Below are 279,868 nucleotides of genomic sequence, written 5' to 3' on the forward strand. Positions count from 1 at the left end.
AGCAGACAGCTGGTAGACGGACTGACTGCGGCTCCTCTGCGGCTGCAGCTGCGGGCTGAGCGCCTCCTCCGTCTGGACTAAAGCCTCCCTGAAGTCGAACCACAGGAAGGAGATTTAAAACATGGACAAACCCAAACGGTAAATGCATGATTTATTGTTGCGTTTTCTTTATTTCCCGGCCTATTGTTTGTTTATGTGACTGCTCGTGTCTCAGCGTTAATCTGTCCCCTTGTGTTTCCAGTCGGCGTTGGAATGGCTGCTCTCTTATCGCATCTTTTGTTATTGTTAGTATGTGAACCTGCATCATTATCCTTTCACTCCGGTGTAATGAAGCAGAAACGATGGTTGATGGTTTGCAGCGTCCAAGTGACGCGCTCCTCTTTCTTCTCATGCTTCTTATTATTTATTGTTATTATGCATGATGCAGCTGCAGCTTTGCATCTTGATACGAATGCGCACACAAGAGGGGATGACAGCGAGCAGCGGTGTGTGAGCGGCAGAGGATTCTGCAGCTGGACTCAGCTGTGCGTCAATGATCAACCAAACCATGTGGGGATCGATCGCTGTGCATTTTTACCACGCAGACTCTTGTGCAACACACTCAGGTCTGCAATCAAATCACGTACGTGTGGTGTAATGTGATCCATGTGGGTCATACACCGGTGGAGTTGGGAGCAGTCTATTCTCACTGAAAACCTCTCATTCACTGATGTATTAAAACAAGCCTTGGCTCAGCGGCAGCCCAGCAGCGCTTTGAAAGGCCTTATTGTTGCGGTGCAGCTGGCACCGCCGTGCGCACGTTCAGACCGGCGGGTGCATGCGTGACTCACGGCCAGGCAACACAGTCTGTTTTACTGTCTTTTCAGGAATCGACAGAGATGCCTGCGCGTCTTAATGCCAGGGTGGGGCAACTCATGACTAATTGATTATGAAAATTAGTGCTACATGCTGCAGACCAGGGGATTTCCTCCCTTGATTATAGTTCACCTCCTTCTATATGTGAGAGGTTTGTCCTGTTGTAACGATCAGAGGGGCCACGCTCTCTCCACAGATGCTCCTCACATGATTTCCCCAGGGGCCAGCCCCTCCATCAATAGGCCTGTCTGATATCTGAGTGTGGGGGGTTCAGGATAAGTTTTGTGAAGTCCTGGATCTAACCGTGCACCTCCTTCCTTACCTGTCCCCAGGTGTGCCTGTGGTGCTCAGGGCTGAGGAGGAGAGCAGCTGAAGAGGAGGAGATGGGCTGCACCTCAGCCAAGCAGGTGTCAGCCGTGCCCAACGGTGAGGAGAGCCAAAATAAAGCGTACAGCAATGGAGACCTCCTCTCAGGTCAGTGTGTCAACTGTGCATATCATAGTCAAACACTGCAGACATGGACATTTATAACTGTCTCTAAGATAAAGCAAAACAAAACAATCTGCTGTTTAGTTGTATTAATTTCTACAAGGATTCTGATGAGTCAGGGAAATGCTGATGTTAAGCTGATGCTGTCAGATAGTGACGGACTTCTTAATGAGTGCTGTCAAACTGAGCTAAATAAGATGCAGTCATTAATCTGAGGAGTGTTTTCTCAATTAACTGAGGAATTCTTTGGTCTTATTTAAAATTTCCAATCACAAATTTGCCTAGAGCCTTTCAGTGTTTTGTCTGACCAACAGTCTAAACCCCAAAGTTGTTTAATTTTTAATTAAAAGAGGGGAAAACAAACAATCTTCATAATAGCATATTTCCTTGAAATGTGACTTAAATTGTTGCTGCTTCATTTATTATGGATAAGTGCATCATATGGCTGGGCCAAAAAAATACAATAATCATTTTGATGTTGATAATGATATTTATCATGATTTGTGTGAGTTTAAAGAGTAAGTGAAGGTTGTTGTTTTAAACTCTTCTTCATTGACAGGGTGACACTTGATAAACGGCAAACACTTTCACGCACCTGAGGATGAACAATGATGTGTTCCTCCTCACTGTGCTTGCACAATACAAAAGCATGACATCCATATGTATTACACTGTTGTTATATTGTTATTGATGAAAATGATATTGCAATAATTACTGTTATTGTTTCACCGCCCACCACTAGGGGAAAATTACTTTCACCGCTTGTTACTTTATGTGTATAATATACAAATACTTAATACATGGATTAACATTGTTCATTGTCCAGTTCTCTGGGTCTCTAGTTAGTGCTTTATTAAAGGAGCTATATGTAAATTGTTGCTCTAGCTGCAAAGCCAATATTAGCATTAATAACTTTTTACTCGCAAATCTAGCAGGAACATCATGAGTTAAGCATCAAACTTATATATCTTTACTGTCCAAGAGCTGTCCATAGGTTTTCTTCTCTTTCTATAGCTTGTACGCCTCTGCTGAAGTTAGCATGCTAAACAGAGAAACTTTCCCATAAGGAGTCCCTGTAGGGTCCAGTCAGAGGACCCATTATAAACTCTTGTCTTGTAAGTGTAGTGATGACCGAAGCTCCTGGAAAGTGACCATCACTGTAGAACATATAGCACCTTCAAAGACAGCTGTGCTTACAGTTTGTGATTCTGTCATCTATAAGACAAGTCTTGCCCATTACACCAGCTCAACAAATGTGGGTCAAACCTTTATGATTATTATTTTCATAAGAAAAAGCAGTTTCAAATATTACAGCTGCTGCAGATAGAGAATAAGATGTATAAGACTGCTGTGAATTACAATAATCGCAACCCACACAGCATTAATGTTCATCAGGCCATCAGAATCATATTTGTATTTTCATTTCCTCTCTAAATGCGTGGGAGTGGGTGGGGGGAGGGGGGGGTAAAAGGATGAGGGGGCTGGGCACGAATCAGACTGACGGCTCATGTGCTCGGCGCTTGCCAGCCATTGTTAAGAGGGGCTTTAGTCTGGAGCGTGAGAATTCGAGCACATAATTACTTTGCCAAGTAGTGAACTGTGAGAACTATTAACTCGGTGGATCTCGGCAGTGAGTGGGGCGTCCTCTGCATGCCCGTCACTCGCCTCTGTGGTCATAGATTAATAAGAGGAGACCTGCTCCTCTTTGCCTCTCTGTCTCCCACTCTGTCACAGATGAGTACAAGATGAGAGGAGTGGAGAAAGTCAAGTACATCAGCGGAGAAGAGGGAGGAGTGGACGGCCAGGACAGCACAGTCTGTGACTCTATTCTGTTCTGTTCTAATCTATTCTATTCTTTTTTTGTCTCTAATTTGACATTCATGTTTGAGTGATGTCTTCTGTTTTAGGTTGCTTTTAATACAAAAGTCAATTTGTTAACAAACTCAGTCATGACAAACATATATCATAGACTGTGTATAGAGACGGACGATATGACTGCTCCCCAAAAATGATGCACAAGTGTCTCGATCGCCACCTGCTGGGTAGCTGCAGTATGGTCATCAGCTTCCTCCATGTTAGTCCATGGGACAGTTATAATAAAGTGATGCTATTAACAAAGGGTGAACGTCATGATTGACACCATAAGACTGACTCGCAATTGGTGGAGCCCGTGTATGGTTGGGACCTCGCCACCACGGCTTCATCCCTGATCACTACGGCAACATGGCTCTGTTCACATGCAGGATATTTTGGCTTCATTTCTTGATAGTGGGAGGAAGTGTAGTCGTCCATCTTTACATACAGTCTGTGGTTCATATTCACTTAAATCTGATTAGATTTTAGAGCACTGTGTGCCATTAATTTGCATGTAAAGAAATCAAAACACAATTATGTTTTAATATAATGGAGTTTCTATTGACATTTGTAAAGTTAAGAAATTAAAAAAATATTTTCAATTAACTATTTTTGCAGGTGTAATTAGTTAATATGGTAAAAACACCTCCTATGTTTTCCATTCTGCTGTATAATGGAATTGACTAAGACAATTTGTGTTCTTGTGTGTATATGTGTGTTGTCCCACAGGAGAAAAGTGCTCTCCTGGGTAAAGGCCAACAAATGGATGAAACAGGATCAAATGGAAATGAAAAGATTCTGTAAGAGTCACGGCTGATGGAGCTGTTTTTTTGGTCAATTTAAATGTCATTAACATACATTTACATACATGTTGTGTATTGATTGTGTGTTTGGCTCTAACCTGCAGGAGCATCCACTCCTCCGAGAGTCAGCAGGAGTTCTTCAGGATGTTGGATGAGAAAATTGAAAAGGTGAACAACAGAATCTGTCATTGGAGGGCCACTCTTTGATTTTTGTGTTTTGGCAGAAAGCTGCTGCTAGAGGACATAATGGAGGTTAATCCTTTCACTGCAGCAAATCTGTGGCAAGTGAGGACACAACAGATGACATAATGATATCACAAAAGAGCCTCAATCTGTCACGTCCAGTGCATTTTGCTAGTGTGGTGGTTTAAAGTAGTGTTGTTGAAAACAAAAAATTGTTTTACTGGCAGCGCTGCACTGCGACAGGATCTGGTCACAGAGAGGAGTGGTTTAGGTAACTCGTGACCCGGGACTCTGCAGAGAGCTACAGCCACACTCATAGATCTCACGGCTGACAGTGCATATCCGTGCAAAACCCACACCATCAGGTCGAAGGAGCGGACTGCAGAGCTGAGAGAACAGAGGAAGGCTACAAAAAAATCTGCTGCAATTATGGTTCCCACACAGTAGCTTCCATAACTCCTAAATGTAAGAAGTGTGGAACAGCCAGGACTCTGACTAGAGCGGGAGAAGAGTTCTGAGGTATATGTGAGCACAGAGAGTTGGAGAGAAGCAAAGAGACAAAAAGCTGAAACCCAACTGAGAACGCAGTGAAATCATAAATATGCCTATGTGACGTAGGAGAGCTTTCCTTTGTTTCCTGTGATTCCACAACAGTTTTAAACTCTGCACATTAATCACACACGCCTCAGCTGTATGTAAGGTTTTAACTCACTTTGTTAATATAGATGTTGAGATGTTGAAATGTAATTGAGGTTTAATATTTTACAGTTTAAACTTAATTATAAATAATGATAAATAAAAAAGAAAACACAAATAAAACCAAATATATAGAATTAAATTGAATTAATTAAAAAAAAATCATAAAATGTAAACATAAATACTTTATATTGGTGCGTATCAGGACAAATAAAAGTGATAAATCATTTTGACCCTAGCTATGACATAACTGTTGTGATGCAGATCTCCTTTTTAAAATAAGATTTTCACACCGTCAGACTGAACTCAGACACATTACCTCTCTAGCTTCTTTTTGAAAGCTTTCTGAATGGTTGATTTGCATTTATTTACACTGTTTTTATCAATTATTTTCATTTTTACCACTTTTATCTTTTCTGTGCCCTGTGTCCTTTTAGTCAACTACCTTGTCTGGTTTTCAATTTTTGATTTGACTTGTTGTTAAGCACTTCCTAACATAACTATCCGCTATGTAAATAAAGTGTATTATTGTAATATACAAGAACACTAACGTTTCTCTGCTGTGTATCCAGGGTCGGGACTACTGCTCAGAGGAAGAGGACATGACATAGCACTGTGGTCGTTAATCCGTCAGTCCGCAGAATGAAAGGAACTGTCTTTCCAGTGTTACGGACGGAGCCCACCATGTGACACCACGTCCAGGGCCAATCTGTCCCGTCTCCACTGTCCCTTGTGTGTACGCGCCTGAGAAGAACGGATCACTGACTCGAATCAAGCACCTTTTTGCCGTCCGTCTCACGACCTGCTCTGTTGATTAACCCTGAAAAAGACTGAAATCAAAAATCAGAGACGGTTCAGTATTTGTACGTTTGCGAAGCTCTACAGAGAGAGAAGATTGAGGTTTGCTCTCCCGATGAAGCCATCGGAATCTTAGGATCTTGAGTTAAAAAGCTTCTTTTTCTCCTTTTTGGAGAGCTCTTGAAAGAGTTCCATACATGGCTGTCATGGAGATATCATGTAGACATTAGAAACACAGACTGTTTATTTAATTATCCAACAGTGGGAATGATCAGTGCTGTTGTGCAAGCTGAGTCAAAGTGAAAATAATGTCTTTATCTGCATTATTTTGAATATTATCCTCCTGAAAAGTCGACAGGTTGGATGCTTACATTCCGAGACACAGTATGTACCTCTTTTCTACAGCTTGTCGACCAGTGCGGTGTGTTCGTCTGTCCCCGTCTGTTTCTGTATACGAGTATTTATGTTGAATAAGGCTCAGGGCTGAAGTGTTGTAATCTTTGTCCCATGTAGTCGAGTCCTTCCTCTCATTGAGACACTGCTGCACCATTCAAATATAAAGACACACATGCACTCTCACAGCGGGGTCACTGACGAGCCCCCGCTCCAGTATCTGCTCCATGTTAACCCTGCAGGGCGGTGGACACTGCATCATCACAGATTAGTCTCATTATGTGTTTTAATCACCAGTGTTACATTGTTTTGTTCAGTTTGTATGTTGAACTTTTGTTTTTGTAGAAAAATTAAAAGCGTTTTCAGTAACTTCTCCACACAGCTGAAGTGTTGTGTTGTCTAATAAACAGAACGGTGTAAGTAGAGCTGCAGGCAACGCAAACAACTGGCAGGGGGAATCAGTTTGTCAATAATACTGTATGTTCAGTGCTCAGTCAGACTGTGACTGGCTTTGCTACAATACAAAGCTATATTAGCACAAGGTTGGAAGAATTAAAACACAAAAACAAAACATTAAAAACAACAGTTTTACAAAGATATGAATTGATGAGACATCTCTTGTTGCCACTTGTTTAGATTTTAAGTTAAACTCAAATCCCACTCGAACGACACTGCAAAGGCTCGTCAGTTTCCTTAACTCCAATCAAGCTGATTGGTTTTCATTAAGATCTCTTAATTGCTTCCTGGGAAAACAGTGGAATTGTTGAACAACAACAATCTCAGTGTAAAAAAGGGTTAAAAAAAGATCCTGGGTTCTTCTCTGACACTGCATCCACCCAATCCCTTTGGTTGTTTTTGTGTTATCTTGCTTACAAATACAAAGTAAAATATGATCAAGCAAACTTTACATTTGTTCGGGACAAACTAATCATGTCAGGTAGTTATTAAGACTTAGAAATCCTTCATATCCTCAACCAACATTTTTATTTACATTATCATTTGATATAACTTTCAAATATCAATATCTGCATCAGTCTCAGTCACTTTACCAACTGCATCAACAGAGCAATGATTCAACGTTGTAAATTGTTTACAATACAACAAACTTCACAAACACAGCAGGTCAACGAGCATCCAAGAACTTAGAAGGTACATCTGAATCTAATGTAATAAACTCATCTTGGGCCGACTTCTTCTCAACACAACAAAAGCTGCTTTCAGACATGCACTGAACTCAAGAGATCCTCCGGAGACGTGAACGCAATTTTCCAAGTGAGAGGCTCCGGAGTTTCTCTGCTTGGCCCCTAGTATAAAGTCTGCTGAAAGTTCGGAGGACATGATGTGAGAAGACAGCAGGAGATACTCTGCTGGTTTTACTGTGAGCGAATGGGGGGGGTTTGATGACTCTCCCAAGTGCGAGAGACGCAAACATTTATAAAAAAGAAAAAATATCTCGGGGTGAAAAACCAGACGTAGATGTCAAGAGAGTTTGTGGTGATAAGAGCTGATGCCATTGTTGAGGTGCTTTAAATAAAATCATGTGATCTCCGCAGCGGAATAAAAACACGACATCCTGCCTCTGCCTGCTGCTCCACCCCTCACCTGAGACCTGCACAGGATTTATTGCTGCTGTGATCGCGTCTGAGCGGAGAACCTCCTGCTGCAAACTGTGAAGTCCAGACCCAATTTTCTGAAGATCCTCCACAGGACATGTCTGAAAATGGCTTTACTGACAGAGAATAACAGCCTCTATAGCCTCAGGTGTCCCATGGAAAAGTCCAGTTGCACCTGTCAAGTTCCACATGATTCCACATGAGTGTCTTTCTGTCCTTCTCTGGTTCATCACCTCATCGCTCCAGCCGCTCAGTGCTGCTGCCGTCTCTTTCGGTGCTGCCGGCGCCCAGCGTCCTGGAAGGGCCCCACAGGAGGGTCAGGTGTCACCAAACCGTCACTCATCTTCTGGTAGACTAGCGTGGAGTCTGATGCCACCGCACACAGCAGCATGGGAAAGCCTCTGTCCAGCACGTGTTGTATGCTGCACAGCAGAGAGGAGGATTACAGTTATCACATGGGAAGAAGATGAGCTTTGTTGGTTAAAGAAAAAGAAACAACCAGAGTCTCTTCACCTTCTGTGGCACAGAGAACGGTGAACAGGCAGAGGAAGGACAGTCTGGATGGGGGCTCCATCCTTCTCTCTCCCTTCTAACAACACCAACTGTAGCTCAGGACTCTTGACACAGGACACGTCCTTCCACCGACGCACTGAGGAGAACAAGACTCGAGTGTAAGAGAGTGTGGGAGAGCCAGAGAGAGAGTGCGTGAGTGTGTAAGAGTTTACGTGAGTGGTCTCTAGACTGAGCAAAGGTACTGCAGTGTCAGTGACTTTTACACTTAATCCCTGCACACTCACTTATATTGATTTTATGTCGTTATATTAATTCAAAGATGGAAGACGTCACTTTTAATCCTCTATCAGGAAACTTCATCAACTGTGGATGTGACATTGACAATGACGTACATAGTTGTAGATCCTCTTATGGACACATGTTTGTGTCCTCAGTGATGTTTTGGAGAGTTTGAAACCACAAATGAAGAGCTAACAGTCCACACATTCACATGAACTACACACGGTGGAATAAAAAGCCTTATTCTACTAAGTTTGCTTTTGTCTTTAGAGACAAATAACAATAATTGAATAGAAATAAAGTTAACTTATTTTACATTCCCTCAGTAGAATTATGTAGTACAAGTTAAAACAGGAGTCAGACTACAGTGTCTGCTGGTAAAAGATTTATTGTGTTATTTATTTATTCACTTCAACAGCATAAATAAAAACATTAATAGAATAATAAATTAAACCTCAGGCGAGGACACACACACACACACACACACACACACACACACACACACACACACACACACACACACTCACACTCACTCACACTCACTCACACTCACACTCACTCACTCACACTCACACACACACACACACACACACACACTCACCCTCGGTTAGATCCATGTAGACGAGGAAAGCTGAGTGAAGCTGAGCGCTGTCCTCGACCTCCAGGTCCTTCATCTGCTGATACTGAAGACAGAGACAAACACTGGTGAGCGCGGGGTTTAACACCGGACACCTGAACGCAGCACAGACCTGAGCCTCTCACCGCTGGATGCATCAGGATCCAGTTCTGACGAGGAGGAGCTTCATCTGACGCCTCCGACATTTCAACTACTCAGGAGTCTACACGTTAGTTTACTACTACTACTACTACTACTACTACTACTACTACTTCTACTACTTTTACTGCTGCTGCTGCTGCTGCTGCTGTCCCAACATGTGCATGCTGTGTTTTCAGGTTTTACCGGCGTGCTACACTGAAAGCCGTCCGGGTGGGAAAACTCTATTCTTGTGTTCCTCGTAGTCTGTCAGACAAAAAAACCCCAAAAAGCTAATACATAATCTTTATATAGTCTATATTCAGTAAAAACATTCACTTTATTTACATTTACTTTATCTGACTATAACTGCTGCATTTTACTTAATTTATCATTTATTTATACTTAATTTATCATTTATTTAGACTTAATTTATCATATTTTACTTTCATTTGCTATATTTATATTTACTATGTACATATATGTGTGTGTAAATGTATATATACAGTATAAAGCATATATATTGTTGTTTTAAAATAATGATATATATAATTATTAATTATTATTATTTTCTGGAGAATTCTGTCAAAAGTTCTATTCTATTATTTATGTATTTAAGTAAATAATAGAAAAAACAGGATTACATGGTATATATCCCATTGATGTATACATTGTTTAAATTTGTTGAAGCCAACATGGGCAATAGTTCATGAATAGTTATTGAAAATCGTCATGACTAATTGTGGTGACCAAAGATATGACGATCATGTGATGGGCGTGAAAGCTCAAGAACAGCTTATAAATGGACTTTGATGTCTGATTGGTGAGTCGACACTAGACATCACTTTCCATTCATCCATGTGAGCCACAGACTGTGTAACCATGATGTGAAATATTCACAAAATCAAACACTAGATGGTTGCTCATCTTCTGGACACATCTCTCTCTCTCTCTCTCTCTCTCGTTGAGTGTGTGTGTGTGTGTGTGTGTGTGTGTGTGTGTGTGTGTGTGTGTTTACCATGTGTGTGAGAGTCTCTCCTCTCTCTCAGTGGCATCAGTCTGACTCTACAGGGACATGAAGGTGTCCTGCCTGCTGGAAATATGCCTCCTGAATTAATGGGATTCAGATTTTTTATTGTTCTTCTCTTGCTGCTCACTGGCACAGAGGAGACCCCAGCTGATCACCTCCCTGAGTCCTCCCTGCTGAAACCCACAGTGCTGATCACCATCCTCGCTCGCAACACACAGCACAGCCTCCCTCACTTCCTGGGATGCATCGACAGACTGGACTATCCAAAGGAGCGAATCGCCATCTGGTACTGTCACTTTATTTAGTGCATTCATCAGTTCATTAAAATGGGGAAAGGAAATTAGGAAAAGGGATTTCACCACAGATTTTAGGCATTGATAAGAAAGAAAGAAGAAGGGAAAAAAAGAAAGAAGAAGGAAGGATAGACAGGCAGACAGAAAGAAGGCAGACAAAAAGAAAGAAAGAAAGAAGGAAGGAAGGAAAGACAGGCAAACGAGAGGAAAGAAAGGAAGAAGGATGTAAAGAAATACAAGGAGACAGAAAGAAGAAAAGGAGGAAGGAAGGAAGGAAAGAAAAAAGAAAAATAAGGAAGGAAGGAAAGAAAGAAAGACAGAAAGAAAGAAGTAAGAAAGGATGGAAGGAAATGCAAGCAGACGGAAAGAAGAAAAGAAGGAAAGAAAGAAAAACTGAAATAAGGAAGGATAGAAGGAAAGACATGCAGACGCAGAAGAAAAGAAGGAGGAGGGAAGGCGGGAAGGAAGAGTGTTATCGTGTTACTGTTTGTGTTGTCAGGGCGGCGTGTGACCACAGTGTGGACAACAGCTCAGCCATCCTGCAGGAGTGGCTCAGAGGAGGTCAGCACCTGTACCACTCAGTGGAGTGGAGACCAGCAGAACAACCAAGGTGAATAAATAATAAAAATAAACAACTGATACTGTTTCATCAGTGTTCTAATGAAGTGGTAGTGAACCAGACATCTGATCTTCTCATGTCATTATTCTCTTTCTTCTCTCAGCTCTTACGCAGACGAGCAGGGTCCAAAACACTGGAGTGACTCTCGCTTCGTCCATGTGATGAAGTTAAGGCAGTCAGCGCTCAGAGCTGCAAGACGACTGTGGACTGATTACATACTGGTGAGACTTTGGAGACCCCAAGACACCAAAGCTGTTCCCAGACATGAACTGATGAAAATGTCCAGAAAATTGGCTCTGCACCTTTTCCAGACTCTGCCTTTCACATATGAAGAACCCCGCAGGACATTGTGTGGGTCAGACGTGCTCAGCGAAATATCCTGAACAATACATGAGGGGTGGTGTCTGAGTAGGAAATAATGTATAAACTCAGCTGATTTGCGTTCTCCCAAAAAGCCCCTTTGGTGAATTTCAGGAAAATGTCCAGAGTTCAGTGCATGTGTGACAGCAGCTAAAGTAAAATGTTTTAGCTTGTTGAGAGAATCGATCCACTGTCACAGTGTCTGGTGTTTTAGTCATCTACAGTATATTATATCTTTGTCCCTCAGTTTGTGGACAGTGACAACTTGCTGACAAACCGCCGCGTGCTGTCTGACATGATGGCGGAGAATCTAACTGTTGTTGCTCCCATGTTGGAATCAAGAAGTCTTTACTCGAACTTCTGGTGTGGCATGACTCCTCAGGTACAGTTTGTTAGAGACACCCACACAAAACATGGCACATTCCATGACACTCAAATGAATGAGCAAAACTCTAACACAACTGTTTTAATTCTTATAATACCAACATAGGGATACTACAGACGAACCCCTGAGTACATTCCCATCAGTAAGTGGGAGCGGCAGGACTGCTTTGCAGTTCCCATGGTGCACTCCACCTTCCTGCTGGACTTGAGGCGCAGAGCCAGTCGAGCACTGGCCTTCCACCCTCCTCACCCTGAGTACCCCTATCATCTAGACGACATCATGGCCTTCGCTTTCTCTGCCAAACAAGCAGGTCAGACCTTTGACAAAATGGGTTTTAATTACCTCCACTGAGGAGGTTATGTTTTCTTCTGCAGATATTTGGCACGATTACGCAAAACATCTTGATTGCCATGAAATTTTATGGAGAGGGACATAAAATAGGCCCCTCTGTGTAAACTGGGGCCCCTTTATGGCCCCAGATGTAGAAAATCCTAGATCCACCTCTGCTGCCATTGCTTTTCCAATGACAAAGAAGATCTTTGCACTGAGACCTGATGTTTTTCTGTCGCAGGCGTCCAGATGTATGTGTGCAACAGGGATCATTATGGATATTTACCAGTGCCCCTCAAGCAAGACCAGACCCTGGAGGAGGAAGAGGAGAGTTTTATCCACACGCTGACAGAGGCACTGAGTACGTATCTCTCTAACTGAGAATTTTAAGGATCTCTGCTTTTCGTCTTTGCTCATCGTTTCTCTGGTCTGTGTGAGCATATTGGTCTTTTTCTCTCTCACAGTCCTGACACATGTCTCACTCCTCTGTTAAAGGCCACAGCCTCTCATTTCATCATCTCCTCCTCTTCTTTGAGTTTCACATTAGTTAGATGTTGAACTATGAAACTCCCTGAGAAATCCCCTGACAAAGAAACCCCCTCGTAACCAAATGATAATCATGTGAAATGGAAATTGTGTGTGTGTGTGTGTGTGTGTGTGTGTTTCCAGTTGACTACACCATGGAGCCTTCCCAGTACGTTCACACTGCACCTAAAGAACCAGGAAAGATGGGGTTTGATGAGGTGCACATTCATTTTCAGTTGAGCACATGTGTCAGAGCTGTTGCTGTGGAAGTGAACAGTCGGTTTACTCTGCTCCTCCACCTCCAGATCTTTCTGATCAATCTGAAGCGTCGCTCAGACCGACGGGACAGGATGTTGAGTTCTCTGGCCGTCCTCGGCATCAATGCCACACTGACAGAGGCCGTGGATGGCAAGTATGACCATACAGTGACCGCTGTCTTTATGCAGTGTGGTGGAAGAGGGATTCAGCAATAAGAGTTAAGACCATGTAGAAATACTCTATGTAAAAGTCGTGTAGAGTAAAGTATCATCATCGAAAAGTATCAAATATAAAAGTTTTACTACTACTTAGAACAATCTCTCAGACTTTTATATGTATATGTAACATCTGATTATATTATTACTGATATATAAATATGATATTGATATCGTAGCTTGTTTGGATGGAGCTGATTTATACATTGTTCTGTAGTTTATTGTATAGAAATGCTGCATATTCTATTTTGTATATGATTTTTAATCTGCAAAGTAACTAGTGACGAGTGGCATGCAAGCTCTATAATGACCTACAAGTTTTTAGTACTTGCATGTGTATGTTGTATGCATGCTATTTTAGGCACCTGTTCACATTCAACAGGAAAATATTTACAGCAATACGTTATACAAGTCACTTTGTACTAAACGTTTTTTATGAACAAGTGCTCAACAGTATAAGAAGGTAAATAAAAACTCATGTTCCACTGTGATCAACTTCAACAGTTAAATGCTGTTGTGATTTATTTTAATAATCCATGTTGTCCATGTCATAATAACGGATTGAATATACACTGTGGTCTATCAGTATAACTACTTGGAATGGAAAGGATTGGAATGCTTCTCTCACAACTTAAAAAATATTTATTTACACATTAACAGCAACTAGTTTGTATCACTGTCATTATTCCATTTCTATATGATAAATGTGAATTATAATGTAAGAATTATGTGAAAGTATGTGTATGTATGTATGTAAAGATGCAAGTATCTTTAATGGTGGGATTTTACCCATCTTCTGTGTCTTTAGCATTAAATAAACAAGGCTCCACTGGTCAGGAATCTTGTCCATGTCTTACACAGATACTGATGAAATACTTTTGTGTTGTCCACACACAGATCATTGAACTCCTCTCAGCTGCAGGCCATGGGCATCGACATGCTGCCTGGGTACAAAGACCCGTACTCAGAGCGTGTGCTGACCAGAGGAGAGATCGGCTGCTTCCTCAGTCACTACGACATCTGGAAGCAGGTACGAATACACACTGTGCACGTCACACTCTTCAGCACAGCTTAATGCACAGACACAATGCAGTGAAGGTAGTACTAATGAGACAGTATGGACGTAATAAGCTTGAGCCTGTTGATGATGATGGCTGCTATGTGTCGCCCCCTAGGTGGTGCAGCAGAAACTGCAGCGTGTGCTTGTGCTGGAGGATGATGTGAGATTTGAGGCCAGATTTCGAAGCAGACTGGTTGCCATTATGGAGAATGTGATGACAGTGGGGCTTGACTGGGACCTGATGTAAGTGAAAATGTATTCTTCATGTTACTTTTACAGATAATTATGCAGATAATAACTTTTTGAAATGTTTAATTTTACCCACCGACCTGTCTCCCTGAAGTTATGTGGGTCGTAAGCGGCTGCAAGTGAAGGAGCCAGAGAACTGGGTGAAAGGAGTGAGTAACCTCGTGCACCCTGGTTACTCCTACTGGACTCTGGGTTACGTCCTGTCTCTGCAGGGGGCCCAGAAGCTCTTACAGGCGAAACCTCTGCACAAAATGCTTCCTGTGGATGAGTTCCTACCCATCATGTTCAACAAACACCCCAAGTGAGTCTCATCTACTGTTTGTACGTTCAAATGTTAAACTGTGAAAGACAGTAATAGTCTCTTGTATTCAAATCTTCAGTGAAGTGAAACTGCCTCACTCATCAATTTCAAACATGCCCACTTCCTTCTCTCCTCAGAGATGAGTACAAGCAGCATTTTGAGCCGAGGGAGCTGAGAGCGTTTTCAGTGGAGCCTCTCTTGCTCTTCCCCACACACTATACAGGAGAGCCCGGCTACCTCAGCGACACTGAGACGTCCACCATCTGGGATGACGAGGCAGTGGAGACAGACTGGGACAGGGACGTGGCCAAACACAAACGTGAACAGGAAGCTGTGGGTTCTGGGTTTCGACATGTGGTTCCTCAACCTGCTCGTGGTGGCGGGCGTCCCCTCTCTGCCAGTGGAAACAGAGATGAATTCTGACGGAGACTTGACACACGTCATACAAAGCAAGGCCAGTTGAACAACAAGAGGGGACCTGGGGCTGCTGGTCTCATCTATCCCTCCCCCTCTCTGTGCAATGTGTATAGTTTAAAGATAAAATACCATCTGGTCCCATTTGGGTAATTTGATAAAAATCAATCAAAAAAAATTGTTAAGCTCTTAAGAATTCCATTTTAGCACAAGTATCTTCTTGAGGACCCAACTTAACGTCCTGATCATCACTGGACTTTTAATTGGTGCATATTTACAAACTAACCCACAGTCAGGATTTCCAGCCCAAGACTAGCTGCAAAGACCAAGGACAGTGGCAAACATTTCAATAGATTCTGAATATTATAGAAGTCCAGAAATACACATTTTTATAATATCTACAGGTAAGTGCGTCATCATAACGCAGCCACCATTGAAAAAAAGATTCACATTATGACAAGATATTTTAAATATTGATCCATTCGTCCGTCCATCTGCTGAGAGGCAGTATCGACGCAAGACAAGTCACCAGCCAATCACAGGGCATATATACAGAGATGAACAAGCATTCACACCTATCAGGCACAACATACACACCTACAGGCAATTTAATGCTACCAAATAACCTGACCTGCATGTATTGGGACTGTGAGAAGAAGTCAGAGAACCCAGAAAAAACTCACACAGAAAGACTTCGGCCAGCCGTCAGTGGAATCGCTAGCTAACATTGTTAAAATAGAAACTTTTCACATTATTGTAAGAAACCGAGCAACATGTAACTGTAAGGAAAAAGAGCAGAACCAGCGTCTTTGAGAGACGAGTCTTGATAAAGACTTAAATCTAATACTAAAGTTCTGCCACTTATCACCAGAGTTAAGATAGAGCCTGAGGTGCATCACTGGGTCAGAATGTAATTTTCTGTTTTAACAATAATGACATTTTGTTTCTTTAAGTGAAATCAGTTGAGCTTTTATTCCTCAAATATATATTCCTGTTTATATGTTGTTATGGCTGATGCTTTTGATGTATCTTCAATGACCAGAGGAAACACAGCAGTCAACTTAAGGATTTTTATTTAAAAAAAAAAAAAAGCACTGGAATTTTCATGTCAAGCAAACAATGGAACAATTTCATATTAGTATTGTTCCATATCACAAAGTGAGTTATGAAAAGAATAATTAAACCACACAAATGATACTTTTTTCGTAATAAATTAATCAGCATAACAAAAGAAATAAGACATGCTTGTACTTCGGTGTTGCAAAGGATATTATGAAAGTTCCAATGCTCAAAATTTAAGACACCTGAGAATATAAATATCAAAACAGCTTGTTGCAGCAATTATTTAGTTCCACAGTTCCTCCCATTCACCTTAACTAAAGCTTTGATAAGAGGATTTCTTTTAAAAATTACATAAATGTAAAAATTAGGCATCAATTTAAAAAACATCAGTTTCTGTACAATGTGCATATCTGAATTAGTGTGGTGACGAGAGAATCATCGTGTTTTTTTTCTCAGCAAGGCAGCGCAGCAAAAAGTAAAATCCAAAGCGGATAATGCTCGTCTGTCATCAAGCCACATTCTGTGATATGAACAAATAGATTTGGACTGAGCGCTTTCAATTGAAATCTGCAGTGAAGTGACGGTCTACAGGTATTTTATTTTACATTTTCAGCCTCGGTCCTGCAGCCAGCAGTGAGTCTTTCCCTTGGCAAATCAATCATCTGCTGAGCTTTGCTGACAGAGGCTGTGGTGCAGGATTTATCCGGCAGATTCAATTACCACTGTCAACTAACAACAGAATGTCACTGAGGCAGGGAGAAGGAAATTCTGCTGCGACACAGGTAGTAGTAATGTTGCATATACAGACAACAGGAAAGACATGGGTACATTACAGACCATCTAGATGATAAAAACTCATTTCTGAAAAACAAGTTGGATGGATGCTGCACCAATACCGAAAAGAAAAAGGAAAAATCAGTGAGGTATGTTGTTCTTGTGATATTGTAGCTTTGAGATCTGGACAGAGTCTGAGTGAAAAGATGCTTCCATCGGTGAGGAGAGATGGAAGGATAGATTTCCATTTTGAGAAGTAGGTATTAGGTGTGTGATTCTTTGTTAAACAGTCCAAGTGTTCAGGGTTACTGCCAGCAGCGACCGAGAACGTCAACAGATTAAACCTCAGAGGAAATGTGTACAAAATGTCAAAGCACTGTATTCACATGGATGAGTACAGCTCGTTTTAAAATGAACAGATCAACAGTGAAATGGTGATATGAGGATGGTTCGACGTATGGATTAGGAAGACACCTGAAGTTTTTCTTTTTAAGTGGGGAGGAAACAAAGTTAACCGATCTGGGAGTGACGATGAAGTGTGTGTAAAAAAATTTTTTTTAAATCTAATAAAAACAAATTCCTTAACATAAGATGGCCTGGATGACTACACAAACACCAAAATAAACAAAAAACAGAAACAACAACTACTCAGTTCATTTATCACGCTTTCTAAAGCACTTGGACAAGAAGGCAGTTTTACAAACCATTAGTTATTAAAGACATCAGCAAAGTTCCACAGTGCTTGCTTGTAGAAGCATAGTAACAGTGCAAGCCATTACACTATTCAGCCGAATACACCTGTAAGAAAAAAGTGCCATATTGCATAATGTGTATCTGATGAGCCCGCAGGAGGGCATATATATACCTATACAATGATCCAACTGTAAACATGGTGCAAAGTAGTTATGACATAGTTTAAGGCTTTCAGAGTTTTCCTGAAGAATTGTTGTTCACTGAGATAAAGGAATACGTCCACGAGTTGGACAAACAGTGTGGAAACATTAAAAAAATAACAAAAATAAAATAAAAAAGATTCAACCTCTCTAGACTCAGACCTGGACAATGCATGTGCTCAAATTGATTTTAAACTTCTGCTTTACATGAGGTTTACTAGACTCAAATGTTACTCCACAAGGATTGTTTAATTTAGGTGCCAGGTTTTTCATTTGTTTGTCCCAGTATAGAACCAAATCTTTATTATAGAGGCCATTTTAATTTATCAAAAACAAGTGTAATAGCCACAGAGCGTATATAAAGATGAAGGACACGTTTCCACTTCCTCCCACTATCCAGTAATGAAGCCAAAGTACCCCAGATATGAAAGCTGCAGTCTTGCGCACCAGAATCTGTGCAGTAAGGTGGTCATGGGATGGAGCCATGTTGGCAAAACATTGACATACATGCTCGACCGATCACGGCCAGTCTCAGCTGTCAATCGAGATTTCTATTGCATCAAATAACTCATTAAAAGGGGGTGGGGTTAATGACCAATACTGCAGACAGCCACCAGGTGGGGATCGAGACGCTTCGGCTTCACTTTTGGGGCGCAATGATGTCGTCCACCTTTCTATAGTCTATGCTGATAACATTATTATTGTTATTATATTGTTTTCCATTTAGAAGTATCGTACACGTCTTGTTAACGCTGGTTCAATGGTGCACCTGCACAGAGCAGAGCCACCGTTTAAGTTATTTACACCTGAGTGACAAGTTAAAATGCCCTTCACAATAAAGCTCTAGTGGTATCATCTTTCCCCAACTTGTTTTAAATTACTTATAATTATTACAAATTACAACTTCTTATACCCGATTTGATTCCCACACACTGGGTTCGAATAGGAACAATTTTTCCAGCACTTGAAGTCATAAACTTTGTTTTAACTGTTGGTGAAACTTACACCGTGTGAATATACACCCAGCACAACTGATCCTGAAATATGCTCTCCACTCCGCCTGTGATGAGTGTGGGGGGAACGCCTTTACTTTGAAGGTCGAATATCAAGCTCGCCTTATGTCATGGTTTCTTTGTCCCTAAATATTTTTATACCATTGCATACACACGTTCTCCAGTTCTGTCACTAACAAAAAAATATCTACTAAAAAAAAACACACCAACACTCACAGGCAATCTCATCCTATCAAGCGTATACTGTTACCCCTAATATAAGGACTACAATTCATCACATGTATTAATTCTGCTGCTAGTAGCATTACCATGTCTCTACATTAAAAGCTTAAAGCTTATATACATTTGCATCAGTATTAGAGATAATACTACTGTGAATTATGTGTCAGCGTTTCATGAATAACTCATGTAGACTTGAGGATGGCGTGCATACAGCTCTTCTACAGTGAAGTTTGACTCACTTTCTGGAAAAAACTAATATTTGATCTATTAAGTTCAATATACACAAAAAAAATATAGACAAATATCACCTCAATGATGGTTATGCGATAAAAAATGAAGGAATGTGTCATCACTAAAACTCAAAGCTACAAAAAAAAAAGCTAAAAAGCTTCTAGTCACTGCCTTGCTAGCTAACATCACAATATTGTGCTACTCGTGGTAAATAAATGTTACTTAAAAGCACGACAACCAGGAAATAAACCACGGGAAAACAGAGAAGATTTGGCTTTTGATGAATGTGTAGATTTGTACAGAAAATGTGAAAAATCCCTGCAATTTGTGAAAGTGTTTCAGTTTGAGAAATGAGGTTGTATTTAGGGTCGGTGCTTAATGATTCCAAATCTTATCGAATCCTGATGGAGAAGGAAAACCGAAGTATGTTGAAAATAAAATCTACACTTATTTCCATATGGTTTGAACTGCCATAAACCTGTCATGAATAAATGTTCTTAGTTAAAAGAAAAATAAATTCTGTTGCACCATGTTAATGGTTTTTATGGCTGGAATTTTCAGGCATTACGAGTCAATGAGCACGACAGCTGTGTGGCACAACTGCTTTTACAGAATTTTTGCATCAATGTGATGAGAACCTTGACTTTACTGGTGCATAATTAAGAGGATAAACCAAAAACTGACTGTCCCATCTAGTTTTTTTTTTTATATAAAAGGTTTTCACCATTTTAATTTCACTATGTCACAATACAGCATAAGACACACCCTGCATTTTTACACCTTTCTGTGGTAAATGTGTCATCATATTTGATTAACTTCCCTCCCCTGCCCCCCCTGTATTTATTTCTATGTACTGATTTCAATTCATTTCTGTCTTTTGTGAAGAGTAGCTACACCTGAAAAACTCACTCCAGTCTGCCATATTGTAAACATTATACACGTGGTTTAATCCATGTGTAAGGAGCCTTGTAAATGAAGTACAGAAAGTCCAAACTTTGCTCTCAGGAAACGATAAGTGGAATCAAAAAACACATTTCTTAAACAAATCCTTGGTTCTCATAAATTTGGAACGTTCGTGAAAACCAACCCTGGTTTTTGCTGAGCAGGTGGATAGTGGTCACATGACTCATCGGGGTGGATGGAGAGATGAGGCTACGTGCTCCTCACTTCCAGCTCTGTGTATTCACTTGTGTACAATGTGTGTATGTGTTCATTTTGGAGTACAACTCCGTAATTCTAAATCCTTATGGGTGAATCTGATTGTAGCTGGTTAAGTTGAAACCCACGTGAGCTTCCGTGCTGCTGCTGATCCCAGTGCACAGGAAACCCAGACACGCACCATCCTAATGGTGCAGGGTCGGACTGGAAGCAGAGGATATGCCCTTGTTGCGCCCCAACATGGAGGGCTGGAAGTCGGGATGACGGCGGGCGTGCTTGATCAGATGGTCACTGCGCATGAACCGCTTGTCGCACAACGGGCACAGAAAGCGCTTTTCTCCTGTGTGGGTGCGGGTGTGACGGGCGAGCTCATCGGAACGGGCAAACTTTTTCTCACAGTCGGGCCAAGTGCACGGGAAGGGCCTCTCACCTGTAGCACAGAGAAAGAAAAGAGCAGGGACAAACATTTACTTCCATGTCAGCGACCAATAACAATCCACCAAGAATACAAACATGCAACAGATGCGTTAGACTAAAAGCAGGTTAGTATCAGTTGGGCGTATTGGCACCAATACACTGCAGAGGTTAATCAAAAACAAAAATGTGGAAGTATTTATGTCTTTCCAAGGTTACTTCGTGTTACTTCATGGTAAGTAAAAATAATTTATGCAGTCGCTAAAACCTAAAATACTTAATTTACAAAGACGTAACACAAAACAAATTCTCATAACTACAAGTGTGAAACTGGGGAATGTTTGCTATTTGAGTTTGAAAAATTACTAAACGTGCCAGTTAAGTTTCCATTAGTCAATTTATCAGCAAAAATAAAAGTTCTAAAAAAACCTTTTACTTCCTCTTTCATACTTTAAACAAAAGCAGGACATAGTATTTAACTGTTCCTATATTAATGCCAGATACGTTTAGTTATTTGAATGAGTGTCAGGCAATAACCAAACAGTTCATAGTCTCTGTTTTAAGTTGTTCCTCAAAGTTAATATGATAATGTACTTTATAGGACTGAATAATGATTGTTTACATATAGTTTGTCACATAATGCATATTTTTTATGCATTCAGTTTAACTCACTACATTTAAGATGGTGACGAATCTACTGCCTGTATTTCTGTTATAGAGAAATAATATATGAATCTCTTCATAGTTAAATACGTGTCAAAACATATCTAGGATTTAGATCCTGCAGATTAGTCTTCCTAAACCACTCCTAGCCTTAATCTCTCCCAGGCAACATGAGTCAAACCACGTTGAGAGAGTGGGATGCTGCTCGGTGCCATTTTCAAGATCACAAAGCTGGGGCCACGTTGTTTGTTGCAGGGACACTTTGTGGGCGTTCCCACCACCGTTTCTTTCCTGCCCTTAATCCGTCTGCGCCTGCTCAGTGATCCTGAACACACCGATCCCCTCATTTCACAGGAGAGGGAGGAAGAAATCACATGCACGTTTTTACTACTCAGGGCTGGAGCTCTGATATCAGTCTGACGAGGGGCTCCAACTACATCCAGTTTTTCACAATGGCGCTTCTGAGACAGTTTGCAGTGATAACTCCACAGCAAACACCCCAAACTTAGATAAATCGGTAGATGATCACACAAGAGGGGTTCTCACCTTCTGCTAATGGTTTCAAAAAGGTTCGATCACACATAGTCAGTTTCAAGTCATCAGCAGATATCATGAAAATAATGTTCGGGGAGAAGCTACACAACCACACATCGAGCACTTGCTGCTGCCATCGACAGGACAGGCCGTGTCCGACAATGAACTCTGTGCTCCCGACGTTAAGGTTTCGTCTTACGTTCATTTCATATGCAAATATGGTCGGGAGGAAGACCTTCGTCACCGGTTTTAACGTCCAGCCCAGTTCTTTTGTTAGTTTACTTCTTTGTCAGATTCCCTGAAGGGGACTTTTTCTGTCGTTCCCTCTTTGTTTGGCCACGTTACTGAACCAAGTCGACGGTAAATGGGGGGAAAAAACTACCGCCGCCGCCACGCTGCTGTTAGCTAATCCCGTGAAGTACAAAAGAGCTTCCCACACGATCTGACTTAATGGTCAATAACCATGTGGGTGACAAAGCAGAGGCTGGGGACAAAGTTTCCAATCAAGGGTCAGATGTGTGTGTGTGTGTGTTTACACGACATGTGAGACGATCGTGATGTTGTCACCGTACCTGTGTGTGTCCGGATGTGCGCCTTTAGGTGGGACGATTTTCCGTAAACTCTGTCGCACCCGTCAAAAGTGCACTGGTGTCGCTTCACCGGGGACCGGGGGGGGCCCACGCCTCCTCCTCCCCCTCCCCTCATCTGCTGTCCGGGCACCGGGGTGGCGGAGGGGGTCATGGTAGGGGTGGTGGGGTCGGACAACGTGGTGTAACCGCTCTCCCCACCACATGACGAGTTGCTGCTTTCCGAGTAGGCCGACATGGGGCGGAACTTGCCGTGCAGGTCCGTGAGGATGCCGGCCACCGCCATCATGTTCGCACCCTCCAGCCGCAGCGTCTCCCGCACCTCCCTGTCCTCGATCGTCCCGTCGGGCTCCCCGGGGAGCAGGCCCGCCGTGGCCGGCTGGCTGGCGGGGGCGACCGGGGTGGGTCTGTGCAGGACGGGACCGCTGGATATCGACACCAGACACTCGGCGGCGAAATAATCAGACGAGGCAGTCAACGACATGGTTCTCCGTGTTGTTTTGTTGGCTTTAAGCGGTTAGACAGAACAAAAAAAGCAGAAAGATCCACCAGGAGGGGCTAACGGTGGACTGATCCCGACCTCGTTTTTATCAAACTCGACGATCCAACCGTGTCCAGCGGAGCCCTGTTACCGCCATACAGCGCCTCGGTAGTTTGGAAATGACTCGGTTAGTCAAGTAAAAGGCACGGATGTGAATAATAGCGGGCTAGAACCGGGTCAGCTCCTCCGGGCCAACGCGTGTGTGCCTCGCCGCCTGACGGTTCATTGTGTCTGATGCTCCGAGAAGCCGCTGCCGGTCAAACCTACGCCCCCTGGTCCCTAACGATGCGTTCAAAGACAGCCAGTAACAAATGAGCAGGAGGTGTTTATGTGTTTACACTTCTGGAAACACCACAAAAAACGCGTTTATACTGACAATGCAGTTACATCAATATGATTTTATTAGTCATAGGTTTCACAAACAAAACGTAAGAACGTCACAAATAAAACAGAAATGTAAAAAAGGGTATAAATAAAATAAATATTTGCTGTTGAACCACTTTTATAGGTAACTGTAATCGCTCCACATTCTTGTACAGTGAGCATATTTTTTCGTAATGGATGAAACAAGCTGCACAACAAATACTATGTGGTGACCTTAAAGTTGGGGTGAAGGCACGGAGAGGTCTGTAATCCGACTTTTCTCTGTGCATGAACGCACCGTGAGCCGGCAGCGCGCAGTTACTGACGTCGGCAGCTCGGGCGTGGACCGCGGCGGCGGGTGCGTGGTGGAAAGTAGGTGGCGAGCAGCTTGGGTAATGATGGGGGGAAGGAGAGGAGACTGGGATGAAATGAGGGGCGCTGCACAACATGGCTGTGTGCTGGAGGGAGTTTGTCATTTCATGTTTCAGACAACAATAAACACTCCGGCCATTTATATGAACGCAAAACCCCAGAGCTTCACAGTGTTGTGGCATGAAGATGTGATAGAAATCAAGGGGTGGATGGGATGAGATGGGGAGGTTGGGATGGGGAGGTTGGGATGGGATGAGATGGGGAGGTTGGGATGGGATAAGATGGGGTGGTTAGGATGGGAGGAGGCTTTCTACAGGGTTATTTAACCAAGGGTGCTGCTGCATTTCCTCCAGTGTGGCACGGTCCAGAGGGTCCAACTCCAAACACTTGTTCAAGAAGTCTTGGCAGTCTGAGAGGAGAGAGGACAGATGACAAAGAAACAATGAGTCTTGAATCTACAGTGATCGACTGTAAGATGGAAGGAACATAATAACTGCACATTGAAACCAGCTTTGTCTCACCATTGGACCACATGGAGCTGATTGTGATTTTTTCTTCAATGAACTCCGAGATGTGGAACTGCTTGAATCCATCCAGCATTTCAAAGAGCAACGATGCCAACTGCCAGACTGTTGTGGGGTCAGCCATGTATTCCCCACTGATTATAAACTCTGGAGGAACGTACGCTGAGGTTCCTACAATATGTAATATAAGGAACAGAAAAACAGCAAAGGTTGAGGAACAGGCTGAGAATTGACAGTCAGATGAATAAAAAGCAGGATTACAAGCCAGGCCGGGCCGTACCAGCGAATTTGTTGTAAAGGCTGTTTTTCTTATGAATGCGGCCACATCCAAAATCAATGAGCCGCACTCGAAGGCCATTGGAGCAGGTCTCAATGAGGATGTTCTCTGATTTTATATCTCGGTGGAAGACACCCTTGGCTCGCATATCGATAGCAGCATTCACGAGCTGCTTCATGATGATCTGAGAAAGAGATAAAGAGTCACAAATGATTTAGAGTGGTGAAGAAGGGACTCTGGGTGGCACTGAAAAACACAGTCTATGTCGTAGCTGGATGTTTCAACCAGAGCCCAATCAGAGGACGCAGCTGAAGCCCAAGGCCTTTCTTATTTCTGGCTCCAGCAATTGTAAAAAACAACCTGAGCACAGGATCTATTTAATGGCTGTTGTGGAGCTTTTCATCATAGTATGTGACCTGCAGAGCAACTTCTGCTGAAATAATATATCCATTAATTACAAGAGCCCTCTATAAAATCAAAGTCTCTATTTCTCTATAGAGTGAATCAAATCATTTCATTTACAAATGTAAAATGTTATATGTTATAATAGCCAAAAACGCTCCACTGAAAAATTGAACATTTCAGTAGTAGTCTGGGAAACATCTCACACAAAGAATTATACTTCAGTACCTTTGCCTGGTCCTCGTCCATCGGACCACCCTTATTACGCTGGAATTGCAGCAGTTCCATAGAGCTGACTGGCCTCTCCATGACCAGAACAACCTCATCGTCCAGATCGTACCAGTCAAGTATCGACACGGCAGCAGATTTACCCACAGACTCTGGTCCGCCTGCGGCTTTGTGCATGAGCAGCACCTCCCTGGGAATTCTGCATTTCTTCCCATATATCTTCTAAAGTAAAAAAAATATTTGTTTACCTCATCAAGAACAAAGAAACCACAAAAAAGTTAAGCAATGATTTCAACAGTTGGTGCTGAGACAACAGATCACTCACCACTTTTTGACGAGGAACAACAGAATTGGGAATGTGTTTTATCGCCACCTACAGGACAGATCATGAGCACTTTGGTAAGTCCAAGGGATGAAGTCAGAGTATGTATGTGTGATGTGAGAATATTATTTTAAATTATATTATTACATCATATTATATACTTACCGGTAAATTGTCAGATGTTCTGTGGCCAGCATAAACTGAGCCATAACCTCCTTTACCAAGTTTTCCATACTCTGAGTACTTGGCCTCGAAGTCCGCTGCACGGATAAACACAGACACAAGGTTTAATAAAGTTGTGGAAAGAAAGATGGCATCACTACCTCTAACTTAATATTCAGCTTTTTTTTCTTTCTCCGGACTAACATTTTAATACATTCACTCATCATCGACATTTTCATTTCTAAGGCTTTCAACCACCACATGTCAGTACACGGAGTCTTTTCAGATCATGTGGACATAGCTAAATTGAGATATACTATCAGATAGCTCCATGACAACTAAGTAAAATCCATCTGCCTGACAGGCGACTGATAGCTCTGAAAAAAATGATTAATCTGGTTGGTTTAATCTGTGTCAATATTTGCATCTAATCCTCAGGAGGAAAGTAAATAATAATATTTTTCAAAATGTAGAATTATTCCTTTAAGTTGGACAAGACAATTTTTAAAAAGCAGAGAAGTTCATCACAAAATGAAAACTGAAATACGTCCCAAATGGGGTCAACACCAATCCCCATTCTAACATGATCACATTGCTTCCATGCAAACAGCAGCACAAACATTTTCTTTAAAAGTAACTCACCTCTGCTGGTGTGGCCTGACAACACTGTGTTCTTGTCACTGGAGCTTTTGACCTTGTCCACTGACTCATGGGCAGATGGACTAGAGTTGGTGTTTCCAACCCTCTGCCTCTTCAGTGGGGGCTCATTTTCAGTGGTGGCCTTCCTCTTGGTGGTCTTCGTCATATAACTCGTCAAGATGATGATGGGTGAGACGGGGCGGCCAACCATCTCTACAATAGAGAAAGAAACCAGTGAGCATCAACCTGTTGACTGCATGTAGTGAGTTTTGAATCCTATGACCAGATAAGGAAAGTTTTTCTTGCATTATGTGAACATGGCAACTACTGTTTGGTTAAGGTTAGTGAAAGTACCATTATTCACAATGACTCGTCTGATCTGATCACATTGCTTCCATGCAAACAGCAGCACAAACATTTTCTTTAAAAGTAACTCACCTCTGCTGGTGTGGCCTGACAACACCTTGTCCACTGTCTCAGGGGCTGATTGACCAGAGTTGGTGTTGGCATCAGTACCATTTCCAACCCTCTGCCTCTTCAGTGGGGGCTCATATTCAGTGGTGGCCTTCCTCTTGGTGGTCTTAGTCATATAAGTCGCCGAGATGATGATGGGTGAGACGCGGCGGCTAACCATCTCTACAACAGAGAAAGAAACCAGTGAGCATCAACCTGTTGACTGCATGTAGTGAGTTTTCAATCCTATGAGCACATAAGGATGATGACATTGGATGGCTCTACAAAGTTCTGTATCACATTCACAATTGTTTTGGAAATTTAAATGACAACATTTTAAAACTAAGTTTTTCTTACATGATGTGAACATGGCAACTACAGTTTGGTTAAGGTTAGTGAAAGTACTATTATTCACAATGACTCTGGGTGCAATTCACACAAATAGATTGGATCATGTAGGTCCGAGATACAACAACCTCGTGTTTTCATGAAGAAAAAAACACAGAGCTACACACAGAAAGACTTGATACACATCTTGAGAAGTAGCTGTAACTCACCTGAATCTTTCTTGGGGGTCAGATAGTTGGAAAAGGTTTTATCCTCCATGTCATCCAATAAACCAGATCAACAGCAATGTTGGTTGAAGAATATCCAAACGCAATGTTTAAAATGGTTGAATAATCCAAAAGTCTTGCTCTGTTGATGGGTCGAGGACGAATTATCATCTGAAAACGGTGTGAAGTTGTAACTGTGAAGTTAAAGATTTGGCTTTTAAGTTACAACTTCAGAGTCAAACCTTCAATCTTTAGATTAAAGGTATTGCTATGGTAACTAGTATTTAAACCACAACAATGTTTCTGCCAATACTTCCCTTCACCTGAATCTTACACACTGGACGTTTAAACCAAAACAATGTTTGTAACTATGAGTGACATCTGTCCAATCACACATGTAACTTATTGTACACATTGTATTTTGGGTTATTTTATTCACTAAAGCTATGATGCAAAGTTTATGTTTCTTATTGAGCTGTGTAGTTTACAATGTGAATTATATATTTCAGTAGAAACAATTCCACAGCAATATTGTGCACTTGCAGAAATAAATAAATAATAAATACATAATTGTTTCATTATCATTAAGAGCATTTTAAGGAGTGTTGCATTTATTTTCATGTGTAACATTTAAGTTGCTGATGTATGCTCCTTTGCCAAGGAGTTAATTGGTTCCTACCTGCCATTGTTTTACGTAGGACAGGTATGAGTGTAACGGGGAAGCAGCTCAGATGGGGAGAGTTTAATGAGATTTTCAGCTTTTTTGAAAACAGCCCTTGTTTGTGGATGGAGTTTAGACCTACTTGTGGCCATGTCTTTTACGGTGTTACAGCCAGAGCTGCCCTCAATGTCTCTGAGCATTTTGAGGTGGGTCTCCAGTCGGCCTCTGTCAAACCAAAAAGGAAGGTGAAGGGATTCCAGGGAATCTACAGTCACAGTTCACAATTTATATAATGATATTGTAGGGTTAACACAGATTTTTAAAAAAAACAGCTTTTCATTTGAAAATAATAAGCGCAGCGAGGTTACTAATTGACATAACTAGCGATGGCCATAGAGGACACAAACAGGCAAAGCTTTAGAGTGTGTGTATCTGTTTGGACAAGCTGAATGTATGGCATAAAAATGTGTAGAAACACAATATGGGGTGTAAATGGTATTTTCCTTGTCCCCATGTGAAGATTGGGGGGCCCACCAATACTTCTATGGACTATTCACCCTTCGATACTAGGTCTGTGGACATCTAGTCAACCTCATTCTGTTGAATGTACTCTGTGTTTAAAAACCTATTTACTCATGTTCTGCAAAATGTTGACCTTTGTTTACAGAAAATGTTAGAAATGTTTCAGTAGGGGAGGGTGTTGCAGTCTATAAATATTTAAATTTGACCCTCATATATTTTTGTTTTTACTGTTGCATATACAGAGTAAAATGTTATTTGTGTATTGAGTGACACAGTACGACATCAGTCTGCTTTACGGTTGTGGGTCTGAGGTGAGGCTACATAACATCCTGACAGTCTGACTGGCTTGCTCTGGTTTTGACACCCTGGATTTTCCCGGCCATGCAGCTCCCACCTCCTCAAACTGCAGGTCGGTATGTTCCCCGTGTCTCAGAGAGTCTGCAGGAGAAATGAGAGGAACAGGCATCGGGATCCATGTCGCTCTAACAGTTCAGGTTAAACACAGATGTGCATCATACATTTAGAGTGTTCCTGACCTGCTCCTGACAGAGTCCCTGGCTGGGCTCGGAGGAGCACGGACACTGTTTGGGTCTTCACCAACCCTGCGTCCGTGGACCATGTTGCCTTGGAAATAGCTTCTGTACAGTTAACCTCCTCCATCACTGTTGATCCGTGGTGCTGAACACTGACTGGCGAAAATATGAAATCCAATATTTTTGTTTTAAAAGTGACTCTTGAACCAAATTATTCATCTTGGCGTAAAACACATTACCACTTACCACAGTGGTACAATGGTCAACCAGCATCATCAACCTTTATCAAATTACACTTTTCTTAAACTCAGATTGCAACAAGAGAAAAGAAAATCTACAGGCAAAATCTATAATAAGGGAGACAGCAAAAAGTTATGAATTGATGAGGTTATTAGTTGTGGAAACTTTCTATTTTTCTTTTTCTATTTTGAATCATCTATACATTTATTTATTTAAATATGCAGTGTCTAAAAACACTGCTGAGAACAAAATCCAGAGTTTCTGCAGGATTTAATATGAAAACTTGTTAGGACCTTAATGAATGAATTTAAGACAAATGTCAAGTACAACAGACATGCAGGAATATCAGAGTCCCAGAATGACTTTTGTTTCCCCATAACTGAAGATAGGGTGAAGTGGCAGAGTAGAGAATCACCGTGGAAACGCCACGTTATCTCTCAAACTACAGGCAGAGATTGTATTCATAGTTGTTCCCACAGCCAAGTTGAGTGTACTGTCCAGGGTGTTTGTACTCATCAGTTATTAGTTCCACATGGGTCTTGTTTGTAGTTGTATTACAGTGTACTGCCATTGAGAAAGAACTAGAACACACAGAGACATTCAAAACTGTGCATGCCACCAACATAAAATGAGATGAAACATACATTTAAAAAAAACAAAGCTTGATGTCAGTAACATATAATGAACGTTAACATAATTTTTAATGACCTGAACAGACCTGAAATTTAAATGATTGCATTTTAGACCGCAACCCTATAATCACCATGTGTGAGTTTTAATTATTAAATGGTTGCTAATACTATGGGGCATAATTGCAGCAAAACTATTGTCAAATGTGAATCTCAATCTGTCTGTGTGCTTTTAGATGTGTGAATGTGTTCACAGATCTGTAAATCTGTATTTAGAATTTGTGTATGTAAACAGATTTGAAAATATCTTCAAATATATATTGACATTTTAAAGTGTATTTATGTTTGTCAATGTGTAGACAAATGCACATGGAGATTAATGGCTGAAGAGTATTTGGCTTCAAGATTTGAAAATCCAGACAAGTCATCAGGTTCTTCTCAGAACAGAAACATTACAAATGGCTCCTGTGGCGTCATCCAAGTGTCTGAGCCGCATCATTTCAATTCAAATGGAAATGGCGTCATTGTCTCCATGTTTTAGTTTTTATTTCTAAATGCCCTCTGATATCTCCTCTGGCGCCGCGTTCACGTTCGCACGCACGCACTCCACACAAGCTAACCCGCGTGGTGAGCATTAGCATTGCTACTACCGCTAGCATCGCTTTTTCCTGTCCTGGACTTCTAGGCTTAAAACACGGCACACATGAGTCTTTAATGGCCAGTTTCTTTATTGTGTTGGATTTGTCTTCAGCACTGTTACCTTGAAACTCTGGGCAGCTCCTTCAGACTGTTCCACCCACGGTGTAAGAAGGAGAGGTTCCGCAGGTCCTTCATCCCGGCTGCTGTCCGGCTCCACAACACCTGCACCACCTGATGATGTTATAGTTTCCTGTCTCCACTCACTACTACTCACCATGGCTGTATTTTGATTATCTGTATTTATATTTCTGATATTTCTAATATTTTTAATATTTACATTTCCACTTACAATGTCTCGACCACTTACAATGTACAATATTATTGATATCATCATGGATACACATACCTTACCATAGTATTTATATCATGGTCACTTTACATTGCAATATTTTTTATTTCATTTATACCTTGCAGTATTATTTATGTCATGGTCACTTACTTTTGCAGTATTACTTATATCATGGTCTCTTTACATTACAATACTTTTTATACTTTTTTATCCTCATTACTTGTTTGTTTTTGCACATTGTCTGTTTGCAGGTTGATTGTTTTCTTGTTTATTGTGTAGGTTGTAGATATTTCTGTCTGTTCTTTGTGTTTTTGCCCTTTTCCACTATAATTCTGTCGTGTACACTACACTTTCTTTCTGCTGCTGTAATAAGTAAATGTCCCCGTTGTGGGTGAATAAAGTATATTTGATCTAATCTAATCTAATGTTGACAACTTCCCCGAGGAATTGTGGGAAAGAATTTCAGGAAGCCTACACGTCATGAGCAATCGTCGCGAGAACATGAAACGTCATCAATACTCGTCGATGTAAATAGACATGACAAAAAGTTTTGCCGGGGATGTCCTTGTAATAACATTGTTCACATCTTAAATAATCCAATGCTGTTGCTTGCAGTTCCTAAAGTGACCAAACTTTAATATTCTTATTACATCTCTGCTAATGCCGGTGAATCAAATTACCAGGTAAATGCTCAGGATGTTATTAGTTTATTTGATTAGTTTCAGTGATTAGAGGAGCAGCTAAGTGCAGTAGCCTCGCTGTAGTTCAAGTGCATCGTGTATCTTGTAAAATGATGTGAAAATAAGGGATTATCGTCCATAAATGAGCGATAACGATGTAGCGTTAGCATGCTAGCTACCGAGACATCGGCAGGTGTAGCGGTAGGCGTGGACCGAGGCGGCAGGTGCATGGTGGAAAGTAGGTGGAATAAGTTTCATGATCAGAAAGTCCTATCAAGCAGTAGAAGCACATGTTGTGGGCTTGTGGTCTGTGTCCTTCACATTCTGATATTTGAGTATTTTCATGCATTACATGTTGCTGTTATAAGGGTTCAGAGTTCCAGCTGATACAGTGTTTGGTGTTTCATGTGTAAAAAGTCCTCCCAAGACTAACAGCACTGTGAGTTGTAGTGAGCAGAGTTTGCCAGCAGAGGGAACAGAGCGTTGGTAAACTATGTAGGGGACACAACACTTTGTCCTCAGTCACAACACACACGAGCAGAGGAAGATCGTCTCTGTGCATCTTTCATACAGCTACTCCCTTTTCAGGGCTTTTACACGAGCAGCTTGGGTAATGATGGGGGGAAGCAGAGGACACTGGGATGACATGAAAGGTGTCAATTGTCTGGAGCTGCAGTCAGAGGCTGCACAACATGGCTGTGTGCTGGAGGGAGTTTGTCATTTCATGTTTCAGACCAACAGAGTCCCACGATGACCCTCAAATATCTGCTTTTTCATTGGTTCTTGTCCAGAAGACACAGACACTAGATGTCTTATTCCTTCCTTCAACTGTGTTTTTAAAGTCTGTGAATGAGTTTGGAAGAGAACAGAACCCTCACTGTCTTTAATAGATTATGTTCATAGTAACCGTCTGTTTATATGTGGATTGTCATATAATCTCCAAACAAATGCCAGATTATCATTAGCATAAACATTTATTATTGCATTTATTCTGTTGTGCTTTTTTGTTTTCAACTAGGCCTGTATTGAAATGTACCAAAATGAAAACCCTCCTTCTCCCTTTTGTATCACCTGTAAGGTGACAACATGCTGACAGCCATATTGGTGGCTGGAGACTGAGGGATGGCTCGTGCACATGAGGAAGTCATGGTAGCAGATGCTCCTAAAGATATCCAGCCTGCTAGTACCACATGGCATTATGCTGAAAAACCCTGCTCAGGCGACTAAGGACAATCAGGTAAGACTGAAGCCGATTTCAGACATGCACAGAACACCAGATAATCCCATGACATTCTCTGGAGAGGCTGTATGTGAGAACACAGACGCCCAGGCCAGAGGCTCCGGACCTTCTCCTGAGTTTCTCCCACCAGCCCCTCGTAAAAATTCTGGATAATGTCAGAGTGAGCCCATGTGTAAATACAGCAGGAGATCACAATCATGTCAGTTTTATATCTGTAAGAATCAACACTCTGGCCATTTGAATGAACGCAAAACCCCAGAGCTTCACAGTGTTGTGGGATGAAGATGTGATAGAAGTCATGATACAGCCTCAGACAGAGGATACCCCATGAAACCAGGAAATGGCGAAAGGGAGGAGATCAAAAAATTTTAATGAAAAAAAAGGATAACATGATGTAAAATAACATGATGAATGAACATAAATACACAGGTTTAAGTCCCTCAACAGGAAAGCATTAGTGGAGGCCAGGGGCATCATATAGGGAGGAAAAGTTAGGCCAATTCCAAGTCAGGGGCCCAAAAAATAGGTCAAAATTATTATAAAATGATTAAACCATCATCACTGAGTGTATATATATATATATATATATATATATATGTATATTTAAGTTAATGTATATTTTAGTTTTGTTTTTTTAAATCTTTCATTAATGTTAAGAGAATTTTCCATTTTGAAATTTTACAATAAGAAATACATTGAGACTGTAAAAGATGGCCTTTAGCACATTTTTTATGGGGAGGTTGGGATGAGATGAGATGGGGTGGTTAGGATGAGATGAGATGGGGAGGTTGGGATGGGATGAGATGGGGTGGTTAGGATGGGATGAGGCTTTCTACAGGGTTATTTAACCAAGGGTGCTTCTGCATTTCCTCCAGTGTGGCACGGTCCAGAGGGTCCAACTCCAAACACTTGTTCAAGAAGTCTTGGCAGTCTGAGAGGAGAGAGGACAGATGACAAAGAAACAATGAGTCTTGAATTTACAGTGATCGACTGTAAGATGGAAGGAACATAATAACTGCACATTGAAACCAGCTTTGTCTCACCATTGGACCACATGGAGCTGATTGTGATTTTTTCTTCAATGAACTCCGAGATGTGGAACTGCTTGAATCCATCCAGCATTTCAAAAAGCAATGATGCCAACTGCCAGACTGTTGTGGGGTCAGCCATGTATTCCCCACTGATTATAAACTCTGGAGGAACGTACGCTGAGGTTCCTACAATATGTAATATAAGGAACAGAAAAACAGCAAAGGATGAGGAACAGGCTGAGAATTGACAGTCAGATGAATGAAAAGCAGGATTACAAGCCAGGCCGGGCCGTACCAGCGAATTTGTTGTAAAGGCTGTTTTTCTTATGAATGCGGCCACATCCAAAATCAATGAGCCGCACTCGAAGGCCATTGGAGCAGGTCTCAATGAGGATGTTCTCTGATTTTATATCTCGGTGGAAGACACCCTTGGCTCGCATATCGATAGCAGCATTCACTAGCTGCTTCATGATGATCTGAGAAAGAGATAAAGAGTCACAAATGATTTAGAGTGGTGAAGAAGGGACTCTGGGTGGCACTGAAAAACACAGTCTATGTCGTAGCTGGATGTTTCAACCAGAGCCCAACCAGAGGACGCAGCTGAAGCCCAAGGCCTTTCTTATTTCTGGCTCCAGCAATTGTAAAAACAACCTGAGCACAAGGTCTATTTAATGGCTGTTGTGGAGCTTTTCATCATAGTATGTGACCTGCAGCGCAACTTCTGCTGAAATAATATATCCATTAATTACAAGAGCCCTCTATAAAATCAAAGTCTCTATTTCTCTATAGAGTGAATCAAATCATTTCATTTACAAATGTAAAATGTTATATGTTATAATAGCCAAAAACGCTCCACTGAAAAATTGACAATTTCAGTAGCAGTCTGGGAAACATCTCACACAAAGAATTATACTTCAGTACCTTTGCCTGGTCCTCGTCCATCGGACCACCCTTATTACGCTGGAATTGCAGCAGTTCCATAGAGCTGACTGGCCTCTCCATGACCAGAACAACCTCATCGTCCAGATCGTACCAGTCCAGTATCGACACGGCAGCAGATTTACCCACAGACTCTGGTCCGCCTGCGGCTTTGTGCATGAGCAGCACCTCCCTGGGAATTCTGCATTTCTTCCCATATATCTTCTAAAGTAAAAAAGATATTTGTTTACCTCATCAAGAACAAAGAAACCACAAAAAAGTTAAGCAATGATTTCAACACTTGGTGCTGAGACAACAGATCACTCACCACTTTTTGACGAGGAACAACAGAATTGGGAATGTGTTTTATCGCCACCTACAGGAAAGATCATGAGCACTTTGGTAAGTCCAAGGGATGAAGTCAGAGTATGTATGTGTGATGTGAGAATATTATATCAAATTATATTATTACATCATATTATATACTTACTGGTAAATTGTCAGATGTTCTGTGGCCAGCATAAACTGAGCCATAACCTCCTTTACCAAGTTTTCCACACTCTGAGTACTTGGCCTCGAAGTCCGCTGCACGGATAAACACAGACACAAGGTTTAATAAAGTTGTGGAAAGAAAGATGGCATCACTACCTCTAACTTAATATTCAGCTTTTTTTTTTTCCTCCGGACTAACATTTTAATACATTCACTCATCATCGACGTATTCAAATTTTTAAGGCTTTCAACCACCACATGTCAGTACACGGAGTCTTTTCAGATCGTGTGGACATAGCTAAGTTGAGATATACTATCAGATAGCTCCATGACAACTAAGTATAATCCATCTGCCTGACAGGCGACTGATAGCTCTGAAAAAAATGATTAATCTGGTTGGTTTAATCTGTGTCAATATTTGCATCTAATCCTCAGGAGGAAAGTAAATAATAATATTTTTCAAAATGTAGAATTATTCCTTTAAGTTGGACAAGACAATTTTTAAAAAGCAGAGAAGTTCATCACAAAATGAAAACTGAAATACGTCCCAAATGGGGTCAACACCAATCCCCATTCTAACATGATCACATTGCTTCCATGCAAACAGCAGCACAAACATTTTCTTTAAAAGTAACTCACCTCTGCTGGTGTGGCCTGACAACACTGTGTTCTTGTCACTGGAGCTTTTGACCTTGTCCACTGACTCATGGGCAGATGGACTAGAGTTGGTGTTTCCAACCCTCTGCCTCTTCAGTGGGGGCTCATTTTCAGTGGTGGCCTTCCTCTTGGTGGTCTTCGTCATATAACTCGTCAAGATGACGATGGGTGAGACGGGGCGGCCAACCATCTCTACAATAGAGAAAGAAACCAGTGAGCATCAACCTGTTGACTGCATGTAGTGAGTTTTGAATCCTATGACCAGATAAGGAAAGTTTTTCTTGCATTATGTGAACATGGCAACTACTGTTTGGTTAAGGTTAGTGAAAGTACTATTATTCACAATGACTCATCTGATCTGATCACATTGCTTCCATGCAAACAGCAGCACAAACATTTTCTTTAAAAGTAACTCACCTCTGCTGGTGTGGCCTGACAACACCTTGTCCACTGACTCAGGGGCTGATTGACCAGAGTTGGTGTTGGCATCAGTGCCATTTCCAACCCTCTGCCTCTTCAGTGGGGGCTCATATTGAGTGATGGCCTTCCTCTTGGTGGTCTTAGTCATATAAGACGCCGAGATGATGATGGGTGAGACGCGGCGGCTAACCATCTCTACAACAGAGAAAGAAACCAGTGAGCATCAACCTGTTGACTGCATGTAGTGAGTTTTTAATTCCTATGACCAATTAAGGAAAGTTTTTCTTGCATTATGTGAACATGGCAACTACTGTTTGGTTAAGGTTAGTGAAAGTACTATTATTCACAATGACTCATCTGATCTGATCACATTGCTTCCATGCAAACAGCAGCACAAACATTTTCTTTAAAAGTAACTCACCTCTGCTGGTGTGGCCTGACAACACCTTGTCCACTGACTCAGGGGCTGATTGACCAGAGTTGGTGTTGGCATCAGTGCCATTTCCAACCCTCTGCCTCTTCAGTGGGGGCTCATATTGAGTGATGGCCTTCCTCTTGGTGGTCTTAGTCATATAAGACGCCGAGATGATGATGGGTGAGACGCGGCGGCTAACCATCTCTACAACAGAGAAAGAAACCAGTGAGCATCAACCTGTTGACTGCATGTAGTGAGTTTTTAATTCCTATGACCAATTAAGGAAAGTTTTTCTTGCATTATGTGAACATGGCAACTACAGTTTGGTTAAGGTTAGTGAAAGTACTATTATTCACAATGACTCTGGGTGCAATTCACCCAAATAGATTGGATCATGTAGGTCCGAGATACAACAACCTCGTGTTTTCATGAAGAAAAAAAACCACAGAGCTACACACAGAAAGACTTGATACACATCATGAGAAGTAGCTGTAACTCACCTGAATCTTTCTTGGGGGTCAGATAGTTGGAAAAGGTTTTATCCTCCATGTCATCCAATAAACCAGATCAACAGCAATGTTGGTTGAAGAATATCCAAACGCAAATGGTTGAATAATCCAAAAGTCTTGCTCTGTTGATGGGTCGAGGACGAATTATCATCTGAAAACGGTGTGAAGTTGTAACTGTGAAGTTAAAGATTTGGCTTTTAAGTTACAACTTCAGAGTCAAACCTTCAATCTTTAGATTAAAGGTATTGCTATGGTAACTAGTATTTAAACCACAACAATGTTTCTGCCAATACTTCCCTTCACCTGAATCTTACACACTGGACCTTTAAACCAAAACAATGTTTGTAACTATGAGTGACATCTGTCCAATCACACATGTAACTTATTGTACACATTGTATTTTGGGTTATTTTATTCACTAAAGCTATGATGCAAAGTTTATGTTTCTTATTGAGCTGTGTAGTTTACAATGTGAATTATATATTTCAGTAGAAACAATTCCACAGCAATATTGTGCACTTGCAGAAATAAATAAATAATAAATACATAATTGTTTCATTATCATTAAGAGCATTTTAAGGGGTGTTGCATTTATTTTCATGTGTAACATTTAAGTTGCTGATGTATGCTCCTTTGCCAAGGAGTTAATTGGTTCCTACCTGCCATTGTTTTACGTAGGACAGGTATGAGTGTAACGGGGAAGCAGCTCAGATGGGGAGAGTTTAATGAGGTTTTCAGCTTTTTTGAAAACAGCCCTTGTTTGTGGATGGAGTTTAGACCTACTTGTGGCCATGTCTTTTACCGTGTTACAGCCAGAGCTGCCCTCAATGTCTCTGAGCATTTTGAGGTGGGTCTCCAGTCGGCCTCTGTCAAACCAAAAAGGAAGATGAAGGGATTCCAGGGAAGTTTCCGCAGGTGCTTCATCCCGGCTGCTGTCCGGCTCCACAACACCTGCACCGCCTGATAATGTTGTCATTTCCTGTTCATGTCTCCACTCACTACTACTCACCATGGCTGTATTTTGATTTATCTGTATTTATATTTCTAATATTTTTAATATTTACATTTCCACTTACAATGTCTCGACCACTTACAATGTACAATATTATTGATATCATCATGGATGCACTTACCTTACCATAGTATTTATATCATGGTCACTTTACATTGCAATATTTTTATTTAATTTATGCCTTGCAGTATTATTTATGTCATGGTCACTTAATTTTGCAATATTATTTATATCATGGTCACTTACTTTTGCAATATTATTTATAACATGGTCACTTACTTTTGCAATATTACTTACTATATCATGGTCTCTTTACATTACAATACTTTTTATACTTTTTTATCCTCAGTACTTGTTTGTTTTTGCACATTGTCTGTTTGCAGGTTGATTGTTTTCTTGTTTATTGTGTAGGTTATAGATATTTCTGTCTGTTCTTTGTGTTTTTGCCCTTTTCCACTATAATTCTGTCGTGTACACTACACTTTCTTTCTGCTGCTGTAATAAGTAAATGTCCCCGTTGTGGGTGAATAAAGTATATTTGATCTAATCTAATCTAATGTTGACAACTTCCCCGAGGAATTGTGGGAAAGAATTTCAGGAAGCCTACACGTCATGAGCAATCGTCGCGAGAACATGAAACGTCATCAATACTCGTCGATGTAAATAGACATGACAAAAAGTTTTCCCGGGGATGTCCTTGTAATAACATTGTTCACATCTTAAATAATCCAATGCTGTTGCTTGCAGTTACTAAAGTGACCAAACTTTAATATTGTTATTACATCTCTGCTAATGCCGGTGAATCAAATTACCAGGTAAATGCTCAGGATGTTATTAGTTTATTTGATTAGTTTCAGTGATTAGAGGAGCAGCTAAGTGCAGTAGCCTCGCTGTAGTTCAAGTGCATCGTGTATCTTGTAAAATGATGTGAAAATAAGGGATTATCGTCCATAAATGAGCGATAACGATGTAGCGTTAGCATGCTAGCTACCGAGACATCGGCAGGTGTAGCGGTAGGCGTGGACCGAGGCGGCAGGTGCATGGTGGAAAGTAGGTGGAATAAGTTTCATGATCAGAAAGTCCTATCAAGCAGTAGAAACACATGTTGTGGGCTTGTGGTCTGTGTCCTTCACATTCTGATATTTGAGTATTTTCATGCATTACATGTTGCTGTTATAAGGGTTCAGAGTTCCAGCTGATACAGTGTTTTGTGTTTCACGTGTAAAAAGTCCTCCCAAGACTAACAGCACTGTGAGTTGTAGTGAGCAGAGTTTGCCAGCAGAGGGAACAGAGCGTTGGTAAACTATGTAGGGGACACAACACTTTGTCCTCAGTCACAACACACACGAGCAGAGGAAGATCGTCTCTGTGCATCTTTCATACAGCTACTCCCTTTTCAGGGCTTTTACACGAGCAGCTTGGGTAATGATGGGGGGAAGCAGAGGACACTGGGATGACATGAAAGTTGTCAATTGGCTGGAGCTGCAGTCAGAGGCTGCACAACATGGCTGTGTGCTGGAGGGAGTTTGTCATTTCATGTTTCAGACCAACAGAGTCCCACAATGACCCTCAAATATCTGCTTTTTCATTGGTTCTTGTCCAGAAGACACAGACACTAGATGTCTTATTCCTTCCTTCAACTCTGTTTTTAAAGTCTGTGAATGAGTTTGGAAGAGAACAGAACCCTCACTGTCTTTAATAGATTATGTTCATAGTAACCATCTGTTTATATGTGGATTGTCATATAATCTCCCAACAAATGCCAGATTATCATTAGCATAAACATTTATTATTGCATTTATTCTGTTGTGCTTTTTTGTTTTCAACTAGGCCTGTATTGAAATGTACCAAAATGAAAACCCTCCTTCTCCCTTTTGTATCACCTGTAAGGTGACAACATGCTGACAGCCATATTGGTGGCTGGAGACTGAGGGATGGCTCGTGCACATGAGAAAGTCATGGTAGCAGATGCTCCTAAAGATATCCAGCCTGCTAGTACCACATGGCATTATGCTGAAAAACCCTGCTCAGGCGACTAAGGACAATCAGGTAAGACTGAAGCTGATTTCAGACATGCACAGAACACCAGATAATCTCCTGACATTCTCTGGAGAGGCTGTATGTGAGAACACAGACGCCCAGGCCAGAGGCTCCGGACCTTCTCCTGAGTTTCTCCCACCAGCCCCTCGTAAAAATTCTGGATAATGTCAGAGTGAGCCCATGTGTAAATACAGCAGGAGATCACAATCATGTCAGTTTTATATCTGTAAGAATCAACACTGGTGGTTAGGATGGGATGAGTTGGGGAGGTTAGGATGGGATGAGATGGGAAGGTTGGGATGGGATGAGAGGGGAAGGTTGGGATGGGAGGAGGCTTTCTACAGGGTTATTTAACCAGGGGTGCTTCTGCATTTCCTCCAGAGTGGCACGGTCCAGAGGGTCCAACTCCAAACACTTGTTCAAGAAGTCTTGGCAGTCTGAGAGGAGAGAGGACAGATGACAAAGAAACAATGAGTCTTGAATTTACAGTGATCGACTGTAAGATGGAAGGAACATAATAACTGCACATTGAAACCAGCTTTGTCTCACCATTGGACCACATGGAGCTGATCCTGATTTCATTTCTGATGAAATCTGTGGTGTGGAACTGCCTGAATCCATCCAGCATTTCAAAAAGCAATGATGCCAACTGCCAGACTGTTGTGGGGTCAGCCATGTATTCCCCATTGATTTGAAACTCTGGAGGAACGTACGCTGAGGTTCCTACAATATGTAATATAAGGAACAGAAAAACAGCAAAGGATGAGGAACAGGCTGAGAATTGACAGTCAGATGAATGAAAAGCAGGATTACAAGCCAGGCCGGGCCGTACCAGAGTATTTGCTGTAAATGCTGTTTTTCTTATGAATGCGGCCACATCCAAAATCAATGAGCCGCACTCGAAGGCCATTGGAGCAGGTCTCAATGAGGATGTTCTCTGATTTTATATCTCGGTGGAAGACACCCTTGGCTCGCATATCGATAGCAGCATTCACTAGCTGCTTCATGATGATCTGAGAAAGAGATAAAGAGTCACAAATGATTTAGAGTGGTGAAGAAGGGACTCTGGGTGGCACTGAAAAACACAGTCTATGTCGTAGCTGGATGTTTCAACCAGAGCCCAACCAGAGGACTAAGCTGAAGCCCAAGGCCTTTCTTATTTCTGGCTCCAGCAATTGTAAAAACAACCTGAGCACAGGATCTATTTAATGGCTGTTGTGGAGCTTTTCATCATAGTATGTGACCTGCAGAGCAACTTCTGCTGAAATAATATATCCATTAATTACAAGAGCCCTCTATAAAATCAAAGTCTCTATTTCTCTATAGAGTGAATCAAATCATTTCATTTACAAATGTAAAATGTTATATGTTATAATAGCAGCCAAAAACGATCCACTGAAAAATTGACCATTTCAGTAGTAGTCTGGGAAACATCTCACACAAAGAATTATACTTCAGTACCTTTGCCTGGTCCTCGTCAATCGGACCACCCTTATTATTCTGGAATTGCAGCAGTTCCATAGAGCGGACTGGCCTCTCCATGACCAGAACAACCTCATCGTCCAGATCGTACCAGTCCAGTATTGACACGGCAGCAGATTTACCCACAGACTCTGGTCCGCCTGCGGCTTTGTGCATGATCAGCACCTCCTTGGGAATTCTGTATTTCCTCCCATATATCTTCTAAAGTAAAAAAATATATTTGTTCACCTCATCAAGAACAAAGAAACCACAAAAAAGTTAAGCAATGATTTCAACACTTGGTGCTGAGACAACAGATCACTCACCACTTTTTGACGGGGAACAACAGAATTTGGAATGTGTTTTATCGCCACCTACAGGACAGATCATGAGCACTTTGGTAAGTCCAAGGGATGAAGTCAGAGTATGTATGTGTGATGTGAGAATATTATATCAAATTATATTATTACATCATATTATATACCGACCCGTAAATTGTCAGATCTTCTGCGACCAGCATAAACTGAGCCATAACCTCCTTCACCAAGTTTTCTACGCTCCAAGTACTTGGCCTCGAAGTCCGCTGCACGGATAAACACAGACACAAGGTTTAATATCAGATAGCTCCATGACAACTAAGTAAAATCCATCTGCCTAACAGGCGACTGAAAAAAGGTATTTATCTGGTTGGTTTAATCTGTGTCAATATTTGCATCTTATCCTCAGGAGGAAAGTAAATAATAATATTTCTCAAAATGTATAATTTTGAGAAATAACTGGACAAGACAGTTTTTAAAAAGCAGAGAAGTTCATCACAAAAAGAAAACTGAAATACGTCCCAAATGGGGTCAACACCAATCCCCATTCTAACATGATCACATTGCTTCCATGCAAACAGCAGCACAAACATTTTCTTTAAAAGTAACTCACCTCTGCTGGTGTGGCCTGACAACACTGTGTTCTTGTCACTGGAGCTTTTGACCTTGTCCACTGACTCAGGGGCCGATTGACTAGAGTTGGTGTTTCCAACCCTCTGCCTCTTCAGTGGGGGCTCATTTTCAGTGGTGGCCTTCCTCTTGGTGGTCTTAGTCATAGCCCGATTACTCGCCAAGATGATGATGGGTGAGACGGGGCGGCCAACCATCTCTACAATAGAGAAAGAAACCAGTGAGCGTCAACCTGTTGACTGCATGTAGTGAGTTTTGAATCCTATCTTGATTTCATGTTTTATTAAAGCCAGTGAAAAAATTCTGACAGTGAAGCAAGAATAATATCAACTTTTTTCTATAAACTGATTGTGTATCTTGATTTGTCCTGATACAGGTGTCTGTATCCCTGGTACAAGAATGAATGAGGCATGCTGCTGCACTAAAACCATCCTAATTTTAAAGAAATACTTGAAATAAAATGATTTGTTTTGGAAGTAGGTTGAAATATGATGAATGCCTTGCAATGTTCAAACATGTTGAAAGAAAAATACACTGAAGTCAAGAATTAGTCTGGTACGCAAGTGCCGATAAAACCAACACCATGTTGTATTTGAAGTTCACATTTTGTGATGGTGTCAATATTTGCATCTTATCCTCTAAATAAATAATAATTATATTTCTTAAAATGTAGAATTATTCCTTGAAGTTGGACAAGACCTTTTTTAAAACACAGTGAACAACATCACAAAAAGAAAACTGAAATACGTCCCAACTGGAGTCAACACCAATCCCCATTCTAACATGATCACATTGCTTCCATGCAAACAGCAGCACAAACATTTTCTTTAAAAGTAACTCACCTCTGCTGGTGTGGCCTGACAACACCTTGTCCACTGTCTCAGGGGCTGATTGACCAGAGTTGGTGTTGGCATCAGTGCCATTTCCAACCCTCTGCCTCTTCAGTGGGGGCTCATATTCAGTGGTGGCCTTCCTCTTGGTGGTCTTAGTCATATAAGACGCCGAGATGATGATGGGTGAGACGCGGCCGCCAACCATCTCTACAACAGAGAAAGAAACCAGTGAGCATCAACCTGTTGACTGCATGTAGTGAGTTTTCAATCCTATGAGCACATAAAGAAGATGACATTGGATGGCTCTGCAAAGTTCTGTATCACATTCACAATTGTTTTGGAAATTTAAATGACAACATTTTAAAACTAAGTTTTTCTTACATGATGTGAACATGGCAGCTACAGTTTGGTTAAGGTTAGTGAAAGTACTATTATTCACAATGACTCTGGATGCAATTCACACAAACAGATTGGATCATGTAGGTCCGAGATACAACAACCTCGTGTTTTCATGAAGAAAAAAAAACCACAGAGCTACACACAGAAAGACTTGATACACATCTTGAGAAGTAGCTGTAACTCACCTGAATCTTTCTTGGGGGTCAGAAAGTTGGAAAAGGTTTTATCCTCCATGTCATCCAATAAACCAGATCAACAGCAATGTTGGTTGAAGAATATCCAAACGCAATGTTTAAAATGGTTGAATAATCCAAAAGTCTTGCTCTGTTGATGGGTCGAGGACGAATTATCATCTGAAAAAGGTGTGAAGTTGTAACTGTGAAGTTAAAGATTTGGCTTTTAAGTTACAACTTCAGAGTCAAACCTTCAATCTTTAGATTAAAGGTATTGCTATGGTAACTAGTATTTAAACCACAACAATGTTTCTGCCAATACTTCCCTTCACCTGAATCTTACACACTGGACCTTTAAACCAAAACAATGTTTGTAACTATGAGTGACATCTGTCCAATCACACATGTAACTTATTGTACACATTGTATTTTGGGTTATTTTATTCACTAAAGCTATGATGCAAAGTTTATGTTTCTTATTGAGCTGTGTAGTTTACAATGTGAAATATATATTTCAGTAGAAACAATTCCACAGCAATATTGTGCACTTGCAGAAATAAATAAATAATAAATACATAATTGTTTCATTATCATTAAGAGCATTTTAAGGGGTGTTGCATTTATTTTCATGTGTAACATTTAAGTTGCTGATGTATGCTCCTTTGCCAAGGAGTTAATTGGTTCCTACCTGCCATTGTTTTACGTAGGACAGGTATGAGTGTAACGGGGAAGCAGCTCAGATGGGGAGAGTTTAATGAGGTTTTCAGCTTTTTTGAAAACAGCCCTTGTTTGTGGATGGAGTTTAGACCTACTTGTGGCCATGTCTTTTACCGTGTTACAGCCAGAGCTGCCCTCAATGTCTCTGAGCATTTTGAGGTGGGTCTCCAGTCGGCCTCTGTCAAACCAAAAAGGAAGATGAAGGGATTCCAGGGAAGTTTCCGCAGGTGCTTCATCCCGGCTGCTGTCCGGCTCCACAACACCTGCACCGCCTGATAATGTTGTCGTTTCCTGTTCATGTCTCCACTCACTACTACTCACCATGGCTGTATTTTGATTTATCTGTATTTATATTTCTAATATTTTTAATATTTACATTTCCACTTACAGTGTCTCGACCACTTACAATGTACAATATTATTGATATCATCATGGATGCACTTACCTTACCATAGTATTTATATCATGGTCACTTTACATTGCAATATTTTTATTTAATTTATGCCTTGCAGTATTATTTATGTCATGGTCACTTAATTTTGCAATATTATTTATATCATGGTCACTTACTTTTACAATGTTATTTATAACATGGTCACTTACTTTTGCAATATTACTTATATCATGGTCTCTTTACATTACAATACTTTTTATACTTTTTTATCCTCAGTACTTGTTTGTTTTTGCACATTGTCTGTTTGCAGGTTGATTGTTTTCTTGTTTATTGTGTAGGTTATAGATATTTCTGTCTGTTCTTTGTGTTTTTGCCCTTTTCCACTATAATTCTGTCGTGTACACTACACTTTCTTTCTGCTGCTGTAATAAGTAAATGTCCCCGTTGTGGGTGAATAAAGTATATTTGATCTAATCTAATCTAATGTTGATAACTTCCCCGAGGAATTGTGGGAAAGAACTTCAGGAAGCACGTCACGTCATGAGCAATCGTCGCGACAACACGAAACGTCATCAATACTCGTCGATGTAAATAGACTTGACAAAAAGTTTTCCCGGGGATGTCCTTGTAATAACATTGTTCACATCTTAAATAATCCAATGCTGTTGCTTGCAGTTCCTAAAGTGACCAAACTTGAATATTCTTATTACATCTCTGCTAATGCCGGTGAATCAAATTACCAGGTAAATGCTCAGGATGTTATTAGTTTATTTGATTAGTTTCAGTGATTAGAGGAGCAGCTAAGTGCAGTAGCCTCGCTGTAGTTCAAGTGCATCGTGTATCTTGTAAAATGATGTGAAAATAAGGGATTATCGTCCATAAATGAGCGATAACGATGTAGCGTTAGCATGCTAGCTACCGAGACATCGGCAGGTGTAGCGGTAGGCGTGGACCGAGGCGGCAGGTGCATGGTGGAAAGTAGGTGGAATAAGTTTCATGATCAGAAAGTCCTATCAAGCAGTAGAAACACATGTTGTGGGCTTGTGGTCTGTGTCCTTCACATTCTGATATTTGAGTATTTTCATGCATTACATGTTGCTGTTATAAGGGTTCAGAGTTCCAGCTGATACAGTGTTTGGTGTTTCATGTGTAAAAAGTCCTCCCAAGACTAACAGCACTGTGAGTTGTAGTGAGCAGAGTTTGCCAGCAGAGGGAACAGAGCGTTGGTAAACTATGTAGGGGACACAACACTTTGTCCTCAGTCACAACACACACGAGCAGAGGAAGATCGTCTCTGTGCATCTTTCATACAGCTACTCCCTTTTCAGGGCTTTTACACGAGCAGCTTGGGTAATGATGGGGGGAAGCAGAGGACACTGGGATGACATGAAAGTTGTCAATTGTCTGGAGCTGCAGTCAGAGGCTGCACAACATGGCTGTGTGCTGGAGGGAGTTTGTCATTTCATGTTTCAGACCAACAGAGTCCCACGATGACCCTCAAATATCTGCTTTTTCATTGGTTCTTGTCCAGAAGACACAGACACTAGATGTCTTATTCCTTCCTTCAACTGTGTTTTTAAAGTCTGTGAATGAGTTTGGAAGAGAACAGAACCCTCACTGTCTTTAATAGATTATGTTCATAGTAACCGTCTGTTTATATGTGGATTGTCATATAATCTCCCAACAAATGCCAGATTATCATTAGCATAAACATTTATTTTTGCATTTATTCTGTTGTGCTTTTTTGTTTTCAACTAGGCCTGTATTGAAATGTACCAAAATGAAAACCCTCCTTCTCCCTTTTGTATCACCTGTAAGGTGACAACATGCTGACAGCCATATTGGTGGCTGGAGACTGAGGGATGGCTCGTGCACATGAGAAAGTCATGGTAGCAGATGCTCCTAAAGATATCCAGCCTGCTAGTACCACATGGCATTATGCTGAAAAACCCTGCTCAGGCGACTAAGGACAATCAGGTAAGACTGAAGCCGATTTCAGACATGCACAGAACACCAGATAATCCCATGACATTCTCTGGAGAGGCTGTATGTGAGAACACAGACGCCCAGGCCAGAGGCTCCGGACCTTCTCCTGAGTTTCTCCCACCAGCCCCTCGTAAAAATTCTGGATAATGTCAGAGTGAGCCCATGTGTAAATACAGCAGGAGATCACAATCATGTCAGTTTTATATCTGTAAGAATCAACACTCTGGCCATTTGAATGAACGCAAAACCCCAGAGCTTCACAGTGTTGTGGGATGAAGATGTGATAGAAGTCATGATACAGCCTCAGACAGAGGATACCCCATGAAACCAGGAAATGGCGAAAGGGAGGAGATCAAAAAATTTTAATGAAAAAAAAAAAGGATAACATGATGTAAAATAACATGATGAATGAACATAAATACACAGGTTTAAGTCCCTCAACAGAGGAAAGCATTAGTGGAGGCCAGGGGCATCATATAGGGGGGAAAAGTTAGGCCAATTCCAAGTCAGGGGCCCAAAAAATAGGTCAAAATTATTATAAAATGATTAAACCATCATCATTGAGTGTATATATATATATATGTATATTTAAGTTAATGTATATTTAAATATTTTTTTTTTTTTAAATCTTTCATTAATGTTAAGAGAATTTTCCATTTTGAAAATTTTACAATAAGAAATACATTGAGACTGTAAAAGATGGCCTTTAGCACATTTTTTATGGGGAGGTTGGGATGAGATGAGATGGAGTGGTTAGGATGGGATGAGATGGGGTGGTTAGGATGGGATGAGGCTTTCTACAGGGTTATTTAACCAAGGGTGCTTCTGCATTTCCTCCAGTGTGGCACGGTCCAGAGGGTCCAACTCCAAACACTTGTTCAAGAAGTCTTGGCAGTCTAAGAGGAGAGAGGACAGATGACAAAGAAACAATGAGTCTTGAATCTACAGTGATCGACTGTAAGATGGAAGGAACATAATAACTGCACATTGAAACCAGCTTTGTCTCACCATTGGACCACATGGAGCTGATTGTGATTTTTTCTTCGATGAACTCCGAGATGTGGAACTGCTTGAATCCATCCAGCATTTCAAAGAGCAATGATGCCAACTGCCAGACTGTCGTGGGGTCAGCCATGTATTCCCCACTGATTATAAACTCTGGAGGAACGTACGCTGAGGTTCCTACAATATGTAATATAAGGAACAGAAAAACAGCAAAGGATGAGGAACAGGCTGAGAATTGACAGTCAGATGAATGAAAAGCAGGATTACAAGCCAGGCCGGGCCGTACCAGAGTATTCGCTGTAAAGGCTGTTTTTCTTATGAATGCGGCCACATCCAAAATCAATGAGCCGCACTCGAAGGCCATTGGAGCAGGTCTCAATGAGGATGTTCTCTGATTTTATATCTCGGTGGAAGACACCCTTGGCTCGCATATCGATAGCAGCATTCACTAGCTGCTTCATGATGATCTGAGAAAGAGATAAAGAGTCACAAATGATTTAGAGTGGTGAAGAAGGGACTCTGGGTGGCACTGAAAAACACAGTCTATGTCGTAGCTGGATGTTTCAACCAGAGCCCAACCAGAGGACTAAGCTGAAGCCCAAGGCCTTTCTTATTTCTGGCTCCAGCAATTGTAAAAACAACCTGAGCACAGGATCTATTTAATGGCTGTTGTGGAGGTTTTCATCATAGTATGTGACCTGCAGAGCAACTTCTGCTGAAATAATATATCCATTAATTACAAGAGCCCTCTATAAAATCAAAGTCTCTATTTCTCTATAGAGTGAATCAAATCATTTCATTTACAAATGTAAAATGTTATATGTTATAATAGCCAAAAACGATCCACTGAAAAATTGAACATTTCAGTAGTAGTCTGGGAAACATCTCACACAAAGAATTATACTTCAGTACCTTTGCCTGGTCCTCGTCCATCGGACCACCCTTATTACGCTGGAATTGCAGCAGTTCCATAGAGCTGACTGGCCTCTCCATGACCAGAACAACCTCATCGTCCAGATCGTACCAGTCCAGTATTGACACGGCAGCAGATTTACCCACAGACTCTGGTCCGCCTGCGGCTTTGTGCATGAGCAGCACCTCCCTGGGAATTCTGCATTTCTTCCCATATATCTTCTAAAGTAAAAAAGATATTTGTTTACCTCATCAAGAACAAAGAAACCACAAAAAAGTTAAGCAATGATTTCAACAGTTGGTGCTGAGACAACAGATCACTCACCACTTTTTGACGTGGAACAACAGAATTGGGAATGTGTTTTATCGCCACCTACAGGACAGATCATGAGCACTTTGGTAAGTCCAAGGGATGAAGTCAGAGTATGTATGTGTGATGTGAGAATATTATTTTAAATTATATTATTACATCATATTATATACTTACCGGTAAATTGTCAGATGTTCTGTGGCCAGCATAAACTGAGCCATAACCTCCTTTACCAAGTTTTCCACACTCTGAGTACTTGGCCTCGAAGTCCGCTGCACGGATAAACACAGACACAAGGTTTAATAAAGTTGTGGAAAGAAAGATGGCATCACTACCTCTAACTTAATATTCAGCTTTTTTTTTTTCTCCGGACTAACATTTTAATACATTCACTCATCATCGACATTTTCAAATTTCTAAGGCTTTCAACCACCACATGTCAGTACACGGAGTCTTTTCAGATCATGTGGACATAGCTAAATTGAGATATACTATCAGACAGCTCCATGACAACTAAGTAAAATCCATCTGCCTGACAGGCAACTGATAGCTCTGAAAAAAATGATTTATCTGGTGGTCAATATTTGCATCTAATCCTCAGGAGGAAAGTAAATAATAATATTTTTCAAAATGTAGAATTATTCCTTTAAGTTGGACAAGACAATTTTTAAAAAGCAGAGAAGTTCATCACAAAATGAAAACTGAAATACGTCCCAAATGGGGTCAACACCAATCCCCATTCTAACATGATCACATTGCTTCCATGCAAACAGCAGCACAAACATTTTCTTTAAAAGTAACTCACCTCTGCTGGTGTGGCCTGACAACACTGTGTTCTTGTCACTGGAGCTTTTGACCTTGTCCACTGACTCATGGGCAGATGGACTAGAGTTGGTGTTTCCAACCCTCTGCCTCTTCAGTGGGGGCTCATTTTCAGTGGTGGCCTTCCTCTTGGTGGTCTTCGTCATATAACTCGTCAAGATGACGATGGGTGAGACGGGGCGGCCAACCATCTCTACAATAGTGAAAGAAACCAGTGAGCATCAACCTGTTGACTGCATGTAGTGAGTTTTGAATCCTATGACCAGATAAGGAAAGTTTTTCTTGCATTATGTGAACATGGCAACTACTGTTTGGTTAAGGTTAGTGAAAGTACTATTATTCACAATGACTCGTCTGATCTGATCACATTGCTTCCATGCAAACAGCAGCACAAACATTTTCTTTAAAAGTAACTCACCTCTGCTGGTGTGGCCTGACAACACCTTGTCCACTGTCTCAGGGGCTGATTGACCAGAGTTGGTGTTGGCATCAGTGCCATTTCCAACCCTCTGCCTCTTCAGTGGGGGCTCATATTCAGTGGTGGCCTTCCTCTTGGTGGTCTTAGTCATATAAGACGCCGAGATGATGATGGGTGAGACGCGGCGGCTAACCATCTCTACAACAGAGAAAGAAACCAGTGAGCATCAACCTGTTGACTGCATGTAGTGAGTTTTGAATCCTATGAGCACATAAGGATGATGACATTGGATGGCTCTGCAAAGTTCTGTATCACATTCACAATTGTTTTGGAAATTTAAATGACAACATTTTAAAACTAAGTTTTTCTTACATTATGTGAACATGGCAACTACAGTTTGGTTAAGGTTAGTGAAAGTACTATTATTCACAATGACTCTGGGTGCAATTCACACAAACAGATTGGATCATGTAGGTCCGAGATACAACAACCTCGTGTTTTCATGAAGAAAAAAACACAGAGCTACACACAGAAAGACTTGATACACATCTTGAGAAGTAGCTGTAACTCACCTGAATCTTTCTTGGGGGTCAGATAGTTGGAAAAGGTTTTATCCTCCATGTCATCCAATAAACCAGATCAACAGCAATGTTGGTTGAAGAATATCCAAACGCAATGTTTAAAATGGTTGAATAATCCAAAAGTCTTGCTCTGTTGATGGGTCGAGGACGAATTATCATCTGAAAACGGTGTGAAGTTGTAACTGTGAAGTTAAAGATTTGGCTTTTAAGTTACAACTTCAGAGTCAAACCTTCAATCTTTAGATTAAAGGTATTGCTATGGTAACTAGTATTTAAACCACAACAATGTTTCTGCCAATACTTCCCTTCACCTGAATCTTACACACTGGACCTTTAAACCAAAACAATGTTTGTAACTATGAGTGACATCTGTCCAATCACAAATGTAACTTATTGTACACATTGTATTTTGGGTTATTTTATTCACTAAAGCTATGATGCAAAGTTTATGTTTCTTATTGAGCTGTGTAGTTTACAATGTGAATTATATATTTCAGTAGAAACTATTCCACAGCAATATTGTGCACTTGCACAAATAAATAAATAAATAATAAATACATAATTGTTTCATTATCATTAAGAGCATTTTAAGGAGTGTTGCATTTATTTTCATGTGTAACATTTAAGTTGCTGATGTATGCTCCTTTGCCAAGGAGTTAATTGGTTCCTACCTGCTTGGTTTTACGTAGGACAGGTATGAGTGTAACGGGGAAGCAGCTCAGATTGGGAGAGTTTAATGAGGTTTTCAGCTTTTTTGAAAACAGCCCTTGTTTGTGGATGGAGTTTAGACCTACTTGTGGCCATGTCTTTTACGGTGTTACAGCCAGAGCTGCCCTCAATGTCTCTGAGCATTTTGAGGTGGGTCTCCAGTCGGCCTCTGTCAAACCAAAAAGGAAGGTGAAGGGATTCCAGGGAATCTACAGTCACAGTTCACAATTTATATAATGATATTGTAGGGTTAACACAGATTTTTTTTAAAAACAGCTTTTCATTTGAAAATAATAAGCGCAGCGAGGTTACTAATTGACATAACTAGCGATGGCCATAGAGGACACAAACAGGCAAAGCTTTAGAGTGTGTGTATCTGTTTGGACAAGCTGAATGTATGGCATAAAAATGTGTAGAAACACAATATGGGGTGTAAATGGTATTTTCCTTGTCCCCATGTGAAGATTGGGGGGCCCACCAATACTTCTATGGACTATTCACCCTTCGATACTAAGTCTGTGGACATCTAGTCAACCTCATTCTGTTGAATGTACTCTGTGTTTAAAAACCTATTTACTCATGTTCTGCAAAATGTTGACCTTTGTTTACAGAAAATGTTAGAAATGTTTCAGTAGGGGAGGGTGTTGCAGTCTATAATATTTAAATTTGACCCTCATATATTTTTGTTTTTACTGTTGCATATACAGAGTAAAATGTTATTTGTGTATTGAGTGACACAGTACGACATCAGTCTGCTTTACGGTTGTGGGTCTGAGGTGAGGCTACATAACATCCTGACAGTCTGACTGGCTTGCTCTGGTTTTGACACGCTGGATTTTCCCGGCCATGCAGCTCCCTCCTCATCGAACTGCAGGTCGGTAAGTTCCCCGTGTCTCAAGAGAGTCTGCAGGAGAAATGAGAGGAACAGGCATCGGGATCCATGTCGCTCTAACAGTTCAGGTTAAACACAGATGTGCATCATACATTTAGAGTGTTCCTGACCTGCTCCTGACAGAGTCCCTGGCTGGGCTCGGAGGAGCACGGACACTGTTTGGGTCTTCACCAACCCTGCGTCCGTGGACCATGTTGCCTTGGAAATAGCTTCTGTACAGTTAACCTCCTCCATCACTGTAGATCCGTGGTGCTGAACACTGACTGGCGAAAATATGAAATCCAATATTTTTGTTTTAAAAGTGACTCTTGAACCAAATTATTCATCTTGGCGTAAAACACATTACCACTTACCACAGTGGTACAATGGTCAACCAGCATCATCAACCTTTATCAAATTACACTTTTCTTAAACTGAGATTGCAACAAGAGAAAAGAAAATCTACAGGCAAAATCTATAATAAGGGAGACAGCAAAAAGTTAGGAATTGATTAGGTTATTAGTTGTGGAAACTTTCTATTTTTCTTTTTCTATTTTGAATCATCTATACATTTATTTATTTAAATAGGCAGTGTCTAAAAACACTGCTGAGAACAAAATCCAGAGTTTCTGCAGGATTTAATATGAAAACTTGTTAGGACCTTAATGAATGAATTTAAGACAAATGTCAAGTACAACAGACATGCAGGAATATCAGAGTCCCAGAATGACTTTTGTTTCCCCATAACTGAAGATAGGGTGAAGTGGCAGAGTAGAGAATAACCGTGGAAACGCCACGTTATCTCTCAAACTACAGGCAGAGATTGTATTCATAGTTGTTCCCACAGCCAAGTCGAGTGTACTGTCCAGGGTGTTTGTACTCATCAGTTATTAGTTCCACATGGGTCTTGTTTGTAGTTGTATTACAGTGTACTGCCATTGAGAAAGAACTAGAACACACAGAGACATTCAAAACTGTGCATGCCACCAAAATAAAATGTGATGAAACATACATTTAAAACAAATAAAGCTTGATGTCAGTAACATATAATGAACGTTAACATAATTTTTAATGACCTGAACAGACCTGAAATTTAAATTATTGCATTTTAGACCGCAACCCTATAATCACCATGTGTGAGTTTTAATTATTAAATGGCTGCTAATACTATGGGGCATAATTGCAGCAAAACTATTGTCAAATGTGAATCTCAATCTGTCTGTGTGCTTTTAGATGTGTGAATGTGTTCACAGATCTGTAAATCTGTATTTAGAATTTGTGTATGTAAACAGATTTGAAAATATCTTCAAATATATATTGACATTTTAAAGTGTATTTATGTTTGTCAATGTGTAGACAAATGCACATGGAGATTAATGGCTGAAGAGTATTTGGCTTCAAGATTTGAAAATCCAGACAAGTCATCAGGTTCTTCTCAGAACAGAAACATTACAAATGGCTCCTGTGGCGTCATCCAAGTGTCTGAGCCGCATCATTTCAATTCAAATGGAAATGGCGTCATTGTCTCCATGTTTTAGTTTTTATTTCTAAATGCCCTCTGATATCTCCTCTGGCGCCGCGTTCACGTTCGCACGCACGCACTCCACACAAGCTAACCCGCGTGGTGAGCATTAGCATTGCTACTACCGCTAGCATCGCTTTTTCCTGTCCTGGACTTCTAGGCTTAAAACACGGCACACATGAGTCTTTAATGGCCAGTTTCTTTATTGTGTTGGATTTGTCTTCAGCACTGTTACCTTGAAACTCTGGGCAGCTCCTTCAGACTGTTCCACCCACGGTGTAAGAAGGAGAGGTTCCGCAGGTCCTTCATCCCGGCTGCTGTCCGGCTCCACAACACCTGCACCACCTGATGATGTTATAGTTTCCTGTCTCCACTCACTACTACTCACCATGGCTGTATTTTGATTATCTGTATTTATATTTCTGATATTTCTAATATTTTTAATATTTACATTTCCACTTACAATGTCTCGACCACTTACAATGTACAATATTATTGATATCATCATGGATACACATACCTTACCATAGTATTTATATCATGGTCACTTTACATTGCAATATTTTTTATTTCATTTATACCTTGCAGTATTATTTATGTCATGGTCACTTACTTTTGCAATATTACTTATATCATGGTCTCTTTACATTACAATACTTTTTATACTTTTTTATCCTCATTACTTGTTTGTTTTTGCACATTGTCTGTTTGCAGGTTGATTGTTTTCTTGTTTATTGTGTAGGTTATAGATATTTCTGTCTGTTCTTTGTGTTTTTGCCCTTTTCCACTATAATTCTGTCGTGTACACTACACTTTCTTTCTGCTGCTGTAACAAGTAAATGTCCCCGTTGTGGGTGAATAAAGTATATTTGATCTAATCTAATCTAATGTTGACAACTTCCCCGAGGAATTGTGGGAAAGAATTTCAGGAAGCCTACACGTCATGAGCAATCGTCGCGAGAACACGAAACGTCATCAATACTCGTCGATGTAAATAGACTTGACAAAAAGTTTTGCCGGGGATGTCCTTGTAATAACATTGTTCACATCTTAAATAATCCAATGCTGTTGCTTGCAGTTCCTAAAGTGACCAAACTTTAATATTGTTATTACATCTCTGCTAATGCCGGTGAATCAAATTACCAGGTAAATGCTCAGGATGTTATTAGTTTATTTGATTAGTTTCAGTGATTAGAGGAGCAGCTAAGTGCAGTAGCCTCGCTGTAGTTCAAGTGCATCGTGTATCTTGTAAAATGATGTGAAAATAAGGGATTATCGTCCATAAATTAGCGATAACGATGTAGCGTTAGCATGCTAGCTACCGAGACATCGGCAGGTGTAGCGGTAGGCGTGGACCGAGGCGGCAGGTGCATGGTGGAAAGTAGGTGGAATAAGTTTCATGATCAGAAAGTCCTATCAAGCAGTAGAAACACATGTTGTGGGCTTGTGGTCTGTGTCCTTCACATTCTGATATTTGAGTATTTTCATGCATTACATGTTGCTGTTATAAGGGTTCAGAGTTCCAGCTGATACAGTGTTTTGAGTTTCATGTGTAAAAAGTCCTCCCAAGACTAACAGCACTGTGAGTTGTAGTGAGCAGAGTTTGCCAGCAGAGGGAACAGAGCGTTGGTAAACTATGTAGGGGACACAACACTTTGTCCTCAGTCACAACACACACGAGCAGAGGAAGATCGTCTCTGTGCATCTTTCATACAGCTACTCCCTTTTCAGGGCTTTTACACGAGCAGCTTGGGTAATGATGGGGGGAAGCAGAGGACACTGGGATGACATGAAAGGTGTCAATTGTCTGGAGCTGCAGTCAGAGGCTGCACAACATGGCTGTGTGCTGGAGGGAGTTTGTCATTTCATGTTTCAGACCAACAGAGTCCCACGATGACCCTCAAATATCTGCTTTTTCATTGGTTCTTGTCCAGAAGACACAGACACTAGATGTCTTATTCCTTCCTTCAACTCTGTTTTTAAAGTCTGTGAATGAGTTTGGAAGAGAACAGAACCCTCACTGTCTTTAATAGATTATGTTCATAGTAACCATCTGTTTATGTGTGGATTGTCATATAATCTCCAAACAAATGCCAGATTAGCATTAGCATAAACATTTATTATTGCATTTATTCTGTTGTGCTTTTTTGTTTTCAACTAGGCCTGTATTGAAATGTACCAAAATGAAAACCCTCCTTCTCCCTTTTGTATCACCTGTAAGGTGACAACATGCTGACAGCCATATTGGTGGCTGGAGACTGAGGGATGGTCCGTGCACATGAGAAAGTCATGGTAGCAGATGCTCCTAAAGATATCCAGCCTGCTAGTACCACATGGCATTATGCTGAAAAACCCTGCTCAGGCGACTAAGGACAATCAGGTAAGACTGAAGCTGATTTCAGACATGCACAGAACACCGGATAATCTCCTGACATTCTCTGGAGAGGCTGTATGTGAGAACACAGACGCCCAGGCCAGAGGCTCTGGACCTTCTCCTGTGTTTCTCTCACCAGCCAGAGTGAGCCCATGTGTAAATACAGCAGGAGATCACAATCATGTGAATTTTAAATGAACGCAAAACCCCAGAGCTTCACAGTGTTGTGGGATGAAGATGTGATAGAAGTCATATTTCAAGGCCAAATCCTTTGGATGATACAGCCTCAGACAGAGGATACCCCATGAAACCAGGAAGTGGCGAAAGGGAGGAGATCAAAAAATTTAATGAAAAAATAAGGATAACGTTATGATGTAAAATAACACGATGAATGAACATAAATACACAGGTTTAAGTCCCTCAACAGAGGAAAGCATTAGTGGAGGCCAGGGGCACCATATAGGGGGGATGGGATGAGATGGGGAGGTTGGGATGGGATGAGATGGGGTGGTTAGGATGGGAGGAGGCTTTCTACAGGGTTATTTAACCAAGGGTGCTTCTGCATTTCCTCCAGAGTGGCACGGTCCAGAGGGTCCAACTCCAAACACTTGTTCAAGAAGTCTTGGCAGTCTGAGAGGAGAGAGGACAGATGACAAAGAAACAATGAGTCTTGAATCTACAGTGATCGACTGTAAGATGGAAGGAACATAATAACTGCACATTGAAACCAGCTTTGTCTCACCATTGGACCACATGGAGCTGATTCTGATTTCATTTCTGATGAAATCTGTGGTGTGGAACTGCTTGAATCCATCCAGCATTTCAAAAAGCAATGATGCCAACTGCCAGACTGTCGTGGGGTCAGCCATGTATTCCTCGTTGATTTGAAACTCTGGAGGAACGTACGCTGAGGTTCCTACAATATGTAATATAAGGAACAGAAAAACAGCAAAGGATGAGGAACAGGCTGAGAATTGACAGTCAGATGAATGAAAAGCAGGATTACAAGCCAGGCCGGGCCGTACCAGAGTATTCGCTGTAAAAGCTGTTTTTCTTATGAATGCAGCCACATCCAAAATCAATGAGCCGCACTCGAAGGCCATTGGAGCAGGTCTCAATGAGGATGTTCTCTGATTTTATATCTCGGTGGAAGACACCCTTGGCTCGCATATCGATAGCAGCATTCACGAGCTGCTTCATGATGATCTGAGAAAGAGATAAAGAGTCACAAATGATTTAGAGTGGTGAAGAAGGGACTCTGGGTGGCACTGAAAAACACAGTCTATGTCGTAGCTGGATGTTTCAACCAGAGCCCAACCAGAGGACGCAGCTGAAGCCCAAGGCCTTTCTTATTTCTGGCTCCAGCAATTGTAAAAACAACCTGAGCACAGGATCTATTTAATGGCTGTTGTGGAGCTTTTCATCATAGTATGTGACCTGCAGAGCAACTTCTGCTGAAATAATATATCCATTAATTACAAGAGCCCTCTATAAAATCAAAGTCTCTATTTCTCTATAGAGTGAATCAAATCATTTCATTTACAAATGTAAAATGTTATATGTTATAATAGCAGTCAAAAACGCTCCACTGAAAAATTGACCATTTCAGTAGTAGTCTGGGAAACATCTCACACAAAGAATTATACTTCAGTACCTTTGCCTGGTCCTCATCCATCAAACCACCCTTATTACGCTGGAATTGCAGCAGTTCCATAGAGCGGACTGGCCTCTCCATGACCAGAACAACCTCATCGTCCAGATCGTACCAGTCCAGTATCGACACGGCAGCAGATTTACCCACAGACTCTGGTCCGCCTGCGGCTTTGTGCATGAGCAGCACCTCCCTGGGAATTCTGCATTTCTTCCCATATATCTTCTAAAGTAAAAAAATATATTTGTTTACCTCATCAAGAACAAAGAAACCACAAAAAAGTTAAGCAATGATTTCAACAGTTGGTGCTGAGACAACAGATCACTCACCACTTTTTGACGGGGAACAACACAATTGGGAATGTGTTTTATCGCCACCTACAGGACAGATCATGAGCACTTTGGTAAGTCCAAGGGATGAAGGAGTATGTATGTGTGATGTGAGAACATTATATCAAATTATATTATTATCATATTATATACTTACCCGTAAATAGTCAGATCTTCTGCGACCAGCATAAACTGAGCCATAACCTCCTTCACCAAGTTTTCTATGCTCGAAGTACTTGGCCTCGAAGTCCGCTGCACGGATAAACACAGACACAAGGTTTAATATCAGATAGCTCCATGGCAACTAAGTAAAATCCATCTGCCTAACAGGCGACTGAAAAAAGGTATTTATCTGGTTGGTTTAATCTGTGTCAATATTTGCATCTTATCCTCAGGAGGAAAGTAAATAATAATATTTCTCAAAATGTATAATTTTGAGAAATAACTGGACAAGACAGTTTTTAAAAAGCAGAGAAGTTCATCACAAAAAGATGTGATGGGGTCAACACCAATCCCCATTCTAACATGATCACATTGCTTCCATGCAAACAGCAGCACAAACATTTTCTTTAAAAGTAACTCACCTCTGCTGGTGTGGCCTGACAACACTGTGTTCTTGTCACTGGAGCTTTTGACCTTGTCCACTGACTCAGGGGCCGATTGACTAGAGTTGGTGTTTCCAACCCTCTGCCTCTTCAGTGGGGGCTCATTTTCAGTGGTGGCCTTCCTCTTGGTGGTCTTAGTCATAGCCCGATTACTCGCCAAGATGATGATGGGTGAGACTGGGCGGCCAACCATCTCTAAAATAGAGAAAGAAACCAGTGAGCGTCAACCTGTTGACTGCATGTAGTGAGTTTTGAATCCTATCTTGATTTCATGTTTTATTAAAGCCAGTGAAAAAATTCTGACAGTGAAGCAAGAATAATATCAACTTTTTTCTATAAACTGATTGTGTATCTTGATTGATACAGGTGTCTGTATCCCTGGTACAAGAATGAATGCGGCACGCTGCTGCACTAAAACCATCCTAATTTTAAAGAAATACTTGAAATAAAATGATTTGTGTTGGAAGTAGGTTGAAATATGATGAATGCCTTGCAATGTTCAAACATGTTGAAAGAAAAATACACTGAAGTCAAGAATTAGTCTGGTACGCAAGTGCCGATAAAACCAACACCATGTTGTATTTGAAGTTGACATTTTGTGATGGTGTCAATATTTGCATCTTATCCTCTAAATAAATAATAATTATATTTCTTAAAATGTAGAATTATTCCTTTAAGTTGGACAAGACCTTTTTTAAAACACAGTGAACAACATCACAAAAAGAAAACTGAAATACGTCCCAACTGGAGTCAGCACCAATCCCCATTCTAACATGATCACATTGCTTCCATGCAAACAGCAGCACAAACATTTTCTTTAAAAGTAACTCACCTCTGCTGGTGTGGCCTGACAACACCTTGTCCACTGTCTCAGGGGCTGATTGACCAGAGTTGGTGTTGGCATCAGTGCCATTTCCAACCCTCTGCCTCTTCAGTGGGGGCTCATATTCAGTGGTGGCCTTCCTCTTGGTGGTCTTAGTCATATAAGACGCCGAGATGATGATGGGTGAGACGCGGCCGCCAACCATCTCTACAACAGAGAAAGAAACCAGTGAGCATCAACCTGTTGACTGCATGTAGTGAGTTTTCAATCCTTTGAGCACATAAAGAAGATGACATTGGATGGCTCTGCAAAGTTCTGTATCACATTCACAATTGTTTTGGAAATTTAAATGACAACATTTTAAAACTAAGTTTTTCTTACATGATGTGAACATGGCAACTACAGTTTGGTTAAGGTTAGTGAAAGTACTATTATTCACAATGACTCTGGATGCAATTCACACAAACAGATTGGATCATGTAGGTCCGAGATACAACAACCTCGTGTTTTCATGAAGAAAAAAAAACCACAGAGCTACACACAGAAAGACTTGATACACATCTTGAGAAGTAGCTGTAACTCACCTGAATCTTTCTTGGGGGTCAGAAAGTTGGAAAAGGTTTTATCCTCCATGTCATCCAATAAACCAGATCAACAGCAATGTTGGTTGAAGAATATCCAAACGCAATGTTTAAAATGGTTGAATAATCCAAAAGTCTTGCTCTGTTGATGGGTCGAGGACGAATTATCATCTGAAAACGGTGTGAAGTTGTAACTGTGAAGTTAAAGATTTGGCTTTTAAGTTACAACTTCAGAGTCAAACCTTCAATCTTTAGATTAAAGGTATTGCTATGGTAACTAGTATTTAAACCACAACAATGTTTCTGCCAATACTTCCCTTCACCTGGATCTTACACACTGGACGTTTAAACCAAAACAATGTTTGTAACTATGAGTGACATCTGTCCAATCACACATGTAACTTATTGTACACATTGTATTTTGGGTTATTTTATTCACTAAAGCTATGATGCAAAGTTTATGTTTCTTATTGAGCTGTGTAGTTTACAATGTGAATTATATATTTCAGTAGAAACAATTCCACAGCAATATTGTGCACTTGCAGAAATAAATAAATATAAATATATAAAAACATTTTCATGTCTAACATTTAAATTGCTGCAGTATGGTCCCTCGCCAAGGAGTTAATTGGTTCCTACCTGCCATTTTTTAATGTAGTGTAACAGAGGGTAGAAGCCTTGTGCTAGAGTAGCATGAGAGGCCTGTTATGTTTACCAATTGTCATATAGCTCATAGAGCTCAATGTATAATATATATTATATATCCATTAACATATAATATATTTGAATTTATATATAGATTTTAATTTTGACTCTCCGTATGATGCCTGTTTTCTCACATGGGCTCATTGAGACATTCAGTTTAATGCTTTCAATGAACTCCAATGTAAACCCCCCTGTGCATTCACCTCATTATTCTTCAATTAAACCAATGATTTGTCAACCAACATGAATTTGTCTTTCCCCCTCACTCATTTTCTCATGGATTAATTTATAGTATATATAGTGAATGTGTTTGTAATATAGGCAATTTCTTAGTGACGTCATGTGTAAGAAGCTCTCTGTGACAGACAAATGTAGGGACCCCCCCCCCCCAAAAAAAACCTTGATTCAATGGTGTAGGAAACATTTATTGACATTTGCACAAGGAAAGTGATGTTATTAAGTTGTTTGGTGTTTTAGACACCTTCGTGATGTCATCAGGATTTGAAGGGGGTGTAGCAGCAAGTAGGATGTATCAAAACCTTACTATGTAAAGTACCTAGAGATAATATATGTTCTGATTTGGTGCTATATATATATATATATATATATATGTGTAAAAGAATTGTTGTTTTCATCCAGTTCGTAATATTCCTATGGTCGTCCCTCCTGTCTGATAAATGTCTCAGGCTGGATATCAAACTGTCTGCCTGTCACTTTTCAAACTGTTTAACTTCCATGAAATAAACGTTCTCACCATATGTGGCTCACATTGTATGTCTGTCCAAGTCAATGGGGGTTTAAGAAAACCCCCTTTCTCTGTGTGAAGTTGATTGGCCCGGTGGATGTTTGTAGCTCTAGCTTGGAAAGTATTTCCTGATTGGTTGCTATGAGCGGTATGGGTCACTGTGGAAGCCCACATACAAGTGTGGTCATTCAGTGGCTGTGAACAGTGCTCCATTTTCATCTCACTTACATGCGGTGGCTCGGAGGCAGCCAGACCTGCAGTGACTTGGGATTGCTATGGCCGTGTCCTTATTATGGCTCCATTGGCTGCGTGTTGCACTGATTTTTGTCACACTGCAAGGTGAGTTTTATGCTTTAAAATGTTTATTTATTTGTTTATTTATCTCCACTTTATTGTGTGCAATACTTAGTTGTTTTTAATTTTTTCTTTTCTTTGCGCTTGTGTTTTTTAAATCTCATGTCTGTCTTATTATCATATTGTTAATATAACGTGAAGCACTTTGAACTGAACTAACCATCATGAAAGGTGCTGTATATATAAAACGTGTAATTGATTTATGGATTGACTTGTGGCATGATTACATGACTGTGTGATAGAAGTGCATTTAAAAAGCTGTCTTTAAAAACGTTTTACATTTTTGTCAGTGAGAGATTTTCATAACTGAGTTTCTGTGCAGGAGGTGAATGCTTGGAACCAAATCTATGTGATTCAAGTTGTGCTGGTGAGGTTTTTGTTTTTAGTATACATCAAAATTGATTCATGCTCATAGACAAATACATCCACATTAGTATTTTTTTTTACCCCAGTTTAGATTAGTACATGATTTTGTGTGTTTAAATAAGAGGAATTTTTTCAATGATTCATTTTGTTTCCAGATTTTTTATCATATTATTTCACATCCACAGGACTTCCTTCCCCTGATTTGTCCTTTCAGAGAGGGGTGAGGTACACTTACAGGTATAGCACGACTATTACCACCACCCTTCATGGCTCTAATGCTGGCAGAAATGGACTGGCTTTGGACTGTGTGGTTGATATCGATGTGGTCTCCAAGTGTCACCTAATGATGCAGGTCAGCTTTATTAAATTTGTCAGTAAAACTACGAAGTGTTGATGACCATGTGGTTTCATGCACATGTTTGTCCTGCAGATCAGGAATCCACAGATAAAGCGGCTTTCACCTCAGAAGGAGCACTCTGTGCAGCGCTTAAAAAGCCTGAGGTAATGCGCAGACTCTTTCATGCAATTCGGTGTTTTTATAACAAGAGTAAATAAATGTGGTCTCTCTTCAGTGAAAGTCCAGATCATCTTGGAATGCTACAACTGTTTTTCCTGTGAATGTGATACTCTGCTCTGATGCTCCATTTGTCTGTGTTCTCGGGTCTCCGGAGGCTCATCTGGTGTTTTTGTTTCCCAGGGAGTCACTGGAGAGGACGCGCCTCAAGTTCTCCCTCCAGGAGGGAAAGGTCACGGCCCTCTGTCTCCAGGATGGGGAGCAGGTGTGGGCCCTCAACATTAAAAGGGCTCTACTAAGCATGCTCCAGACCTCCCGCATGGGCACCAAACAGGAATTAGAAAAGGAGGTAAGGGGCTGATGTGGGTCTGCATGCCCAATTTACACAGCAGTATAGAGATTTAACTAAATTTGTGTAGAATAACACTACATAATACAAATACTGACAAATGCATTCTTCACTCCGACAGTATTATGCCATAATTTAGTATTCCTCTTTCTCAGACGGATGTGTATGGGACTTGCAGCAGCAGGTATGAGAGGCGAGGACCCCTCCTGTTGAAGACCAGGGATCTAAAACAGTGCCAAGAGTCCAGACTGGCAAACTTCTGGCCTCATTCAGTGGCTCTGAGTGAAGATACAGTGAGTTTACTAAAATACAAAATGTCTGGAAGTGTGGCTAGCATTTAGGAATTTTGGGATATTAGTAACAATTTAACAGTTAAAACATACATTGATTAAAGGGTTGGGGTCTAAAATAAAATAATTATATTTTTAAAACTTTAAAAGTGTCAAATATGTTAAATATGCAAAGTATTTAATGTCTCCGTGTGTTATAGTTCTTTCTCAATGGCAGTACACTCTAATAAAACTACAAACAAGACCAATGTGGAGCTAATAACTACAACTAATAAGTATAAGCACCCTGGTCACACCTGGTTTGAGAGATAACGTGCCGTTTCCCTGTTTATTCTGTACTCTGACACTTCACCCTATCTTCAGTTATGGGGAAATAAAAGTCATTCTGGGACTCTGATATTCCTGCATATCTGTTGTACTTGACATATTGTCTATACTTTTTTGGAAAAAGAAAAATTGAAAGTTTGCAGAACTAATAATCTCATCAATTCAAAACTTTTAGCTGTCTCCCTTATATGTACCACGGAATAAGTGGTTATGTTTTTTACTCCAACATGAATAATTTGATTCAAGAGTCACTTTTAAAACATTTTTTCACCAGTCAGTGCAGTCAGAGCTGCACTGTGTTCAGCGCCACGGATCAACAGTGATGGAGGAGGTTAACTGTACAGAAGCTATTTCCATGGCAACATGGTCCAGGGACGCAGGGTTGGTGAAGACCCAAACAGTGTCCGTGCTCCTTCTGCTCCGAGCCCAGCCAGGGACTCTGTCAGGAGCAGGTCAGGAACACTCTAAATGTATGATGCACATCTGTGTTTAACCTGAACTGTTAGAGCGACATGGATCCCGATGCCTGTTCCTCTCATTTCTCCTGCAGACTCTCTGAGACACGGGGAACTTACCGACCTGCAGTTCGATGAGGAGGGAGCTGCATGGCCGGGAAAATCCAGGGTGTCAAAACCAGAGCAAGCCAGTCAGACTGTCAGGATGTTATGTAGCCTCACCTCAGACCCACAACTGGTAGGCCTCAAATGACACTGGCTCAAGTCAGCCTTTAACTGTATTTTGTAAAGAATACTTCACTTGATGAAAACTCTCTGTACCACTATTCCTACAGCGATGAATATGAATTACTTTTAAGTAGCTGGCACCAGTGTCAGCTTGTTTGTGTTTGTAAGGTGTGGTTTCACTTCCACTGAGGCTTTGCTGCATATGAGCCAATTTTTTCCCCCATACACAGAAGGTAAGTCAAACCCAATCCTGTACCCTTCATCACAGTCTATTTACCTGGAACGTGTTTAAAAGAGTCCCTCAGAGCCAGAGGCAGACACAGTCTGATTAAATGACTGTGTGTGGATCGGGTGATTGATTGGATACAACCGTACATTCACACAATTGGTTCTTGGAGAGAAGAAATAGTTTTGAAAGAGTGTAGTGCTGTTTTATACATGCAAAACAGTGAGCAGTGTGTGTGTGTGTGTGGGCAAATGTCTTCTACTTCTAGGTGTCACAAGAGTTCCTTCAACTGGCTTTTCAGCTGAGAGATCTCACCCTCTCTCAACTCAGGACGCTCTGGCAAGAAGCATCTTTCAAGTGCCGCAATGACTGGTCAGTATTTCAGTGGTGGTTTATGATGGAGCATATGTTGACTAGTCCTTCGTTGTAGAACATATAACAAATGTGAAATGTGGCTGTTACATAGCACTCAATTGTTTTGTGCTTAGCTACCAGATTCATGTTGAAAGGAATCCTGGTTATGGATTATTATGAGAAAATACCTAATATGCCAGAGCATTACAGTGTCCCCACTTAAATTCTGATTATAATCTTCCACTGAATATACAAATTATCACAGAAGACATTTTGACATTTTAAACAAAGGTGTAGTGTCCACATTCTAAATAGCTGTGACAGTCCCTCATATTAGGGTGTCTGGTTCTCTAGCTGGATTAACTGGCACAAAACTAAATGGAATGGAGATTGCAATGTCATAGAGTTACTTTTAGAAAGCTTTATTGTCATTGCACAAATTTGTACAACTAAATTTGTTGTGCAGCACCTTAAAAACATTACATACATACACACATTCATAATTAATTAATAAATACTAGAAGAAAGATAAAAGCATCCTATCATACACATGGGCACTGTAAGAAAATGATTGCTCACTTTTAAAAAGTGGATTGAAGGGGTTGTATCCACAGCAGAGACTGATACTGATGTTGATTAACTGCTTGGACAGGCAGCCGTTGTTGGATGCATTACCAGCATGTGGTTCTGAAAACTGCATTGTGCTACTGACTGAAATGATGAGGAACAAGGAGCTGGAGGAGGACCAGGCTCAATCTCTCCTCACCACCATAGCCCTCATCCCTCATCCAACCCCACAGATCATCGACTCCATCAACGTAGGAACCTCTGGGTGACATTAATAATGACCTCAGTCTCTCATCTAAGCCATATCCTGTATTCACTCATCTCATGTTGCTTTCAGTGGAGCTCTCCCATAGATATCTGTATGATCAACCCTGCCCTGTGTGCTAAGTGTACTGCTTTGCTCGTGTTGGTGTAGGCCTTACTGGAGGTCCCAGAGGTGCGGTCCAAAGCCTTGTTGGCTGGATCATCTTTGGTCTACCAGCTGTGCCAGAGGTCCCAAACCTCCTGCAGCGATCATCCCCATGTGCAGACACTCATGCAGACGCTAAAGAAAACACTCAGGGAAGGCTGCGAGGGGGACGAACCCACCCGAGTAAAAGATGTAAAGAGCTGAAACTGCATCAAACTAAACCATTGATGATTTATAATAAAACAAAAGTATTACTCAGTTTGTGTTTATGTCACCTGGCAGGTTTCTTATGCTCTGAAGTCAGTGGGAAACACTGGTCTGTCTGCTCCAGCCTTCACTCCTCTGCTAAATCGCTGTGCGCTCGGCCACTCAACCACACTCGAGCTGAGACTTGCCGCCATTCAGGCCTTCAGACGCTTCCCCTGCTCAGCTGATGTAAGTTAATGATGACACTGCTATTTTAGACAGAAGTGAAATAATGATGTCCAGCAATGACAACAGGAAATGCTAGGTACATTCCCAGAATATAATCAAATCTAAATGTGTAAAGGACATGGGCATTGATTCATGATGAGATGAGTTGAGGTGAAAAGGTGAGCGGGGGTCTGACCTCAGTGACTGACAGCAGTTTCCTTCCCTCAGAGGTCTGTGCTGTTGCAGCTGTACCGCTCCTCCCATGAGGATCCCGAGGTCAGAATCGCTGCATACCAGCAGCTCATGCGCTGCCCTGACCAGAACGTGTTCGAAGCGGTGAAGAGGACGCTGAGGAACGAGACCTCCAGCCAAGGTATTTTATTTTGTCTATCACCTGCTTGTCTGTGCGCATGTTTGATTTAGTAATTTCAGACAAAAATACATGATATTATAGCCCCTTGATTTGAATGGCTGATGCAATTTGTGGAATTACTCATAGTGACTATTAATAAAGATATCTTTCTAGTTTCATCTCTTTTAAATGTAATGAACCTGTAGTGTAGTTTAGTAAAAGTCTAATGAGTGTAATGTTTGACTTTATAAGCATTTGCTTTTCTGTTTTCTTAGTGGGCTCATTTGTGTGGAGTCACCTGACAAATGTCCTGCGGAGCGAGGACCCAATGAAGCAGACCCTGATTGAGTCACTTCCTGATGACATCATTAGCAAAGAGTTTGAAGCTGAAATATTAAAATACTCTTCATATTCAGATTACACTGTAGCCTCAGGTAAAGAAAGAAAAATGAACTAAATTAAGCATAATTAAGCACCGTATAAAAACAGGATATTAACATGCACATACACACCTAATGAAAGCTATTTTGTTGTTGCAGGGATGGGAATCACAAATTTGGAAACATCTTCAATTTTCTCCCCCAAATCGTTTCTGCCAAGATCTGCCTCTGCCAACCTCACTGTGTATTTTCACGGCCGAGCCCACAACCTTATGGAAGTGAGTTTTGCATCCTTTCAGTTTTTTTGTTTAATTATCAATGACAGAAAAGCCTTCCTGAAAATTTTACAAAATGATATTGGATGCATGCATTGTGTTTCCCAAATTTAGGTGGACCTTCGTGTTGAAAATTTGGAGCCACTTTTGAAGAACATTTTCGGTCACGACACACACAGCTCTGATGATGGAGGGTCCACTGCTCACAATCCAAAACATGAGACGACAAGAAGAAAAACAGACGATGGCCAAAGAGAAGGAAAAGAAAAGTGTTTATCCAGCACCAGCAGTTATCTGAACCAGGCCAGGGCCATGGTGAGGTCACTGCGATAGTCGTAAGACAGTCTTCTGGTCTGGACTGTTATGTTAGGGCCGTAGTATCAGCAACAGGTTTAACATGTAATCTAGTAATGTGGGATAAGAGACATTTCAGTGCAGAGTTTAGACTTCTGGTCAGTGCTGTATTCTTGACTAACTGTCAGTGCATCTGTAAAATCTTGATATATTTGAAGCATATATAATGCCTAAATTAACAACTAATATTTCTTCATTAATTTATTTATTGACTTATACAAAATCAGAAAATAGTTAAAAAGATAATCCCCTGTGATATCTTTAAAATGCTTTTTTTTAAAAGCTGCAGATTAATTTTCTGTCAATAGACCAAATTATTAATTGATTAACGGTTCTAACTCTATCATGGATAACCAGCATTATAAGCAACAAAAGCACTTAAACCGGTAAGTGCTTTTGCTTTTATTAGTGCTATTCTATTTGTTTGTATTTATTTTGCTGTCAACTTGCTGTGGTCATACTGCTCCCCTTGTCTGTTCCAGTTGTTTGGGAGAAGGAGAACTGAGGAGAACAGGCCCAAGTGTTGGGTTGGTGTGAAGGTGTTTGGGAACGAGCTCAGCTTCTTCACATGTGACGATCTCTACGATCGCATCAACCAGCTGTCACTGAGCGTGGCGGGACTGGCTGTCAAACTGCTCAAGGTATTTGTTCCCAAACCTTTCCGCCTCCGACCCTCAAAATAAATGTGACATATACTGGTGACCCACATTTTTTACTTTTCTAACAATTATTGCTAAAATACACTATTTCTAATTGCCTTTAGATTTTATTTGAGTTTTGGAAATTACATTGTAACCCCCTCTCAGTGTCTCGTGACACCTCAGAGGGTTTGGGAACCACTGCTCTTAACGGTCTTATATCTTTTCTTACCTCTCTTATTAATCTCATATTATTTCTTTCTCATCCACCTTCCCTCTCTTTGTCCTCCAGGGTCAGGAGGTTCAGTTGAACCACAGAGCTGTGCTGATGACAGAGGAGCTGCTGTTACCGTCACTGTCTGGTTTGCCCGTCAAACTTGGCATCAACATGACCTCCCTCATTTCACTGCGTCTGAAGGGCAATGTCAACTACAGGGACACGTCTCACTTCTCCCTGACCGGATACATCAAACCTAAGTATTTCCCACAGCACCTCATGTAACAGCGGCTTCGACATTTGGTGAGTAAAAAATGTGTGTGACTGGTCTCTGTGTCCCCAGTGCCTATGTGGGACTCTCAACCAGAATGGGTGTAGACAGTGCTCTCGGTCAGGCTGCGGTGGACTGGGTCTCCGAGTTGACCAGCTCCACCAGTCTAGATGGCAGTGTTCAGCTGCAGGAGGGGAGGGATGTCAGGGTCACGCTGAACACTCCTGAAGACGTCATGGACATGATCTCTTTCAGGTAAGTGTGGGCATTTAAATAAAAACTCTAGTAGCGTTTGTAGAGTATAATATTCATCTATCCATTATCTAAACGGGTTATTCTTTTAAGAGTCGTGGAGGGAGCTAGAGCCCATCCCAGCTGACATAGGGCGAAAGGTGGGATGCACTCTGGACGGGCATCACAGGACCAACATACAAAGACAATCATCAAAAATCATTCACACTCGCATTCACACCTACGGTCAATTAAGTTTGTCCAATAAACCTAACTCCAATCCGCATGTCTTTGGCCTGTAGGAGAAAACCCACACAGACACAGGGAAAACATGCAAACTCCATACAGAATGACCCCCACAGTGTTGCCCCTATAGTATAATATGCAGCATTGTAAAGAGTAGGTGTGTTTAATTGTTGTGTGCACCAGCTCCAGAGTGTTTCAGCTCAGTGGAGACCACAGAGAGGAGCTGAGGGGGCCAAAGAGTCGTATCCAGAAGACCACCTGCACTCCAAAGACTTGTAAGTCTTCTTTCACCTTCTACATCTATATGAAAGAGAAATATTTAAGAATGTCCCCTTCCACATTTACTTTATATTTTACAGCATATTATTTAACCTATCGTAATTTAGAAAAATAAGTCATAGGTCAGAAAAATAACTTTTTAGTTTTTATAAATGAAAAAGGCTTTTACCAATCACTGATTTCTTCCTTTGCAGGGTCCAAGATGGTCGGCTGGCAGTTGTGCTCCAATGCTTCTTATCCATTACCTGCTGCAGGGATTTCACTACCTGCTGCTGGACCCATCCACCTTTCCCTCAGGCTGCTGAAGCTGGACAGAGGACTCCATTACTACCTTCTGGAAGCTGCCTACTCACTGCTCCCTCAGGTGCAAAGGAAATGGAAGATTTTCAAAATTAATTATCCAAACGTGTCTTTGAGATGATTCTCTCTTTACTCTGACGCTGCTTACAAACATACAATAAACTTGAGACAAGAAACTTGTTGCTGTGTAGTAAAATGTCCAGTGTGAGTGAGCCCAGAGAGGCATCTGTGTATTTTGTGTGTGTATAAAACATGATGGCGATCTGTTTATCTTCTCTCACAGTAGTTAACACCTAAACCTGTCACACCTCGTGTTACAGAGAGGCACCTGGTTCCCCAGAGAGGCCTCCATCCACCTTCTCCTGGCCACTCCTCAGTCCTCCATCCCCAGAGACATGTCTGTGGACTTGGCCTTCAACCCTCACAGATTGCTGCTGAGGATCAACCATCCTCTGAAAACCATCCACATACAGGGTTTGACCCACAAGAGCACCTTGACAGAAATCCCAACCTCTATAAGAGTTTCTTGGTAAAATTGTTTTTGTTTCCTCAGGACAACTTGAACAAGAGAAGGGTATGAAGAGAGGAAAGCTGGAGCTGGTGATTGATGGTGTTCATTATCATATTATGGTATGTACTGCTCTGGAGATTTCTGCAATGTGATTTGGGGAGTTTTCTTTTTAATAGTAGATATAATTATATTTCCTACCATATAGGCAGTGGTAATAAGAGGCTAGAGGAGGCTAGGCTTTCCCAGAATGGTCATGGAAATATTATGCTGAAGCCTTTTGTAAATTACTTGGTTTGCTGATTCATATGAGAATAGCTGCTCCCAACCTACCAGAACCTCTAGTGTGTGTGTGTGTGTGTGTGTGTGTGTGTGTGTGTGTGTGTGTGTGTGTGTGTGTGTGTGTGTGTGTGTGTGTGTGTGTGTGTAGAGAGAGAGTGAGACTTATAGCTTCTCCAAACATGACAAGCTTGCACTGGCTGTTTTCTCCACAGGGTTTGGTCGACACTCAGACCCTACTGTCAGAGCAGAGGACACGCTACCACCTTGAGGCCAAGATGGCTGCTGATGGACATCCCATGATCCTCTCTGCTAACATTACTCGTGGACTGGGTAGGAAGACCAGCCTCTCTGCTACGTTGAAGAATGTGTTGAGAGAAACGGCATCGCTGTCAGGTATCTAATTATAATTTACTTTTGAAATCATCTTTAAAACTTGTAAATAGGAAACTTAACGTTTGAGTATAACTTTAATTTTTTTGCCATAATCATCACAGCCATATTTTTAGCATAACCACTGCTGACATTGTTCATGACATAGTTCAAGTGATGTCTGTGTTCAGTGGCCCTGGAGCGCAGGCGAGACAGCAGCAGCAGGCAGTACTCGGTGGAGGCGGAGCTCCTGTTACCTGGTGTGGTTGGCAGCAGGATGCTGGGACTGATGGAGCAGAAGGGCTCACTCTGGAGCTCTGCACTAAGGCTCAAGTATGGTCTGGGAGGTGAGTGAAGGCACACTGCAGAATGGCGGCAGTAAATAAGCAGTCCACCAAAAAACACAAACGGAACTGCTGTGAACTATTGTCGATAGCAGAGACTATTTAAAACGTAAACTGAGTAACACAGTCACAAGATTACTGTGAATAACCGTTTCCTTTTATAGGGAGAGAATTTGCTGTTAAGTGTTTAAATGCATTATTGTCCTGCCTATTGAGCACCACAAAAAATGTATTTCAGCCCAACTGTATTGGAATACTGCAGATACAAAGAACAAATTACAACTAAATTAATTGAACAACACTTTCTAATCAGTTTAGAGGAAAAACAGTTGGATGAACTGTCCCTCTAGGTATCTGTTAGGAGGTGTTTCCCCCGTTATACAGAAGCACAAAGGAACAATAAAAAGTTATTTCTTCTTCACCTACAAGATGGTCAGAAAAACTCTAACCAAGAACGTCTAAAATTGTGTATGATGTGCCTGGGATGGTGGTGGAGGTTTTGCAAATATACATTACCACTTTACTGTTATTAACGTGTATGCACAGTCTGCATTTCATTTGATAATGAAAGAATAATTTGAAGATTGGAATAATGTATCCCCTCTCAATTTGAAACCCTGAGGTTTGAGAGTTACCCTATTTACTCAGTTGAAGTTGACTAGCATGGACAAATGTATAACACTTATAAAACACAAATACTGCACCGATTATTGTTAGATGTTGCTTCTCGCTTATAGGGAGAATATGTATTTCAGCAATATCCCCACATCATCAGATTGGGTTGACTGTCCTTCAGGTCATGCCAGACACCTTCGTCAGGAGTGCTACACATCTCAGAGACTGAGGAATGAGATGGACTCGAACTTTACCTACGTCATGAGAGCGGATCATGAATTCTACTGCTCCCACACTGCTCCCATTAACCACAAGGTAAATACACACATGGAAACACAGAATGATACAGAAGTTTGTGTTATGAAGCATAGTATAATACTTATTAGATTCAGGTATTTGGTTCTATTGTCCCTGCATGCTTATCCTGCTGATTTTCAGATGTTGTTAACTGGTAACTGAGCTGTAACAGAGAGTCAGATCACTCTGACTGTAAGTTTTATATTTTCTCTGTACTGTATGCATCTTGCAGATTCACCTCAGGCATGCAGAAAGCCAGAGCCACATTAATTCAGCTCTGCACATGAGCTACGGCAAACACTGGGATGAGATTAACAACAAACGCACTGTCCTTTTGAGCCAGTCCTTCAAAAACCAGTCCACACTAAACCACACCAGCTACACTCTGGAGGTAAAAAGAAACACACTGTGATCCACAATGCTATCTTTTCTCTGGCACAAATGATTCATGTTATCCATTAAATGTACGTTTTTTTATGTCTAACTGATTCGATTTCAGTGGTCAAAGGTCATAATCACCTCATATGAGTCCAGAAAAAATAGTATTTACACTGAAACTGTACTGGTTGTAGGAGGCTTAAAACCACAGGGTGGTAAATCTAGTTTTGTTCCAAATCAACCCACACTGACAAATCCATTGTTCATTGTGAAATGATCTTTGTATTTACATTTCTAAGTATAAAATACATGTTTTATTTGTTCACAATGAAATTAAATCTCTCACATTATTCCAGTTCAGTCTCAAGGTGCCAGAGAAAAATCTTAACTACAGGACCCAGCTTCTGCACTCTCACCTGAGACAAGTTGGATCTGAGAGCAGCACTCACTTAAAGATCAACTACAACAACCTGATGCCACTGGTGGCTGGCTTACACTGGAAAAGCCCTTCTCAAGATGGAGTGCAGAAGAAGTGGGAAGGTAAATTTTAAAAAATGATTTCATTTACATAAACTACATGAGGGGCCTACAACTGCAGTGAGACGCTGACCAGCGTTGTGTCTTTCTTATTTGATATAGGTACATTTAACATGGACTCACCGTGGCTGTACATCTATACTGCCCACAAGCTGAGTCACCTCCAGCGTCACACACTCCAGCTCACATCTGAGCTGACAGCCAGTAAGTGGCTGACGATCCCTAACCTCATCCTGGACGGTTTCTACAGAGACCGAGGCAGAGAGAGGGAGGCCCGTCTGGAGCTGTACACACCAGCGGTCACTTACCTTCACGTAGGAAGAGAAGAGACTGTGTCTTCTTTTAGCATTTGACTCAGGGAAATTATAGGTTGTTTGCATGATGGGGATTTTATTTGTTGTTACTGATGCACAAGATCATTAAAATGTCTCTACAAGATTTTGAGGTAGAAAAGTAGCCTAAATGTATATGAGCATGAGCCAAAGCCTAAATAAATGCACTGCTGATCACTAAATTACAAGATGCTTAAAGGTTAAATCAGTATCAAGACATCATGATTATCTGTCAATAAATTGTCATGGTCTTAAGAGCAATGCACCACTACCAAGATTTTATGTGAACATGCCTATTATCTGACCAACTCTTCCTCCGGCCCTCCCCAGGCAGAAGGATGGGGAGTGGTGGGGAAGCGAAGTTTGAAGGCCTCCTGCTCATTGAGCTCATTGTGGACTCCTCCCCTGAGAGGAGACGTCTCTCTGGAGGCCTCTAAATTCAGCCATACCCTGCAAATGGCCTCCACCTACGACAAAAACAACATCAGCATCACTGCTGTGCTGAACACTATAAACAAGGTGAGCGGAGGCACAAATGGTTGTGATAAGTGAAGTTTTATTCTTTTTGCTCTGTGTCAAATTTGCAATGTTCTGAAAATTAATGATTTTTTTTAACTGACTTGTTTAAGAGTTTGAAAAAGAGGCAAGCAACGCTGAAGATGACGTTCTCAAGGCCTAAGAGTCCGTCCACAGAGCTGGAGTTTGACGGGGCTGTGGAGGAGCTGAGGAAGGACAAAAGGATGTATCAGAAAACAGCAGTGCTCCGTCTCAGGTTTAATGACTTCGTTCTAGACCAATACTGCGGCCTTCCAAATGTTTTTATATACTTGTGCTAACAAACAAACAAATGCTGATTAAAAACATTACCTCTTCAGTGGACGTAAAAACAATTCCTGACTTTTAAACCAAACCATCTCTCACAGACATCCCTTCCAGACCTTTCCTCAGAATCTCCTCCTCAGAGAGACGTTTACTGTTGACCTCGTCAAAGGCCTCTACATCCTGGAATCTAAAGCTGGTTTCCAAGGTGACCGGGAGGTCATCCACACCCTTACCATGGGCTATCAACCACCAAGCCCTTTTGTGCGTTGAACACAGGTTGATTTATTGAACACATAATGCTAAAACTGAAACTGCAGGGGTAGTGATTTATTGCCGTATTCAGTGATTTTCATTTGTATCTCTCTTTATATTCAGGTTTGTTCTGCACTGATCCATCCTTTCAGTTCTGACACTATTCCATCCAACTCAGAGATCTGTGTGACTGTAACAAGCAACCAGGTAAACTTCTGGCCTTCATAACACACCACAGTGACCCCAAAGAGATGAAGACGTTATCAGAAAGAAACAGCAACATCTTGTCTATTTTAAAGACGGATTATGAGATTTTTACAGATATATTACTGCTCGAAACCTTCGTGCCCTCACCAAAAAATTCAGACAAGGTTATTAAGCCTCTCAACTGCAGCTAATTCTCTCTGTATTTTGACTATATATAAAGATGGATGTCATGACAGCTCCCCAGTAAAGAAGCCAAATCATCTTGATACAAATCTACAAAACTACAAATCATCCAAGAATAGTGTGTGTCATAGGAGAGCGCTGTTTGTGTAGTTACCCTCGCTGTCAGAAGGGGAAAACAAACTTTTTGTTCAACACATAACTCATCTAATTCTAACTACGTAAGTGGATATTCAGCAGAAATGTGTGAAACATTCATATAGGTGGTACTTTCTTTTTCAGACCCACAAGAATGTGCAGGGGAAGTTTCGGGTCGGCAGCAAAGAGCGACTGACTTTTTTTGGACAAGTTCTGCTGAGTCCTTTGCAATCAAGTCATCAAGTAATAAAGATCAGAGCCAACTTTACCCATCAGCTGCAGGTAAATCAGCCTCTTCACTTATTTATAACACAAGTATTCCACACTGTACTGTACTCCACTGTACACAGGCCAGCTTTGTATGTTGAATGCTTGGGTCAGCAGTGTAAGGAGCGTTATAAGTTTACCTCCAGCAGTGAACAGTATAGTTTACAGTAAAAGAGGCCAAACTTATGACCGGTAAAACTGTTATTGCTGTCACAGCTGCAGCTCCCCTCCTCTGCTTTAATGGAGGGAGACGTATGTTGGAACCCCAAAAACAACACAGACTTTGACTATCGGGCCAGAGGGAAACTGAGAATCGAGCGACAAGAGTGCAAAGTGAGTGAAGATAAATCTGTATTTTAAGTATGGCATGTTAAATCAGCAGTGTTTCTGATTGATTTGTGGTACCCTGGTGGTGTTTTTCTTGCCAGCTCTCTGTGCAGCTCAATGGAACATCATACAGAGTGGGACTGTACTCGTCTCTCAGTCATCCGTTCAAATCAAAGCTTCCCAAAACCCTAGAGGTAGGCTGCTTCTGTGTTTCATCAGAATATTTTATTATGAAGTTCTAAGCAGTGATTTCTGATAAATATTTGTATGTGAAGGTAAAGGCCACCACAGACATGTCCACACTGGCTGGTAAAGGAAGCAGCTTAGTACATGTGAGGGCTGATGGGAAGGATAGGGTGAAGATGGACGTCCTCATCTCCCACTCCCTCCAGGGGGAACACAGAGCCGTTGGATTGAGGATGAACCTATCCCAAAGTTTGCTGCCTACGGCTGTTGAGCTGCTCTTGAACATGGCTGCCAACATGTCCTCAGACAGGTGCATCTACCTGTATTTTAACAACTAACAAACAATGCTGACTGTCTCTTTATGGACTTTTGATTTGACTTGTGTGTCTTCTGCTTGTCTCTCACCCTGCCAGTATGTCTTTACATGGCTCCTATACTCAGGGTAATGAGCACCTGCTGCTACAGGTTAAAGGCTCTGTAGGAAACATTCATGGTCGACAGTTGGCTGTGTCAGGGGACCTGAGGCACTCCATGGCCAACCTTGCTATTCTGCCTCCAGCCCTGGGGTTGGATGGGGCCCTGGGACAGTCTGATACCCTCATTGAAGGTGGAAATGAAAATTGAGTCGTATCAATCTTCTAATCTAATTTTTGGCATTAATACAAATAAATGTATTTTTATGTACAACACTTTTTATTTAGTTATTTTAGACATGCAGACATCTTAATCTGAAAAGCTCTAAGGTGAGTTCAGGATACTGGGAATCAACCGGATTTAATATCATGAGTTGTCTTTATATATAGGTTTGTTGAAGCTTTATTGATTTGCCAAGAATCTGATGTGGGTGTGTGTCTGTTTTGCAGGACAGCTGAGAGTTAGAGTTATGGAGAAGCTGTACAGTGTAGAGCTGAGACATCAGGAGGACCCAGGAGAAGCTGTGGACAGTGAAGATGGAGAAGGCATGATGGGAAAAAAGTCCAGCAGGGCCCATGATTGGCTGTGTGTTCGTTCAGAGGAGGAGAATCTGTTTTTGAATGTGAGCCGCCAACTGGGGAATCAAGGATGGGGTGAGGTCTACACCCAGCTCTCTCACTCTTTCCACCTGCTTAATCTCACAGGTAACCATTACGTGAACATACGTTATATTGTTCTTCATTTTTGTTCCTCCCTGACCTTCAGTGTCTTTGTCCTTTGGATACAGGCGTACCTGCCAACAGTAGTGCCCAGTTGAAGTGGGCCCAGGGTGGTGGTCACATGTCGCTTCTGGCAGAGCTGCAGACTGGACCTGAATATCTAATGGCTGAATTTAATGGTGGAAAAACAGACCATGTTATCCCACGATGGGAATACTTCTTTGATCTGCGGCATCAAGTCAAAGCTCTGCTGAAAAGAGGCTTATCAAGCTCCATACAAGCCAAAGCACACCACCAGGTAAAAGACTCTATCATCACAATATACTATACTTCAACTACTGTTTATTAAGAATCTTAATTTTCCTTTTCAATTTTAATATTTCCAATGTTTCCCCCTTCTTAGCTTGAAACAGAGGGGCTAGATACAGGTCTGATCTTACACATGGAAGAGCAGAGAATGGCTGACATCTATTTCCATGTTGGATCAAAAAACAGCACAGCTTTATTGGCAATGTCTCTATGGCAACAGATGAAACTTCTACAGGGACTCTTACCTGCCTCTCTACAGGTAAATATTACCTAATTTATTCATGGTCATTTGCATCTTTCTGTCTATGAATGAAAATGTGAAGTTTGATATTTATCTTTATCCATGATTTTATTTTGCGTTGGCACATTCAAGTCAATGTTTAAGTGATAGGTGCTGAACTAATCTACACCTTGAAAATCACCAGTATAATGAAAGCAAATATAAAAAGTCTAGGAAATATGCTTGTTCATATTTTTTGACCATTATATCTTTATTTGATCTGTAGAAAGAAGCTTTATAGAAGCAGGTGTTTTTTTTCTCTCACGTTTGGATGAAAGTGAAGCTGCAAAGCTGCTGGGTATAGGTTCTTTTCCAACATGTTCCCAGTACGAAATACATTTTCATCTTAACATGTGCTGTTTTATAATCAGGGCCTAGATTAGCATGTTGGTGCACCACAATATTGTATGTGGTCAGTTTAAAGTTCAGGATTTCCCCTGAGCTTCTTCCATCTCCTCCCTCAGCTTCTCCTTTGAAAAACAAACTTTAACGACAGGGGGTTCTGTTTTCACAGATGAACTGCTCAGGGGACACCGCCGCAGACCGACTCTCTGCCCAGTGCTATGGAAATATGGAGGGTCGCCCTGTGGAGGTACAAGCCTTTCGCTCCTATAGACCACACAACCGGCTGTGTTATGGCCTGATGCTCGCTCACTATAGCCTCAGTGCTCAAGCTAAAGGCTGTTACAGTTCTAATGGTCAGAGGGAGCTCAGAGCTAACCTCACTCATTCTTCCATGCTACTGATGACATATTTGGGCATACCCACCAAATTTGGACTCAGGATCCTGGTCCGCCCGGGGCCTCAGAGGTGGGCCTTGGGGATCGGGTTGTTGGTTGGCCCCTGGAGAACAGACGTGAATGTGGCACTGAGGTTGGAGAGGCCTGGGCTGTATGGCTGCCATGGGCTGATTGAGTATGGGAGCCTTGGTGTTACACACAAAGCGGAAGTGACAGGTCGGGTGAGGTTGGAAAGCTGGTGTCACATCTGGACAGATGTCACTGTAGCATGGAATTCAGTAAGCTCCAGTCTGCTGGTGTCTGTGCGGTGTAAAGGGGTGGGGAGGCTGGTGTGGGTGCAGGTTATGGATATTGAGGGGGATGAACCACATAAAACCTCTTTAACCGTACATGGACAAGCAGAGAGAGATGGATTCAAAGGTTCTCTGGGTTTAGAAAACCAACAAGACTCCCTCCAGTGCCTCATGTCTGTACTGCTGAAGGACCAAAAGGCTGAAGTAAGCTGGACCCTCCAGCACCAATGGACCTCTCTTGTGTCCATCATCCCAAACAGAGTGCATCTCCAGGGATCAGGTCAGCTCCATGACACCGCTCCCTCTGCAAGCGCTCGATACTCTTTCAACACCCGCTCTGCTCAGATGGACATGACTGCTGCCTGGCAGCCCACCCCGTCTTTTAAGGTCATACTGCAGCAAAACATGGCCTCTACTGGTTTACCAGGGGCGCTCACTGTTCACATGTCGACCACGGCTAGTCAAGCTCAGTTTGAGGTGGAAAGTGATGCGTGCTCAGTGCTTCTCCTGGCAAATGAACACAGAGGAGGAGAGGACAGGAGGACCAGCTGGAATGTTTTTGTCCAGCAGCAATGTGGCCCACTGAAGGTTAGAGAGGAAACAAGAAAACAACAGGAAACTTGTTTCCCAGCAGAGGGGAAGCAAAAGAAACATCTTCATCCTGGAGATGACTCTTATCTTTCCATTACAACAACACTATGTGAAAACAGTAATAAGATCATGGTTGAAATTAAATTAGATTAGATTAGATGAGATTCAACTTTATTGTCATTGGACATGTCACAAATACAAAGCAACGAAATGCAATAATAATCGTAGCCTCAGATTTTGACTCCCGTGGTGTGCCAGTTGTTGCATTTACTATTTTAGTCCAGACTGAGGTACATCAATATATATTTGGTGGATTTCAGTGGAATGCTATGCAGCTGTTCCTGATCTCCACAGGATGAACTGCAATAACTTTGCTGATTCCTTACATTTGTGCTAACATTCCATCCTGGATTTAAATCCGCTAAACCCACATACCCCAAGTAAAATGGCTACCAATCCTTTCAGTTTTATCATTTTATTGATACCAGATGGCTTAATAAGGTGAAAAGCTCTATACTTAAATATTCACAAGATTTTACATCATTTTTGACTGTACAATTTTTTACAGTGGATTTGAAGGAGTAAAAAATAATCTAAAAAGATCTAAATATAAATCTAATCTTTATTTTTGTTCTTTTTTCTCCGTATAGGCTTTCCTGCCCCCACAGGCCTCAGTCAATGTCTCCATTACTCGTTCTGGATCCTCCACAGATCTCAGTACTGTTCTCCACTTCGTGCAGGCTGAGGGCAAACAGGAAGGAAGTCTTGTTCTAAACCTAACTAGTCTTCCCCGTTTTAGTCTAAAAGCATCTTTCCAGCACTCTATAGAAAAAATACAGACACTGGGATTTCCTTCCCTCGGGGCACTAGTGCTGAACGTGTCAACTGCACGTTTGCCTGGTGTGGAGGTTGGACTGGAGCTGGGACGTTGTCATTTCAGGGGTAAATTAGGGAAGAGCAAAGAAAAAGAAGGGGACCAGTCTTCTTACACTGTCAATGTCACAAACCACTGTCCTGCTCTACAGGTATGCATAAAAAGTAATATACACTATTATATGGAAGGATCTATGTGTGTTCATACTTTTTTCTTTCATAGGGAACGGTCTTCCCAGTGTCCATGGATCTCCATGGTCTCCTGTCAGTCGCCACCTGCCAACTGAGGGTGACCTCTTCTCTGAAAGTAGACAACCAAGACCTCACCCTGGACCTGGCACAGTCCTGCAGGCCTCAGCGTCTCTCTGGGACCCTGGCTCACTCCTTTCCTGAGCTGAGGAGTCGAGGTTTGCCGCAGATGATCTCCATAGAGGCTACTGCCCCTGGAGGCGCCGGACAGAGTGGAACTATGTTCATCAAAGCCGGGACATGTCACATTAGAGCCAGTAGAGTCTCAGAAGTCAAAGGAAGAGCACAGTGGCTCTGGGCTCTGGAGTCAAAGTGCCCGATGTTAGAGGTAGGGTCTGTATGATTACTGAAAGTTCGACAGAGATGAATCCTTCACCCTACAGGAAGAAAAACTGTTTAACTATGAAAGCCAAAAATATTGCAAAACAGGTTGAAAATAAAGGAGGTGAAAGTAAGAAAAAGTCCTGGATCTGTCCCCTTTATCAAATCGAATGGGTTCTTCCATGGCCTCTACTGCATTCTTCTAAAATCGGTGTGGTAATACCTGCTTCACCTTTATAATTGTGTCACATTAAGTGGTCCATTATATGTAGAGTGTATGGATAAATACATTTTTATAAATGTCTCCATACTCTAACAGAGTATCCGTCGGAAGATGTGCAGTGTCTATGTATTTATTTGCTACCATAAGTCAAATTGATCACAGTCTTCTTATCCTCTCCAGACAGATTTGAATGGGTCAGTGTGGCAGGACCCCGAGGGTATCTGGACAGCCACAGTGGACACTGACCTAGAGGGCCAAAGGGGTTTCTTGAGGATCAATGCAAGGCCCTGGCCGGACCTGAGCATAGAGGGTGAGCTCAGTCACAACCTTCCTACTCTGGCAGGTTTACCTGAACACAGCAGACTGAGAGTAACCAGCAGGGCTGGAAAACAGCGATATGACACAGAAGGCTTCATTCAGATGGACGAGTGTGCTGTTAGTGCCGGTGGAGCTGTGATGTCACAGTCAGGCCTGCAGGGGTCAGTGGTGTATCACAACAACTGCACAGTGGTCCAGGTACAGATCCAACTCGTTGAATTCTTTAATCATGCACACAAATTATCAATGGTCCAGAATGAATGACAACTTGATTACCTGGTTCTGTTCCCAGATGTGGGGCAGTCCAGACAGGATTCATGCTTCTGGGATGTTGGTTTTCTCTCCAACTCTTACTGAGTCCCAGGTTTCCATGGCGATAGATGATGCAGCGTTACATGCTAAACTGGCTCTTCAGAAAACAAAGGTGAAGTATTTTATAAATATATTTGACATTCTTTATAGTGCATAAAATGTATAGAGCATGTAAATGTTTGATATTGTGATTACTACCACTGAAGAGGATTATGTTTTCACCCATCTCAGGTTTATTTGTTAGCAGGTTTTCGCAAAACTTCTAAACTGATTTCCGAATGGGAGCCTGGTAATAATCCATAAGATATTTGGTGCGGATGTGGAATAAGGAATTGATCCAAGATTTTTTATTCATTGTTTTAAATTTTGTTTTATGACAAATAACAAAAAGTACAAGAATAAGACAATAATGTGTAGGATTACAAACTTCGTGGATGTTTGTGCTGGACTTGTGCTGTTGTTGTTTTTGCAGGATAAAAAGGAAGCATCACTGTATCTAAATCACACTGTGCCTGTGTTGAAGAAACTCGGTCTCCCTGCAAATGCTGCATTAACAATGAATTCAGGGAGTCACGGAAATGGCTCGTTCTTATACATATTCAACAGCAGCGCAGGAAATCAAAAGGTAAGAGCAGTTATGGCAAAAGCGTTCATTCATTGCATGTTTCAAAATCACTATATCAGCTGCTGCAGTTGAGGTATGTCTTACAGTTAAGTCAAGAGATGACAGTGTCAAAGGCGTACGGGGCAGTGAGAGTGAAGAGTCATTTCAGACACACAGTGAACTATCTGAAGACGCTCGGAGTCCCTGGAAACAACAGCATACAGGTAAGAAGCTCAAGTAGAATGAACCAGTCAGTTTTCTACAACTGAGTGACAGGTCAATTAATGGAAAACAGGTCAGTTGCTGAAGGTGTACAGTCAGAGTTTTAGATGATTGTTCTCATAATGGCTGTGTGCAGGTGGAGCTGGGTTCCCCTGATGGGAAGGCTTTAACCTTGCAGTCCCAGTTTGGAGGTCAGCTTTCAGGACTGAGAGTAAAGATGAAAAATTGGCCCATGATGAAAGAGATAAGTGGAAACATGTGGCACAGCTGGTCATGGCTGCAGGACAGAGGACTTCCACTCAATGTAGAGGTAGCTGTCTCAAACATCCTGTATAATCATCAAATATACCTATTTACAATATTGATTTATTATTTAATGATAATTGATTTAATTGATTGATTTTTCTGTTTTTTTGAGATGTTTCTTGTGATTTGTTTCTCGGAGGGTCTCTGTTCCATCCAGGGAGTCTTCTCTCAGTTTCAGTCCAGGGCTCAGCTCACCGTGGATGGACACAAGCTGCTCGCCTCTGGCTTTAACGTCAGTGAAGGTGATGGACGTCTGGCCCTGCAGCTCTCCTACTCTCCACTAGGTTCTAATCAAACAAGACCACGAGTCGGCCTGGGCACTGCACTGACTGCTCAGTTCAAAGGTCAGATCATATTAATAGCTGGCTTTATATGTGTTGTATGGGATGCTTTAACCTCTGAAGTTTAGGATGTCTAAATATTTCTGCTGTAAAAAAATTGTATCTGAGATTTTAAGAATTAAATCATGGTTAAGAGGAAGGTAATCATATAACAAAAATAATGTCTTAATATTATGAGAAATAAAGTCATAATTCAAAGAGAAAAAAAAAGCATAATATGGAAATATATAATAATAATAATACTCCTTTTGGATTCAACATCTAGAACCACTAAAACCGACAAAAAACTAAATAACCTCTTTGAATATCATACAAATGTAACCAACAATAACATCACAGTCGACCACTTCCAATAATATCCTACTCCACAAAACATGCAACTTCTTCTCAGTCGGTGTGATTCTTTCTTCCAAATAGATACAAAAATGTTCTTACACAATTTTTTCATGATCTGGTCTTTGGTCTTCTCATGTCCTGATACTTATGATAATGTGGTGCTGATGTGACAAAAGAGGAAAACATTTTTAGATGTGAAGTTTAAAGTATAACACTGATATTCTAAAATGACACACAGCCTAAAATGATGACTTCATTCTAGTGATACAGTATATTAGGACCTTTTTTCTTTTAATATACTTTGCTCTCTTGGTATTTTGACTTTATTCTCAAGGTCTCGTGTTTTTCTCCAATACCTCTATGTACTTTTGTGAGAGAATATAAATGTCCTTCATTTTGAAAACTGCTAAAAACTTATAAAACCAACATTGTCATAATTACTTTACTTCAGGTCTGTTATATTTGTTTCATTGAATTTTTATTTTTCATTTCATGCAGCACACAGCCCTTACTTTATATTTTCCCCTCTCTGGTTCATTATGAGGTTTTACCTTAATTCTTACTATGCAAATGCAATATCAAAGTATGGCCAGCAGGTGTCAACAGTTGCCTTCATAAACTACCAAAGCATACAGTTTTGTAAAAAGTCATTTCCATATCTCTCAGTAAAAGTCAATTTTGATTCTCATGATGTGATGAGAGGCTTTAACCTGTGACACACTTGCTCTGATCCTATGTGCAGGTCCTCTGCGCAGCGTCTCAGTAGATGTTCAGTGTCAAGACTGGAGGCTCCGGGTGATGGGGGATGTAGGAGCCTGGAGGGCGCATGGAGGTTCCAAGGAGGCCAGAGTTACACTTAAACATACCGTCCAGGGACAAAGTAGTCCTGCTCTACAGGTGAAGATCAAATGCACTCAAATATATTTTTAAATATTCCGACAACTTTGTTCTTCTGTGGTAAACATCATTGTGACTTTTAATGTAGCTCGAAGCCTGGGGAAGACTCACCGGGTCACAGCTGAGGTGCTCAATGGCTGTGAACCCTGAACTCAGCTCATCACTGGCACTCATCATCCAGGGACACCATCTCCATCATAGGTGCACACACACGCACACACATTTTCACATACTCACTCACTCACTCACTCACTCACACACACACACACACACACACACACACACACACACACGCACTTCTTTAAGTAAAATATGTTCTCTTGTCTAGCAAGGACCTGATGGTGAAGGTCGTCCAGAATATCCCCAAGCTATTGGTGTACCTTCCCTCTCAGCTCAATGTTCGCTCTCAGGTGGGTTTAATTTATCAGACGTATTAAATAGTTTATTATTAAATACATTTTATAAACAGAATGAAGCAACATAACTTGTTAGTCTGTGTCTGTTCCTATGTGCATTTGTGAAGTTTTTTGGTTTATTATCATGACATATACGTATAAAATCTCAGCATCCCTCTCCTCTGTCTCCAGCTAAACCAGTCTGAGTCCAGTGTGTCAGGTCTGTTGGAGGTGTTGTCGGGCAGGAGGAGGCTGTGGGCTCTGGGGGAACTGGCAGCAATTGAGAGCGGATACAGACAGACTCTGGAGCTCAAACACTCTTACCCACAGGTCATTTTAGAGAAGCAGCTCCATGATCCTGGTGTCAAAGATCACACAAACTTAAAACAACCAATAAAGATACCTCCACCAAATCCATATGCATATCTAATCCTTGACATAGTAAATGTTTATGTGATTGGTCTTTGTTCTCGTAGTTGAAGCCGTTCCCCAGGACTGTAGCAGTGAGGACAGTCTATGAAGCAAGAAACTGGAGCTACCAGGTTCAACATGGAGCTGTGTGGGGGAATCAGGAGTTCAGCCTGTCTGGTCTGTACTCTGCTCCTCCAGCAGAGTTGGGGAACCAGACGCTGAAGGGTAAACCATTTCACACTATTCAATGAGTGAACAGCTCGTGAACTGTTATAACCCTTATCTCAGAATTAAGATGGACACAGATTGTTCATGTCATGTAAATTTGTCGTTGATCTTAGTTCAGATCAAATGCATCCCACGCTGGACCAGTTTGGAGGTGACACAGGAGCGCTCTCTACAGAGCCGACTAGACAGTGTGTCACTGGGCTGGATGAGGCATGGGCGAGTGGAGCAGGTCAGAGTCTACAAACAGTGCTATGACCATGATAAACTGGAATGATTGCCATTCAGTAATATTGATCAGGAGTTCAGATTGAGCAAAGAAAGAAAGAGAGAAATATGCAGGAAACTTTAGAACTGTACAGCAGAAATATATCCCTGATCTGTAAACACATCCCTGACCACACTACTAAGCTGCAGCTGTGATGATTTAGATATCTGAAACATTTCATGGAAACACACCTTTATTTTGTTTCTGAAGAATCCCTGCTCTTTATTAAACGTTAAGTGTGAGCATCTGTTTGGTTTTCTGTTCTGTCTTATCTGGTTGTGAACCACAGATCCGAGCTCTCAGCTCTTGGAGTCGGTCGGAGGAGATTAACGAGACCAAGCTGGAGCTGAAACAGCCGTTCTCCGTCACACTGAGCCAGCTGTCACTCCACACACTGTCGCACGGCCCACAAAGGGAACAACGCAGCAGCCACCAGGTACGAAAGATGTTCACGCATATTTATTTTACAGAACAGAACCATGTACCTCATTGATCAACCTTGAAACCAATCTCACAACTTTTGTTATTTTTTACTATTTGTCCAAAAATATTTTGAAACAGACACCACAAGTTTTTATAAAGATTGTTAATATTTTAATTCTATTAACTTAAGAAGAACGTGTCAATGTCTCTCTTTTATTAAAACCTCATGACATTTTTAATTTCAAAGCAAAATCCAACACAACAACATTTTTTTCCCTAAGATTTTATATCTTGAACATCTGTTCACAATGAAGTGATGTTGTTTATTTGAATTAAATTACATTGTAATGTATACTTTAGAGTACACACAAATGGATTCTATTTTTTAAAACATTTTTAGGATAAATAGAATAATAGGGACCAATCATTGTCTGTTTTTAAACATGATTGATTCAATTACATCAGAGAAAGCTGATTTTAAAAATTCCATATGTCTTATTTTGATATTTTCACTTGCCTACCCTGTTCGGAATAAATATATTTTAGGTGCATATATCCTCATTCCAAATTTGCTATTCATAGATCAAGACAACAAACTAAAAATAATAATCACGTTCAAGTACATGGGTCACATTAATTTATTTAAGTCAAGTTTATTTCTGATGCAAATTTAAACCAACCAAAGTGCTGTACATTTAATAAAATCAATAATAAATACAAGAATAAAATACTTTGAGATAAAGTATAATAAAATATATAAGATAACAGGCTAAAAATTGAATAAAATCCTGAGAGAACAAACTTTAATACATTAACGGAGACGTATTTGTAACTATAAAAGGTAAACTGTTAAACTGAAAAAAGTAAATGCACTATTAGTTTTCCATCGTCATTTTTTAAAACATTCTTTTTTTGAGCTTAATCGTGTGTTTTTTTTGTGCATTCAGACTCATCTGACATGGGACAGTGCAGCCCCTGTTAATGTCTCCTTCAGCCTGAACAAACAGTGGCAGACCAACTCCAGCAGGGGGCAGGCATGTGCTGTGTTCTCAACACAACAGGTTGGTGGATCCCTCAGTTTCATAACTCTACAAGGATTTTGATGACCATATAGTGTGTGTGTGTGTGTGTGTGTGTGTGTGTGTGTGTGTGTGTGTGTGTGTGTGTGTGTGGTATTGCTCATGTTGTGGGGACCTACACAGCCACATTAGAGGACTTGTCTTTCTTATGGGGAAAAATATCAAGTCCCCATTATGTAAATCATTAAATTATAAGGTGAAGACATGTTTTATGATTAGGGTATTGGTTAGGTTTAGTCAAGTAGTAACTATGGTTTAGGAGTAAGTCTGCAGGAAGTCAATTTAAGTCAATGTAAATTCCTCTGAATGGAGCCATGACTCTGAGTTTGTGTGTGTGTGTGTGTGTGTGTGTGTGTGGTGTGTGTGCAGATGATGGTGTCTTCTGTTAAAGGTTGTGTGTCAGTGGGTCAGGAAGGAAACACATACTCACAGAATGCAGAGCTGCGATGGGACAACAGGAGCATCAAACAAGGCATGAAGTACCAGGTACTCCTCTCATCATACTGCAGTAACTATGGAAGGCAGTGACGCTGTCTGTCAGTGCATGTCTGGTGTTTTGTATTTAAAAGCCTGTTTGTGTTGTTTGTAGAAGGGTTCACGGGGAGAGCACAGCCTTCAGGTCAATGTGGGGTTGGAGAAAGTTTCTCCTGCACCATGTCCTTCACACACGCTGCTGGCCAAAGTCCAAACCAACCTCAGAGATCGGTTGGAGCACACAGTGCTGCTGAGCCTCTGCCCCTCACAACCTGTGAGTCCACACAGTGATGGACGACAAATAGCTTCTAGTTAAAGAATGAGTCATGGTCTTTCCATCTTTTTGTCTTGTCACAGACCTGTAGCACAATCAAGGCATGCAGGGAGAATCTCCAGGCTGAATTCAATAAATATAACGTGTGTGTGTGTGTGTGTGTGTGTGTGTGTGTGTGTGTGTGTGTGTGTGTGTGTGTGTGTGTGTGTGTGTGTGTGTGTGTGTGTGTGTGTGTGTGTGTCAGACTCTTTTGTGGTCAGGATCCCACAGAGTGAACTCAGGAGAGGAGCTGTTTTACACACAGTCTCGCCTCTCGGTGATGGGACGCCCCCACCAGTGCAGCCTCACTCTCACCCTCATCAACTCGTCCACCACTCAGGGCACCAACACGTCTTTTTACTCTGAGGTAAACAACCAGATCAACCTGCTGGTGAATAATCAACAATAACGTGTCTCCATAAACTTAGTAAAACGGGGCGTGTTATGTTTCTTTTCTTTTATTGGGTATAATCTATTCGCTACATTGTGATAATGTGTTACGGTTTTAAAGGGAGTTGGGTTTAAAGATATAAAATAAGAATGTGAATACCTATGTTTTATATCTTGTTGACTTTTGTACTTGCAATATCCAAAATGTTTCCAACATTTCAAACCCCGAGAAATCCCCAGTTTTCATTTTCGAGGCGTTTCATTTTGGCCACCGTTAAATGCATCATATCCTCTTAACCTGTGTCTTTACCTGTCTTATCACATAGAATTTGAGTTATGCATGTTGTGATAGTTGAAAGGAACATAATGGCATTTTGTTTGTTTTCTTGTTGGGATGTTTTATCAGTGAGGGTCTTAATAAGTGTACAAATATACAAATGTGTGCATGTGTGCATCACAGTCTAAAATAGGTAACTGGAGTGTGGAAGTGGGGGGTAGTGCCCTGTCATGGCCTAATGGCTCCAGTCTCGAGGTGCACGCCAGACTGGACGGCGCTGAGAGGATCTGGCTGAATGGGACGGCAGAGGGACGATGCCTTCAGACCACAGCTGGACACACGAATGGTAAATACAGAATAATCTCTGTAAAATTTCAGCAGAATACTGTGATAATGATTAATTCACTTGCTCCATGTCCAGGTCAGGACCTCTGTGAGGATGTCACTGTGATGGCATGTGTGGGAGCAAATCACAGTTTGATGGTGGATGTACAGAAAAGAGACGGCAGCAGTAAATCTGAAACCCTGGGTCGTGTGTCTGTGGGAACAACCAATCAGAAGCTGATGCTGAGAGCAAGTGGCTGTTTGGCGAGTCTAACTGCAGTGGAGGTATCACATTATAAAAAAGTGGCATAATTTTTATATCAATACAACATAAAATATTCAAATTCTGTATGTTTTTGTTTTCTCAACAGACACGGATTCACTATTTGAGCTCTCAGATGTGGAATAAACTGTCAGAGAGAATCAAGACGTTACAGCATCTCCTCACTGAATTCAGACGACAGGTCAACACAACAAAACTAGTTCGCGAGCAAGGACCGCGCCCCAACTATAAAACAAATTGATATATTGGATGTTGAGGAGAAATGAATGAATGTGGAGTGAAAGGATCGAGGTGAAGATGCGTCTCATAGGCTGGTCTGGGAGGATGCACCGGTGACCGGGTGGAGGGAGACCCAGAGTGGGGTGTGGGAAGGATGATGAGGGAAGAGAGGAAGAAGGGATTAGGGTTGGGATGGGGTAAGATAGTATGAATTTATGAGGGAAGACAGAAAAAATGGATGAGGGAGGGAGGATGAAGGGGTACGGGGAGAGGAGGAAGGGGGTGAGGGTAGGGCTATTTTCCTTTGTTTCTTTTGTTCTTTTCGATTTTCTTTTTCTTTAGAGAAGGGAAAGTATGGGTCTAAGAATCTGAGACAGTCAGATTGTGATGGGTTGGCCTGGTGTATGTAGACAGTTGATTAGAGGTGTGGTTGAAGTTGAGGCGTGGCCCTGCTCCTGAACCTACAATAACCAGTTAACTTAATGAGCCTTAATGTCGACAAGAGCATGCTGTGCCTTAAGCTCAGCCCATAACGTAGTATAAAGCTCTGACTTGGGTTTTAATGCGATGACTGCTTCTCCTCTCATCATTCTCTGCAGTCCAGAGATAGCGAGTTGCTCCAGGAGTTTAGCGCCATGCTCCTTGATGTTTCCCAGCATGCCGAGGATCTGCTGGCTCAGAGAGAAAGAGGTTTATTGGCTCTGTGGCAGAAGAGCCGCCTTCGTCACGCTGTGACCAACAGAGTTCCTCGCCTCCTGGGTCTCCTGCAGCACGCCTCGCTGCTGGGCCAACAGGAACTGAGAAGTGAGTCCAGAGAGATAACACCTAGTTGTATCAGCTTAAAGGTCCAGTGTGTAAGATTTAGGGAACTATTGGCAGAAATTTAATGTAGAATATTCCTCATGATGTTTTCACTAGTTCTTTTCATCTAAATTGTATGAATTGTAGTTTTCTTTACTCCAGAAAAGGCCCTTTATATTTAAATACTTTACATTTTACATTGAGGGAGTCTTCTGTATGGAGACCACCACGGTTTTTTTTTTTACTAGAGTCCAGACTGGACAAACTAAACACATTTTGAGTTTTTATGACAACTGAAGGCTTCCACAGGTTCGTTTTCAAGTTTGGAAGGGGAGGGGGAGGTGAGGGGTGTTCAACTGCAACATGCAATTTCAACACTAGATTATACAAAATTCTATGCACTGTCCCTTTAAGAGGGCCCATATATTGTGCAGTTAAACATGATTTGGTTCTTTAACTTTTATTCCCTGCACAGACAGGTTACAATTAAAAAAGCTCCGGTGACGCACTGGGGATGTGTATGCAGAGTAAATTTAGCTGCAGTATATTTAGCGATACTCTGGTTTTTGAGTCACGGCAGCACAACCAGACCCTGCATTTCCTCATCGGCAGAAATCTAATTTTAAAAGAAACTCTGAATCATAAACTAATCCTCTCATTCTTTACTTTATTATCCAAAGCTTGAAAAATATCTCCTCTGTTACTCACGTCATTCATTTTCTTGTTTTTTTTCTACATGATCACAGAATAGTTTGTGTTGCCAGGATACTCCGACCCCTGTGAGCCCTTAGTGATATAAAGAAATAAATGTTTTGCTGTTTGCTCTTATGTTCAGTCCCTCTGGATGCCTAAAGTGTGAGAAAGTGTAAATCAAATCCTGTTTTTGTTTTGTGCCTCAGGGCCCCTGGCCACTCTGGCAGGTGTTTACCAGGATGTGAACGGCCAGCGGCTGGAGACACTTTGGAGGGAAATTGTTTCGTTATGTAACGAGAGACTGGCAGAGGTCATGGAGGCTCTGCTGGGGAACCCTCACCTGAAGCCTCTGGCTCGCACAGGTCTCACCATGTTCAGCGTTGCCCTGGATGTGGTGAGGAACTTGCACATCAGTGCCTTTCTCATTTTAACCACGGTTTCATCCGAATTTATAGTTTTTATTTGGGTCATTTCGATCATTTCATAGATTGTGTGTGCATTCTAATTCTGTGTTTACATGCACACATGTGTGATACATGTGTGCATGTAAACGCTTATGACTGGGTCACTGGAGGATCCTTGTGTGGTGCTGTCCATGCTAATGCCATACTGAAGGAGCTCATATCCTGGATTTGAAAAATCCTTCAGAAACCACTCCACCAAGACAGGATTCGAGAAGTACCAGGGGCCAAACTGAAACACATGTGGGGGGTGAAGTCTAAATTGGTCTCAATGGTAACAGGAGCATTGGGGGCTGTCAAATCAGGTCTGGGAGAGTGGCTCCTGCTGATTTGAGGGTCGACATTTGAAGTCGCTGTCCAGAAGAGATGATGCAGAGATTCCTCATACTCACCTCTAGTAGAGAACCTGAACGTGTGAACACCTCCAACAGACATGACACACTGGACTGAGACTGGTTTAGCTGGAGACAGAGGAGAGGGACAGGGTTATGCAAGTATGGTTGTATGCACTGTCCTCTGAAGTGTGTGTGTATGTGCCTGCATACATGGGTGCGCGTGCGTGTCCTCTCACTCCACGCATGGTTCAGATCTTTGATGCAGCTTGTCTCCAGGCAGAGTCTTTTGTCAGAGGCTGCTTCTGTGGATCTAAGTGCATCAGCAAGTGAATGATTGTCTGTGACACAGATTATTGGTGGAGCATGTTCAGCATCAGCAGTAGTTAAGACCAGTATAGCCAGAAAAGAACGGCCTTATCAATTCAATCAGACGATGCCAGTGTTTCACCAGCAGGAGTGCTCCACTAAATCTTCAAGTTCATGCAGATCTACAACCCCTGTTTTATCCGATTTAGATACCAGTGATCGGGTCTGCATTTTGAGGCCTGTGATTGAGAAGCTTATATGTCAGGGCAAGGGTTAAATCAGAGGAAAACTGCAGCTTGTATTTTTTTATCTTCTGTAGTCCCCACTGGCCTCACATGGCCAGTGGGGACAAGAAACCTGCTCAACCACACCAGTTATAAAGTTTGCACTGCAGAGGAGCCATAGGTGTGTGTGTGTTCTGTTCTCGTTAGCAGGGATAGTTCCATCCCACGAAGCTTGTTGAGCCAATGGCCTCTAGTGCATGGCTCAAAAAGGGTATCATGATCCCTGACCTTCCTTTGTCAAATTAGGTGATAATGGTGTTAGAGAGCAAGATTGCTTCACTACAGGGAGATGGAAAGGGGGGGGCATGATAAGTGCCCATTAGTAACCTATTTGAGTGTGTGAAAATAACACAGAGACAGAAGCATTTAACCTGTTTGTCGCTGGACATCGAACCAATAAAGATGCCAAACTTTAGAAAGCCACTGGTCCAGATCAGAAGTACAACTGTGTACAGTTCTTACAAGTCCTTGGCATTGTAATGAAACTCAAAAAAAAAGTTGGAATGTAAAGGGCTGCAGACGTCTCTGAGCAAGGTGATAATGTGGAGGAAGTTTTAGTCCCTAAAGGTGCAGCCTGTGTATATGCAGCCTGTATATATATAAATATATCATAATAATATATATATATTATTATGATGTATTATATTATATACTATATATACTGAACTATTATTATATACTGTTTAGTAACAATAACATTACCATCATATCATCAGTACTATTACCATCATCTTGCCACTGCACCTTATCTACCTGTTTTTTAAGTGCCCTTGTCCTATTCTGTCTTTTTATTTTTATTTTTCTACCTCAGTATCTTATTCTGTTGTATTTTTATTGTATCCAAATACCGGACTGCTATGACGACCTCATTTCCCTTTGGGGATGAATAAAGTAATCTATCTATCTATTTATCTATCTAGTGCCTCAGCTCTTTAGTCAAGTGTTAGCTGCTCATCATTCCTGCCCTGTCTTCTGAGGTGGAGAGAAACGTCATTGCTTTTAAACACCTGGCTTCACTCTTCAGTTACATAATTGTCAAATTCAATAAGTGGTGAGGACCCCATGCTGACAGAGTATACGACACCAGGTTTCTAATCATATTCCAAGTATGATCTGATCCAGGATGAGATTAAACCAAAATATTAATATGGATGTAAACATTCTCATGTGTATTAAATAATGTTTTGTGTGAATCAGGCAGGACAGCACACCTATCAGTGGATGGAGACCAGGTTGGCCATGGCTCTGTCTGGAGTCAGGAAACGTCTGGCCTCTGTCTACAAACTCTCCCCCAGGTACTTTACATGTCTGAGATCTATATAAAGAAAATTGTTTCTTTCATTTAACAGGTCAGAGAGGTGATTCTTTATGTGAAAGTGTAGCGATCCCACTCTCCATCGTGTCGTGTACAAAACAGATAATAACTAGAGGTTTGTGTTTTTGATGAGCAGAGTCAGAGCAGCATATGAGCAGCTGAGGAGTGCAAATAGAAACAGGGTTAATGTGCATCTCATATGTGTTTTTTTTTCACAGTAAAAACTGAACACAAGTCAGTTTTTATGGGTTTAATGATGCCAGGAGGAAGAATAACATTTTGAGGCTCACCGTTGTCAAATGGGAGTGGTTTACCCTGTGGCCCAAGTTAATGACTGACATCAGTAATTTCAATGTTGCACGTCTGGGACTCCCCACTTAGTCAGTTAGAAATTAAGAAGCCTTTTGTTTACGCGAGTCCAGTGTAGCTCTCTAATATTGTGACCTTGATGACTGAGAATCTTCACAGACAGGGTATATAGATATATTAATGTTACAGTTTGAACTGATTTGACCACAACCTTCAAAGTTTTGATTTGATGTGCTATTGCGCTTTTGTTTCTTCAGTGAGTGTTCAGTGACTGTGTCCGTAACGCTGCCATCGTTCCCCAAGTCGAAATTGCCGCAGGACGGACTGGTGGAGGTCCTTCTAGAGGAGTGGCTCCTGAGGCCGCTGCAGACCCTCGCCGCCATCAGACCCACAGCGGAACTTTACCGCCTCAAGAGGAAGATCATGGACAGCCCGTTTAAACGTAAAACACACTCACCTTTGTACATGAGACAGCTTTAATAAAGGGATTAGTTACATTTATTTTAAGCGTATTTATTGTCCATTACTTGATTATCTGATTATTTTCTGGGAAGATTCTGGAAAAAATTGGTTGAATTACTGGGAATAAATGATTCAGTCATTTTGAAACATAATTCATTATTTTAGTTGGAGCTTGATCACTAGTTGAGCGTGCTGAGTTTAGAAGCATTTGTTAATTAACTGTAAAAATGGTGTGACTGTTACCAAGAGCGTTTGTTAAATTACTCCTGTCTTAAAGACAAATGGACAAGGATTCATTTCAAGGACCTTAAATCTGTTTTGCTGTTTTAATCTTTGTCTCCATGTAAAAAGACCAAGCTTTGCTGGTGGCGGATCAGTTTGTGGTGACGTTTGATGGCCACCTGTATGAGCTGCCACGTTCACGTCCACTGCTCCTCGCCCAAGACGTCAGCGCTGACCCTTCGTTCACACTGCTGCTTGGCTCAGACTCACAGAGCCTCCTCCTGATAGAGATGAATAACAGCACCATCAACATTCAGCACAGTGGACAAGTATGTCCTCATGTTGGTTACAAAACTGGGGTCTAGTATTTGGTATAATCTATAATCTGATTTCCTGTGTGGGAGAAAAAACTGTTATAAATTCATGATAGACTGTTTGTATATTTAATTTATTTCTTATAATCATTGTTTATTTTACTAAAGTTTCAGTGTTGCTCATTATTATTTATGATAATCTTTTTAGTTATTTAACTTTACTTCATCTTTTACTTTTTTATCACAATTTGTTAACTTGTTCTATGTGGTACTTTTTTTTAATTTGTTGTTTCTACTGCTCGTTTTTGTTTTGTATGTTTATACATCTTTTATTATCTTAACTTATTTTTGACATTCCTTCCATTGAATGCTTTTATTCTCTAAATCTAAACATTCAACTCATTTTTAATTCATTTTAACATCGTTTGTTTTGTCAACAACCTGTAAAGCAATTTATTTGGAATTGTTTTTAAGGTGCTGTATAAATAAAGGTTTGATTGATTGATTAATTGAAGGTATCACTAACTTTTCATGTCACAGGTGAGGGCCAACTGCCTCAACGCTGTAACACACACATTCCACAGTGATAGTGGAGTGTCCGTCAAGAAAGGGTCCAGCATCGTGCAGGTGTCCAATCAGAAGGGAGTGTCAGTATCTTGTGACCCGTCGCTTGAGGTGTGCAGCTTCACTCTCGATGGATGGTTACACGGTAGGGGAGCTATACATATATTGTTTGTCACTAATTTTCTATTTTTAAGAAACACGTAAAACTCTGGGATGTGCACACGTTTTATTTTCTACACAGGCACGTCCACTGGTCTGTTAGGAGTCAATGACAACGAAGTAGGGAACGATTTCCCTTTACCTGATGGATCTCAAGCTGAAAACATGGACAGTTTTCTCTATAGCTGGCAGGTATGTGTCCGTCTGTCTGTCTTCACGTGTCGATAATGTCTGTCTACATTCACACATGTTGGAGCTTTGTTGACGTAAATATTTGCAGTTTGATCATGTGTTTTTTCTTTAGATGAAACCAGAGCATATGAGGCCTCCACCTCCTGCAGCTATGAGCCCTGTGAGCTGTGACTATCTCTTCTCCTCTCCAGATTCTCCACTGAGTTCCTGTTTCAGAGTGGTGAGTAGATAAATCCCACACTGCTGACATGTATGAGCTGTGTTTTTCCAGGAATGATAATACATTCAGGGGTAGTATGTAATTCATGGCTCTCGTCACGGGTGAGTTCACCTTGAATAGACATAAGATGTTGAAAACATGTATGTGGCACTGTGCCAACTTTGTGTCTCAGACCTTTCTTATCTTATAATGGATGTCAGGGTTAAAATAAGACATTCTTCAGCTGGAGATGATGGAACAAATGAACATGATAAACTTAAGACGACAGTATTCATGTGTCATGAACTTTGCTTTGGTTGGATGGAAGAAAATCAGTCTAACCTACACTGACTGGCACTCAGAGAGCACAAACCTCTGTCAAGGCCCAACTGTTCCCTTATGAAACCACATAAAAATCAACTAAATCTGGAATTTTGTTTGGATCCGTACCAAATTTTGTATGCTCATTAATATCAGTCCTCTACACATAGCTCCTTTTACCAAGTTCCATGAAATATCTCTGAGAAATCCTGTAAAAATATCTCATTATGAGAAACAAAGTGAAAAATCCTGGACCGCCCTCTGATCCAGGTCTGGACCAAAATGTAAAGGCTTTCTCCCTGACCCACACTGCATCATTCCAATTAGTTGATCATCTTTTCCTTGAGTTAAAAGTTTATAACATATATTTATCGGATCTCAATGATTTTTTTGGTCTGCACATACTAAAAAATAACCTCCTTGGCAGAGGAAACCATCACTTGCTACATCTGCCATGCAAAGATGCTGCAAGTAAATATAAATATATTAATAAATATATTTCAGGTTAAAATGAGATCATCTAAAATCTTGCATTCAATTGATGGGGAGCAAAATGTTTTATAGTAGCAGGCGTGGGTGGCAGTTTAGCTGAGCAGGGATCAGTGAAGATGAGGTCGTATTTAAAGGGACTGCTTTGGTGAGAGAATGGTAGCTGACAGCTGAGCAAATGACTCCGTGTCCTGCATGAACTAATGAGATGCTTCATTATCTGCCTGATAAATCAAATGTGTTCTCTGTGCCAGGTAAGTGAAAAAATATGGCTCGTAATGTTTTTCGTTCCCATACATGTCTCTTGTCTGTGAATGATGGTGGAACTAAAGTATACGACCATGTGTCTTTGTCCTCAGGTGGAGCCTGCTCAGTTCTTCTCAGTGTGCGAGTCGAGCTCCTCCGGGGCCCCCTGCAGATTAGCATCAGCATTTGTCCGTCTATGCCAGCAGAACTACATCCCGCTGGAGGTCCCCGTCCATTGCTGTAAGTTCAACCTTTAAGCAGCCAAGATGTGAATGATTAGAGACTCACGCAGATTGATACTGTGCTCTCATGATGTTTATATTTCTCAAAGAAAAAGGGGAACGATTTTAACAATTTCTTGTTTTTCTTTTGTTTCAGTGAAAGTATGAAGGAAGGAGAAGCTTCAAGTGATAACGACCCCGTTAGCTGCTAAAACAACACTCTCATATACCACTGGTTATGCTACAATAATTATATATTTTTTTATCATACAATGTTGTATCCTGTTGTTTAGTTTCACAATATTTTAATTCCTAAAATGTACACTTCTCTTTAAGTTATGTGACCCTGAGCAATCTAACTATAACATGTAGATTATTATTGATCACTGTAACAAACAAACAAACCCTGAAGATATTTGCTACAGTAACTAATCCTCACAACCAAACTTTGATCATAAAGACACCAACACATGTTCTTTTCAGTATGATGATGTGCATTTATTAATTGTTGTACTGTATGTTAAATACATGTTTTTATTGTTTATGTCGCTTAGTTAATTTGTGCCCTGGAAGATGGGTATGTAGTTGTGTATCTTGGACTTCTGTCCCTGTGTGAGACACTCGGCGATCCAGACGATGTTGCGACTCTCCTGCTCCTTCAGCCTGATGTAGGCGTAAAACACTCCAAAGTGGAACTGCTGCAGGAATGCGAGTGTGTTCAGTTTAACCTGAGGAAAGATGACAGTTGCAGTCACTGAAATTTTGTTGCACTGTAACTCTAAAATCCTTCATATTGTCAGTAAAAATAGTTGAACCAAGCAGACCATACTTTTAAAATTAATTCTGAGGTCAAACACTTGATAAGCAGAGTAAGGAAATAATTAGTTTTACAAGATCTGGACCAACATTAAAGTGAAATTACCTCTCGTTCAAAGAACCTGTCCTCCAGAGTCTTAAAATCTGATCCCGGCTCAGGGTCATCAAAAATGATTTTATAGTCCTACAGGGAGGTGGAGGTTAAAGTTAACCACATGTCTTTAGGTGCAGCAACAGTACAGCAGCTCTCCTTAAGATGTGCTCAGACTCACAGGGTAACAGTCGGCCACAGCTTTGACTTGCTCGTGGTCTTCCGCCTTGGCCAGCAGCTGCAGCCCCTCTGGATGAAGTTTGCCACAAGATGGATACAGAGCGCTCCTGTCTGCGCCGCTCAGATCTGTCCCGAAGGAGTTCACAGTGATGATAAAGGCCCGTCTGTCTGCTTCAAACTGCACCTCGCACACACGCATACAATTTCAGCCAAACAAATCTTAAATATATGTAAAGCGTCATCAGGCGATGTGGTGGAAAAGGTCACAGTACCTCCAGGACAGGACACATTGTTTCCTTCGTGGCTCCGCCTATGTTTTTGCAGAATGAATGGAAAGACTCTAAATACGCCTTTTAAAAAACACAAGGGTCAGACCTTCTCTAGAAAAAACAGGCATATATATTTATGGTACATGTGTGAAAATGTTAACCTCAGTCAGAAACCATAACCCAAGCTGTTACCACACAGTATTAAATGATGCAGTCCACATATCATGTCATCACACACATTAGGCATCATGGTAAGTTGTAGTCACCTTATACAGTTTGTTTCTCAGGATCTCAGCCTCCATTTCATCCAGGTTGGACTCGGATACAGCATCCTGGAAAAACTGAGCTGCAAAAAACGGCAACAGTTTGATCAGCAGTCATATGATCATGTCACTTTTTTAAATTTATCATAGTAGAATTTTAATATGGAAGCCTATTCTTGCAACAACAGGGGAAAAGTAATGGATGAGACTTATAGGGTAATTCAAAATCATGACTTAATCATCACTTTACTGTGCTACCAGGTAAGCTAACAGGTGAGCTAACAGGTGCACGCCCCACTTATGTAGCAGCTGCAGATTTGATGAGTGTCTTCCCACATTCTCTCATAACACATTTCATGCTGAGGGAACCAATTAGACCAAAATCACAGTGAATTTATGTGTCACAGACAGACAAACAAAAAGTTTGCTTTCATTGAGAGCTTATTTTTTTCTCTTTTCTGATAAAACTGAGTCTAATCCTGAGAAGAAATCCGCTCAGGACTGAGAAAACAGAAAGTTGGAGAGCTTGATGCTCACTAACACAAACCTGACTGGCCTGGCAATGTAACCATTTATGGCCTTCATATTTTTTGCAAAAATAACAGAAGTTGAGTGCTTCGATCACGATAGATGGATTAGCAAGACAAGACCACATAAATAGAGTAAACAGTGTGAGGATACATTCAAAGTCAAGGCAGGAGAAATGAGATATTCTGAATAAATCTTTGTATATTTATAACATTAATATAAAGATGAACAGATGACTCAGCTGTTTACTGATTTTCAAATAAAATATCCTCATCTGTGCCTTGGCCCTCTCTGGTTCCAGTCTGAATAGTTATGGTGAAATCTTTACAATCCACCAGGTGAAAAACTGCTATGAGAGAGACGGGAAGAAAGATTCACTCTGTAAAAGTCCCCAAACACTATAAATCTAATATAAGTCACTGAACAATGGCAATGTGAATAGAAGAAACATGCACACACAGGTATGTGCAGCTATCCTTATTAGGACTTCTATTCATTGTGGACAGCCTAGTAAGCAAATCCTTAACATTAACTCCTGGCCAGTTGATGCCTAACCCTAACCTTAACCTAAATAAAATTCACATCTTAACCAAGAGCTCAGAAACAATGTTTAGCCTCATTAGGACCAGGCTTTTGTCCCCATGAGGCCTACAGGTCCAGACAAGGTCAGTGATGGTACTGGAAAAGGTCCTAGTGAGGTAACAAAAATGTGAACACATACACACAGCGAGGCCGAGGTAAATGTGCTAAAGAAAGAAAGTTTAAGCATTTGGCAGTTTGCATGTGAGCTACAACAGTTAATACCAGTTTGGCGTGTTGGGGTTGTAGAGAGGAGGTTGAAGATCAAGAGGGACGGCCCTGCTCCAACAGCATCAGGTTATTCGTTCCACCATCAAGGAACCACAATCTGTCTGGACTGTGGTCACCTCGTGTGCGGGGATGGCAGTGACACATGATGGAGCATAAGCCCAGTTCAAAGAGATAACATAACTAAGATATAAGTCAAAATGACTTTCTGTATTTTAATAATTTCACACATTTGAGACATTTTAATTCTAACTACGTCTCACTTTTTGTTTCAGTTTTCAACTGTGTTTCCTCACCAGCATTATAACTTTATTTCCATTGTAAAATGGTGATATTTATCTCTACTTACTATTTAATACCGTCCGTAATTAAGTTTATCATTCTTGGGAATAGAAGATTAGATGAGTCTGTACCCAGTGGTGTGTCCACCAGAATGGCTGCGTAGAGTTCAGTCGGTGTTCGGGCGATGCCCACTGCTGCCATTTGTTCGAAGGCCCCCAGTGGGTGACAGCGCGGGAGGAGCTCTGACACGTCTCTCTGTTTCAGGGCCCCGGTGATCAGCATCACCACGTTGTCGATCATGTAGCTGTAACTACGGCAACACAGAGAACACGGTCACTTTCTATGGTAGTCCTCAACACGGCGGGGAGCATATCATACAGAAGGTTAAGTAAAAGTAGCTTTCTTTGAATTTTATGAAGTGCTGTGTGTCTGTTTAAATGTGAGGCTTTCTGGAACATATTGGAAAAAAATGATTGTGCTTAGTTTCTTATGCCTTTGACATTATTTAAGTCAATGCAGCGTTGTGGCATTACGTTATATAGTCGAGGAAGGTGGAGAGAGGAGGCAGGGCGTGGGAGCGCAGGCAGCTGAACTCAGTCGCCAGGTTCTCCTTCAGCTTGTTGTCCACCAGAGACACTGTCAGGTTTTCATCAGACGAGGACAACAACTTCCCATAGTCTGTACTCTGCAGGTGTAGCTTCATGTCTGAGAGGAGAGGAACTCAAATCAGGCTTTTTTCCACACTCAGTTACAAACCAGGAAGAGGTGAATCATACAGTACATTTTGCACACATTGCTATCTTTGACTTTGATTTTATAAAGGGCAACGTGGTGAATCAGCGGTTAGCATTGTGGCCTCACAGCAAGAAGGTTCTCCTCATACTCTGTCTTCCTCCCACAGCCAAAAGACATGGAGATGGGAGTTTGAGTAATTGGAGACTCTAACTTGACTGTCGGTGTGAATATGAGTGTCACTGTATATTGGTCCTGTGATGGACTGGCAACCTGTTCAAGGATGTGCCCCTAAGGTAGCCTATTTATACTGGAAGGATAGATCAACTTGACAGCTCAACACTTTGCAGCTGAAGATAACTATTACATGCATATCATGCAATTTTTACACACAAACACACAGTATAGTGTGTTTTTTTCAGTCAGTTGTCTCCGTTCATTATCCATTAGCCCCAGCGTCGACTCTCTAACATGTCTGTCGTGTTGGAGTATGAACACGCTGCATCTCAAACTAACACCTGATGGTCTTAATCTTCTTAATCTTCTAACTTGCTCTTTCTGTCTCTCTCAGAAAGGAATGCTCATTTCTTAAGCGAAAAATTCAGATGATCTCCTTGACAAATGAGAGCCACCTGAATAAACCAGGTTGAGCAAAATGAAACATCTGGCCGAACATGTGGGTTGTCTGCCCAAGTTTGGCCCATGGACTTCCACGTATGGGCTGATTGCGATGGTAATCCTGCTGTCTCCTGACAGCCAGGAAGATTGTGTGTGTATGTGCAATAGTTGGTCCAGATGTGGAAGTAGACTCCGACAGTCACGCTGTATGTGGTGCTGGACTAGAGCCGAGGAGCTGGGCACATTTTTAAGCCAGAAGAAATAAATATATATGCATATATCTGATAAAGCTTCATTCACAAAATAAAAATATGTCTTAAAATGAGACTGTGGTTTGAGATTCTTACCGTCAAGTGTATCACACTGGGCCAGGTTGTGATAATCAGTCTGAGTCAGGATTCCAGCCTTCATCCCTCGAACCAGACCCTCCAGATAACCATGGTCCACGTTGAAACTGAATTCTGCCATTATTCCAAATGAGTTATCCACAAGTCAGGCTGCAGGTTAAGGGATGTTTGACTGTGTTTCTCTTTGTTTTTTTCCTCTTTACAACAACTTCTGCATTATTTCCTCCTCTGACTCACATTCATGCTGTTATCTTCCCTTCCTCTTTGACAACTAGTAATTCCATAGTTGCCCTAAAATAGTAAAATGTCTCAGTTCCTGCTCTTGAGCACATTCAGTCTGTGTAAACAATTAATTTACTCATATCGATTCATGGCACATTGGTGCAGTGTTTAGCACTGTCACCTCATAGCAAGTGAATCCAGTCTGCGTAGCTTTTTTTCCCAGAGTCCTAAGTAGACTAGGGTAATATGAAACTCTAAATTGACTGCAGGTGTGAATGTGAATATGAATGGTTGTTTATCTCAGTATTTTTGGACCAATGATATACTGGTACACTGCTCAGTGTGTACTCCACGTCTCACCCAATGTTAGGCAGCAAAAGGATGTGAAGTGTGAGTCAAATTTAATATCATAAAATTACATTCTGTGTCAAACTGATTTAATTTAAAATCAGGCTGTTCAGATTCAGTTTTCATGTAGTTATTCATGTTAAATGAGTCATAACATGTGATTCAAATTCAGTTTTTTAATGAAATTATTCAAGTTGAGTCGCTCAAATTCAAATATAAATGATTCATCATGTTCCTAACTTGTTAGACTTGAAGACTGGCTGATGCATCACAGAAACATGGCTGAAATGTTTTCCAGGCTCTGTTCAGTATCACTTCACTTTCTTCAACACCCACATATTCCTGTTCTCAGGAGACGGTTTACAGCAAACTGATCACACGTATGATGATCTCTGTGAAATCGATTATCAATAAAAATGTAAGCTACTGTTACAGTTCTTCAGTTTTTTGCAAATCAAACTTCCTTCCTCCTCTTCACCCTCCGGGGAAAGAGAAGCAGACGTGTGCACCACATGCTGTGTTATTGCTTGGATCTTCTTTGGAATTCACAGGCCAACATCAGCATCCATGCATGTCTCTTTTTGATAAGACCACCGCCACATGTGTTCAATGTTCATTATCTTTATGCTTTCCACAAAATCATTGCAGAAAACAATCCAGAGCAGGTTTATTTACGAGACAGCTGCCAGCAAGCATTTGCTTTGCTTTGCTTCGATCCAGTGTCTCATATTTCCTAAATGAAATACACAAAGAGGTAACTCTACATGTGAACAATTAACCCTTGTGTTGACTTAAAGGTTCTGTGTGTAATTCACTGGTGTGTAATCAGTTTTTACTGTGGTCCAAACTGGGCAAACTAAACTCCCTTTGAGTTGTCAATACAGCTGAAGTTCTTTTATGTTGGGAAGGGGAGGGTGAGGTGAGGGGTATTCAGCTGCAACATGAAACTTCACCACTAGATATTACTAAATTCTACACACTGAACCTTTAAGTGTCACGGCCTGTCTCATGTTTAACATCAGAGGAAACCCTTAATGATCTGCATTCACCTTGAATTTTGATGACTTTGTCAGAAGTATATGGTGACCTCATCATAAGAAAACTATACACTTGGTATGTACCTCCACCACAGTGCAACAGTAAAATCAATCAATGCAATTAAAAAAAAAAAAAGATCTAAGAATGACTCTCTGAGAAATTAGTGAAAATGTCAAAACAAACAATTAAAACAATGAAAGTGATAAAAGATCAATCCTGGATCTTCCACTTGATCTGGATCAATATTGAATGGGTTCTTACCTGATCTACATCACATTTTCCACCCAAGTTTCATGGTAATCCATTCAGTTGTTTTTGGGTTATGTGCCAACCAACAAACAAACAAACAAACAAACATTATGCTTGGCAGGTGAGAGAAGCAGCAGCTTTGTACATAATACCATGAGAGCCGTGCACCACCAGGGTACAAATACTGAGTTATTTTTCTTACCTGGTGCTTAAAATCACAAAACAATAAAAACTGAAAGAAATAAACATTTGTCAAAGATCAAGAAAATATCATGGTCCCTTTCATCATATTACATCCAGGACAGGAGGGCAGCACAAGATGAGCAGGACCTGAGGACCCCACAAGAGCCCATTCTATATGTTTATCACACCAGCCAGTGAATAAAGCATCGTGCAACGGTCAACTGGAAAAGTAGGATTGAAACTGACTTGCATGCATCGCACTGCTTTTCACAGCAGTTGTTACGGTTTGATAATTATCAGTCAAGACATGTGAGAAGAAACTAGAGGCCATGAAAGAGTAGAGGGAGAACTGGGTGGAATGTCATACTTCTACAACCTTGTGGAAATAAACAGTGGATAAGATATACAGAGGTAATAATCTCAGAGGTTCAGATTGATTGAAGTTAAGGGAACTGTCTTGATGGTCTACTGAGTGCCTTTTTAGCTCCCTCTGCCATGGAGATTATGTTTCCCTTGTTGATTGTCTGTCTGGTAGCAGGATTACACAAGAACTACTGAACTGGGGTATATGTAATGGAAGAAAACCAATGAATCTTAGAGTGTATTAGAATTTTTTACCCTCTATAACTTCACAAGATTTTCACATTATTGTGAATTTATCAAGAAATAATTCATGGATCATGCTCACTTAGTGGACTGACATCTATGAGGGTATCATTTGGTGCAGCTTGATTGAATTTGAGGGGACTGATGGACCTTGAGTGCAGATTTAGTTCAAGACATTTTTCCAATTAGCCTTTCAAGGAACTCAGCTTTGTAGCCCAGGGGGGTGTTCCACTGTGTTTTTCAAAGCTGCTGTCCTTTCAGCAGTATATGCTCAGTGTTAGTATATGGGTGGTCTGTGGAGACGAGCAGTGGAGGCTCGGTGTAGAACCAGGAGATGCAGGTTCAATGTGTGTCCATTTCATCACCTCTAATGAACCAGCAGCTCCTGAAAGAACACGCCTGCAGCTCCCCTGTCCCCTCCTTGTATCAAAGACAAAGGCCTTAAAGGTTTGCGCTATCTCCCACCCCCACAGTTTCTTATCACCCAAAGAGGAACACGAATGCTGTCCTCCTGAGCGTGCTGCAGAAAATGGTGTGATCGTGAGCCAGCCGTCATCCTGGACTACAACCATAACAATGGTGGCATTGACAACCTGCAAGATTCCAGCTGCTGGCCCCCTCTTCCATCATGTGTCCTCATATAACACCTTCATGATATGGAACTAGATCAACAATACCTGGTTGCTATAAGCAGAACAACAACAAGGTGTTACTACTTGGTAAAGGCTCTTGTACTCTCACACATTCAAAGAAGGGAGGACCTTTCCCACTCAGTAACATCTGCAGTACTTACTGTTCGGGGGCCTGAGTCTTGTACTGATCCATCAGGGCCTACAGCAGGGGCGATGCCAAAAACAACATGTGATATACATTTGAGTAATCTGCAAAGTCCATACATACATTACTTTACTAATTCGAGTTGATTGATGTTCCTCATGTTTTATGGATCTATTATTTCCAATTTATTTCCTTATTTATTGCTGTTTATGCAGTGGAGGCAATGGTTCAAGACTATTAGATTATTCACCGTGCAGTGTATAACAATATATCAGTGTTGCAAGAAAACTGTACTTAAGATTTGATAAAATGCACAAAAACTAGACTTTCTGTACATTTCTGCTACTTCCTTACAAGTCTCCTGACAAAATAATGTACATGCATTTATGCATTTAAAAATACTGATACTTATACTAAAACTAATAATAACAGCAATACACCATCAAGACCAGATGAAAAACTAAAAAACTAAATCGGTGTCAATGTCATAAATCCATCTTTGCACTCTCTAGGCAAAAAACCCAGATATTTAAAACTTCTTTGATGAATAACAGGTCGCTTTGTCTTGCAAAATCGATATGGGTTTAAAATTCAGTTAGGCTGCTTTCATTTAGGGTTTTTCATGAGTCCAGGTCATTGTTGGTCCTTGAGGCAATAGACGAATGTTAAACATATAAAAGGATTAAAAACACTTCCTGCGGGAAAAAAAATATAAAGAACAGAACAAAACAAAGGATGATATAGGCTCTTAATATTTTTATTCAATAACAAAAAAAATATAAACTTACTTTGCTCACAAATCCACACATGAACAATTCTTCATTGGGAAAACCAGATCATCTCATCTCCAAGGCATGGTTTACATAGGAACAGAAACATCTAGTTTTTAAGAGCTTTTCCACATTTAGTCTGTGGGAGTCAGGACTTTTTAAGGAACAAACAAGAAATGTATGTTACAATGTATATCTATTGATAAGCATACATACAAGTTTAATCTAGCATGAGATAGATAGAGTTAAATACTTTCTAAGGTAGCAATAGTGCGGGAAATTCCCGAGACACAACACACAGTTAACGTGTAAAACAGTATGTTGTGAATCTGTATATTCTGTAAACATTTCTGTGGGTTTTAAGTTTTTCATCTTACAGCCTCGGAGGACTGATGACAGAAAAACACATCATATGGTTTCAATCCTTCAGTTGCGTCTCTCTTCTCTTCAAGCATTGACGCCAACGACGATGGAAAGAATTTTCACTTTTAATCTCAATATCGTGGTTTTCTAAATGTTCCTGTAGTCTGCACTGAGCTGTGATAATGTTCTCTAAACTGCACCTGTGCTGTAAAAGAGAAAAACCCACAGGCCAGTGGCCAGTGTGTGAGAATTCCCCTGTGTACATAAGTCTCAACAGGTTGGTTTAAACATTGTGGCTGATCAGTGTGAATGCTCATCACTTAGTATGTCCAGGTGCTGGGGTGTGTTTGCACATGAATATGCCTGTGTGTGTGTGTGTGTGTGTGTGTGCGTGTGTCTGTGCTCCATCTATGTCCTCTTTTGGCACAGGTGGTTCATCCTCCAGCAGTGGCAAATGGTATTGAAGAGTCGACACCGGCAAGAGGCGCAGGGGTCGCAGCACGGCACGCGAGAGGAGCAGCTCTCCATTAGACGGCCACAGCGACGTGCAGGCATCATGACGCCGGAAGTGACTTGCTGAAACAGTATCAACGAATGGAGAATTTACAGGAAACTTCTCAGAATATTATGCAAAAGAAGGTAAAATCACCACTGTTGATTTGATGACTTAGTCTAAAAGAAAGCTTAAACACAGAGCTTAACTTTGAAGCTGCACCAATCAGAATATACACACGCGGTGTCCAATTTCAAAGTGACGGGAAACTGAGCAGCATTTGGAAACCTTTAGCAAAAAGTTGGAAGAAACCAAAATAGAGCTACAAGAGGGTGAATATTAGACTTACATACATTGTCCATATCTGCTGGATGTGTAAATAAGCAGCAACACCTTCACTAACAGCTTTACCTTATAAACCTTACAAGGCAACAATATGTCATTGGTGTTTCTTCAACCTGTTGCACTGCCCCTCAAATCTATAATCTAATATCCGTCAAATTACTCTGATGGTTTATTTTTGTTAGAAAATCTTCATACAATACAATTAATGAACTTCACCATAAGTTTTATTAATTACAACTTATTGATTACATTTCATTGTACTGCCCCCAGGGAGTGCTAGAGTTTGGAACTGAAAATGTGAAACACTTAAATACAACATGATGAATAATACTAAAATGTGTGTAAATTATTAACCAAATATTTGTATTATTTTATTGCAATATAAATCAATTTATTGAGTTGCTCTTTTATTTCTTTATTTTTAATTTGGCCAGTTGAAAGTAAAAAATATACTAACTAGCATTTTCCTCACCCATCTTATTTCAAGCAATCATAATTATACCTTTCTGAATCATTATTGAACATGCAGTGGCTGCAGGTGGAATCCAAAGACAGTTTAAGAAGAAGAAAACTTACAGCATGGGGATTTTCCTGTGCAGTCTTCCTTCTTGCAAACAGTCGTCTGCTCTTCGCTTGGCTCCAAACTATAGTTAGAAAGAAAAGAAAAATCATTGTCACTTTTAATAAACATGTTCAAACTCTGTTCGAAAATTATATCTGTGTTTTTTTTTTGTCTGTGGGGGCATCTTCCAGATGTTCCTGGAATAACTTGCACAGGGCGACGTCCAAGAGGCACCATGATCTGATGTTCACACAGTTTCAACCAGCTATTTTTAACAATGTGAAGTAACTATAGTTCCATTTAAAGCTATTGTACTTTTGGATGAGTGATGAAAGAATATGCTGTTAGATTAGTGTTAAAACCTCACACGTGCACATGAATGAGCTCCCAGCTGCTCAACACTCACTCGCCTTTCTGGTTGACTTTTGAGAAGTTAGATGTAGAGACAGTGGCTGATGTCTCTGCAGCTTTGATTAGTCACTGTCAACACCCACCATCTGCAGCCTGGAGAGAGGCAAGATCCCATTTTTATTGGTCATACTGACAGTTGAGGATGTCCCTAATTACATTTGTATGAGTCAAAATTTATTTTGGGATATTCAAATCACATTATGGATATCTGGACTGGTATTTCATTTGAGTTATCTTAAAATATATGATACTAAAACTATGACGAGTATCGACTGGATTGTGTCTGAAATGGGAATAATTTCATTGGGAACTCTGTTGCACACATCATAAATGGTCATTCTGGACATCACAAATATAATTGACATTGACATTGGATACGCATGAATGGCAAAAGGGACACAATTTGCCCTGGAAAGGATGACGTGAATATCTGTAATTTGCAATATCCTACTGTGTATCCATTCTACAGCTTTTAAACATTTCAGTAGTATTTAGTTTGTATTGATATCCTGAAATAGCATTTCTAATAGTAAGACAGTTGTAAATATCTTTAAACACACAATATGTAGTAACTTCGGTCGCTGGGGGTATCTCAATCAAAACAATAACAAGAGACTTATTTGATGAACTTGTGAAGTGGCTTGGGATCATGGGAGTAGTAGTTTTTTCCATCATTGCAGATGAAAATCAGATACAAAACATGTTCACGGATGAGGTAATGTATTAGAGTTGTATTCATGTTACACAGCAATAAATAATCATGATCCATTAAGAGTGACCAATTCAATCAGTGGAAGACAACAGTCGACTTGCAGTATGTTTTTCCTGCAACTCAGAAGGACAAAGTCAGGACTACTGAGGATATGATGGAACTAAAAGTCGATGAAACGTTTCATTACCTTGAATAAAATTGTGGATTTCACTGTTTGAAGATTGTTGGAAACATTTTGGATATTGTAAGTACACAAGTCAACAAAATATATAACATAGGTCTCATTGGTTTTAGACGTTTTAACGAAAAATGTAAATATTATATCTTTAATTTCCAGCCAGAGCAGAGATAATACACAGATTTGTCAGATGCGGTAATGAGTATCTAAAATGTAGTTACAGATTTGAATGTGGTTTTAGTACTGAGACAGATTAAAAACAGAAAAGGAACCCGCTGTGACCCCTGTGAATCAACCACAAATGGATTTAACTTTCACAAAACACAGGGGAGAAAGGGACCCCCTCGTGGACCCATGTGTCCAAGCTGGGAGCTGATGGCTTGAGGCTACGCTGCGATCAGACTAAACAAACATATCCAATTTGCCACCATATGGGCCCACCACCCACAAAGAGGAGGTAAAGCATTGGTGAATTAATTGGTGGGCGGTGGAGGAGGAGAACTTTGAAAGCTGACAGCCATTACCAGACACTGGCTCTATTCACAGAGAACATCTGTCATCAGGTGGGTTGACCTCTGTGAGGCCTCTGCCTAAGAACAATAGTCTGAGAGTCTGTGCTTTCTTGGTTTCCAGAGAAAATAAGTTTGGAAATGCTTTGTTTACGTCCATCCTCATGAAACTACTGGAAAGAGTTTTCAGCACTTGAAATATTAGAGAGATGTTTATACACATTTGTTTTGGGTCCTGTCTTTCCCCATTTGTGGATCATTTGTCACTGTTTTGATCAGACTATTTATCATTGGTAAAGTTGTTGTTCTTCCTCTCACTGTGAGGTGCTGAATAAGATCAAGAATCAAGGAGTAACACACAGACTTTCTTGTTAAACGGTGAAAAACCTGTTTTCAAAGATGTTTTGTATTGTACCATGGAATTCTGTCTACATAACTTTCTACCACTAGTCACACTAGTGGCGACACTTTATTCAATCACAACATCAGTCTGTCAGTGGAAATATCCACAAGTACTGGATGGGCTGCCATTACGGTTTCTGCACACATTCATGGTCCTTTTGGATCATCTGACTTGACCTATGGTGCCATCCTGAGGTAGTTTTGAGTGAAACATCTCAACAACTAGCACATTTGTTAGGAAATTCCACATAGCATGACTTCTGTGGAAAATACTACAAAAGTACTGTATACTGTAATAGTATGAGTTTGACTCATTGTTGAACATCTGCTGATTTAGTTGAACTGCAGTAAAGTAGAAGCATTTCCGTAACTGATTGAACTGGAAATTGAAAAATAGATGTTTTGTAAATCTCACAATGTCAAACAGCACAGAGAACAGTAGAATACATAGGGTGTGTTTTTTCACTAAACTGACTCACTGTTGCAAATTTGTACAGTCTGACATAATTTACCATGATGTTTGCTTTGAATCACGTTCCCAGAAACAATGGAACTTGATTGATATCCAAGGCTTTTAGCAGTCTGGTATCTTTTACAGACAAAAATAGCAGCGAAGGTCCAAATGAAACCAAAATGATTTGGCTCTAACCTCCCATCTTCGGGCCTGGATTATCTTTGGATCGTCACAAAAAATATATGCCAACAAAGTTTAACTTTTCTCCTCAGACACTGACACCATCAACACCCTCAGCCTTATACTACAATGTGTCTTCTACAGCCTAAGTCCTGCGCAGGTTTGCAAAAGGCAACAAATCAAAAACCCTCCGCCTAGCCTCTGAACTCTTTTTACCTTCTGCCTCATGATGGATGGACGCTGCACCTTCACTTCCACTCCAGCACAACACCTTGGGGCTAATCTTTGAGCAGATGTGAACACTTGATCTGTTACCTTGCAGAAAATACCTTTGCTCAACCTGTTGATGTTTCATGCCTCTGCTCCTGCTGATACTCACGCCCTCATCCACACTTTGAAAATTCACTCCTTGACATATTGCATTTTTTTGTGAAGCCACCATCTGTTTTTTCAACAAATTATAATGAAACTATTATTTTTTCCTTCATGTCCTCCCTACATTTGTATCTCAGCAGGTTCCCATAGTGCATCTTCTGTAGTAACACTAATAAATAGATAACATCTTGAACAATTTGACTGGCAGGTGAGAAGGTAGTCTTTATTGTTAGCTTATGTGACACTTTTTAAGGTTTGTTTATATTTTCAGCATCTAAACAAGATTAATATTCATTAACATTCATTTTATTACAATGTCAAATTCGTGATAGCAAACTTTCTAGGCTATAGAAAATATGGATTTTGCCTGTAAGTGTGACGGACTGTAGGTCTATTTGTCCTGTTTGCAACAATCGTTAATCCAACCCAGTTTGTATGAAACCACATCCACTTCTTCGTTATGAAAGCTTCAGTAGATCCACTGAAGCTCTGTCCCTCACCAGCACAGAGGTGGGCATGGATTCATTTGACTGTGTTTCAACTCTCCAGCCAAACTCATGAAATTGAATGATACCATTTGTCCCAACTGAAGGTGTTGATAATTCACCAGTCCATAGATTTGATTGTAAGATCATATAATCATACAAGATACCACTGGTTTTATACAGTGATATGCAAATTTGGTAATAATCGGATCTCAAGACCTAAATTCAGACGAATGTCTAAGGCAGGTAGGTGCAGTGAAGAATATTTGATGTGAAAAAGAAGGTTTATAGACGGGTAGGCAGGAAAAATAAAATCCAAAAACTCAAAAGACTAATGATTGCAGCTGAAACTTGAGGTATAAAGCAGATGACTGAACAGAAACACAAGGTCAAACTGCAGAGACAAACAAATGAACATAAAAAAAGGACATAAATTAATATTGAACATGTTGAACATGTTGATAAACAACAATCCTCTCATCCTCACCTAAATTATTCTCAGTCTTCCTCGCATCCCCCTTCGTGTCCTCAGCCCAGGACAGCGGGAAGACGAGCAGGAGGAAGCACAACAAGTGTTTGCCGGTGATCTTCCTCATGATGATGAGATCTGTTGATGACACGGTAGAAGAAAGACAGAAAAATGTAAGGATCACATTCACAGAGTAAATCCCGGACTGCCTGGGGCAACACATCCAGGACTCACGTAGTTGAGCAGCAGTAAATCCTGAATGCGTGTCTGTGTGTGTCCTCCAGGCTGAGGAGGGATGACTGTATCAGGGAGGTGACACCAAGCGAGATGCACCGCCCCCAGGTGACGAGCTCGAGACACGACAGGAGAGGAGGACTGATGGACGGTGGTTGCCCTGGCAACAGAATACAGAAGCCGGAAATCAATTTATATATATATGTAAATATATATATATATGTAGAGAGATCGGCGATTATTTTAGTCGAGGAAGGTTAAAGACCAAGGTTAAAATGTACTGAAGTAATTTATCACCATGAATTACATTAATAAATCAGGGTCCATAATTTACACAGAGGGACTATTTATATGTCACATCCATGCACAATTTCCGATTCAGTAACATGCTCATTTAAGCCATTCCTTGTTTACTGTAACAAGCTCTGTAACCTAGAGCAAAGTCACACATCACTGGATATATTTATATTAAATATTATATAGATATAGACTTATTTCAAGCTGTGTTCTTCGAAAAAAGATTAAACTTTGTATCTTTGTTTTGAGTTTCATATAAATAAATATACCATTATTAACATTATTGTTTCAGCTACAGTTCAAATATGGTTAGAGCATCATAAAGCGCATAACTCCACCAAATTTTGTACAATCATAGTTATTCAGGCTCAAAATATATCAATTAAAACAAATCAAGATTAATACATAAATCTGAAAAGCAGTTTTTTGTGTTATTCTACTCAAATACAAACAAACGCCAATGAAAACACAACGTCCTTGGCAGAGGTGGTCAAAGTAAACTCTACATAGATAGATAGATAGATTTTTATTTATGGATTAGCAGACAAAAAGACAAAAATATCCATAGGATAACATGTTAAAGTGAAACATCACTTATTTACAACATGGTCACAAAATGGCAAGACAAAAACATTTAACAAGAACTTATCTAAATCTATATGTAAAAAAAGAATGAGGTGCATATGGTGATACAGTGGCATGAAAATAAATCTGAGTAAAAGGCTGTACTGATTTCCAAAAGCAGTTAGTTAAATATGACACATATTCTTTGATATTTTTAGCAGGTTTACTTTTATTTCCACCTTTTTAAGTTTCAAAATAACAAAATGAGGTAAAGTCTCTGACCCACATGTTCTGGAAACCTGCATTATTTGTAAAGACCATCACCTCCTTTATAACTTGTAAACCCATTTTCCAGCCAGTGACGAGTCTTTCCCTTCTTGTAGGGTGGATTTGGCTCCTCCTTCCATCCAGTAAGGTTTGCAGTTGTGTGAGATTCTCCATCTGTCCTGCATGCACTGCTCTTTTGAAGTCAATCCACTGATATTCAATAATGTTTAGCTCAGAGGAGTGTGAAGGCCGCACGCCAAAATCTTCAGCTTATACCTCTAGGGGTTGTCGTTTGTGGATATTGAGGTTTGTTAGGGGTCATGTGGTAGATCTTTTCTTCATCTTCAGCTTGTTTACAGACGTTGTGATTCCGGCTCCCATAATTTACTGGAGTTTAATTCAATCCATTCTTCACACTCCCAGCAAAATGTTGTTGGATACTGGCTACAAAACGAGCATGGAGCATTAATGAGCTGCCCAAGTGCTTCTCTGCTGGAGACATGTTCTCCTCATGGAACTCTCTTTCCTTTCATCTCCAAACATACCTTTGCTAACTGCACCTAGAAACTTCAGTTTTAACTTCACTGGTCCACAGGCCGTGTTGATGACATGAAAGTCAGATTTGTACAGGTTTCCCTGCACAGTTGAACCATGCACCACCTCTCCAGAATCTGCTTAATCCTCCTAATGTTTTTCTGCAGTCGAATGGGGGTTTTGATTTGCTTTTTTAGCAAACAGTTCTCTGTGAAAGTTTTATGGCTTTCTAGAATGTAACTTGGGGTCCACTATCAGTGTTTACAGACATTTCTCAATTTCTCTGCAGAAAGTGACACGTTTACATGGACATCAATATTTGGATATTAACCATGGACAATAGTATGAATAAAACACTGTCATGTAGACAACAGTCTCTGATTACCTTAACCTGAATAAGAATGTATGACAGATGAATGGGCCTATACCCCTACTGACGTTGCTTTGCTTTGTTTATCGTCAACCCAAGCTAAATAAGGACATTTAAATGAATTTGCAGCTTTCCTTACTCCTTTGTGCTCACTCTCTGCCTAACATAATATTGCTGGGAGATTTTAATATACTTATAGACAATATCAACAATGCTCTCTCTAGGGACTTGGATTAAAGCAATTGCTGTTTATCCAACACTGATGAATTTGTTTCTCTTTACAACAATGGTCTTCATGGTCCTTTAAAAAACCTGGACTGTCTCCTCCCATTCTGCAACATGATTTGCACCTGCACTACGCCAACTCAAATTGATTGGCCACCGTTTGGAATGCCTCTACAAGAAAAATGGACTTGTTGTGCAAAATGAAATGTACAACGATCATTTTCATTATGACAAGGATGCCCTCTCTTCAGCAAAATAAACCTTTTACTCAGGTTTAATCAGTTCAAGTGGAGGCAACACAAGAGCCCTGTTCTCCTTGGTACTGTAAATAACATACTACGACCACCGGACTCTTGCACCTCATCTGTATTCAACCTCCTACTGTCTCTCCTTAATGCCCTTTTTAATGACTAATCTATAAAATTGACATAATTCTCCAGCAACTGTCTCCTAACTGCTCCTATAGTCCCTCCCCACTGGTTCTCTCAGCCCCTTTTCTCTCTTTCACTTTCAAGTTTCAATCTTCCCTCGGCTGTTGAAATCCCTGACCTCATTCAGAAATCGAAGCCATCTACCTGTCAGATAAATCCTCTTCCTACTGTCCTAGTAAAAAAACATACCTCCTCTAAGGTTCAGAGTCTGGGGGTCATCTTTGACAGCACATTATCTTTCCAAGCCCACATGAATAATGTTACCCGGTCAGCATACTTCCTACGCAACATTATTCTCCTCCGCCCATCCCTCACACCCAACCGTGCCACAATTCCATTTTGCAAACTACATGTTTTATTCACTGTTCATTTTATTGATGTTTTTGATACATTGTTTGTTGTTGTTTTTTGTGTTTATATATCTGCCGTTTAAGATGACTTTGAGTGCTCTGAAAAGTGCCTATAAATAAAATGTATTATTATTATTATTATTGGTGTGACAAGCATTTGTAAAGCTTTGACCTTTGCACCATTTTATCTTTCCTTATGATGATTCTGTCCAAGACACAACCCTAACCTTAAGCCAGGGACCTTGGTAAAAGTTACACCTATTCAAAAGTTACAGCTCAAATCTTTTAGGTGTACAATGACTTTTTAGTTTGGTTTAAGGCTCATTTAACAAATTACAATTTATGACCATTACTTCAGCCAGCCACCAGGTGGCGGTAAAGATGCTTTGGCTTCACTTTTGGGGGGCAGCCATGTTGTCCATCTTTATATACAGACTGTGGTTCAAACAAGCGCTCCAGCTTGGGTTGAGCTTCACTTGAATTACCTGAGGTCACCAAACTTAAATAAGACTGATAACTGATGTAGCTTCTCTAATCATAACAAGCTGCAGCAGAAGTTTCAGGCAGGTTTCATTCAAGCACAGTCCTCAAACTAGATCTATTCACGCACAGTGAGTGAATATACCTGGTTGAGGTGGACTGTGCATGTGTTGGACATTTAAAGCAGATTCAGTTGTGCCTATATCCAGACCTCAGAACTGCTGCCCATCTCAGATTTTATGCAGCAATACATAATGACTATTGATTCTGACAGGTTGGTCTTACAGAAACCATTTTGAGCTGTCAGTCAGCGAAGCACAGATGTGAATGATAAAAGTGATCACAGCTGAATTCCTTCTCGCTGCTTCGATCTCTGCGTCCTGGAGTGGAGCACAGCCCCCCCACTGTCATACCGAGAGCCTGCTCCTTCCACTGTGACATGTCAAAAAGACCCCCATGAAATTGTTACAAAAACAGTTCAAAGGTCTGCTTTGAAAGATAGGGCCCTGTCTGTACAGAGCGAGTGGAGATTTGCTCTGTGAGGTTTTGGAGCTGGAGAGTGTTAACCACTTAACACAAGCTCAAAAATGTGAAACAGGGGACAAGCAAGATATGATACTTGGAAGCAAACCGGACAATTTTCCCTAGGAATTCATTATTTTCATAGGAGATGTCTCTAAAGATATTATAATAAATACCACAGGCAGAGTTTATCATGTTCTTATATAATCCACTTTAGGGAAGATTTAGTGTGTTTGAAGACATAAATGAAAGTTCAGTGATAGTTTGAGTTGTAGATTTACATCCACAATAATGATGCAATATTTGATTTAACTTCCTCCAGACAATAAAACTTAGTTATCTTATGCAATTCTTTGATTTGGGTGCAGATGAAATAACTCACTTCATTGCAAGAAACTTATTTTACTTTCATGGAACATTTGACATTGGTCATTTGGAGAAATACCTCATCAGCTAGAGTCAGTGTGACTAACATGATCTGACTCTGAATTTGAATCATTTTAATGTACAAACTGAATAAACGCTCTAGTATAGTTAGATAAAATCATGCTGTCGTTTTTTAAAATTATTTAGTTTAGAGGTTTTGAGTATTACCACTGATTGATTGCTAATAAAGCAGTAACAGAACTAGTGGAACTAGTAGAGGCATGGATAAATACTGTATGAGGAAAAACCAGGGTGACGTTTGGCCCCAGCAAACACATCAAAGTGTTTCAAATGGACGAAGCTTCAGTGCTACACCAGTTTAAAACCCTGTAGCTTCATATAAATCTATTTCCATATAAAAAGTCAAGGCTGATTGAATATGAGGCTGTATTTGGTGAGATCAGATCAGGAAAAGAATCCATATCCCACTGTGTACAATATATAATATACAGTTTGAAATGTCCCACAAGCAATAAAAGTAGGAATTGGAATTGGAAAAGATGATGGATTGAGATCATTTATCCATTGATTCAATTTATGAATAGTACATTTTTATTTTGTGACAAAACACTACTACTGTGTCGGTGGCTGTGACTCAGGAGGTAAAGCAGGTCGTCCACCAAGTACAGTGGTTCAATCCCTAGTTCGTAGTTTTTGGGTAATCCTGCTGAATGAAAAACAAACAAATGCAGATGAAAGCATAACCTACTTGGCTGAGGTAATAATCAAAAAACTTGTCACATGACTGTTGTTGTAGGAGCACAGGCGGGTAGGACCCAAGCACAGACAGACAGGCTGACGCAGTGAATAAAGATATTTGAGGTTGATGGACAAACTGCATACAGGTAGCATGAACAGGAGTCCACTACAGGTGCAGCACAAAGAAACAAAGGCAAACAATTTAGCAGGGAGCAGATGAGGGAAATGAGGAGCAGGTGTTCAGGTAGGCAGGGATGTTCCAGCGACTGGAAATGGAAAACAGGTGAGATCAGTGGAGCTGGAGAGAAGGAAAAAATTGAGAGGACATGTGGTAGTTGGGTGGAGTGTGACAGACACAAATCATAAAACAAAAACACAAAGTTATTACAAATGATTTTATAAAACGTAACCAAATGGGAATTGAAACTAGTTGTAGAATATATCGGAAACACTAATGTCACTAATCAAGACCCACAATATATTATACATAATATAATCTTTATTATAAATCCTCAGTCTGTCCACATAAGTGACCTGGTGTGTCTCTGCTGGTCAGCAGCCAAACCAAACCTCCCAGGCAACTTCGGAATGCTCTCCTCCACCACCATCCATACCAACCGCTCTTTATCAACAGCTACATTGGATTCACTGAGATATAAAAACCTAAAGCTATAAATAGCGATATATTATCATTATCATTTTGAGACATTATCCTCAGTGGAATCCAGAGGGCACACCAAGACTGAGCTGGCTCTCCTAACCAGTTTATTTAATCTTTTTCTGTCCCTCTCAGTGCATCTGCACCCCCATCAGACAATGGCGTAAAACACTGCAGAAGCCACCACAGTGTCATAAAAAGTCCTTAATAGTGTCCTGCACACTCTGAAGGACCTTAGTCTCCTCAGCAGATGGAGACGACTCTAGCCCCTCCTGTACAGGACATCTGTATTAGTGGACCAGTCCAGTTTGTTGTTGAGGTTCAGATTCAAGAATTATTCCCTGGAAAATGAGTCAAAAGGGCCGGACCTCTGTCCAGGTCCACACCAAAATTTAATGGGTTCTTTCTTGGCCAATATCACATCCTAGACTCAGACTTGTGTCCCAGCCAAATCATCTGTGAAGTATAAAGAACAACACAGCCCTGCTATCCCTTCTCCTACCACTGTGTTTTTCATCATATCAATGACTCTTTATTCAATAAAACTTTGAAGACACAAAAAAACCTGATGTAACACACCAGGCTTAAATCGATTCCCTCTTTGGTCTGCAGGTGAACATAGATCAGTGTCCTGTAGTAATGATAAAGACACACAGATTTTTCACTTGTACTCGATGTACTACTTGTTGCACTTGTTGTCTTACTCACATTATTCAAACTCATTGTTATGCTTCTGTATTCTGTATTCTTAATGATGCACTGCATTGTTATTGCCAGGGCATCAGTTGAATCAGATAGGGCTGTTTCCATGCGGTGTATCAAGCAAAGCTGTACTGATCTGCTGGTTATTTGAACAGGCCTAGGCAGGATGCTCAGGATGACAGGAATGTTCACATAATATACTAAACAAGCCAAGTTATCCTTTCAAGCTAATGTGTGCAACTACACCAGCAACAGATGTGTAACAACAGTTTGTGTAGACACTAAATTTTTCAAGGAAAAGGCAGAGACTGTATCCTATTAATTTGCTCTCTCAGACTCACTCCAGGTCCAAGTCCACAGCTGTAGCTCTAAGTGAGCAGCATGAACGTGAGGTGGGTCTTGTCAAATATTGCCCAAAACTTTGTTGTGCTTCTGGACCCCTGTTGCACTGTTTGGATGGTTGATGATGGGTTTTCACCAGACCACGTTGTTAAACATTGTGCCACCAACGATTAGAGGCCATTGAGAGAGAGTTGTCCTTGTGTCAGTAGCATGTGCTGTGCACGTGCCAGGAAATTATTTGACCTCCTTTTGTTTTCCCTAATAAATGTTACAAAGAATACATATGTATATATGAATGGCCAGTGTTCTCCCATTCAAGTGGGCTACATTTATCAATGATTTGCCAAATTACTTTTTATATTGCACTTTCTGCAAAAGAAGTTTAATAACATGATAATGCATGACAAAGGCTATGTACTAATACAACATTTTTTAAACTTTTCAGTCATGATACTGAAGATACATGGCAAAAATCTAAATCGTACTTTCTAATTCTATTAATAACTGTATACTTCTCAAATGAGTTTATATTTGCAGTTAAAGCCTTGAGTTGGGCTGCCTCTTACCTCAGTCTAGTCATCACTGTGATGTTCAACAGAGCTGTGCAGAGTGGGTAACCACAAAAGAAGTGATAATGGTGCAGGGAATAAAGTCTATAATGTTTGAACACCTCCCAGAAAATAGTTCCTCTGTTGCAGGATGAGAAGCAGATGGCAGGACATGACTGGTTCATGCTCTTTATTAGGTGGTACCTCAGCCTGTCAATGAGGAGTGTAGAAACAACAACCTTTACAAAGTTGAACTGCACCAGTGTGGAACAATTCTTGGAAAGGTCACTGAGAGACACAACTTTGATAGGAGTAAAATATGGAAAGCAGAAACAACTAGCATAACAACAGTCCTGTCACCAGATCGTGACATTACATGCCATGGGGGCCAAGCAGATTTAGTAGCATGAACTTTGCAAGTTAAATGGAAGCCCTCCTTTAAATTAATTACCAACGGGAAGCGCATTGCTGCCTCCTGCTGGAAAAACATCACATTTGGTCTTTGCAAACTATAATGATATATGTGTTTATTTGGATCCATCTCCATTTGGCCATATCTGAGCTCTCCAGAAACTTGGCGGAGTCACATGTGAGGATGAGATTGAAGCTCTATGATGCAATACAAATTCATTTTGAAGGAACTATACAGCTGTTATATACAATCACTTGAGCATTGGTTAAGTTAAATAGCGTATTGAAAAACTTTAGTTTAGTTATTGAGCCTGATTGCTCGAGTTTGAGCTCTTATGTAAGAATAAAGCTGTGCATCGTGTGGTGTGCACACCTTCACTGAGGCTACTGTTGGTGTTTTCTATTGTGGTTATTGTAAAGTGTCCTTGGGTGTCCCGAAAGGCGCTATTCAATTCAATTTTCAATTAAATTTTATATGTATAGCACCAAATCATAATATACATTATCTCAAGGCACTTTACATAGAAGGTCAAGACCTTAAAATCTTATTAAATATAGAGAAACCCAACAGTTCCCACAATTAGCAAGCACTTTGGCGACTGTTGAGAGGAACAATTCCCTCATTAACAGGAAGAAACCTCTGGCAGAACCAGGCTCAATGTGGGCGGTCATCTGCCTTGAGCGGTTGGGGTGAGCAAAGAAAAAGGGGGGAGGAGAGGAGAGATGGGTGGAAAAGAGGGGAGAGAAGAGAGAGTGATAGTGGGGAGGAGGAAGTAGGGGAGAGAGAGAGGCGAGAAAGACCAGGAACACTTGAGCACCATCAGGTATCAGATCTGACTAGTTAAAATGGAAACAACAGTGTAAAGACTATTAATTATTATTGATAACATGCACAATTCATACAATAATGAATTACTGAGATATTGTAATTAATAATAGTAATAATGGTAAAAGTTGTCGATGGGCTATATAAATCTAAGTTTTTTTTTATTTTTATGCAGTTTTCTATTCGTCTTGAATTGAGGGTTGTAGTGAAAACAACAGGTCCCTAACAATGTGAGAAGGGATTGTGGGTGAATAAAGGTATTGAACATTATTCCCATTATTCCCTAAAATGAGAATGTGAGTTTTCCACCTCATAATGACTTAAAAAATGTCTTGTTTCAGAAATGTTTTAACAGATTAAAACGAACACGTGTTGTTAGGGTTTCACACTCTTTCAGGATCAGACGTTTCCCTGTCAGAAAAGTCCCTCGTGGGAAACTCCATCCTGTCAAAAAACCCATAATAAAAGATGCGTTCAGGCTCTCAGGATGTGTGTGTCTCTGCTGTGGACAAACTGAAACTAAACTGCTGCATTGAAACCATATGATTGAAACCCTCGCTGAAAATAGGTTCGGACTTATCTTTTGTGTGTGTATTTACGGTGAAGTGTTAAGAAAGCAACCCAGAAATAAAATAAAACTAGTTCAACCGTCTGAAGGTGTTAAAACCTGCGGCCGTGAACGCGGCAGGTAAAACCCCGGAAGCATGTCGTCATTAGCAACAACAAACCACCTGGCTCAGACGCGCGCGCCGTGTTGTTGTCAGTGGCTGACAGCGGCTAACAGGAAGCACCGACACACCACCGCAACACACGGGTACGAAAACATATCTAACTCCGGTTCTTTGGTTGCTCTTCGGTTCTCGTCGGTAAACTGGTTCCTCTGCCATCGGATGCGTTCTCTCTTTGTAGCCGCCCTCCTCCGCCACACTGCCGTTAGCTTAGCCTGCTAGCTCTCCGTGACGTTATGACGCGCGTGTGAATGGAAGCGCTCTTCCTCTTTGCGTCCAGCTAAAGAGGCACTTCTGCTCTCAGTGGCGGACCCGGCGGAGGATTAAGGCTTCACACACTTCCACATATTCACCAGTTGCCATGGAGCCTCACGCCGCAGCGGTGGGCTGCGTGAACATGGGCAGTCTGACCAGCACCTTGCCCGTGATCCCCTACCAGAAACTGACGGACCTGTACTACCTGAGCAGAGGGGGCTTCGGCACCGTGTTCAAGGCTCAGCACTCGGACTGGAGGACCACCGTGGCCATCAAGTGCCTGAAGCTCGACTCTCCTGTAGGAGAAAGGTACCTGCATCGAGATCGTAGAGCTCAAGAGACCGTAGAGGCCACTGTACAATGAAAGGAAGGAAATGATCATTTAAATGCGTTACACACTTTACCAGAAACTTAGGCTCTGCTGTTACTGTAACATTTACAAGAAATCAACTGTACAGGCACAGACTGTGGGCTCATGTTAGTTTAGACCGGTATATTTAAACGTGTTCACAGTAGAGCAGGATGATGTGGCCTAAGATCAAATAAGATAAATATTTTCAATATCAGTCTACATCGATAATTATAATGATGAATCTCATATATTATTCATCATATTATTTGTAGTTTAAAGCCTGATTTTGTGAAGGTTGTGGTTGTAACCTTCACAAAGAAAAGTTTAGAACCACAACCCTAGCTGTGGCGCGAAAACCAGTCTTTAAACATAAAATGATTCATAATGTGACATTTATTGTGAAAGTGATCGATATCGACTGTGGGAAAATATTAATCTTGATATACTTTTTGGCATATCTCCCAGCCCTAGGTTAGAATCCAGTTGACATCACTTCATTCCTCATTCCTGCAGCTCAGGTGATAGTTAACTTGCTCTAGGCGGAGGAGTTCCTCTTTGGACGAGCTGCAGGGTTTTATATTTAGATCACATTAACAGTCTGCTGTACTCCTGGTTCAAGAGAAACTCATTTACATCTAAACAATATTTAAAGGAGCACCACATCCCGTATTCCATTGTGAGGTAATGTTAAGACAGGGAATGACAGGGAAATAACTCTGTATGACTATTTGCTGAATTTCAATGAGAGCACAGTGTGATATATGATTCAATAATATTATAATCTTACTCATTTACATAGACCAAGTAATGGAGCACAACCTGTTCACACTAACAAATTGAAAGTGTTTTACATATAAATAGTTTGGCCTCTTGCTTTACATGGGAGTAGGATAGAGGTCAAGTATCCAGCTTAATATTGTGATAATGATTTCCCCAAGCATACCTCTTTATCCACAACACTACACGTCATCACTGTTTTGATATTTTCCTCACTTGACTGACTCTATCGCTGGCTATGTCTCAGAGAGAGGAACTGCCTGCTGAAGGAGGCCGAGGTGCTCCACAAAGCCAGATTCAACTACATCATCCAGATCTTTGGCATCTGCAACGAGCCGGAGTTCTTCTGCATAGTCACAGAGTTCATGAGCAATGGTTCTCTGGACCAGCTGCTCCACGAGGTAACTATATGCACCCCAAGTCTGAGACCATCACGGCTTCCTCTTTCATTCAGTAAAGAAGAACAAATATGTAACATGTCACAAGCAAACAGTGGTGTGATCTTCCTTGCAGTGTTAAACATTGAGACACTGACAGTTCTTGTCTTTCCACATTTGTTTCTTGAACGTCTGAAGAGAGAGACTCTTTGTTGCTTTTGGCAAACTATATCTCTCTGTCTCTTTTACTGTATATCTCACTCATCGTGAACATGAATGATGTAGCTTTCCTGCTTGTGAAATAGCAAGCAAAAGTGAAACCTCATTTACTTACAGTCTCTTACTAACAGGGGAATAAATGTGAAGAGAGCAGACCTAGTTAAGGGAAATTCCCATGTGTTGTAGTGAACATTCTGAGTGTCATCTTTGTTTCATCAGCCCAGAAAATATTGTTTCTCAATCTGAAATTCCATTAACTAAGGGAGGGGCAATACAACAATATCGATTATTTTCTCAATGTAATTGATATCAATAGCAATATGCAATAGGTTTATTATTTATCGATGTAATGTTTATGCATCGTACAAACACAGTGATGAGGTATAGCACACAATTGATCTACCTCAGACTGAGAAAATATTTTCTGTGTAACAAGTGTTTGTTATTCTCTGCCCATAAAGAAGAATTTAGGACCACACCCTTCATTATGGAGCAGTTTTAATATAATTTTTACTTTCACTAATGAGATGTTTTTGTCTGAACACTCATTTCCACACAAGATCCCTGGGGCTAACCAGAGTGACCACAGAGTTGTTGGTCACTTCTCTTAAACGTGACAATAAAAGTATATCTTCTTCTTCTTACCAAGGCCCTTCTTCACCGATTGAGTAGTTAGTCAGGGTGGCTAGTCTCGACATCTCTTCCCCATTTTAGAATATTGGAGCCCGCTCTGGCTCTTGGGTAACTTAAATGATCTGTGCTTGATACAATCCTGTCTCTGAGCTCTGCTGCCACTTCCTTTGACTTTATGGCTTGGAGTTTTGCTCTGATATATCATCAGTGTGACACTATACAGACAGATGTGTACATTTCCAAATAATGTTCAAGCTGACAAAATCATGGTAGAGAAACACCTCAAAGAGAAGTAGGGGGAGAGCTTTTAAGTGTCCGAAAACATATGTGATGTTCTCATATTTTGTTTTGGACAAATCTGCAAAAAATTGTAGATTAATGAGGGGGATCGATTTTTTGTTGTTTTATATCTGCTCTGTTGTGTTTCCCTACAGAAAGACACATACCCTGATCTCGCCTGGCCTTTACGACTGAGGATCCTGTATGAAATCGCACTTGGGGTTAACTTCCTTCACAACATGAACCCACCCCTCCTACATCATGACTTAAAGACGCAGAACATACTGCTGGATGGTGAATTTCATGTCAAGGTGTGTGTGAGTTAACTACAACAACATTCAGAGGCAAAGGATGGCTTCATTTTAATTGCTCCTGTGATCACAATTCATGTTTAACTGCATAACAATTTCCTTAGTTTTGCTTCAGGAAAGATTTAATTGTAAAGAAATGATATTTAAGGACCTTAACCTTGAGTTTGTCAATGTTTTATGAAGTAATTTATTCAGCAACTGGATAAATGAGTGACCAAACATGATAGAACAAAGTAAATAGTGTTTTAGTTTGGATTAAGTTTCATGGTTCTGTCATGTAAGTCCCATTTCATTTGGTTTTGGACTTCTTTAGATTGTGTTTAAAAACTCTGATTAGAACTGACTCACTCGATTGATTAGTCAATCAACAGAAATGGTTCTGGTTATTATTTGAGTGAAACAAAAGCCCCACATTTTTCTGTTTGAAGGCTCAAGGACAGACAGAGATTTCTAGATTTGGTAGTAAGATGAAAGAAATTCTTAGTGGCGGACCTATTTTTTAATAACTGAAGCCCACATGCACCTTGCAGAAAAAGTGCTGATTCAAATAAAAGCAATGTTAAAACATGTCTTGTAAAAGTGATATATGTGGTAACTTTCTGCAATTGTTCTGTCCAGATTGCAGACTTTGGCCTTTCAAAATGGCGCCAGCTCTCTGTCAGTAAAGGCTCAGGGTCCAAGCCCACAGAGATGGGTGGCACAGTAATCTACATGCCCCCGGAGAAGTACGAACCATCCAAGAGCCGCCGTGCCGATGTGAAACATGACATGTACAGGTGACACAACAAATCCCAATAACGCGTGATTAGAAAAAGATTGGAAATTAGAATGGACAACAATAATTTCTCCCTGAATCTGGTTATTGACATCCATATCATTAGTTTTATTTAAAAATGTTTGATGTACAAGATGTTCAAATGTTAAAAATTTGAAAATTGAGCTCTTGAAAACTTTTTTTCAATAGAGTAAATATTTGTCAAACATTTTCCTGCTTGGAACGGTGAGATGATGTGCCAAACATTGGATTGGATTCTTTGCTTATCAAAACACAACAATGCAGTGACATCTGCCAAAGGCTAAATTGGTCGATTGCACAATCAGCTGGTTAAATTGGGAGGTGGGAGGGAGATGAAAAGTAGATTCATTAAAAGACCCATTTGAACCGTGCAACAGCTCAGTCAGTCACCACTCTTCCTCAAAGCAGCCTTTCTCATTAGCTCATTGTAAAATCCCTCACATCTGAAGGGGAAAACCAGTATTCATACGACACAACCCTGATTTTCCCTGACTGTCTCTTGATTTTTACATTACAGCTATGCCATCATCATGTGGGAGGTGTTGTCTCGGCAGATACCATTCGAGGGTAACACATTTTTATTAAATCACACTTGAGGTTTTTTGTTTTCAAATTATTTTATATATCCATGTTTGATTTGTCACCCTCTTATGAAGTTTACTTTATGTGTGTTCAGAAGTGACAAACCCAATGCAGATCATGTTTAGTGTGCTGCGTGGTATGCGTCCAGATACAAGTCTAGACAGCCTGCCCGCTGGCATCCCCAGCAGAGGGACCCTCATCAGTTTAATGACCTGCGGCTGGACCAGCAACCCTGACGAACGACCGTCCTTCCTGAGTAAGTTCAGGCAACAACTCAACTGCAGGAACTCATTTCTGGCAGAATATTGCAAATTCATCATTAAAGATATAATACGTAACAATTCTTCATTACAATTGTTTTAAATAACTAAATATATATTTTATTGACTTGTGTACTTGCATTATCCAATATGTTTCCAACAATGTTGAAACCCAGAGAAAATTTATTTGAGGCTTTTACTTTTGTTTTATCTGTGCTTTTGCCCTGTCTTTGTAGTAGTTTCCAGGGCAAATTACAGTTGATGAAGGAAACACACACTGTTAGCCAGTTAGCCGTAGTTTCTTCCTTCCACTCTTCATATTTATTAGTTGCTGTTCTCTGTGAACACGATTTTCACAGTTTTGGAAGTCTGTTCATGTTGAGTAACAGACCTATCCCTCTAGTGAAGAATTTTACCCTGACGAAGTTCTGACTAATAATCAGCTTCCTGTCACATGAAGTTCTCTCCCAGCATTTGTTCAAACTGCAGGTATTCATATTAAGTCCAGAACCAAACCAACTCCTTTTTATGAGCTGCATGATAATCAGAACATGCTGCAGATTTATGAACTTACAGTTGTTTTACAAAATGGTTTGATGACTATACAGCTTTCTATCAATAAAAGTAGCCTAAAGAAAAGTGAAGTATCAGGTTTCTGACCTCTCCCCCAGCTAACAGAGCTTTATTTTTCACCACAGAGTGTTTGATTGAGCTGGAGCCCATGGTAAGAAACTTTGACGAAATCGACTTCTTAGAAGCCGTGCTGCAGATCCAGAGGTCAAAGGTCAGTCACAATCTTTTTTGAAGGTGTTTATGCCTGTACTAGAGAGCTGACAGTCTACAACCAAAAGCAACAATCAAGCTGGGGACACTGTGGTTCATTGTCAACACTTAGGCTGTCTGATTCACTGTGGTGTAGCTAATGGAAGATGATGGATACGTGAGTGTGGAGAGTGGAGTTTAGTTTGAAAACAAACAGAATGGGGACATTGGTAATGTAGCTAATGTAATTAGAAAGATGGGCATTATATTAAAAGTACAGCCCAACTGAATTCTGTTATTTATTGTATATTAGAGCATAAAAATGTCTGATAAATCGATATATACATATAATAATTTGGTTTTTTTTAATTGATAGATGTTGTTGTCAAAATGTAATTGAGGCTTGATATTTTATAGATTAACCTTAAATTAAATTATTAATTAAAAACGAAATACAAATACAACCAAATATATGGAATTTGAATTAACAAAAAAACAAAAGTCATAAAATTTAAACTAAATGCACATTTGCTGTAAATGTGTGTGACTTAGTGTGAAACGGAACATGTGTGGTAGGTTATTTAAAAAAAAAAAGACTTGTTTCCTCTTCTGTCGTGTCTCAATGGTATTGGCTGATATGAGTGTGACTAAATTTAAGTTAAGGGAATGTCCCATTACAAAAACACATGCAGCAGCAAACTAAAGCTGGATATCCAATGTGTTTGCATGAATAAAAACTTGAAATTAACTGGTGTGTAATCTAGGGCAGATTGCTATGTTTTAAGAGAAGGGGACAGGTCAAAAATTACATATCCTTCCTCTTTTCGGTTTTGGTTTGTGTGTGTGTGTGTGTGTGTGTGTGTGTGTGTGTGTGTGTGTGTGTGTGTGTGTGTGTGTGTGTGTGTGTGTGTGTGTGTGTGTGTGTGTGTGTGTGTGTGTGTGTGTGTGTGTGTGTGTGTGTGTGTCTGTGTCTCCAGTTAAAAGATGTTTAAAGAAAACTATTATTTGTAGGTTGAAGTTTGATGAAGTTCTGAGGTTGAAAGGAACGAGAAAGAAAAAAGGGGAAGTGTTTGAGGTTCAATAGTTGATTTGAAAATGGGTCATGTGTTGTCTGGGAAATCAATGAAAATGTTGAAAAACATTGTATCTCACAATGTAGATATATATATATTTTAGTCCTGATTCTGGTTTATACAGTTTAGCACATTATTCACATTTGATCGTTGCACACTGTCAGTTTGACTCATTCTCTTATTCCCCTCTTACTCACTCCACAGTTAAGGCAGAGGTCAGGCTGCTGTTCGGCTCAGTCAGTGTGTGAGAAGAGGAGTGAGGAGGGATCCCTGTCCACGCTGAAGAGCAGGCCCGGCCCCTGGCCAGTCAGTAACCACTAATTCTTACCTATGTTCAGCATATGCTGTGAGGAATACATACAATGGGCTGTTAAACTAATATGACTGTAGAAATCTCAAAATTAAAGTGTAAATTTTGTGTTTATTAATGTGTGTGTGGAACTTAAATATCAGTGGCTGATCTGTCACAGGAGAGCTCAGGCTCAGGCTCAGGCTCAGGCTCCGGCTCCTCTTCATCTCAGGACACAGACATATCTCTACCAGGTGCTCTCACCAGCAACAGTACTGCAGAGTCTAAAGGTAATGACAACATTACATGTGTGTTATGTTTAAACATATGTTTCAATCAGCATATTTTTTGATTATGTAGTTAAGCTGCTGTGACTATCTGTACTAATGTACAACATTTAGGAGGATGGTTTTCCATAAACAACACAGGAGCAGCTCAGACGATTCCAAATGTTACATTTTATGCAACATCTGTTGACAATAGGAGCTTCATTCATCTCCTGGGTACATCACACCTCTGCCTTTGCTATTTCTTATGCAGATAACTTTCGATCGTCATTCCTCGCTCACACGCTGGAGCCTCCAGAGTCTCTGAAGGACAGCTCCCAAGTAAACAACCTCAATACCTACCAGACTGCCAGGACCCTGAATGATTTGAATATTCCCATCAAACCCGGCCTGCCGATTACAGAGTGTGAAACTCAACTGGACGACCTTACCCTCAAGCCACAGCCACAGCAACAAGGTACAAGCAGTTAAAGTTACCTCCACTGTGCTGGGACAACCCTGGAGAATGATCTGGTTGCACCCATTATCATTCTCTCTAGCTTGTTTGTATTTCCTTATGTAGGTAAGTAGGCTAAATAATCTCCTAATCCTAATCTCCGAACTAATCTAAAACAGGGATGCAGTAACAGTGACCCTGATAAATAGTGTTGGAGGATGAAGGCTTGTTTTGGTTGAACATTTGGGTATAGGGAGGTGAGCCCTGTTATTACAATGGCTAATTACCTCAAAACAAAATCTAACGAAGATGTATGTCGACTGTGTGATTGCACAAAACGGTAAAACTGGACATACAATTTGCGATTTGAGCCAGATTTTGACCCAATTTCTGAGTTGTGCAACTCATGTTAAAGTCTTACCAATTTTCAGTTGTCGGATACATTTCTGACATGTCAGAAACTTTGGTCCACCCTCATCAAGCTCTTGTAGAGTTGAAGCCAAAATCCTCACTGCCTCTGCGTGAATGGCAAAACACAATTGTAGAAAATGTTGTTAATGGCATGAAGCAATTGCACAGCCAGAAAGAAAAAGATGGAGGTAAAGGGGTTCTTACAAAAGTGTAATCAGAGAGTAGCTAGTGAACTATTTACAGTATACTAGTCTAAAACATAGTTTTCTTTCTTTCTGCAAAATAGAAAAAACTGTTCTAAATTTGCACAGTGTATGCCCACCTTAGCAAACAGATGGCTATAGGGTAGGAGTTTCTTTCTTTTGCCCCTGTTTCCTTTAGAGGTTTATTTCTTAATAGTGGCATGAGAAGAGAGGCTGTCATACATTATTTATAGATTGTAAAATAAGTATGAGAATTGTACTATGTAAATAAATTAGACTTGACTTAATCCCACAGGCAATAATACCAATATGACACATTGTTTTTATTGTTTGATCATATTTTACCACTAAAACATGAATCGTACTTCTTTCTCCTCCTTAGCAGCAGATCACTTTCCTACACCGCAGCACTCTCCGACCTCACTAGGCCCCATCACTCAGTGGATTGCGACTAAGCGTGAGGAGATCGTCTCCCAGATGACAGAGGCCTGTTTGAACCAGTGCTTGGACGCCCTGTTGTCCCGCTCCATGCTGATGCAAGAAGATTATGAACTCGTGAAAAACCAGCCCACGCGCACAGCCAAGGTCCGCCAGCTCCTGGACAACTGTCACCGGCACAATGAAGACTTCTGTCGCATCATTGTCCGCAAGCTGCACGACAACAAGCAGATGGGCCTGCAGCCGTATCCGCCTGAAATCAGCTCCCAGACCACCGCCCTCGTCCCCAGTGCGCCGCCTCTGTCCATACCCTACAGAAGGAACATTTAGCAGCTGTCAGAGCCAAGCAGCAGAGACAAGTCTCACACGAGAGTCATACTACAGTTGACTCTCAGTGGTACTGCTGTCACCACCCTGAACCATGTTCTGAACCGCCATTTTCTGAAACGCCATGTTCTGAACCGCCATGTTCTGAACCACCATGTTCTGAACCACCATGTTCTGAACCACCATGTTCTGAACCATGTTCTGAACCATGTTCACCACTATTCCCTAAGAAGACTGAGGAACAGCCGGTTGAGGAAAAGGAAATTACATTTCAAAACAGGTTGTATGGAATGTAATTTCCACTTCAACCAGAGATGGACTGGATTCTGTTTTATCAGAATCAAAAGATTTAAACTGAATCAGTGATTTTTATTTTACAACGCTGTGGATTTACAGAGGTGATTTATTTATAGTCTTTTCATAATGACTGGATATATGATGGGATGTCTCTCCTCTCAATTACCATTGATTATGTAGCCTCAAATTTTTATGTGTGCGTATGTGTTGAACACAAATATTCTTGGTAATCTCAGTTGATCTGAGTAAATGACGGGAGGACTGTTAATATGCTGGAAAACCTGCAGCAAAAACAACATTAATTCCAATTGTAGCAATCTTATCTTAAACTATCATGTAGTTGTGACCACTGATTTACTGCTCAGAGAGAGTGTTTGTTAGAAACACCCGCAAAATGCAGTCCGAAATACTTCAGAGCTGTTGATGGCTAGGTGTTCTTGAACGTCAACAGCTTCTCGTTATTCAGTGAAGCATAGGAATGATCTGTTTTGTTGGAATGTGTTCATGTGACTGATGGAAAGCTGTTTTTTTTTTCCCTTTTTACTGTTAACATTAAAAATAGTGGCTGGGACAATTAGTAAAGAGGAAGCTGAGATTGTAACATCAAACCCACAATGAGGGGGATGTGTGTCTGCATGTGTGTACTTACAAAATAATCGACCTTATGATTGGTTTATTTTCTGAAAAGTGGCCTCACCTCGAAGTATTTACAATAATTCAATAATATTCAATTTGAACACTTGAGCCTCGTGGATACAGGAGTCACAGTTCTTCCATTCGCTCTCTGCTGAGGTTAGAAGTTTTTTTTATCCAACTGAGCTGATACAAGTGCAAAACACAAGCAGAAAAACAAACCTGCTGTGCTTGTAGATTCAGTCACTTTTGTTACTCTGTGCTGCCTAATCTGCTCAAAATGACGGTAGTAATGTTTCTATAAAACATTCAGAAAACAGTTCAATGTCACACTTACATTTAAACAGTTGGAATAGTGCATCTTAATAAATATGATTTTTAAACCTGTTTGTTAGCTCCACATATCACTTCATTCAAACGTCTAACCAATATAATTATTTGTGCCAAATGACATTGGAGTGAAAAAACTATTGATTTATGTCGATCGACTAATTGTTTCAGCTCTTGTGTGAATGTAAATTGTTTTTTCATGAATAGCCTTTGTGTCTTCATCAGTTCTTTCACTTATTTAAATTGGTGCTTAGAGAACAGTATTGTAACTGTGGTAGTATCTCTAATATCCATAAATTCATCACAGAATAACCTTTTGTTCCAATTTCTATGAGAAAATGCACTTCATCATTGAGCATTAAGTTGTGTTCCCCGTCATTAAGTCCAAGGTAAATATCAGTTCAGTAATAACTGCAATGTGGAAAAACACAGTGAGAAATGAGTCACAGCAGGTCGTTCTCTGACTCTGTTACAAAAAAATGTTCCACTATGACTACCCTCATTTAACTGCCAACAGGAAGTCCAAGGAGCTCAATATACTTCCATAATATGGGACTAGTGTCACCTCATGTTTGATAACTGTGCCTCATGTTCTGCTTTTGGTCGCATCTATAGTAATATGTAACGGCCTTTTACAAACATATCAAATTAAGAGAACAAATACTACACATTTGATAGCCTAGATATGTTGTAACATATTTTGTACTGTAGATGATAGTTTTATGTTTTTATAAATATTTTCATCTGTGATCTATTGTTAAAATTTTTTTTAATCTGATGTCTGTCGAATTGTGCAAAACAGCAGCCCATCATTTAGGACATGGTTTAGTGTCAACTATTGGTGACAGTTCATCAAACTGTGATGTTATTATTATTTAATTCAATTTTGGCTGATGTGAAGCTTTGGTTTCAACAGAAAGTCAGGTTTTTCATATACTGCATCAAACTCATCAATAAAATTGGTATTCTGTTTTTACTTCTGCTTGCTGTCATCGTCTTTCCTCTTGATTTCTTTGTGTGTAACATTAATCCAAACGTCATATATAGGTTATTAGCAAAACACTTTTCTTGAAATGATATTTTCTTTGTCTCGAGCCATCATTCAACAGGACGGAGTTTTAAAGGGGTAGAGTGAGCGGGGTGACATTGAGCGAAGGGCTCGGTCGAAACCAAATCTGCAGCTGTGAGCCTCCGTTCATGTGGTGCCCACTCAACCGGGTGAGTGTCCCAGGTTGCAACACAGCAGTTATATAATGTTATCATCTGCACAAAGATACAAAGAATGAGATGTGTGGAAGAATACTTATGACTGAGGTTTTTTTTTACTGCTCAGTGAAATTATATTACAACAAGGCAGTAAAATTCCATTTGATGGTCTGTGTTTCATAACACTACATGGAGCCAGGTCTGGACAGAGTCATTTACAGTGTTCTCCAATCTGTCATGACCCATCTGGTCAGTCCATTCAACACCTCTGCTAACATGATATTACTGTCTGCATCATAAAGTAACTAATTTGTCTCAACAAAGAGCTTGTTATCAGGAAAAAAGCAAAGAGGATGGAGGTGGGAGCATAAAACATTTTGAGAAAAAGAAATAAAACAGTTTTGTCTTACAGTTGCCAGTTATACAACCATGAAATACTGAGCGGGCTTACCTGGGACCAAATGTAACCATAACAGAGGGGTGAGGACCACCTAGAGACGCAAGACAACCTCAAAAAGATTAAAATGTACTATGAAGGACCTGCACAATGACCACAGACAAGAAACTCTTAAGAACTAAACAAAACACATTGACCACAAGTCACAAAATGACCAAAAAGACACAAAAAGGACAAAGAGAAGCAAACCAACGTCCAGGAAACACAAAACAAACCTCAAAGATGCCAAATTCCAGAAAAATGACCCTTAAGATGCAAAACAAATACAAATCAACACCAAATAAAAGGTGAAGATAATTCAATGAATGTCCATTGAGCTGCTTCTGCTTCAGTTCGCTGGTATTTTGGTGCTGCCTCTCTGTCATTGGCATGTCTCACTGGGACTCTTGAACTGAATGGAGTCATAGTAATCAGCAACACTGATACTGTCCGCTGTGAGACAGGCCTGTAGTAGCCTGTCCCAGTGACTGACGGAGAAGCAGGTGCTTTGTAAACCACTGTGTATTTAGATTACTCCTTAATGACAGCGCATGTCAGAATATCAAACAATCTCCAGACCTCTTTCCTGTTGACCCAGAAGCAGCTTTGCTCCCTGTGTCTCTGCTGTTCCTGGGGGCTGGGACGAGGCCTGCTCATCTCTGAAAATAGCACAGAGGGGAACACGAGAGTGCTGCTCGCCCGCCTGGTCCTGGAAAAACACTCGCTGGGGATGTGTCTGGCTGCAGGGATTGCAACATCGACCGTTCAATTGCTATCCCTACGATATGATCTCACAATTCTCACTGCCAGGTTTGGAGGAGCAGACACTACATACACCACAGGAGGAGAAATACACCTTTAGAATTTCCCCAAAATAAGGTAAAGTCACATTGTTATACATTGACCTTTTATTTCATGGATTAGTACACAGTGATCCTCAGAGATTTGAGCATGTGTGACCTTTTCTTGTTTACTGGACATTGACAGGATCGTGTTCAGCTCCTGTGTTTAAGCCTGGAGTTTTTGGACTTGAACAAACTTTGTCATTTCACTGTTAAATTGAAAAATTCTTTAATTCTTACTCCATCATCTCCATATCAGCAGTGCAGCACTGATGGGGGATCTGAGGCAGAAGTTCGGGGTCATGTCACAGACAATATGCCCAAGTTCACGGGCTTCATCCGATGAGGACTTAAAGGCCCCAAATGGAGGCAAAGAAGAGAAGATGTACATGAGGAGAGAAATCTCTCTCGTCAACGGGATCTGCCTCATTGTGGGCAACATGATCGGCTCTGGAATCTTTATCTCACCTAAAGGTGTGCTCATGCACAGCGCCTCCTACGGGCTATCGCTACTGATCTGGGCCCTCGGAGGTATCTTCTCAGTGTTCGGGGCTCTGTGCTACGCAGAGCTCGGCACCACCATCACCAAGTCTGGAGCCAGCTACGCCTACATCCTGGAGTCTTTTGGCAGCTTCCCGGCCTTCATCCGCCTGTGGACGTCCATCCTGCTGATCGAACCTGCCAGCCAGGCCGTGATTTCACTCACCTTCGCCAACTACCTGGTGGAGGCTTTCTACCCAACCTGCCAGCCGCCGTACGATGCTGTCCGCCTCATAGCAGCAGCCTGCCTCTGTAAGAAACACTCGTGAGTCTGAATGAGTGTGTGACAAAATTCAGCATTTAATTCATTACCTAGGAAAAGAGATAATACATTTCTCCGTACAAAATAGAAAAAAACCCAAAGTAGTTCATATAACCTTTAATTAACCAGGTGCACGTCTCATTTAGATTTAATTCTCTCAAGAAGTTGTCAAGATCATGTTTTTCTTTACCTGGAGGGAGAAACAGGATTTCTTCCTGAAATTTGTAAATTTGAACTGGAAACAGGGTTTCAATGTGTAATAGGTCTGATCAGTTCTGAGCAATAATAATATATCCATTTCTAGGAGTAAGATCTGTGGAAGATTTTATGAATGTTGATTTATCTGTAATTAATACTAATTGAAGTTGAGTTAAATGGGACTAAACATTCAAGGCAGATTGCAGGAAGTCAATGGATGGTAATCTGTCTTTAAATAGCTTTCTCGTTCTAGTTTCAGGGCCATTGTTTCAGCTTGTTACACAAAAATACAGCCAGTAGAGTCACTTTAATGAAAATACTATTTTTGTTAATGGTTGTGATAAAAAAAATGTATATTCAAAAATTGCCTGTATGGTAATTTTCATTGTTGATTTATTCTTTCTTAAGGTGGATTTGAATCAGGTACTTTTTCCAGGTTTAATATTTTTAATATTATCTTACTGGTGTCAACCTTAAGTTTTTATTCACTGTCTAAACTGAGCATTAGATGAATTAATTTACTGCAAATACAAACCCAACATTTCCTGCTGCTGCTACTTCACATTAAAATCTTTCAGATGGTAAAACATGTGATGGCTTTTATTTTGAAGCAGTCAAAGGAAACAATCTGAACAGTCACATGTCCATTGATCCAGGGTTAAACTCAGTAACCCTCTGTGGGACTGGCCCCAGCTATAGTTGGACCATCAGTCCTTTAAAAATAACACTGTGGTTCCCAAGCAGGGCTTTGTACTGAGAAGAATGTATTTAGCAGCAGAACTGGTATTTAGGTGAGAGAGCAGCTCTGTAATGATTCATGAGGTGCTCAGACTGAGGCCCTTGAGACACAGATGAGATGATCAGTGATCTGCTTTGGTGATCAGAGAGCAAACGTCTGCAACTTGTTTTAAAATGAGTTTCACCAACTGACATGCAGGGTTTGTTGTTGTTTCTTGAGTGGTTCGTCTTTACCTGCTGGGCAAATGCAACCTCATAACACTGCAGAGGTTGTATTTCTGCACAAATATTTTAAACATAGACACACTTTTCCATTATATTGGAAATACATTTCAATAAATATTGTTTTTTTGCTGATGTTCTCAGTTACATGCAGCATCTATTGCACTTCTGTCCGTCCTGGCAGAAGGATAACTCACATGTGGCTCTCTGAGGTTTCTATGTTTTTTCCCCTGTTAAAGGGTTTTTTGGTGGTTTATTTCAGAGAGTTAAGAACAGAGGATGTCACACCTTGTTAAGCCCTAGTAGAAAAATTGTGAAAATGGGCTATGCAAATAAAATTTGATTGATTGACTTGATGCTGTGCTAGGCCTTGTTGATGCTCTCAGCTCTCATATAGAGCAAGATTCATTTGTCACTTTATTCCTATGCTTTGTTCAGGTATGCTCATTTTTGTCAACTGTGCCTATGTGAAGTGGGGGACTCTGATCCAGGATATCTTCACTTATGCCAAACTCTCGGCACTCATCCTCATCATCATTGTAGGAATCCTGAAACTATCCATTGGTAAGTATGAATACATTCAAGAATCCATCAGAGGAAACACAATCAAATAAACAAATGTGTTTTAAACTCTGACTTCTCATTTTGTGAAGGAGAAACAAAAAGCTTTGAGAATCCGTTTGAGGGCTCCACCACGGATCCCGGAGCCATAGCTTTGGCCCTCTACTCGGCTCTGTTCTCCTACTCTGGATGGGACACACTTAACTTTGTGACTGAGGAAATTCAGAATCCAGAGAGGTAATGAGGACAGACTCACAGAAGAAGCATTCCAAGGCATGTAAACACGCACTCCAGCCTTTGGAAACATTTTACATTTTACAGATGAACGCCTCCAAACCACTGCCACTGCACTCCTCCCTACAGAATGACAACACTCTGACAGTCTCTTCACATAACGGACTGTATGCACACGTGTTTTCATATTCTCTTCAACCAACTGTCTACCTCTGTATGTATAAATGAGTGTGTTTGGTCAGTGGATATGAATGTGCAGTTATTTTCTTTATCTTTGTTTTCCTTTTTTCCTTAATTCTTTTTTGAATATTCTTATATTTAGATATTTATTGACACGACCAGGTAGGGATATTGTTAAATATATATAAGAATTTAATTGCATTGATAACTTATTTCTACATTTGACAGTAAAGCCTTTTGAATCTTGAATCTGAAAAGTCAGAGCTAAAGGGCTAACAAAACTCTGAATAGTTTCAATAAAGTAAAACAGGAGACGAGAAGCTACAACTCAGTAAATGATGAATGTTTTCCCCCAGAATTACAGTAATAATAAAACATTTGTTTGCACTTTATTTATTGACATTGGATCAAATGACTGCTTATATATGAAAGGTGTTGCTCTTTGTGATTAACCCATTGATAATTATCACATGACCCTGTGGTTCAGCTGTACCCAGTCATGACTCATCAACCATGTGTAACACACAACAAGCTGATGCTGTAAAATGAAAAGTAATGACTAAACTGCCTGCCCAGCACCAGTCAGCTGACAGAGTACGTCCCTCACTGTGTTTACATGAACACCAGATACCAGCTATTGACTTAATTATAAATAAGACGTCATTTTGATTGCTATTAGAATACCTTATCAAATTCCTGTACGTGTTACAAAGGATAATGTGAGTATGATTTCAAACAGTTGCCTCACATGTTGACATCCCAAAATTTAAAAGATTGTAATAATGCAACTAAGACATTGACATTTTAGTGATCAAAAAGGTTTATCTCAACAGTTTTGTACTTAATGTTCTAAAGTATAGCATAAGTGTATTGTTTTTGGACAACACTGAAAGGAAGGAAATAAACTAAACTAATCTAAAAGTAACACAACTAAACATTATGTGACTTTGATTATATGCTTATTCTCAGTATGACCTTGTCTAATACTGGGTAATCACTGAATATTTTACATTGTGCTTGTTGTAGAAATCTGCCCCTGGCCATTGCCATCTCCATGCCCATCGTAACCATCATCTACCTGTTGACCAACGTGGCGTACTACGTGGTCCTGGACATGCCATCTCTGCTGGCCAGTGACGCCGTTGCTGTGGTAAGACCTGACATGTTTTTGTGCTCTGAGATATCTGCAGATATTAGTAGCTCACAGGGATTGTCAGTGAATTGTGGATGACGCAATGTTCTGAGGTATTAATAGGCTTTGTTGAACCCGGAGCCTAAAAGATCATGTGAATCTGATCCCTCAGACCTTTGGGAATGCAGTACTGGGGCCGTTCAAGTGGGTCATCCCTGTGTCAGTGGCCATGTCCTGCTACGGAGGACTCAATGCTTCTATCATTGCTGCCTCAAGGTAAGAACAAGAAAGCCTGACCAGGCACTGACCGCAGGATCACATCATGATGACCATCTTTTCATCTTTATCGATGATGCAGGTTGTTTTTCGTTGGAGCCAGAGAAGGCCACCTCCCCAGCAGTCTGAGTCTGATCCACCTGGAGCGTTACACACCCATACCTGCGCTGCTCTTCAATGTGAGGGACATTTACTGAACCTCAGATTCCTCGGATGATCGACAGTCGTCACATGATGGTTGGTGTTGTAGTATGCTCTGTGTTCATTGTGCTCTCTGGTTCCAGGGGTTGATGGGCCTGATCTTTCTGTGTGTGGAGGACGTGTTCCAGCTCATCAACTACTTCAGCTTCAGTTACTGGCTCTATGTGGGCCTGTCTGTGGCCGGCCTCATCTACCTGCGCATCACCCAGCCTAACCGACACAGGCCCGTCAAGGTGCTACAACACACACACACACACACACACACACACACACACACACACACACAATTTATATAAATGTACTGGATTCTCATGTATAATTTATTATAAAACAGTATTAAAATTAAAAGATGATGATCCAGTTCTTTAGTCAGTATCGAACCAATATCCAATAATCAGTATCTCATCAGTCGATTTTAATGCAACCTTTGTAATCGACTTGTCTTTTGCTATATTTCAGAGAAAAACACTGCAATCTTTTCTTCACTGCATTTATCTGATGATTGTAGTTACTCACCAAGAATCATAAATGTCACATTTGAACAATATGGTCAAAAATCCTATCAGGATAAAAATGTTCATAATTGTCAATATTGATAATTATCAAATCAGTGTTACATCATTACACACACAAATACTCTGAGAATGGATCTGCAATATATAACAAATGTGTGTGTGTGTTCTTCTGTCCACAGTTGACCCTGCTCTTCCCCTTCATCTACTGCCTTTGCAGCCTGTTCTTAGTCCTTGTTCCTCTGTACGCAGACACCATCAACTCTCTCATAGGGATTGGCATTGCGCTCTCTGGGGTGCCAGTTTATTATGTGGCCATTTACCTGCCTGAGGACAAGAGGCCCAATTTCATACGTAAATTAAATGGTAAGCTTTGGACTCAAATGTCCATTTACAATAATCACAGAGCAGTAGGACGTTTATTGTATGCTTTTTTATGTGGTGTAATTAACTCCTTTGGGTGTTTGGTCACTTGCAACATGTTAGGAGGAAGTGATACAGGGAAGGTACTTCCCCTCTGAGTTACTGACCTTTATCTAAAGATTTGAGAATTTTAACTTAATGAGATTACTGTTGATCATTACAGAGTCTTACTTCCTTACACAGTCTGTCCCATACGTCACTTTCCATTAACACATTAGTCATCATAGATAAGCAGTATCGACAATCCTGACCTTTCCACTCTGTCTTTTGTTGTCCCCACCACATGTTCCCTCTTTCCCTCCTCCAGCTTTTGCCACCAGATACACGCAGACTCTGCTCTACTGCTGCCTGACAGAAGTCACAGAGACAGAAACACAAGCAGGCGCTAAAACGCAGTGAACTCTGACGTCCATGGAACCGCCCACTAAGGAGGCCTCTGTCCTGAAAGACGAGGCCCACGATGGACAGCACAGCCTGGCCTGGACTCACAGCCTTTGTGTGACACGTCAAGTTAAAAAAAAAAGAAAAAATGAAGAGGCCTGACATCTCGATTGACCATGAGGAGCGAGCGCTTGAGAGACTGCAGACTCGCTTTCCTCCGCAAATGTGATTTACTTTTCTTCAGACAACGGGGAGTATTTCCTACGAGGATTCAATAAAAGTTTAAGCTCACATTTTATTTAGTGTTAAGATGCAATATGATAAGTCTTTTTCAAGAATACATCATATACTACTCATAAATCATGCAATGGTCTTCATTTAGAAGCGGTAGGACTAATGTTACTGTGTTTAACTACATAATCATATGTAATGTAATGCATCTAACAGCATCTGGCTTATTAATTGACACACTCGCTTTAAGGAGTCACTGTTACAATGTCAACAAAAATAACCTGCATACACTAATCTCCATACGCATCAGCAGTACAACAGAGCATGCTCATGGTGTGGTGATCAAAAACTCTGTGTTTACAGATGTAAAACGTGATGGTACACTTGTTTACACCAATTTGGTGACCTGCATACATTTATTCTGCAAATCCTACCTACATGTGAATGACCACATATTAAGAACAATGTCAAAAAGTTTCAACCAGGGTCTTCAGCAGCTTCACTGTGAAGCAGGTCCAGTCAAGTGCCTTGTTTGTCTTTCACTTTAAATCAAACTGCAGCTTCTCCCACAAGGAGGAGCTGTTTCGTTTTTTAGACCGAAACATCTTTTGTATGCTTCACTTGAAAGGGCTCATGTTTCTGTTTTATTTGACATGTAATAACAAACTACTGTATATTGTACAATGTATGGCACCGAGGGCATCAGCTCTTGCGTTTTGGCAACCAATCACACTGTCACTTGACAGCACTTAAAAGATAAATGCAACTTCCACATTATTTCACTCTATAGAAAGCAGTTTTAGTACATGACCGCTTTATAATAATCTACTTCCTTCACATGTGAAGTGCAACCAAATACATTCAAGAATACACTTTTGGAAACAAGAGGCCTTTTCTTTCTGAAAGTGATTCTCAGCCTTTGTCTTATTTCAAACAGATATGACATTTTCATATATTTACACTCTGTCTTGAATAATTTAGCTGATATGGACAAACTTTGTTTCTTAATTCTTTTGTATTGTGATTCATATGCAAAACTTTTTCACAATAAATGTGTGGATTATATTTGCCAAAATGTGCCACACTACACCCCCCGTACCCCCCATCACAATTACCAGTTTTTTAAAGATTCACCCAAATTATGCTCATTACATCTTTTTTTTAATATAAGCACATATCAATCTGGTTAATACTTTCCCATACCCACAGAGATGCACAGTTTAATGAGGGAACAATGAGTCAGTCCAAAACTCCTTTTTGTTGTATTCATATCTATAGTTAATTCATTGTAAAAAATCACATCAGCCATATAATATATTGATTTATTCAGGTTAAGCTGCTTTGAAACAGTAGATTTTTTATTCTATTTCATTGAATTTATGGTAACAGCTTTAGATTACTTTACACATGATGCTTTTAAAAAGCTTTTACAGAAAAACTTGAGTAATGCTCATACATAGGCTCAACAGAGGAACGATTTAAGGTTTAAGATTAAAGAGTTTACTCAGACGTTATATTATTCTTGAGGGTTACTATTCTACATATTAGTTGGCATATAATAGGGATATAATTCTGCCAAGAGGATTTACTGTCCTCTTAAGATAAGGTACAGTTTGCAGTCTCAAACCCAGGGCAGATCCACTTGTTGGTGAACTGTTTGTATCCCTCAGCATCAATCAGGCCACTCCCTGAACAGAGAAAATATATTGTTAAACTTGATTGTTACCAGAGATAAATTGTGTGAATGAATGTAAGAATAATTTAAATTAGTTCTGAGTGAGCCTGGTCTTTAACTCGTACATATGGAATATGGAACATACAGAGAGAGAGTAGATTTACCGTCCATCAGGTTCTGGAGGCTGCAGTAGTTTGTGTTATTGTCAGCAGGGTCTTTGGAAACCTCGGACACAGCGTCACCCTGCACATTACAGAAATATCAGAAGGTGCAGATTTTTCATGAAACACAAAAAAGCTGATCAACCTGAACTCTGATTTCCCTCTTTGATTTTCCCCGAACACGCACTGAGGTCGGCAGAATAGCATTTCCCTCAGAGTATGATATATTTATTATTGCTGCATTAAATCATATAGACTCCCAGATGACTGATGAGATAAAATTGGTCTGCTGTATCATTGAAAAAATAAAAAAATACTTACACTCATCTTACAAACGGTGGACTGCTCCAGAAGAAACTGAAGGTCATTAACTCTCTTTGTTTTTGGAGACATGTGCGTGGCTTTGATCAGGTACGGAGCTGTCGACACAAGCTGCAGACACATGTCACAGTCAGACACAGACATATGTGCATCGTGTGTGTATCACTGGCCAGTGGCCTCTGGTCAGTAGTAATAGAAGTAATAGTTCAACACTAAAATTAAGTTATTACTGCAGCAAGTTGGAAAAATCCTGTGTCAGCGAGACTACGGGCAGATCACTAATTTAGAATAAGAGTATGGAACAATAATCAATTGAAATAAAAAACATTTTACTGTGTATTATTTATATACAATGAGGTACATGAACTATGCATCAGACATCAATCTTCATTTATGGGCATTATATGATCAACCTATGTTTATAAAAACTCAAAAATGTTAACATCCATTGGCTTGTTAACACATTTTTTTATTCTGATTGTTGTCGATATGACAGATATTATAATAATTATTTCATAAATGTATTACTCAAATTCAACAGTTGACAGATGTTTGTCACCTCATACGAGCACCTCTCCCCTGCAGACAAACAGCTCGGCCCGCTCTGCCAGGCCTTGATCTGGCTCACCAGCTTCTCAGTGACTTCACTGCATGAAATGCCAAACAACCTGCGGAGAAGAAAAGTTAGGTTTGTTACAGTTGTGCTAACTTGAAAAGCTCATATAGTATTTATGACAAGTGTGCATTGTACTGATTTGAATGTTCTGGTTGTGTGCACGAGACATGACTAATGGCAGTCTTGTGAGCACAAGCGGATGATAACAAGCATGAGAAATGAACTTTGACTGCACAGAACTATGAATTCATAAGCACCTTGACCAATTTGACCTTTTGCACTGTGACTGCAGTGGATTTCATGCAAATCAAGCAGCTTTGTAAAGAATTATCTATGCATAAGTGTTTACATGGTGATGCCTCTGCACCCAGGAATCCCTGCTGCAGTTTTGATATTAATAATCAGATAATGGGATGTGGTGGTTAGCACTGTGGTATCTGTGTTTGCATGCTCTCCTCGTGTCTGCATGGGATTTCTCTGACTTTTTCCCACAGTCCAGAGACATACCGATTGGGGTTAGGTTATTTAGAGACTCTAAATTGCCCATAGGTGTGAACGTGAGAGTGGAGGTTTGTTTGTCTCTGTATGTTGGCCCTGTGATACACTGGCGACCCCCATCAATGATAAGCGGTATGGATGAATGGATGAATGGATGAATGTTAGAAAATTACACAAGTTGCTGACACATTTGATGCAGTACCCACTGTGCACTTCATATAAACAGTTTCATTCAACACAGGTTAATTAAATCTAAACTGTTCTATACTATCATCACTAACTATGCAGATAATTCCCCAAACAACAAAGAAACAAAATAAAACACTTTACCATTTGACTTTGCACTGTGCGGTTTCCTCTGCCAGGAGCATGGTGACGGTGGCCCCCAGGATGAGCGCTGAGGCGATAAAGAAGAATCTCAGGTCCATACTGAGGACTGGTGGATCAGGTGGTTCAGTATGTGGTCAAGTGCGTGGTCGTCTTCTGAATGTCAACTCGATAGGCAGCGACAGCTTAAAAAGAAAAGTGCACGGGTCATGTGGACAACTGGAGAAGAGAACAGCACAACATTGATTAACACGGACCACAACATGGGAAAGAACAAGACTCTAGGAAACTGGCCAAAGATCTCGATAGAGTACATGCAGAAATATATAATCACAAACAGTCAGGGATTCTTATGATTGTGTATTCATGCTGAACACATTCCAGAGCATAATCAAAGTTTTTTAGATCAACTTTAACACTCTGCCTTCTGCCCCTTGAATATAATTGGAGATATACTTCATCTTTGAGTCACTCATTCTATGTGTAGATATATTTCGCTCTGGCTTAACAGCTGAAGGAAATGGTTGTTATGTTTTTGCTATGTTAAGCAGTTGTTAACAGGTGCTAACTTTGTGGGATTTTAGAGCAGTTTTCTGTCTGCTGTGTGTCCTCTCTTTCTTCACTCTCACTCTTCCTCCTCTCAGTATCCACATCCCTTCTTTCCACAACATAATTGCAATTGATGAGACATGATATTGTTAATTTTCAAATAATCATATTACTATTATATCACTTACAAATAAAAAAGATTACTGTAATTATTATTAATTAATACTTAAACCTGTGTTGCTTTCAGTAATATAGCTGTGACATCTATATTTACAGGTCCATTGTGGTGCACAACTACACCCAAGTGATGACCCCCCCCCCCATATATATAGTATTCCATAATGCCTGTTATGTTTAACATGGGATGTGTATACACTTGAAGAGCACTAAGGAAAACAACTTTATTGGAATTCATACCACATCAATAAGAGATGTTATCAGCTGTCATATAAGCAGATCACCACTAATGAAACTAGATAAATCAATTTGGAAATCGAAGGCCAAACCACATCCTCCAAGGCGCTTTCCTTTTCAAACCTCAGCAGGTACTGTCTTTGCATCTGCAGCAATGCCTTAGTTGAGGCAAAAATGTAAAACAGAAAGAGGATCAAGAAAAAACTTGTATTTAGTTGTTTGATCATTATGGTGGTAAATACAAACATTAAAATATAAAATATCCCAATTAATGAAGGCCTCTTAACCACATTTATTTTATTTATTAATCATTTATTTAATTCATCGACCAAACAAAACTACTTAAATGCAAACTCAAAATCCCAAATCCTGAATGTAAAGGAGCGTATGTGTGAGACAGTACACATTATCATCCATAACAGAATTCCATAAAACAACCCTGATTAAAAAATACCAAGCATGATTTGTCAATGAGACATAACAGTTAATGTGTGTTTCCTTTACCCTGACTGTGCCATGACAGTCATACAGTCAGTATGAACCATCCTGAAAGATATTATCCTTTTATCATACATAGCATCAACAAGAATTTCTAAAATCACTCACACAGTTATTATATTATTAAATGATTATTAGTACAACACCATCACAAATGTATCAAGCAATCATGAAAATAATAATTTTAGCATTCCACCCAACAAATGAATCATACACTTGGATTGATTGGAGACTGATACTTGCCCCTTAAATCATGCTGCTATTTAACTTCTACTATAGCTCTCTCCATTGCTCTGGATTTTGACTGGTTTAGTGGGCATGTAGGTTCTTTCTCTCCTCGCCTCATTGACCCATGGAGACTTGTCTCTCTGTTTGGACTAGACTGACGTTTGTCCTTCTCTGTGTTGAAGGCCTTCTCCCAAGTCTTTGGAGTCCTCATCTAAGTCCATCTGTTCTGGGTTTGTCTCCCCTGGTGCCCTGAACATGTCATCTGCTGGAGTGGTCACCATTTTCACTCTCTATGGGGAAAGAGCCATTATTAATCCATGATAACAGCACAGCAAACTGAAGGTGGAAAATCCCAATATGTTTGACATATGTGATCTTAAGAGTACCTGTCTTAGTGTTCCTGGAGTTACAGCCAGACTGTAGAGACACCACAGCGGCATCATGAGGACTGAAGAGAATGCAAGAAATAGCCCAAGGAGATTGCCCCACCATGGGTAGTGGTAGGCGTTGTATGACAGAGGGGTGAATTTGATCAGAGAGAAAAGCAAGACACCCTATGAAGAGAGAAACATAACCAGTTTACTAAACTGAGACCATGGAAATATGTAAACACTGATGAAGTGATTTCATTTTTATTTCCTCAGTCAGGTATATTTAGAGACTTAAAGAAGCAGCAGTTCACTTTATTTACTTACAGCACACAAACATGGTGTGATGAACTTCCAACAATATTTCATATACAGCGAAGGTTGGTAGCCAATCATGTCCTTAATGTTATTGTAATAACGATCAGCACCTGGGAGAAAGACATTTAAGTGAAATAGAACAAAAAGTTCAGAAAGAGTTTTATTTAAATGTAAGAGTTACAATATGTATGTTTTCTTTACAGAAGAACAGGGTTTCTTGCAGGCAGTGGTAACACCACATTATGTAATAAAACTTAAAAATGTAATACATTTTCACTTCATTATGTATTAACATAAGTGCAACCCATACATTTTGTAATAACTACTGCATTTTGTATTAAGTTATTACAAAATGCAGGGTTATTTATTGCATATTGTGTTCATGCTATTTATCACAAAATGAGTCTGATTATTACATAATGCGGATGGTATTACACAATGAAGTGAAAATGTATTAAATATGTACGTTTTATTATAACGATAGACATAACCTATTTGTATTTTAGTTAGTAAGTAGTCATGATTATAATTATAATTGTATCTCTTTGTTGTTAGTCAGCTGGGGTTGTAGTCTTGTTGCTCTGGATTGGTATTCCCCCAGTAGTATTGTAAACAAGGCAAATATGGTTTTAACATTGAGGGAAGTTTGAGATTTAAATGTATGTGTGGTGTTATCGATAGTGCTGCGTGGAATCATGCCCTTGAATTGTCATTGTGTATTTAGTGCCGAGTAATAGGACTCTATAGTAGCCATTTGTATTTGAATAACTATGTAACTCACCATAAACCCATCCTATACAAATGGTCTCCAAAATGGCAGTAAGTAATAATGGGATACCAGTACAGGCGTAGTAATCAAAGAGCTGAAATACATAGAGTCCTCCCTGTGGTCCATTAGAACAAAGAGAGAGAAAACAATAAAGTTGTACAGAAATTGCTTGTGCTGTCTGGTCAACTGTATGTAAAGCAGGAGACAAGAATTTGCAGCTATTATTTATTATTGTGACCCTTCATTAACTCCTTTAAGCAAAAATACTGAACAGTCCAACAGCAGAACACACAGATAGTCGGCACCGACCTGAGTGACCATGCAGACACCAATGAGTAAGGACACACAACAGATGACCAGCAGGAGTAGTTTACGCCGATGACCAGTTAAAAAGAAGGAAGGATACATATCTGATATGGATGTGACCAGACATTCCAGATACACAAACTGTGGGTAGAAAAGAGATATAGATTAAAGCTCTATTCAGTGACAATAACACAGACTCAAAATGTGATGTCAAAGGAATGCATTGAGAACGATTGGCGTGACTGACACTGACCCCTCAGTTGTTTTTTTTTACTTCATCCTGCACTCCTTTACAGCATTTTCACAGATGAAAGTTTGGACCAAGGTTCATTTCCTAACTTCAGATACTGTGGACATGTGTTTTTTAATGGTAATGTCCTACCTGACTATCCACTCCAAGGAACATACTCATAAGAAAGAAACAGACAGCCCAGAGTTGGGGTAATGGCATCATTGCAACTGCCTGAGGATAGGCAATGAATGCCAGGCCCGGACCTGCAAGTGGCACAAAGGACAGAGTAGACTACAATATGTCCAATCTTTAAGTAATTCATTAATTCGAGCTCGAAAGACGTTATACCTGATTTGACCACTGTTGAGATGTCAACATCCAACTCATGTGACATGAAGCCAAGGACAGAGAATATTACAAAGCCAGCAACAAGGCTGGTTGTACTGTTCAGTATGCACAGGGCAAATGCACTCCTGTAATATCAATAGATAAGTTTCTTGGGTCAGAAAAATTAACAAAAAATAAATAAAACAGAGGAGAGGATTTTTTTTCCTTACTTGTAGCAGTTAGTGTTGTATTTGTTGTAACTTCCCAATGATGTCAAACAGCCAGTGCACAAAGCATAAGAAAATAACACCTGGCTGGCAGCATCCATCCACACCTTTACACAATGAAAACATTCTCAGTGTGTCCTTTGTTTATATGTTATTTTATGTACTTCTTCATTTGATCATTTATGCTTTAAAATGCTCGTCCACTAAAACGTTTCAGCAGTTCAATCAGTCAGTGATGTTCACACTTTCTTCTTACCTGAGGATTAGCCAGATGTGTCAGATCAGGAGAAAGGTAAAATCGAATACCATCTTTAGCTCCTGGCAAAGTCAGACCACGGATCAACAACACAATCATCATGACGTAAGGAAATGTGGCTGTCAAGTAGACGACCTGAGTGATAAAGATATAGTGAGTAGACAAAATAATATCACTACAGCATAATACATTAAAAATCCAACTTTGTTAATCTCTCAGAGTTCTTTAAGCTATTGTTTCAGACAAGACTTGTTTCAGTTCCTTGGAGTTGTCAGACATAATTGTTTGGATGTTCACCTTTCCTGAAGACTTGACTCCTTTCCAGACACAGAAGTAACAAACAATCCAGCTCAGCAGAAGACACCCAGCCAGGTCCCAGCGGATACTACCCATCTCTTCAATTCCTTCCGACAAACCCAGGACTCTTCTCCTGAACATAACATATGTTTAGACACACTTACCTTTCCAACACCTGTAAAATTAATCTTCAGTTCAATATGAAATAGACTTTTAGTGAATACGCACTGCCAGAATTCCTCAAATGGAGATGTTGCATTTGGAGATATGGGATTATTTGATGAATGGTTGACTCGAAAATCAACACAGTCCCCTAGTAATGGAAAGAGTTAAGCGTTAAAATGAAAATGATTTTGTGGTACAGTGAAATTAAATGTTGAATATCTTTGAGACAGTCTTGATATACATTTTCATAAATGTCTTAAACTTCTTTGTCTTTTGACACATTTCATCTTCCCCAGTCTGCTGTGAAGCGTCAAGATATTTTTTCACAGTCCCAAGGGTGAGAAATAATGTCCAAAAACATCTGGGCACAGTTTTTAACAAATGTCAAGCAAACAGGAGGAAATAGTGTTGGGTACTGTTCACTGTTATGCCTTGGGGTAATATGTGTCTGCCACCCAGTGCACTTTTAGTCCCTCCATATTGCATTAACCAATATACTAGAGACCAAACACACACTTTGCAGGGCCACCTTGACCTTTGACCGTAAAATTCGAATCAGTTCATCCATTAATTTTGTACAAAATTTCAAAAGACACTCTGGATTTGTTCCTGAGATGTCGTGTCTACATTACAAAACATGCATGTGGTCATTGGGACATCTACCTTTGACCACCAAAATCCAATCAGTTCATCTGTGATTAGAACTAAACATCTGTACCTAATCTGAAGAAATTCTCTCATTGTGTGCTCGAGATGTTACGACCAAAAATGTGTTGGTCACAATGACCTTGACCTTTGACCATCAAAATTGGATCAGTTCATCTTTCAAGCCAAAGAGAACATTTATACAGAATTGGAATAAATTGCTTCAAGGCGTTTTTTTTGAGACATCATGTTTATAAGACGGACAGATGGCCATACCGAAAAGGTAATTTCTCTAACTATTGGCTGTTGCTGGCACAGAGAGATAAACAGTCATCAGGATTTGGGACTAGGTCATATACCACGTTTGTGTTAATAGAGGAACATGTGTGATAATATGTATGTTCACCTGTATTCCAGGTGTTGTTACAGCTGGCCCAGAGCAGCTTAGAGTTGAAGGAGGAGAAGAGGTAGAAGATTGCCCAAGCCAAGATGATGATGTAATACATCACAGTGTAAAGAATAACTAGTTGACCGCCATATCCTAAACCTATTTACACACATCATCAAATGAGAACATAAGATGCAACAATAATATATTTTTTTACATCAACTCTTCTGTATTAAATGTTTAACTGAACTCACAGTACCTTCAAGTATAGGACATATTTTCCTCCAACATGTGATTGAACCCTGACCAGTTAACTGCCCCAGAGACAGCTCCAGAAAGAAGATGGGGATTCCACATGTGACCAGGAATAAAACATAAGGAACCAGGAAAACGCCTTTTTTTGAGAAAAATCACAAATGTGATGAATAAAACATCCTTATAGAAGTGTAAAGTGTAAAGTGTAACTGATGATTGCAGAAGATTGAAACATGTAACTTAACTTGTCCTCCCCAAATGTCCACTCATAGATTAGACTTTAGAGAATTGTTCTCTTACCGCCTCCATTTTTGAAGCACAGATATGGAAATCTCCAAACATTTCCCAGGCCAATGATTTCACCAAAGACTGCCAAAAAGAACTCCCTCTTGTTGGCCCACTGGCCTCTTTTATTACGCTTTGACGTAGGGTGATTTGGATTGCTGTCATCTCTCATCACCTTCTTCCTTGGATTAGCTGCTGGCTCCATTGGGACAGGTCAACTGCTGAGGGATGTTACATTTGAATAAAAACAATGTGAGATTTAAGAGAATATATTTATATTATTAATATATACTATTCACAGTACGCCAACCTTTTATAAGCTGATGGGGATCCAGAATGAAACATTCAACATAATGATCATTTTTGCCTTTAGCTGCTAACCAAGTCCACAAGATCCCTCTTCATCCAACTTAACCCAGGTCTCATTGTGAGACCAGTAATATGGCTAACGAGTTAGCTATGTTGACAATCAAGCTGCATTAAGTGCAGCAGCTCAGAGTCGCCCAGGATGCGACAATAAAAAACAGGACAAGCAAGATGCAAATAGGAAAAGATGTAAATCCATACATACCGGTGTTTATTTCAACATATGTTTATCTTTTATTTCATTTTAGTCTTACATCATTTTTAAATTACTATGTTTATACCTGCTTTTACTCTTTCACTTCTTTCTCAGGGGCTCTGTAACGTTTGAATTTCCCCACCGGGATTAATAAAGAACTGATTCTGATTCTGATCCAATATTTGCATGTTTTAAACTAGTTTTCTGTTTGCAGTATTAGTTATATATATGTTTTGCAGTTGGTTTTGTTGCTTTGTGTGTTGCATGGTTTTAGTTGCATGTTTTAGTTTGCTGCATGTTTATAGGAGGATCAGAGTGAGTACAAACAGCTGTGGTGAAGTGGACCACATCTCACAGGGCCCAGGATTGGCAGACGCAGGGAGGAGGGGTGCTTCTTTTAAAGAACTTGATTGGGACAGGTAGAGAGACAGAGAGAGGACACGGGTGAGACACCACGACTGGAGAGTTGGACACACCGCGAGGTGGACTGTGACACCGATGTAGTTTCCACGATAAACGGGACAGCAAAGAGAAACCCGAGAAGAGGAACCGGACGAGGGCCAGTGAGTCAGACGTGACGCGAGGCTGATAAAAGCTAAGTGAAGGAGATGTGTGTGTGTGTCTGTGTGCGCGTGCGCCTGTGTGTGTGTGTCCGATCCCAGGACAAAAGTCCAACACTCCCCTCACTCTGCCGAACTACCTTACTACCCCACAGAGACACTGATGAAGAATTTGCGTGTAGATAAAGTTGAAACTGGTTGATATCTACCGAGGTTCATTTGAGTGATTTTAGTAATATATTGTCGTATATTGGGGTTGCGATGATGTGAAGATGATGAAGGAATCTCCGATGACACCGACTTGATTGTATATAAAGGTTTATTACAAAAAGTTCAGCATCAGTACAAGCAAAGCAATCTGCCTGGAGAGAGATTCGGGGCCAATGTGAATCTCTTCTCTCGAAGCAACTTCTTCTCCTCGTTTATATAGGAGGGTTTGCGTAAACCTAATTAAAACACATCTAGTTACTTATCCAGCTCTTCCCGGTTATCCAGTAACGGGAAGAGAGATACTATCTCTAATTTTAGTGTTCCCTTTTGAAGTGTGTCCTAACACCCTACTATTTATTCAGGCTTACTCCAAATTCCTCAGGACCGGTGAACCTCAAACCCCACATATACGTTTCTTTTATGGGGAGGACTACACATAGCATTTCAGACACCACAATATTTAATATCCATTTTAACCCTTTTTGCTGTTAAAAAAAAATATATTTTAAGTATGGGGTGCCGTTTTTAAAGCAGCTCACGCTGAAAATAACAGCAACATTTTGTCACATTTAGCTTCAAACCATGTTTAAAAAACTGGTGTGAATTTTTGAGAGTCACTTTTTTGCACATTTACAACAATATTTGTCAACTTAGAGATATTTTAAATATTTAAATCCAAATGTTAAATGTTACACTTAAATGTTAAATGTTAAATCTAAATGCTAAATCTAAATCTAAATGTGCAATCTAAATGTTAAATCTAAATCTAAATCTAAATGTTAAATCTAAACCTAAATGTTAAATCTGAATCTAAATCTAAATGTTAAATATAAATTTTAAATATAAATATAAATCTAAATGTTAAATCTAAATCTAAATGTTAAATCTGAATCTAAATTTAAATGTTAAATATAAATCTAAATGTTAATGTTAAATCTGAATATAAATCTAAATGTTAAATCTAAATGTTTCGGGTGAAACTAAATATTTAACTAATATGCAAATTCAAATGCCGGTAACAGGAAGTACCAAAATAAAAGCTCGAGGAGGTCAGAGTGTGTTTATAGTGGCAAATAACGAATAAAACCCATCTTATCCGGGGAAATGGACTCTTGGACATGGAATATCGTGATAATAACTACATAAAATAACAAACACGTTTGGAGAAACTTTAGTTTTAGTTTTTAGTGTCACTTTTATGAAGACGATCTCTCAGTTGACTAATATTGTTGTAAATGTGCAAAAAAGTGACTCTCAAAAATTCACACGAGTTTTTTAAACATGGTTTGAAGCTAAATGTGACAAAATGTTGCTGTTATTTTCAGCGTGAGCTGCTTTAAAAACGGCACCCCATGGCCGTCTTTTGTTGTATTGTAGCTGAACACCTTTTGTTTTTATTCTGCTATTTTAGTGACATTAAATAAATCGTTTTAAAGGAGTTGGTGGCATCCTTATCACATTGGCAGCATGCAGGGTGGCTCAATCCTTTGGCAAAAGAACATTTCATTTCACAATTTTTTGACATCCATATTTCTACACTTTCTGGCTGCTGGTGGCCTGGTCCTGTGGTTGTCGGCTGACAGGATTTATTTTGGAGCTGGCTGATGGTTAATTTCATCGCCCTCCTCAAACTCACTGTCAGAAATGTGATCCTCATACTCTGAAAACTCGGGGGGGGGGGGGGGGGGGGGGGGGGGGTGCCGTAATTGAAAATATGTTCTTTTCTATGTTCACAGAAAATGGTTGAAAAAATTATTAGTAGCATAATTTATCTTTTAGAAACACTGAAAAAACAGTGTCAGGGATTTTTCAACAGTATTTCCTTTTATCGAAATAGTAATAATAATGTGTAGGTGTTGTGTATTCTGTTCATTGGCAACACTATTATGGATTGAAACTATTCTCAGTGTTATGAGTTTCTCCTGTTCATCTGCTATAACAAGTAAAAACATCACTTAAGGTAAAATTATTTCTTCTGATTCTCTTCGCTCACCTTCTGGTCTGTCTGTGATCTATGATGAATCCAACTTTGAGTTTGTAAATGGTTCTTTTCTTACACACAACATATGTCAGTGGCAGCCACAAGTAAACAGGGGTTTTATTTATCACCCAACATCATACATTCGATTAGACTCTGACAATACAATCTGGCAGAAGATTGTGACGTCTCTGTTGAACTTGGCTACAGGTTCAGGTTTTTTTTTTATTATTCATGAGGCTTGTATGATCTGGTGCGAGTTTTTTTAATTAGCGCCCAACTGTATTAGTTTGATCAATAATTTACTATCCCAGTTTGGAAACTTGCCTTACATTTAGGTGCACAAGATAAAACACAACAAAACAGTATAGTACAGAAATGATAATTATACATACATATAATTGCAATTGATATGTTACTAAGAGGTCTCCTATAAAACACTTAACAAAGTGCAACACCACAACATCACAATCTTAGTGGACTGAAGTTACTTAAATGAATACCCTAAGTTAACATGTGTAAATTGAGCAGCTTTATTGCAAAACAATAAGGTGGGGGGCGTCTTTTACCAGATTTCCACATCTTGTTAAATGTATTAAGACTTACACCAAGAAGGCAACTGTCAACGGATGGAAAACTAAACATGTGGTGCTGCACTTTTAGCCCTTAATTTTAGCTGTGACCATAACTCAACTTACAAAAAATTGTTTAAGGCCTTAGATAAAAACCAGTATAACAATGTAACATTGATTTTGCTGTGAGTTAGCACTTGATAGCCAGGTGTAACATTTTCCTATTGCAAATATATGTGTAACAGGAAGTAAAAAAGGAAACCTTTAATTTATCATTCATCCATCTTAAGCTACCATGTCAGAAAGTGTCCCCCCACATTTTCGGGCCAGAAGAATTGTTACCTTTGACAAGAAGTCTATACTTTTTCAATTATACTATATAATAAGAATATATTGTATTATATAGCATATAAGCCCATGCACTTAAATGCCCCCCGACATCAGCATACCGTGAAAACATCTTGGGTGTACCAGGAAGAAAAGCTTGAAACTTGAAACATAAAGATGATTTGAAGCAGCAGCTGTATAAGCTATATTTTTCTTTGTTTTCTATTCTATTATTTACCCTTTTTAATATTTAGATTTGTTTTCCCCATGAAACCTGTAAGAATAAATGTATAAGATTTGATTAGGCCTGTACATGGTGATGAATCAAAAATCAAACTTACAAAACTTTTATACACATGTAAATATCGATGAAACACGTTGACAGAAATGACTGATCTGACAGTGCTGAGCAAACTATGAAAATGTTAAGTGTTAAGTAACTTAATTATTTGTTGTTATATAAAAAGTATTTTTAATCTCAGTTAAAATGTTCTGCTCAGTTTAATTATCTATTATAGAAGCATTTGGGCTTGAAAGGTGTTATAAGTGAGATATGATTACTATTATCACCAGAAAGTAAAAGTACAAGTCCAAAGATAAAGTATCAAGGGGGGAGAATATTTGCACACTATTGAATCTGCAGTTCAAATCAGATCATGAATATTTTGATATCGATTCTTGTGGCGCTGGAGCAATCTTTTTTGTTTTCAGTTTTGATTAAACTTTGATCTAAAGAAAATGAGCATAACTCTTTCACATCTTGTTTTGTTTAACTGAAAGATAAAAAAGAACAACAAATTTACAGTGATATGTGACAAAGGAAGAATATTTAGTTTAGAGTTTACAATACCGTAGAGAGCAGATTCTCCAGATCAGTCAAAACTCAACTAGAACTTAGTTGAGTGCACTGAATGTCAGGGAGTGTCCTCCTCAGTTATCACTGTGGTGTGAATTAAGTCTGTTGCTGTTTTCAATAATATTGAGCAATATTTGCTTTTCAAACTTTCCAAAGAGTGCAAAACCAGATAGTGTTATCTAAACAGAAGTGTATCTCTAAGAAAAAAACTGAAAACACAGTGCTTGGGGCAAAATAATAAACTTCTCATATAATCATAATATAACTAATAAATGAGTAAATAAATGACTTATGTAAAGATCCCAAGACTCTTTCCAGGACACTAGATAATAACCTGGGAAGCACCTGTGGCGACAGTCAGGAACTGTGACTTACTGCATTGAGAAGTAATTTGTTGAAATAAGAATCACACTGTCCAAATTATAACTTTGTTGAAGAACAAATAATTAATAGTTTGGATTCATGCTATTCAATGAAAAAGAAAATGAAAGTACAGTGAAGACAGGAAGAATACATTTCATGATGAGAGAAGCACCACAGTTCACTGAGCAACAGGCACTGCAGCCACAGGTGGTGATTATCATCATCGTCCCAACTGAATACATATTCCTCATGATCCTGAACTAGAAGAGCTGCTGCTGTGACCAAACTCTGTTCTCAGTTCTTGATATTTTAAAGGTTTCCTGCTGGATATCAGAGATTAATGCAGGTTATTAATGGGCCTGATTCTGGCAGTTAAAGCTGCGACTATCAGTCAGATACACACAAGTTACATTGAGCAAGAACAGGCTTTCAGATGAGGAGTAGGAATTTAATCTGCAAAATGCTCCCTATTCTACATCAGTCCACCATCACAGTGAACTAATTATGTAGCTGCTACTTTAAGGCCAAAAAGTTGCATAGTGTTGCTTTATCAAGTAATCAAGTAAACATAATAAACAGCAGAGGATCACCCTTAATAATTTGGACCTAACTCACAGAAACACACAGAAACCTTTGCGATGAGTCTGTTTCAGACTTCAGTCATGTTCTTTAGAGTCAGGGTGAAGTTCAGATGTGGTTGAAGCTGCTGGATGATGTTGTAAAGCTGAAATACACAAATCATATTAAACTCATCATATTCAGGTCCTGGTTCACCTTCTGTTATTATTAGAACGTGCACTACACAATCAGCACAGGTTTGATTCATGTTTGATAATTGAAGTTAAAGTGGACATTTCACTCTGTGTGGACATTCTGTAAACTATAGTTCTTACCTTGTGTAAGACTGGAGCGATTGTCGTTTCATTTAACTGCTGACTGGACTGAATGGTTGTCTGAAGGATTGCCACAGCTGTGGGACAAACAAAAAGAGGCATGAATTCAAAGCCATCAAAAGCCATGTTAGACTCCAGGGTGGGCTATAGAAACACTTACTGTTGTTTGTGAAAGCAGAATGGACTGTTGACTGGACTGTTGACTGGACTGAGTGTGTGAAGGGAGTCTCTGTTGTTGATGTCCCCGTAAAAAAGGTGGGAAAAGATGCTGGGGAAACATTAATAATAAAGTTAAGTACATTTGAAATCCACCACATCAAAAAACTTCCAACAAACTTCAGCTAAACAAATTTGCTCAAATTTGACTATGTACACTATTCACGATCTACCTGTCTACTTTAAATGTCCCAGGCATTAATTACTTGTACTCACTTGTCTGGGCAGCTCCTGAGGTCAAACCTGCAGCGAGTAATATCAGCAGCAGCATGTCGAAGCTTTACGTTTTTAGTTTTTCAGAGTGAGAGAGTGTGGGAAAGTGTCGCTTCTGCTTCCAAAGGACCTCTGGTTACTTTTGTCCTGTATGAGGAAATGACTCCCTCATTCAGAAGGTGTGTCGTGTTACCAACAATAGTTACTAACTCGAGCACACAACCAAAGGTCAAAAATAATGGGCTCATTGTTCAAAAAAATATGAGGAAACACAACACCTGTCTAATCGGTGAGCCTTAGCCCTTTGTGATTTGCTTTATGATTAACAGTTGAAACCCTCCCACTATCTAACCGATGAATGAGAGGGTGAATGTGTAAAAATAAAGGACATAAAAAGACATAGCTGCCTTCACAAAGCTAAATGAGCAACAGTGAGATCAGCAGAAAAGGCCTTAAATGGTCTGACTTCTCACGTCGAGGATCTCTTTTCCCCACACAACCTGCTCGACATCCTCTGGCACTGATCCTCTTACTGTTCCACAATAAGGGAGACAGAGCTTTTGAAATTGAGCTCTGAGTTTCACGCTGCCTGAGGAAATATGACCAGCTGAGTCAGTAGCTTCCTTCAAATCAAAACTTTAAACGCATTACATTTCTTTCACCTATTTAGGGTTTTAATTCTTCACATTATTATTTTATTGCGGTTTTATTAGTTTTTTTAACTTTGTTTTGAGAAGTGCTATATGATATCAATATTTAGAGATGATCTGGATTTTCCCTGCCTTCCCTTCAGGCCACAGTAACTAGGAAGCAGAGAAAATCACCAAGGATCCCTCTCACCCAGGACACATCCTTTACACGTCCTCTCCCCTGACAGAACAGAGTTTGCTGTCGGCCTCATGAATAGCTGACAGTGTCATGTACTACATCACACACCTAAATGTACGTCAAGCTTCACATCTGCAGATAATGCACATACATCACTTTCTATTCTTATAAGTAAAGCTCATTACTGTTGTTTTCACTATCACATTGCATTTTGTTGACTTTTACAAATACTGTTTTAGTTAGTATATTAGTCCTCTCTGTAAAATTGTATAGTATAGACCGGGGAAGTCTTGATTGCTTCCACGGTGTTCCACTTCCTGCTGGGGTCAGGATGTGCCAAAGTCTATTCCTCTGTTCACAATATATTAAATGTCATCCTAAAAAATCTCTCTTGATAGAAATTTAAATTGATTTGCTAATATGTATCAATAAGGCCAATTACAAATACTGTCTTCTGTAAGTTTATTCAAAAGTACTTTCAAATGCAGAAAACAGAGATTAACAGCCTCAGCAGCGGAGAGGAAAAAAACTTTCTTTGGGTAGTTTTGTTAAACATGCAAGCGAGGGGATGTCATAAAATTGTGTTTTATTGTTATTGTAAACTGTGAATCTCCTGCTGTGTTGTGTACGTGTAAAAAGTAAACTGCGAGAAACTCTGTAGCAAATTCTCCAGAATTTACCCACAGGTCATGTCTGAAAACAGCTTGATTTATGGATAATAAGCTTCGAACACATCAAAAACAAACCTTTCAACACTATACAGAGTCGGTTTTCTAAAATGGCATAAAAAGAGAATAGGGTGCCGGAAAGAGCTTCTTAACCTGTCAATAATTAAAATATATCACAGTCAGAGAGCTATCCCAGATAGCTTGGCTACAGAAGGCATCAGAAGAAAGGGAATCACAAACAATCAATTCAGTTAATCAAGTAATTTTCAGACAATTATGCAAATCCAAATAACAATCCAATCAAAGAAGTATGATTATTAAACAAAGAGTCACATTCACCAAAATATCAATAAATCATTTCCCTTGCACCTTCTTCTTTTCCTTTTAAAGGGCCATCCATTTAATTTTCTCATTACTGCTACAACTAAAAACGGCAAAACATTACACAATCTGTTTCCATTGAGTGATGTGACACAGTTATTCTGCACAACTAGGAGTTCTTCAACTTCCTGCTGCTGCTGGTGCTGCTACTTGAAGAGCTGGAACGCCTGGAGGTGGTGGGAGGAGGGGAGATCACAGTTGTGTCTAAGCCCAGTTCCACAGTCTTCAACAAGGGAGAATGAAGTGCAGAGGCCCTGGGGCTGCTGCTGGTGGAAGATGCAGGAGACCTGTAGTACAGAGAGAGAACAGCACCATGACGAGGAGTAGCACAATCTCCAATTCTTTGTAAGATAAAAAAGAAAACAAGACCTAAACTAGATTTATTAAGTCTGAAGTCTTGAGGAGAGAGTCTGACCTGAGGGAGGCAGAGCTGCGGGCGGAGTTTGTCTTGGAGCTGCGATGGCTGGTGGGCGTGGAGGAAGGAGCTGGAAAAGACAGATTGGCCTGAAAGAACAAGCAGAGACAAAAAAGATAATGGAACTCTGATTTTGTTACCACATTTATTTGACAAAATTCAAGTTAAATCCCATTACTGGCACGGAAGCAAAGTCGATCATTAAATGCTTAATTAATCCTCTGAATATAAAAACAATGCAGCGTCCTTCGTTTTATACCTGCAGGAAGTATTTCTCCAGCACTGGTCTGAGATCAGGCTTGTCCTCCACAGCCTCATTTAGCATATTACCGATGCTCTTGTTGAATTCTGCTAGTTCCCTCAGTTTAATTTCTTTTTCTTCAAAAGTCTCAGACTTGGTGTTGTTCGCTGCACGGATCTCTTTGGTCATCTTGGAGCACTGGCAGAGCACAAGGAAAATACTAAATTAAATTATGATTAAAAGATTCCATACACACAGCATTCCTCCTTTATTTATACTAATCATTACCAGAACAGATCAAAAAAGTATGACTTAATAGCTTTACTTCATTCTTCATACATGTGTGTGTAAGCCATTGAAGTATTCATTTTTATTTGCAAATCAGTTTGATTTCCCAAATAATTTTCATTTTCACAATATTAAAACAAAGTGTGGTTATCCCAACAGTTACAGGTAGACATCAAACCTGTTTGATTGCCCTGTCAATCTTCTCTTGCTGGGAAGTGATTTCTTTGTTCAGTTTGCTGATGAGTGATTGTTTGTTCGTCATCTTATCTTTCTCAACCTGCTCCTCTTGCAGCAGACACTCAAAGGTATTGTTCATGTCCTGGAAACAGAGAGTGGTACACAAAAACACACAGTAGCAGCCAGAGAGACACACTGGATTACTCCGGTAGAACAACAATCCAACAAGTAACTTCAGTAACATTTAAAAACTGCAAAGAACTAGAAGGGCTTTTCAGAAACAATGATGCATGAAGCCATATGAAATATTTACGAACATTTACAATATATCATGGACATTCACATCTTGTAATTGTTTAAACCAACAGAAAATAAACAGTCAGATGCAAATCTTTACAAATCAATACAGTGTTTTTCAGAATCGATACAGTATCACCAAACATAATCAACTGAATTAATATTTTGTGTTATGGTTGATACTGTTTGATTGGACAGCATTACAGATATATATTAATAGTTTGCTTGTATGTTTATTAAGTCCTAACTTGTATAGATAAAGTTTTTCTAAATTACCAGTTTAAAACTTGATGTGATTAACATATTTTTTCCCCTAAACACTTAGGAAGGACTTAACACACAAATTAAAAAATTGAAATTGTTGAAAACGTGAGCCAATCTTTGGAGAATATATTCTAAATGTACGCCCAGTAGTGATGGGACATGTAATGATTCAGGTGGAGTCATTCAGTGTTCATGGACTAATTGTTACACTTTTCTACATCACCTGCTCAACACTGACTGTAAACAGGACTAACCAGTAAGTCCTGTTGAAGCTCCTCGACGTGTCTCTTCTTGAACTTTAACGTATCTTCAGCTGCCTTTAACTGCTCCTCTAACTTCAGTTTTTCTTGATATTCTGGACCTAAAACAAAAAATCTGAATTGGTTTGTGAACTATGAGAGCTGCTCTCATTTAAGCAGCCAAAGAGGAAGAAACAGACACAAATTGTGAGTGTTGTGATTGATTTGTTGGTTTGAAGTCATTCTGTCAACCCCGTCATACGTACTTGATTCATTTACTTTGGTGAGAGATTTGCGAAACATTGAATTACTGTTGTTGAACATCTGGATGGTGTTTTCCAGAGCGCTGTTCTCGAACTCCATTTTGCGTATTTTAGCATCTAGAGCATCTCCCTTTCGCTTGAGCTCCTCTCTCTCTTGTGCAGCCTGGTGAAAAACACAAAACCGCATTTAGAGAGCTGGTGGGCCCCACAGGGACAATCTGATCATGGTTAGCTTCAGCAGACAGTGCATGTGACACAATGCTGTGTGTGTGTGTGTGTGTGTGTGTAGCCCTCAGACCTTTGTGATATAATAGGCCTGCGACTTCTCCTCTTCCCCCTCAGGAGCTGCCGTCGAAAGTGTCACAACTTCAAAACGTTTTTTTATCATGACGATCGCGGACAGTTTCTCATTCAGCTCAGCACTGAAACAGAATCAGTCAAAATTAAGGGATTTTCTTCGTAAAACATTTTACAAAAGGAGAAGTTACTTAAACACCAGATGATAAATGTGTACATGAGTGTCCAGAGGTATGAAACCACTTCACATCCACTCAGATGGGGCAGTGGTCTCAGACTCTACTGTGGGTTCATGAGATTGGAGATAATTGCTGTAGTTTTCACCTCAGTTTCTGTCTCTCCTGCTCACTTATCTTGAGCTTCTGGCCGAGCATCTCTCTGTAGACCTTGATCTCACCCTCCCTCTCCTTCAAGGCTCTCTGTAGCCCCAGCTTCCTCTTCTCCAAAGACAGTACAGTGTCCGTCTTGCTGTACAGCAGATCTCGAACGCGCTTGACCTCTACCTTCAAGATGTTATGCTCCACCAAGTCGTCCTGCAGAGGAACATGAGGTCAAGAACATAGTATCGTTTTGCATATGTTCTTTGAGTTACATTATATAAAATCTGCTGTGTTTTAGTATAAAATGTATCATTGTTGGAATAACTCTCCGAGAAATCAAGCAACATTCATTACTTTTCAGGCAAGTAAACCCTGGGTTTGTATTCACTTCCATGTGCGGCTTGAAAAAGTAGGTCTTTGGCCGTGTTAGCATCATGACTTTAGAAAGAGTGATGTCGTTCTGTCGACTGGTCTGCAATTTTGGTTCAGATTGAAAGAGTCTAAATATGAAAATAATCTTTAATCAAATTCCTATCAATCAAATAATATTTAAGCAAAATGGGGAACATTCCTTCAAAGTGACAGAAACCTCCGATCAAAGTATTTACGTCTGATTTTCCTGAACACAGTTTGAATACAGGACGTCCTGAGGTGGTAAATAAACGTCAACAACTCAGGTGAATACATGACATCTGCTGTGACATCAGCGCATTACCTGTTTCGTGAGCCGGACTCTTTTCAGCTCCTTCTCATTTGTATTACGGAGAAGCAGGAGCTCCTCTACCTTCTCCGTCACATCTCTCTTCTGAGCCTCTGACTTTCCCATTTCTTTCTTCAATAAGCGGATATCATCCTGTAAGAGAAAGAGACAGAGAGAGATATATGAGAGATGTAAATATTTCATTTACATGAATAGAGAGAGAACGGCCAGCGAGACTGACCTCGGACTCCTTGAGAATGTTGGTTAATGTGCTGGCTGACTTCTTCTTCTCTTCCAGGGCTTTGGTCAACTCAGTGATATGCATTTCTAGCGCTTGTTTTTCATCTTGCTGAATATCTCCTTGCAGCCGCGCCAGTTTTCTTTCCATGGTGATGACCCTGGAGTCCTATGATGCAGGAAAGTGAGAGGAAAATCTGAAGCTATTTGTCATGAAATTGTGCAAGTTTTTTTTAAATTTGTAATCTTACCTGCTCATTAATGAGCATCTGTTGCCTTATTAAGTATTTCTCCTGTTTTCTCAGCTGGCTGTCCAGGCCGGTGATGGTGGATTTGCTTCTGGAAACATTGGCGACAGAATCCTTCCCTTTTGTCTTTAGACCTTGCAAATGCTCTTTACGACGGAACAGCTCCTCTCTGCAGTCACGCAGCTGCACATCCAGCTCCTACAGCAAAGCACAGGAAACACAGGGTTACAAAGTAGTAATACAGTACAAAGCTATGATACTTCAATCCCATGTCACCCAGAGCAGATTTAAATTCATTTAAACTCAACATAAAATAGTTGTTTTTTTGATTGTTTCCCAAAGCTACCAGCAAAATATAATAATCAAACAGTCTTAAGATGTGAAATGAAATGAAAAACTGAAAAAGACGTTTTAATGTAAATAAAAGCTCTCTACAAACTAACACCTCAGCAGTTTAACAGTTCAGGGCTCAGGACTATCAGGCCGCTCACCTTGATTGCCTCCTCCTCATCCGTGAGAAACCGATCCATCTGAGCAGCTCTCTCCTCCTCACTCAGAGCAGTCTGAGTTACTTGTTTCAGCTTCTCCTCCAGCGCAGCATTGTACGCCCTGGCCTCCTTGAGCCTACAACACACACACATAAAGACAGAGCTTGTTTATGAAGTACTACAGTGACTTTTTATCAACAGAGACATGTTGTAAGACTTAACCCACTTCTCGTCATTATCCTGGATGTCTTTCTTCATTCTGGATATGTTGGACGTCACAGACTTCACACTGGAAGTTGCTTTATCAAGTGTGCCCTTGCGACTATCCAGCTGCAATTGTGATCATTAGCATGCATTAGAATCAGTCTCAACAAAATAAAGTTGGATTACAGATCAGATTAGTTGTAACATTCTTTGAGCATGTAGTCATCTTTGATAAGAGTTGTTTGAGAAGCTGACCTCATCCTGCAGCACACTGCAGTTATTCTCCTGCTCCTTCAAATCCTGCCGCAGCTTTACAGTCTGTCGCTGGGCTGCAGATATCTTCCTCTCAGTTTCTGTGTTGTTGTTCCTCTGAGTATCCAGCAAGTGCTTCCTCTCTGTAATGGTGGCATTCCTTTCCCTGATGTTCTGGCTAGCTTTGGCAAGTTGCTGAACAGATAAACAAACAAAACCGGATCACAAACACAGGGTGTTAGTCAAGTTTATTGTTCGGTGAGCATTCCCATTAGAGGTCAATATCCATTGGTGTGTCTTTTATCAGCAAAAGTGCAATGGTAAAAGACTTTACAAGAGCACACTGCTGCATCTCAGCATCACGCTGATTCATCTGCTTGACGGTGTTCTCCCACTGGCGGATGAGCTGCTGTGTCTCCAGGTGAGTCTGCTGCAAATGATCTGTCATCTTATCCAAAGCCAGCTGTTAGAAAAGAAGAAGATTGTTTTTATAGGAACATTTAAAAGGATTCACAAAAACAACCCAAACTAAATACTGTGAAATACTTATACCGCCACAGAGCTGGAGGTCAAGAACACAAAAGTATAGATCCACATTTATACTCAAATAACGAGTATAATAAGTGTAATGCTCATGGGACATGAATTATGCTGCGACGTGAAAAGCTGACCTGAACTTCTAGTATGCAAAACAACACAACGCAGCCATGATGCAATACAGCAATGCATGACATCACCCCAATCAAAGTGAATGAGCAACAATTATGTTGAAGCCTCCGATGTGTGAATCCTGCATCTGTTTTTTTTCTTGTACCTGTGCAGATATAGTCTCAGTCAACTCCTTGTCAACTGCTTTTCGCTTTTCACTGGCTTCCAGTGTCTTCTTCTCTATAGCCAGAGAGAGTGACTGCAACAGGAGAGGCAATAAAGCTGTTAGCTCAGGAGGAGTACGACTTTCATCAGCAACAACATATAAACAGGTAACTGGTGTTAATGCTGTGGCTAATTAGTGCAACTGCTCCTGAAACCAGAATGCACTGTAGATACTTTTAGGTCTTTTCACTTTACCTTGATCTTCTGCTCATCTTGCTGGGCGTACTTGATGATGGCCATTGCGTCCTCATCTTGGCATGCTGACTCCTCCAAAAAGGCCTCCATGGTCTGCTGGTCCCAGTTCATCTGGTTCCTAAACTCCTCCAGCTTCTGGTTGGTCTTGAAGATGTGATTCTGAGGATATGGACAAAGGTCGGCACATTATGAGAATAGGATGGAACCATCAGCTTTACAGTGTTTCTTATATTGTGAGTGGTACAGACCTCCAGCATGTTTCTCCTCTCTGCTAAAGATCGAAGCTCATTGTCAGTCTTTGTCGTTTCCTGCACCAGACGACCTGTCTCCCTCTCTGCCAGGGCTTTGAGGTGTTTCTCCAACTCTTCTTCTCTTTCCTTGGCCTTACATAAAGCCTGGGTGCAGAAAAGACAAAGCAACAAACAGTGGCACTGTTACTTTAACCCGCTCATCAGAAGAGATGCACACCTGACACACAGTAAATATATATGTATAGTATTCTGATTAACTTACCTCAGTGTTCTCCAGCTCTTGTTTAGCATTTTTGAGGAACTCAGTCATTAACTGCTTTTGATCCTTGTTGCTCTCGAGTTTGTTTTCCACTTGCACCAGCTTTGCCTCTTTTTTACGAATCTGTTGTCGTGAGGAACGTGTTTTAATGCATTTTCAAAAATCGTATTCTTATTTTGAATTACATTTGAACATGTGTTTATTTCCATCTATATTGTATGTAAAGCACTTAAAGATGCATTTCTTTTATGAACTGTGCTACACAGATAAAGTTTATTATTAATAGTATAGGATGGATGGAGATAGGGATGGATGGATAGAAAACTTTATTGATCCCTGTGGGGAAATTAAGTAATGGTAGTGGTAGTGGTAGCAGTAACAGTAGTACTAGTAGCAGTAGTAGAGGTATTAGTAGCAGTAACAATAGTAATAGTAGTAGCAGTAATAATAGTAGTACCAGCAGTAATAGCAGTGGTAGCAGTAGCAGTAACAATAGCAGTAGTAGTAGTAGCAGCAGTAATAATAGTAGTAGTAGTAGTAGCAGTAATAAAATTAGTAGTAGTGGTGGTGTTAGTAGTAGTGTTAGTAGTAGTATAGGTGGTGGTAGTAGTAGTAGTAATAGCAGCAGCAGCAGCAGTAGTAGTAGTAGTAGCAGTAATAATAGTAGTAGTAGCAGTAGTAGTATAATCAGAATCAGAAGTACTTTATTAATCCCCGTAGGGAAATTAAAATATATAGGTGTACAGGTGGTAATAGTAGTAGTAGTAGCAGCAGTAATAATAGTAGTAGTAGTAGCAGTAGTAGTATAGTTGGTAATAGTAGTAGTAGTAGTAGAAGCAGCAGCAGCAGTAATAATAGTAGTAGTAGCAGTAGTAGTATAGGTTGTAATAGTAGCAGTAGTAGTATAGGTGGTAATAATAGTAGTAGCAGTAGTAGTATAGGTGGTAATAATAGTAGTAGCAGTAGTAGTAGCAGCAGCAGTAATAATAGTAGTAGTAGCAGTAGTAGTAGCAGCAGCAGTAATAATAGTAGTAGTAGCAGTAGTAGTATAGGTGGTAATAGTAGTAGAAGTAGTTGTAGCAGTAGTAGTATAGGGGGTAATAGTAGTAGAAGTAGTAGTAGCAGTAGTAGTATAGGGGGTAATAGTAGTAGAAGTAGTAGTAGCAGTAGTAGTATAGGGGGTAATAGTAGTAGTAGCAGTAGTAGTATAGGGGGTAATAGTAGCAGTAGTAGTATAGGGGGTAATAGTAGTAGAAGTAGTAGTAGCAGTAGTAGTATAGGGGGTAATAGTAGTAGTAGTAGTATCGCCTAGTTTCCTGAAACGCATGGAGTGGTGTAAGTTGTCTGATCAGTGTTGTCATGGTGCTCAGTGAGCTACATGCTAACCCTCTGTCACTCACCTCCTCCAGCACAGCCTTGTTCTCAGCGTTAGCTTCAGGTAAAGCAAAGCGCTCGTCCCAGCTCACATCAGATAAAACCGAGTTCATGATGCTCCACATGTTCTGCTCCAACAGAGCCGATGACAGGCGGAGGGTTCACAGCAGATCTGTTGTTGTTTCTGCTGCTGTCTGCTGTCTGTTTGATGTCTGTCGCCCGTAGCAACGACACGAGCCCCTCAACTGTGTGGACACTGGGAGGCAGCGCGACACCAGCGCCTCACACTGTCCGTCCGTGGTACTGCAGTCATGATTTCTACACCAGTGTGACGGAAAACAACTAAACAGCAGTGTGTGCAGAGAAACGAATCCAAAAGTAACTTCTCAAATTATACACACTGTGTCTGTCTGAAGGCAGAGATCATGTATGATCACATTTATACAAATTAATCAATTTAATACAACCAAAGATATCTTTGCTTAAGGTTTATCGCAATCAAAACAGGATTGTAATAATTTTCCTTGCAATTTATCACAGAATGATCAACAAAATAATAAATAATACCAGCAGCTATTTCACCATTATTAGGATTGTTAGGGACATGAACTTATCAAGTAGTATCTGTTATGATGATGCTGTTGATTAATGAATAGTTGATTTGTGAAAAGAAAGGAAATCAAAAAAGCAATCTGTATTTATTTTGTGTCATTTTATGAAAGGGGGCAGGTAATATAAGAGTTTTCTTCTCTTTGCACCTTTTTCGTTCATGGAATGCGTATGAATGTTGTTTTGTGTTGTAAAATAGTTTTGGATAACACTAAAAACAAATCATTTTGGATTTGAAAAAAATGCTCTATAAATAAAAATATCATTATTATTGCTCCAATCCCAAAGTAATTTTTCTGTTTCTTTAAAGAAAATTGTTATAGTTCACTGAGAGCAACATAGATGTAGCTTTCATTTTGGATGTAATTAAACATGAATCATTCTTCAGATTTATGAAAGAACTTGTGTGGGCCCTAAATCATGACAACCTCCAGTTATCCTTATCCAGGCTACTGAGAACGACCGGCCACTTTAAAGATACCAAATTGAAACATTTATTTTATAGTTATACATTTGTGTTTAAACAAACAGCATTATGCTTAAAAAATTACAATCAATGTTTTATACTGACTTGTCACACAAATGTATTATAAAACAAAAGCAAAATCATGGATGCACACAAGAGTGTTAAAATTCAATATTTAAAGACTGACATCCCCTCACGAACCCTCGTATTACGTTGCAATTCAAAAGTGTGTCTATCTACCTGCTTTTCAGTGGAGTCCAACCACGTGGGCGAAGGTGGTGACTCCTCTGTAGTTGGCTCGAGCACACACAAAAAAGCCCAATACTTTGAACAACAAAGAGATATGCCTTTTTATATATGTACATACACACACACATATATATAAAGTCTCTGCTGTGTAAAATATTTCAGTCCTGAGGGTTGAAAAGGCAACATAGTTCTCAGCTCAGTGTGGTCCCCTGGTCCTCCGTTCACTGCGCTCGATGTTTTTGTAGAAACCTCACACGGACGTTCCTTCAGCGATTAAACTGCCGTACTTTTGGTCCCAATATGCGGCCGTGCAAACTCCACAAAGTCATCGATAAGGACAGGCCATGCTCCTAGTGAACAAATAAACATACACAAATATGACCAACTGAATCATAAGACCATATTAAGGACAACAATGAGAACTCATTAGTTCATAGTCTGCATTCATATCTGGGATATTTTTGTTTCATTTCTGGATAGTGGGAGGAACAGAAGACACATCATCCATCTTTCTATGCAGGTGGAAACTATCCCTAAAGGTTGTGGGGAAACAATTGTGGTTCAAACAAGTTTTCACGTAACTGATTACGAGCACTGTACAAACCTTCCTCGTCATAATTCGACATGTCATCTGTGATCATTGTGCTGAAGTCTAGTAAGAGGTTCCAAGTGTCCTTAGGAATTGATCTTTTGTGGTGCTCCTGCAAAAGGTGTAGAGTAAAGTTAACACAAGGCGAAATAAAGTGAATGACTTACATCTGCGATTATAAACTTACAACTAAAAATGTGTTCCACAAGTCCAGGAACTTGAATCTTCCGGCCAGTACTAAATTCCAATATGCAATTGCCATCTCTAAATCTGTAATAAAACCAGACATAGGTAAAAAAAAAAAAAAAAAAAGTATATATGATGAAAACAACCGTATGAAACAAACAGTATTTATGATGAACATTAAGAGACTCTTACCCAAACCTTTCTGGCCAGGATTTTTGGCAAAATTAAATGTAAACTGGTAAAAATCCTTGAACTTCCCCTGGTCTTTTAACTCCTGCTCCATCTTTGGCAGCTGAGCTTTTAACTTCTCTATAGTGTCACATCTGAAGAAACAGCGAGCAAAGTGTTAGTTTTACTGGACAAAGAGAAACATTTCAGAGCATTACACAAATCTTTGTTTTCATCTAAAGCTAAGCAATTAAGTTTTAAGTTTAAGTCTTTTCTTTACATAAATAGCAGTTACTAGGCGTATCTTTGGTTCTATGAGTAGTGGTGTAGCCACAGGCTTTGCAGCTGGTTAACCCTTAGAGTCTTGGCCTCGACACCCTCCGACAGATCTTTGCACTCACTGACCTATCAGGGGGTAGCGATCGCACAAAACCCCAGTGCTTTGCTGCTCATCTCCATTTGGAGCGCTGCCATGTGCACCCAAAAGGAGGCCAGCCTGGTATGCAGTTAGAGAGCTCCACATGAACTCATAGAAGTGGAGTTACATCCAGTAACTACGATTTTCAATATCTTCTAATGCATTTTAAAATTCAACACAAAAAGTCAACACCAAAGGCGAAGGCAATTAGGGATTGCAGTGATCCCAGCTGGACTCCAGTTATGACTCGATAAAGACCAGCAACTGACAAAGAATGAACCTGGCAAACCCTCGACCAGTGGATCCCTTCGTCAACCCCCTGATTTTACAGACAAAGCCCGCCTGTAAAAGATGTTTGAAACGTACGCGGACCAAGTGACGCAACACATCCGGCTTGGCAAAATGTTTTTCATTTTGTGATAAGAAAACTTTATCTTTTCAGCTAATTAATAACATTATGGCCTTGATCCAATCATTTACAATAATCAAATTATTTTTGTATCAAATGCACAAAGTTATAGTCGAAACCTGCAAACTTACAGAAAACACTTAACAACACAAACTACACTTTGAGTTGACATGAAAATAATGGTGAAAGCCCAGATGGACACTTCAGCAGCACACTAAGTAGAATGAAGACAAATTATTTAATACACATTCCTTGTAGAGGTCTGAGCTCCTCTGGGGCATTTTCTAGTCTACTACTTAATGAAGATGTAAAAATGACAATGAGAACAGAGCCTCTCTCTTCTGTGTTCTGTCATCTCATAACTTTTTCTGATGGTTTAAGTTTTTGCCATCGCACCTTTTCAGTATTTCAATCAAGATATTTAGGGAGACTAAATCAAAAAAGTCAAAACTTTAGCATCATGTCAACATAACGTACATAACACAGATATACTAAAAATCCCACTACGATAAAGTCCGTGTTTGAAATATAGTAGGGTGCTTCTGGTGTAAGAGTTATTAATGTTAAAGTCCACCTCACAAAGAAAGGAGGAGCCATTTCAGAAGAGAACCTTTTTTGCAAAAATATTTTCTCACCCCTGTTCGGCCATGCCATCCATGAACTCCTGTTTTGAGAACTCGCACTGTGTTGCTGCCCTGAACTTCCAAGCGATGAGAAGGACACTTATACTGGCCGGATCCAAACCCAGGTCGTCACAGAACTGCTGGATCCCGTCGATGCCGATCTTGTTGTCATCATGAGGATCTAAGCGTGACGTGTGGAGAGTGATTGGATTATTATTATTTGGTCAAGAGTAAATGCATGTTCGAATGACAGTTCTCAAAATGTTTGGGTTGCATTGTGTGTACCTCTACTTTGTATAGAAAGTTATTCTTATACTTAGACCCCATTCAGACATGATATTAACATCCATGTGGTCACATCACAAGTGGTCAGCGCCAAGTATAAGTGTGCACGCACCCAAATGCGTCCTGAGATCCAATCACTCAGATCACATTTGGAGATGGTTGGCTACATGTGGCCACATTTTACTTTTTCGCAAATCCGCCCAGGGCCACGTGATGTCCTCTGACACGCTACAGTTGAAATGTAATTTTATGCTGCTCAGTGTCCATACGTCAACATTTTTCTGGCACCATCACAATATCAACAGTGACCACCACATAATGATTAATACTTCACTTAAATTCTAAAAATCGTTCTTTAAAGCTACACTCACTTATTCATTCAGTCCCTCCTCTCTCTTCTCTCACTTATGCTGACACACATACAAACATTGTCATCGAACACATACGTAAACTTAGACTGGGTTACAACAACCTCATTAGCATATTGAGTGAGAGAGTGGAATGATTTTAGTTTCAGGTGTGAACAGACTAACTTGGCGCAGGCCACTTGTGATTGGATCTGTCAGTACGGATGTTTAAACCAGGTCTGTATAGGGCCAGGTTCAAGGCTTTCCATACCTCTGTATCGGTTGTACAGCTGGTCGAGCCTCTTCTTGTCTAAAGCCGCCTTTAGATTTGGAACATAGAGCTCAGGACTTTGGAAGAACTTGTCCGTGGCAACGTCTAGTTTCCAGTCATTCTGTGACAAACAGGTCAGCGCTGTCTTCTCATTGGATTGTGTGAATATCATGAACTGGCGAACTTTATCCTTCTGTGAGGACTTCAGCTTGTTCTGCACAAAGACAAAAACACAACATACACTAAACTCAAAAAAGCAATGAACAGCAGAATCATAAATAACGTTTCTCTTATACATAAGATTTATTTATGAGTTGTCACAGACTGAATATTTCAACAACAAGCTGCATGTGGCTGCAGGATGCTTATCATCCAAAGTGTCCCCGAATGACCACGAAGTTTGGTTTGTTTTTGACACAGTGGTAGCAGCAGTAAGAAAAGCAGCAGCAACATTGCACCCTGACAGCAGGCACCGGTTTGAAATGTGTCCACTAGCTTGTGTTTTCACATTTCAACAACAGCGAACCAACAATCCGATCCTAACTCCTGTCGACAGTAACTCACAGCTAACGCTGATGCAGAGAGTGTGCTTTGGTTGGTCCGATGGCTTAAATGCTAGCAAGCTTAGCTGGCTAACTGGGCTAGTCTCACCGTGAGCTAGTAGGCTAATGCTAACGAAGGGAGGTTTGTTTTCATTGTGCAAAAGGAAATAAATGGGAGATTGGCGCCGCTTCCTGTCTGCGTCGATCTCCAGAAAGTGACGGTTCATGTGTGTGAGGGATAATAACGCGAGGATCTCGGCATCAGGGTTAAATAAAGGCTCATTTCTCACCATGTTTGTCTTCGCCCGACTCCCTCTCCTCCCATCCAGCTGGCTAATGACTGTAAAGTTATACTAGTCATGTAAAAAGATTTCCTTATTCCGGTTGGGGCTTCTCTTCTTCAAAATAAAAACGCTCAATGAAGAACTCATGGGTGATTCCATACCTTAAAATTATAGTTTGTTCACTTTCTATCTATTAAATGATTTATTGTTATTTTTCAGTGTAACTCCTTATTGACTTTCATCAGTCGGCTGGTGAAATTTGAAATATTACCAGGTGATTCATTTTATTTTGAAACATGATGCAGGAAGTAGTTGCGGAAGTGGTGAAACTAAGCCAGCTCGCCTGTTCCGGAGCTGTCAGACGTCTCTGGATGTTTAGACCCGCTTTTCAAAGACTTCGGGACATATGGAGGTCGTACAGACACAGGTTTGTGCCCTGGGTTGTTCTCAACCTGTCTAAAAATGAGAAAACTCTGCGGCAGGTGACGGAGCGCTGCAGGGACAAGCTGGTGCCGGATGAGGAGGTGTCGCGGAGCCTGGTGAAGCTCTTCACAGCCCTGATCAGGAGTCATGGGCCCACAGATCACAGGGACCTGCGAGCAGATCACTTTACCAGAGAGGTGACATGTGGAGAAGGAGATGAGCAGCATGCAGGAAGCCCTCTGTGTGGACAGGATGCCATGTTACAGTCTCTGGGATTCTGCATTGATCGTCAGCCCAGCACTCTGCCCTCTGCAGGAACTGGAGTGTTTGTCACCAAAGGGTTTGTGCCAGGGGGAGCCACAGTGGCCATGTACCCTGGTACAGTGTATCAGGCCTACGAGCCTATCCTCCTCCAGTCCATCTGGAACCCCTTCGTGTTCAGGTGCATCGACGGGGTCTTGGTTGATGGAAACGACAAAGGAATCTCCAGAATGGTGTTCAGGTCCTGCAGCGGCAGGGACAGACTGGGGCCCTTCTTGATGAGTGACACCAGCTGGCTGACAGCCACCCCACACAACCCACTGGCTGTGGGTCAGTATGTGAACAACTGCTCCAACGAGCGCCCTGCTAACGTGTGCTACCAGGAGTATGATGTGCCAGAGAAGTTTCCCTTTGAGCTCTACCAATACCTGCCCAATGTCAACTACAGCCAGGACACACGGAGGCCTCTGCGCTGTGTTGTCCTTGTGTCACTCAGAGACATTGCACCTGGGGAGGAACTCTTCTCCAACTACTTCACTATTGTGCATTAAAATTAAAACATACTCTGCCTTTGGTGTCAGAACTGATTATAAATTATATTTTTTTAAATCCAGCAACATCACCATTGTTTCTATTTTTAGTAACACTCTTTGTACACTCTTTAATACTCATTAAGGAATAAAGATAAATTATGTCTAACATGTTTATTGTAACGTTTAAGAAACAAGACTGCTCTTATTGGATAGTTTTAAAATGTAATGTAGGAATACACGTTATTATGTGGATGCGCACTGTTACACCTGGGAGGACTTGCAACTCTTCCCAAAGTTTCTGCGTTTTTTTCCACCTGTTAAAAGGGAGTACTGTGGGGAGACAATGTTTAAGGACAAATGAATATGACACCTTTTACAGACTGTTTAAGCCCCATGAGAAATACTGTGATTTGTAAATATTGGCTATACAGATCAAATTTGGTTGATTGATCAAGTGGGCCAGGAAATATAGGATCAGTATGTTCCAGACCTAAACAAAGGTGGGACAGAGTTATATATATCTTATACTGAAGAAAAATATATATTTTTTGATTTATATCCATTCCATTAAGGATCTGCTTTCAGAATATTACATCAGCAAAATTCTAAATATGCAAAAATACACTTTAGTATCGAGAAATAAAAATAGACATTGTTCAGAGCGTCTGTACTAACTAAAATCTTGTAACTGGATTGTGATGGCCGGTGTATTTATGTAGACAATATGTTAGAGTTTGAGTTGGGTGTAGTTTGTTAACAGTGTATCAAGGTACTCATGTGTTTTAGTTGAGGACTTTTGACGTTTGAAGTTTTAAAAAAACTGGTAACTAAGTACCTCAAAATTGCACCCTTCTTAAATAACAGTGCTGAGATCCACCACAGTAATGGAAACTTACAGAACAAGCAGCATAAGTGATCATAGACCAAGCTTTGCTGAGGGGAGGGACCAAGAGCTCAATTACAAGCACAATTTTAGGAAGTTTAAAAGCTATAATCAGTGCAGGAAATTCATGAACATTATTTGTTCATTTAGGGACCAACGTGAAGTTCATTCACATCAGCAACAGTGAAGGGGACATTCCTCACACACAGCCACAGTTAAATGGACACTAAACAATTCAACTCTTTCATATGGAACAAAGACCAAATGATGGCAAAGGTGACACAGATGATTGGAACCTGGAGAACAGAGGAAACACAGAAATAAAGTGGCAGTGGTAGATGAAGATCTAAATTATTTTACTTAAAGGTACAGTGTGTAGAATTCAGTGATATCTAGTGTTGAAATTGCATGTTGCAGCTAAACACCCCTCACCTCACCCTCCCCTTCTAAACATGAAAAAGAACCTGTGGTAGCTTTAGTTGTCATTAAAACTCAAAAGGTGTTTGGTTTGTCCAGACTATAGTAAAATACATGGTGGCCTCCATAGAGAGGGTCCCCTTGATGTGAATATAAAGTATTTAAATATAAAGGGCCTTTTCTGGGGGAAAGAAAACAACAATTCATACAATTTAGATGAAACGAACTAGTGAAAACGTCATGAGGAATATTCTATATAAGATTTCTGCCAATAGATTCCTTTCACCTAAATCTTACACACTGGACGTTTAAGTGAAAGATCAAATAAAGTGACTAACATTTACTTAAGTAAAAGTACCATAGAAGGTAAGTAAGTACTTGTAGTATTAAAGGTAAAAGTACTTGACAAGTGTAGCCTGTTCCCTAATTCATCTTTTATATATCATTATGGCTGAATGAATGAATGAATGAATGAAAACATTTTAGGTGTTTCTTCACCAGTGATGCTTCTGCTGTAGATGTACTTTGCTCTCATTGGAGGAGGCAGAGTCTAATGTTGCCTTTTTAAAAGTATAAAAACAATATTAACATATACAACAGTGCACTGTAAAAATATAGTGTAATATAAAAATATAATCAAAATATAGTGTTATTTATAAATATATGTTGACATATGTAGTGGAGTAAGTATACCCCAATTTAAATCTACGTAAGTAAAAATACATGAAAAATGTGCTTAAGTACAGTAACAAGGTAAATGTACTTTGTTACATCCCACCACAGGAACGTGGACATGGTATTTGGTCACAGAGATGCACAGGAAGAGTCTAACAGACACAATACATCATGTTTGGTATTACAGAGTCATACAGAACCATGTGCAAATGAGATGCTAGATTTTCTATCATCTAATTGAATTACTAAGGTTTAGAGTAACTCAAGTGGGAAACTAACCCAGATCTTTTATTTCACATCATGTTTAAGATAAAAAAAAAACCACACCCAATTGAGCAGTGATTGTTAAGACCAGTTTGTCTGTTTAATCAGGTTTCTACAGTCCATTGCACAGAGCAGACTGAGTACACTGTGTGCTCTGTATTCTATCTGCTCTACCTGCTCCAGTGTACACACAAGGTATGAACGAGAGGCACTGCGTATATATTGAATACTGAAAGAATATATTGAACAGTCTAGGAGCTGTGGTGAACTCACTGCTATCAAATATATGACAAATACAGGTACGTATCTATTAATGCAATACAAGAGATAACATGATGACAAAAACTACAGACTAGACTTCATCCTAATTAAAAATGTCCTCACGATGATAAAGAGTCAAATCTTTTCTGTCAGTCTGTCAGTTTTCTTCTTTGTTCTTCACATCTCTTCATTTTTTCATTCACCCCACATGTTTGGCCTAAAACGAACCCAATCGCCAAAAATGTTGCACAACCTTGTCGGGAGGAATTTTGACCTGCCGGGGACACTATAGCGGCCGTGGCACCGATTATTACTGCAAGATCCTTCCGTTGATAAAAATAGTCCGGGACGATTTTCACTTTTTTATCGGTGATTGACACATATCTGTGTATAAAGCAGATGGGAAGTAAAACACGGTGTGCTCCAAATATTATGTCCGTCAACTGTGACCAAACTGTGGGCGAAACCGAGCATTAACTTCCTGGGTGAAAAATAGTCCGGCTGTATAAAGCCTCGCGGCGTCGTCACCAACAGTCTTTTCAGTTGCATGCTGAAGTTGGAAACGGACCATGTCTTGCGATCCTGCTGATTACAACAGGTACAACTTTATATTCTCTCGTCCATCTTCTACCAATACTCGTGTTTACATGTAATTAAACGTGTAACGGCGATGTTTGTTTCGTGTGTTGTCGAATTAGTGATAAAATAGCTAGCTGTCGAGGCGCTCGGGATGCTAACCCGTTCGATTCGTGAATAAAGCTAACACCGCAGCTCTAGATAATCAGCAGTTAGTTACAGTTATCGGTTTATTGTTTATGCTAAAGAATTAGTGTTGGTGAATCATTGTTTTCAATGAGTGGTGGCCGGTGGTGGTGAGAGGAGCTGCAGTACGCTGCAGATCGGCCTCGTTTTCAGGCAGCGCAGGCCCCGATGTCCGACATATTGGCAGCGGAGCACCATGTTGAGTAGGCAGAATACGACTCTTATCCCCCCCCTGACAGTGCAGTTAGCCCGGACCACAGAGGGCGTGTGGCCCGGTCTGGAAGCATGTCTCGGTTACATAACAGCAGATCTACTGGAGACACTGGCGCCCGTTGTAGAATTCCACACGTCCACCCAGCAAAGTTCCGGACCGTAACGAGACTTTGGGCGTAACCCGAGTCATTGTGAATCCGATCCTCACTCATCTGACGCATCCTTTACGGTTTCAATGAGTCAAAGTTGAACTCGTACAGAATTTTTTTAGGAGACCGGTCTGACAAGTCTAATGGCGGCCGCCATTCAGCCACACACGTGGTAGGAGCGACTGCTCGTTGTACATCAGTTTACTAGCATAGCTTTAAGACACTTAGTTCCTTATCTGTGATGAAGTTACTTTAAGGCCTTTTTTTTACTTTTGTCTCCTATATTCCCCAGCTCAAGAGAGAGAGACCATGGGGGGCCAGATTCAATGGAGCCTGATGGTATCATCGAGGTAAGTGAATGATAGTGTGGCAGACTTTTAATGATCTAAAGTCGTTAATATGTGCCTTCATTCACAAGATATTGCTTCTCGTGTTTTCCAGAGCAACTGGAAGGAGATTACAGACAACTTTGATGACATGAACCTGAAAGAGGCTCTCCTCAGGGGAATATATGCTTACGGTTTTGAAAAACCATCTGCTATTCAACAGAGGGCAATCATTCCCTGCATCAAAGGTACAGAAACCTAATTTAGTTCTTAACAATTCAATGACTTGTTTACAATTGAGTGAAATGATGCTTTACCATCTTTCGGGACTTACCCAATAATGGGGATACTTTTTTTTTCCACTGATCACTCAATATTAACTGATTTATCATTGTCTCAGCTGTATCATCAGAAATGTCCTGTTTACTGCATTGAGGCACTGATAATTCGACATTGTTACCATTTTTTGATTAACTTTTTCTTGCACTGTTAAGGTTTTAAATATCAATCTCTGTCCCATTGCCGTTAGGCTTAGATGTCATTGCCCAAGCCCAGTCAGGGACTGGCAAGACGGCCACGTTTGCCATCTCTATCTTGCAGCAGCTGGACATTGAGCAGAAGGACACACAGGCTCTGGTGTTGGCTCCCACTAGAGAGCTGGCTCAGCAGGTATTCTGTTCCTGAGGTCACGATAGCCTCAGTGTCTCAGACCTAGACAGCATATTGAGGACACTGATTCAAATACTAAGGTACCATTTTTTTCAAATTGTCAAAAATTTCAAAATTTGAAACAATACCCTCTTAAGATTGGTGTAGTCTCCGTCCATAGCTACATTGGTCTCAAAGGTGATCTGGCTCCATTTATTTGATTGCTTTGTGTTGCTGTGGAAAACTGGGTGACATGATGCTTTACCATCTTTCGGGACTGACTAACGAAATGAAGAGTTTACTTTATTCTGCTGATCACCATGAACAGTTATTCTACACTTTTGAGTTTACATGTTCTGCTGTGCCACGTGTACCACATTATCCTGAAGAGGTGTTTTGTTTTTATTCCTGTCTCATTAGATTCAGAAAGTAATACTGGCTCTGGGTGACTACATGGGAGCATCCTGTCATGCTTGCATTGGAGGTACCAGTCTCAATAGTGAGATACAGAAGCTCCAGGCTGAGGCCCCTAACATAGTGGTGGGCACGCCAGGGCGTGTGTTTGACATGGTTAACAGGGGACATCTGTGTAAGTATCACATGTAGTGTTTAGCAGAAAGGCTTGTTAGGACTGAACTCTGCCACTTCTAACAACAAAATGTCGTGCACAGGCCCAAAATGGATCAAGATGTTTGTTCTGGATGAAGCTGATGAGATGTTGAGTCGAGGGTTCAAAGACCAGATCTATGAGATCTTCCAGAAACTGAGCACAAACATTCAAGTAAGGATCATTTGTGGACAGGCACAACAGATAAAGTGACACCCTTCTGCATTTACAGAAGTCTGCTATAATTGTGTGATCCAGATTTGATCTGTTTCATGCAATAATGCTAGCAAACTATTGCGTGGAAGAAGATGAACATGCACTGCACTGAAAATGAGATGTGGTCGAACCTCTTTCTTAATGTTCATTGGCTGCTTTCTCAAGGTGCAGTGCCACAATTGAGTCTGCATTTAAACAAATAACTCATGTAACACTGCATTTCATTTTTGACCTGGTGTTTGACTGAGTTATTGAACACATTGTGCTTTTCCTTAAGGTGGTTCTGCTCTCTGCCACTATGCCGCTGGATGTGTTGGAGGTGACCAAGAAGTTCATGCGCGAACCCATTCGCATCTTGGTGAAGAAAGAAGAGCTTACCCTTGAGGGTATCAAGCAATTCTACATAAATGTGGAGCGGGAGGTGAGTTTACTGATCATGATCACCCAGTTAATTATGTTTTCACATCATAGATTACTCTTCTCTTTAAAGCACCCTGCTAAAACTGCAGGAGCCAAACCTCAGGGTTTAGCTCATGTGGCCATGTAAGCATGGGTACACCAGGGAAGAAAATTAAAGGCACAGTATCGGAAAGGAGGCTTGGAGGGACCTCTTTCTTAATGTCCTATGTCCTTTGTCTCAAGATCCTGTGTTACATCTCAGCTGCTTTTTATAATTGCATGACAGTGCATGACTTTGGGTTTTTCGTGGATGTCTGCAGGAGTGGAAGCTGGACACCCTGTGTGATCTGTATGAGACACTCACCATCACTCAAGCTGTCATTTTCCTCAACACAAGGAGAAAAGTCGACTGGTTGACGGAGAAGATGCACGGTAGAGACTTCACAGTCTCTGCATTGGTACAACCTGTTCTATGTCAGAACACTCCTATTTTGCTCGTCTGTGCTTGTTGGTATTGCTGTTGCACATTTCTTATTTAATAAAATAGTAACTTTCACAGCATGGCGACATGGACCAGAAGGAGCGTGACGTCATTATGAGGGAGTTCAGATCTGGCTCAAGCAGAGTGTTGATCACAACTGATCTTCTGGTTAGTATGAGGGGGCAATATAGTGGGGGGGTAAATATTTGAGAAACACAACTGATTAATTCAGTTAAAAACCAAAAGTTTCTTAATCTTGCAACAGTCTAAAAATGACCAAGCAAGCTCAACTTTTGGGAGATAAGGGCTCGCGCTCCACAATGGGTTCTTCTAAAGTAGGAATCTGTTACTTATTCGCAAGCGACAACATGTGCACAAATATCTCATCAGTGATTTTTCTTGAATGCAATTTTAAAACCTGTTAACGCATTTAAAAAAAAAATTTTTTTTTGTCAGGCTCGTGGGATTGATGTCCAGCAGGTTTCCCTGGTCATTAACTATGACCTCCCTACAAACCGAGAGAACTACATTCATAGGTAAGACAAGACTCATATTCTCTGCCAAATATGCACCTCAGTCTTCTGTGTGCGTGTAACATGACCCAACTTGAATCTCTCCAGAATTGGTCGTGGTGGCCGATTTGGCAGAAAAGGAGTTGCTATCAACTTCGTCACTGAGGAAGACAAGAGGATTCTTCGGGACATCGAGACATTTTACAATACAACTGTGGAGGAAATGCCAATGAATGTGGCCGACCTGATTTGAGCCCCACGATCTTTCGTTTTGTTTTTGGGTTTTTTAACGGTGATAGCGGTCGTTCTACTTGCATTGTGCTTATATTGTTCCGGGGGAAAACTTCTCGATGCTAAACCTTGGATCAGAATTTTGGTATGTGTTAAAAACAAGGTGACTTCTATGGTGGTCCCTCTCTGACAGTTGTAGATTCTAACCTTGACAGATGGCTGGTTGGAGCTACAAAGCCATGGGGTCTGAAAACTATTTCTTTCCTTGTTCATTTAAGATGTGTGTATTTGATGTTCTCCATCATTTAGTAACTTACTTGTGGACTAAAAGGTATAAGTGCTGTATTAAGTCTGCAAATTATGTTATGCTAACATATATGCGGTGTATTGTGGGCCTGCTTAGACAGAGGCATTTGTTGAGTGTAGATTCACTTGCTTTTTGGTATCTTTTGTGAATGTGATTTTAATGTTTCTTTTATTCCATTCATTATTCAGAATTCTCACTGGTTGGCCCTGTTTTGCTGATGTGATTTTACCCATACCAGAGTATATTGCTACCCCCCCCCATTACTTTCAGATTTCCTTCTCCCTAGAATTGTATGAATGTCTTAATAAACTGAAGTTACTGTAAGTAAACTGCCTTTGTCTTTGGTGTTCATGGTGTCTTCAAGTGCCAGCTGGAATTTGTGAGCCAGCTATTGGCATGGCAGTGTCAAGGTAGGAAGAGTTAGAGGGTTTAGCAGAGTAAGATTTGAGTAGCTGTGCCACCTACTGGCAAGTCAGCTGTAAGACCTTAATGCAGCATGTAGGTGCAAATTAAAATCTAAAGAGAAATACTGAGCACATTAAAACCACACAACTAACATGTCTTTAATGTTGCACATTTCTAAAACTTTTAGGATTCTATATACTGAGGTTCATATACTAAATGTACTTCCTCTTCAAATTGAGATTTCTTTATTTAAACATGCATTTATTTTTTATACATTTTTAAGTCAAGTAAATCATTGAATCTGTATGTATGCAAGTAATTTCATTAAATGCAAAACACTCATTTCTTCACTTAAATTTTATCAGCAGTCATGCCAACTTACTGGAATGCAATTATTTTCCTTAGCCACCCCTTGGGAGGTGACTAAAGAAGAACCCTAATTGATTGAGTTTCTGATTACTTACCTGTAAGTCAGCAGCTGATTCTCAGTAATGATCACTCAAGTAAATCTAAAAATAACACACTGCAGCTCACATTTCCTTCATGGTGTTATCACATTTTCTAAATTAAATCTAAATATACATGTTCATATATAAACATATTTGAGAGTTTATTAAAAATCCACCCACAGGTAGTTTGTGTAGTTTTGATAAACAGATGTCGGCAGCTGGTTCTGTTTTTAGTGTCATCTAAAACCATTGTGTGAATTATTCTGCTTTATGTGTTTCCATGGAAACAGGGCAGCTGTTTGGAGCACTGCTAATCCGGACCACATCACATTTCAGGAAGTGGTGCCATAAATAAACATATAGACAATTCCCAGGGAGGAGAGGACAGTGCTCTTGTGACCTTAAACTGGGACACACTGACATTTGAACTCATGTAGGAATACTACACATTTCTCACACAGTGAGATGACGTTTAGTAGTATAATCTGAATGAGGAAACATGTCTGTGTCAGCAGCAGCAAAGACACGAATATAATATACACGACATCTTGGAAAAATTAACCTTGCCTGTTTTTTCTTACTGACATTAATACAAGAGGTGAATTACTACATCACCACACATCGTCAGTCTATTTCCCTTAAACTCTGAAAAAGAGACATTGGGATTGGTATAACCAGCAGTTTTGTTTGCCTGTGATGGTTTATGACATTTGCCTCATGTCTGTGTAACAATGGTACAAGCCCAGCCTCAGTTATTACTGCTGGCAGTGTGCCAAATGCCTCTGAGGACACCGAAGACTTTCTGGCCGATGCTGCAGATATTTTTGGTTCCACATATCACATGTTATGCACCTAGAATTAAAGCCCATAGTGAGCTCTGTATGAAAGTGCAGTGCTTTGGTCCATTCCTTCCCTTTTAAAAGACAAAAAGAGTATTGTAACTTGTGAAGTGCTCCCAGGCAAGATGTTCGCACTTGTAGCACCTACATCCGCTCTGCTGCTCAGCAAATTGTTGCCATGGAGAGAAAAAGCAAAGCTTATGTGAGTCTGATTGGCATCTCACAACAAAATGGTTTCAGAGCATTGCTTCGTATACATGTTCTGCAGTTGGTGGTAAAACCAAACTGCACTTTCTGGTCTAACTCTGGTTTTATATTCATGTAAAGTACTAATTCTAGTTCAAAAAGCACTTTCCAATAACAACTTTTACACAAAATAGAGGATTTATCTTGAATTATTAGACATTTATTCGAATGGCACTTTACGATACTCATTGTAATATGATATCCGTTGGTCTGTAACTGGTACACGACATCTGCTGCAAAACAAACAAATACACAAGTTACATAAAAGAAAATCTTGAAACTTGTTGTTTATTGAGAGGAAAACCACAACGTGTCATTTTTACACCGAGGCATTAATGAACACGTTTTAGAGAGTTGCCCCCAGTGGCCGGTGGCATTACGTTTTTTCTTTGTTCGTCCCTCTGCCCTATTCTTGTGAACGCCTTGTGGGAGCTCAAAATTTGGTACAAACGTTCACTTGGACTTACTAATGAACTGATTCCAATTTGTTGGTCAAAGGTTTGTCAGGTGGTTTGTGGTTTTGTAACGCAACATTTCAGGAACACCTTGATGAAACTTCTTCAAATTTGGTCCAAACATTCACTTGGATTCACAGATTAACTGCAGGGAAGTTCAAAGGTCAAGGTCACAGCGATATTCCTAAACCATTACCTTGTGAACGTGTTATCTTAAGCTAAATTTATGTGGACTGAAACTGCGCTGAGGCGTACAACTGCAGAACGTTAATTCTGGTTTATGCTAAGCTAAGCTAACCAAGTGATAGTACAGATATAAAAGCGATTATAGTGTCAGTAAAAAACAAATCAGTGTCCTATGTTATGTTTATAATACTACTGTGGACAAATAATGTTGTCTGTAAAACATTTACTAATATATCCAGTATCAACATATTTGCAGTTTTTCAAATAAATAAACAATGTATTTTGATTGGGTAAATAGAAAACAAATCTGAAAAACCTACTAGTTTCCTTCAAAATGTATTTGCATTTGTTGAAAGCAGCAAAACAACAGGTGGTAGTTAAACAAGGGGATGTGTGCTTGTTCACCATGAAGTTCAAAAGTAACTAGCAGAAGAATAAGTGCAACACATAACTCCTGTGTTAAAGGTCCAGTGTGTAGGATTTAGAAGAAAGGGATCTATTGGCAGAAATTGAATATAAATAAATCCTAGTGATGCTTTCACTAGTGTGTTTCATCTAAATTGTAAGAATTGTTGTTTTCTAGAATGGGCCCTTTATATTTAAATACTTTTATTTACACAGGGAGAGGGTCCTCTCTACGGAGGATGCCATGTTTTTCACATTAGTCCAAGCTGGACAAACTAAACACCTTTTGAGTTTTTATGACAACTGAAGGCTACCACAGGTTCTCTCTCATGTCTGGCAGGGGGTGGTGAGATGAGGCGTATTTAGCTGTACCATGAAACCTCACCACTAGATGTCACTAAATTCCACACACTGAAACTTTAAAAGTTGGACATATTATGTTTTGAGTTTGTATTTTGGATTGATTAAACTAATGAGATAACATATTATTAATGAATTAGCTTCAGAAGTGTAGTGGTCTGCACATGACCAGGTGAGCTGTTTCCAGTGTTTGCACTGAGCTAAGCAAACTGTCAGACTGTCATGAGACTTGTGTTGATCCTCAGCAAGAAAGTAAACTCTCGTGTTCTCTTAGATTCCTTGAACAAGAAGTTTGACTAAACCTTCAATCTGTAAGTCATGCTCCTGTTGCTCAAGGAAGGAATCTCCTGCAACTCTTCATAGAAAGGGCTGGACAAAATATTTTTCCACTCTACTGATCCAAAGTGCCACTAGGTCCATGTTGTTAATCCTTGTTGCCCATTTCCTGAGTATGTTTGGAGAATTTACTTCATTGAGGAATTATTCTAAAACAAAGTGTTTCCTATATCTCGGACAGACTGACAGATTGTTTTGAGATACACTGAATTAACAGCAGACAAAGCGATGAAATCCTCAACTGGTATAGTTTCCTCATACTAGAGATGTTTCCTGAGCTCTTGTTTCCTGGGGAACAAACTGACACGATTGATTACTACATTGAAAATAAAATAACTTTGACAACATTTGACGTCTGTTTTGTCACTTAAAACAGAGTGTAGATTTATTTCATTAAAAAAAATCACTAATGCATTACAAAAAAAAGAAACCTCCTACAACATGACTGTTGGTTAAGAGCCCAGAGTCTGTAGGTCTTTACTGCACAGGAAGTCTCGTCACTTACACGTTATCCTTTTTTAGATTGTGCCGCTTTTTTCTACGACTATGACTCACACATCATGCCCGTGTTGCTTCTGCCTTGCACCTCAGTTTAGAAAAACAGACGTCCTCATCGGGCCATCAGGGGTTTAAAAAGCTTTTAGAAAAATGTAATTATTTCACTCTCAATGTAATAAAGCAAGTAAATGAGAGGAAGAGGCCGTGATTAGAGGACCTGTATTTTTTTTTTAACACATTCTGCAGTCAGTTCAAAGCCAGTGTCAGTGCATTGTTGTACCAGTGGTCATTGATATGTTGTTGATGTCACACTAACAGTAACAGAGAAAAATCATGTGACCTCTTTTCCTCACACAACACATTTCCAGTCTTGTGACAGACGCTGGTGTCCGACTGAAAGGACTGAGGTAATAATCGCAGCGATGTTCGTCATTTCATTATGTTGCACACACACACTCCATGACACACTCTTTCGCTCTCTGTCACTCCCTGACACACATTCAAACACACACACACCTGAATAGTTCTACACAAAAGCTGCTTTGCAGGGGTATGTGTTGACATAAGAAGGTTTACAAAGAAGAGCCATTTTCACGGCCGTGCAGTACAGCTTGCCTACGACTCCAGAGGTCCACTGTTTCACCTGTGGGTGTGTCGCCGCCTTCCACAAGTCATAGATATTCTCCACGTGACCATGTGAGGTCATCATCTGGTCATAGATACACAGGTGGTAAGGTGCCTTGCCCTCCCCTGAGAAATAGACATGATCTTGAGGTGTCACACCGACGATGTTGGCGCAGATGCCCATAAACACATCGTCTATGTAAAGAGAGGCGTTCAGGGTCAGTGTGGCCTGATAGATTTTGTCTGCTACGTCGCTGGAGACAACATACCCAGCCCCTGCTGTGTAGTCAGGATACGACAACCATGGGTACATCTCGAAGGGCACATAGTACTTGCTGTCTTTGCTGCGCATGGGCGGTGCTCCTCTGTGCACTCGACCAATCCAGAAGTTTGTGATGCCTCTGCTGCTCATGTCCTGCAGGTAGCTCACCAGATTGGGCATGTGGACAAATATGTCATCGTCGGCCGTCATGAGGAAGCGGGCGTGTGCACAGCGGCTGTGCATCCAGTGGAACTGCAGGATGAGCTTTAAGGTCAGGTTGTGGAAAGAGTCTGAGAAGTCCTGTTGGATCAAATCACCATGGAGACGGTCCTCGTGGATGAGCTGCTCCTGGAGGCCCACCCCCCTTCTCTTACTCCATGAAGGCTCTTCCATTTTGGTCCGAGGTGCTCCAAGGGCAAACACCACCCTGACAGTCACTCCCAAGGCATTTTGGATGTAGGTCTCATTACCCCAGGTGGATCTGATGGCATTACGCCTCTCAATGTTCTCTGGGGACGTTTTGACAAAGAGCAGGAGGAGGACGTCCTTGTTAGCACACTTGTCTGGGTGGTCCAGAAGGTAGCGGAAGTTGCTGAAGCCTCTCGCCTGCTCGCGTGGGATGGTGAAGCTCTTGTTGATGTAGATGAAGCGGTTGACCAGGTAGCGGTAGGAGTAGGACTTGACGTGACTGACAACACTGTTGTCCAGCTGCTCCCAGCAGACCATCACCACCGACAGCACCAGGCAGGTGGTCATCAGCTGCACACATTGGCATCTCCGTAATCGGCGGAACCTCAAAAACATCCTGGAATCTTGTCACGCCCTGATGGTGATCTGTCAAGCGACGGTGGCGAAGCAGCTGGTTGTGTCGGCGAACGCGGAGGAGACAAGACGACCAAAGTTGTGGGAGTTGAGCGTGTTGTGTTGCAGTGACTCAGAGCAGCACGTGGTGGGTCTTCCATCCTAGGCTGTCCACATCCAGCAGGAGACACGGGCGGCAATGGGAGTCACTGGGTCCGCTGGGAAACATCCTCCATTGGAGCAGAATCACTTGCACACTCACAGGCACCCGGCAGACTGACAGTCATCATTCAGCCATGAAGCCTCCGTCTGAAAGGATCCGTGAAGAGAGAGCACATAGTGACATGAGCTTTGTTGAAACCAAAAGGGTTAAAAAAGTTTTTTTTTCTTTCAACAGCAGGAAGTGGAAATGCAAATGCACCATATTTACTCAATGTCTGCTTGACCAACACCTTCTCTATTTGGAAGAGTGACCCAAGCATCATTCTCTCATGTCATAATTGTGCAAGCATTTGTTTCATTATGTACAGCATGTTGAAACAGCCCCAAGTACATCATCTACCCCTCAACTGTTAAAAGTACAGACAATTCATTCATTCAATGAGTTTAGTTTAATTAATTCAGCCCGTCTCTCACAGTAAACTAGGACTGTACTGTGTTTTAATGCAGCAGCCCAATATCAGCTACATTAAACAGAAACTTCTTCTTTTTGTTAAGTTTTGCGATAAATCAACATATATAATATAAAAAAATATCACACATCGTCTGTGTACATCCCCTACCACCCACGTTCCCTCACGCCTATCCCGCATCAGCAAGGGATGAAGAACAAAAAAAGCAAAATAAAATTAGGCAAAACTAAGACAGAGACTGAAAATAAGTTTGTATCACTTATAACATACAGGACCCTTGGTGTGATCAGTTCAAACTGAATTTTGACATCGTCAGGCAAAAGATAAATGATAGCACTGCTGTCTCTCCTGAACTGGATCCAGATTAGAGGCGGGTACTCACTGAGCTAAAGACAACAACACCAAGTTGGGACAGTAGAAGTACCAACAACTGATGATACTAATAAATAGAAAACAAAGTGTGTAACCAAAGTTTCTTAATGAGCCTTTCATTGAAAATCTAATCTCTAATTTGATATAATGTAATACATCCAGGAAATAAGAAATATATCTAAAAGAGAGGAAAACAAGTGTTAGAATTGGTCGTTTTTTTTGTAAAGAATCTCCAACATTATCTTGATGCATTGAAATCATCCAAGACGCCTATACTACGGAAACGATTAACTTTGTTTTTGGCGACATGCTTCCAAAAAGTGTGAAAAATAAAAACTGGAAAAGTTGACTGAAACTCAAGGAATAGTATTTATCTACACCCCCTATTCTTTCCCTCTCTTTTTTATGGTGTGATGTTTTTTGTTGAAATGGACATAAGGACCTCAATCATGAACACAGAGGACTCACAGATCTTGATGACACAATGTGTCTGACGACCCTGTCTGTTGTCTCCTTGTCTGAGTTCTCACTACGTCCAAACCTGACGGAAAGCGTTTCTTGTGCACTGATGTGACCTTTGCCTTTGGCCGCAACAACTCAACACTCGCCATTTCTGTGCAGGGGTAGATACGTTCGCTGAAAAGTCAAAAAGTTGGTGGGTGGGTTGGGGGGTTAGGGGGTCGGGATGGCAACTGAATGCAAAAGCCTACACAGCAAATGCTGCAACTATAATGGAGGGGTTTAAGGCGTGGACCCACTGAAATCGCTGATAGTCATGGAAAGCATTCGGACACAATGGGCGGTGTCAGAACCAGCTCTGCAGCACAATGCACTACAAGAATAGCCCGCTTCCGCCCCGGGGCCTGGGCTCAAACCGCGGGGGGGGGACTCCCATCGCACCCCAAGAGCTTTTTAAACATTATTGGATGGCCTGTGCCTAATGGGGTCACAGGCTCATAAATGGCTTTCCTTTCTGGCTGCCTGTTAATGAGAAACTCTGCCTCATCTCTGCTCTCACCCTGAAGAAAAAACGCACTTTTATCCATGTCTGGGTTTCATAGTGCACATATCCAACACCTGACATTACAGCCTCTCATAAAGCTTATTTCAGACATATATGCTCACTCAACAGAGGTTGATGAATGTTTAGTGGCCGGCATGACGATAAGTTCACGTAACAATTAGACTGTGAGCCACACATGTAACATATGCGTGAGAGAGTATCAGGGAAAAGGCTCATCGTGGTGCAATGCTAACCTCACCTTTAAAGGTTCAGTTCAGCCAAAATTACTAAAATGAATAAGTGGCCCATTTACTCCCTTACCTCTTTTAAACCATGTAGATCATTTGATGTCAGAGTTTTGATGTCTGCTTCTACATAAATACAGTGTTGTGTTTACAACCCTGACAAGGACTTTTACAAAAAGTCAGTCATCAGGAAACATTGTAAATATTTGTTGTAGGAAATGTTTTCTTTGCGAGAGAGTTATCACAATGAAAACCAATCCACAAATCCACAGCTCGTGACAAAGACATTGTTTACAGAAAAAGGTTGATTTTAAAAATGTATTTTTTATGTTATATATAGTTTTTGTTGAGCAACAAACGTTTTATTCTTCTCCAGAGTGTTGAAGAGGAAGAAGTGATTCGAAGTCAAAGCATCATTATCTGCATAGATAGTGGATCGACAAGATTGCAGCTCATTGTTTTTTCTCATGTGGGTCAGCTGACATTTAAAGATTACGTTCGTCCAGCCTCAAAATGTACTTATGCCACTACTTCATATGCCACATGAAAGCGCAGTAGAAAATCTAGCGTTTTTACAGCAATACATATATTGTCCGCCTTATTAAAGGTTGCCACATATGCATTCAGATAGGAGGAAATACTCAGTTCCAGGAACACATGCAACACCAGAGAGGCCGTTCAGCCCCAGACTATCTCGTCTGCTCAGTAATAGGATCACAACAGAATGCCTTCTAAATTGTGTGGTTATGATGTCCCTGGAGACAGTGCTCATGTTACAGGTTTCCAGTATCATCACTGCAACGGTGTTTAATTCATATGGCCTTGTTCCAGCCTGAACTTGATTGAAAGTTTATCCCTTTTTTGTGTTTCTTTTTTTATAGTTAACTGTAATTTGATAGTTTTCCTTTGGTCTCTTGGCTGTTGCCTTTTCAGCTCAGTTGTAATCATGTACTGAAGGTGTTGTCATTGTCACTGCAAACAGGTTGAGCTACTGTCCCAACACCAACTGCACAAACACTGAGCGTTGATCCTCACGCTCACACTGCATCTAAAACAAGCCCTGCGCAAGTGAACCGCCTCAACTAACATATTTCCAAAGTCACAGTTCGCATATAAATAGACCTGAAACACACAAGAGAGGCAGGGATCTCAACAGATCGCTGCAGAACAACTCACCAGCAACACAAGCTGTGTCAGAGTGAATCCAACACAGAGGCAGCAGCAGTCTGACTTCTTCTCCCCTCTCTGCTTGGAGTTTTCTCCTCAGATGACGGGAATAGAAACACAACGTTCACGCATCAGTCCTTTAACAGTGTGGAGGAGGTGTGTGTGTGCATGTATGAGGAAGAATACCTGCTAAATTGTGTGTGTGTGTGTGTGTGTGTGTGTGTGTGTGTGTGTGTTATCTTCTGATCTTTCTTCTAAACTCCGCGTGTGTACTCTAACTTCCCTGCCGGCAAATGGATCAACTGCCTGCTTCTTCGCTCAGAGCCTATTTCAGACTGGGGGGGTGGAAACCACGCCCAGTGTTTCAGACGCACTGTAAATCATCACACAGAGAGAGAATCTGCTGTTGTCTCATCAACTCAACGTCATGTTAATTCTACTCAGCATGTTTAGTTTTTCGATTAGCAGGTAGTCGCTTAAGAACTTCAGAAAGTGGAGGCGGTTTTGGACTGAAGATGAAGTTGTAAACAAAACTCGCATGGGTTAGAGATGAGACCAGCCATGCCAAAACCACCTCCCCCCATTTCAGGTGAAACTGTGGCGGCTGAGAGAGCTCAACGCACTAGAAAACACATGCGCATTTCAAAACAACATGTGGAAATTGAGAAAACTTCATCTCCATCAATTCGACGACACATGCTGAAAAGTATCCCAACGCATGCAAATACAGAAACGCGCTGCAAAAAGTCACAGCACCCTCATCAATCTGGGCCTGGCTATACCCCCGTCAACACTGCAATCTAAATAACTTGCTTTTCGCTGTGACTGTTTTCGAAATGGCTGAAAAGCTGCAGGAGGACAGGAGGAAGTTGTGCATGTCAAGTAAAGAACTGCATAGAGGTACTCTAATGTAGGGATCATTTTCTCAAATTCAGTAAACTCAGTTTTACATTTTTAAAACTTGTTAGGTTACTTCAATTTAACAATTTAAACTGCACCTAAATTAAACCTCGCCTGTTTTTTTGTACAGTGTGAAAACAACAGAGGAGGAATTATTAAGACAGGGCTGCTCTGAGCTGTGTGCTCTGTGTGGATCTGACAAAACAAAATGCTGCATGTAATGATGTGAGAAATCACTTTGAAAGCACCAGTGGTTTATTCCATCTGTATGACAGCCTTTTTGATATTAACATGCAAGATTTTATGGCTGATGACATTTGAATAGCTCTGACACATTCGTTTTGCAAAGTTATTCAAATATTCCTCCAGTTCTCTGCTGTGACTGCGTAGGTTTGTGGTGGAGGTTCCACTGAAACTGTCACGGAATTAAATCATCCTTTATGTAAGGATGTGGTAAAAAATACAACAGGGAACCTATTCAAATATGATAGTGAATGATTGGATCATTGTGAAAAGCCAGTCTAAAGAAATGTGTATTTACACTTGTCACTGCAGATCATGTAGGTCCTGTCATTTGTCAGTGAGTTTACTGGAGAGAGCTGTGTTTATTATTATAAAAGTTAAATGTATTTAATGTCTAAAAGTTAATGTATTTATTCTTTGAAAAAAATGAATATAGCGATACAAAATAGAAGAGATGCCATTTGGTTTGGTCAGAGATTCCAGATCCCTTTACCTTCTAATACACAGCCATCAATTAGTCAAATAACTCAAACTAACAACAATCCCATCAGCCTCAGCTGTACTGTGCTTAGCTCTACATGTGAGCATGTTAACACTAAACTAACCTGCTGAATATCAACATATTAGCATTATCATAGTGAGTATGGTTCCCAAAAGTGAAGCCAAGTGTTGCTATTGCACAGACTCTGGCTCCACATCGGTGACAGCATTGGTATCTGGGATATTTTAGCTTCTGACAAACTGACTGAGAAGATCCATCAGCCATGTTTATAGACACAGTCTATGCAATAGATTCATCTTGTTTTCACATATTACATATTTGTATGTTGCTGAGCTCCTGTGAATGGAGGCCATGTTCATTCATTGTCACTTGTTTTTATTTTCTGTCATCTGAATTCCATGAAATCTTGTGGAGGGGTGGGGTGGATAAACAAGTTCATCCATGGGAATCTGGTTTCACATTTTTACATGGCGTGATAGGGCGTGGGTTTTCTGAGTGCCTTACTTGTTGGAGGTGCAGAGGTCTGTGAATTTGTAATTATAACTTAAGGACATAATGGTGGCCATGATGAAGCTATGCACTCACTTATAAGTTTCCCTTCATTTGTTTCATTTGTATAGAACGGATAAGAATATCGTTATTGGATCAATAAGCAGACTGATAGTGTAAATAAACACAGCAAATATGACTATACTAGAATATAATTCGCTTTGTACTTTTATTCCCCTAACCAGACATTTTGTTTTTTTATTCAGACAAACTGACTCAGTTAAGTAGTCTGTATCATCATCTCCACTTTCTGTCTATTCAGTGCAGACTGGCACTAACAAAGTCCAAACAGTGAGACCTCTTCAATGGAGCTCAGAGTTTCACCTGAGAGTTTATTGAGCGACTGATACAGTCGACAGAGACTGACAGTCAGACCGTGCTTTGCACAACAGGGGAGTGTTAATTTGAGCACCAAGGTAATTCTCAGTCGGGCCAGACACACAGAGCCAAAGGGAAGCCACAGAGCCGGAAACCACCAAGAACCTCCACTTCCTACCAGCTCAATTACTTTACCGATCATTTACATGTACTCTACTTGGACAGAGTTGCTACAATAGCAAAGTGCAAACAGTTTGGAAGAATGAAATGGCGTCACAATAACAGGCCAGCAGGAGTTATCGCTGTCACCTCACAGAGAAAAGGTTCTTGGTTTGAATCCTGATTTTGCCGGGGGCTCTCTGTGTGGAGTTTGCATGTTCGCTCCATGTTTGCATAGGTTTTTCTCTCGGTATTCCAGCTTCCTCCCACAGCCCAACGACATAAAGACTGGAGATGGGTTATTTAAAGCTCTAAATTTTCTGTTGGTGTGAATGAATCTAATTTGGTGGGGCCACAAGACGGCCAGAGGGGCCAAGTTTTTGCTTCAAGTGGCCCACATCTGTATGGTATGTAGGATTCCGATCTGTGTCATTTTTTCATTTGTAAGCTTTAAGGATACAACCATTTTATAACATACACTATATTGCCAAAAGTATTGAGTCACCTGCCTTGACTATGAACTTAACTGACATCCCATTCTTAATCCATAGGGTTTAATATGACGTTGGTTCACCCTTTGCAGCTATAACAGCTTCAACTCTTCTGGGAAGGCTTTCCATTAGGATTAAGTGTGTCTTTATGGGAATTTTTGACAATTCTTCCAGAAGCATATTTGTGAGGTCACACACTGATGTAGGACGAGAAGGCCTGGCTCTCAGTCTCCGCTCTGATTCATCCAAAAGGTGTTCTATCGGGTTGAGATCAGGAGTCTGTGCAGGCCAGTCAAGTTTATCCACACCAAACTCATTCATCCATGTCTTTATGGACCTTGCTTTGTGCACTGGTGCACAGTCATGTTGGAACAGGAAGGGGCCATCCCCAAACTGTTCCCACAAAGTTGCCAAAAGTATTCACTCACCCATCCAAATAGATGTATATAGTGTATATAGTGCACTATATTGCCAAAAGTATCAATATCAAAAGAGGCATCGTGTATCATTGGAGTTAAAAATTCATTTTTACTTTTGTAGTTAAGTACATTTCAGAGCCTTTACTTTCTTGCTTGTACTTGAGTAAAGAAGTTGAATCAGTACTTCTACTTTTACCAGAGTCCTTTTTTAGACAAGCATCTATACTTTTACTGTAATAAGGAATGTGAGTACCTTTGTCACCTCTGCTAGAAAAGGCTTATTCTATTCAGTGTATAGATGAGTTACCAAAAGTAAATAAAGATTTTTGCTCCTTTTATTGAGCTTTAGCAACATTTGCTGATGGTGTGGCTGAAATTAATGAATAAGAGCAAGTTAAACATCAAGTAATTTTAAGACCTGTTTTAATTCTCAGTCTCAGGAAGTGAAATGTTGCTCAACAGGAAGATTTTAGTCAAGGACTTGATGTCACAGCAGAATGACTCCTCACAAAAAACACCTGGTTCACACAGAACAAAGTATCCTCATATTTAAAAATAATTCTTACTGGAACTAGAACTAAGTCACATAAATGAGTCACTTTGAACACTTGAACTTTTCTCTTTTATTCTAATTCAGACACTGAGTATAAGTTTTGAAGTATAAGAATAAACAATAGAATAAGATAAATAAAACATATTTGTTTCTTATGTATTTATATATAGTAAGTAAAAATTCTTTATCGTTTGCATTTGAACCTCTCATTACTTTTGATTTTCATGATTACTTTTGCTTGTTTGCGCCAAGTCAACCACAAACATATGCAGTCTTCCTCCCCCTCTCTCAGGCTGCTACACTTCTGTTAGATATAAACTGTGCAACAGACGGAGGTCAGTGAACAGACTGCACAGACGACTGAATTTAATTCAACTGCTTGAATTATTCTTATTTTAAGATTTGTCTTTAAACTTCCACATTTTTGAATGATTACTAAGTTATTTATTATTTTTATTTGTTCCACTTTATATTTCCACATTCATTTTCTGTGACAGATTTTTTTATATCACTCCTCCATATTTTTAACATGGCACTGAAGCAATCTCTTACAGGAAGAAGTTAATTTGGTAACCACCCAACATCTAGATGACAGAACATTGATTTGACAGCGTTTGGTGTTTTGTTATTTCTATCAAGGAGGTTTCGTTTTCATCATTTATCCGTCATGTAGCAGGATTATGCAAAAACAGCTTATGTGACTTTATGGAATTGTGATGAAAGGATGGGACATGGGTCAGGAAAGACAGGCAGGAAATCTAAAAACCACATTTTATTATTTTATTAAAACCTTATCATTTCCAAAAATATGCAATGACTGATGAGAAGGTAGGATTGACAAAGATTGACTTCATAGATTAACGTATTTTGTCAAAAGCATGACTCAGTTTTTATTTGTGTTTTGTGGTTGCAGTAATTTGTGGTGAATGTGCAACTGACAACCATACATTCATGTCCACAGTCAGTTTTATTAAGATGAACACCGAATAGATTTAACTCTGAGCTGAGGATGAATCCATGTCAGTAATATTTCATTTCAAGGACAGATCGCTGTCGATCTCTTGACACTGACAGGCCCTGTGTTACCAACTAATGTCCAACTGTGCTTGTATTTCCTCCTCATTTAAATCTCCACACATGAAATCATTCCAGTAAGTATTTTCATTTCACGTCTCTCAATGAGGAAATGGAAAGATTCGTTTTTCAGGTTTGACAGGAAAAGACGATGTTCAGGTTTGAAAGTCAGACTATTGAGAGATTCACCATGCGCTGCACAGAAGGAGTTCAGAGGTGTGGCGGTTATATAATGGACTGGTTTTTTCTGAGACCATGCTGCTGCACATTTGTTTGACATCCAGCGGTCCATTATCTACTCATTATCCTCTGAGGGTTGTGGGTTATTATTTGTATCCTTTGAATCAGGTCCACATGCTCTGAATCCTATTTAACGTGTTTGTCATTCTCTGCTCATAAAGAAGAGTTTAAAGCCACAACCTTCACTCAGGAGCAAAAATCGGTCTTTAGATTAAAAAAAAGAATGTGACATTTTTTATCTCAGGAACACAAAAATGTCAGAATCACAGCTAAGGTGGAGCTTTAGACCACACTTACTTTGTTGACATGGATCTATGCATGGTCTATTGACGTTATTCAGAATAATGCATTATTTTGATTATGATGTTTACATTAGTAGCATATATATAATATTCCATTCATATTCACACTTGAACCCAGGGCATGCGTCGTCATCCAGTTGGTAACGGTCATATGTTTCTGTTGCCATATGCTGTGAGAGATCCAAGAGAATGTTAGAATGTGATTAAGACATACACGTGTCTATATAACGCAATTTAAATCAGAGAAATCCATGACGTTATTTGGGTTGAATCGGAAAACACAATTTTTCTATGTATGTGGTGTTTAGTGCATACATGACCTTTAACATACATTTTATACTGGTGTGCCCCACCCACGCATAACTTTACTCACTGAGTGAAGACAGTTGGTGCAGCAGAGTGAAACAAATGAGTGAACAAACTGATATTATCAAAATAGATTTTATTCTAGACCTTGCGATCTGAGTGATATTACAACAGTCAGATCAGGAGGCTGCACACGGCAACCATGTGAGTGAGAGAGAAGAGTACAACATAAGTGAGGGCAAAGACGACACAAAAAAATTTGTAAATTGGTATTTACATGTTCTGTGTTATACATCGACAATTAGATCCAAATTATATCTTTTTTGTTCATTTTGAGTACATAGCTACAAATAAATCAGAATTACAAAAGTTTTGAGAAGTACAAAACCTTCAAGGGCTCTCCGACATAGCAAAGATAGAGTTGACATTAGTACTTTCTGTAAGAACAAAACACACTTGAATGCAGTGTAAAAAACGTATCATCTAAAAACTAACCATTATAAAATACCATTCCACTGTCATAGACATCATTTGAAATAGTCTTTGTGTTACAGTCCAATCACTGCTGACTGTATTAAAGCAAACTTCAAAATATTCTTTAGCTTCAGTACAATTTTTAGTTTTTAACAAGTAACATTCTAAAGAAAATGTCTGACAATGTATGTTTGTGTATTTTGAGCCTTTTGATGTTAGTCATGGCTAAGGGACGAGACCTGGAATGCCATGAAGTTGGCTTGGTTCCACTTAACCCCCCCGAGGAGTCAGACAGGACACTATTACCCTTGTTTCCCCGCTGCAACACTTTCAGCTGATTCATCTTTAAGAGCATTTCAAACATTAGATGTGTCTGTGATGGCTTGAATAAACACATCTCCCTGGTTCTCAATTTTTAGCCTAAAGTGCAGAGGAAGAAAAAAACGCCCTTCAAAAGGGTCAGTTCTCTTGTTTCACTATGACTGTTTAATGGTATTTTATAAAAAACAAAACGTCATGGTCACGACCTCTGGTGATGCACAGCAACATCACATACTGTATTTCAAGTGTCTTCAAAAAGTTACTTTAAAATCCACCCTCAGCACACAAGTGGCATACAAAAGAATCCCCTGTGATAGCACAGATATATATATTTATATATATATTATATGCAGATACCATGTTACATCAAGTCATATGCTGTGAGTCTGCTTTTTAACAACAAGCGCAGAACTGCCTCAAAACGGCAACTCTGAACACTACAAACAAAAGCACTGTCTATCTGTGCATAGGCCTGAACGCAGCCCGTCTCCAGAGTGTGTGTGTGTGTGTGTGTGTGTGTGTGTGTGTGTGTGTGTATCTGTTAATGCTGGGCAACAACTGCCTGACAACAGAAAACCAAAGACTGTAGTGTGTACTCAACACTGGGTCTGAAAATCTTCACATGTTACAGAGTGAAAGTGTGACAATGTTGACAACGAACTCAACTCGACAAGTCAAATCGCTGTCGTCATGTGAGCGAATGTGGTGTCGTGTTTTTACGAAGGTGCGATGAGGAAGTGATACTGCAGATGAAGATGCGTTGTTTTAATGACTAAGCAGAGGAAATAGGACACAACTAGACCAACTTAGTCCGATTACCTTTCAGCACTGGATAGCAACAAGCTATTAACTGAAGAAACACACAATTATGACTAATTATTACTTTACGTCAGATGAATTCAAGCTGTTATGGACTTGTTTTCCTGCATCTCTCTCCCGCCCTCTCTTTCCCTACACATCCCAGAGACAGCACAGATGTCAAAAAATAAGCGATCACTGTGTCACATTACCTCACTGATGACAAACAAAGCCCGACGAGCTCTGTTTCAATGACGTGAACCTCAAGCTGTCCACACATTCACCCAGCACACTGTTAGAACATGATATCAACATGAAGTTACAGCCGTAGAGGTTTTGTATTCTTTAGAGATTCATATTAACCTGATGAATTAACACCTGAAAACCATTTTTGAGGATTAAAGTTGCAAAAACAAAGGACAGTTCACTCTTTGACAGACTGCTTCACACTTTGTAAAAACAGTCGACAAAATTGTCAATGCTTTCATCTTCTGAGCTTGACATAGTGCCGAGAACAAGATAAGCGGATCGCCCAATTATCAGCTTTGAACACTCACTGTAAACGACAAACCACTCCCACACCCCAACCCCTCCCTTCTCTCCCAACCCACTCGTCATATAAAACCTACAGAGATCAGTAAAATCCAAATTCAACAATGTCCACAGGACACCAGACGCTGACATGTGCAATATGCACAGGCCAGCAAAAAAACAAGCATCTTTATAAACCTGGTACAAAGGATAAAAAGAGCAAAGCAAGAAGAATCCTGGTGTTTTGGTTTGTGTACGATGGGTCCAACATGATTATACTGAGTGATCACATTTTTCTTCCTGCAGGTCTGTGAGAGGGTGGGGCTGTAATGGCAGGCCATTGCATCTGATGGGACTACAGCAGTGTGCCGGACAGGCAGGGACAGTCAGTCATTTTGGCTATATACACATTCGTAGTCGGTCCACGGTTCCCCCCAAACGAGTGTCATTTCCTCAGGTCCAATACACAAACCTGGAAAAAAGGAAGGAGAGTTACACACAAAGCTACAAACTCTACCGCAAGAGTTTCAGTTTCTGCCGAACTCACACAGGCAGGGACAAAATTTAATTCAGGTTTTGTTTGGAATTATTGAGTCACAGGTAAATTTACTGAAGAGCATCAATGACTTGTTAAGACCAAACGATTGTTTGTAGTAACAGTTGAATATTTATACACCTCCTTTTGTCTTGTCCATGAATATAGGAATTGGAGACTGGACACATTCAGAGGCTTTATTCAGGAATTGAATTCATTTTCCACATCAAATGTTCTCTGCTCCTCTGTTTGGCTGAGTTAAAGACCTGATTATTGCTTATTGACAATCAGATTCTTGTTCCAAAACCACCTCAAAGTGTGTCTTAGCTATGAGTTATTGTGCCACAGTGTGAACTGTGATGCAGATTTTCTTTAAGGGCTCCCCTTTGCTATTCTCCACCCCTGGGCAGTTCTTAAGTACCTGTTGCCAACAGCATGTCAAAGAGCTTGTGCCAAAATGGAGAATTTCTCCCACATCACATTTTTTAATCATGTCCCTCAGTGTTACTTGGCAAAAAAATGAATGAATGCAAAATGTAACTCTGCAGAGGCGTCTGTCCGGCATCTCGAGCAGAGATAACTGACTGATGAGTTGCCTCCCTGATCACAGGCTTCTTGCCAAGCTGTTGTGCTTGTATCACATTTTGGACCCTAGTGACTCCATCTTCTGTTAACTACTGGCACTGCAGCGACAACTGGACTTTCATTCAAGAGGCTAACCCTATCATGAATTGACACACTCTTGGATTAGTCAACAATCTCATGTGACTGTTGTTTTAGCCATGTATGTTTCACATGACTGAAACAAGGAAGCCCTGTGTCATGAGTCAACCACTAAACTTCTCTGTAGCAGAAGTTAATCGGAACTTTTAGTCAATCATGAGTCTGATCAGACACCATCACCACATTTTGTGGCAGCCATTTGCCTGAGTCTAACTTTTTATTCACAAATTTGAGCTACAAAGTCCATATTTCAGTAGGCAGGTGTTAGTGTTGCACACAGAGATCAGAGTGGCTGCTACGTGTGTGATGCAACTCACCGATCCATCTGACGCGCTAGCTCCTACTTTGTCCCCAGTGGCGTTCCAGCACACCTCGAAGATCCCTCCTGTTCCCCGGTAGCTGTGAACTAAAGCACCCGTCTGAGGAAACCAAAACACATGTTAGCAATTGCAAGCAATCTTTTTTGTAAAGTTTTAGAACTGTACTTGTTGATCTGCAGTCATCCCACACCTGAGTGTTCCAGATGTGGACACACTTGTCGAAGGAGCCGCTGGCGAGATGCCTGCCATCAGGGCTGAAGGCGACGCTGTAGACTGGCTCCTGGTGGCGGGTCAGTGTGTGGATACACACGCCGCGCTCTACGTCCCACAGACGCACTGTTGAGTCAAATGATGCGCTGGAGAGAGGGAAAGAGAAAAGGAATCCAAAGTGGGCTCTGTGTCAAGTGGCATGAAAATAAGGTGCCATGTAGCACAGCTGTAAAGTACAGTATGTAAACAGGACATGACAGCTTCAATAAATTAAAATTATACATGGTTAATCGCTTCATCAGAGTGATTAAATATAAATAATTGAGTCACTGTTGTGTCAACTATCTCACAACTCAGATACAAAATCCTCACGTGCAAATAAAAACTTTGACCTATCTGAATTTTTGTGGGCTGAGTGTACAGGTGGGGTTTGAGTATTTGAGTGTCCAGAGATGCAGCGTTGTGGATTTCAGCGGGGTCAGTTCTAGAGGGTGGGGGCTGCGACACAAAAGGCTCTGTCTCCAAAGGTTCACAGTTTGGTGTCGGGGATGGAGATAAAACATGTGTTTGAAGACATTCTGAGCGAAGTGAAGGGGTGGAGGAGGTCGGTTAGATATGGTGGGGCTAGAGCGTGGAGGGATTTATAGGTGAGTAGGTAGAGTTGGTAGTTGATGCTGGCCTTGATCAGGAGCCAGTGAAGGTGGCAAATAAATGTGATTTAGGCTTGACATTTAACTGTTTGACCATGAGCTTTATGTAAAATGTAAACATAAATGCACATTATTTCTGCAGTGACTGTAAAATAAAAGTTTTCATAACTGCATTTTTCACATTTCACACTGTGAAAGTGTCACATCACCAATTTTTTGCCAGGTGACTGATCAGCTTCTATTTAAAAAAATATATAAATCCAGGCAGGTGTGGTGACTAACAATTGTAACAAAGAATACAATTTATCATTAGCTATCTGTTTCTTTCTCAATGTAGGCTTACATGGATGTCATACTGTTGGTGTCATCTTGTATCTATAAACACAAATTACTTTGTCACAGTTCAGTCAAATGACACAAGTAGAAGAAAAGTGAAAACTGCTGCTGTTGTCTTCTTACCTGGCCAACATGAGGTTGGCATTGGGGTTGTTGGTCCCGGGGCCTGTGGGGCTCCACTTGATTGTGTAGATTTCTTTATTGTGAGCCTGGAGGTCGTGTACACACAAATCCTGTTTCATACTCCAGATCTGTGTGAGGTGACGATATAAAGCAGCTGTTAGTTTGCTCATAACATAATATAAAACGCTTTTCTTCAAACTGTCTGATTGAGGCAGATTTATACATTTTCTTGGGCATTAGGTGACATTCACTTAAGTTGTGCATTGTGTGAACTGACCTTGAGCGTCATGTCATCAGAGCACGAGGCCAGCAAGCTGCCAGTGGGATCCCACTTGATGGCGTTGACCTCATTCTGCCACGAGTAAAAGGTGATTAGAAACAAAACACACCAAATATAATATGAACACAGGCAGCAGCCAATTTGATAATAACATTGTGATAATCAGTTTAAGAGATTGTGCTGAAAACTGTAACTTTGGTTTGTCTTCTCATTTCCCTTCCTCCTCACACACTGAACACTTTTGTCTTACCGTGTGTCCCTGGAAGGTCTTGACAGGTCTGTCCTGACCCAGCTTACACACATGGATACACATGTCTGTGCTGCAGGAGGCAAACGTGTTGTTGCTCTGCCAGTCTACGTCCAGAGCAGGTGCTGTTGGGAGGCAGAGACAGAGCTATGGGATGCAGCAGCACTGACATGTACAAGCAGAACATAAGAAAGCACAACATGTGAATATGATGGACTAATTGAAGATTTCTTATTGACACACTCTGACTGTACTACAACAATACTTAAAGTGCAGATAGTTGGTTTAAAGCCTTAAAATACAATTTGTAAATACATCAGAGGGCCAGGTCTGTTACTGTCACACTCCAACAAGCTAAACATTGTCACAGAGAAAGAGCTGCTTTGCAAAAGATGTTCAGATATGTTGAATATGACAGAGTCAAAGGTATCAGTCGCTATGTGTTGAAAGATTTGATGACAGAAGAAATGGCAGAAGTTCTGAAAACAGAAACCGCTGAATGAAGTCTTGTTACTCACCAGAGTGGAAAGGAAATTGTTGCTTTGCCTCTCCTGTGTGTGCATCCCAAATAATTGTGGTCTGTGCAGAGGAGGATATTTCTATTATTAATCATTACTTATACACAATTTACATTACCCACACACAATAAAATATATGTATATCGACAGATCTCAGGCCTTTTTATACCTGCAAGACAACTTCGCTTCAGTATTTATGTGTATCCTATCATGTAGATGACACGGTGTGTTATTTGATTTTAGTACACTAGATGGCAATGTTGCCCAAGGTCCATGAATGGTTTGCTGCGACAACAAAGAGAGACCGCTGCTTGATAGAAATGCATCACACCCTACCATAACTGATGCGCACAGATTATTTTTATTTATTTGCTAACTCTGGCTGTAATTTTGTCTCTCTTTCATTATCGATTATTGTCTGGCTGAATATTTCATTGCTAACTACAACCTCAAATCCACAACGTCAATTCAGAATACAGCTCTCCAGGGAACATTAGCTATTAAAGACTTTTTCCAACTCTCTAATCCTCGAGAGCAAATAGTGACCCAACAAAATAGAATTTGAAATACCCATGAAAAGTTGCCTTTAACATCTTAGGAAAGTTGTATCTTGGAAAACCGTTCATCTTCGACATGTGCTTTAGTAGACATAAAGACAAAACACCAACCTATTAAACCATTACACATTTCTGTACAATTTCAACCCTCCAATGCAGCTGGTCGACTAATATCCTATCCTAAATAAAAGTAATGACCTTCCTGTGTTTTTTACCTACAAGAAATATAGAAAAGTAAAGCTTTATTGGATTTATTTCTCTGGGGGAGGTGGGGGGATTTAGTGAGTCATCTTTATTGGTTGAGAATTTTCTTTTTCTGGTTTGCAATGTACTCATGGATGGCATGGACAACTATCACTCAATTGCTTATGATACTGAAGAAAACTTAGTTTAAATGAAATAATTATCAGGTCAAATTTTTCTATCATTTGTGGACATTTATTTGTATTTGTATTGATGAAAATCTGAGATAATAATATTCGTACTAAGTGTCCATGCCCTGGTATTTTCATAGTATTTCAATGCATATATGGCTGTTCTTGTTGCAGATGAGAATTGCAGTGAAAAGAACCACTAAATTCCTGTCAGGCATTTTGAAACCTATGCATACAACTGGATATTGTTCATTACATGTCTCCATAGCAGGTATTAGAGAACAATATCAAGCTAAAGACATCAAATAACCTGTCACTTCCTGTAGAATTATCATCAGAAAAAAAAGGAAACAGATAAGGAGATGTTTAAACAACAATCAACAGTGGCTGTAGCCAACAAACAAAGAAAAAAACCACATTGCTAGGCAACAAAGCATTTGCTGATGCTCTTCTCTGTAGAGTGAGTTACAACACTGAAACATTCAAGTACGTCTGATGGTGCTCTTACTCTGTAAGGACTCTGTTAATTAAGCAAAGTACGCAAAAGTACAAATAAAAAAATCGAAAATAAATATATCTAATTTCCACCCCATTGTTGCATGAAAATCGAATCAAGACCAAAAGAGCACGTTTTCTTCTGGCGTCCTTTCTAAAATGAGCAAAAATTTGTTATTTTATTCTGTTTGGATCGGGGAGTTAACAAAATGAGAAACAATCTTCATGACAACAGCACCAACATTCAACCACTACGAAATGCTGCTTTAATCTTTTCTGAATGGGGTTGAGATAAGATGGAAATATTTCAGGGGGGTCCATGAGACAATAACAACATAACGGTTCAAGAAACTTTCATATTTTGGAAAAGTTGCACTGCTCCCAAACCCTGGGGGTATTTAAGCAGCTTTTTCAAAACCACGGTTAAAATCAACATGCTTTACCTTGTCAACACCAGCACTGAGGATGAAGTTTCCTTTCTTATTCCACTTGAGTGCAAATATAGGACCTTTGTGTTGACCCAGAGTACTGGCCAGGTTACCTGAAAATATAAAAAAACCCAATGCAACTTTGAAAGACAACAAAAACCAACAAAGGCCACAAATACATTGCTGTAATATATGCTAAGTCTTACCATCTTTTGTCCATATTCTAGCAAAGCCATCATATGAACCTGTTGCTAGCAACGTTCCCTCACTCTGAAAGAGACAAAGATCTTTTTATTCATCTGCAGTGAGTCACATTAAATCTTTTCCCCTTTAATTTGCGTATTTTTGGTTCAGATTTGTTCATTATTGTACAGATAAATTACATCATCCTTATTCATGAGGCTCTTCTGAGTAATAAATAGTTAAATAAAGATAAGATATTAGGGCTTATGTGGTGTTGTGCATTTAGTTGTAATACTCAGGGAAAAATAGTTTGAAGCTGAATAGCTTAAATGCCTGTTCCCCTGTGAGAGTGACTCTCTCCCATATATCTGGTTAGAATGAATGTCTTTCGCAGAAGTAGTGGCCACAGGCATGCACACACGGCACTAGATTAGATTACTACAAATCTGCGCTCAGTTGAGCAGACGCACACAATCTTACTGTACTACACACACACACTCACATTCCAGTCTAGTGAGGTGACGTCTTTGTTGCTGGGTACATCCTGGCCCCCTTCCCGAATGCAGTGCCTCAGGACCAGCTGGGTGGATCCACCTGTGCTGTTCTCACTCAGGTTCCAGATCCGTGCTGTTGAGTCTCCAGACCTGCCCGAGACAAAAAACTAAACATTTAGTCTTTGCCATCATCTGGACACACATTCTAAAGCCAGGTGTGAACTGACAAAATAGTGGTAACGTAGCCCTTGCTTCAAATCGACGTATCGGGACGATTCTCTACAATACAGATAATAATGTGTTGCTGATATTGGATAAATGTTTATGGGACTACGTCTATGATGATGTCTGGCTGTCATTGTTACGCTGCAGTTGCAAGGTGAAAATACTCAGCAGTGGCATTGACTGTTTATTTCAGCGATATGTGTCATCAAAGGGAAATAAGGATAAAAACATGATTTTCATTGGATGTTTTAATAAGTTAAACAACTCAATCTATTCTGGGTCAAAGGAATGCATTGATAACAAATAACTAACTTTAGTAAGATAAACTAATGCATTACATGTCGTTAGAGTCCTGGAGGAGTGACACTTTTCTGGTCTATTTTTAACACTGCATGAGGAACCACACAGACAGAGGCATGATGTGTTGATACTGACCCAGAGGCGAGGAGGTCATTCACTGGGTTCCAGGCACAGATGAAAACCTCAGACTCGTGGCCCCTCAGGACCATGGCTTTACTCTGGGGGATCTCCACATCTCGATCAACCTCCATCATCTCTGAGTGGTGATCTATGGGAAGGAGTGAGAAGCACAAACAAAACATTTATCAGTCCCACTGTTCTGAAGGTAGATAGAAGGCATAGCAGGTGGTTCATATAAGTACAGCGGTAGTGTTAATTAAATGTTAACATAATCAAGACCTACTTAAACACATTTTAGACCTAGCGCATAATAATATTAATAATATTTTAACATTTTTAGGACTTCAATTGAGAGTATTAAATCATAGGCTTTTTGGTTGTCCCCGTGAAAACCTTGTAAGATGTAATGAATCATGTTTCCAGTTAAATAGTCTACAGCCTGTTGAGATGAATAATCGGTGTTCCCATGTAAAAGCTTTGTAGATCAGCAAAATATACTAACCAGCAAAATTGTTTTTTTTTTAAAGTGTGACATCATCTAATTTTCTAAGAAGTGTCAGTCCCACAGCAACACACTATCTTCGTCTAATGCTGTTAATCCAAACAGGCTAGTGACACCAGTGTTTCTTGAGGAGTCAAGTAAACAGTGCTACACTGAGCGAATACCAGCCTGAACAGCTGACATGTGGGCGATCAGCTGCGGCATAACAGGCAGGCTATACTACTGTTGAAAGGCCAAGAGTGTATATACAAAAGACAGTGTGCGAATAAGGTAGGCACTGAGTGTAACATAAGAAAGTGAGTAAGCTAATGTTATAGCAAGATATTATATATTTTATAATTTCATATATTATTTTATTAAATATTTTGGACTTTGATAAATGTGTCAACTTTCTCCTGTGGTATTATCCTACATGACATCATTTATATAACCGTCAGTGTCAGACAATCCCAGACTGCTTGCAAAGTTCCACATAAACGTTCATCTTGCTGCCACAGCATTTAGTTCCAAAATAAAATCGTTCATAAGATCATGAAAAAAAAAAGGGATTCCTCACACAAACGCAAGAAAACACAGCTCTTTGCTAAGAAACTGATTCAGAGGCTGAACAACCATGAGCTAGCTTACTGGCTAAGGCGTGGGATCCGTTTTCCTCCCCATTGGCAGCACCCTCTCCGTTTTTCGTGCTTCCCTGGGGTCCTGTGCTGCTGCAACTGCCTGCCGCCTGCTGCTGCTGCTGGGCCAGCTTGTCCCTATAGGCCTGCTGTCTGGTCTGCACAACATCTGGCATCACGGCATCGATCAGGGACAGCGACTCGATGGGCCGCCCGTCAAATAAGGTTCCATCCTACACAGAAAACATGCAGCTTTATATAACCAGACTTTGCTCATGTAGGAAGAGATTTATTGTTAATTGACATTATTGTAAGTCAGCAAAGTAACATTTTGACCTACAGGCACACCTGAGTCAAAACATCATGCTGACAGTGGACTTCTTCTTGCCAGCGTTTTGTAAATTACACTAATTAGTAGCTGATGGTGTAAATGGTGCCTGACCTCATTGATGCTGACTTCAGCCTCCACATACTGCAGGCCCTTCTGGATGATGGAGATGAGGGCAGCAGGGGGCACCAGGGCTCCATTGATGTTGGACTGACTGATGTGGCTCTCTATGCCAAAGGTGAATGCCGAGTGGGAGAAGCCTGGTGGAAGCAGTATCGTTAAGAAAGTAGGAACAAAGACTGTGTATAAAGATGGACGACACGTCTCCACTTCCTCTCACTATCTAGAAGCGAAGCTAGAATACCCTGGATACGAACGCAGCCCTCTTGTACATTTGGAGTCAGATTCTGTGCAGCAGCGATCGTGGTTTATCATGGTCCAGTTGATACACACAGTCAACCTATCAGAAGTCAGTCTTGGCTGTCAATCATGACGTTTCATCCCGATTCTATAGCATCAAATAACTAATTAAAAACAAACTTATTGGAAAGATTTAAACAAAACAGTGTGGTAAGAACTACCTTAAGTATCTGAAATGTATTTAACATATACTTTGACTTTTTGTGTGGGCCAGGTCCCAAATATTTACACGGAGGAGGTGGGATTTATGACCTATATGGCAGCCAGCCACTAGGTGGCGATTGAAAAGCTTTGGCTCTGCTTTTGGGGCACAGTCTGTCGTCCATGTAAATATAAACATCTGAATTAATTTAAAGTTCAATACCAGGGAGTCATGATCAGTATTTCATTTAAAATTATTTAATGTACTAAAACTAGTGCAACTCACCTGACTCTTGCAGGTATCTGTAAACCAGGAAATTGACCTCATCGCTGCTTATGCTCATTTTTAGTCCTGGTGATCAAACCATTGGGTCAGCACAGCATAGGAGCCTGTCAAAACAAACCACAGAGCATGATTTGGTGTTACACATCACAGACATGAGCTGAAACTAACTTTGACTTGTATCTTCAAAGTATCTTCATCAGCTATGAGCATTCACATCCCACAGAAACATAACCTGGATAATAAAAAGTAAGATGACATGCAGTGGCACTGAGCCAGGCGAGTAGAGTGTCACACACAGACACACACTGAGGATGGTGTTACACTACGAGCTAATTCCCAAACTGACACACATGATGAAAACAGAGAAGAGGAAGAAAAAAGAACCACATCACCTAGCTTTAACTACATCTTGCAACTTCAGAAAAGGGAAATAGACAAAATTGTGATTTGCCACTAGATAAATAATAATATATTGTAACTCTCTGTTGGTGGATGCAGAAACCTCCTGGCTGTAGGCAGGGCACCATTTTCCATGTATTCACTACAACTGGAAATAATTACAATGAAACTTCACAAGCTAGGCGGGATATTTTGAACCAAAAATGTCTAGAACAGACTGGCTTTAAACCTCAGCAAAAACACATTGTGCAGCTCTTGTGTCAGGCCTCTACATGTATTCATGCAGAACCCACACTGTTTGAACAGGACTGTGGAAATAAACAAGGGGTCTGGACGAGGGACAGAACCTCTACTGTTTCCATCGTGCCGGCCCACTGAAAAAGTCAACATGACTCCTACCGCATCACAGAGGCTGAGATCCAAGACCAACTAAACCAAGAGGACTGGAATCTAATAGAAGCCCTTCAGCAATCCCCAACAAGGTGGTCAGAAAGTCCTGATGGCGAAGGTTTCCCACAGTGAAGCACAACCAGTAGAACACAGCATATGGCTTGAAACAGCCAGAAAATCTTACACACCTCTGTTATACCAACAGTAAATTACATAACACAACATGATTCCAACAATCATGTTTGCTATTATTAAGGTTCACCGTAATCATGTTGATATAACACTTATGCGCTTATCTAATAACAGCCCACTTTCAAAGAGTGCCAGCAAAATGACGTGACACAGCAGCAGTGAATCAGAGCTTACTTACACAAATAGTTCAAGCAATTCATCATGCTGTCCAATATGTTTTAATGTTTAATGAACCTCAGTACTGATTGTTAGCTCTATCAAGAACACTGACACACTACTATCGACATCATTTATTCAGAAAAGACAAACAACTCCTTTCTCCAAGGGAGTGTTTTAGCTGCTAACTCGACTCAGGAGGAACAGGACCCATCCTCACCTCACGGACTGAATCTTGTCAAGTTACATTATTTCCAGCTGTAGACATGAAAAGATAGGATTGGACAGCCTCATTAGCAGCTCACTCAGCAGAAGAAAGGTCTAAACAACGGGCAGTTTCTTTTCAGGGCCCTTGGTTAACATTAAAGATTACAGTGTTACATTTTCAAGTGGATCAAACAAAAGCATCAACTTCCTGATTCACAGCTGTAAATCACATATGCCTATATGGTGGATATCTGTTAAAACAATTGCTCCATTCAGACCCACACAGTGATGCAGTTTGAACATGTGTTCGGTGTCTATATTAATGAGTACATGAACATGGGATGTGATGCTGTCATTTAAGACACACGTATGAACGAGAGAGAGAGAGAGAGAGAGAGAGAGAAACATGTAGGCGATCAGGAGAGGGAGCATGCAAATGGATAGACACTAATATATACGTAATGCAGCTTAATTCTCAACACTGCTGAATGTAGTCTCTGCTGACTGTGAGACGCAGGGTGACAGCTCTCCGCATGAACCTGCACGAAAGCGTATTCCAGCGTTAAACTCAGTGACATAAACCCGTCTCACATTACCAGACATCCAGATATTTGAACTGTGCCAAAGTAGGACTCACACTGAGTGTTGACCAAGTTATACGCACACAGGAACAGCTGCAGACACCACTGACGCGTAATTGCTCTTATGCGACTATCACACAGAGCTGTGCACAACCTCAAAAATTCAGAGAGCATGCAGGCTCGTTTGTGATGTTTCTAACACACACTTTCTACAAGTTATACCGATGGGCCTTGAGTTACAACCAAACAAATCTAAATTGTTTATACAGTGTGAAATACAACTAATAAGTGAATCAAATGTACAGACAAAAAAGTCAACTGAAAACTCTCTCACAAAATGGACCTGTGTATGTCGTTTACCAATATCTTCATCTGAGGCCGCAACAATAATGTCTCCAACAGTTAACCTCAGCTCATTGTTTAGACAAAATGACAAGATATTCATTACACTTACATGCCAGTGAACAGTTGTAGCGGTCACCTATCAGCACTCTTGGTTGCAGCAACAGTTATGTAAACAGCTTGGATGTTTGAGATATTTCAAGATGAAACATTTGCATGTTCTAAGCATTTTTTGAGACATGCTTAAGACTGATGGCTTTGTGTGAGGCATTTGTGTGCACCATTCACCCATTAGTTGAATGTAAAATAAAATTCCCTTCTCAACCTGATCCTTGACACTGTGTCATAGTAATGTGAGATTCCAAGAGTCTGTATGCAGCCACAGAAAGACGCAAAACAATTTTTTGTACATGGAACAAAATGCTAAGAAACTGTGACATATATCAGAGACTATGTTTACATGGACATAAAAATTCCAGCTATTGACCTGAATATGATGTTATTTCCATTATGATGTTTACGAGTTGCTTATAGAATATTCCATTCATATTCCAGTTTATATGTTACAGAGCATAGTCTTATTATGAATCACATCAACATTGTTTACGCTCTAATCCATGGCATGCATCAGCAAGCAATTGGTAATTACTGTATATTGATAAGCTGTGAAAAGTCCAATAGGACATTATAATGTGATTAAGATGTATGCATGTCTACATACTGTTATTTTGCTGATGTTCTCAGTTACACTGTTGCACTTCTGTCTGTCCTGGGAGAGGGATCCCTCACATGTGGCTCTCTCTGAAGTTTCTAGGTTAACCCCCCGTTAAAACGACCGAGGATGCCGTACCTTGTTAAGCCCTACAAGAAAAATTGTGATTTGTGAATATGGACTATACAGATAAAATTTGATTGAATGATTGATTCTAAGACTAATATTGGTGTTATTAACGTGTCTAGTAAGATACCCTACCCATGTGATCACAACGTCTTCAAAGGCGCATCATAGCTCCCTTGTCCTCTGCAAGAACTCCCAGACCCTGAGAAAAACAGAAGAGAAAATGAATTTACTTCCTCCAACACATTCATTAAAATTAAAAACCATCATAGGTGGACATCGTTTCTACATTGTACCAACAATAAAGATTTCTCCAGGTAGAAATCACTTACTTGTAAATATTAAGAGAATAATGAAATATTCTGCATGTAGAATACCTTGACAAACAAGAAAAGGACAAATCTATTATCTGCTTGGGATGTGTTTCCCACTGCCAGATTAACACATTCACAAGTAAGAAGAACAGGCCTTGTCAAATAGTCACGGCAGACAGTCGCTTCCTATCAGTGCTGAAGGAAACTGTCTTAATTAGAGGGGACATTTTAGCAGCGATGTGTCAGTGGGTGAAAAGGCGGGACAGAGAAAGTGTTATTGCACGAAGGGGCGTGTCACAAAAACAATGACAGAAACTGGGTCAGCAAAAAAAAAAAAAAAGCCCAAACAGTCTGAAGATATTTGAGCAGTGCGTGATTGAACCATCCCTGGAGGGCTGTAATTAGAGGTGAAGTGTTTTTTGTTGTTGTATTGTACAAAGTTAATAAAACACAGACACGCCACCGTCGGTTTAACTTAGTAACGGTATGATTTCTGACTACAGCTCACTTCTGCTGATTGATCACAAACTGGCGCCAACGATCGCAGCGTTCTGCTCCTTTTCATTTATAATCTAGCTCCAGTCAGTGTCTTTGTTTGTGTCGCCATTAGCGTTCTACGTGGCCGCAGGCCCTCGCACCGATTTCGTGCAAGTTAAATCCATAGCAAGGCATGTCACCATGCTAATCTGCCGGTAGCTAAATTAGCAAAATAGCACTGTAAGCTACAAGCGGAAATACGCTACCCATCCCCCCACACGCGGTGGCCAGTGAATGGGCTGCGCGGACCACAGTGAGCCCGTTAACCCTCACGCTGTTGGAGGCAGACGGACCTGTGGCTCCCGTTGTCCTAGTGGATGAGTCAAAGTATACTTTATTACCGTGATGCAAGCCCGAATCTAACGCCTTCTTATATTAGTGCACACGTGTCGCATCTACCGGCTTCATTCAACTCAGTCCTATTACAATGTAATGCCGGTTGAGGGTTGCCCACATGTCACGGGTCACTGAGTGGATGTGCGCGGGGACCTGGGAACAGGCTTCGTCGGCCACCGTAACTTATTCCAGGCGGCTGTCAACTGAACACTTTTCTCTTTTTGTTTACCTCGCTCACTTGTGTAATTAGCATCCCCTGCTCTCCAGCCTATTTAAACGCGTAGTACCACACGCTAGGTCGCGTTAGCACCACGGCTAACGTGCGAGTTTAGTTGTGTAGCCGTCACCTCACATGCCACACGGGCTCCGAGATATCGTCAATTTGAACCAGTTATCTACCAAGCTAACGTGCTGCACCCTGCGTGTGTTAGCAGTCGTACTCATTACACACAACCCTTCAGCCGTAAAACGTGGTTAGCTTATTTTAAATAGCATTTCTGACGAGGTCGTAAACCCGTCGCTGGCACTCTACACCCCACTAAAAAGAACCAGCGAGCTAGCACTAGCATGCTATGCTAATGACAGTGTTGCTGTAATCTCGTACCTACTTGGATATAACTGTTCGCCTGGCGATATCTTCCGCAGCTCGTGTGTTCACATCAGACCATGCTATGTGTTCGGATCAGTTAGTTTTCGCACATATATTGAAAGCTAATAGCCGGGTTATGATATTAAAGCTAACGCCAGGCGGTGAGAAGCCAGCAACGGCTTCACGTATTCAACACAGTGAGGGTGACCCGACATGCGGAAATGAGACGCCTGTAACTACTGTTATTTCAAAGCGCCACTCGCCGAGGCTCAATATAATGATTAACCCGTGACGACTGAGGAAGAGGAGGAGGCAGCCTTCACCGTGTCCCCCTTACCGACCACAGCACAGGGAGCTGGGCCACTTCAAACCCGACAACACCCTCATGCCACAGTCACGCCGATCAGCAACCAGGACACACGGCGATCACGGAGACGACTAACCTATTCTCCAGACGCGATCAGAAAAACATCCCGTCCTGGTTCCCCTGCGGTTAGAAAGCATCCGTCCTCCAGCGGTGATCGGACATCAGCTGCTGCTCCGTCACATCAGCACGGAGACGCGTTTCCCCACTGGAACCGACCCATGAGATGGAAAAAGACAAAACACACACACACACACCGAGGCCTCCTCTGGAAGTTTGTCCCACAGCCAAGCACCAGTCATAACAAGAGCTCGCCCATCCCCCACTACACCTCCTTTCCGCCTGTCTGGTCACCACTAGCTATGGATTAATGACACCCCACCCCCCTCTCCTCCGCTCAGTCATTCAGACTGGGAAAGTCAACAACAAGCTTACATCATCGGTGCAATCTGTGTTGTACACTGATTCGGTTTTATACAGCTCTATACGTAACACACTGGATTATTCATTTCCCCCTCATTGTTCACTCCCTCAGCTTCCAGTTCAGTGGCTGCATCGCCTCAGGCCCCTTGCATGTGAGATGATGACATGACATGAAATGCTGATTGTTGGATTAGTTGTACCACAGCAACAAGCATATTCCATGCATCGTTTTTGGGCAGCGGTGTTTGCTTGCTGTCATAAATGCATCTGGGAGGAACCTCTATAGTGGATACATCTGCCAAGGCCCATCAGTCCCTTTATGAAACCACATCTAAATTCATTATATCCAAATTTGAAGACTGGATCACACACTCATAGACACAAACTCCTTAAATATGTCTGATTTATATCTCATCAAAATCAATAAATACACAAACACGTGATCCTCATCCAGATCCACAGCAAAATGTAAAAAAAATTCTGCATTTTCCCCCAAGGTTTCGTGGTAATTCCTGCAGTACTTTTTGAGTAATCCTGTATAATAACCAATAAACACAGATGAAAACATAACCCCCTTTTGGTGGAGGTAAGTCTCTGCTGTGTACAAACATGCACTCACAACATCCCTCTTTGATTCCTCACAATCTGTGCATCTTCACAAAAACACAAGACAATCATTTTGGAGTTTGACCTATAATCTGTAGCCACGGTCACACAGACAATAAAGCCAATCTGCATCATTTGCATGCAATCGGCTAGTAAAAGTCGAAATGGTTCGCATGTATTTGAATAAATGGAAACCTGGATTTGGCTGTATCAGATAATGCAGTAAAATGATTGTTTTGCCTTTGCCTTTGCCACCTCCCAGTCTCTGAGCTACTGTATCTGATCATCCCACTCAGTTATATCAGCACTCATCTGACCCTTTGTCAGCAACTCATCCACCAGAGACCTCACAGTCTAGTATCTTGTGCCACACATTCACCATTATGCATGGATGATTGGATGTTACACTGCGATGTAATTTTTACATGGAGCAAAAGTCACAGGATTAAAGGCCCAAGGTTTGAGGTCAGGCTTTATACACACCACTTAAAAATTGCAGGCCTTATTCTGAAAATCAGACTTTAATTTCAGTGCTGTTTGCGTCCTTTGGTCATTCAGAGGCATGATTTCCCAAATGCTGCCTCTGCTTCCTTCTTCTCGAGCCAGGATAAACAGAAATAATGTGCTCCATCACTCCCACTGCTGTGTGAGGGTGTTTTTAGCTGCCAGTGAAGAATCGCAAAGCAAATTCCTCCTCCTATCCGGTGCCAGGGTTTACGCAATACATGATTCACTCCAGGGGCAGATATTGTGATCTCACTCACATCTTCTCTGTGGCTATAATCCTGCTCACCCATTTTCACATACAACATATGCACAGATTGTATACTGTGTATTAGATGCACAACAGCTTACACCTGAGAGTTTCATTAAATCTCAAGTTGTGTTGGCATGTTGTAGTCCCTAAAATGAGATTAGCAATATTTTCCACTATAAATGTGAGACTGGGAGGGGAGACAGCAGTGTGGTATCTGTGTGTGTGGAGCCAGGGAGCAGGACAATAACACAAGGTTGCTAGGCATGTGAGCACAGCCGCAACACTGATAAATATGTGCTGGACATGTTGGCATTGTATAATTGCTTGGATACAGCCACACAAGCTTTATCAACGGCCTTAGCAACAGCAGTGTTGCCTTGTGTAAAGAAGGCAGAAAATAATCTGAGGTAAAGACGAGTCTAAGATTTTCATGTTAGAAAAAGAAGAAAAGATCTCAAGATATGGATGACAACTGGAAATCAATGTTTTATTTTCTTCTTGAAAACCTGAAATAAATTGGAAAGGCGTTAAATAGATCGGATATTCCCTCCAAGGCCCAACAGTCAAATTCAATCAAGCTGCTTCGAATTGCACACACTCATAGATATCAGTTTCCTAAACATGCTGGATTTTTCATCAAGACCAAGCATGACTAATGCCCTGGGAAATCAAGGAAAATGTCAAAAAAACATCCTCTTTCACAAAATTTTGTTTACCTGGATTTGCCCTTTGATCCGGATCTGCACCAAAATTGAATGGGTTCTGCCCTGATCCATTCCACATTCTTCCACCATAGTAATCTATCCAGTAGTATTTGTATAATCTTGTTTAGACACAAAGCAACCTACCAATGAACAAACAAATAGGGGTGAAGACAAAAAAAAGCATTAATCATAAAGATGTGAAAATTGATTAGCAATATTTACAGTAAGAGGAAATCTTTGTATCCATCAGCACAGTGATACACAACAGCACTGCAGGCGACACCTCCACTAACCACTGTAAGAATATCATTAACACATCCTGCACCTAAGATGATAAAAACTGTATCCGACAGCTGAAGTAAAAGTCTCCTCACGTGCATCATCAACATGATGCATTACGTGCTTAAAACCGTGAGTGACAGAAAAAGGAGGAAAAGGGAGCAGGAGCAGGGACTGCAGCTCAGCTCCTCTGCCTGCTCAGCAAGAGCTATTTTTAATTCATGAGAGACAAAGGAGCAGAATCGTCCTTTATCCTCTCTCTCACTAACTATTGTTTTGCCTCCAAATGTGGCACTTGAAGACAGCGTGCACGCCTTACAGCTATGTTTAGGCCTAACCTCAAATAAATGAGAATGCCTCTCCATCTGCCCTTGAGTCTTTTTTTTCTCATCCTGCTATTCGTGCACATTTTCTCTGCTGGCCCATACTGTATGCGGAAGGGGTGCTATTTTTTTCCAAGGCTGAAGGCCAAGGTATAATTACCTCAGAAAGGCATCTGAGCTAAAGAGTAAGGAAGCAGCTGTGGAGATTTTCTTTTATATTGCACTCTTTGTACTGTTCTCCTCACTGGATGTGTCTTAGAGGAGAAAGAAAGTGGTTTAAAGTGGTAATAACTGTGCACTTCCAGTAGAATATGACCTGATGCTGCTGATGTCAAGGACAAACTAGCTCCTAGCTGAAGACTGCGAGGGAAAATTCATCTGAGCGGAACAATTCTGTCATCACTGGTTAAATGCTTGGGATTTTTATTCATTCATTTAACTTTTATTTTAACTAGAGACCTGATTTACAATATGATAAATTTCAAAGAATAAACAAAACATTCCAAGACACAAAGAAAACACAAATAAGAAACAGCATAAGGGATTCAAATTTGATTTAAAGCAAATGAATCAATTAAAACAAATGAATAAAATATAATAAGAACAGCTAGTGGTAAAATAAGATAAGAATAAAAATGATTTGAGCTTTCAGATTGTTCTGTAGGTTAATGCACATTGAGAAAAACTGGATTTTCCGAACTCAGTAAAAAACATTTGGCACGTGCAGTGTGAGCCAACTCATTTGAGTATATTTGATGCAAGCCCACATTAAAAGACAGCAGTGATGTGAGGGGGATCTTTTCAAAATATAATAGGATACGGAACTGGGTTTTAAAAATATACCAAGAACAAGACAATAAACAGAAATGTAAAATATATACTTACACTTTTTTTGAGACTCATGGGTCCACATAAAAATAATATAAAAATAAATAAATAAATAAATACAGAAAAACTATTTTAAAATTCAATTATCGCACCTTACACAGGGATTAAATACACATCAGACTTTTGTTCCAGTGTTTCCATAAACAAGATGAGTAGTGTTGTGTTGGTTAAGGCCTTTATGATAAAAATTTTTTGAAGTCACATAATTAGAATGTAAAATTATACAGAAATATACCAATAATACAGTTTATACATCTGAAAATAGCTTACAGATTAAGGTGTAATGTTCTGACAGGGTGAAATAAGTCAGTGGCCGGTATATTGATCATAAACCATATTTTAAAAAATTTTTTTCCTATTGATTAATGATATGTTTATAGCATGAAATAAAACGAAATAAAGACATAAATCACTAAAATAATTTTTAACTGTTTTACTGATTTAATTTTTTTTTTAAACTTTCTTAATGTGCATCTTTTTTGGGTACATAAGAAAGCTGTGTGTTATACATCCATTATAAAGATGTAACTCTATAGATCTATAACCAACAACCTCGCACTGACATAGTTTCTCATTTCATCTGATCTGTTGCTGGTAAATCAGACAAAGAGAATTCAAAGAGGAATCTCCCCAGCCCACTTTCTTCCTTCTCCTGTATCTGGGGTTGCAGAGACACCTAGTGGCCGTAAGTGTTCTTGTCTCAGTGTTTCACTTTGAAGTTGCCTAGGCATACTGTACATGTGTAACATGGAAAGGCGGAGGTGTTTGAAATAACTGCTCCTGAATTCCTTTGTGGAAGTGCCTGCAACAAACATAGCGACAGGCCCACAGCGGAGCCCCCTCAGAGCCAGAGTACAGTGGTGATTCATTGGGACCATTGGGACCATTTTAAGCACGGCAGCATTGTACAGGGAACTCATATTACTAACACAGGTATGGCAGGCATCCTGTCCACTTGGAGTAAGAGTTTAAATAAGAGGTCGCCAGCTGATGTCCCTCGGAGCCCAGACCATGTCGGAGAGTCACTGCTGACAGTTGTAGCCCAGTGTCTGGATTATCATAACAACCCAGCGACAAGAGGTAGGATCTCACAGATTGGACATATTACCTCCACTATTTTATCCCAGTACACACAGGAGCTGGGGGCTTATTGTAATTTGAATGTGCACAGAAAGAGTTTATTTTCAGGTAGAAGTAGAAACAGAGAGACCGTGTCTGAAGATGTTCCAGCTCACAATAGAGGGTTAACTCACTTCACATAGCACTGATGCTAAAGATGTTTACATGTCTCATCCATCTGATATCTATTTAGAAGGGCCCTGATTTATGGATTTAATGACTGACCGGATGAATTACAATTAAATAGACTTAATAGGCACATGCACTCAACAGCAAAATAATGCATGTTTGTATAATATAGCTTTGACATGTAGATTAGTTGACTGTCCTTTGCTCACACCACTCAGTTGCTGGTGTGTGCTCCTCAGGTAAGTATTTGCTGCTTTGGTGCTGTGTGGTGGAGCGTGCAACTTTTTTTTAAGGCACCAAACAGTTCACAGGACACCTGACAGGAAACAGTTATCACTGTAAGGACGAAGCAAAAAATACTTCCTGAGACATTCATCATGAAAGAGCGTGATGATAGCAGGCCAGGCTTTGAATTCCACCCTGCCACTCAGTGTGCGTACAGAGTAAACATGTACTAAAGCTAAAAGTGCAGCAGCAAACCTCAGAGTCCTCATGTCTCAGGTTTGCCTACGTATCAAACCTTTATTTTGTAATAGGAGCTTAATAAAATCCAGAGAAAGTCACAAATAACATAAAATTTTAACTTTTGTATTTTTTTTGTAGTTGTTTGTGTCTTTTTGTAGTACTTTTGTCTTTTTTTGGGGGGGGGGGGATCCAGGAGGTTTCTTTTCACTTACTTTCTGGTGAGATGGAGAATGTTTAACATGTTTATGGGACTGATATTTATAACTATGTACAATTTGGTGCAGATCCCAAAAACTGTGGATTGATTGAATCTAAATGTGCTTTGTTGGGCCATGGTGAAGGTGAGTTTGTCTCCTCAAATTAGTTTGTTTTACTTTGTGTTTGTGTCTTTTGACTCTTTAATCGTCTTTTTTTGTGTTTCTTTGTGTGTTTGTGTTGTTATCTTTCTACCACATGCCATTCATCCCTCATTCAGTCAGGCCTTCAGCATCACAAGATGTGAGAGTGGCAGCTGGAAAAAACATGAACCAAGGACATAACGGTAAATATTATACAGTGAGGTCAGCTGATCCCATCTGCCCTCGGCTCAGGATATGTACTTCATTAAACTGATAATAGGGAAATCTGAACAATGCGCTCTTGCTTGGATAAGCAGTTTCACACCAGTGCTGTGAGCTGGAGCAACTTCTCAGACTGTCCCCCTCCACTGCTTCATGCTGTGACACTGCAGACTCAGTAGCTTTTTTAAATAGGCAGAAATATGAGGATGGATTTATTTTAAATGTACTTTTCTGCTGTCGTTCAGATCGCCTTTTCTCACCCGATGGCTATGATACTGTTTCCATTTAAGTTCAGTTTTAGCCATTTCACTTCAATCGTTTCAGATTTTCACGGGTCTGATTAACTTTAGAGTGAATATACTTTTTTATTGCTGTAGTGAAAAATGTTTTAATCACTGTCAGTTTTGATAAATGAGAAAATGATCAAGCTAAAACAGAGAATTCATGTAAAATATTTCAATCTGAAATGTGGACAATATGTACTTTAATTTTGAACAATATATTTTCATGGTATAAATGTGTTTCCTCCCTTATAGCTGACACAGAAGGCCATGCAAGGTCAAGCTCTGAGCCTGAGTGAGACTGCCTGTCCCACATATCATTGAGGACACCAGCCATTCCATATAAGTTATTAGGTAGGAAGTCACCTGGCTCTTTTTTGCTGGACTGTAATGCAAGGGGTGAGGTGACATTTCTGACCGTGTGCGTCTCCATGTTTAGCTGAAATCAATACAGTTATGTGTGGAACTTGAGGCCCTGGAAGGGCAACGGTCAGCGTGTCTTTACAGAGGAGAAAAGTTGGGAAGTTGTCAGACTCGAGCATAAAAAAATACACGTACGTGTGTGACTGTTGTGAGCACATGCAGCATGCAACCTCGCATGGAATGTTTCGAGGAAACTTTTACGGGCTCCTTCAGATGTCTTGTGTCACTCTGGGGTTGTCTCTCAGCAACATTTCCCCATCGCAGCTGGGAATGTAATACAATAAGGAAATTACTCATCGAAAAGGAACTCGTTGGCTTGTTTTCGAGCTTTGCTGCTCCCTCTGGTCAGGTTTTTATCCTCTGCAAAAATTAACATGTTAAAGGGCGGAATGATGACTACAGAAATACCCAACAATATAAAACTTCCATTTCATAAGGACTATTCTGCATCTGAAGGAGAGTAAATAAATAATGTGACTTAATTGTTGACTCCTACTTAATTTATTGCTATGTCCTGTGGCTCATAATACAACAGACTATTGATTTAGACAGGGCCATGACATCCCAGATTTGATGTGAGCAAATGACCGCACACGCTTTACAACACGGTCACGTAAAGACATTTGTCATAAATCATGTTTGTGAATAAATACCTGACAATTTCATGAGTGGGTTTGCATTGACCCTCACCTTGACGCTAACGCTCGGCAAACCCAAAACTAATAACTCATGATGTCTCAGCCGCCCATTCTTTTGCCTCTGAATCAAGGCTAATGTTGTTTATGGGGCTGAAAGCCTCATGTGCAGCACTGAATACTGTGTTTTGTGCAAATGATATAGGAGCTGCAGGGAGCAAGAGGAGGCACATGCAAAGTGTTGTTGTTGTGTCAAGAGAGGAGCCAATGACTTTGTGTTGACAGCTGAAGTGTACAGGATACAGCAGGTAAGTTTTTTTTTCATGGAGCGCCTCATCAGCATTAACACCTATCAGCTGCCATCTTGTTTACCCTTTTGTAGAGTTGCATTGTGTTCAAAATGTGATGTTTACCTGGGGTACTTCCTGTCCCAGCCCAGCTCCCATATTCAGGCACTGCTGTTTTGCAGGGTTGTCAGGATTCTTATTTCTTTTGTATAAAACTGGACTTATTTTCAAAACAGCAAACATGCACCAAAGGTACAGTAAAATCTGTTGTTCTCTTTAATCGCAAGTTTGTTTTGCGACCGATGGCTTAGGATTTCTGCTCTGTTCATGATCCTGCTGGGGGAAAGTGCTTTTCCCCGTATGCTGCATCACAGCTAAATATAAAATAAGCTGCGATTCTTCACAGGTCTTTTCAACAATCTTTCCGTTCGGCCTCAGCGAGCACAGGAGGACGTAGATCATCTGGAAAGATGTTCTTTGTGGCAGGAGCCAAAAATACAAGAGGGGCGGTGAGAGGAAATGAGAGGAGGTAACAAAGTTTATACAATTCCAGGCCTGAACATCCAGTAAAAAGTAGAGAGAGGTTGGATTTTCATGTCATTTGTCATTTTCCATCATCAGCTCAATCTACCAGAAATTTCGAGAGGTAGATTTATTAGACAAGAAGAAGACAGTGACAGCTCTAAAGCCCGGAGAAGATCGGGCCATTTTCCTTGGTCTGGGAATGATCCTCTCATCTGTCATGATGTACTTTGTCCTGGGGATCACCATATTACGCTCCTATGCAGACAGGTACAGGCCTTTTATTCAAACACCTTAAGTAGGAGTTAACTTCCTGCCAGAATCATGTTTTATTCATCACATGTGCCTTTTGACAAACTGAGTCAGTGCTCTCTCAAGCTGAAAATTGCAAAAATAAATACTTTTTTTGAAACCAGATTATCTGGGACAAATTACACCCCAAACCACGTTGATTTCACACCATAATACCACTCAAAATGCTTTCTCTTTTGTGCATTGAAATTGGATCTTCATTTAAATGTCAACACAGTGTGTGGACAGAGGAGGGTGTGTGTGTTGTTCGCAACTCCACGGTCACAGCAGACATGAACTGTTCCTACAACTGTGGGTCAGACTGCTGGAGAGTCTCCAAATACCCCTGTCTGCAGGTCTACGTGAGCGTCAATAACACGGGCCGTGTCAGCCGTTTATCTCACAATGAAGAGACCCAGGATGCCAGCTCTGAAGTGAGTACTGTGCCAGAGGGAAAATACAAGGAATTACTGAACCGTTTCAAATGTTGGCAGCGGCTGTCAGATGTTGGCCTGGTTATAGATGCACTCTGCTCCCATGCAGAAAATGTTAGCAGATAGGATTTGTAATTTTTCCTGGTCAAGCTAAAAGAAAATGTATTCAGTGTTGTGAAATAAACAGACATCATTGCCCTCTAAATAACCTCTGTGTGCCTCCGCCCTGTCCTTGCAGTGTTTCTATGTGCCCAGGTGCCAGAAGGACAGCGTGGCCATGCACACCATGATTATGAACATATCAGAGCACTTGAAGGTCAACCAGCAGGTCCCCTGTTACTACGACCCCTCCGAGCAGCAGGAGACCGTTCTCCTGACCCGGCTGTACGACCACAGCGTCGTCCTCCACTCGCTGCTCTGGCCCTCCTGCATGATCACAGGAGGGGCCCTCATCATCATGATGGTGAAGCTCACACAGTACCTTTCCAGACTCAGTGAGGAGATAGGGAAGATCAAGAGGTGAAATACATTCGGCAGCTATGAAAGCCAAGCATATGGTGGTTCAGTGACGGACACGTGATGTGACAAGGATTGTTTGAAGCAAGCAACCTTGGTGTGACCTCTAGCAAACTTTCCTCCTCAGCTGAGACATGTGGAACAGATGAGATTCACTGCGGCCTGAGGATGTGACTGTTTATAAAAGTGGAGTGAATGTTCCAAGGCGGCAACTGTCTGACGTGTAGCTGGCTCTTGTACAAGGAAAACTGGACTGGGTTTTGCATGGTGTTAGTAGATAACAAAAAAACTCTGTAGTTACTTGTTTACAAGGAAGTTCATTCTACCAGGAAATTTAAATCCAGTGTATTATATGACACCAATTATATTGCTAATGTTTTTATGATAATGCCAAAAAACAGACATAGCAAAACACTGTCCTGTCTTTCCAAAGATGTCTTCTGTGCTTGTGCAATGTTGTACAACTCTGAGAATTTGTCTTTGGTGTATTGAAATCCAAATTGTTTTCTGAAACAATAATATATTCTTATTTTATACTCACCACCACGATGACCAATTATGACTAATGACCAGTATGCAGTAGGCCTTTTATCTATTTTTGTATATACATGTACACATATTATTTTAATGATATTGTGCTACACCTACACCAAATATTTGAAAAGCACTTTTCATAACAATGTAACGCAAAGAGCTTTCCAGAAAAAAGCCAGACAAAGACACATCCAAGGCAAGACAGCATTTCCAGGAACTGAGGAAATGCTGTCGAAAATCGCATAAATTTGAAATGTGGATAAAATAAATATGATAAAAATAATAAATAGAATATTAAAATAACAAAAGAAAAATGAAATGAATAAATCTGAAACATTAAAAGACAAAAAATATGTGAAAATGATAAAGAGAATAAAAAAATGCTTAAGAAGATGTGAAAAGAATAAAGATAAAATAACAAAATGCTAAAAGGGATGTGAAAAAGATGAAGATAAAATAATACATTTCTTAAAGAGATGTGCAAATGATTGAATAATACAATACTGGAAGAGACGTGAAAAGAATAAAAGTACAATTATAACATTCTAAAAAAGACATATCAAAGACATTATCAAAAATGATAAAAGTGAAATAAAGATAAAAAAGAGGAGTAAGTACCAGAAATAAAAAGTGGGATATTAAAGTAAAAACATTCAGACAAAGCAAACAGCTAGGCAAACAATTGAATAAATAAAAGGATACATTCGTTAAACAGAATAAGATGTATAAAGTTTATAAAGGTTTAAAAAAGTATAATCAATCAATAATTCTGTTTCCTGCAGAATCAGAAGTTCACTCTTGCATCACATGAACACACGTGGCTCTGCAGCTATAATAAATCATAATCTTCAGAGGATAGAAAAGTTCACGAAAAACTCTCCTCTGTCTGGATCTAAATCCCATGATCACATAGCTTGAATTCCATTGAAATACAAAATAGTCAAATTGATGAACACACACTGATAGACACACAATGGGGTAATAAGATCTCTGCGTCTGTCAGTTCCACTTCCTCACTCCACTTTTCCTCCGGGAGGATCCACCCGGACACCCTCATGCTGTAGGGAGGACCGCTCCTGGCTCCACATATGGATCAATATCTGCAGAACACACCACCAGCTCAGACACTCCTCTCATGTGCTTTTCACTGGACTTTCTACAGAGGAAGAGCCGCTTGCTGTGAAACCCCAGTTTCACCTCATGACACTGTGTGAGTGTGTGTGTGTTAGTGTGTGTGTGTGAGAGAGAGAGAGAGAGAGTGTGTGTGTGTGTGTGTGGGCGGTGCGTACTGTTGATGAGGGGCCAGCTAGCAATCCTCGAGCTGCTGCTAGCCTTGCTGCGCGGAGCTAGCTCGCTACCAAACTGTTAGTGTGTGTGTTTTCGGGACAGCACGACGGAGAGCATTATGAAGCATTATACATTTATTCCACTGCAGCAGATTGGCAACTCTACCGGGAGCTAGGGGCGTCTTTTTGTTCCACTGAAGCGGGACTGTCCCGGGCCCTCGGTAGCATTGTTTGGATGAAGTACGGCTGGAGAGCTAGCACCGCTGGCTGAGACTTCCATAGCGGGCACGAATGGGACTTCCAGAGCTAGCCGCGGCTAACCGGGCGGTGTTAGCTATCTGACACAGGTAGCATTATATTTGTTTTTTCTCCCCTCATGCTTTGTTGTGTGTTTGCTTTTACTTTCAACTAAACCAGTTTCACAGATTCAAAACAAACTGTGGGGTCGCACCCGTGTTATTGTAGTAACGTCACATTAGCTTGTGTCTGAGCGGATGTTTTTCATATTTTAAAATGACATTGATCTGCTTAGTGGACCTGGCTAGCATGGTGAGCTAGCTAGCAATGAAACAACACACAACAGCAGCAGCATTACAGTGGGACCAGTCGAATCGACTGTCAAGCGTGGGCTGAAAGCTAAACCTTAGCAGTGTTAGCCACACTGAACTAAGTGTGGGTGTTTGCTAGCAAGTTTGTTTACATGGGTTTTTCATGTGCTTTTCATTTGACACCACTGATAGCTTAAATTCACTAAAGCTAAAGTTTGCATTGACAAGCTGTGTTATCTTTGGCCTTGATGCTAACGTCATAATAATTAAATTTACAAAGTGATATCTCTGTGTTGCAAGTTATATAAGTTGTTAGCGTGTTGCTATTATTTGTGTAAATATCTCCACAGCTGTGTGCAGTGTGGTGAGCTCATGAAAAACAAAACCCTGTTACTAGTACTCTGTAATATTGCTGTAGGCTTTCCTATGTCATGTAACTACATTATAGAAAGGTTTTGGCAGCTCATAATAAATTACCCTCAGAAGTGTGCATTTAACTTTAACATGTTTATATTCTTCTCCCATACATATACACCATCTCTGAAGTCAGATCCTAACCACTACCTTCTGTACTAGTACTGTACACAGGTCAATGGTTGTTATATAATTCTGTTTCCTTCTCTCTCACAGTGAGTAGTCGTCACTCATCTGATAATTACCAGCCTCTGAAAAGAGAAGATTTGCTGGCACAACCATGCCTCCCAGGCCCTCCTCAGGAGAACTATGGGGGATGCACTTGATGCCCCCCAGCATCCTAGTGGACTGCCTTCTGCCAAATGGCATGATTCTTACATTGGAGTGCCTTCGGGAGGCCACGCTGATCACAGTCAAGCATGAGCTTTTCAAAGAGGCCAGGAAGTATCCTCTGTACCATCTGCTGCAGGAGGAGAGCTCCTACATCTTTGTCAGTGTCACCCAGGAGGCAGAGCGGGAGGAGTTTTACGATGAGACCAGGAGGTTGTGTGATCTCAGACTCTTCCAGGCCTTCCTCAAAGTTATTGAGCCAGTGGGCAACAGAGAAGAGAAAATTCTAAACCGAGAGATAGGTATGGTTCGTTGACATCTTACGTAGTTACAAAACAATCTGCTACACCATAGAGTAATATACTATAACAGCTGTTGTCCTTGGCAATGTCATTACCCAGAGTGAGGAGGATTAACATAATACCATTGGGTTTAACTGGTCACACCATATATTGTGTTATGAAATGCAACGTATTGTTTTACGTGTCATGAAAAATCATTTTGATGTCGAAGGACTCGCAACTAATTTTTATTATTCACTTGCTCCCTTGTAGGTTTTGCTATTGGAATGCCTATATGTGAGTTTGATTTGGTGAAAGATCCAGAGGTGCAGGACTTCAGAAGAAACATTTTAAATGTTTGCAAAGATGCTGTGGACCTCAGAGACAGTAACGGACCCCACAGTAGAGCTTTATATGTGTACCCTCCCAATGTAGAATCCTCAGTAGAACTTCCCCGGCACATCTATAACAAACTAGATAAAGGTAAGACATCTTACTCCAGGCACTGGGAAGCAAATGTTCACTGCAACGAGAACATCACAATATATTTTATAAACATTCACATTTTTCTGTTTGCACCTTCACTGGGTGTGTTGCTAAAATTATTCTTTAAATTTTCTTTCCCTCAGGTCAAATCATTGTTGTCATTTGGGTTATTGTGTCACCCAGCAATGACAAACAGAAGTATACCCTCAAGATCAACCATGACTATGTGCCGGAACAGGTGATTGCGGAAGCCATCCGTAAGAAGACGCGCAGCATGCTGCTCTCCCAGGAGCAGTTAAAGATGTGTGTGCAGGAGTATCAGGGAAAATACATCCTCAAAGTGTGCGGCTGTGACGAGTACTTACTGGAGAAATACCCTCTGAGTCAGTACAAGGTAATCTAATTTAATCATAGCTTAACTGATGCTATTGCACTTAAAGGGGGAAGAGATCCGCTTCATGTCAAATTAACATCCAGTTCAGAAAATATGCTGCCCGTATAATGTGCTGATTCAAGAATAGACCATACATGTCTTGGTATGTTAAGTACAAAGTGCATTATTGTTATTGTAGAGTTGTAATTGTAAAATTCAGTAATTCAGATGTTAATAAACCTAGGAATATGAATCGCTTCAAAATGTCAAACAGCATGAATTCCTTCAAAATGTCAATTTGACTGTGCTCAACAGTATGTGCGCAGCTGTATCATGCTTGGACGGATGCCCAACCTGATGCTAATGGCAAAAGACAGCCTGTATACCCAGTTGCCCATGGACAACTTCACAATGCCGTCGTATGCAAGGCGAATATCCACAGCAACGCCCTACATGAATGGGGAAACGGCCACCAAGGCTCTGTGGACAATCAGTGGGACACTGAGGATCAGGATACTGTGCGCCACTTACGTCAATGTCAACATCAGAGACATCGACAAGGTACAAATGCAGTACAACAGTGTGGTGCTGGAACTACTTTATGTAGCTTTCTTTAAAGACTCTCTGCTTTGTTCTGCATTGCCTTAAATAAACTCTTAACATTTCCAGTACTTGACCCATTCAGAAATTGAGTGAAAGATACCGTTATCACTCAGGGACTTTTTATATAAATATGTTGTTCTTGCGACTGCTTTAGATCTATGTAAGGACTGGGATCTACCACGGTGGAGAGCAGCTGTGTGACAATGTCAACACACAGCGCGTGCCCTGTTCGAACCCCAGGTAATACACGATGAGGAGTAGTGTTTTATACTCTGGAATTTCTCTCAGCTTTGCATCAGTAACAATATCTATTATGGTAATGGTTGTTTCCTTGTTTATTACAGGTGGAATGAGTGGCTGAACTACGACATGTACATTCCAGACATCCCCCGTGCCGCCCGACTCTGCCTCTCCATCTGCTCTGTGAAAGGGAGGAAGGGAGCCAAAGAGGTCAGCAGTGAAATTCTGCATTGAAGTTGTATATAACTTGAGTGCAGTTCAATTAAAGAAAGGTAGAGAGGAAAGATTTTTGTCAGGACATCTTAGGTATCACAGCATTTACAACACACACCAGAGGTTGTTACATCTTTATAGATAAAAGAAATGTAGGCCTGTGTAAATTCCAAGACAAAATGTTTATTGCATTTTGTTTTATGTTTGTTCAGCAAAGGCATTGCATTTTTGCCGGTTTGTATCGTTACAAAAGCAACTTGTATAAGTGCTGGTAAAAAGCATGAGCCTATATTTGTACATAATTATTCAGACCCCTGAAGGGGAGGAGGGTTAATTTCTGGACCTCTTGCAATTTTAGTTGAAGACTAATTGAATTATAACATCAAATGTCACTTAAAGATTCTTCAGTGTTTGGATGCAGGGAGGTCGTTTGAATTTCTGTTTAGTGAGTCAGAAGAGTCAACGAGGTCAGTGAATGTTGACATGGAATAAAAACAACTTCTCCACGAGCCGTACTACGCCTGCCTGTTTCATAGCCCTGAGATGTTGCCTGTTTAATCATCTTCATATGCATCATCCTGCTGGTATTTTCCTGTAGGAGCACTGTCCTCTTGCCTGGGGCAACATCAACCTGTTTGACTACACCCACACACTAGTAGCAGGGAAGATGGCTCTCAACCTATGGCCTGTCCCACATGGCCTAGAAGACCTGCTCAATCCTATCGGCGTCACAGGCTCTAACCCCAACAAGGTGAATATAATTCTCACACTCAAATACATGGAATGGCATGATGTAAAACATTAACTTTCCCGACTATCATAAGGTACAAACACAAATATATGTTATGCTTGTGTCTGCTTATGACCTCTAAGCTTCATGTCCTAGTTTTAATTGAGCTTATGACAACCTATGGAGTTATATAGCTGGATTTAAGCTGCCTAGATTTAAGCAACCAAGCTTCTTATTCTACTTAATTAATAACTCATTGATCCAGGCACCTGTCTTTGATTAAATGAAACCCTTTGACAACCCTTTCTGAACATGCAGGAAACCCCTTGTCTTGAGCTAGAGTTCGACCACTTCAGTTGCCCTGTCAAGTTCCCTGACATGACCACCATTGAGGACCATGCAAACTGGAATATCTCCAGAGAGCTTGGCTTCAATTACTGCCACACTGGTTTGGTAAGACCACAAGCATTTGTTGTTTATTTCATGTTTTTGCTTCACTTATCTGATTCATCAAGATAAATTATTATTTAAATCATGAGCAGCTGCCACATAAATCAATCACATCACAGAGGTTGACATACAATCACTGTTTTATTCACATGTGAAGTTTTATGTCACACTTGTCAGCATTGACTCCATGTGGTTCTGTGTATATTATTAAAGTCAGTTATGTGGTGTCACAGAGTAACAGACTGGCGCGTGACAACCCCCTGACTGACACTGACAACGAGCAGCTGCGGCAGGTGTGCAACAGAGACCCGCTGTCTGAAATCACAGAGCAGGAGAAAGACTTTCTGTGGAGGCACAGGTAATGTGTATATAGTTATATACCATGGGGAGGGGATTTGAAGGTGTATAAGTGGTTTTTCAGAATTTGGTATAAACAAACTTATCAAAACCATTACATTTTACATATTCCACTGTCATATGCAGGATTTTCCCTACAATTATCAGACTTGGGTGTAGCTCCTAAACTGAATGAAAGAGAAAAACTATTCACTGGAGAAAGATTAAACTGTATCGACCATAATGTAAAACCATATTTCTTTTTGAATGGAGAACATGCAATAGTAACTGCGGTATTTTGCGGGTTATTTTAGCTTTATTATGTTGCTAGGATAATGAGTGTTTTCAAGTCTTTTTATTGTTAATCTTTTAGAGCAAATCAGCCCTTCTAGAATTTAACCTGCAGGAGTTTAGCTAAGAATGAGCTCCAAAAGACTGCAGTGTGAAAAATGTTAACGGTCAGAGAAAATAATTTAGCGAGAGGATTGAGGACTGAGAGGAGTCGTCTCGCTACAGTGACTATTAGCTGACTAGTGGCCTCTGAGACAGTGAGCTGTCTACAGACAGACTAGAGAAATTTTGGTAAGCAGCCAAACACTGTTTCTTTGTCAGAGGGCCATGAAAGGATGATTAAATAGCATTTCAAATCCATTCACTATAGGTCTCTTGTTTTACCAATTTCATTTTCAATGGAGCACAGTGTGATCCTTCACAAAATGCAAAGGTTGCTTCATGACATACTCACTTCCTGTATCCTCAGTGAGCATATTTGTTTTCTTTCCTTCATGCTAATGTCTGATTGTACTGTGAAAACAACAACCTGTGTTTAAACTGGGGTTTTAACAAAAATGCATATTTTCACAAACCAAAACAAACAAAACCTAAGGGAAACCCTGCATATAGGGTTGAAACTAATTCTATCTCCAAACATATTCCAGACAAGACTGTGTCAACATGCCAGAGATCCTTCCCAAGATCCTTTTGGCTGTGAAATGGAACTCCAGAGATGAGGTTGCACAGGTGAGCTCAGGTTTCTACTGCTGACACACCTTTATTTTTAAGGACATCATGTACCGTCTAACTTGGTTGTTGTACAAATGCAACAAATATATATATATATATATATATATATATATATATATACACATATATGCATATTTATAGCTGTCCATGTTTGTGTGTTTGTTTGTTTTTATAGATGTATTGCCTTCTGAAGGACTGGCCTGCTATCAGGCCAGAACAAGCCATGGAGTTGCTAGATTGCAACTTCCCCGATCCTATGATCAGAGATTTTGCCGTGAAGTGCCTTGAAAAATATCTAACAGATGACAAACTTTCTCAGTACCTCATTCAACTAGTTCAGGTGTGTTGCATCTTTATTTGGCTGTACTATAAATGGCTGCAAGTAAGCAGTGTAAATTATTCTAAGAAATATTCTCAATATTTTACTTCATGTTCATTCATGTTCTCCAAGTGGCTTTTATGGTATATGTTTTCTGTGTCTGTTTCCAGGTTCTGAAGTATGAGCAGTACCTTGATAACCCACTTGCACGCTTCTTGCTGAAAAGGGCATTAACAAATCAGAGGATAGGACATTTCTTCTTCTGGCATTTAAAGTGAGAGCTGTTTGTTTGAGACTTAATCGGTTACATTTTCGTTTGAATGGAACTTAACTGTGTGATGCCAAATTTAAACTGCTGTCAATATTTGTGATACTGGAATATCTGTGGATATCTATGTGCATGTTTTCCATCTGGGCACCAACAACATCTCACTGTTTTATTTTTCTTGTATGTTCACAGGTCAGAGATGCACAACAAGACAGTGAGCCAGCGGTTTGGCCTGCTGCTTGAGTCATACTGCCGGGCGTGTGGCATGTATCTAAAGCACCTGAGCAGACAGGTGGAGGCCATGGAGAAACTCATCAATCTCACCGACCTCCTCAAACAGGAGAAAAAAGATGAGGCACAGAAGGTAATCCAACAGCCGCTAGCTGTTTATTGTGATCCACTGAATCGTTGAGTTAATCCTAACAACATCTGGTCTAAGTTTGGACAGTTGCCCTCAGTCTTCTTACAGCAAAATATATTTCAAACAAACCAGGATGACACTAAAAAGAAAACTGGAGTCATCCCTACTGTAATAAAAAAAAAAATCATACAGAAAAAAAATAAATAAATATTAGGAGTTACTTAAAAGAGCAAATAAATGCAGAGGACACATCTAAAGGGACTATATTTTATTCATAAATAAAGGAAGATCATAAATAAAGAAAAATGACAAAATAAATGTACGGGACACTATTGAAGTTTTTATCTGAATCCAAAACCAGATAATTTGAGATATAATGAGAAAACACAGCTAACAAACAAAAACACTGAAGGTAATTTTAAATTTAATACCTAACTGCAGGCTACAAGAATGTTCTAGCCACTTGCTAATTTGCTAATTGTCTCTGCTGAGGTCTTGGTTAGCTCGCAAACTAGCTATACTCAACCTTATCTGATTAGTATATGGCTTTCATCATGAATCCTCTGAGCAAAAAATTGCTTCACTCATAGGTTAAAGGCTCAGTGAGTAAGACTTAGGTGAAATTGATCTATTAGTAGAACTTGAATATGAAATAATCTAATAATATATTACCCCAGAGTTGACGATGGTTATTAGGTATAATCTTCTTAGCCAAGGTGTAGTCAGAACAGATGTCTTTATCCTGCGGCGGAAGATGTGTAGACTTTCTGCTGTCCTGATGTCAATGGGGATCGTGTTTCACCTAGTAGCCAGGACTGCAAACAGTTGTGATTTCGTTGAGTAGCTAGGTGTCCCTCTCAGGGAGCAGCAAGCCGATTGGCTGATGCAGAGCGTTATGTACAGGCTGGGGTGTAAGGTTTAACCATGTCCTGGATGTAGACTAGGCCCGATCCGTTCGCAGCACAGTACACAAGTACTAGTGTCTCAAAGCAGATTCAGTCAGCCACTGGTAACCAGTAAAGGGAGTGGAGAAGTGGTGTAGTGGGAGAGAACTTAGGTAGATTGGAGACCAGTCGAGCTGCTGCATTCTTGATGAGCTGCAGAGATCGGATAGCACTAGCAGGTAAACCGGCCTGAAGGATTTGCAGTAGTCTAGGCGTGAGATGACAAAAGCCTTGACCAGAAACTTTACCGGGCTGGCTCACTCATCCAGCTGCTCGGCAGCAGCAGCATTAATAACTGCTGCAGTCTTTCTTACAGAATTACATTCTGTCTGAAGGGGAGAGGCCGAGCAAATTGATGCATAAAGAATGGAACACTAGAGGTGTTTTATGTTATTGTGAGAGATGACAATTTATGAAACTGATCTGAAAAATGAGACTGTGGAAAAACCTATTGATACAGTTTTTCCATCTCTTCAAAGGTTCAAATGAAGTTTCTGGTGGAGCAGATGAGAAGGCCGGACTACATGGATGCACTGCAAAGCTTCACCTCCCCACTGAATCCAGCACATCAGCTGGGAAACCTCCGGTACAGCAGCACTCTCTTATCTAACTCTAATGGTTGGCATTTAATGCTTATTTCCTTTTAGGGTGTTACTTTTACCTTTCTGTCCTTCAGGAATAAAATACAATTAGGTGTAATTTAAATGGCCTTTTGTGTAAGATTACATTTAGGAACATAATGAACTCATCGCTCTTCAAACAGAACCTTGTTTTTGTGGACCCAGTCCACATCTCTCAGTTGGGAAGAGCTAATTTACAGTTTATTAAGTTGAGTCTGGACTCGAGAGCACAGGAACAACTGCTTAGGACTTAGTGTTTCTCTTCTGTCTTTTCTGTTCCTCTTTGAACATCCTTGTGTGTGTTTCAGCCTCGAGGAATGCAGGATGATGTCATCAGCCAAGCGACCGCTGTGGCTCAACTGGGAAAACCCAGATATGATGTCAGAGCTGCTTTTCCAGAACAACGAAATCATCTTCAAAAATGGAGATGGTGAGTTTTGTCCCTGTGTTTTTCTCTTACTCTCTGCTTCTCTGCCTCTCTTTGTCCACCCTTTGTCTCTGTCTCTCTCTCTCTCTCTCACACACACTCATGAACAAACAACTTGTCTTGAATATCTGTTTGCTTAGCATGCAGCAAATTTCAGTTGAAGCCTGTAGGGCATATCATGTTACACAAACACGAGCTCATCTATGCTCTTTACACGGAATCCAGAAAAAATACATGTCATGTTATCTGAATCACCCATTTCTCAGCTGCTTGTGCATTTTGCAGCACCGTGTATGACAAAACAGACTTTGACAGCTCTGCTCTATAATGCATCTTTGGGGTTGATCAAAGACGAGCTAGTGTTCACTTCCTTGTCTCTCTGTACCGCCGCAGATCTGAGGCAGGACATGCTGACGCTGCAGATCATTAGGATAATGGAGAACATCTGGCAGAACCAAGGCCTTGATCTCAGGTAGGCTCCTCACTTCACTGTAACATCAACGATGCAGGTACACTTCAACAGCACCGGACCTTTCATGTTCTGCACTCAGCGCTTGAATGCAGATTAGTGTCAAATCCCGCCAGCCACTTCAGGTCATTTCATATAAAGCCCATCATTTTTTTTTATCTGCCTCTCTGGATGTTTTCTATGCTTGTGTTCACAGAATGCTGCCGTACGGCTGCCTGTCAATCGGCGACTGTGTGGGGTTGATCGAGGTGGTGAGGAGCTCGCACACCATCATGCAGATCCAGTGTAAAGGAGGCCTAAAGGGGGCGCTGCAGTTCAACAGCCACACACTGCACCAGTGGCTCAAGGACAAGAACAAGGGAGAGATGTGAGTGGCAACAACAGTGATTTATACAGCTGTAGGATGAAGAGGTGACCACACAGTTACTGGATCCTCTCTGAGACACAAGTATTCTCTGTTTTCTTGATCTCTCAGGTACGACCAGGCCATAGATCTGTTCACACGATCATGTGCAGGCTACTGTGTAGCCACATTTATCCTGGGCATAGGAGACAGACACAATAGCAACATCATGGTCAAAGATGATGGACAGGTAAAGATAACATTTAACATTTCTATGTTATATATACACGTACGTACTTTCTGTTTTTACATACTTTTCCTTAAGTGTTTAATTGAATTTTGTGTTTTTTCTTCTATTTTCACAGCTGTTTCACATAGACTTTGGCCATTTCCTCGACCACAAAAAGAAGAAGTTTGGGTACAAGAGGGAGCGTGTGCCTTTTGTGCTTACACAGGACTTCTTAATCGTTATTAGCAAAGGAACTCAAGAGTGTACCAAAACAAGGGAGTTCGAAAGGTAACGGCAGCAGAGTACATGAGTTTGTTATCTTTGGATGAAAGAAAAAGGTTGCAGTATATTTACAGCATGAGATTGAGCTTCCATCTCCTCTTTGTGGCTGAATTTCACACTTGACCCCACTGGTCTGTGTTGTTTTGTCTGTCCCCACATTTATTTCTTCCACTACATAGGTAACATTTTCCTTCTACCCCTCAGGTTCCAGGAAATGTGTTACAAAGCGTACCTGGCGATCCGACAACACGCCAACCTCTTCATCAACCTCTTCTCTATGATGCTGGGCTCTGGGATGCCTGAGCTGCAGTCATTCGATGACATCGCCTACATCAGGAAGACCCTGGCCCTGGACAAGTCGGAGCAGGAAGCCCTGGACTACTTCATGAAGCAGATGAACGACGCTCACCATGGCGGCTGGACTACCAAGATGGACTGGATCTTTCACACGATCCGCCAGCATGCCATGAACTAAAATGGCAAGTACGCAAAGCGAGGAGTAAAGGACTGTGGCAACAACAGCACACTAAAAACCAAAAGAGAAGGGAGAAGCAAAAATAAGTATTTGCCCAACTCCACGAAGGCCTGGTTAATATTACCGCCAGCATTTGACTCTGAAACATCATGTGCCCATGCACCACAAACTAAGGGTGCTCAGAAGGGCCACTTTCAGGGACATGATGCCTAATTGCTCTTATTTCTTTAGGTGTCTGAATGTCTTGCCCTGCACTATGAACTCAACAAGGCAGGGTGGAGTTATATTCATCTGTCTTTTCCATAGAAACTCAAAGTGTGATGGACCTGGACTACATTGACCTTCTTCACCCAAACAGAACTTGGGACAAATTTTTATTTTTCATATTTTTAAAAACTTCTTTCAATACGACAACCATCAGCATTAAGAAAGGAACATTTTGAAGTGGTACACTATGAGCACAGCAGGCTTTTTCTATGGATAAACTTACTGTTGATTTCCACTATCTATTCCGACAATGAAGATGGGCGAGATGTTGGCGGACACAAGCCAGGACAGCTGAGATGCTGTGAACGCAGCCTCACAGGTGCCCAAACAAAGTCCCTACAATAATAAAAACAAACACTATAATTACAAGACTGACAAAGGACGTGTTGAAAACACTTAGCTAGCATTTAACACTTTCACAGCAACTGAAACCATGATTTATTTCATGCCCCCAGACGACGTGTCCACTGTGTAGAAATCCCACCACCACAAAATACCTGACCTTTGTACAGAGAAATATTCATAGACTTGTCTGCATTCAGTGCACATATTCCTTTTTGAGTCTATTTTCTACTGAGCCAAAGTACTACGTAACCCCACTACTCCGCAGTCTTATTGTAAAAGAAAATAGTCAGTACTATTCCAAGTCTCGTGTACTCATCGCACTGATCTCTGCAGTATTTGTTTTGTTTTGTCTATCAGTATTATTCTGTGTCAGGTGACGTTGAGGCACAAATGTTGGTCATCGATCTTCTTTACAGAACATCGAGGGACTGCAGAACTGCTTCCTGATGGCCAGCTGTATCACGCGTTATGAATTGGTCTTTTGTTGTTCAGCTGATGAAGGCGAGAAACGCAAGAGAGAAGGATGCATAACATTCATTTTGTGTGCTGTGCTGTTACACTATGCAAGTTGTGATCTTTATATGTACTGTATGGTGAGGAAAAAAAGAACTTGATGTCAGAGTCAGGCAGAGAGGGGAACGCGAGACACACTCACACAAACGAGTGTGTCCGAACTATGTACAGACTGTGCATGGAAGAAAAACAATATTGTTTACTTCTTCCCAACAGTAAGAACAATGAGATACGCCTTCGGACCCTGCCTTTCCCCCTCCTCCTGCGTGGAGCTCCATCTAAGCCATCTGTAAAATATTTAGGATGTTGAGTTTTGCTCCCGTCTCCTCAACCCTCTTACGGAAGATAATTTAAGACAGACTCTCTGCTCACATTTGCCATAAAGACCCAGGTCATGACGTCCAGGTTAAAAAAAGTAACTTAAGTGAATTATTTTAATTGAAACCTTCCAAGTGTCTTCTTCCCTACTCTCTCCAATGATTGTCGCCCTCATGTGCGGAAGAAAAGTCTTTGCAGTTTTGTTCGCCGCACAGACACATACGTAAGAGGTCAGTAAATGTTCTAGCTTTACCAAAAGATACCCAACAGGGCGGTTTCCTGGAAAGGAGTCTGTCTGAAAGTCAATTTTTGTTTAGATTCTGTTCTTGGTTTAAAAAAAAAAAAAATGCCCAGGAAACCGATCCTGACGAGATGCATGTGGTTCTGTACGGGATACAGAGCAGTGGGCCGGACCCAAACTGAGAAAGCTAGTCCACATGTTCTTCATGGAAGAACTAACTAAATTATGCTATTTCCCTTTATACATCCACATGATATGGTTGTTTTTCTGTTTCTCACACTTCATGCATGAGGTCCTTGAATATCTACTTTTCCTTTTGTTTGACCTGATGTTGTTTACTTGAATTTCATGTATAGAAATGACCTTGTTACTTGTGTGGGGGTACAACAAAGTCACAATGAAGGTAACAGATACTGATACTGCTACTACATGTGCAAATGCTTTCCTTGAATAATTACAGAGGTAATATATTTTTGTATTTTTAACTGTAAAGCAAACTCATATATGTAACTGCTAACCAAAAAAAGCAATCATGCATAACATGCACCATCCTCATACGAAACCCAGTAGACGGCCTCGAGTTGTTGAAACCATATGAATGAAAAAGCAGAGTTGAATTCTTGAATGAAGGACGAGGACTTGATGCAGTTGTCAGAGTGATATCATAATGTCCCGTGGAGATCTCTTGCCCTGTGAGTACTATACGGTTGAAGACGCTGCCCTGCATGTTTTTTAAAAAAGAACCAGATTCAGTTATCTGTCCATCTGTATATATCATTAAAAAACCTTCAAATATTTGTTTTAGTCATCATATGACCATGTCTGATAATGAACTGTATGCATTCATTTATTGTGTTGTTGAATAAATACATTTCTCCCTATCGTAATAGGTTATTTTATTACAATGTCTGACACATATCAAATGATGTTATTTACAAGGATATTCACTTCGTTTCTGCTTCATAATAAAAATGAAAAACAATATGGGACAGGGCTTGAATCAGTACATGAACAATCTTTGTATTTTTGTGTTTAAAATACATTTTTCTCTCAATCTTCCTCGAGAAACGACACGACTCTGCATGTGTGGGAGATGCTCTTTACAGTTCAGCCACAGGTTCAGGTGTGTTGCAGCTACTGTGGCCTGGCGACTACAGGTCACGAGGAGGCGACAGTGGTCTGGCAAGAAGGAGTGTCCCCCCCCCCCAGGCAAAAGGTATACCTCCCCCACCCTCTCAGCCACATCATACAAACGTGTAGACGTTCTAGTCGTCAACCACACCTCTAAAATAAATAAACTTGTGGCAGAATGGGAGTCCTCAAACCATGGTGTCATTACAGTCTCCTTAAGCCAAATCAGAGAATTGATTGAATTGCTGTGGACTAATGTAATCTGTTCATCCCGTGTAGTTTCTTGATGGAAAGTAACACAAGGTGTGTTTGTGTTAATTAAAGTCCTGCGAGGGCCACTGACACCGACTTTGTTCATGTTCTTTTCTGACAACTTTATTTATTAATGGCTATTGGAACATGAAAAAGATTTCAACACATGAGATCAAAAGTGTTTCAGAAACAACTTGGTAAACCTGACTTTAATGTTTTTTATTCATTCCACTTATTTGTAACTAAAAGAGCTAAATTGAATCTACTCTGGGCATGTTTCTATACCAGCCCTGCTTCTCTCTGTACCAGTTACCTGACAACAAACTGTGTTTTTGGCTTGTGGTTACAGTTATCGGAAGCGTAAACACAGACTGTTTCAAAATGGCACGCTGGACCTCCGTAGGAGTCTGTACAGTTTGCCCTGGCTGTATCTTGACGTCAGGCTGCCCCCTGCAGCACCACTGCACACCTCAGCGGCCAGATGAGCCAGGTACTGTGTCAGCTTCACCAGGCCCACCAGCAGAGCTCCACCGCCCAGCATCAGACAGGGCCACAGCAGAGCAAACAGGGCCTTCTCCAGCGTGTACTTCTTGCTCAAGATCACTTCCCTGGGGTGTCTCGTGCGGTCGATGAAGCATGACGACGTGCTCCCCTGCTGAGCGTCCAACATCCGTTTCACTCTCTGGACTTCAGCTTCAAGATCTGTTCTGTCCATCTGACATTTGGGTATGTAGAAACACTGTGAAAGAAAAGATATGATTCAAGAAGTGTCATTTCTATCATCGAGCTGCTTGTCGCTGTTGGCAGTGCTGATTGCAATCAGTGAGACGAGCTACAAGGTCAAAAAAGGGAAAGCCCTTTTTGGCCTCCATTTGCAGCACAGATATGTCAGATTGTTTCATGCAGTCTCAGTGAGTGGGACTGAAGAGGGGCATCACTTATTCAGACGAACACAGGAATCAGGGTGATAGTTTTCTGTCCTGTCTGTTAGTTTAGCTTTTTTCTTTGCTGCTTTCTTATGTGTATTTTAGTCCCTGCTTGAATGGCTAACATGAACACTACTCTGAATCCTGACAAGCAAAATTACTGTCCACAAAACAGAATGGTCTGATATGGCAGTTGCAGTGCATACATGAAAAACACAAACTTAGACACATTTTGCTCATATTCAGATTTTAATTTTAATTGGGGTTTTTACTTAACTCACACTGTCCATTTCTGCTGCTTCTCTTTTCAGCCTCTGTCTGAAACGCTTATTTTGGCTCCTGTCTCATTTGCCTGTGTTTCTTCTATTTGCATGTGTTTTCTTAATTTTTAGTGCATTGAGCGCTCAGCCTCGGTCCTTTTGGCTTTTTAACTCTGAAGAACTTATGAATACTCCACAAAGAGGAAAGGGAGAAACAGAAAAAGCCCTATATCTCCCCCTGCTTAGATCCACCTCCAGGCAAATTTGCAGGTGTTCTTTCCTGCAGTTGACAAGCCTGACCTGGTGAGACGCACATCCAAACAAGAGGCTCATGAAACTAGAGGTGAGACCTACGAGCCGGACTTTACCATAGTACCTCAGGAGCGAGGAGGACCGATTCTTCGTCTAAGTGTAGAAAAGCACTTTGATTGGAGCCCGTGAGGTTAACCATCACCCTGAGGCATGGCACGGTGCTCACACCTCTGCAGTCCACCCACTCTGTTAGGATGTCGGCCTGCATCAGCGCACAGCTGGCCTCCCCCCAGTCACTGGAAAACAAGAGCCAGGAAATGTTTAGGATGCACATCCACAAAACATGCACACTTAAATGAGGAAGCCACTGTTTCTTTCTCTGCTGTGTGCTGTGGATTTATTTTATGCTTTAACTATGCTCTAGGCTGGAAGAATGGCAATGTCAGTCTGTCCGTCAGTCAAGTCATCGCTGTGGTCACGACTGAAATACTTCAACAGCTTTGGATGAATCGTTGTGACATTGAGTGCTGACACTCATTGTGCCCAGAGGATGACACCTAGCTTTGGCAATCCACTGACTTTACATCTAGCGCCACCATTAGGTCAAAGTTGTCCCATACCTTGTGAAATATCTCAACATCGATAAACTGACACAAACACTGACTTGCACAAGCAACGACCATCATTATATCAACATTTAAATATGTTCGGTATTTTAGTCAATGATGAAATACCTGTAACACAAAGGAATTTCCCATCAGCCTCATCTTAATTTGTGCTGAACAAAATGTTAGCATTAGCCCTCAACACTCATGGTGAACATGGCAAATATTTTCATGTTACCTTTGACATTGAGAGCTTGTCAGCATGTAATCTAATTACATTTTACTATATTATCCATTTACTTTTTCCTTTCCATCACCTTGAGGGAGAATCACGTACATCAATAATCAAATCATTTCCGAGTGTAGGTGTCACCTTTCTAGTGTGAACACAAAAAATACAACTTACCTACATGGTATCATGGAAGCATGGATTTGGGACATGGTCTGACAATCTTCGTAATAATTGATGTTGCACGTTTTATGGAAGATGTGCGTATGTATGATAAAAAATATATAATTTTTATTTCCATAGCATAATAGCAGAATTAATATGTTCTGTCTTTTCTTTATGGCATTCGGCTTCCATAACCTAGTTTGCACTTTCTCTGTTGATGTTCCTTGATGATTGTTGATGTACAGTAGATGTTTTTTTTCTAAATACCTACAATTTGACTTATAAAGTATAAATTTGACTTAGTGCAGTACTTTTTCAGAAGACAATCATCATAAAAAAGCTGTTTTACAATCTAATCAATAGCTAAATATGAAATAATCTATTCATTTCCATAATGTATTTGTTTTGTAATTTAGAACAAAATATAGTCTTACATTTCTAATACTGTTCAAAATCAAATAAAACTCATTGTGCTGTCTACCATATGACTTTCTTTCTAACACAGATGACAGACTGCAGTGTACCTGTTGACAAAGGGTTTGACCATGGTGATGCCGACCACAAAGAACATGAGCACGGAGAAGGCCATCATCGCGAAGCCCAGCAGGATGGCTCTGTCCTCCCCAACACTCGACACCGACATCTGGGACCGAACTCTCTGCTCTCCGTGTCCATCCACTCCTCGACTCCACTCCTGCTCCTCCACTGCAGAGGTGTGTGGGACCTCCCTGTGTCTCTCATACACAAAGACACACACACACACATACATGCAAATACATGCATCAAGTTTAAGTTGAAGTTGACTTTATTTAATCCAGATAGGCCAGACACATGGGTTGATTACAATTTCATTCGATGCATTTACAACTCTCATGTTCGCCTCGTGAATTGATCATTTTCTCTGAAACTGTATAAAGAAGAAAATACAAAAGAAAATACAAAAAGTATACTGAGAGATTTAGTAAATTTTTTTTAATAAATGTGTAAGCTCTAGTTAAAAGACTAACATTAATTTTCAAGTTTAAACTGAAAGCAGCTTGTGTTGCAGCTTGGAAGAGGTGGTCTTATTTATAAAGATATCAATGGTTACACCAATCACCCCAAGGATGTAGCTCACATAGCTGTCAGTCACTCCTAATCAGACAAGGGGAGTTGAATATATTCTTTAAACTTTATTCTCCAACTGCAAAATGGAAAAAATAGTCCTCTCAGTTTTTTCTTTCTGGTCATAACCCTCGTCTGTAGAATACTCCTAAGGCCAGGCATAAGACAAAAAAGGTCAAATACTCTCAAGTCTGCTGGTCCATCAGATCCAGTTTGAAGAGTGACTGACAGAGTGTCACATCCGTACAGAGCATGGAAGTTTGAAGCTTCCCTGTTTGGGGCAACCTGCTGCTGTGTGAGGTTTTTTCCAAAACTTAGTCTTGTGAAAGCTGAGTCCTGCTCAAGACCAATACTTTATATAAAGATGGACAACGCCTCTTCACTTCCTCCCACGGTCCAGAAATGAAGCTAAAATGTCCAGGATATGAAAGAGTCGCAGTACTGCCCTATAGAGGAGGCCCAGTTGATATATGCGCTCATCCAATCACCCGTCCAAAACTCGTTTTTACAGCATGAAATAAAGAACTAAAACCGTACTTGAGCATTAATCATATTCTATTCACAAACATTGAGGAGGCAGGATTTATGACTAGTCAGTGTGATAGTGTGATTTATGTGTTCAGTAATTTAGTATGACCCTTGAAGGATGTTTTAAAACTTGTTAAAATGGCCCTTGATGATAAATTGTTCCCCTACCCTACTTTAAGTGATAAACCTGATGACATCATTTAGGATATTTTTCCGTGAAATGTTTCTCGAGGGCCACAGAGGATGCACAACACCTAATGTTCTCCATGACAAGTAAATGCGTAGAATCAGTGGAATCCAATATTAATATTAACAATCAAATTCAGTGTGTGTATTCATACATGCTCATATTTGCCCAAGAGTCAGAAGCCTGAATGTGTAACTCTGTTACACTTCACCGGTGTTTTTTCCTCATAATAAAGTCCTGGCAGTGTTTTGAAAGTCTTGCTCACCGGCCCAGTCGATTGTCCTTTCTTACCGTGTCTGCCGCCTTCGAGCACCCTGCAGGTTGATGTTAATGGGGATGTTGAACGATCTCCGGGGAGAAGCTGTGTTCAAGAACATGCTCACTCCTATAACTCAGCCACCTCCCAGCCCCAAGTACGTACAGGCAACCGAACGAGCTCCTGTCTATCTGAAAGTCAAATGTCGTTCTCCTCACTCATCATCTTCAACAAGCTCCAGTGCAGCGCAGCGAATGACTGGGTGGACTAGATTTCAATTTATACACTGGGGAACTCCCTGTTGTTTACCAAGGCTCAAAGGTGAGCGCAACAGCACCTTCCACCCTCATGTGTGTTTCCATAGAAACCACCACAGGTAAGGCAGGTAGGATTCTAATGGCCTCTCAGTGGGCCCGTAAGGCTCAGCTGCATGAGGCAGTTTGTCATGGAAAAGCTGAATCCCCCCGTGATGATTAACTTTTTTGCACAGAATGAGCAGAGCAGGAAAGGGTGGAGACTTAATCCACCATCTTTGCACACAGAGACAAAAAAAACAAACCCAAACACACGTGACCTGCGACATCTCATTACGACGTCGGGCTGTTGATCTTGAAACCTGTCAGACTGCCTTGACACATGCAAGATGGTGAGCGGGTTTTTTATATGGTATTCAAACAACTGAAAGTCTTTGTATTATTCATGTGGTGCTGGAAAAAACATGTGGCGATATTAAATTGGTGACAGTTCTGTTTAACATAACAAGCCCAAGGGTAGGAACACCACAGCAGCTTGGAAATGGAGCCAGTCATTCAATAAAACAGACAGTGTGTCATATCTAATTTATTCAGTATTAAATATAATACAGTGTTATTTCCAATGTATTCTATCATAGCACAATCTAGTGGTTCATCTCCATGTAATGCAATCATGCTTCATCCGATATAATTTATTGTCTGTTTGGCTTCATAACTATTTGTTATTTATTGTGTTTGTGAACTGAAAATATTCTGTGAAAACAGTAACGTTGTTCATGTCTACAACCTGCAAATGTGAAGATACAGGCCTGACAGATTCCTTCAAAGGGTTGTGTGAGACTCAAGTGTTTCTGATGAAACTGAAGAAAACAAGATTAAAAATGAATGAAGCTCAGTTTACTTTACCTCACCTGGTAACCTGAGACATTGGCTCGTCCGTGACAGTGACTGCGTGGTGCTGGACTGCTGGACTACGGACGTGACTACTAATGGACTTTCATCTTTAACATTGATGATGGAAATGCACTGCTGCATGATTTAAAGTGGACTGCACTGTCTCCAGCGCTGTTTCGATGTGCTCTGTGCTTTGTTTCTGGTCTCCCTCCTGCTGAGACTCCACTATCTGTCCTCTGTTTACTCTCTGTGCGAGGTTCTGAATTTGGCCTTCTACAATGGCACGACAAATTCCTGTGATTATCCGCGGCCAGCAGCTGTAATTGGACCCACACTGTCTCCTCTTTTCTAATTATGTGTCTGAAGAACATTTCTGACTATGTACAGACAGGGTTCAGTGTTTAAAAGGTTGCAAACCACTGGGCACAATGGATAATCACCGTAAGAGGAATCAAACGTTTTTTACCATTGGACTGATATTCATGCTGAGCGGCATTGAGTACGGTAAGTTTATTATGGACACAAGATAATGGTCTGATTGAAGCAATCTGAAATGGCTTGGCATTTTGGTTGTAAGCTCATATCAAAGAGGACATGACATCTGATGTAAATTCAAATATATTTTTCTCTGGGTAAATGAAGCTTGTCATTTACACATCTCCCTCCTCTTATGCTCATCCTCTATTTGTCTGTGCCAGCTGTCATTCTGCCTACGATATGGAGGTACCTGCAGCTTTTGGAGGCCCCCCCCTACTTTCTGGGTCTGGGTCTGTCTGCTTTCAGTTTGAGTGGACTGCTCACAGGCCCGCTTTTTGGGTTCTGGTCAGATCGGTGGAAAAATACCAAGTCCATCATCCTTTTTTCCAATCTTTTTGAGATTGCCGGTGAGTAGTCACACCATAAGACAAATCACATGACGGAGATTGTTTGTTCAGTTGTTGTGAGACTCCGTAACACATACAGTATTTGTGCTCTCTCTTGATTATCATTCACCACACACTATAATGTGGTTTCTATCTAAACAGCTATAAAGAGCTTTAGATGGTCGGCTCAAAAATGTCATAGGTCATTATTTTCATTTAGCAGCAATTTAAATTGGCTTAACCACTGTCTGCACAGTGCATGATTAAAGTCACTCCTCGGTTAATGACCATTAATTATAGACTAGTTTTTACAATGCATTATGGAAATATTTTGAACTCATCATGTGGGTTGCATGGGTGATTAAATATTGAAGCAAAACCCTGGTAGCAAAAATGACAAAAACTGTAAAGGTAGAAACAAGAGAAAAAGGCAACAACAACAGTGGTAACTAAACATTTAGCTAATACTACTATTACCACTACCACGAATACTACTACTACTTGATAATAGTTAAAAGCTGTAATGCTTAATTACTTATAGTCAATGTGTCTAATGTAGTTATTACCATGTTCACTTCTTATCTTTGCATATATAAAATACTAACATTTTCTTTTTAGCATTAACAACTAAAATGTTGGGCAAAATTCAATATTGACCTAATGATAGTACCATAAGTTAAGGTTTCACAACTAACTTTTATGCAAAATTATAAATATGAATCTGCTGGCAGCCCTAGAGCAGAAACCAGGGACTACCAAAGTCATTAGGACTTGTGGATTTATATTTGAGCACCATGAAGGTCTGTCCAAAATTTGAAGGCTAGCTCATCCAAAAGTGGTGGAGCTCGTTCATTATTTAGCTTCTTCTGCCAGCATGGCTGAAGCAAATTTTTGGAAACAACATTGAGTCTCAAGTGAAGATGTTTTTTTCATATTTTCTGTCCCCAGGTAACTTCATGTATTTTATTGGATATTCAAAGTGGCTTTTGTTATGCAGTCGGCTTGTGGCAGGTGATGCACATCCCTACACGCACGCATGCACACACACACGTATCAGCAAAATGTCGACTTTTTGATAGCAGAAGCTGTTTTCCTTTCAGGTGTCGGAGCAGGAGCGGGCTCCTCCATCTTTGGTTTCCTGACTCAAAGCACTAGGCCAGAGGAGCGTGCCGGTATCTTCGCTGCAATCATGGCCTGTCGACAAGCTGGCCTCCTTGTCGGTCAGTCCCCCCCACCTCCCTTCATCATACCACAGAGAGAGGTGTCATTTCACCTCTCTCCACCTCCCCTGTCTTCCTAGACGAAAGGATTTTGTGCTTTGATGTGCAGTTTCAACTGAGAGTAGGGGATGTTCGATAAAATCGTAGAGGTGGAGGCTATACTGCTTCCGCACATGCCCTGTTTTTATTCCATTTCCTCTTTAAAGCACTTCATCCTGTCTCTCCAGGGCCAGCGTTCAACCTGTTCCTGCGGCTGTGTGATTTCAAACTGGGGCCCTTTGTTGTGAACAAGTATACGTCTCCTGGGGTAACAGCATCCAGATAATCAGTAATCTAAGGTTCTCCATAAGCCTCATGAATACAAAAGCATTCCTCAGAAATAGTTTCTCTGCATTCTGCAATCCTCCTGCCTCATATATATTGTTTTCTTCTTTCTGCTCCTCTGAAATAATACAAAACACCATACAAATACAAAACATACTGAGGCCTGTAACAACCCATATTGATCTATTTCCATCTCACAAGTCTTTGAATAAAACCTGCAGCACAAATGTGGCTTAAATTAGATATAAGAAAGCTCTTCTATGCCTACTTTCATTTTCCCACATAATTTGACATTGCATGTCTCTCTTGATTTCACCGGCCTGGTTAAACTCCTGACTTTAACTCTATCAGGAGAATTCATTTAGAGTTTCTCCTTATAGCTTTTTAGGATTCTGGTGTCTTGAAAATATAAAATGATATTATATTATATTCTAAAATATTTAAGAACTTTCTTGTCTTCATACTCTCAGATCTTCATGTGTCTGCTGTGGGTGCTGCTCCAGTGTGTTGTCCTGGCTATGTATTGGGATTTACCGCCCATCAGCTCAGAAGACGAAGCTGTGATCCTGGAGATGAAACAGGAGGAGGATGATGAGGAGGAGGTGCCGCTGATGCAGTCCAGCGAGGAGCTGTCCCACACCTACAGAGCTGTCAGCTCCAACCAACTGGAGACCTCCACCTCGTCAGATACGCAGCCCGACCATGGTGCCTCTGCGGTGTCGAACCCCTTCAAAAACTTCAGTGCCAGCCGAGGTGAGACAGCAGGTTTGAAAAGTCTGTCCTCAGCAATAACTCAGCTTTCCATTGCCCTGTTTGTGAGGTTCAGGTAGGAGGAGGTGTCACTGCCAATGCACATGTTTCCAATCTGCTCTATTGATTCTTTTTGCAAACACACACACTCACAAAGGGAGAGAGAGAGAGAGAGAGAGAGAGAGAGAGAGAAAGAGAGAGAGAGAGAGAGACTAACAAAGTACAAAGGAAGTTAATCAATAGTGGCACGCAATCGCTGCTTGCATCCCATGTAAACTTACTATAACACTAATCCAGTAGGACACCTGACATACACACACACACACACACACACATACATACACATACACATACACATACACATACACATACACACATGTCCAATCAATACACTCTGATTTAACATGCCACACAGAATTCCTCAGAGAGGTCTGGAGGATGGCAAGTGTGTCTGATTGTGTGTGTGTGCGAGCGTGTGTGTGTGTGTGTGTGTGTGTGTGTGTGTGTGTGTGTGTGTGTGTGTGTGTGTTCGTGCATGTGTCAGACATTCATATTGATTCTCTCACTCTTTGAAGATGTGGCAAAGGGATGGATAGCAGACTTCCTTCTTTATTGACTGGCTTTGCTGTGGTTGACTTGTGGATGAAATGGAGAAAGAATTGGTTATGTGGCAACATCCTTCTCATTGATTCTGCTTTGTTTTAAAGAAATCCTACAGCACCAGAAACTCTCAAGAAAAACGAGAGGATATCTGCGCAGCTCTGGCATATGCTGTGCTATACTGAGTGTGCGTCAGCCGCTGTGGTATACCTGGTATTCACTCTTGTGAATAATTGATCTTCTCTGACTTTTTGTGTATCTACTAGGAAAAGAAAATTTTACATTTTTAAACTGTTTTTAGTTCTGGTTTGGCAGGAGTATCAGTGTATCAGTGTTTCTAATCTACACATATACAAAATCCTACTTATATTTAAAATATAGTATCTAAATATTCATACATATTTGTGATCCATATATTCACATATCACTCTATTTTAACCTCTCTCACTTGAACAAATATCAGTGTAATAAAAACATCTACTTTGACTTCAGCTGGGCCTCAGTCCCATCCACTAACATGGAAGAGGTGGGGTTTATGACCCTTACTGCAGTCAATAGGGACACTTTGGTTTCACTTGTGGGGAGCAGTCATGCCCTCCATCCTTATGTACAGTCTATGATTTAAAGATATTGTTTGAAAGGTCTTTAGCATTTGTTTATTTTTGCTAAAGCCAGGGGACCATTAGCTTAGCTTAACCCTTACCCTTAGCATTATATTAGATGTACATATAAGAGAGTGGTATCAATATTCTGATCTAATTCTCAGCTCTGAAGTGAAACTGTGTCTTTTCCAAAAAGTGGTTAAAAGACAAAACATCTCACACTATAGTTGTTAACTTATATGATGCCATCACACCCATTATTGAATAATGTGTGTTACAGTTGAAAAATGATAAATACAAAAATATTATGAATTAATAAATCATTTTTTACATGCATCAGTATCAGTTAATATGTGTTTCATTAGTTTTTAGTTTAAAGGGTCCCTCCACCATTCTTACACATATTAATGAATATACTTTACATGAGCTGTGCTAGTTGAATGACATCATCTGGGAATGTGCAGTTTGACATAAGTAAACTCTACCAGGCAAGAATGGCCCAAAACAAACACATTCAGGGAAATGCAGAATTCAATGCTTTGAAGCCTCTTCCAAGTCCCCCAGTTTTAAGTAAAATATTAAAATTTAAACCTATATCATCATTGTTTATAGCCTGATTAATGCACATTTACCTACAACCAACTTGAACATACTGTATATGCACTATTCGAAAATAAGCAAGCTTATAGAAAAATGAAATCATGTGAATGATATAAACACTGAACAATAAGAACTGAACCACAGCAGATCACACATTGTAATATCAAACCATTCCCACAGCCATCTGGCACATCCTCCCAAATTTAGCAGCAAGCCCGGCTCATTTTTCCTGCTCTCCAAGTCCATAAGGGATTTTGTGTTCCAGGAAAAGCTGGTAGCACAATTTGGAGTTTATTTATTTATTTGTTTTTGTTGTGTTTTGGACAAAACTATTTTCACACTGTTCTCTAGATTAAGAAGTAGTTTATTGGATGAGAGGATCAACATGACCAAGCAGCTAGAATTGATTACACCTGCCTCTTTCAGTCCAAACATTCCCCTCGGATAGTCCAAGTTTTCTTTTCTGCTTTAAACTTTTTTTTATATCATCGTGACTAGCCAGTCGAAACTTTCAATTTAACGATACCACTTGAGCTTGTTTTAGGATTGTCTGTTTGGTTCCTCCTTTTTTTCAGTATATCTCTTCTTTCGCTCTGCAGAGTTCCTGAGAGAGGAGGTGGTTGTTCTCCTCACGGCTCAGTTCATCACTCTCTTCAATCAGACAGCGCTGGAGGTGAGGGCAGTTAACGTGAAGATCCATCAGCCTGAGTTTCCAAACATTTCACCCAGCATCTCACTGTTTTACCCAGGGTTACATCCACACTGCATCCATCTGAGCCCCACCTAGAGAGAGCTGCACTCTTAATAATAATAATGATAATTAAAGGTTCAGTGTCTAAGATTTAGGTGATAGGGATGTTGTTGTTTCCTTTACCCTAGAATCCGCCCTTTAGATATAAAAACTTTATATACACATCAGGAGTGGAACCTCTATACGGAGGCCGCCATGTTCTCTACAGTAGTTCAAACTGGACAAACTTTTGAGTTTTTATGACAGCTGAAGGCTGTTACAGGTTCTCTATCATGTTTGGAAGGGGAGATGTATTCAGCTGCATCGTCCAACTTCACCACTAGATGTCACTAAACTCTACACAGGACCTTTAAGTAGAGCTTCATACTCAAAATAAAATAAGTTAACATAATCAGTCTCTGCTGTGAACTTGAAAAATGACAGAATAGTCACACGTTGCTGACATGGATTATAGAATTTTACTTTCATTTTAATATAGAAATGAAACACCTCTTTGGATCTGACACTTCTGAACAATTTAAAAAAGGTGCCTGTTTCAGCCCTGATAAGAATCTCCTCCATGACTGAATCACTTTATCCAACTGACTGACCCTGTGAACATCTCTCTGAAACCCCCAGACCATGGTGACTCCCCTGACGCAGCGCTCCTTCGGCTTCGGTGAGCTGGGCAACAGCCTGATGTACAGCCTGTGTGGGGTGGAGGTCATCCTGGGCTTCTTCTTCGTGCGGTGGCTGAGCTCGAAGGTGGCGGACCGTGTCGTGCTGGCCGTGGGCCTGGTCATCTGCTGCACCGCTTGTATCTGGTCCCTCGTCTTCCTCTGCGACCCACGAGGTGCCAACCTGTCGCGGGAGAAACATCCAAACACAGCGAGACACACATGCAAAGCTAGAGACAGACTCACAAATCACTCAAGTTCTTTGCCAAATCCCTTTTTTTGTGTGACTGGTGTTGATGCGTAGAGCCGAGTGGAGCCATCTTGGGTTACACACAGGCGGAATTGAATGTGCTCTGTAAACGATATCATTCAGGCTCTGGCAGGACAGACGGAGATCACACAGGCAAACTGGATCCTGTATGTTCATGTTGGCCTGCGTCTGTTGTGGCTCGTCACGTTTATCACTCTGATTATAAGTAACAGGTGCTGGAGCCGGGGAGTGACTGAGTACATATAAAAGGATTACAGTAATCTTATTAGACAAAAATGCTATTTGTTAAAGCGTATCCTGCATTTGTTTGCTATTTGTTACAGTGGAAACAACCAGACTGAGAAACAAAACCTACGAGACAGACACCTGAAGAAAGAGGATTTTTGTCTTCTTGCACCATGTTTCATTGGTTAAAATGCATTTTGATGGCTAGAATGCAGAAACATCCAACAGTTTGAGTGGGCACAGATTCACACAAACATGTGCATGATGCAAAGCAGCAGAGAACAGAAATGGAATGGCTGCCAGCTTGGCAGTGGTTTGGTTTTCAGATAGAGCCATCGCTGCTGGTGCCAGCCCGTTTGTAGGAAGGAACTTAAAAACTGAGAGAGGAGGGGCTGGAGAGCTCAAGTATTAACTGTCTTTGAATCAAATGAGAAAATACGTGCAGCAAAATATTGTAATTCATCAGCTCTGCAAGTTATGAAAAATATATTAGTTTTAGGTATGTGAGAGTTGGTGATGTGTTTTTTTAAACAATATATTCCATATCATTTTTGGGCAAACAATTGCAATTAATATCATGTTATCTTTCCATCCTTTAGGTGGTTATGGATGGGAGCTAACAGCCTTCATCATTGGAGTGTTTCTGCAGCTGCTGGGGCTTCCCTTTGTGGCTGTGTCTCAGGTGTCTCTGTTCTCCAAAGTCACCGATGAGAAAACACAGGGTGGCTAATTTACCTTGGCGCTGTTTGTACAATCCAACATACTGAAACAAAAGATTTCTGCTCAGCATGATACAAATACAGAGTTATTTGTCCTGTAGTGTCAGTCCATATTTTAATGTAACCTTCTATTCTTTGTGTCTATGTGTCACCTGAAGGATTTAGCCAAGGAATCAGACGCTCAGTCGGGGGCCTGGCCACCATCCTGGGTCCTTTGTGGGCTGGAGGTCTGACCAATAATTTGTACATAATGCTGGGCATGATGTTAGCCCTCCTCATGATGATCACAGTAAGAAGAACATGCATCCTTCAAATATTTAAGAGCATTGCACAGAAAGAAAATTCTTAACATTATGATTGTGATTAATCAGGCCGCCCCATAGTTTGATAAAAATACTTCATTGCTACATTGTCATCCTACAGAGTTGATACAGATCAGTCTGTCCATGACATGTAAAGTTACTGTACATCCAGCGGCTGGTTAACTTAGCTTAGAACCAAGACAGAAAAGAGTCTGTACATTATGACATTTAGTTTGGATTGGCAAGTGTTATTGACATAATATTCGTGCATAAAAGGATAGAAAGCTTTTTCCACAGTTTGTCATTGCCAGACCAGCTTTTTTCAATTCAGTCATTAGGCTGAGCTCATTTTCTTCTCATTTTGTACATGAATATGCATACCAGCACATTTAAAACTCAATAATAATCATTATATTACATTATATTTTGTTCAAGGTAAAAGTGAAGCAAACTGGCTGCAGCTTTATTTAGTGCAGGCATGAGAGTGATATCAAATGTTGGTCCATGTAACGCTTATTAGTAAAATAATTCTTTATGAAAAAATGAAACATTGAAAATTTGAAAAATGGAATCCAATGTCTCATGACCAACTCATCATCTAACTCTCAATGAGAAAAGCAAATATGTGTATTTCACAAAATGTTTTACTGTTGCTTTAATCCGATCTGCCAGCTACACTGAGTGTGAGACTCATGCCATGGACATTGGGTGTTAGAAAGATAATAAAACATTTGGTACCAGTCGTACCAACATCGGGACATGTCCTTGACATTATAATTGTTGTTTTCTAAAAACCCACACCACAGCTGTAAAAAAACAGCCCAGCTAAAATGATGGAACAAATATATATTGTATTCATTTTGATGAAAATAGTATAAATCAAAAACTCATCATCAATTAAGTCTAGATTTTTCAGTGGTGTTGCACAATTACAAATAAATTTGGCTTGTAGGTGAAAAACAAAATGAATCTCTCTTAAATGTCGGGAGCCCTGCTTTAATTCAGATTCTGGATTTGACAACAGTTTAATACTTTAAGCCATCTGGAACTATTCAAAGCTGCGGCTTAAGGAAAACAGTAATTTTTCTCATAAGCAAACTGAAAAACAGTAGCTGAGGGCTGTAATTCCCAGAGAAATCCTTAACTCAGCATGTCTTTGATAGCGTCTGCTTATTTCTCCATGCCCTCTATTCTCTGAAGCCATATCACGCTGTAAATATTTCTGCAGGTTATGGCGGCGCTGTCCTACGAGCGTCTGACTGAGCCCAGGGCGGTGCAGTGCGCCCAGAGCTCTGACAGCGGAGGATAGAGCCGCAGTGTGTCTGACAGAGCTGGACAGGCCGAAGACGGACACAGGGAATGCCCTTCACTTCTGAGAGAAGTTTGCTGCAGAGGAAAATGTATGAGTGTGGAGTAAAACGTTCAGATAATATGCTTCTCCTCAGAACACACAGGGGAATATCAGGTAAAATACAGTAAGTTTTAAGCAAGACACAATCTCTGCTGTCAGGAGAGTTTATTAGAATCTACCTTGTATGCACATCAACGCCAGACTATTGATTATATTTTACACAAGGGGGCACCATTGCTCTCATATTGAATATTCAGGGAAACAATTGAAGATGAAAGCTATTATTTTTAAACTGAACTGTTTATACCCCTAGGTGTTGATGGAATGATGAGAGAACAGGTTTTTTTCCACCATGTGACCCATGTTCCAAAAATTTCCATTTCTTGTCTGATAAAAAAAAGGAGAAGAGACAATTGACACAATGAGTGCAGAAGCGAAGCTGTCAACATCTGAGCAGCTCCGCATCAGAGAGGCTGAGAGAAGAAGAGGGTCAAAAAGACTGGAGCTTTAAATGTTCCCTGCTATTTGTTTGTGGTGTGGGAGGAATCGTGTGCTGGTTTATTGTTAAAAATGAAACACAAAGCCTTGGATGTTACCAAACCAGTTTGATGTTATCTGAATTAATATCTCATATGAAAATGAGGAGCTCATGAGCTAAAAGCAACATTTTAAAAAGTAGCTGTTAATTAGCTTTCTCTATCTTTTAAAGTTTAATTACCTGAATTCATTATTCAAAACAGGGCAAGGTGTGAGGAGTGTACAGTCAGCTGTTCTTGCCTGTATTCTCCTCTAGGATGTGCTGCATGCTACACATCTGCATGTAGGAGGAGAGGCTGTAAGCAACATCAAGGCATCGTAGATTCCCTTTGTACCAATAAACATAGGTTTGGCCGATCTTTGTTTTTGCATAATTGCAGATAAGGCTCCGTAACCTTTACAGTTTCCTACACTCAGCATGTGATATTTGGCTTTCCAAAGGCTTTTTTTCCGCCTGAAATGGAAATTATAATCTCAGTGACTCAAGGACATAATATCTATAAGTACTTTCATGCCCTGATCAGCGTACTCAGGTAGCTACTTGACATTTTCAGGCAGATAACGGGGTGCACAGAATCAGGTCAGGCCGGAATTTACTGTCTTTGAACTGGCGTGCTTTTTCAGCGTGATTCCTGCTGGTCTTCGTGTTTTTAAAGAAACATCTGTGCAACAAACGAAATATCTATGACCAAAAGACCCTGAAACTTCTATCTCAGGCTTCAGTTGTCCTCTGTGACATTGAATAAACAGTTTTCAAAGTGTGACAGTTAATATTCATTAAAGATTCTTCCTCTAACAAATTAAAAGTTAAAGTCATGAGTGATGAAACTATCTCTTGCACATTTCACTATGCTCAGTACGTTTGCAGTCTCATTGGTCTGGTGCAATGACTGTATCTATATACAATTTTGCCAGTGTGGTGGCTTAAGTGAACTATTTTTAGTTTGTAACCTTTGATAGATATTGTGGCCATGTAACTAACATTAATGAGACTATTTGCTGATTAACACTTCTGTAAAGGATACACAACATTGAAACATAAATAATATAAATTGCAAAAATATAACAAATGGTAATTACACTGGACCCTACCTTTCAATGTCTCAGTGTTTTTTCCCTAAATGACTGTCTTTTTCATTTTAAAGGTGTTTTTCTTGAGTATTATTGTGCTTTTATATATTACAATGTAAAGAACAGACAGAAAACAAGTGTGAAAGGATGGGCTCAATCCAGGACTTTGTGATTTTGGGGTCCTAAGGGCCCAGAAAACTTGGGTTTAAATTTCAAAGACGCATATTTCTGTATAACATTAAAAAGTCATGACGAAATAAGAAGAAACCAAATTATAATCAATGAATGGTAACTTAAGTTACAGTTACCCTCCATCATCAGGGCTGTATGGGTGAGGTTCGATCTGATTTGCTCGACAGTAACATCCCATTATCTGTCATCAGATTCTGTTTTGAAACACTGCTGAATCCTGATTGGCTCTCAAGGGTATGTGACATTTCTTTTTTTTCTATTAAACCCTGCCCCCTCAAACCAATGTTAAAAGAGCAGAGGGAAATAAAACATCAACAAAACTCTCATGGGAAATAACAATTGTTCAAACTTTTTATTCTCATGTAAAATGGCTCATTGTAAAAAGCTGATTAATGGTGTGTTAAATGTTTTCACCCCTCTTTGTGTGTTTGTTGGTTGTTTACAATGAAACTCAATGGAAGGATGGGTCGGACATGAATCCATTCATTTTTGGCGTTAATCCAGATCAGAACACAGATCCAGAATTTTTCCAGTTTTCAAAATTCTCCCTGGTTGCCGGGAAACAATTCATAGATCTTGATTTAAATCATAATTCCTGATATCCATGAATTTGTGACTTAATTTGTTGGGCCTCGGTGGAGGTATGTGCTCTTCTGAGTGACATTGTAGTCATATATTAATCACAAAAAATCTATATGAGACAAACCTTGACAAACCAATTCTGCTCTGTTGTGATGATTTTGCTTTCATACACCAGACTGTCTGGACCAGTGCAGTCAACAACCCTTCAACTTATTCTCTGCACAACAGCCCTGTACACGCTGCACACAACCCCCCCAAGGACATAAATAGAAAAGTCAGAGGCCTCAGGCTTTTATGTTAAATATACCAAAGGTAGGCACGGATGAACAACTTATGAAATTTTAAAGATACACAGAACAACCATTTGATGTACCAGCCAACAATTATTTCTGGATGGAGTTTGTAACTATGGAGATGACGTTTTGTGAGGAGGAGAGTAAGAAGCAGAGGATAAAATAATGTTATGTAATTGGGGAGTGAAGAGACAGTTTGCTCCGGTGGAGATGGTTGTGGAACAGATGAAGGTGTAGTAGTCACTTTAGTGGAAGTATCCACACGTTGTATTACTCATGGCTATAAATGGCTCATTCTGCATCCTAACTGTTTTCATACCATGTCAAGAAAGAATAACTCGGCTACAGGCCGTTATTTCAGTGAAGTGTAAAAATATGTAACCACAATCTAACCTCTATTCAGTGTTGGTGCTTTTTGTGCTGTTGCTGCTGGAAATTGAAGTAACTATGATTCAGTTTTAGCTTTGATTGTAACAAGGAATAGAATATATGCTTTATTTATCACACATTAGAAGCTAGATTTGTTATAATATATACTTTATATATAATACATAGCATTAAAGGTTCAGTGTGGTTTAGTGATATCTAGTTGTGAAGTTGCATGTTGCAGTTGAACACCCCTCACCTCACCCTCCCCATCCTAACATTACAGAGAACCAGTGGAAGTCTTCAGTTGTCATAAAAACTCAAAAGGTGTTTAGTTTGTCTAGTCTGGACTACTGTTAAAAACATGGTGGCCTCCGTAGAGAGGACCTGCTCCTGATGTAAATATAACGTTTTTAAATATAAAGGGTAAAGAAAACTTTAGATGATTACACACTAGTGAAAACATCACCAGGATTATTTTACATTCAGTTTCTGCCAATAGATCCCTCTCACCTAAACCTTAGACACTGAAGCTTCAGCCGTGGAATTTTTATTTTTTGGTGCATTTTCAAAAAGCAGAGCCACTAGTTTAGGATACATTTGACAAATTAACACAAATAAAGAGTTTACTATAATACATGCATTGCATATGGTTTAAAGATATATATAATTCATTTTATTACATATTTGCAAACCCATATTTATTTTGTTTGGAATTAGTTTTATTATAGGGACAAGAGGAACCTGATCTATTGAGGTCAGTGTTGTAGGTTATAGCACTGAAACAACATATTCCTGGTCAGAATGGAATATATCTTTAAACCAAGACTGATCCATATTGCTGTTCATGACAGTAAGAACAGCATTTTTACAAGCATGTAATGAACAAGCCAGAATAGCAATCCTGCAAATACACTGTACTTCCTCTGCAAAGGCAGAGAGCAGAAAATGTGATCCTCCAGTCTGTTTCACAGCCAAATGAAACTGTTTCCTAAGGTAACGTGAAACCCACAGAATGAAGACAGAGCTTCATGTAGATATTGGAAACATATTTTTATATTCATATATGTTTTATTGATATTTAATCATAACATCTAAATCATCCAAAAAAAGAAACTCCTCAAAAAAACTATTCCTATAGCAACAGGTTAATCAGATATATATCCACTTTTTATCAAAGGGGGATTTACCAGTGGTAGAAGCTATTTTTCATTATTATGCTCTGAAGGGAAATTGACAAAGATAAAGGTAATTGGTTATAAAGAGGAGAGCAGCGTTTGACTGGAGACGATGCATAACAGTTATGTTAGCGGCAGCGGAGGGGGCAGAGAGTGGCTCTCCTCTTCCTGATGGCATTAGCTGGACTGGGGATGGTTGTTAATGGCTCGTAGATGATCGATGAGTTATCGTTTGAGGGGAAAATATGAAGCAGGGGGTGCAGGGCGAAATCAGGCCAGCTATGTGCTACATTCATTCCATGATTCACCTTCTTTCCCTTCAACCCATATTTTGCGCAGAGAGATTTGTCCTTACAAATCATTTATTAAGAGATTTAATTTTAGAGGGATATATTTATTCAGGATGTAATTGTGTCTCCTTGGTCGGGGAAAAAAAAAATCTTTTAAAATATATGTCAGTGGTTGGTCTGCTGCCAGCTTGGTCAGAAGATTTACAGTTTCACCGTCATTGTTGCTGACTTAAGGCTCTGACTTCTGGATGTCATTGCCAGGGTGTGGCTCAAGTCCAGTACTGTGTACGTGTGTGTGTGTGTGTGTGTGTGTGTGTGTGTGTGTGTGTGTGTGTGTGTGTGTGTGTGTGTGTGTGGAGAGATATTTAAAGGACCTGCATGTCTCTCACACATAGCAAAGGGAAATTTGCGACCAATTATGAGAAAGTTTTTCTTTATCTAATTTGCAGTATTATGTGTGTCAGCAGGCGTAATTGGATGAGAGTTTGAATCTACACCTTATAGCAATATCAGGATGGGCCACTAATGAGCTGACAGGGGAGTAAGGGAGGGGGGGGGGGGGGGGGGGGGGAGGAGAGGAGAGGGGGACAGTGTGAGCTCATTGTTCGCTATTGATGAATACAAATCACAATTCTTCATGTCCCCCCTCTTCCTCAGGAGCAGCTGTAGATCCAGAGACAGAACTGGCTCCTGGGAAGGTAAAATGATTTGATTTATTACATGTGACGCCTGCAGTGCTGTGGGCTATGTGCAGTATATGTGTAGAGGGGACAGTCAGTCAGGTAGCTTCCCCCTGCATATCCTATAGCTGCTATCACAATACTGTTTGTATTCTGCGTGGTTGGCGTCGCATTAGATATATTCAATCAATGGCCTCCACCCACACCAACCATCCACCCTCGTAGTCATATGTGGGCCTTAGTGAAATTAATGCCTTAGAGACTGCTGAGTTTGAGGCTGTTTCGCTCATTGATTGCAGCTCATTGTAATAATAGCAATGGAAATATATTCAGATAATCACCAGGCTCATTTAGGCATGTGCTCTGCTTATGAACCTGGTTTTGCTTTGTGAAGAGAGAGAGAGAGGGAGGTGGGGGGTTTTTTTCACCAGAGAGCCTCGGAGCTGACAGTAAATTTGCTCATCAACCAGTTTTGTTCCACTGTGAGGTAGAAATTATCCAATATTTCACGGTCTGGCCCTTTGAAGGGGACATTACTCAGCAAAGCTCAATATGCTATACAGAGCCAAAATGGAATAGAGTTCGAGTTAACACCTTATTTCTATGGGCAGGTGCAGGCCTGTCCTGCCTCCTGCAAATAATAAAGAATAACGTTTTTGTCTAATTGACTGTTGTATATTCGAATGCAGTGCCCGTTCCAAATCTGTCTGTTTGGAATCGCTTTGTTTCTTGTTCTGCGTCAATGCTCCATAGCTACTTCAGAATTATTCCGTCATTAGTGAGTCCTCCTCAAACAGTTCTACAATATACTGTCACTTTTGATTGTGTGCCGGACATTGTATTCAGAGCTTTTTACAAGAGTGAAGTTAGAAAACATTGTGTTCATCCTACCTGGTTAAAGTGCAATGAAGATTTTATAGTCATTTGCTTTATTACTGTTAATGTGTGGTTGCATAAGTTTGAATGATTTACTGAGCTCCCCCCACTGACTGCTGCAGAGCAATAGTCACCTTTTTATTAAATTTTTTATTAATATTATATGTATCGCGAGTCCAAATCGCACTAAACTTGGCTCTGCACTTCCCGGGGCAATTTACAATACACATGGCAGGTGCAAAGCGGATTAGATCAATTACAAGATATGTGTTTCACATAGAGACAGACAGACAGACAGACGTTTGTTTAATAGTAAGGACTGACTGGAGGTAAACAATTCAAGTAAACAACCAATCCTCTTGTTTCATTTCACCCTCCTCTTGTCTCCCCGTGGTGGTAAAAAATCCCTGGTCATGATTGTTGTCTTACAGCATTAAGGTCAAGGTTTATCTGCACTTGGACCTGTGGGAGACCATTGATCTCATTTACACTATGTGTGAAGAATATCATAAAATGAAGAGTACTTCACAGGAGGTCAGCCGAGGATCAATATTAAATCCTATCTCATTTATAATCCTGCTGAGCGGAGAGGCTCTGCGGGGCTTAGCTGCTTTAAGAAGACAGCGTTTGACAATTTACTTTAATGCTCATATGAATAAATGTAATGACACACAAGTGCTTTGAGATTTTATTGTCTGTTTGCAGGCACTTCAGTGCTGTTTGCCTGTCAGCACATGCACTATAAATACGCTGATGGATGATGGAGAGGCTTGACCGAAATGCACACACGCACACATATTCACACACACACATATCTGATCAAACAAGGTATTGACATAGAAGCAAAATGAAATGAAAATCAATTCATCAAATGTTTGTTACATCTCTTGACAGACTGATGTTGTGTCCTCAGCTATTTTTAAGGAGATTTGGCTGCTCTCATCCTTTTATCTCCATCCTCTTACACACCCCATCTTCACATAAAGGATTAAGCTTCTCATACATATCACATAGGGACTAACCCTTTTGCACACTCGTATCTCCCCCAAGTTATGAATCTGACCGCTGATGGATGCAAAAACTCGATGAGGGCAGTATCGTGCGCTGGATTTTTTTTTTTTAAGGCAAATTCCAGGAGGCAGCTGCAGAGAAGCTCCACAGAGTTTTGTCTCCCAAATCAAGGAATTTGACCTCTGATTTTACATTTTCCTGAGCCAATTAAGCTGTGAGATTTGTTTGAAGTTGTAGATTGAAAGGAGAGCTCACCAGTTTTTCAGGCTCCCGGACGCTGGCGGGAGACCACAGGGGTCCAGGTTCCCAGAGCCTGCATGTGTAATCCAGCCTAACATGCATGCAAATCTCATCTGTGCCCGCACACAATGGCCTGTCTGTGTGGAGAGGGAGGAAGGCAAGAGAAAGGGGGAAAAGCTGTAAGTGTGTGTCCCCTGTGCCAGAGCATATGCAATGATAGGCCTTTGGAGACTGAGTGCAGACAAACTAAGGTTCACAGACTAGTAAGAGTCTTTTATTAGGGTTGATATTTAAACATCTGCATAATTAATCCAATATCTGTGGAGCTCTCCGAGGAAGGTAAAAACACAGCGTTGCCCATGGTAAAGAGAACATTGCAAATTCCTGACACGGCTCTGAGTGAACTTCTTCTTCTCTGCAGTGTAAAAACAAAAGTTGGCAACCCAGATCCCAGGGGAAATTAAAAATCTTTGTCTCATCCAGCCAATTAAATGAAATGCACTTTTTCTGTACATGGCTGGAGTCGGCCCCTGGAATCTATTTATGACTGTGTTGTGGTTTCCACTTCTACTACGCCGCTCACCACAGAGAGATTCACTTCTCTTCAGGGGTGTAGGGTTAGGGCCGTGGGCTTTTTTTTTTCCCAGATGCAGGGAACTTACTTTCCATCTGTCTTGATCATATAAATTTATAGGATTAGACCAAATTCTGTTTTAGTCCTCAGCCGAGGCTCAACTCTTTCAAGTGAAACATTGGATTAGATAGTCAGGGAGCCTTTTGTGTGTGTGTCGTCGCTTGTCTCCCTATGGCTTTCTCTGGTATTATTGTGTGGGAGGCTGATTGTGTATGCACGCCATGCCTTGAACTTTACTACATTTCGATAACTTTATACATCTGTGTTTCTGTGTGTGTGACTATTCTCCCAAGCTAGCACCTCTGCTCTATTGGGACCCCAGTGAGCAGACCATAGCTCAGCAGGGGGCCTTCACTCCAATTTGCCATCGTTTGTCACCATTTGTTCATCCTGACAAACACAATGTTGGCCCTCGGTCCCCTCCCGTTTGGCCACAGTCACACATGGGATCAGCTGCGCTCCTCTTCTCATGGCTTTATTTTAACAGCATCGCATTTTCTTTTTTACTCAATAGTAGGACTCTGAATGCCAGCCGGGGAGAACGTGTGCTTAAAATAGTTTCCTCTGTCTAATTACCTAATTTCATCTGACATTAATATTGTAGCATGTTACTGCTGCATTATTGATGGTGTGTTTGTCTTGGTGTATGAGTTGTTAATTAAAAGATAAACTGGAGCTGTGGCTGTATGACAGCCTCTTTATCTCTGAGTCAACGCAAGTTTTTTCCCCCCGACCCTGTCTCTGTGTCTATTGTTGATGCAGTCAGATGTCTCTTCTAGCCCCAGCCCCATTGTGCTTAAATATCTCTATTACAGGCCCTTAGATGTCATAGTAATTGCATAACAGACTGTCAAATCAGTTTTACAGTGAACTCGAGCCGGACTTCCACACACAAGAGGCCAGCTGGGCTGAACCCCGGCGAATAAGTTTGAGATTTCAGGCAGATATGAGCCTCTGCTTTACAGTAGGCATGGAAACCATCTCCACACTCGGATGGCCAATGCTGATTTCCAGCCTCATATCACTTTCGGCATCTCAGCTGGTGCAGCAGGGAAACTAAAGCATGTTAAGTTGGCCCTTAGCTCCGTAAAAGCCCAGGAAGGTCATGCAGTTAAAGAGCTTTCTGAGGCTTCCTGGGAGAGCGCTGTCCCTCACTGGATTGCTTGCAAATGGACGGACAGTAAACTTAAGGTGACTTTACGGTGTTAACAGCAATGGTGAACCCAGTCAGGGTTTGGTTTCACCCTCCTCCTCCTCCATGTCTCTGATGTTCTCTTATTCACAGGTTTTTAGCTGCGAGTGGTGAGATGAACCAATAGATGACCGTACCATTAGGCTGAGCGGCTGTGGCTGGTCCTCTGGTCAATGAGGCTGCGGTGACAAATAAGTTGGCAAAGATTTACACAAGAGGTTCTTTGGCACAGACGCTCTGGCTCCTTCCTTTTCCAGCCCCGACGATGGCCAAAGAGCAGATGTCTGGTTTAAAGCCACCGAATTTCTCTTGAGCTGCAAATTTTGTCTTGTTTGATGTGAGCCCCGAGGCGTATCTCATTTTCAAGCCCTTGTACCAAATCATATGCATACCTTTATTCACATCTTGAAGACTCTCATTACGTGAAATGAAGAGTGTCAGATATGGAGGAAGCTATTAAGGAAGAGCAGCGAGCCCAGTGCTCTGTCGTAATTGGAGACACTAGTGCTGAGATGAGCTTTATATTACCCACGCCAGAGTAAATACTGACCTTGCTGTTTCCATGTTGCTGGCCCTGAGGGTGGCTTTAGTCTCCAGTTGTGATTCATCGACAAGTAATAGTCAAACATAAATTCTTAGCGCAAACACTGTATGTTGGCTCTTGCCCAAGGAACAAAGAGACACAATATATTGATCATGAAAAGGATGTATAAGAAAATCAAGAAGTGCAAAGGGGATACTTATGTTTTATCCATAATCTATAATCAATCTATATTTTCATCATTGTCAGCAAATCTCATGAAAAGATCAAGTATAAAGCCTGACATATAGTTTATTGCAGCCATTATCACCACTTCATCACAGTGTAACCTTTTCATGTTTCAAAATCAGATGAACACAGAAATGTTCTGCAAACTGATTAAAATTGCACTTAATATATACTTGATTTATTTTCACAAAGATTTTAACATTATTCCCCAAAATGTCTTAAAATGTCTTATCTCGCAATGGTAAAGAAAGTGAGAATCAATCTAATCAATCCCATTGGTTAACTAGTAAGGCTCTCGGTAGAGCGTATACCAAGGCCCAACAGTCCCCATACGAAACTACCTTCAAAAGATCCTATTTTTAATTTGGATCTGAACCAAATTGCACACTGTCATAAATATCAGTCCTCCAAGAATACAGTAACTCATTTTGTTCATCGAGGTCCATGGATAATTCTCTAAGAAATGTAAATGTTGAAAAAGGGCAATGCTATAGAAAGTTGAATAAAAGTTCCTGGATTTGCTTTTGAATCAGATCCACACCAAAGTTGAATGAGTTCTTCCCTGACTCATACCACATCCTTCCACCAAGTTTCGTTAAAAAATGTTTTTTGTGTAATCTTGCTGACAAAACACGACAAACAATCAGACAGGGGGTGAAAACATAACCTCCCTGGTTGAGGTAAACATCAGTGAGCAACACTTCTTCATTACAATGAACGTGGCCTCTGTAGTTTATTTTGACTCCCACATACACCATCCTGCTGCTGTAAGCACTCACTAGGGCAGCAAATGTGTGTTAATCCATTGCTAAAAATAATCCTCATCATAAGCACAATTCACTCTTGCTCAAGTAACTTTATTTTGGAAATTGCTGAACCATTTGAAACAAGGCTGAGGGTTATATTTTGGAAAAGAACTGGCTCACAACACTTTTTTTTTTTGAGCTCATTGGAAATCAAATCTGTTCATAGATCATCTGACAATTGAAGTGAGACATTCATCAAGTTCAATGTATAATGGTGCACAGAGACAGTCTCTCCTGGAAGATGATCATGATGTTGCACTCATTCGTACACAAAAAATGTGTCAGAACAAGATGGTCCAAAGGAAGATATTATGCTTTATTACTTACCTCCATTTGTGGATCGCTTCGAAAAGGTTACACTTATTACTGATGAAACATTTGTGGCTGCAGAGTTTATAGCTTTGTGAGCTGATCAGTGTGGATGTAGGCTACTTAGGCTTTGAGCTACATGCTAATGGCTGCATCCTAACATGCTCAAAATGATAACGCTAACATGCAGATGTTAGCATTATCGTGGGTCGTAAAGTCCACCATAATTATCATTATGTGTTAATATGCCAACATTTGTTAATTAGTAGTAAAGGCCGATGGGAGCGCTTTCATAGCGGCCCACTGCGCCGTGTGTATTGTGTTCCGTGTGTGCTGTGTTCACACGGATGGGTTAAAAGCAGAGGTCCAATTTCCCCATGTTGCATGTAGTGCTGTGTGTGCATGATTGTGGGATAATAAAGGAATCTTAATCTTAAACTTTTTATATTTTTATTAAACTTAAATCTTCTTTAGTTATGTTATAAACCAACCAAAGTAAAAATAAAGATTTTGACCTGATGATGGCACAAGATAGAATCCTTAATGGATATCAAAGATGTATCTTCTGAGGACCATGAATGTCTGTAAGAAATATTACTAGTATATAGTAGTAGTGACCTCCGTCAACAAGGGTAATGTTTTCATTGCCATGTGTCTGTCTGTCTGTCTGTCTGACAGCAGGATTACACTCGGAGGATTACTTTAACTACTGAACCAATTTCAATTAATTTCTGTGGAGGCGCGGCACATGACCCAAGAAAGAACCCATAAAATCAGATCCAGATCAGCAGATGGATACAGGATTTTTTTCCCCCTGTCTATAATATGGTGAGATGGGTCATTAGCATTGGCGAAGGTACAGTATGTCCAAGTTTTTTGAAATACAGTAACTTTAAGCATGGAACAGAGTGGTAGATGCATATATTTCCATCCATGCTCCTTCCACATCTAATGAATAAATGTCATATTTTAGCCTTGTTTTTAAAGATTTGCATCAGTAGTAGCACTCTGTGGGTTGTCATGACCATGATCCACAAAATCTACCTTTAAAACCCAAAATATGAAGTATTTTAAAGTATTTTATTGGTAAAAATCAAAATCATCTCTGTAGAATTAACAATTCCATATGAATCTGTCTCTTTGATGCTTCAGTCATTGATTTAAATGACCGGATTAAAATCTCATCAGAAAGTTCATTTTAATTCGAAGCAACAAGGTGAAAATCTTTTCACTCCTCAGTGGATTCATGTTGAAGGGTTAGGGTTTTACTGATATTGACACTGACCCAGGGGTAACAATGTGAAGTTTGAATTTGCTTCACTTTCCCTGCCTCCATGGGGAGGTCAGAGGTCACAGTCTGGGTAGTCTGGGCTTCCCAACGCGGGAGTGAATACGGCTCTTCTGGTCGATGGTCAGTTCTTTTTCCCCCTCACTGCTGCCACAATTCTTATCTGTCTTTGGTCTGAAGTATGTTGATGTAATATTCGTCCTTTTTAAGTCAAAAGAATTTGTGCAATCAGCAACCATGTTATAAAACTAAGATGACTGAGATATTCCAGCCTTCATTTCATAACTAATCAAACCGCTTTCATCAGGAGCTCATCTACTTGTTGCAAATTATGTTAATGACTTACAGTGAGCAGTGTGGGTGCAATCAGCACAGACTTTCATTACTGTATGTTAGAAAATAATGGGAAGGCAGAGCAGTGGAAAAGCACGATGACTGTGACTCAGCACTAGGAGAAAAAAAAATCTCCCTCCTAATTAAATCAAGTGCGCCCTTCACTTCACTAAACTTCCATTTCTGGTTTTGATCGCGCGGCGGCTGCTAGTAACCTGTACAAGACGCTTTGAAAAATAACGCTGCAAATTCTAAAATTCTCGAATTCAATTCATCTCTGCAGTCGTCATCCTGAAATTGAAATCACTCAAGAAAACAGTGTGTGTTTTGTTCAGACGATCAATTTATGTCTGACCTTTAAGTGGCGCCTGCAGCTGTAAGAGATTTAGATTTAAAAAAGGCTAAAAAACAAGTATATAATCTTGTTTAACTGAGGGAAGGAGATTAGACTGGGTTAAGCTGTTTTCTACCTATCCCTATGCATCACATGAGAGTATTACCAGATGGAGTTATCATATTATAAAAGGACATTTAACGAAAGGGTTTTGGCTCTACAATGTCACATTTAGACACTGAATGCAAAATAAGAGCTTGTTTCTATGCAGGGAATTCAAAATAGAAAATGAAAATCCAACGTCCAAAATATAGAAGTTAATACTTTTCTCCTTTTTTGTAACTAAAAAAATTGGTTCATTATTTAATGAAGCTTTATAGATCTGGTGTCAGACATGAGTACATTGTGAGGAATCCCTTTGGCAGCAGTTTTTCATGTTGTTAATTCAATAATATGTACACATGGGTTTCTCTCATGTTCTAATCAGCCATAAAGCCCGGAATTATGAATATTACTAAGTTATTAATGAATGGGTTTAATCATCTTGAATAATTGGATTTGGTTCAAGAAAGTTTGGCGAAAGGAATATTTCACAACCTGGCAACCTAAAAGTTGATGTTATTAAAGGATTATAACGGATCAAGCTTTAGTAAATTATTCATTATACAGCCATAATAAGTCACCATCTTATAAACTCTGTATAAATTATGAGTTATTATTAAAGTGACTTCATAAATGTTTGAGGAAAGCAGAAAACACTGAACTCCAAATTGATCCCACTGTGTGTGACATAGCAACATTGTTAAATTAGAAATTCTGATTCTGATTCAATTTTAAAATGTACCAGACTGCTGCATCCACCAATGAAGGATTGTCACAAATGTATTTATGTAGTAAGTAAGTATTATTATCACATTATTAGTTGCATGAGAAAGATTTAAAAAAAAGAAATATTGATACTAGAAGAATTTTAGCTCTAAATGCATGGGCCAAGCTCTAAAAACATTAGATCCTACATTTCCCATAATTCAACTCAAGCAAATCTTTCCTTAGACTCCCCCTTCTTGGTAAATACATCTTTCAAACTTCACACTTGAAGAATGCAAAACCATATTAAATTTACAGTTTTCAAATCCAGACTGAGATACCTCTGGTGACATCACTATGACATCATCTGGGTTATTTTCTCAGACTTGATCCTCTGGTTTATTTTAAAGGACAAACAAACAAACCAATGATCCTCCAGAGCCTCAATATACATTATACAGCTTGTGTAATATAGTACAGTAACATTATGTAGTGTATTGGATTTCCCCTTTTGACCCTATGTACAAGAATCAATACAACACCAGATAAATATCAAATATAGGATCAAAACTGTTTTTTTATGATTATCTACTGTTTAAAAACCATCCAGCCATCCATTTTATTTTTCCTAATACATTACACACTCACTGTCCCCTGTGCTCCCTCAGCATTGCTGTCTCTCAGCCTGTTTTTTAAGCAGGAATGTCTCTTCTTCTACCTTTCTCCTAAAATCAGATGATGTTTCAATCCCTGCCAACGCTTTGATGACTCGAAAACTCACAAGAAAATACAAACCAGACGCCCTAGTTTAGTAAAAAAGGAGGGTACATTTTCCAAAGAGAAACGTCTGTCACATACTCATTATAAACAATTCACCTTAAATGATTAAAGTAGTTTAATTATGTTCATATAGAAGAATTTAACATTTTTTCTGTCATTTTGCTTAGTGGAATTAAGTTTTATTAGAGGAAATATATTGCTAAGTGCTATAGCATGCACTGTTGTTTTCTGAAATATTAAACAGTTCCAGAGGGGCTGATTGGATTGACCTTGCTTGAGATGTCAGCAGCTGTATGACGGGTACATGCTCAAAATAATAAATATTAAAGGAAAGTTCATACATTTTCTGTTTTCCTGAGATTGCGTTTCACATGTTAGTATTGTCAGGATCAGACATATTCCCAACAACAACGGACAGTCTCTGACATTTGCTTTCTCACATACAGCCCCTCTAGAACAACGTGAGAGATGAAAGATGTCCAGACTTCAGTGCATGTTGGAAAGCAGCTGTATTTACATGCTATAATTAATGTATTGTATTCTCTATAAGACAAATTGTGATTTGTGAATATGAGCTAAACAAATCAAATTTGATTGATTGAGAGTCTGTTAATGAATTCAGTTTCAACTGATAAAATGAAACACATTAACTACACATTAGCAACATCATGATGCTGTCAGACAGATGACTTAATATAATAATAAATCATGTGAGATAATTTGTGTTTACCATGAAAACATTATAATCTGTAACAAAATGAAGGACATGTATTATGTGACAATGAATTTATAAACCTGGACAGATAACATGTTAAAACAAGGCACACGGGCTAAATTACAGCATCTTTGTGGACATGAATTTATTTTATTTGACTTTTTCAGTTTTGCCTTCTGGCTGTGTATTTTGTTTTTACTTTTATCGGGGGGGGGGGGGGGGTTATATTCTCATTAGCATTGCACAAATCTAATTTACATGTTTTGGCAAAGTCAGCTTTCAAGTTTAATGCTTTCATTTATTTTGCTGCAGCCACTGATTCAGTCTGGCTCGAGTCCTGAAACCGTGTTTACTGTTCGACACTCCTGCACCGAACAAAATGTGCAAATAGTTCAACAAAACAATTTCTGTGTATTATGAAATGCAATACTGTCGCTCCATTTTAACATTCATATCGTATTGGTCACGAACATTGGAGTGTTTTTTTCAGTGCTCCTCTTGCAGAGTATGTTGCTCGGCTGAGGGCCGGTCCTGAAGTCCCTCTTCCTCATACCAAGTCTCCCATCTTCTCACGTCTTTTCATTATCCTTACAAATCTCCCAGTGTGCTAACAAGCACTCAGTGAGTGAACAGACGGAGCTCAGGGGGTAGAGGAGGATCTGAGAGACTTGGAGCTCTTGGGTTGGTGTGCTCAGAGATTCACATCTTTTTTTTCCCTTTACGTACAGCTGGGGCTCAATTAGTGTCCATTTTTACTAATTAAGTACACTCTGCCTGGATCAGTGGTGCAAAAACTAACGTTGTTTGTCAAATCATACACTGTATCCGGCTTGCTGCCCCTGAGGCAGGCTGGAGGCCCTTCTACTGTACAGTGCTCTTCCTCTTCCTCTTTTTCTCTCCCTTCATGTGTACACTGACAAAGAGAGGAAATGGAGCGTTCCCAGAGGTTTTCTGTAGCTACAAAATATTTTTGTTCCCGTCTTTACACAAAATCCTACAATGCAAAAAAGAAGTGAAGTTTTAGGAACAAATTAGGAAAGAGCAATAGTGTCGATATTTAATTGTCCCCTCACTCCTGTCCTGCTGCCCTGGACGTCAAACGCGTATTTCTGCATGACATCCATTATTCTAGCGCCTGCTAAAGCCCAGCTAAAGGCATGGAAGTGTAGTTTAGTGCATATTCTCCTAACAATGTGAAGCAGGGTAAGCTTGGCACAGCAGATAAATCCTAAAGGACTTGAATAAGAGACCCACAGTCACAGACATTTACAGTGTGAAAATACCCTCACTGGTGTCTGAAGTTAACACTTTGTAGTATGATTTGTGTTAAATTGCTCCCACAGAGAGAATTGGGACTGTCAATCTCTACACACCATCTGCGTATGGTATTAATTTCCCAGACAAGACGGCAGTCCTTCGGCAGAAGGGTCAGACTTCTCCAAAATGATCTGTCAACCCCTTCATCCCCTGTCGCACTCTTATCAATGCCGCACACTTCCCTCTCCACTGTTGCCATGGCTACGGTTTGGCAGGGATGAGCACTATCAAAAGCGCTGTGGAGTTTAGTGAAGACTCCTCTCCACACTTACCTCTGTTATGTTGCTCTAATCCCTTGCTTTTGATCTACTTTTCAAGGAGACATTAAACCCGGAGGAATTCAGGATGTACCTTACAGACACTTCACGCTACTATTTGATTGGATGAGACGTTGATTCTCTTCGGACTGATCCTGTGGTCTGACTGGGCTGCTCTCTTCCAGCTAACAGATAGGACCTCATTATCTGCTGTCCGCAGATAGGGAACCTCTCGCAGCCAGGAGCAAAGCTTTCTTCTTCTGCTCCACAAAAACTCTGCACATTTTCAGTTCAACAACACTTTCAAAAGGCGGCAGCGTTTCGTGTCAAAGTTTGACTTTTAAATACTTTGTAGACTTTTGATAAAAGCCTGCCATTTTGGTTTAAGACCTTTTCTGAAAGGAAAATAAATATGAACCAAGTTTCATATGTTTTTACATAGCTTGCATTTGATCTGGTTAGTTTAGGCTTCACGTTAGGGAGTGGACTAAAGTCTTTAGTGTGACATATGTACATCATCATCTACGTGGGCTGGGTCTACCTGCACCTGATTTTGTTTGGTTTGTAGACTGGTAAAGGCAAATTGAATCTCTGTACTAAATATCATGACAATTTTATTTGGACATCCTAATGTATTTTACTCAAAACCATAAATGGGAGCCTTATGGTTCTGCTAGAAAAATTTTATCATGATAAAAAAAAAAAAATTTTTGACAAAGTTATTAAGATTCATTCTCTGAGGTCCCTGCATGACTGTAGAAATGGCACAAGATAATTTAGAATGAACTTTTTACTGCAACCAAGTATTTGGACTAAAGGTTGAGGAATGAAACTTGACTTTAACTGTCCTTAATTGCAATTTTGGAAATTTTAAGCTAGTTACTCAAACACATTCAAACTGAATTCACTTTGCAGATTTGTATTTGACTCCGAGGCTTCAATTGTCCAAATGTTGTGAAGTTGTTGTTCAGACTTTAGCGTGTTCATGTGTTTTAAAGACGGAAAGAATATATACTAAATTTTAAAACGTATGTGTTTAGAGCATTTAAAATACACCTTGACACCTCTTTCCAATATTTGCACAATAACAAAAAGCAAAGAAAAATGATCAGATGGGAGAGGCAAATAATATTTATCATAAAAATGTTTGCAGTGGGTAAAGCTGGAGGGGCTTGTAAGAGATGGACACATTTTGCAAGTGACAAAATTGTAACAAGTTCACATTAGATGCTACTATTTAGGCTTCATCCAAACTACTATGGTTTCATCAAGATTTAAATAAAAGAACTGGCAAAAAAACAGATTAAAGAAATGATTAAGATTTCATTATTAATTGGGTAGAATTAATATTGTGTAAATGATCTGTACTGTATCTGCTATGTGGTATGCTGCACTGTTTTGTTGCACCCAAAATGAAAATGCATCAGTAGGTCTGGTGTCTTCCCTACTCTGGAAGATCAGAGACGCTAAAACTGATCCAGGGACTGTGTTTTATAGGGCACAGATCACAAATATCTACATGTGTGAGCAAGGAGGCGAAAGAAACACTCTCCTTCTGTGGGACAGGACATCCAAAGAGTGGCTTTCAACTTTAGGGAACTTTGGCAATATTTGCCTTATATTTGATTATATATGCTCTTAGTCTTGACAAGTATTTTTGGTCACAATGTAGCCTTGGCTACCAGTGATGAATGCAACATGAATAATCAAATACAACTGACTCTGGTGTCTTTGCTAACAGCTGTTTTGCCGTTTTATTCTGCATTTGAGTGATACAACATGTGAACGAGACAAGCTGTTACCGAGCAATTCCTGTTTACATCGGCAACTGCATGGACATGAGTGATCATATGATATGCATTTCCAGATGCATTAAAAAAAACGACTTGGAGTTTTATAACTCGGTAACTTGTGCAGCAAAATTTTCACCGACTTTCTGAATTTTTCCGACACAACATGAACACACAATAACACACGACACCTACGATTGTTGTTATTTTTGGTATTTTCACATTGTTGTATAGTAGCTTTTATTCAGCTGACGCTTCTTTCACCAGCATTACAGTCCAGCATTGAGATAAACCCTCAGCTCTGTGTACTGTATCTATCCCCCAGACTCAGTGTGAAGCAGTGATGAGAAGATGTGCTTGAGTACATCGCACAAATATTTCCTCACTCTCGCTCCTTTCCTTCATCCTGCGCCCCGTGGCCCTCTGTGAGTAGCATCAATATCACTGACAGATGGTTGAAGCACAGCAAGAGTTGAAGGGGGAAAATAAAAAGCCCCAGCTATACAGTCAGACAATTTGTGCTATGTGTAACTCCTCATCTAGTTTAATTTAAAGCCAAAGAATTTTCATATTGCTCACATTAACGCTGAACGAGGCTCTGATTCCTGAATATTCATCCTCCTCTAATGCTACGGCACAGTCCACTGGCTCGTATGAGCTACGGCAACACATTAGAGTCAGTGCCATCTTAATGATTTCACTTTCCCCTGTCACTTTAACGCTAACCACTGACAATTAATGTTGAGGGAGGTGCATGATGCAACATGACACGCCTGCGCACACACACACACACACACACACACACACACACACACACACACACACACACACACACACACACACACACACACACACACACACACACACAGCGGACATGCAGCTAAGCTTTAATAAGGGGATTTGATTCTGAATGGATCATCATGCACAGACATGTTTTGTGTGGCCATTTATCAGCGACGGGTATAAAAAGTTGACTGTGCGACTTGTTGTGAATATGCTGGAGTTTATACGAGCTGCATGATGAATAGCTGGTGTCAGGTGTTACCATGGGGATGATTACTTGAAAGCAGCCAAGGCAGTATGAGCATTTGGGATTTCTAGCCAACCCATCAAATGCTTGGCAGGCCATTTATTTCAAGTATACAAGTAGTTTCAGGCAATAAGAATCTGCCTGTGTTTGTGTGTCTTTGTGATAGACAAAAAGAGATCACGCTGCACTTCAGTCAAACAGCCTCTTCCCATTTAATTACAAACCTGAGCTGACACATATCGCTGTCAACATCGGCGCCGTTGACCCCGGTAACAGGACGAGACAGTGCGACATACTGGCTTGCCGGTGAGCTCAGCTCGGAACGGCGAGGAAGTGTTTTCATTCCTTGTCTCTCCTCATCTTTCCGCGAACTGTAAAGCCCTCCACATGTAGAGGAGAGTCCCTGAAGCCCGCCAGCCAGCTCTCTCACTCACGGCCTTGTTTCTAACACGCCCCACAGGCCACAACAAAAGGGGCTCTGAAAACAACCTCTCAAAACTTTGACTGGCAGCCCGATGGTGCGAACCGCCCCGATGCTCCACACAGATACTTTGCAGATTTAGAGAGATAGGAGTTAAGCCCAGGATCCACCAATCCCTTTGGTCTCCTTTTCTTTTCTCTGCCAATTTGGGACATCTGCTCTGAAACCACACCATCACACCCCCCCTACTCCATTTACTCAAAAGCCTAAAGTCTGTCTCTTCCTTCTTCCTCCCCACCCCTAGTGGGGATTTGTGATTCAAACTGGGCTGAGGGACCTAAACCCCTCTATCTCATCTGCAAACATACAAATGCATAATCTGCTCTTTCATTCCAGCCCATTCACATGCATGCTAATGATCTGAGTTGGCCCCTCTTTTCAACAAGAGCCCTTTGCTTGGGTGCTTTGAAACACACCCTGGCAGTGTGATGCGGCCCTGGATCAGGCTGGATTCTGTTTTTTTTACAGTGCACAATAGACAGTGTCACAGTGTTTGATGATTTGTCACCTCATGGCAACATGACAGCTCAGTCATAGCCTCCAAGGCGAACACACACACATTTCTGCTGTGAAATGTCAAATCCTCACCCGATCACAGTCACGGGAGCAGATACCAATTAAAAGAACAGCTTGAAATTTTAGGATATGAGCTCATTTGTTTTCTTGCTGAAAGTTTCATGAGAAGATTGATTCCACTCTCATTTTGTATAGCCGTAATTTATAGATGGAGACAGCAGCTGCTTAACAGACAGGAAACGCCTGCATCTGTTCAACAGTGACTGTTTAGCGTCCTGTTTGGTTAATTTGGTTAAAAGAAAGTCTTTAGTTTGTCTTGCTCTGTCCAAACTATAGAGTGCTCCTGATGTCATGTCCAGCCTCTTTAAGGCCCCTTTCTTTGAGCGTGTCTCACTGTTCCTTCTAGAAAAATAGTGTGGGCTCTTCTTGTTTCTCAAAAAATCTGGGCCGTCCACTACAACCCTTGATATGACAAACTGAAACCTTTGTGATTTAAACTGAGTCAACCCAGGAAAAAAAATACAGCTCCCAAACTGTTCGTCAAGGAGGTAATGGCAGCAAATAGTGAGGCGAAGGGATAAGGAGCAACCACAGGATAAGTTATTTTTAAATCTAAGTACTCAGGCGAACAGCTAACATGTTTAAAAAAACACATTTTCAACTTTTTTCAATCAACCTAAGAACTTCATCCATAGCTCTGTTGCTAGGTGACGGCTGTAAGGCTAGGACAAGCCCGTGATGCAGTAAGAAGACCAGATGTCTCATTTCGGTTCGTCACATGTGGTCTACGCGGCTGATGAAGGATGCAGCCGACATCGGCTTCGTGGACCTGGTCCTCCGAAGGATGTGGCCACTGACTTGAGACACAGCTATCAAGTCCTGCTGCCTGCAGGCTCCACTCAGGTGCCGCCCCTCACCAGAATGTTCTGGTTCATGTTGTTGTGAACGCTTCCGACCCGTACAATGACCCTATGTGTATGGTAAACGAACCCAGTTTTCTGGACACTGTCTAAAAAAGGTTTTTGTTTTTTTTCATATCTATATAAAAGCAACAGTGTCATATGAAGTCAACTTTCTAATGTTTCCTGTGTCTAAACTTCTGTTGTTTTTAGGTAGGTATGTCTGGGCAAACCGTTCGACCTTAACCTGCTCATGGACATGACTATTTCATTATGGTCTGGGGCTTATTGGAAATGGCCTTCTTTATAAGCTTCTACAAAGAGAAACACTGAAAAAAACTTTTTTTAAATGGGGTGAACCACATGCAGCTGGATTTTCTCTTGTTACCTTCTAGGTACAAATGTCTGTCATTTTGACTAAGGTTTTCACAGGGAACAGTAGATGGGAGTTCTAGGAGCCAAGTAACCAGTGGAGATGTTAATGGTTCCGGCCAAGAAATAGTCTGTGACACAGCTGGCCTGCAGCACAAACAACAAAGATTCAAACCAACAGGCAACAAGAATTCATCCCCATTCCTCCTCATCCTTACATTTTCTCATCTCCTTCTTTGCCCCTTTCCTCCTCCTGACCTCATTTGCTGCTCTGTCCCAGCACATTCTCCTCAAAATGTGTGTGGCTGTGGTCCATAGATCAGCAGCCCCAGAAGCTGCAGCGTAGGGGTGGAGGGAAGCAGCGTGCAGCCGCTTTTTTTGATGCACTGCGTCCTGTCCTTCAAACCCAACAGGGTACTGACACCCGTTAATCAATGGTCAGGGCTTCAGAGGCCATTTAATAGATCACGCTGTAGAGATCGAGCATCTGATGCGGGCCGAGGTGGGGGAGCCTCTGTGAGCACAAAGTGCACTGTCATGCTAATCATCAGTCCCTGCAACACTGAGGGCTTTTATAAGGAAGTGTTGGGAGGTAAAGGGAGGTATTATTTGTGTGTGTGTGAGGGTGTTTCTCTGTTGCAGCTTTTTTAATTAATTGTGAAAAAAAATCATTTGAGGGGAAAATTGAGTATTTCAGTAATGAGATGTTTGTAGCTCCTCATTTATATTTTTCATTAGACGTGATGCCGCAGCACAGATTACAGTTGCATTTAGTGCCAGCTGCTACGTTGAAATGTTCACACCATAACACTTGAAGAACCGGGTTAGGGAGTAATGGATTATCTTTAACAAGATTACCATAATCTGGTTAGGAGAAAAGCTAAATGTAATCCATTCATTTAGATTTAAAAAGAAAAACTGTCCCGCAACTTTACAGCTTCATTCTGAATTATAGATTTATGAGCAGAAAGGGGAAATTGCATATGATTTTCTGCAGGTTGTTAATTGTTAATTAGTGTCTAACCAAAAATGAAAGTAATGTCTTAAATACATTGTGTGATATATTAGGTTTATACTCATACATATTACTGCAATTAACCCAACTTTTCCACAGGTCAAAACCCTCTAACACCCTCTTTCACATGACTTTAGTCTGTAATGTGAGTGGATATGATCTGTATTCACTCCCGGGTCAAATTACAGTGGACACAGGTTCTAATCGGCTCTGGCTCTGATGGAAACATGACAACCAGGTGAAAACGCAATTTTTTATTTGTCTTTTATTTTGGAAGTCTAGATGCTGAAGCTGCACTTTTTCAATGTGACACACAATTTTTTTTTTTACTTCTGGGCGCTGGCCCATATAAAGCCTTTACGTTTTAGTACTTGCTTATTTACATCTTAGGAACAACCTGCAACATTGTTTTTTCTTCAACAAGAATCACACCAAACACCAGCACTTTCTGATAATATATCAAATTTTTGAGCATATGATGTATAATGATATCATAACGACATAAAAATAAATGTATGATTATTAAAGTTTTATCTGAGCTGATTTGAGTATTTGACTGTCGTATTCAGAGCATTTACTGAAACACCTCTTGTGTGTTTGTGCACCGTTTCCCTCATTTGCTGCCTTCAAATCATAACTCTCAGCCAGCTTAATTAAAACAGAGCCCGTTTTACATAAAAATCGTTGCTGAAAAGACTTTGATTTCCATTTGTGCTTGCAGTGCAGAGATGCAGAAATTCCTCCACAAAGTTTGAAAAAAAAAGAAAAAAGAGCCTGATATTTTTGTGTCTCTCCTCACAGTTTGGGCTTAGTGCTGCATGCGCCTCACAATAAAGAGGGTAGTTTTCCATTGATGAGCCGGTACAGGCAGCTTCAGCACTAGCACCAGCAAATCACTTCTCTGTTAAAAGGCCCTGATGCGTAGCAAACTCTCCTGCCAAGCCTCCTCGCTCCAAATCTGCCTGCTTGCAGACCCCCTGTAATTGGAGGCATTAAACTTGCTTTGGACAGGATGGCAAATGAGTGCTTTGAGCTTGGAAGAGAACTGACTGGTGCATTCAGGAGGGGTACACAAGTAGCTGCAGCTAAATCTAACAAATCACTGCCAATCCTGCAGATCTGTTTGTGAGTGCACGAGCGTCTGCAGTTATGTATTTGCAGTTTTTTTATCCCTGCAGTGTCCTGTCTGGCCTGGTGTTTGTGTGTGATTATGTACATGGGGTGTAAAAGCAGAGCTGCTGTTAATCTCGCAGTAATCGTCGGGATCACTCTGGTGATGGAGGGATTTGACGGTGAACCCTCCAACTGTCTGGTCACTGACAAGCAACCAGCAGCCATGAAATAAAAACTGTCATCCTGCCATCACTTCCTCAGTTTTCACTCCACCAAGCATGCTCATTAAAATCGCCGTGAGAAACTGTCGCTGCTGATTTCTCATCACTTAATGGTCTGTAATACAATAATGAGATATTTTCCTTTAGGTTTGCTGCCATTTTGTGTCATCTTTAAATATGCAGCAGTGGAAAAAAACACTACATTTCCAGCTCTAAGGAGATGGCGGGGGGCGAACGCTGTCTGTGATGTAAGCAGTGAGCTGCAGTGGCCGGCGAAGCCGGACACGCTTCAAGTGTTAACTGGTAAACAGGATGCAAATCCTCACTTTGTCAGATCTCAGATGTCACAGAAAATACCCAGCATGTAAAATAGATGTGTTTCAGAGATGAATTCAAAGCAGAGCGCTCTTCAGAATAACTTGTAACAATGCAGTTTTTAACTAGAAGCCCTCGTCCTGAACTGGTTTGTATGCATAGTGTTCTCCTGCAAGGTCAAACATTTCTAAACATCTTATTTCTTGCTTCAACAGAAAGAGTGGTTACACCACAAAGCGTTTATCTGCGATCTGCCTGCAAAAGCTTTGACACACATGATAAATGCAATGCTGCTAGGTCACCCAGTGGAATTACACTCTGTGGCTCAGTGTCTGGGCGCATTTGTGAATTTGTATGTATGCTTTGTGTTGTGTGTGTGATTGAAGCAGATTAAAGAACATGTGGAAAACACAACTCCAGGAGAATCATACAGCTGCAGCCAGTCAAATA

The 279,868-nt window shown here is 40.5% G+C and overlaps 26 protein-coding genes, 2 long non-coding RNA genes and 4 other non-coding genes across 67 annotated transcripts in view; 16 read left to right on the top strand and 16 right to left on the bottom strand.

Moving 5' to 3' along the window:
- Positions 1–6,452, top strand: part of LOC109639762 (uncharacterized protein C1orf21 homolog) — a 6,756-nt gene extending 304 nt beyond the window's left edge. The window contains exons 2-7 of the mRNA XM_020103410.2: positions 1–138; positions 1,188–1,329; positions 3,079–3,158; positions 3,928–3,998; positions 4,106–4,169; positions 5,453–6,452. The exon at positions 1–138 is cut by the window's left edge and continues 69 nt beyond it. Of these exons, the coding sequence (XP_019958969.1) occupies positions 1,239–1,329; positions 3,079–3,158; positions 3,928–3,998; positions 4,106–4,169; positions 5,453–5,491 (345 nt within the window). The 5' untranslated portion in view covers positions 1–138; positions 1,188–1,238 and the 3' untranslated portion in view covers positions 5,492–6,452. The remainder of the gene's footprint in view (positions 139–1,187; positions 1,330–3,078; positions 3,159–3,927; positions 3,999–4,105; positions 4,170–5,452) is intronic.
- A 580-nt stretch (positions 6,453–7,032) lies between these two features.
- Positions 7,033–9,446, bottom strand: tsen15 (TSEN15 tRNA splicing endonuclease subunit). Its single transcript, XM_020103375.2, has 4 exons — positions 9,239–9,446; positions 9,078–9,159; positions 8,198–8,333; positions 7,033–8,106 (listed from the first exon to the last, which is right to left on the bottom strand). Exons 1-4 carry the CDS (start codon positions 9,296–9,298, stop codon positions 7,935–7,937), a joined length of 450 nt encoding a protein of 149 aa, XP_019958934.1. The 5' UTR covers positions 9,299–9,446; the 3' UTR covers positions 7,033–7,934.
- Positions 9,447–10,331: 885 nt separating this feature from the next.
- LOC109638573 (procollagen galactosyltransferase 2-like) lies at positions 10,332–17,667 on the top strand. Its single transcript, XM_020101612.2, has 12 exons — positions 10,332–10,546; positions 11,053–11,163; positions 11,276–11,393; positions 11,780–11,914; positions 12,023–12,227; positions 12,489–12,608; positions 12,917–12,990; positions 13,078–13,184; positions 14,143–14,275; positions 14,421–14,548; positions 14,649–14,855; positions 14,993–17,667. Exons 1-12 carry the CDS (start codon positions 10,332–10,334, stop codon positions 15,276–15,278), a joined length of 1,839 nt encoding a protein of 612 aa, XP_019957171.1. The 3' UTR covers positions 15,279–17,667.
- LOC109639662 (Krueppel-like factor 13) lies at positions 16,326–23,617 on the bottom strand. The gene is made up of 2 exons (XM_020103258.2): positions 22,806–23,617; positions 16,326–21,052 (listed from the first exon to the last, which is right to left on the bottom strand). The coding sequence occupies exons 1-2, from the start codon at positions 23,302–23,304 to the stop codon at positions 20,808–20,810; spliced, it is 744 nt and encodes a 247-aa protein (XP_019958817.1). The 5' UTR covers positions 23,305–23,617; the 3' UTR covers positions 16,326–20,807.
- Positions 23,618–23,739: 122 nt separating this feature from the next.
- LOC138405020 (serine/threonine-protein kinase pim-2-like) lies at positions 23,740–31,148 on the bottom strand. 7 transcript variants are annotated; one of them, XM_069510494.1, is made up of 13 exons: positions 31,003–31,148; positions 29,377–29,529; positions 29,137–29,278; positions 28,461–28,543; positions 27,661–27,799; positions 27,089–27,286; positions 26,654–26,863; positions 26,015–26,109; positions 25,853–25,900; positions 25,528–25,749; positions 24,901–25,081; positions 24,618–24,791; positions 23,740–24,505 (listed from the first exon to the last, which is right to left on the bottom strand). In XM_069510494.1, exons 5-13 carry the CDS (start codon positions 27,707–27,709, stop codon positions 24,387–24,389), a joined length of 1,296 nt encoding a protein of 431 aa, XP_069366595.1. In that variant the 5' UTR covers positions 27,710–27,799; positions 28,461–28,543; positions 29,137–29,278; positions 29,377–29,529; positions 31,003–31,148; the 3' UTR covers positions 23,740–24,386. The 7 variants fall into 7 exon arrangements, with proteins under 7 accessions (XP_069366595.1, XP_069366593.1, XP_069366594.1 ...); XM_069510492.1 differs by having other exon boundaries at positions 27,661–27,828; XM_069510493.1 differs by having other exon boundaries at positions 27,661–27,851.
- Positions 31,149–31,409: 261 nt separating this feature from the next.
- LOC138405022 (uncharacterized) lies at positions 31,410–34,177 on the top strand. Its single transcript, XR_011238672.1, has 3 exons — positions 31,410–31,913; positions 32,989–33,147; positions 34,026–34,177. It is a non-coding gene; the product is annotated as an uncharacterized lncRNA (long non-coding RNA).
- LOC138405016 (serine/threonine-protein kinase pim-2-like) lies at positions 33,589–37,764 on the bottom strand. The gene is made up of 10 exons (XM_069510478.1): positions 37,584–37,764; positions 37,090–37,287; positions 36,666–36,863; positions 36,231–36,440; positions 35,590–35,684; positions 35,428–35,475; positions 35,103–35,324; positions 34,477–34,657; positions 34,194–34,367; positions 33,589–34,081 (listed from the first exon to the last, which is right to left on the bottom strand). Exons 1-10 carry the CDS (start codon positions 37,630–37,632, stop codon positions 33,963–33,965), a joined length of 1,494 nt encoding a protein of 497 aa, XP_069366579.1. The 5' UTR covers positions 37,633–37,764; the 3' UTR covers positions 33,589–33,962.
- Positions 37,765–40,371: 2,607 nt separating this feature from the next.
- LOC138405017 (serine/threonine-protein kinase pim-2-like) lies at positions 40,372–45,343 on the bottom strand. 2 transcript variants are annotated; one of them, XM_069510480.1, is made up of 10 exons: positions 45,270–45,343; positions 44,470–44,637; positions 43,895–44,092; positions 43,036–43,251; positions 42,594–42,688; positions 42,432–42,479; positions 42,106–42,324; positions 41,477–41,657; positions 41,194–41,367; positions 40,372–41,081 (listed from the first exon to the last, which is right to left on the bottom strand). In XM_069510480.1, exons 2-10 carry the CDS (start codon positions 44,516–44,518, stop codon positions 40,915–40,917), a joined length of 1,347 nt encoding a protein of 448 aa, XP_069366581.1. In that variant the 5' UTR covers positions 44,519–44,637; positions 45,270–45,343; the 3' UTR covers positions 40,372–40,914. The 2 variants fall into 2 exon arrangements, with proteins under 2 accessions (XP_069366581.1, XP_069366580.1); XM_069510479.1 differs by having other exon boundaries at positions 42,106–42,327; positions 45,270–45,342.
- Positions 45,344–48,157: 2,814 nt separating this feature from the next.
- LOC138405019 (serine/threonine-protein kinase pim-2-like) lies at positions 48,158–55,090 on the bottom strand. 8 transcript variants are annotated; one of them, XM_069510487.1, is made up of 13 exons: positions 54,939–55,090; positions 53,313–53,465; positions 53,072–53,214; positions 52,397–52,479; positions 51,594–51,732; positions 51,022–51,219; positions 50,587–50,796; positions 49,959–50,053; positions 49,797–49,844; positions 49,472–49,693; positions 48,846–49,026; positions 48,563–48,736; positions 48,158–48,450 (listed from the first exon to the last, which is right to left on the bottom strand). In XM_069510487.1, the coding sequence occupies exons 5-13, from the start codon at positions 51,640–51,642 to the stop codon at positions 48,332–48,334; spliced, it is 1,296 nt and encodes a 431-aa protein (XP_069366588.1). In that variant the 5' UTR covers positions 51,643–51,732; positions 52,397–52,479; positions 53,072–53,214; positions 53,313–53,465; positions 54,939–55,090; the 3' UTR covers positions 48,158–48,331. The 8 variants fall into 8 exon arrangements, with proteins under 8 accessions (XP_069366588.1, XP_069366586.1, XP_069366587.1 ...); XM_069510485.1 differs by having other exon boundaries at positions 51,594–51,761; XM_069510486.1 differs by having other exon boundaries at positions 51,594–51,784.
- Positions 55,091–55,680: 590 nt separating this feature from the next.
- On the top strand, positions 55,681–57,813 carry LOC138405021 (uncharacterized). The gene is made up of 3 exons (XR_011238671.1): positions 55,681–55,849; positions 56,925–57,083; positions 57,652–57,813. It is a non-coding gene; the product is annotated as an uncharacterized lncRNA (long non-coding RNA).
- LOC138405018 (serine/threonine-protein kinase pim-2-like) lies at positions 57,409–61,211 on the bottom strand. Its single transcript, XM_069510481.1, has 9 exons — positions 61,070–61,211; positions 60,495–60,692; positions 59,642–59,857; positions 59,215–59,309; positions 59,058–59,105; positions 58,732–58,953; positions 58,103–58,283; positions 57,820–57,993; positions 57,409–57,707 (listed from the first exon to the last, which is right to left on the bottom strand). The coding sequence occupies exons 1-9, from the start codon at positions 61,116–61,118 to the stop codon at positions 57,589–57,591; spliced, it is 1,302 nt and encodes a 433-aa protein (XP_069366582.1). The 5' UTR covers positions 61,119–61,211; the 3' UTR covers positions 57,409–57,588.
- A 1,507-nt stretch (positions 61,212–62,718) lies between these two features.
- On the top strand, positions 62,719–98,819 carry LOC109638563 (uncharacterized). 2 transcript variants are annotated; one of them, XM_069511678.1, is made up of 74 exons: positions 62,719–62,855; positions 63,193–63,237; positions 63,422–63,588; positions 63,667–63,737; positions 63,934–64,099; positions 64,255–64,392; positions 64,991–65,168; positions 65,267–65,409; positions 65,894–65,997; positions 66,632–66,797; positions 66,962–67,147; positions 67,238–67,390; positions 67,598–67,742; positions 67,997–68,155; positions 68,261–68,379; positions 68,491–68,691; positions 69,213–69,371; positions 69,661–69,845; positions 69,929–70,111; positions 70,517–70,608; positions 70,807–70,976; positions 71,233–71,386; positions 71,466–71,542; positions 71,915–72,095; positions 72,263–72,418; positions 73,212–73,345; positions 73,560–73,718; positions 74,062–74,245; positions 74,345–74,556; positions 74,905–75,093; positions 75,204–75,346; positions 75,498–75,657; positions 75,772–75,855; positions 76,318–76,455; positions 76,657–76,773; positions 76,869–76,961; positions 77,043–77,263; positions 77,367–77,560; positions 77,817–78,071; positions 78,155–78,384; positions 78,490–78,654; positions 79,190–80,296; positions 80,950–81,324; positions 81,396–81,749; positions 82,146–82,481; positions 82,576–82,707; positions 83,068–83,220; positions 83,307–83,423; positions 83,558–83,731; positions 83,867–84,071; positions 85,147–85,301; positions 85,390–85,502; positions 85,630–85,711; positions 85,889–86,026; positions 86,173–86,332; positions 86,449–86,564; positions 86,890–87,036; positions 87,971–88,084; positions 88,472–88,588; positions 88,692–88,850; positions 89,095–89,256; positions 89,740–89,902; positions 89,978–90,165; positions 90,252–90,344; positions 90,982–91,186; positions 92,083–92,270; positions 94,460–94,557; positions 95,144–95,328; positions 95,700–95,899; positions 96,425–96,593; positions 96,690–96,799; positions 96,912–97,019; positions 98,168–98,294; positions 98,433–98,819. In XM_069511678.1, exons 1-74 carry the CDS (start codon positions 62,792–62,794, stop codon positions 98,441–98,443), a joined length of 12,501 nt encoding a protein of 4,166 aa, XP_069367779.1. In that variant the 5' UTR covers positions 62,719–62,791; the 3' UTR covers positions 98,444–98,819. The 2 variants fall into 2 exon arrangements, with proteins under 2 accessions (XP_069367779.1, XP_069367780.1); XM_069511679.1 differs by having other exon boundaries at positions 79,190–79,267.
- Positions 98,763–103,455, bottom strand: LOC109639579 (V-type proton ATPase subunit d 1-like). The gene is made up of 8 exons (XM_020103112.2): positions 103,209–103,455; positions 102,045–102,216; positions 101,643–101,821; positions 99,898–99,977; positions 99,635–99,712; positions 99,364–99,540; positions 99,198–99,275; positions 98,763–99,003 (listed from the first exon to the last, which is right to left on the bottom strand). The coding sequence occupies exons 1-8, from the start codon at positions 103,327–103,329 to the stop codon at positions 98,830–98,832; spliced, it is 1,059 nt and encodes a 352-aa protein (XP_019958671.2). The 5' UTR covers positions 103,330–103,455; the 3' UTR covers positions 98,763–98,829.
- Positions 103,456–107,372: 3,917 nt separating this feature from the next.
- On the bottom strand, positions 107,373–113,715 carry asip2b (agouti signaling protein, nonagouti homolog (mouse) 2b). Its single transcript, XM_069510986.1, has 4 exons — positions 113,574–113,715; positions 113,358–113,477; positions 109,179–109,246; positions 107,373–108,340 (listed from the first exon to the last, which is right to left on the bottom strand). The coding sequence occupies exons 2-4, from the start codon at positions 113,464–113,466 to the stop codon at positions 108,173–108,175; spliced, it is 345 nt and encodes a 114-aa protein (XP_069367087.1). The 5' UTR covers positions 113,467–113,477; positions 113,574–113,715; the 3' UTR covers positions 107,373–108,172.
- A 9,219-nt stretch (positions 113,716–122,934) lies between these two features.
- Positions 122,935–134,256, top strand: LOC109639366 (receptor-interacting serine/threonine-protein kinase 2). Of its 6 annotated transcripts, none has more exons than XM_020102785.2 (11): positions 122,935–123,517; positions 124,585–124,738; positions 126,001–126,156; positions 126,775–126,932; positions 127,470–127,519; positions 127,629–127,790; positions 128,493–128,578; positions 129,834–129,935; positions 130,100–130,208; positions 130,459–130,662; positions 131,638–134,256. In XM_020102785.2, the coding sequence occupies exons 1-11, from the start codon at positions 123,315–123,317 to the stop codon at positions 132,021–132,023; spliced, it is 1,770 nt and encodes a 589-aa protein (XP_019958344.2). In that variant the 5' UTR covers positions 122,935–123,314; the 3' UTR covers positions 132,024–134,256. The 6 variants fall into 6 exon arrangements, with proteins under 6 accessions (XP_019958344.2, XP_069366996.1, XP_069366997.1 ...); XM_069510895.1 differs by having other exon boundaries at positions 122,938–123,517; positions 129,834–129,939; positions 130,116–130,208; XM_069510896.1 differs by having other exon boundaries at positions 122,938–123,517; positions 129,834–129,939; positions 130,116–130,208; positions 131,641–134,256.
- Positions 134,257–135,520: 1,264 nt separating this feature from the next.
- On the top strand, positions 135,521–142,930 carry LOC109639471 (Y+L amino acid transporter 2). 2 transcript variants are annotated; one of them, XM_020102966.2, is made up of 10 exons: positions 135,521–135,801; positions 136,024–136,556; positions 138,163–138,288; positions 138,378–138,522; positions 139,726–139,849; positions 140,004–140,107; positions 140,190–140,286; positions 140,392–140,541; positions 141,003–141,186; positions 141,551–142,930. In XM_020102966.2, the coding sequence occupies exons 2-10, from the start codon at positions 136,037–136,039 to the stop codon at positions 141,640–141,642; spliced, it is 1,542 nt and encodes a 513-aa protein (XP_019958525.1). In that variant the 5' UTR covers positions 135,521–135,801; positions 136,024–136,036; the 3' UTR covers positions 141,643–142,930. The 2 variants fall into 2 exon arrangements, with proteins under 2 accessions (XP_019958525.1, XP_019958516.1); XM_020102957.2 differs by having other exon boundaries at positions 135,649–135,801; positions 136,027–136,556.
- A 386-nt stretch (positions 142,931–143,316) lies between these two features.
- On the bottom strand, positions 143,317–145,624 carry LOC138405053 (uncharacterized). Its single transcript, XM_069510898.1, has 5 exons — positions 145,457–145,624; positions 144,572–144,680; positions 144,013–144,123; positions 143,695–143,773; positions 143,317–143,543 (listed from the first exon to the last, which is right to left on the bottom strand). The coding sequence occupies exons 1-5, from the start codon at positions 145,552–145,554 to the stop codon at positions 143,452–143,454; spliced, it is 489 nt and encodes a 162-aa protein (XP_069366999.1). The 5' UTR covers positions 145,555–145,624; the 3' UTR covers positions 143,317–143,451.
- Positions 145,625–146,446: 822 nt separating this feature from the next.
- On the bottom strand, positions 146,447–158,894 carry LOC109638557 (sodium- and chloride-dependent GABA transporter 2-like). Its single transcript, XM_069511695.1, has 18 exons — positions 158,734–158,894; positions 158,462–158,569; positions 158,302–158,378; positions 157,040–158,132; positions 151,996–152,201; positions 151,700–151,834; positions 151,459–151,599; positions 150,471–150,555; positions 150,243–150,375; positions 149,946–150,080; positions 149,693–149,796; positions 149,484–149,608; positions 149,286–149,398; positions 148,907–149,044; positions 148,610–148,712; positions 147,838–147,938; positions 147,529–147,696; positions 146,447–147,432 (listed from the first exon to the last, which is right to left on the bottom strand). The coding sequence occupies exons 5-18, from the start codon at positions 152,183–152,185 to the stop codon at positions 147,292–147,294; spliced, it is 1,812 nt and encodes a 603-aa protein (XP_069367796.1). The 5' UTR covers positions 152,186–152,201; positions 157,040–158,132; positions 158,302–158,378; positions 158,462–158,569; positions 158,734–158,894; the 3' UTR covers positions 146,447–147,291.
- A 1,109-nt stretch (positions 158,895–160,003) lies between these two features.
- Positions 160,004–168,740, bottom strand: ccdc39 (coiled-coil domain 39 molecular ruler complex subunit). The gene is made up of 20 exons (XM_020102643.2): positions 168,516–168,740; positions 167,119–167,238; positions 166,854–167,000; positions 166,606–166,764; positions 166,352–166,444; positions 165,872–166,000; positions 165,541–165,732; positions 165,308–165,411; positions 165,085–165,217; positions 164,597–164,791; positions 164,350–164,514; positions 164,124–164,261; positions 163,413–163,621; positions 163,090–163,213; positions 162,795–162,954; positions 162,544–162,650; positions 161,730–161,870; positions 161,282–161,461; positions 161,023–161,111; positions 160,004–160,894 (listed from the first exon to the last, which is right to left on the bottom strand). Exons 1-20 carry the CDS (start codon positions 168,612–168,614, stop codon positions 160,717–160,719), a joined length of 2,862 nt encoding a protein of 953 aa, XP_019958202.2. The 5' UTR covers positions 168,615–168,740; the 3' UTR covers positions 160,004–160,716.
- An 828-nt stretch (positions 168,741–169,568) lies between these two features.
- Positions 169,569–174,075, bottom strand: dcun1d1 (DCN1, defective in cullin neddylation 1, domain containing 1 (S. cerevisiae)). Its single transcript, XM_020103235.2, has 7 exons — positions 173,942–174,075; positions 173,110–173,323; positions 172,219–172,387; positions 170,781–170,911; positions 170,590–170,672; positions 170,418–170,514; positions 169,569–170,163 (listed from the first exon to the last, which is right to left on the bottom strand). The coding sequence occupies exons 1-7, from the start codon at positions 173,942–173,944 to the stop codon at positions 170,087–170,089; spliced, it is 774 nt and encodes a 257-aa protein (XP_019958794.1). The 5' UTR covers positions 173,945–174,075; the 3' UTR covers positions 169,569–170,086.
- Positions 174,076–174,216: 141 nt separating this feature from the next.
- setd9 (SET domain containing 9) lies at positions 174,217–175,318 on the top strand. Its single transcript, XM_020103196.2, has one exon. It carries the CDS (start codon positions 174,232–174,234, stop codon positions 175,168–175,170), a length of 939 nt encoding a protein of 312 aa, XP_019958755.2. The 5' UTR covers positions 174,217–174,231; the 3' UTR covers positions 175,171–175,318.
- Positions 175,319–177,950: 2,632 nt separating this feature from the next.
- On the top strand, positions 177,951–182,832 carry eif4a2 (eukaryotic translation initiation factor 4A2). The gene is made up of 11 exons (XM_020103033.2): positions 177,951–178,250; positions 179,069–179,126; positions 179,218–179,350; positions 179,632–179,771; positions 180,171–180,339; positions 180,422–180,531; positions 180,851–180,994; positions 181,293–181,430; positions 181,532–181,621; positions 181,910–181,989; positions 182,074–182,832. The coding sequence occupies exons 1-11, from the start codon at positions 178,222–178,224 to the stop codon at positions 182,216–182,218; spliced, it is 1,236 nt and encodes a 411-aa protein (XP_019958592.1). The 5' UTR covers positions 177,951–178,221; the 3' UTR covers positions 182,219–182,832.
- LOC138405200 (small nucleolar RNA SNORD2) lies at positions 179,401–179,474 on the top strand. Its single transcript, XR_011238884.1, has one exon. It is a non-coding gene; the product is annotated as a small nucleolar RNA SNORD2 (small nucleolar RNA).
- LOC138405199 (small nucleolar RNA SNORD2) lies at positions 179,997–180,071 on the top strand. Its single transcript, XR_011238883.1, has one exon. It is a non-coding gene; the product is annotated as a small nucleolar RNA SNORD2 (small nucleolar RNA).
- LOC138405198 (small nucleolar RNA SNORA81) lies at positions 180,573–180,754 on the top strand. Its single transcript, XR_011238882.1, has one exon. It is a non-coding gene; the product is annotated as a small nucleolar RNA SNORA81 (small nucleolar RNA).
- Positions 181,049–181,231, top strand: LOC138405197 (small nucleolar RNA SNORA81). The gene has a single exon (XR_011238881.1). It is a non-coding gene; the product is annotated as a small nucleolar RNA SNORA81 (small nucleolar RNA).
- Positions 182,833–186,531: 3,699 nt separating the features above from the next.
- LOC109639539 (lactosylceramide 1,3-N-acetyl-beta-D-glucosaminyltransferase A-like) lies at positions 186,532–192,096 on the bottom strand. Its single transcript, XM_020103057.2, has 2 exons — positions 191,798–192,096; positions 186,532–188,678 (listed from the first exon to the last, which is right to left on the bottom strand). Exon 2 carries the CDS (start codon positions 188,370–188,372, stop codon positions 187,209–187,211), a length of 1,164 nt encoding a protein of 387 aa, XP_019958616.1. The 5' UTR covers positions 188,373–188,678; positions 191,798–192,096; the 3' UTR covers positions 186,532–187,208.
- A 5,867-nt stretch (positions 192,097–197,963) lies between these two features.
- Positions 197,964–214,981, bottom strand: LOC109639432 (F-box-like/WD repeat-containing protein TBL1XR1). 8 transcript variants are annotated; one of them, XM_020102889.2, is made up of 17 exons: positions 214,702–214,981; positions 212,618–212,684; positions 212,366–212,505; positions 209,378–209,481; positions 208,645–208,790; positions 208,216–208,435; positions 207,102–207,234; positions 206,450–206,591; positions 205,971–206,034; positions 205,780–205,877; positions 203,911–203,971; positions 203,396–203,517; positions 203,143–203,217; positions 202,866–202,993; positions 201,737–201,902; positions 201,544–201,645; positions 197,964–200,440 (listed from the first exon to the last, which is right to left on the bottom strand). In XM_020102889.2, the coding sequence occupies exons 4-17, from the start codon at positions 209,433–209,435 to the stop codon at positions 200,414–200,416; spliced, it is 1,542 nt and encodes a 513-aa protein (XP_019958448.1). In that variant the 5' UTR covers positions 209,436–209,481; positions 212,366–212,505; positions 212,618–212,684; positions 214,702–214,981; the 3' UTR covers positions 197,964–200,413. The 8 variants fall into 8 exon arrangements, with proteins under 8 accessions (XP_019958448.1, XP_019958456.1, XP_019958466.1 ...); XM_020102897.2 differs by lacking the exon at positions 214,702–214,981 and adding an exon at positions 214,278–214,507; XM_020102907.2 differs by lacking the exon at positions 214,702–214,981 and adding an exon at positions 214,274–214,460.
- A 4,446-nt stretch (positions 214,982–219,427) lies between these two features.
- Positions 219,428–224,807, top strand: LOC109639687 (calcium-activated potassium channel subunit beta-2-like). Of its 7 annotated transcripts, none has more exons than XM_069511115.1 (9): positions 219,428–219,682; positions 220,600–220,656; positions 220,791–220,856; positions 221,412–221,510; positions 222,420–222,753; positions 222,908–223,030; positions 223,123–223,293; positions 223,553–223,748; positions 223,987–224,807. In XM_069511115.1, exons 5-9 carry the CDS (start codon positions 222,620–222,622, stop codon positions 224,269–224,271), a joined length of 909 nt encoding a protein of 302 aa, XP_069367216.1. In that variant the 5' UTR covers positions 219,428–219,682; positions 220,600–220,656; positions 220,791–220,856; positions 221,412–221,510; positions 222,420–222,619; the 3' UTR covers positions 224,272–224,807. The 7 variants fall into 7 exon arrangements, with proteins under 7 accessions (XP_069367216.1, XP_069367212.1, XP_069367213.1 ...); XM_069511111.1 differs by having other exon boundaries at positions 220,795–220,856; XM_069511117.1 differs by having other exon boundaries at positions 219,430–219,682; positions 220,795–220,856; positions 222,420–222,522.
- Positions 224,808–225,877: 1,070 nt separating this feature from the next.
- LOC109639237 (phosphatidylinositol 4,5-bisphosphate 3-kinase catalytic subunit alpha isoform) lies at positions 225,878–239,419 on the top strand. Its single transcript, XM_020102607.2, has 21 exons — positions 225,878–226,431; positions 227,263–227,678; positions 227,931–228,140; positions 228,287–228,537; positions 228,832–229,077; positions 229,274–229,359; positions 229,464–229,569; positions 230,171–230,323; positions 230,621–230,755; positions 230,986–231,110; positions 232,027–232,108; positions 232,287–232,451; positions 232,601–232,704; positions 232,891–233,062; positions 234,483–234,589; positions 234,932–235,053; positions 235,444–235,522; positions 235,716–235,886; positions 235,995–236,112; positions 236,228–236,379; positions 236,578–239,419. The coding sequence occupies exons 2-21, from the start codon at positions 227,327–227,329 to the stop codon at positions 236,846–236,848; spliced, it is 3,207 nt and encodes a 1,068-aa protein (XP_019958166.1). The 5' UTR covers positions 225,878–226,431; positions 227,263–227,326; the 3' UTR covers positions 236,849–239,419.
- On the bottom strand, positions 238,615–244,777 carry kcnmb3 (potassium calcium-activated channel subfamily M regulatory beta subunit 3). 2 transcript variants are annotated; one of them, XM_069511118.1, is made up of 4 exons: positions 244,463–244,777; positions 242,877–243,086; positions 241,478–241,649; positions 238,615–240,654 (listed from the first exon to the last, which is right to left on the bottom strand). In XM_069511118.1, exons 1-4 carry the CDS (start codon positions 244,546–244,548, stop codon positions 240,292–240,294), a joined length of 831 nt encoding a protein of 276 aa, XP_069367219.1. In that variant the 5' UTR covers positions 244,549–244,777; the 3' UTR covers positions 238,615–240,291. The 2 variants fall into 2 exon arrangements, with proteins under 2 accessions (XP_069367219.1, XP_069367220.1); XM_069511119.1 differs by having other exon boundaries at positions 242,877–243,080; positions 244,463–244,775.
- An 821-nt stretch (positions 244,778–245,598) lies between these two features.
- mfsd8l2 (major facilitator superfamily domain containing 8-like 2) lies at positions 245,599–257,018 on the top strand. Its single transcript, XM_069511121.1, has 11 exons — positions 245,599–246,079; positions 246,274–246,459; positions 247,387–247,449; positions 247,539–247,658; positions 247,886–247,965; positions 248,453–248,735; positions 251,134–251,207; positions 251,904–252,117; positions 253,037–253,159; positions 253,315–253,445; positions 254,687–257,018. The coding sequence occupies exons 1-11, from the start codon at positions 246,004–246,006 to the stop codon at positions 254,765–254,767; spliced, it is 1,431 nt and encodes a 476-aa protein (XP_069367222.1). The 5' UTR covers positions 245,599–246,003; the 3' UTR covers positions 254,768–257,018.
- The last annotated feature ends 22,850 nt before the right edge of the window (positions 257,019–279,868 follow it).

The sequence above is a fragment of the Paralichthys olivaceus genome, chromosome 16 (genome assembly GCF_024713975.1).
Source record: "Paralichthys olivaceus isolate ysfri-2021 chromosome 16, ASM2471397v2, whole genome shotgun sequence".
In the NCBI taxonomy this organism is placed as follows: Eukaryota; Metazoa; Chordata; class Actinopteri; order Pleuronectiformes; family Paralichthyidae; genus Paralichthys; species Paralichthys olivaceus.

Excerpts from the sequence above, each read along its gene's own strand:
- tsen15 (XM_020103375.2), bottom strand. The coding sequence starts at position 9,298 with ATGTCGGAGGCGTCAGATGAAGCTCCTCCTCGTCAGAACTGGATCCTG. Across the intron at positions 8,334-9,077 it reads CTACATGGATCTAACCGAGG|TGCGTCGGTGGAAGGACGTG; the intron begins GTGAGTGTGTGT and ends TGTTCTCCTCAG. Across the intron at positions 8,107-8,197 it reads CGTTCTCTGTGCCACAGAAG|CATACAACACGTGCTGGACA; the intron begins GTGAAGAGACTC and ends TCTGCTGTGCAG.
- LOC109638573 (XM_020101612.2), top strand. The coding sequence starts at position 10,332 with ATGCCTCCTGAATTAATGGGATTCAGATTTTTTATTGTTCTTCTCTTG. Across the intron at positions 11,394-11,779 it reads TGTGGACTGATTACATACTG|TTTGTGGACAGTGACAACTT; the intron begins GTGAGACTTTGG and ends TTTGTCCCTCAG. Across the intron at positions 11,915-12,022 it reads GGTGTGGCATGACTCCTCAG|GGATACTACAGACGAACCCC; the intron begins GTACAGTTTGTT and ends ATACCAACATAG.
- LOC109639662 (XM_020103258.2), bottom strand. The coding sequence starts at position 23,304 with ATGTCGTTGACTGCCTCGTCTGATTATTTCGCCGCCGAGTGTCTGGTG. Across the intron at positions 21,053-22,805 it reads GCACATCCGGACACACACAG|GTGAGAGGCCCTTCCCGTGC; the intron begins GTACGGTGACAA and ends TCTGTGCTACAG.
- LOC138405020 (XM_069510494.1), bottom strand. The coding sequence starts at position 27,709 with ATGGAGGATAAAACCTTTTCCAACTATCTGACCCCCAAGAAAGATTCA. Across the intron at positions 27,287-27,660 it reads GACCCCCAAGAAAGATTCAG|AGATGGTTAGCCGCCGCGTC; the intron begins GTGAGTTACAGC and ends TCTCTGTTGTAG. Across the intron at positions 25,082-25,527 it reads TGGACGAGGACCAGGCAAAG|ATCATCATGAAGCAGCTCGT; the intron begins GTACTGAAGTAT and ends TCTCTTTCTCAG.
- LOC138405016 (XM_069510478.1), bottom strand. The coding sequence starts at position 37,632 with ATGGAGGATAAAACCTTTTCCAACTATCTGACCCCCAAGAAAGATTCA. Across the intron at positions 36,441-36,665 it reads GTCAGGCCACACCAGCAGAG|AGATGGTTGGCCGCCCCGTC; the intron begins GTGAGTTACTTT and ends TCTCTATTGTAG. Across the intron at positions 34,658-35,102 it reads TGGACGAGGACCAGGCAAAG|ATCATCATGAAGCAGCTAGT; the intron begins GTACTGAAGTAT and ends TCTCTTTCTCAG.
- LOC138405017 (XM_069510479.1), bottom strand. The coding sequence starts at position 44,518 with ATGGAGGATAAAACCTTTTCCAACTTTCTGACCCCCAAGAAAGATTCA. Across the intron at positions 42,689-43,035 it reads GTCAGGCCACACCAGCAGAG|CGGACTTCGAGGCCAAGTAC; the intron begins GTGAGTTACTTT and ends TTATCCGTGCAG. Across the intron at positions 41,658-42,105 it reads TTGACGAGGACCAGGCAAAG|ATCATCATGAAGCAGCTAGT; the intron begins GTACTGAAGTAT and ends TCTCTTTCTCAG.
- LOC138405019 (XM_069510487.1), bottom strand. The coding sequence starts at position 51,642 with ATGGAGGATAAAACCTTTTCCAACTATCTGACCCCCAAGAAAGATTCA. Across the intron at positions 50,797-51,021 it reads GTCAGGCCACACCAGCAGAG|AGATGGTTGGCCGCCCCGTC; the intron begins GTGAGTTACTTT and ends TCACTATTGTAG. Across the intron at positions 48,737-48,845 it reads CCTTTACAGCGAATACTCTG|GAACCTCAGCGTACGTTCCT; the intron begins GTACGGCCCGGC and ends TACATATTGTAG.
- LOC138405018 (XM_069510481.1), bottom strand. The coding sequence starts at position 61,118 with ATGGAGGATAAAACCTTTTCCAACTTTCTGACCCCCAAGAAAGATTCA. Across the intron at positions 58,284-58,731 it reads TGGATGAGGACCAGGCAAAG|ATCATCATGAAGCAGCTCGT; the intron begins GTACTGAAGTAT and ends TCTCTTTCTCAG. Across the intron at positions 57,708-57,819 it reads CAGCTCCATGTGGTCCAATG|ACTGCCAAGACTTCTTGAAC; the intron begins GTGAGACAAAGC and ends CTCTCCTCTCAG.
- LOC109638563 (XM_069511678.1), top strand. The coding sequence starts at position 62,792 with ATGGCCGTGTCCTTATTATGGCTCCATTGGCTGCGTGTTGCACTGATT. Across the intron at positions 73,346-73,559 it reads CTGCTCCCATTAACCACAAG|ATTCACCTCAGGCATGCAGA; the intron begins GTAAATACACAC and ends TGCATCTTGCAG. Across the intron at positions 77,561-77,816 it reads GTCTGATACCCTCATTGAAG|GACAGCTGAGAGTTAGAGTT; the intron begins GTGGAAATGAAA and ends TCTGTTTTGCAG.
- LOC109639579 (XM_020103112.2), bottom strand. The coding sequence starts at position 103,329 with ATGGCAGAATTCAGTTTCAACGTGGACCATGGTTATCTGGAGGGTCTG. Across the intron at positions 99,978-101,642 it reads TCTGGTGGACACACCACTGG|CTCAGTTTTTCCAGGATGCT; the intron begins GTACAGACTCAT and ends CGTTTTTTGCAG. Across the intron at positions 99,004-99,197 it reads ACAGGTTCTTTGAACGAGAG|GTTAAACTGAACACACTCGC; the intron begins GTAATTTCACTT and ends ATCTTTCCTCAG.
- asip2b (XM_069510986.1), bottom strand. The coding sequence starts at position 113,466 with ATGAGGAAGATCACCGGCAAACACTTGTTGTGCTTCCTCCTGCTCGTC. Across the intron at positions 109,247-113,357 it reads GAAGACTGAGAATAATTTAG|TTTGGAGCCAAGCGAAGAGC; the intron begins GTGAGGATGAGA and ends TTCTAACTATAG. Across the intron at positions 108,341-109,178 it reads CACAGGAAAATCCCCATGCT|CAAGTCACTTCCGGCGTCAT; the intron begins GTAAGTTTTCTT and ends ATACTGTTTCAG.
- LOC109639366 (XM_020102785.2), top strand. The coding sequence starts at position 123,315 with ATGGAGCCTCACGCCGCAGCGGTGGGCTGCGTGAACATGGGCAGTCTG. Across the intron at positions 123,518-124,584 it reads GACTCTCCTGTAGGAGAAAG|AGAGAGGAACTGCCTGCTGA; the intron begins GTACCTGCATCG and ends GCTATGTCTCAG. Across the intron at positions 128,579-129,833 it reads TGCAGATCCAGAGGTCAAAG|TTAAGGCAGAGGTCAGGCTG; the intron begins GTCAGTCACAAT and ends CTCACTCCACAG.
- LOC109639471 (XM_020102966.2), top strand. The coding sequence starts at position 136,037 with ATGGGGGATCTGAGGCAGAAGTTCGGGGTCATGTCACAGACAATATGC. Across the intron at positions 139,850-140,003 it reads CCAGTGACGCCGTTGCTGTG|ACCTTTGGGAATGCAGTACT; the intron begins GTAAGACCTGAC and ends CTGATCCCTCAG. Across the intron at positions 140,542-141,002 it reads ACCGACACAGGCCCGTCAAG|TTGACCCTGCTCTTCCCCTT; the intron begins GTGCTACAACAC and ends TTCTGTCCACAG.
- LOC138405053 (XM_069510898.1), bottom strand. The coding sequence starts at position 145,554 with ATGGACCTGAGATTCTTCTTTATCGCCTCAGCGCTCATCCTGGGGGCC. Across the intron at positions 144,681-145,456 it reads GCACAGTGCAAAGTCAAATG|GTTGTTTGGCATTTCATGCA; the intron begins GTAAAGTGTTTT and ends TCTTCTCCGCAG. Across the intron at positions 144,124-144,571 it reads GGGAGAGGTGCTCGTATGAG|CTTGTGTCGACAGCTCCGTA; the intron begins GTGACAAACATC and ends ATGTGTCTGCAG.
- LOC109638557 (XM_069511695.1), bottom strand. The coding sequence starts at position 152,185 with ATGGAGCCAGCAGCTAATCCAAGGAAGAAGGTGATGAGAGATGACAGC. Across the intron at positions 150,556-151,458 it reads TAACAACACCTGGAATACAG|GGGACTGTGTTGATTTTCGA; the intron begins GTGAACATACAT and ends TTCCATTACTAG. Across the intron at positions 149,045-149,285 it reads TCCTTGGAGTGGATAGTCAG|TTTGTGTATCTGGAATGTCT; the intron begins GTAGGACATTAC and ends TTCTACCCACAG.
- ccdc39 (XM_020102643.2), bottom strand. The coding sequence starts at position 168,614 with ATGTGGAGCATCATGAACTCGGTTTTATCTGATGTGAGCTGGGACGAG. Across the intron at positions 165,412-165,540 it reads GCAGTGTGCTGCAGGATGAG|CTGGATAGTCGCAAGGGCAC; the intron begins GTCAGCTTCTCA and ends TCACAATTGCAG. Across the intron at positions 163,214-163,412 it reads CAGGAGAGACAGAAACTGAG|TGCTGAGCTGAATGAGAAAC; the intron begins GTGAAAACTACA and ends ATTCTGTTTCAG.
- dcun1d1 (XM_020103235.2), bottom strand. Across the intron at positions 170,673-170,780 it reads TCCTGGCCAGAAAGGTTTGG|ATTTAGAGATGGCAATTGCA; the intron begins GTAAGAGTCTCT and ends GTTTTATTACAG. Across the intron at positions 170,515-170,589 it reads TGTGGAACACATTTTTAGTT|GAGCACCACAAAAGATCAAT; the intron begins GTAAGTTTATAA and ends CACCTTTTGCAG.
- setd9 (XM_020103196.2), top strand. The coding sequence starts at position 174,232 with ATGATGCAGGAAGTAGTTGCGGAAGTGGTGAAACTAAGCCAGCTCGCC.
- eif4a2 (XM_020103033.2), top strand. The coding sequence starts at position 178,222 with ATGTCTTGCGATCCTGCTGATTACAACAG. Across the intron at positions 179,127-179,217 it reads AGCCTGATGGTATCATCGAG|AGCAACTGGAAGGAGATTAC; the intron begins GTAAGTGAATGA and ends CGTGTTTTCCAG. Across the intron at positions 181,990-182,073 it reads CGAGAGAACTACATTCATAG|AATTGGTCGTGGTGGCCGAT; the intron begins GTAAGACAAGAC and ends GAATCTCTCCAG.
- LOC109639539 (XM_020103057.2), bottom strand. The coding sequence starts at position 188,372 with ATGTTTTTGAGGTTCCGCCGATTACGGAGATGCCAATGTGTGCAGCTG.
- LOC109639432 (XM_020102916.2), bottom strand. The coding sequence starts at position 209,435 with ATGAGCATAAGCAGCGATGAGGTCAATTTCCTGGTTTACAGATACCTG. Across the intron at positions 205,878-205,970 it reads TAGAATATGGACAAAAGATG|GTAACCTGGCCAGTACTCTG; the intron begins GTAAGACTTAGC and ends TTATATTTTCAG. Across the intron at positions 201,646-201,736 it reads TCCACATCTGGAACACTCAG|ACGGGTGCTTTAGTTCACAG; the intron begins GTGTGGGATGAC and ends TGGTTTCCTCAG.
- LOC109639687 (XM_069511115.1), top strand. The coding sequence starts at position 222,620 with ATGTTTACCTGGGGTACTTCCTGTCCCAGCCCAGCTCCCATATTCAGG. Across the intron at positions 223,294-223,552 it reads TTACGCTCCTATGCAGACAG|TGTGTGGACAGAGGAGGGTG; the intron begins GTACAGGCCTTT and ends ATGTCAACACAG. Across the intron at positions 223,749-223,986 it reads CCCAGGATGCCAGCTCTGAA|TGTTTCTATGTGCCCAGGTG; the intron begins GTGAGTACTGTG and ends CTGTCCTTGCAG.
- LOC109639237 (XM_020102607.2), top strand. The coding sequence starts at position 227,327 with ATGCCTCCCAGGCCCTCCTCAGGAGAACTATGGGGGATGCACTTGATG. Across the intron at positions 233,063-234,482 it reads AAAAAGATGAGGCACAGAAG|GTTCAAATGAAGTTTCTGGT; the intron begins GTAATCCAACAG and ends ATCTCTTCAAAG. Across the intron at positions 234,590-234,931 it reads CATCAGCTGGGAAACCTCCG|CCTCGAGGAATGCAGGATGA; the intron begins GTACAGCAGCAC and ends TGTGTGTTTCAG.
- kcnmb3 (XM_069511118.1), bottom strand. The coding sequence starts at position 244,548 with ATGTTCTTGAACACAGCTTCTCCCCGGAGATCGTTCAACATCCCCATT. Across the intron at positions 243,087-244,462 it reads GCTCGAAGGCGGCAGACACG|ACACAGGGAGGTCCCACACA; the intron begins GTAAGAAAGGAC and ends TGTGTATGAGAG. Across the intron at positions 241,650-242,876 it reads GTCAAACCCTTTGTCAACAG|TGACTGGGGGGAGGCCAGCT; the intron begins GTACACTGCAGT and ends CTTGTTTTCCAG.
- mfsd8l2 (XM_069511121.1), top strand. The coding sequence starts at position 246,004 with ATGGATAATCACCGTAAGAGGAATCAAACGTTTTTTACCATTGGACTG. Across the intron at positions 247,659-247,885 it reads ACAAGCTGGCCTCCTTGTCG|GGCCAGCGTTCAACCTGTTC; the intron begins GTCAGTCCCCCC and ends CTGTCTCTCCAG. Across the intron at positions 251,208-251,903 it reads TCAATCAGACAGCGCTGGAG|ACCATGGTGACTCCCCTGAC; the intron begins GTGAGGGCAGTT and ends TGAAACCCCCAG.